Source organism: Hyperolius riggenbachi, chromosome 3 (genome assembly GCF_040937935.1).
Source record: "Hyperolius riggenbachi isolate aHypRig1 chromosome 3, aHypRig1.pri, whole genome shotgun sequence".
In the NCBI taxonomy this organism is placed as follows: Eukaryota; Metazoa; Chordata; class Amphibia; order Anura; family Hyperoliidae; genus Hyperolius; species Hyperolius riggenbachi.
The window spans coordinates 246,367,698-246,656,055 of NC_090648.1; the positions used below are offsets into that span (position 1 = coordinate 246,367,698).

At 43.4% G+C, this 288,358-nt stretch overlaps 3 protein-coding genes across 4 annotated transcripts; 2 read left to right on the top strand and 1 right to left on the bottom strand.

Annotated features, from left to right (window-relative positions):
- Window positions 1–851: 851 nt before the first annotated feature.
- Window positions 852–69,838, top strand: LOC137563525 (2-oxoadipate dehydrogenase complex component E1-like). Of its 2 annotated transcripts, XM_068276102.1 has the most exons (17): window positions 852–1,112; window positions 7,621–7,776; window positions 10,176–10,387; window positions 13,654–13,848; window positions 18,754–19,023; window positions 20,483–20,654; window positions 23,725–23,923; window positions 24,125–24,437; window positions 28,535–28,619; window positions 32,450–32,589; window positions 35,911–36,061; window positions 42,503–42,609; window positions 43,067–43,231; window positions 43,585–43,667; window positions 54,900–55,069; window positions 56,650–56,735; window positions 67,882–69,838. In XM_068276102.1, exons 1-17 carry the CDS (start codon window positions 938–940, stop codon window positions 67,981–67,983), a joined length of 2,781 nt encoding a protein of 926 aa, XP_068132203.1. In that variant the 5' UTR covers window positions 852–937; the 3' UTR covers window positions 67,984–69,838. The 2 variants fall into 2 exon arrangements, with proteins under 2 accessions (XP_068132203.1, XP_068132204.1); XM_068276103.1 differs by lacking the exons at window positions 852–1,112; window positions 7,621–7,776 and adding an exon at window positions 8,338–8,412.
- Window positions 69,839–101,552: 31,714 nt separating this feature from the next.
- Window positions 101,553–132,221, bottom strand: LOC137563528 (ADP-sugar pyrophosphatase-like). Its single transcript, XM_068276105.1, has 10 exons — window positions 132,137–132,221; window positions 125,015–125,079; window positions 121,139–121,206; window positions 119,378–119,430; window positions 118,475–118,582; window positions 114,774–114,869; window positions 111,938–112,039; window positions 106,768–106,776; window positions 106,619–106,672; window positions 101,553–102,681 (listed from the first exon to the last, which is right to left on the bottom strand). The coding sequence occupies exons 1-10, from the start codon at window positions 132,183–132,185 to the stop codon at window positions 102,572–102,574; spliced, it is 714 nt and encodes a 237-aa protein (XP_068132206.1). The 5' UTR covers window positions 132,186–132,221; the 3' UTR covers window positions 101,553–102,571.
- Window positions 132,222–132,398: 177 nt separating this feature from the next.
- LOC137563526 (translation initiation factor eIF2 assembly protein-like) lies at window positions 132,399–233,666 on the top strand. The gene is made up of 13 exons (XM_068276104.1): window positions 132,399–132,505; window positions 140,611–140,682; window positions 142,471–142,540; window positions 144,574–144,606; window positions 150,078–150,173; window positions 160,944–161,050; window positions 189,451–189,499; window positions 204,821–204,896; window positions 211,420–211,542; window positions 219,171–219,199; window positions 220,984–221,100; window positions 223,632–223,769; window positions 233,090–233,666. The coding sequence occupies exons 1-13, from the start codon at window positions 132,432–132,434 to the stop codon at window positions 233,123–233,125; spliced, it is 1,020 nt and encodes a 339-aa protein (XP_068132205.1). The 5' UTR covers window positions 132,399–132,431; the 3' UTR covers window positions 233,126–233,666.
- The last annotated feature ends 54,692 nt before the right edge of the window (window positions 233,667–288,358 follow it).

Genomic DNA, 288,358 nt, shown 5'->3' on the forward strand with positions numbered 1-288,358 from the left:
CCATATACAGTATGTATTTTTCTGCTGAAAAATGATCTTATTTTAAAGACGTATAAAATGAAGGAAAACTACTGATGATAGAGAAGACCAGTGTGGTTTAAATGATAAAACTACAGCTACAATAGCTGAGCTATTGCTTCGGAATTCTTTGATATGCATGAGGAAGGGTGACGTAGGAGCATGATGGCTCATGATGATGACGTTGGCAGCAGAAACTGTAATTACACCGGAGAGCCAAGCTAAATTTCACAAGAGCACTCCCACAGCGTGACCCAGAATGAAAACAGGCGATGTGCCGTAGAAGGAGGGAGGGTGTATAACAGTGATGGCTAACCTTGGAACTCCAGCTGTGGTGGAACTACAAGTCCCATGAGGCATTGCAATACTCTGACAGCTCTAAGCATAACTTGGGAGACAGAGGCATGATGGGATTTGTAGTTTTGGCACAGCTGGAGTGCCAAGTTTAGCCATCAATTCACTGGTTAACCTTGAGAGCCTTTCCTCTCAGATAAAAAAACAAAAGTTGGCTTTCTTAAAACAGAAAGAATTTGCGATAATCCAGGTTGGAGTGAGCTTGAGATGTCTCCCAGTGCATCACTGCTGAATATATGCAAATTAACCATTGTTAAATGGAAGATTAGATCAGATAGAAGATACACCGTTGCTGCTTATAAGATGAGCAGAAGCTTCTACCTCTACAGCGTTACAGAGCAGACGTAGGGCAAACAACAATACGCTGACAGTCACATGGCTCATTCCACACCAGTGTCTGTAACGCACCCCCAATGCCAGCCAATGCGAACACGGGGGAGTCACCCTTCAGCGCTTACCACGTTTTCTAGGTGGCAGCTGCGCAGTGCACACTCGCCTGAATGTGAATTTGAACGAGTTGCTGAGGCTGCGGTACAGGCTGGTGACAGTAGGTTAGGTGACAATAATGTCGGCCTGTCTCAGCCTTTCCATAAAGGCTACCTCGAGAGTGCTGTGGCGGCCTGTCCTGCACAGGTGTTACCGCACGGAGCGTGGCGTGTATGGCTACAGACCGAAGAAGAGCGATGTCCATGGCAGCCAGCTGCGGCTCCAGCCTTGTGAGACAGCGGCTGGGGGTACAGGTGTGTGGATGAAGGGCCTTTTACTACTAGCAGGCTAGATCCTGAGCATTCTATTCCTGCGGTCTGTGAGATGTGTGTGTATTTGTGTCATGCATGCATAGCAGGGTTGACAGTCACAGGTCAGTAGTACAGGGAGGGGGGAGGAGTTAATTTCTAACTTTAGAACTGTAGAAATGACGCGAACATTCTGTAAACACTTTTTGGGGAGCCATCAAATAACAAGGTCAGGTGTGTGCAGTCTGCTGCTTTGTCAAGTAAAATTCTTTTATCGGAATAAGGGCCCTTTTCCACCTGCAATCGCTAGCGTTCACGCTGAACGCTAGCGATTGCTGAATCGCAAAACCGGCGATTCCCCCGACGTTTGCGGCCGCGATTTTGCTATGCTATGCACTGCATAGCAAAATCGCGGCAATTATCGCTCCGCCGCGCGTTCGCGTTCCCGACAAAAGCGAATCGCGGTAGTGGAAATGACCTACCGCGATTCCTATGTTAAAGAGCAAACCGTAGCGATTGTAAAATCGCTAGCGGTTTGCGGTTTTGCGATTCAGCCAGCGCAAACGCGCTGGTGGAAAAGGGCCCTAAGGGGCATAGATATGACTGCTGGAGACCCTGGAGTTTCACCTCTGCAAAAACAAAAAGTATCCCATTCTCCATGTTATAGGCACAGACTAACCAGCAAGCTCATGGTGACCCAGAACTCATTGGGGTGTGTAAGGGACTACAATGGTCCTAAAAGCCCCCTTACTAAGATGTTAAGAAAAACAAAAGTTTGCTTTCCTAAAACAGAAAGAATTTGCGATAATTCAGGTTGGAGTGAGCTCGAGATGTCTCCCAGGCACCACTGCTGAATATATGCAAATTAACCATTGTACCCTTAGAAGCTAAACACACCTCCAGAACCGCTGGAATGCAATGATGTGTCAGCTTGTTAATATGTACAGAGCCATAATAATCCAACATGTATACAGACTGTTTCCATGTTATAGTGTCTCCATGTTATAGTGTCTATAATATAAAACAACACTAAAACGAAATTACTAGTATTAACAAAATAATCCATGACTGCATTTTGGTTAACCATGACATGGTCCAGTTATCTGTTATTTTTGCTATAAAAGGATAATTGTACTTGTCATATTTACCGGTATGTATTAAATTGGATCCAAATTGGTCCCTGATAATTTATGCAGTTGTTCGGCATGACTGATTTTGCTCCCCTGCAGTGATTTGAAAACTAGAAATAAGATGCTTATTTTGCTAGTTTGAATGCTACTTAAAGTGGGCATTCTGCATACAATTAAGACACACGAGGTGTATATTCTTGAAATCTATTTTTACTTACCCGGGGCTTCTTCCAGCCCATAGAAGTCTTCTGGGTCCCTCGCCGCAGCTCTGGTGCTCCTTGTGTCCTGCTGGCCGCCCATAAGGCTCGCCGACCTGTTGGCGCTTCTGCACATGCACAGGCGTGTACTTGTGTTAAAATGTGAGGCAACTATAGCTTTTTTTTTTTATTTAATCGTTTTGTTCACCCCACTGAATTAAAGCTGGAAGTCTGCACTTCAACTACATCTGAGTTGCTTCATTTAAAATTTGTTGTGGTACTGTACAGAACCAAAATTGGGAAAATATTTAGAAAAGTATTAGAAATATTTATGGACCTAACTGTGTTTAGCGGTTGTAACCTATGCTCTATCCTCCTTATTGCATGTTGGTGACATTATTCTTGTTTTGATCACTGTGGTCTTGGTGCAGGAGTCTGTCTGCAGCTACCACAGTGATCCTTACACAAAAATGCAGAATGAATGAAAAAAAGGTTACCTCTGCTTATTCTTCCCCCGGCACTGTCAGTTTTTAGTACAAGAATGCCTATTTTTCTTAAAAGTAGTTTGAATTTAGTATGGCGGGTGGATTATGATGCTGGTCCGGTAGGTGTTGGCATGTGAGCTAGCCACAACTTTATGGCTCTGCACATGCCTGTTGGGAATATGCTGGACCAGTAATTAGTGTTTTGCCAGAGGAAGCATCCACAACCAGTTGCTAAGCCGCAAGGATCTAGTGGCTTCCTCCACATTTTAATGTAAAGCCCTATACCCCCTAGCTCTGCATATGAGTTTTAAGCCCATTATTTGTTTACCCGCTGTCTAAGGGGAAGTAGATTTATCCTGTTACTTCCCTAGATGTTTTAGTTACCGTAAGTCAGTATATAGTTCTCCCTCGTTCTGACAACAACCTGCTAAGGTCAATCTATTCTTCCTTACTTAGCATTAGGATTTCAGAAGATCCAGCCATTTATTTATTTTATTCACAGGCCCCAAAACATGGGTCACATGTTTCTAGAAGGACCATTGCTACACCAATTTAAGAGGCATTTGCAACATCCTAGAGTAGTGAAGTAAGCAAGTTTCTTTTATTATCAAAGCACATTCGCCAAAGTTGCTATCCCCATCCTAGGCAGTAAGGGCAGATACATTATTTGATCAAATACAGTGCTGCCCATAATTATTCATACCTTTGTCAAATTTTGATTTAAAGTTACTTTTACTCAACCGGCAAGTAATTTTTTTTATTTTTTTTTTACGGGAAATGACATGGGTGTCTCCCAAAAGATAAGATGTTTGAGAGGCATTATTGTAGAAAAATGACCCAAAACACACAGCAAAAGGAGGGAAGAAATAGTTAGCAGACAACAACATTAACATTTTGGAGTGGCCCAGCCAGAGTCCTGACTTGAATCCAATTGAGCATCAGAGGAGGGAGCTAAAGATCAGAGTGATGGCAAGCAGATTCTCCAGCCTGAAATATTTGGAGCACATTGCTAAATATGTGTGTCAAGGAGAAAGAAAGAGCGCCGGCACTGCTTCAGTTGCTTTATTCAATTTACGTGGTCACAAAGTGCTGCATCCATACATTTATGAATAAAATGTGGAACACATACCGGAGTTTGCTGCAAAGCGATGTGGTGGGTGCAGGGGCTGAGAAGATTTACTACCGTTTCGCGCTGGTGCGCTTCTACTGAGGCTGCATAAGATGAATGGACAAAAATACCTGTGGACACATGCAAAAAGCTGGTCTGCAATTATAGGCAGGGCTGTGGAGTCGGTACAAAAATCTTACGACTCTGACTCCTCAGTTTATGAAACCACGACTCCAACTCCGACTCCGGGTGCCCAAAATTGCCCCGACTCCTAGACTCCACAGCCCTGATTATAGGAAGCGTTTGCTTGCTGTGATAGCCAATAAAGGCTTTTCTATTGATTATTGAGGCTGGTATAAATAATTTTGGACTGGACACTTTTTGCTTAAATGTAAATAAAAGCCGATCGTTTTTATTCCCCCGCAATAATGCCTCTTGTACATCATCTTATTATCTTTTGGGAGACACCTATGTCATTTCCCATCAAAAAAGTACTTTCTGGTCGAATAAAAGTAATTTTAAAGGGAAGGTCCAAGCAAAAAAAAAAAATGAGTTTCACTTACCTGGGGCTTCTACCAGCCCCATGCAGCCATCCTGTGCCCTCGTAGTCACTCACTGCTGCTCCAGTCCCCCGCTGGCAGCTTTCTGACCTCAGAGGTCAGGGCCGAATTGCGTACATTTTTACACATTCCCGCTAGTGTAGGAACATTAACACATACATTTTTACGCGTTAGTGGTGCAACGCGTACATTTTTGTTCCTGCACTAGCTGGAATGCGTAAAAATGTATGCAATGTGGCCCTGACCTCCGAGGTCAGAAAGCTGCCAGCGGGGGACTGGAGCAGCAGTGAGTGACTACGAGGGCACAGGAAGGCTACATGGGGCTGGTAGAAGCCCCAGGTAAGTGAAACTCATTTTTTTTTTTTTTTGCTTGGACCTTCCCTTTAAGTCAAAATTTGCCAGGGGTATGAATAATTATGGGCAGCACTGTACGTCTAGCAGTAACTTGTACAAATCCACTTCTGCTCATCAGGCATTATCAGTTGTCCTATCTCAACATAGTATGTAATTTGCCAAGAAGGTGCTTCAGTCTGTGGCCTCTCCTTCCTAGATGAGCCTGGACTTACTAGTACAGTAACAGTGTTTTGAAGCATCTTTCAGCACAGCTCTACTTATGTCCCACCTTTTCTTTTCTAGATCTTTTGGTATTGCCTGGATGGATATTGCTTTTCACAGTTTTTTTTCTCCTCTGTCCTTGGTGCTGGCTGTTACTATTTATGTACTGTCAGGGCAGGGCTATTTTTTTTTTTTCTCGTCTTTTCTGTGTTTCATCCGTGAGGTGGAGCCAACAATCTCCGTAGTCAAACTGTCTTGTAGGAAGCTCAGAAACAATTATTAGTAAATTAGATTTTGGAACAATAAAAGTTCTGTCATTGTCTTGGCCTTGAGTAGGTGCGTACACACGCACAACTTCTGTTACCCACTAGGATTGGGACTCGGTCCCTCAGGGGACAGTTGGCTTCTGAATGCTTTTATAGATGCATCTCTATCCTATAGGCTACATACAGGTTCTATTGCAAAGCAGTGGGGAGAAGAGATTATTAATAATATTATTAATATTTATTTATATAGCGCCAACATATTCAGCAACGCTTTACAAAGCACAATAAGACAAGGGGGACATAGATACAACTAACAAATTACAGCAGAGTTCCAAGCAGCACAAATATTGTTACAAAAACAGTAAACATTAGGAGGATGACCCTGCCCTTGCAAGCTTACAATCTAATGGGTAGTGGGGGACACACTAGGTAAGGGGTGGAGGATGGATGAGCCAGTGACCCTTTGCCTCTGATTACATTGTGACAGATAAGTAAATAAGGGCTATAGAATGTTATAAGCTTGTCTGAAAAGGTGTGTTTTAAGAGTGCGTTTGAAGATGTCCAGGTTTGGAGCATGACGTACAGGCTGTGGAAGAGAGTTCCAGATAAGGGAGGATGCTCATGTAAAGTCCTGGATGCGAGCAAGAGATGGCACACAATGGTGTGGGAGGGGTAAGGAAGAGACCAAAAGCTCTGCATTTAGCAGTATTGATGTGGTACTTGGCATCTCTTGCTGATGCATCACAAAGATTCAGGGCCACCGTATATATTTTGCATTATCTGCGGAGTCGGGAGCCTATAACCATTTGCACAAGGCATTACAGTACTGTACAACACTGAGGCTGGGATCCTATCTGCAAATGGACCTTGAACAGCCAGCGGGAGCAGAGAGTGTAGTGTCTACTCTGATCTGCTGTGGTCTGGCTGGAGCTGGGGGCAGTTGCATTTTCAGCCATAGGCTATATGGGAAATGCATCTGCCTGTCCGGGAAATTAATTGACAGCACAGATGTGCAATCTGCTTACCGCAACGGATCCATTGCAGACTGACAAATGTGAATGGATTCCATTTACAAAATAGGATCAGTTCACTGTAAATTTTACAATGTGGTGAAACAAAAAAAAAAAAAAAAATGTTTACTGTTGTATGGAGAACAGAGCCTGAGGGAAGAAATAAGCTCAATTAAGTGCATGTGCTGCCTGTGCAGTACAGCAGGGCTGCAAATCACACACGTGACTGACAGAATTGCACATTCCCTGGTAAGTAAACAGTTCATGACATACATGCATTTCAATAAAATATTTAAATAGCTTGGAATGAAATCTTTCGCTTTGCTTTTTGTTTTATGACTGTAGGACAGGGGTCTCAAACTCGCGGCCCGCGGGCCATTTGCGGCCCGCGATACAATATTTTGTGGCCCCAGGGCCCCAGAGCTTGTAGGGGCCCCCAGTGGCTACAAGAGGAAAAAAAATTTTTTCAAATCGGCCTTATAGTTTTTGAGAAAATCGATTTTAAAGTTGCAAAGGAAAAAAATACACATTTAAAAACCCGCCGACTTTAATGGTTAATAGCAAATCCACCTTAAATGCTAGAAACCCTAAATTTGCAGGATATGTTAAGGAGATCATTAGGAATAAGAGGAAAAAACAATTTTTCAAAAAGACCTTATAGTTCTTGAGAAAATCGATTTTAAAGTTTCGAAGGAAAATAGTATACTTTTAAATGCGGTAAATGTCACTTTTAGTAGCAAGCCTAACGGTAGTGTAATTTTACATGTATCAAAAGAAAGAGCAATACATTTCCTGACAGAGTTTCCAGGGGGTCCATACGCAGCCGCAGCGCTTTGGCCAGGGATCGCTATACAGCCGTAATATGGCTGTATGAAGATTCCGGGCATTTTTTCCTATTTTCCCAATTTTTTTTTTTATGTTTAGAGTGGGCGGGCAGAGGCGGCGATCCGCCGCGATTGACGTCAGGAGGGGCAGAGCTGAAGCTGAAAGCTCTGCCCCTTCCAGGAAATGCCGGCGGATTGCCCCCGGGGCGATTTGGGGGCTCTGCAGCCCTCGTTTTGCGGCGGGGACACGTGAACTCCCTTATGCGGCCCAGCCTCATCCTGACTTTGCCTCCTGCGGCCCCCGGGTAAATTGAGTTTGAGACCCCTGCTGTAGGACCTGGTGATTTGTTTAAACGCATAATTTTCTTTTGTTTTGAAGTGGATCATGGTCTTGCAAGACTTGTTACTGCTTATCGTCAGCATGGCCACAAAGCTGCCAAAATCAACCCACTGTTTGCGGATCAAGTACTTAAGAATATGGTACCAGAAATTCAGATTCTTACTGAAGGACTACAGGGACCGTTCTCTACATCAGGTGAAATAAAATTTTAATATGATTTAATTTCATTATGTTTTAAATGTATATTTTTCTTTTGGACATAGCACAGTTAGCCTTAACTTCCACCTATCTGGTGGTACAAATTAAGCAATCCAATTGCCTTCCTATATTAAGTTGCCTAACTGGATATAGGGATGAGCTAAAAGTATTTTTATGGGGCATCAATTTTGCCTAATTCTTTATGTAGACTGAATACATGTACAGAAAGTAGAATGCTTTATTTTGGCAGTAGATAGTAATACTTCCACAGCTCAGGACAATAGTGGAACTTCAGCCAATTTTTTTCCCTAGGGTAGCGACTTAGAACAATACACCTGAGTGCTGGCCTCTCCACTACCACTTGGATAAAACATTCAAGTTAAGGTCCATACCCACAATGCAATTTTTCCAACTGTTTTTTTTTTTCAAAAAAAAAAATTTGTAAACAAAACAGGGTTTTATCGAAATCTTCAGTCAAGACAAACACAGATATAAAGCAAACAAATGCACAATATTACAGTTAATTACAGTTAACATTAGCAGTTAATAATGATGCATGTTGTTTATGAAACCAGGGCTGTGGAATCATCCAACCCAGACTCCTCAGTCTATGGAACCAGACTCCAACTCCAGGTACCCAAAATTGCTCCGACTCCTTAGGCCACTTACACACATCAGACCATAGTCTTTTGAAAAGGCAAGATCACAGACCAATTTTACCCCCTTCCATGTAGTATGAGAGCCATACCTTCACAGTCTTTTCTATGGAGCTGAACTCTCCATCAGATAGAAATCTTTGCAAGATGCTGCACAGACAGATGCTGTACAGACACAAAAGATCAGTATCTGCAAAAGATCCGTTCCTGCAATTTGCATTCATAGTCTATGAGATCTGCAGATCATCATACACACCTTGTTTAACTGACATTCATCTGCAGATCAGACAATCATCTGCAGATCTGAAAATCCATCCTGGTGGATCTGATCTGCAGATGAATGTCTGTTAAACAAGGTGTGTATGAGGATCTGCAGTTCTCATAGACTATGAATGCATTTTGCAGGAACGGATCTTTGGCAGGAACAGATCTTTTGCAGATACTGATCTTTTGAATGTGTACAGCATCTTTGTGTGCAGCATCTTGCAAAGATTTCTGTCTGATGGGGAGTGCAGCTCCATAGAATAGACTGTGTAGGTATGGCTCTCATACTACATGGAAAGGGGTAAAATTGGTCTGTGATCTTTCATTTTCCAAAGACTATGGTCTGATGTGTGTATGAGCCTTTAGTCTAATTCTTACCAGGACTGTGGAGTTGGTACAAAATCTTCAGACTACTCAGTTTATTGAAACCACCGACTCCAGGTACCCAAAATTGCTCTGACTCCACAGCCCTGTATTAAACCCAGAATACCAGCCAACCATGCAGCAGTCAAAGTACATGCCACGTAAGGTAGTAGTGAAACAGGAACATGCAGGGCTAAAGTTATACAATTAAAGGCGTTAGATTAACAGTTGGGGTAGTCGCCAAAATTATGATCTCTTAAAATCTATTCAGACCCGTGATGTGCAACATATGCTGTTGACTCAGGGCCTTATTAGTTATTTGGGGTGGTTTCTCAATCTGTGCCATATTAAGTAAAATGTCTTTATTGCTCCCCGACATACATATACTAGCTGTTTGTAGGGTAGAGGGTTCTCAAAGGTTGGTGGCAAGGGCACAAGTTATTTGCACACCACCTGTTTTCTTCCCGTATGCAGGACCACGGATTCCAAAATCCCCTCAAATCTTTTTCTCTGAAGCGTTGCGTTTCAGAGAAAAAGATTTGAGGGGATTTTGGAATCTGTGGTCCTGTATAAGACCTAAGAGGCACAAAATTTGGTCAGGGCATCTCATTTTGTCATGTAAGAACTTGGTAAGCTTCTTCCAATATACCAGTATTACAGCGCAGTCGCAAATGAGATAAAAAAAGGAGCGTAAGGGAGATTGGCATTTGGAACAAGTATCAGTGGCGATGAGGGTATTTAATCAGCCTGCCAGGGGTTAAGTATACTTAATGAATTATGTATAGCTGATTCTATCCTAAATGCAAGGAGACACTGTCTCAGCTGCGCACAGGGCATCTTACCAGTCCTGTAATGTAGACTGACCAGACCGAGCAAGATTACCGGGACCGACAGCCGGAGAACGGAGGCAATCGGGAGGACAGTGAGAGGCGCATCAGTGCTCATGGGGCTGGAGGAAGCCCCAGGTAAGTATAAAATCTTTTACTTTGGCCCTCTCAGGTACACTTTAACCTTTTATGGGGCTGAACTTGAGCTTCAACTTTTGCATTCCTGCCAAACTAACTTTGCACAGCAACAATTGCTGAAACCTTGTTCTATATCATTCATTAATAGGATTATTGAATATGGGAAAGGAGGAAGCAACGCTGGAGGAGGTCTTGGCTTACCTAGATCACACTTACTGTGGACATCTTTCCATTGAGATAAGTCAGTTACAAAGTTTAGAAGAAAGAGAGTGGTTCTCTAAACGGTTTGAAGAATTGAAAAAGGAGACTTTTTCTACTGAAGAGAGGAATAATCTTGCCAAAATGATGCTGCAATGCCAGGTAATCGGAGTAGCTCTAACTTAAAGAGAACCAGAGGTGGGATTTTATTATGCTAGTGGGGCACAGAGGCTGGTTGTGCACACTAACATCAGCCTCTGTTGCCCCATGGTGTGCCTCCAAGACGCCGCTATACCCCCCGCAGTGCTGGCGACACGCAGCGTGTCGCCAGCACAAAGTTTACCTAAGCCTGTCTGTTAGCGCTGCTCCCCCGCCTCCTCCGTATCGGCGCTACCCGCCCGCGTCCCTTCCCTCCCGCTGATTGGAGGGAAGTGACTCGGGCGGGTAGCGCCGATGCGGGGGAGCGGCGCTAACAGACAGGCTTAGGTAAATATTGTGCTGGCGTGTCGCCAGCACTGCGGGGGGTATAGCGGCGCTCCGGGGGGTCTTGGAGGCACACCATGGGGCAACAGAGGCTGGTGTTAGTGTGCACAACCAGCCTCTGTGCCCCACTAGCATAATAAAATCCCACCTCGGGTTCTCTTTAAGTGATTCATACAATTTTATTACAATCAAACGTTAAGCACAGTGTATAAACTAAATAATCCAGTCCTCCAACCCCCTACAGTGGGCTAATATATCATCCGATAAGGTATACTAATGTCCCAGTATACTTCCTCATTTAGTACAAATCTCTTGGATATGTGACAATCATGTTTGGAAAAGATTGAATATTATTCTAACCAGAGAAAGATTGTATTGCCATATTAGTGGTGAATTGATGCATGTATGGCCAGCATTAGATGTACCTACAGTTGGATTGCCTAGTGCCTGATTGTGTTCTGGGTTTCTGTCATAGTCAAACTCCCAACTCTATTGATCCTTCTAATGGTACGTACACACTTGCAATAACGATTGTTTACAAGGAACGATAGTTACCAGATGAACAATATTGGAACGATTGGAATGCAACGATGGGATGCAGCAATTATCATACACATTTTAACGATCGTTCTCGCAGAAAAGAACAATCAGAGGGAAATGTTGCATACATATTTGTATAAAATTAAAAAAAAAAATCAAACACGGGGTTACAATAGATAAGAATATATGATAGTTGAAAACAAAATTTGTTCTAAATTTATAATGTAACAATCTTTACGGGCCTTGCTACACAGGAAGTACGGAAGCTGGGCACAATCCAACGCAGGCGCATTGGCCCTTGTAATGATCATGCTCGGCAGAGAACTGTACACACTATAGTTTTGTAACGATTGTCATTCAATATGATCCGTCCTGTTGGATTTTCTCATCGTGCCGATATCGTTCGTTCGTTCGTCGTCGTACTTAATGATCGTTTGGTAAAGTTCTTTGCCCGATTGTCGGCAGACCGATCGTTAAGCTTCTGTTTCAAACGACCATAGTCGCAAGTGTGTACGTACCAATACTCTCATATGCATTTGTTGAGCTGTTATGACATCAGTCATTACCAATTTAGAGAAAGTCTTTGAGAAAAATATAATTTCTGGATTTTCTTAGTAGCCATGTGGGCATTTAATTCTCATTTTAACCCACCTGGCGTTCAATTTCTGCAGGACATCCGTCTGAGCCAGTCCTAAAGGTCCATGCACATATTGAGCTGAACTCTGAGTGGCGGACTATAACGACTGCCATGGCGAGGGTCATTATGGTCAGACCTGTGTGTCTACATCGGCCGCACAACAATTGCATGAAGTTCTTGCGTGCTAGACTTTTAGCAATGCTCGAGCACAGCACATTGTTCTTGCTGCTCCTACCACCAGAAGCTGCTCCATTACACGCGCTTGTCGTTTTTCCGTTCCCCCCTCCCCCTGCAGAGCAAAAGATGTGTCGCGTGCAAAGGCTGATGACATGTCTATACACTGTCGCCTTTGGCTGCCGACGCATCTGTTGCTATGCAGGGGGTGGAGGGACGACAAGCACGTCCTATGGAGCAGCTTCCAGCAGGTGGGGAGGTGCCAAGAACAGTGCCGTTGGGTGATGCTTAGGCACCGCCAAAGATCCGACATGCCAGATCTTTAAGGTGGCCATTAACGGTCCAATTTCTAGTGAAAAATCGTTCGAGCGATCAGAAATTCTGATTCAAAGAAAAATCGTTCACTACACCATCAACGAACCAATCTTTGCTTCCTATCTATCACAACCAATTAAGAAAATGCAAATTTTGGTTTGACAAAAATCCAATCGGACGACTATTTCTATAATCGTTCATAATCAATTGTGCCCATCAACTGAGATTATTTTCAACCAATCCGATCAGAATTTCTGATCGCTCGAACGATTTTTCGCTAGAAATTGGACCGTTAGTGGCCACCTTTAGCGATCGTCGTTGGGCCGCTGTACACAATCTGGTCTGCTGCCCAATTCTCAGCCATGGTGGTTGTTATAGTGAGGGCTGTAGAGTCGGAGCCATTTTGGGTACCCGGAGTCTGAGTTGGAGTCTGAGTCGGTGGTTTCATAAACTGAGGAGTCGGAGTTGGAAGATTTTTGTACCGACTCCACAGCCCTGGTTATAGTCTCTCACGGCCGAGTTCAGACCAGTGTGGCAATAAGTGTCATGCTCTGTACAATATACAGTATGATATTAGATTCAATACAGGTATTTGTGTAGAATTTAACAGAACTTTGAATTTTCTTTATGCTGTAATATGTGCAACTGCCAGTAGATGGTGCACATACACCATTATAACTCTTTTGAGGCCAGTTTGCAGTGTGGAGAATTGTTACACAGGCTGACTCCTCCATACTGTTTCTAGAAAGTTTTTTTTTTTTTTTTTTTTTTTTTCTTTTATTATGAAGGAGTCAGCCTCGTCCTTACCACAAGGGAGGTTAATGCTCTGGGAGAATGATTCTACATAGCTAAACAGCCTAGGCTAAGCATCACTGGGAGGTTGGGGGCTATATACTAATTTATAGTAATATATAGATATAGGAAGTGTTTCTGAAGTTGAAACCTGAATAATAAACTTAAAGGAGAGGTCTGGGGTAAAAAAAATCTACTTACCTGGGGCTTCCTCCAGCCCCTGGCTGCCTATCTGTCCCTCAACGCAGCTCTTCTTCCAGCCAGTGTCCTGTGGTTCTGATGGTCAGAACCCTATGTTTGTCATTTTATAAAGCTAAAGATTTTTTATTATACTCTGTTCACAGACTGACAAAACGCATGACAGTAGGGGTTCCTTTTTATACTAGACTCCTTGTTTTTGTATTTTTTTGTTTCTTTTTAGCCATATCTCTGAATGCTCATTATTGTTTTGTTCAAATCTCTGAATGCTCATTGTTGTTTTGTTCAGGAATTTGATCATTTTCTAGCGACCAAATTTTCCACTGTAAAACGCTATGGTGGTGAGGGAGCAGAAAGCATGATGGGATTCTTCCATGAAATGCTTAAGGTGTGTTCTTTCAGTGGTGTGACAGATGTGGTCATAGGAATGCCTCATAGAGGAAGGCTCAATCTTCTAACCGGACTTCTTCAGTTTCCCCCAGAGGTAATTGTGTGTGTGTGTGTGTGTGTGTGTGTGTGTGTACTTTTACTTTGCAAGTACTTATTATGTGATTGTCTTCTCGGGATTATGTGACCATGTCATTTTTTAATAAGTTTAGCCTAATGGGGTGAACTTTATGTACATATATTGGCCATTACAGCACTAGCCAACACACAACCCCAGTGCTGTTTGCATTCTGTAAAATACAGTAGTCCTCCAACATTACAGAAGGCATATGAGGTAATGTTACAATCAAGGGATCTTTATCTTAGCCTTTTTTTTAAGGCATTCATTAAATTCTCTCACTATGATTCTAGTTCTGAATAATATAACCTAAAATCTCATGAACTTTGCATAAGGCAAAAACCATTGTTATTTTTCAATGATCATAGGGTATTTAACAGTAAGGACTAATTTCTATGTATCATGTATATTACCAGGTGCACTCCATTTGCTCCATATTTCAGTACATTTATTTTTGCAGCCATGATGTTCCTTTAATGGGAGTAAAGAGGCGAGAAGGGAATGGGAGGTTGATAGGAGGGAGCATCACGGCAAACCTGCCTCTTCCTGTCTATATATGTCAAGATTAGTTGAGCACTGGGCAGTGGAGACTCCCAACTATGCAGACACCCAGGATTGATGCATGGTGATATTTACAAGTGAAAGCAGGTACATCAAATGTTCAATGCAATAGCAAAATCCAGGAACAGGTATGCAGGTAATGTATACTCCAGAACAGATATGCAGATATACAGGTCAGGACAAGAACAGACTTAAAGGCACGGAATCCATGAACTTGGAACTCAGGACAGTAACAGGCATACAGGTATGGGATCCAGGAACTCAGGACAGGCATGGAATTTAAAAACACAAACACTGGTGCACATGGCAGGGGCCCCGAGCTCTGCCACTGCCCGGGCCCCCCGAATCCCCATGAAGCGCCAATAAGGGGAGTGCAGGTGAGCCCTGGTGCTGCTGCTGCTGCCAGAGGATTCACCCACATTGCCTCTATAATGCTGAATGCAAAACACATGAGAAGCAAATGCTCACTCCCAGCCTGCAATCTGGCATTTAAATATGGTCAGCAGACAGCCCGTCAGCCAATCAAATGCAATGATATACACCCCTGCCTGCAGTACCAAATTTAGCAGGAATTGCATAAGTTCAGCAACATTCAGGTGATGGGGGGATCGAAGATTATGTCACTAGCTGGGTGCACTGCGTGCAGGTAGCCTCTCAGTTCACACTCCTCTCTAACCACTTATCAGCAAATGCTCACTCTCAGCCAGAAATCCACCATTTGAATATGGTCAGCAGACAGCCAATCAAGTGCAGGCATGGAATCCAGAAACTTGGAACTCAGGACAGGAACTGGGATCAGGGAGCTGTGCACCAGGCTGCACTTAGAACTAAGCAAGACTGCTTAATGCAGCAGCAAAGGTTGCTGGGAAGTCAAAACCCTAAATGCTCCCACTAATGAAACCATCACCCTGCAGGTGATCAGACACTCCCATACACACACACACAGTAGTAATGGGTAGGGTAAATCAAATCCACTGCCTGGTCATCACTGCTCTGACAGACAGACCTGCGAATCCTAATGCTGCGTACACACTTGCGATAACTATCGTTTGCAAGGAACGATAGTTACCAGACGAACGATATCGGAAAGATTGGAATGCAACGATGGGATGCAGCGATCATCATACACATTTTAACGACCGTTCTCGCAGAAAAGAACGATCAGAAGGATATGTTACGTACATATTTATATAAAATTAAAAAAAACCCACTGACATGGAGTTACAATAGATACAAATATATGATTGTTAACTTGAGCACAAAGTTTAATTGAAATGAGCAATGTAACAATCTTTACGGCCGCACTACACAGGAAGTACAGAAGCTGGGCAGAATTCAACGCAGGCGCATTGGCCCTTGTAACAATCGTTCTAGGCCGATGTCTGTACACACTATAGTTTTGTAACGATTGTCGGTAGATACAATCCGTCAGGTTGGATATTTCCATCTTCCCGATGTCGTTCTTTTGTCGTTCGTGTTAATGATTGTTTGGTAAAGTTCTTTCCCCGATTGTCGGCGGAATGATCGTTAATTAGCTGTTTCAAACGACCGTAGTCGCCGGTGTGTACGCAGCATTAGTCTAAAATTTGACTTTAGCCAAAAGTCAAATTGTGCAGTGATTATGGGGATGAATAAGGGGAGGAAAGAACCATGCACAGAGGTATGTGGATCCAACATGAACGGACCTCTGTGCTTATCTTGGTCAGTTGTGCTGTAAATCTTACCACTTTCAGGTAGAATAAGAGCTTATAAGAGGTTCATAGTATTTTCATTCAATTGGCCCTTTTACTGCTTAGATTTGGTAAATATGTACTGTTAAAACAATATAGTGTATAGCCACCATAAGTGCGATAAATGCAGTCGATTAAAACTCTTAAAACTTTGTAAGAATCACTTTTGATAGTTTCAAAAGATTGCATTAAAACCCATACGTTTTTGGCCAGCATAAGAATTGCTGAAAATTAGTTAGCGCATATACTCGCAAGCAAGCCAAATTTTTGACCCCCAAAAAGGGGGTCAAAAGTTGGGGGGGTGGGCTTGCTTGCGAGTCACCGGTGGTCCGCACCGACCCCTCGCTCCCCCCCCCCCCCCTACGGCCGCCGCTATCACCTGAGCCGGCACCGCATCTTTTATTATTCCCCTCTCCGCTCGTAAAGTAATTCACAGCAGCGCGCCCCACGGCGGCTGCTGTGATGATGAAGCAGGAAGCCGTAGAGAGAGAGCGGCTTCCTGTAGTTATGGGAACCGCTCTCTCTCTGCAGCTCCTGCCTCTTCTTCACAGCAGCCGCCGTGGGGCGCGCTGCTGTGAATTACTTTACGAGCGGAGAGGGGAATAATAAAAGATGCGGCGCCAGCGCAGGTGATAAGGTGATAGCGGTGGCCGCGTGTGGGGGGGGGGGGGGGCACTGTACTAGCTATACTGGGCACTATATGGACACTATACTAGCTATACTGGGCACTATACTAGCTATATGGGCACTATACTAGCTGTATGGGCACTATACTAGCTATACTGGGACACTACCTACCCATACTGGGCACTATACTAGCTATGCTGTGCACTGCCTACCTATACTGGGCACTATACTAGCTATATGGGCACTATACTGGCTATACTAGGCACTATACTAGCTATACTGGAGCACTACCTACCGATACTGGGCACTATACTAGCTATACTTGGCACTACCTACCTATACTGGACACTATACTAGCTATACTGTGCACTGCCTACCTATACTGGGCACATATACTAGCTATACAGGGAACTATACTAGCTATACTGGGGCACTACCTACCCATACTGGGCACTATACTAGCTATGCTGAGCACTATACTAGCTATACTGGGGCACTATACTAGCTATACTGGGGCACTATACTAGCTATACTGGGACACTATACTAGCTATACTGGGGCACTATACTAGCTATACTGGGGCACTATACTAGCTATACTGGGGCACTATACTAGCTATACTGGGCACTATACTAGCTATACTGGGACACACTGGGGGGGATCACGTGGCCAGCATTTCCTACCCCTGGCTTATATGAGTGTCAATCATTTTTTCCAGTTTTTTTTCAGGTAAAAGTTGGGGGGTCGGCTTGCTTGCGAGTATATACGGTATTCCTTTAAATTTCTCCATCATTCTCAATAGCATGGTCCTTTGAGTAAGTGTTTTTGTAACTGAAAAACCAAGTTAGTTCCTAAAATTGTGCTATGTTATGTATAGCGGTGCAACTTGTTCTTGTTATTAACCCTTTCGGGACCAGAGGGATTTGGCCCTTAAGGACCAGAGATGCCCTTTCCCTGTTTGAGCCTGTGATTACTGTTATTTGCTCGCAGTAATCACGAGTTGGATCTTGACTGAGATCCGGAAGCTCTGCTGTCACTGTGACAGCAGAGTGAGCTGGCTGCATAGGCACCAGATTGGTGGGAGTTGAAATCTATGCCCTGGCATGGATAAGTGGCCATAAACAGGGCATAGACAGTATTTATGTAAACTATGACAATTTGCTTAAAGTTTTTTTTGTTTGTTTGTTTTTTGTTTATTTACCTTTAAAGGAAACCTAAAGTATCTATAAAAAAAAAAGTTTCACTTCTCTGCCAGCCCACTGCAGCTGCCGTGTGCCCACACCAGTCCTCAACAATTCTCCGGTCCCCCGTCACGGCTCACTTTCAGCTGCTGAGCCTGTTGCCGGCCACTGCGCCTGCGTGTCCCTGGCCGTGCACGTCTCCTCGTTCATGCTCCCGTCGGCAAGAGCATCCTGCGTAGGCGTAGTACATTCAAACAAGGACAAGTGTGGCCAGGACCGTGTAGGTGCAGTGGACGTCGACTTGCAAGTTGGCAAAAGTGAGCCACAGCAGGGGACTGGAGGATCGTTGAGGACCAACCTGGGCACAGGGAGACTCCAGGGGGCTGGCAGAAACCCCAGGTAAGTGAAACTCACTCTCTCTATCTAATAAATATAAATAAATAAATATATATATATATATATATATATATATATATATATATATATATATATATATATATATATATATATATATATATATATATATATTACACACACACTTCAGGTTTCCTTTAATCAACACATGATGTGGTATAAGCTTTCATGTATGTTTTACTGTAGCTATGTGAGCTTTCTGTTAGCTGCTCTGTGGTTTGCTATTCCCGTATGTTCCACAGATGTTTCGGGCCCACTGATTAACTAGCATAGTTGCATTATTTGGGGCAGCTTTTAATCTTGTCTTGCTCTTTCTGTTGAAATAATAGTATTTGTGTTGCCGAACTTATTTACAATTTTTATTTTTGTAGCTGATGTTTCGTAAAATGCGTGGTCTCAGTGAGTTTCCAGAAAATTCTCCAGCAATTGGTGATGTTCTCTCCCACTTGACCTCCTCTGTGGACTTGGACTTCGGTTCTGACAAGTCTCTCCATGTAACAATGCTCCCAAACCCATCGCACTTGGAAGCCATAAACCCAGTAGCTGTTGGTAAAACCCGGGCAAGACAGCAGTCTCTGTCAGATGGAGATTACTCAGGAGATAGTTTTGCACAACCTGGAGACAAAGTTGTATGCCTTCAGGTAAGTACTTATTTTTATTTTGGTATATGTGTGTCCTTTTTTTATTTTGTATTTTGAAAGCATGACTGACAATGCCCATTATTCATAGTTAGTGGTTGGGTGAAGCTATTTATATCACAAGTTTGTGTTGTTTCTTTACATCATAATGACAAGTGGAAGCACCCAAATGGCATTTAATTGAAGGTTTACATAACTGGATGATGTACACACATTCCAAACTTAAGGCCAAATCGACCCATCATTGGCTACAAAAAAAAGTTAACGGTTCTGGCGTGGCCATCACAGTCTCCTGACCTCAATAATGATACATTTCAAGAATTGGGATATGGTGAAACTGTGATAAAGGAATACTATTGATTCACATTTTTTTCATTTGACACAGGAATTGTTTGGGAAGTGCTGCTAAGTACTGGTGTATACATTTTAGTAGCAACTTCTTTGTTTACTGTTAGCAAAATACTTTCAAGCTTTAGGGTCCGTTTCCACTAGAGTGGATCCGCATGCGTTGTCTGCATGCGGATTCACATAACCAATACAAGTGGATGGCCCTGTTTCCACTTGTCAGTTTTTTTTCCTGCGTTTTTCTGTGCAGGATTTTTCTGCACGGTAGAGCCTGCAGAATTCGCCTGCGTGTGGAATGCAGGCGGTTCGCAGGCTGTGTATTTGATAGGGAAAACTCACATGCATTTTTTGCCGCTATTTCGCGTGCGAATTCGCATGAAAACTAATGTAAATTGAACCAGGCAGTGACATGGTTAAATTCGCATATACCCTGCCTATGCGAAATCGCATGCGAAATCTCGGCAAAAACCGCATGCGGAATCGCATCCGCATGCGATTTCGTCAGCAGTGGAATCCCGGCGATTCGCACCGCACTAGTGGAAACGAGCCCTAACTGACGCCAAAACTGACGGCTGACTGAGCCATGAGGAGAGGGGAAATTCCCCTCACACTTGTTCAGTTAACTCTTTGTAGCTCTATGTGTGACAGAGAGAGAGAGCTCCCAAGAGCTGCAGCTTCTGTGTGCTGTGTTTCTGACTGACGTGTCTGAAGAGAGCAGAGGAAATGTAACTAATTCTCACAGCTTTTCATACTGTTTTTGCTTTCAGAGTTTGATTTGTTTGATATTTGCTTTCTGTAGTCTGATATGCAACTCTGGCTGTGCATTGAAGCAGACACCCCTTCTGCAATTGATTTGTCCCAATATAGCTAAATCCTACCCTCAATAAATTACAGCCTCTGATATTTAACATGAATAGTAGAAAAATGTTTACACAGCTACTTAGACATTATTTGCACATTGTCATTTTAGAACACTTGGGTATCGATAGTATTCCTTTAAGTGAGGCTAATTAATGAGGTGTGGGCATGGGTTTCATTGAGTGTTGGCTACTGCACTTTTCCTGCAGCCATTCCAATTATATTGTTGTGGATATTTATGCATTTTTGTTTTTTAAAGGTACATGGGGATGCTTCTTTTTCTGGCCAAGGCATTGTCCCTGAAACATTTACACTTTCCAGTCTACCTCACTATCGGATTGGTGGCAGTATTCATCTGATTGTAAATAACCAGCTTGGCTACACTACTCCCTCAGATAGAGGCAGATCGTCTTTGTATTGTAGCGATGTTGGTGAGTGCTGCCGAGTGGTTTTGTATTAGAATTGTTACATCTGCAGGATCTGAGATAAAAACCGAAAAAAGAGGCAGTGCTTGTGTGTCCAAGAGAAATAGAGTTCTGAAGAGTGGCAAAAGCATAAGTCCTAGGATGCTGCCACTGAAGCTGCTAATACTCCCTTCTCCTTCTCTTTTATTAGTGTCTACAACTTCAGAGACACTTGGGCAGCTGTGTGAAGCACATGATTCGACAATTGTCAAATCAAATCCAAAATAGCTTTATTGGCATGCCCAGAATATATACAGGCATTGCCAAACCAAGAAAAATGAGGGACATGAAAGGGGTCGAGACCTGGGGCATGGTGTCAGCTGTGTGCTTGTACAGCCAGTGTTATGGCCCATACTCACATACTCGTCGCGCGCGTGTTGCGGCGACAGGTCGCCCGTGAGTATGGGCCGTTGCACGCGCACGCACCCCGAACCGTCGCTCGTCGCTGCTGTCGCCGGGCGATTGGCGCGGTCAATCGCCTAGCGACAGTTGCCACCGCAACTCCGCCGCAGCTGTCGCTTGTCCGCGTGAGTATGCGGACTAGCGATAGCCACTTCTTACTCCAATACGGCGCTTCCGGCGGCGGGGGAGGAACGTCGGCGACAGCTTCCGTCGCAGAGCTGGTCCCTCTTCCGCGTGTGTACGCGGAGGGACCTGGCGACGAGCTGTCACCGGCCTGTCGCGCCGACGCTCACGTGTGCTGGCGACAGGCCACTTTTGCAGCCCGTGAGTACGGGCCATTACACTGCAGTAAGCAGCTCTCTGTATTCAATGTATGCAATTATCTCTGGGCTGTGTGTTTTTGTGATTCCCTGCAGAGGGATAGTGTTATTTATAATGTGTGGGCAGTGTAGCTTAGGGGTAGACATCTTGGAAGGAGGAGCTCCATAAGTAGACCCTGCACCATGGATGCACCCAGGTTCAGTATACATTTTTTTTTCCCCCTGGTTTTTGTCCTCTAAACCTAGGCGAGTCTTATAGTCCAGAGCATTTTATACTGTAGTCTGAAAAATACATACTAAGGTCTTGATTCATTAAGCTGCATGATAGCAGCAGTGCAAGTTAAAATTGAGCATCGCGAGGTAAGTCCTCACACGCACGCTATGCGCGGAAGTGCTGCATAGCGAGCGCTCCTAAATTATGCGCGCTTCTTCCATCTTCTGCGAGATGTGAAGTAGCGCAAGCGGAATAAGCGCGACCACGATACTTCATTAGTGCAACTGTTACTATGTAACATGTGCGTTCTGATTTTTACCTTGCGATACTGAATTTTAACCACTTCAGCCTAACTGGACGAAATTTCTCGTCCAGTTAGGCTGCACGCACTCCCGCGGGTCGCGCGCGCTCTCCTGTGCCCCCCGCCCACGTGCACGCTCCTGCTACCGGCCGTTAGCCCAGCGAACAGTGAAAGGGTTATAGATCCCCTTCACTGTCTCCAGACGCTGCAGCTTTTCTGCTTCCCAAAAAGTTCCCCTGCTTCAATCTTCTTCCTGGTCGCTCCCAGGACTCTTTGACTGTGGCCATCTTGTGGCCAAATAGTAAATCTACACCCACATACATTTTTACATTAAACGAATACACTTTTTTACAATAAAAAATAACTTTACCTCCCACACCAAAAATTACCCACATACAATTTTTAATTAAAAACATTTTTTTTTACAATACTAAAAAAACAAAAAAAAACATAAATAGTTATCTAAGGGTCTGAACTTTATAAAATATGCATGTCAAAGGAGTGTATTAATATATTTTTTAAAAATTATGGGCTTGTAAATAGTGATGGACGCAAATTGAAAATTTGCACCTTTACTTCCAAATAAAATATCGGCGCCATACATTGTGATAGGGACATCATTTAAATGGTGTAATAAGCAGGACAAATTGGCAAATAAAGTACATGGGTTTTAATTATAGTAGCATGTATGAATTTCAAACTATAATGGCCAAAAGCTGAGAAATAATATTTTTTTCCATTTCTTTCTTAATATTCCTGTTAAAATTGATTTAGAATAAATTAATTTTCAGCAAAATGTATCACCCACAGAAAGCCTAATTGGTGGCGGAAAAAACAAGATATAGATCCATTCGTTGTGCCGAGTAGTGATAAAGTTATTGGCAAATGAATGGGAGGTGAAAGTTGCTCAGATGCAAAAAAAATTCAACCCTGTAGGCTGAAGTGGTTAACTTGTGCTGCAGCTATAATGCAGCTTAATGAATCAAGACCTAGATGTCCAAATCCAGAGTTGTCCAAAAAGGAAACTAATTATCCACTTTCCCCATGTTTAACACAGGATTAAATTTACAAACAACCTGTCTGCCTGTATATCTAAAGCGCGAAACATTTAGGTTAGTTTTTAGAAGTAATCCTGGTGTGTATCGCTTGCTTTGCTGGTTCACTCTTTTCAGGTTATTACCGACATAAACATTTTTGCCATTTACAGCATGACAGGAGGAAAAGGTTCACTCATAAAGTGAACTCTGCTCTCTGCAAATATAGTCACTATTGTGTTTGCTGAACTTGAAAGCGCATAAGGTTACGGTAGTTCCAGTTTCCAGTCTATGCTTTGAAGTCTGCAGCCTGAAATAGAGTAAAGTTTAACGGTATTTTCCACCACCACTCATCATATGACTTTTTCTTCATTTGCCTCGAGAAGAATTAAATCTAGCTTAAAGCCCTAGTCTACCCTTGCATATTTTTTTTATCACATATAAATAGAAAATTTTCATTAATTAGCAATCCACAAAGTAGCCTCACTACTTTTTTGTATACAGCACCACACATTTATGTATGAGCCTAAACTCTTTGTATATAAGAAATTTCTTCCTGGCTTGCATCAAAGAATATGTATCCATATAGAGTAGGAGATTCATTGTTTTTTGAAAGGAAATTGCATTTTTGCTACTCACACAAGTGTTAGGATAATTCAGGGGATTCAGATCTGTTCTTTGACAATTGTCGTTTAGTGTAGCATAAATATTCAGTGTATCGTTGCTTGTGTTCCTAAAAGTTAATTTTACATTTCCCATGGTTTAGGTAAAATAGTTGGCAGTGCTATAATCCATGTCAATGGGGATTTTCCAGAAGAAGTCCTAAGAGCGACCAGATTAGCTGTTGAATATCAAAGGCTCTTTAGAAGAGATGTGATTGTAGATTTGCTGTGTTATCGCCAGTGGGGCCATAATGAGCTTGATGAACCTTTCTTTACCAATCCTGAAATGTACAAGTTAATACGGTAAGGCTTCTGTTCTTGTTGTGAATTTTTTAAGGGGGATAATTCATGACCTTAGATATTTTTGTCAGCTATATTATGTTTCTAGAAATTATTTTAAAGTGTTAGTTAACTAATGTAATGATATGGAGTTTAGTTATGAAAAGTGTATTAGAAGTGTCCACTTGATCAGACAAAATGCATTGTAAATTTCACTCTATCCAGATCTAGAAAGAGCATCCCAGATGTATATACAGAACGTTTAATATCTGAAGGGTTGATGACTGAAGATGAAATCTCTGATATAAAATCATCTTATTATGGAAAGCTGAATGACCATCTTGCCAATATGACTCTTTACACTCCTCCCCCAACCAACCTTCAAGCTAACTGGAATGAAATGGTGGAACCAGGCGCACGTATTACAACATGGGACACTGGGGTGCCTGCTGACCTGCTTAAGTTCATTGGAGCAAAGTCTGTAGAAGTTCTTGAGGAGATTCAGATGCATAGCCATCTGCTCAAGATGCATGCACAGGTGAATTCTGCATAAACGAACCATTGGAGTGGATATGTTTTCAACTGAAAAATTACTAAATAAACAGCATGTGTAACCAGCAGACACATTTTGATGCCTGAAAGCAGCATAATGTGTCTTTCAAATCTCCTCGAAAGCTGTAACAGTCTAATATGCAAACACGAGTTTTCCTGAGGAAAGCTGGGCTTGGCCCTATCCCTTGTTCTTTCCAAAACATTGAAGACTTTGGGGTTGATTCACTATAGGAGCAGCACGAGTAGAAAACTGTGGCCGCTATGCACACTACGCCTGATCATGCTGCATTTTTATACTACCCAGCAGCACCCGGCATTTAAAGGACCACACGTTGCTATGTAAGCAGCGGCATAACTAAGTAAGGCACTCTTCGCAGCACGACCGCGTGTAGTGTGCATAGTGGGCACAATTTTTTTATTTATTTTTTTAGCTTGCGCTGCTCCTATAATGAATCAACCCCTTTGTTGATTTCATTGTCCACCCCCCAATAATTATCACAACAAGAACAGATGTTTCAAATGGATATAATTTGTACAAACAATAGTCTCATAAGACATAACTTTTACTTTACATTATTTATTCAATTTAGAGTGTACCTGAGTACACCTTGCCAACATGATATATAGGCTCTTCTTTCACCTGCAGGCTTATGTTTTGGCCTCTCCTTGGTCTTACTGCTGTAGCCCTTTTCTAGAGGTCTGATCAGTCAGAGCCAGGCGCATGCGCAGTCCACACCGCTTGCCCCTATGTATCACTCTTGGTACAAAAGCCGTGCCTGAAAGCTATACATTCACCTAAAGGATTATTAGGTACACCATACTAATACAGTGTTTGACCCCCTTTCGCCCTCAGAACTGCCTTAATTCTAGGTGGCATTGATTAAATAAGGTGCTGAAAGCATTCTTTAGAAATGTTGGACCATATTGATAGGATAGCATCTTGCAGTTGATGGAGATTTGAGATCTGGTGACTGTGGGGGCCATTTTAGTACAGTGAACTCATTGTCATGTTCAAGAAACCAGTTTGAAATGATTCAAGCTTTGTGACATGGTGCATTATCCTGCTGGAAGTAGCCATCAGAGGATGGGTGTATGGTGGTCATGAAGGGATGGGCACGGTCAGAAACAATGCTCAGGTAGCCCGTGGGTTTTAAACGATGCCCAATTGGCACTAAGGGGGCCTAAAGTGTGCCAAGAAAACATCCCCCCCACACCATTACCCCACCACCAGCCTGCACAGTGGTAACAAGGCATGATGGATCCATGTTCTCATTCTGTTAACGCCAAATTCTGACTCTATCGAGACTCATCAGACCAGGCAACATTTCCAGTCTTCAACTGTCCAATTTTGGTGAGCTCGTGCAAATTGTAGCCTCTTTTTCCTATTTGTAGTGGAGATGAGTTGTACCCGGTAGGGTCTTCTGCTGTTGAAGCCCATCCGCCTCAAGGTTGTGCGTGTTGTGGCCTCACATATGCTTTGCTGCATACCTCGGTTGTAACGAGTAGTTATTTCAGTCAACGTTTCTCTTCTATCAGCGTGAATCAGTCGGCCCATTCTCCTCTGACCTCTAGCATCAACAAGGCATTTTCGCCCACAGGACTGCCGCATACTGGATGTTTTTCCCTTTTCTCACCATTCTTTGTAAACGCTAGACATGGTTGTGCGTGAAAATCCCAGTTACTGAGCAGATTGTGAAATACTCAGACCAGCCCCTCTGGCACCAACAACCATGCCACGCTCAAAATTGCTTAAATCGCCTTTCTTTCCCATCCTGACATTCAGTTTGGAGTTCAGGAGATTGTCTTGACTAGAACCACACCCCTAAATGCATTGAAGCAACTGCCATGTGATCGGTTGATTAGATAACTGCATTAATGAGAAATTGAACAGTTGTTCCTAATAATCCTTTAGGTGAGTGTATATCAGAAGTTTACTATGTCAGAATTGGACTCAGGACTGAGTTTACTATAGCCAGAGGTTTATTATAATAGAGATTACTATAATGGGATTACCGTATACTTTTCAGCATTTATCAAACTTATTTTGATTGTTTTCTTGCTTGCTGGGGATGTCATTTGTGTTTTATATATAAGGTATGAACATATCTCCTGTGAGAAAACTCAAGAGTAGAAAAAAAGTAATTGAATAAGAGCCTGGTATATCCATGTGTGATCTTCAAGTATTGTCTCACAGTAGTATGCACATTCTTGTACAGCGTTGCCCTTCAGTGTAATTGAATGGGGTAAGCAATGCACCATAAAATACATTGTGGTAAAATGCATGGCCATCATACATCGTTAGTATTTTTATAGCTTCTGATGACCCTCAAAATGTGTGACTGTAAACAGAAATCATTCAGCAGTGGACGGTTTACAGCATGTGTTCTTGCCCATTTCAGCTGCATACTAGTCCTACTGCTGTACTTCTGGTCATTGCATTTACCCTACAATGGTGAAGTAATATGAACTTTGCATTGTTCCACGCCTTTAATTGACAAGTTTTGAAATACTTTTCCAGATAATGGAGCTATGGATTCAGTATTTTTTTTATTTAGATATTTTCACAACTACAGTTTTGTTAATGATCAACTAATATGTGTGAAGAGAGGTTGATCAAAACGAACAGGAATTTGAAACATCGGCCAGGGGCAAACGCAGGATTTTTAAGGGGGGGGGAGGGTTCCTGAAAGGTCCAGAAGCACGTATGTCCCCGAGTGCTTCCGAATACAGGTGGCTCCATACTGCCCATGCACAAAAGTGCGCTGGCGTATTACGGAGCTGCCTATCTTTGGAAGTACTCAAGGACACGAGTGTTTCTGAGGGCTTCTGGTAGCAGCAAATGTGAACGGGGTACAGCGCTGGAACAACTCCCCAAGAGAGGAACAGGAGATAGACTTAGTTTGGACAATTCAGTGGAATATGCTACATAGTGTCACATAGCGCAAGCGATACCCATATGATGCAGGGATATATGCATCTGCGGAAGATGGCGGCGCTATATAAATACTAAATAATAATATTTTGCCTCACCAGGATTGCACTTTTATTTAGCTTTCCTGTATGACAAGAACACACAGCCAGCTCTAGGGGAAGAGGGAAACAAAGGTGAATGAAGGAGGCTGGTGCACACCAAGAGTGCTTCTGAGTGTTTTTCAAATCAACAGTGATTTGAAAAGCGCTTGACTAATGTTACCCTATGTGGGTGTTCCCACAGCAGCGTTGTGATTTTTTCAAAATCGCAGGTATACTGCATGTAGCATGTTTTTGAGCAATTCATTCAAAAATCGTTCTGAAAATCACTTCACAAAATCACACTCACAAATTGCTAGCGATTGCTATTGTCATTTTGGCGTGCACTAGCCCAGAGAGAGGAGTGGAGAAATTGAGAATAGCCTGAGATGGAGCAGAGAACTTATCTGTATTGCAGTCCCACATCGGACAGGCTACTTGCCTGTAATCGGACTCCTGTCCCTGTCAGTCTCTCACACAAGTCAGAAAGAAGCCCTCCTGGAGTCTAGGGACTGTCAAAAACTTTTCAGCTTGTTAAACACCTTACCCACACATGCAGTCATTATAACAATGGGGAGAGACCAGACAGATGTTTGCCCACGGACCCTGAGTCCAGGCAAGCTCTGCATCATGCTGTGCATATTTACCAGCTTGCCTGCACTCTAATTTCATCATGTCGGACACTTCTGTGCTGTGGAGAGTCCAGGACTCCATAACCAACATTCTCTCACTGTAGGCTGCATCTTCTTGCGAGGGAAGCTGGGCTGCCTCTCTCATTCTATTAGCTGGAGGGAAGCACCAGAAGTAAGAAGGGAGGGAGAATGAGGCTGTTTATATTATGCGGGCTTCCCTGGCTGAATACACAGCTCAGTGCAGGGGGGAGGTTCCAGACACCCGGAATAGCCCCCTCAGTTCGCCAGTGATCGGCCATTCAAATGCTTCAGTTCACAAAAAGTTTGTTGGCCAAAGCTTGTACCTGGGGTGGAAATTGTAATTACAGCTTATTGTCATACCTGCCTGTGTATGTGTGGCACAGTTTTTTTGCTTTCTTGCTGTAATGGTTTATGTCTTCAGTCCAGAATACAAAAGCTGCAGGAGGGAGTAAAGATAGATTGGGCTACAGCTGAAGCCATGGCACTTGGGTCATTGCTCTGCCAAGGTGAGTCAACAAATTAGTTGGTTACATCTATAAACATTTAGACTACAATTTGTAATGGTTTGGGCTTTTCATGAAAAGTGTGTACAAAACTGCTACCTGTCCACCACTGCATTCTACTCTAAATATTTTAGGTAGACACACATCCTTGTGGTAACACTATGTCCCCCAATGCTTGATAAAGAATTTGGTACGAATTGGAATTGGAATTTGTAACATGGTGTAGTCCATGTAGCACTTATAAAATATAGACTTATGGTAGTTTTTAAAGTGATTTTCCATTTTATAGCCATCCAGATAATAGTTGAAGTAGGTATCAAGATTAGATTAACAGTAAACTTCTTCTTCAGATGCAATCATTTGATCAGATGTTTACATTTGAGTTGTACAGAAAATCGTGCAGTAAGTGGAGAAAATTAATTTATGACGATCGGAGTGTTGGATTTTACAATCATATCTGAAGAGGGAAAGTTCCTTAATTGCCTGGTTTATGCAAACAATCAGTAATTGCTTCCAATAACATTCAATCCAGCAAATGTAAACCGTGGCTGGATAGTGTACTGGTTAAGGGCTTTGCCCCGACACAGGATACCTGGGTTTGAATCTCTGCTCTTCCTGTTCAGTAAGCCAGTAGGAGACCTTGGGCAAGAATCCCTAACACTGCTACAGCCTATAGAGCACGCCCTAGTGGCCGCAGCTCTGGCACTTTGAGTCCGTTAGGAGAAATAAGTATTATTTGTCTTGTTAAATTGAATGATTGCATCTGATAAAAAAATTGCACCTGTAATGGAAAACTTTACAGAAATGTACTCCAATAAACTTTCCACGATTGCACATACCTTATTTTTCGGACCATGGGGGGGGGGAAACACTGCGTCTTATGGTCCGGATGCTAGGTGCCAGGTAGAAATCCCCGTGTGGTAAACACAGGAATACACTTGGAAACGCACGGAGACACAGGCAGGCACATAAGAGGACATGGGCACATATGAGGACACGGGGCAGAGAGGGGCACATATGAGGACACAGGGAACGTATGAGGACACAGGGGACACATAAGAAGACACAGGGCATTTAAGAGGACACAGAGAGGCACATAAGAGGACAGAGGGGGGGGGGAGCGCATATAAGAGGACATGGGGGCACAGATGACACAGGGAGACACTAAAGGTACCAAGGAGACACGAGAAATACAGGGGGGGGGGGCATAATTGAGGGGGGGATCTACAAGATGCCCCTGCGCCATGGACGCACCAGGTTTAGTATATTATTTTTTTTCCCTGGTTTTTGCCCTCTAAACCTAGGTCCGTAAAATACGGTACTAATAAATTCACATGATGCTGCTCTTTGGTTATGAGTCTGTGGTCTATATGCAATTAACTTTTTATCCTATGTTTTCTCCTGGGAAATCATTTTCAAATTTTCCTTAAAAACATTTTACAATTGAAAAAGTACCTAAACACTGGTGGTTTAAAATGCATTTTATGACAAGGTGTGAAAATATTACCTAGGAGAAAACTCAGGAGAAAAAGTTAATTGCATATGGGCCTGTTTTAGCCTCCTTCTCTTCTATTTCCATTGGCAATGAATCAGAATGAGGTAATGGGGTTGGTGCAGGAGAATCTGCTGGGAGCAGATTCACTGTGGATTACTGTGTATTGATGCAAACAAAAAGTGGGGCTTGACCTGTTCAATAAGGGTATCCATTGATTGTGTGTTTACATAGCAGTAACACAAGCAGAATATTTGACAAATGGCCATCTTGCCCGAAATGTGTGTTTTTCTGCTAATGTTATGTTGTGTAAGCACACAATAACAGGATTGAACAGGTCGAGCCCCGGTTTCTATTTTGCATAGGATTTCACTTCACAAGCCATTGATGGTGTTAATACACTGGAATAGCTCCATGTGCATCATTATACAGATCTGCCCATGCAACAGGTATGAAAAATGTAAGTCATCACTTTGAGGCAAGGCAATCAGTCAGAATATGTTATTTACCAAGTACAGGATATCATACAAGGAAATCATCAAGTTAGCACATCTGATTCTGTTACCATGCAGTGATGTCCTGGCACTCCCACACCTCCCATGTTAGTCTGTACAATATATCCGACCTCCCTTGGCAGGACCAACACTTAATTCATGCAAACCAGTCTCTGGGCTCTTGCCACTCAGTTGTCCTATCAGGACAGTCATTGCAAAGGCCTCTTCTGAAGTCCTAGACCTAGGGATTGTGGCCCCAAAGCTCCTAAGCTCCACAAGAAGCCTGCCTCTGTTTCCTGGCCTGCAAAGCACACCCTGGGATGGAGTCCTTGTCACACAGTGTTCCTCCAGCTCTGTGATTGACAGCTTCCTGGACAGAAAGGGAGGGGACACCCCCCTTTTGTATTAACTTTTTAACAGCACATCTCCAAGCTAAAGTTACATTTACCTGGTAAATGGCTCATCACAGGGTAAACCTGCTAGAAGCTTTCTTGTCACACTACCATCTGGTTTATGAAGTGACAATGATCTCAAGTGGCCACCATTACAATACATTAAAGGTATTATAAACAATATGCCACAACTGGCTAGTTTTGAACCTGTGCATGTTCTTCTTCATTCTGTAAATAAGAATCTGTACAGATTCAAAACTGGCAAGATTGGCACACATGTCCAGCATAATAGGGGTGCTGAAAGAGCTTAAAAGTAATTTTGGCAAAATGGGTAAGACTAGACTAAGGGCTGTCTGTTTTCCACTATCACTATTTTGCTATCCGATTCCGATCGCTTGCGGATTACAAAATGCTAGGTCATAAAACAGTAGTGAAAATTACACGGTAAGGCTTCCATTAGTGTGATGCAGTTTTATTTTTACCCAATCGCAAATGTCGATCGTGCATTTGTGATTATGTTTAAAGCAATCTTGACATGACACCCATCACATCACACTATAATCGTGTGTTTTTAAGTAAACCAGGGACCACTATTGCAGTTGTGGCCCAATTAAAATTCCTAGTGGAAAGACTCTTAGGTTTTTCTTGCTGTCTGTGCCTTACCTGGTTTGCTCTCTGTGTTTATTCATTCATTCATTATGGCACATTATGGCGAGAAGTGAGAAAGCAGGTAGGAGGAAAAGTGGACAAGGTATTGTCAAATTTTAATAGCAGTGTACTCTCTATCATCCCCTTCCCCAGTCAAAACATGACAAAGGAGGTGGGAGAGGGTCCCGCTCACACTACTGACATTACTGAATTATATATTTCTTCGGTAGACACTAAAAGGCATTTTCTGAAGCCCCCATATGTTTTTCATGACTGCTTTACTTCTAAGAGCAGTGCATTTTACATGATGGTAGATAAGAAAGGTGCGTGTTCCTCTGTGTATATCTTGTCCTGTCCACATGTTGTATATTGGTAGGCACCCTGGGCTCCCTTTCCAAGTGTAGCCAGATTTAACTGTTGGTTATTGTGAGGCCAGTTCATCAGGGCACAGTCAATATTGTGGGTTGTTGAATGGTTGAGCTCTCCATCTCAACAATACTGTTGGATGGGGTGTGTGTGTGTGTTTGCCAGGGCACAAGTGATGTTGTGTATAGTTGGGCATGGGCAGTTTTCCTAAGAATGGAATAGCCAGGTGATGGTATTCTTATGGCACCAAACAAGAAAATGGCATAAAGTGTATCATTATTGTGATAACATATGGTATATTTTGTGCATAGCGTTTCTGTGGAGAAGGATTCCAGAGCTACTAACATTCCTTATGATTAGTTTATGTACTACAAATTATGTTATGATATCTCTATTAAGGGTTTTGTCTGATTACCGGCTTATTTCCTTTCTAATTTTTAGGGCTTAATGTTAGACTAAGTGGACAAGATGTGGGACGTGGAACCTTCAGTCAGAGGCATTGTATGGTAGTTTGCCAAGAGACAAATGACATCTACATTCCTCTGAACCACATAACACCAGACCAGAAAGGCTTTTTGGAGGTATGTGATTCTGTACCAATTTTTTTTTTTTTTTTTTTTTTTTAATTGAACAGGGATGGATGTGCTGTTTTGTTACAATGCAGTTATGTCATCTTCAGCAAGTTAGAATCATAAGCATCTCATTGGCCATATCTACATATGGCAGTGTTAGACCTGAGTCAAACTGGACTTATCAAAAACTGATCTGTGTAAAAACAAATACGTGAAATGATCAGTTTTTATTGGGTATTCGTTTTTCATCAGTGACTGTGCATTCCGTTAGCTCGCGGTCAGTGCGGCGCATCCATTGCTCCGGATTTATTGCTGCCTCCCCAAACTTGCACATCCGTTGGGTGGAATGTGTCGAATGTATCCGTTCTAACCGAGCAATGTGAATGTATCCTATTGAATAACCTGTTTAGTTCCACTAAGTGGCATTTCATTTGCAGATGTACCGTATTTTCCGCCGTATAAGACGCTCCGGAACATAAGACGCACCCAAGTTAGGAGGGCAAAAACCAGGGGAAAAAAATACTAAACCTGGTGCGTCCATATTCCAGGAGCAACTTGTACATGTCCTGTGTGTCCTCATGTGTGCTCCTGTGCACCCCATATCCCCATGTGTCCTTCTGTGTGTCCTCATGTGCCCCCATGTGTCCTCATGTGCCCCCATGTGCCCCCATGTGTCCCCATGTGTCCCCATGTGCCCCCATGTGTCCTCATGTGCCCCCATGTGTCCTCATGTGCCCCCATGTGTCCTCATGTGCCCCCATGTGTCCTCATGTGCCCCCATGTGTCCTCATGTGCCCCCATGTGTCCTCATGTGCCCCCATGTGTCCTCATGTGCCCCCATGTGTCCTCATGTGCCCCCATGTGTCCTCATGTGCCCCCATGTGTCCTCATGTGCCCCCATGTGTCCTCATGTGCCCCCATGTGTCCTCCTGTGTGTTCTCATGTGCCCCCCATGTGTCCTCATGTGCACCCCATGTGTCCTGTGTGTCCTCATTTGCCCCCATGTGTCCTTTTGTGCCCCACCATGTGTCCTGTGTCCTCATGTGCCCCCTCATGTGTGCTCCTGTGCCCCCCATATGTCCTCCTGTGCCCCCCATGTGTCTTTCTGTGCCCCCTCATGTGTGCTCCTGTGCCCCATGTGTCCTTCTGGGTGTCCTCATTTGCCCCCATGTGTCCTTGTGCCCCCCTGCCTTCCACGTGCCTGCCTTCCTCCCTCCCTCCCGTCTGCCTGAGTCTCCTTGCCCCCCGGTGGAGTGTCAATAGCGGCTGGCAACTTACCTCTGGCATGCTCCCGCGTAGGGTGATCGGATGAGTAGGAACCTGGTAAAAAAAAAAATTGTGAAAAGACCTTATAGTTTTTGAGCAAATCTATTTCAAAGTTTCATAGGAAAAATGTTTTTTAAACTGTGTAAAATGACAGTGCTGCAGAACAGGTTACTGCATTCCGAGTTCTGTATACATATTGTATACATTTCATGAAAACAGACAGCGTGGGGTCCCCCTCCTGAGCCTCCTTAACTCCTTGTCTCCCATGCAGGCTGGGATAGCTAGAATGCAGAGTGCCGGCCACGTGGGGCTTCGCACCCTGAGCTATACCAGCCCACATGGTCCATGGTATGGGGGGGGGGGGCTCTGGAGGACTATCTGACTATCCCAGCCTGCATGGGGGACAAGGGGTTAAGGAGGCTTGGGAGGGGGGACTCCACGCTGTCTGTTTTCATGAAATGTATACAATATGTATACAGAACTCGGAATGCAGTAACCTGTACTGCAGCAGTGTCCTTTTACACAGTTTAAAAAACATTTTTCCTATGAAACTTTAAAATCGTTTTTTTTATTTTATTTTTTTTTCAAAAACTATAAGGTCTTTTCACAAAAAAAAAATCTACCATGTTTCCACTCATTTGCTTAACCACCCTGGCGTTCTATTAAGATCGCCAGGGCGGCTGCGGGAGGTTTTTTTTTAAATAAAAAAAAAAACTATTTCATGCAGCCAACTGAAAGTTGGCTGCATGAAAGCCCACTAGAGGGCGCTCCGGAGGCGTTCTTCCGATCGCCTCCGGCGCCCAGAATAAACAAGGAAGGCCGCAATGAGCGGCCTTCCTTGTTTTGCTTAGATCGTCGCCATAGCGACGAGCGGAGTGACGTCATGGACGTAAGCCGACGTCCTGACGTCAGCCGCCTCCGATCCAGCCCTTAGCGCTGGCCGGAACTTTTTGTTCCGGCTACGCTGGGCTCAGGCGGCTGGGGGGACCCTCTTTCGCCGCTGCTCGCGGCGGATCGCCGCAGAGCGGCGGCGATCGGGCAGCACACGCGGCTGGCAAAGTGCCGGCTGCGTGTGCTGCTCTTTATTTGAACAAAATCGGCCCAGCAGGGCCTGAGCGGCAGCCATCGGCGGTGATGGACAAGCTGAGCTCGTCCATACCGCTAAGATGGTTAACATACATGCCAAATTTGGTGATGATAGCATGTAAGGGGGCTTTACAATTAACCACAGAATTTAGCACTATTGATTTCAATGTAAACGCGAATTCGGTACTCGGAATTGCCGAATTTTCGAGTTTCGAGTGCTTGCTCGAAACTGCCAAATTCCGATGGCAAACTCGAAATTCCGAATCCGAGAGCTCAGCCCTACTCCTGCGCTGATCCTAGATCATTGCGCTGCCCCCCGCTAGCCTCCTCTGCATCCCCTTTGTGTAACTGCCCCCCCCCCCCCCCCCGGGTGTTGGAATAGGTAGCGGCAGCTTACCTCCGCAATGTGCCCGCGATGACTGCAGACATCCGTCTCCCCGGCACTTCTCGCTCTAGTGACCAGTCATCAGTTCAAGCCGGTCACTAGAGTGAGAAGTGCCGGGGTGAGTGATGTCTGCAGTCATCGCGGGCACATTGCGGAGGTAAGCTACCGCTACTTATTCCAACACCCGGGGGGGGGGTAGATACGCAAGGGGGAGGCAGAGGAGGCTAGCGGGGGGCAGCGCAATGATCTAGGATCAGCGCGGGAGCATGCCAAAGGTAAGTTGCCGGCCGCTATTGACACTCCACCCGGGGGGGGGGGGGGGGGGGGGCAGGTGACTCAGGCAGGCACAGAAAGGCAGGGCATCCCCGACGGCGGCGGCGGGTCAGCGGTTCTGTATCGGCGGGCGTTCTTAAGTTGGGGATTCCCTGCCTTTGCCATATAAGATGCAGGGACCTTTTCTCCCTATTTTTTGGGGAGAAAAAGTGCGTCTTATACGGCGAAAAATACGGTAAGTAGTTTAGTTAAATTTAAAAAATAAGAACATGAGATTCTCTGTGTGCTATTGCTAGTTTGCAATTGTTCTCTCTCCTCAGGTAAGCAATAGTGCCTTGTCAGAGGAAGCTGTCCTTGGATTTGAATATGGGATGAGTATAGAAAGTCCCAAGTTACTGCCAATTTGGGAAGCACAGTTTGGAGATTTCTTCAATGGTGCCCAGATTATATTTGACACTTTTATTTCCGGAGGTATGAAGGTACTAAATGTCTGTAAGCTGAAAGGATAGAATTGCAACAGATATACACTATTATTATACAAATGCAAAATGGTCGTTTTTAATTTTTTCAGCACTACGAAAAGAAATTGGTATAATTTACCGATATTTTACTATCTTAATTGCCAATTTAAAAAGTAGTATATTGGTAAATTTTACTGATATTCTACTTGCCATTCCAAGTATTGAGTGCGTGTACAGTGGCCTTCAACACTTTGGCTAGCAATGTACTGGGTGGAATGAGCTTGCTGAGAGCATTGTTCTCTCCATTCATGTGCCACTCTGTCATCTCCCTCCTCCCCAACACACACACATAGAAACAGAGTGGATTGATAAGCCTGCAAGCTAGTGACATGTCTGTACGATGTCAGCTACATTGTCTTACATTGAGGCTCTGCAGTATACTTACATTTCTGATTTTAGAGCTGTTTAACCTCCCTGGCGGTATGGACGAGCTGAGTTCATCCAGCAATAACTTGCCAAAAACGTTAATGACGAGCTGAGCTCGTCTATGCCGACAGGGAGATTTCATGTTTCTCTGCCCCGCCGGCTGCATTTTTTTCTCATCAGAGGGATTCCCCAGGATGGCTGGATGCCTGACTGCACGCTGTGGGTAGCGATGTGTGCTACCCACAGCGTGCAGAACAAGCATCCAGCCACCCTAGGGAATCCCTGGGCAGCCAGCGGGGCAGAGATTGTGCAGGGGTTCCCCCTTGTATGTGGAGGCTGTGCTGGCGGAGGATCCCCCTCTGTGTGGGTGGGGGAAACTCCTTTCTATGGTTGCTGTGCGGGCAGGGGATCCCCCTCTGTGACGTCACCAAGCCTCGTAATGTAACTGTACAGAGAACGAGACTTCGGAGATGGCGGAGGAAGTGTTGCTGCCGTCGCTGGAGAAAGCCCTCAGGTGAGTACATCTATTTACTCAACAGGCTTAGACGGGGGGGGGGGGGGGGGGGGGGAGAGATATCAGGGGGGAGGAGGGGTATAGGCCACCCACACAGCCACAATAGAAGGGGGATCCCCCCACCCGCACAGAGGGGGATCCCCGCCCGCACAGCCACAATAGAAGGGGGATCCCCCACCCACACAGAGGGGGATCCCCTGCCCGCACAGCCACCATAGAAGGGGGATCCCCCCACCCGCACAGAGGGGGATCCCCCACCCGCACAGCCACAATAGAAGGGGGATCCCCCACCCACACAGAGGGGGATCCCCTGCCCGCACAGCCACCATAGAAGGGGGATCCCCCCACAGAGGGGGATCCTCTGCCCGCACAGCCACCATAGAAAGGGGATCCCCCGCCAGCACAACCTCCACATACAAGGGGGAACCCCTGCACATTCTCTGCCCTGCTGGCTGCCCAGGGATTCCCTAGGGTGTGCTTGTTCTGCACGCTGTGGGTAGCACAGATAGCTACCCACAGCGTGCTAGGAGGGGGGGGGCGGGGAGGATCGGGAGGGGGACATCTGGCTACCTATAAATCTGGCTAAACACCTGGCTCACTATGTACCTGGCTAAACACCTGGCTTAACCATACATGGCTAACTATACCTGGCTATACATCTGGCTAACTATACCTGGCTATACATTTGGCTAACTACAGGGAGTGCAGAATTATTAGGCAAGTGGTATTTTTGAGGAATAATTTTATTATTGAACAACCATGTTCTCAATGAACCCAAAAAACTCATTAATATCAAAGCTGAATATTTTTGAAAGTAGTTTTTAGTTTTGTTTTTTTTTAGTTTTAGCTATTTTAGGGGGATATCTGTGTGTGCAGGTGACTATTACTGTGCATAATTATTAGGCAACTTAACAAAAAACAAATATATACCCATTTCAATTATTTATTTTTACCAGTGAAACCAATATAACATCTCAACATTCACAAATATACATTTCTGACATTCAAAAACAAAACAAAAACAAATCAGTGACCAATATTGCCACCTTTCTTTGCAAGGACACTCAAAAGCCTGCCACCCATGGATTATGTTAGTGTTTTGATCTGTTCACCATCAACATTGCGTGCAGCAGCAACCACAGCCTCCCAGACACTGTTCAGAGAGGTGTACTGTTTTCCCTCCTTGTAAATCTCACATTTTATGATGGACCACAGGTTCTCAATGGGGTTTAGATCAGGTGAACAAGGAGGCCATGTCATTAGTTTTTCTTCTTTTATACCCTTTCTTGCCAGCCACTCTGTGGAGTACTTGGACGCGTGTGATGGAGCATTGTCCTGCATGAAAATCATGTTTTTCTTGAAGGATGCAGACTTCTTCCTGTACCACTGCTTGCAGAAGGAGTCTTCCAGAAACTGGCAGTAGGACTGGGAGTTGAGCTTGACTCCATCCTCAACCCGAAAAGGCCCCACAAGCTCATCTTTGATGATACCAGCCCAAACCAGTACTCCACCTCCACCTTGCTGGCATCCTGAGTCAGACTGGAGCTCTCTGCCCTTTACCAATCCAGCCACGGGCCCATCAAGACTCACTCTCATTTCATCAGTCCATAAAACTCTTGAGATATTTCTTGGCTTAGTCTTGACGTTTCAGCTTGTGTGTCTTGTTCAGTGGTGGTCGTCTTTCAGCCTTTCTTACCTTGGCCATGTCTCTGAGTATTGCACACCTTGTGCTTTTGGGCACTCCAGTGATGTTGCAGCTCTGAAATATGGCCAAACTGGTGGCAAGTGACATCTTGGCAGCTGCACGCTTGACTTTTCTCAGTTCATGGGCAGTTAATTTGCGCCTTGGTTTTTCCACACGCTTTTTGCGACCCTGTTGACTATTTTGAATGAAACGCTTGATTATTCGATGATCACACTTCAGCAGCTTTGCAATTTTAAGATTGCTGCATCCCTTTGCAAGATATCTCACTATTTTTTACTTTTATGAGCCTGTCAAGTCCTCCTTTTGACCTATTTTGCCAAAGGAAAGGAAGTTGCCTAATAATTATGCACACCTGATATAGGGTGTTGATGTCATTAGACTACACACCTTCTCATTACAGAGATGCACATCACCTAATATGCTTAATTGGTAGTAGGCTTTAGAGCCTATACAGCTTGGAGTAAGAGAACATGCATAAAGAGGATGATGTGGTCAAAATACTCATTTGCCTAATAATTCTGCACTCCCTGTATACCTGGCTGCACATCTTTTACCTATACATCTGGGTCTTATACTCACCATTGGCATGCTGATCCCTCGTCGCGTACCTCTGATAGCTTCCCCAGTGTCTTCTTCCATGTCCCTTGGCGGATTTTGCTTCTCCCTCGGTGATCACATGTCCCTCATTGATCGGCGTTGATGACACCAGGGTCACACAGCGTCATCAACATCTTGCAGAAAACACTTTTTTTTTTTAAATTGAATTCAATACAATAACCTGTATTGAATTCAATATAAAAAAAAAATTGGTTGCAAAAAAAATGGTTGGAAATTATTGGAAATTAATTGAAACACTTTTTGCGCGGAAATCCTGGGGAAACTGAACGCCAGGGTGGTTAAAGGACAACTGAAGCATTAGGGATATGGAGGCTGCCATATTAATTTCATTTTAAGCAATACCACTTGGCTGGCTATACTGCTGATCCTGTCTCCAATACTTTTAGGGCCATTTCACACCGGGGTGGTGCGGTACCGCACCCCACCGCTGTGCAATGAAAGTCTATGGAGACATTCATACTTCCACGGTACGGCGTAATGCGACTGTTATGATCACTTCTGCAGCATGTGCTGCTGGCTACAGCAGTTTGCTGGAGACGAGCAGTTTTTGATTTCTTTGCGTGCATTTGCTCGCATAGTTTTGCGTGCGCTTACACTGAGCGTTGATTCCATCTGCAGTCGCTCTGAAGTTAATGACAGGTTAATATGCTTTTGTGAAAACAAACATTGGCTTCAATTCATCAAGCATTACCGCATTCGGTAATGCTGAAAACAGCTGAGTTAACGGAGCACTTAAGAAAATGTTAATTCATCAAAGCTGTTACCGAATGAGAAGCTGAAATCACAGAGCAATGAGATAAATTACCGACTTGTGCTCAACACATGTCAGCAAATGTCAGTAAATGTTAATTCATCAAGGTTACCACATTCGCTAGCACATTCGGTGTTTATCTCCAGCTCTCCCCTGTCGTTACAGGCATCGAAAGCCTTCTGTGTGAATGTTTTCATGATTAACAGGAGCAGGCAGCCAATAGAAACAGCCCCTGTTCTCCTGCAAGTGCTGCTGATAGGTCACAGGCTTCTCCACACAAGCTTTCAGACCCCCCAGGCAGTGAGCAGAGAGAACGGGACAAAAGATATCCCCAGATGTCCTTCGGTCGTTTAACCCTTTGAGTCCCTGTTTCAATATGCAAAGATGCAAGTGGTGAAATCACCAAGCATGGCATTTGTAATGTCTCCAGGAAGTTTATCTACGTTGTGGCAAATAAGTAAAATGTTAAGAAACACTGATGGACAGATTCAGAGCAGCAGAGGCAGTATAAGTAACAGTAAATATAACACGTTTACATAAAGGGATGTCTGGATGCCTTCTATTGTTATCAGCTTGTAACAACACAGAGATATTCCAAGCTGCTCTGCACCACTCTGCTGTTATCTATCTAGGTAGCTCAGTTCTGCTCCTGTTACCTTGTGTGGATTGTGCTCACTTCTGCATAGAGGTAGCGAATCCCTCCTAGTCCTGTTCCTGTTGCCTTGTGTGGATTGCGCTCACTTCTGCGTAGAAGTAGCGAATCCCTCCTAGTCCTGTTCCTGTTGCCTTGTGTGGATTGCGCTTACTTCTACGTAGAAGTAGCGGATCCCTCCTAGTCCTGTTCCTGTTGCCTTGTGTGGATTGCGCTTACTTCTACGTAGAAGTAGCGGATCCCTCCTAGTCCTGTTCCTGTTGCCTTGTGTGGATTGCGCTCACTTCTGCGTGGAAGTAGCGAATCCTTCGGAGTCCTGTTTTTTGTATTGTTCCAGTTCCTAGCTAGCGTTCCTTGCTTATGTCATATATCGGTTTATCGCCGAAATATACATATGTCAGTCATTTGTAGCTTTATTAATAGCTGTAATCGTAATACTCTAGGAATATCGTATCCATTGTATTTTAGTATTGTGGCTGCTCGGATCTACGCCTGCTCTGTGCGCCACATCTCCTATGGGAGTTTGTCCTCTCCTCCACTAAACTGGGGATATCCTGGTTCCTGGTGCTAGCGTGTGTACCTTCTCCACGTCAGGATATACACTACGTGCTGACTGTGGAGGATATACCATTAAGCCTAACAGCGACGGAAGTGACGTTTTTGCGGCATCCCCGACGCTTGGACAAAACTATATTAACGCGGGTACTTGTGTCACTCTGCGTTGGACTGGAAGTCTTGTTACTATATGGAAATGCGTGCATTTTAAAAATGTTGGCGTTGCGATGCGCAGAAGCGTATTTTAACAATAAGCTTCCATGCTCTCTTGCATACCCAAAGCAGGAAGTGACGGCAACCGTACGTCACTTCCTGCTTGGCTGGTGGCAAGACAGGGAACATAGTAACGCGGTGTTCCCTGAAGGCCTGTTTCTGGCGGTACAGCGTTGGCGACGCATAACATTGCTGCCTCCAGTTTGCGGTGTGAAATCTGCCTGAGCCACATACCTTGAACAAGCATATGCAGATCAGGTGTATATTACACTATTTTCAGATTGACCAGAATAGCTGCATGCCTGTTTCCAATGTTATTCTGACACTACAGCAGCCAAATGGACCAGCAGGGCTGCCAGGCAACTGGTTTTGATAAAAAGAAAATAAATATGGCAGCCTCCATATTATTCTCATTTCAGTTGTCCTTTAAGTAACTCTCTTGTCATTTCTTGCTGACGTGTTGGTAAGAGCTCCACAGGGATAAGGCGTGTACTCAGACTTTTAATAATTCACAATTAATAAGATCAAAAGGTATAGAACATTTTCAGAAGCACAATTTTCAAACAAGAATTCACTGGTATTGCAGCTAGTTCATGTAAGCACACAGTGACAGTTATAATGTACATACTAGAACTAGACTAATTGTAAGATTGCGATAAAATGAAAAAATGCAAATACACTGCTTTCTTATTCAAAGCTGCATTGGAATATTCATACTGAATTTTAATTACACGAACATGTAAAAGATTGTGATATACCTTTATGTTGAGTCATTTTATTTCAACACCTGTGTTTTTAGTGACACATTTACTTTACACTGAATTCTACTCCATTACTTTGCATATATTGGCAGTGGCAGAATTTCCTCCTCCGTCACCTATAATGCTGGTGTTTGGTGCATGGGAGCCACTGCAGAGAGTGGTGGCTCATCCTATGTATGGAGCACTACTCACATGGTAAAACTGCATCTCTGTTTTGTGTGCTACTTTAATTGTAGCATTTACCTTATATTGTTAGGCGAGGCTAAGTGGTTACTACAGAGTGGCATTGTGATTCTCCTTCCTCATGGCTATGATGGTGCTGGCCCAGAACACTCTTCTTGCCGCATTGAACGATTTCTGCAGGTTAGTGCTTTTGTTTAGTATACTTGTGGGTGAGTGATCTTCTGATTTAGTCACAGCAAACGGTTGTTTAAAATCCGAAAAAGAGTATTGTTCATCACATAATGTAAAAAGAAATTGGTGTGTAATCCAACTGAACAGAATTATTTTACTGGGCAAAACAGTTCTATTGTCTGTTTACAATCAGTTGATTGGAAGAAGTTTTGTAATCTTATTTTGCACAGTTTAAGTGAAAATAAATCATTTGGTGAAGTGAATCATAAGAGACTCATGAGAAAAGGATTAACACATGTTGGTGATGCACAAACTATCATAGTGGGGTTGGCAATGTGATGTGTGTTCTCTGTACCTCACATTGCCGTATACCTAGTGACAGACCTTCTTTAAATAGTGTATGTTGTGTTTTTTTCCACAGTCTTCTCTTTCTCAAGTCATGATTAGGTTTTGATATTCCTTACAGATGTGTGACAGTAAAGAAGAAGGAGTGGATGGAGATAATGTCAACATGTTTGTAGTTAACCCAACAACTCCAGCACAGTATTTTCACTTATTGCGAAGACAAATGATTCGAAATTTTAGAAAACCTCTGATTGTGGCATCTCCAAAAATGCTTCTCAGATATCCGGTAATGGTTTTATTTCCCACTTTTTTAAAAGCAAACAGATTTATTTAATTTATATAGTGCCGACATATTACGCAGCACTGAACAGAGTATATATTGTCTTGTCTCTAATGTGATAATTCTTTAGTCAGAACATGTTACTTAGACTATTGTTCTGGGTTAGTGGCTGAAAGCATTAGAGACAGGTGGTCAGCAAAGACAGCCAGGCATAAGGCATGTTTTTAAAGTAATAAGTATGGCAGCATCAATATCTCTCTTAATACAAGATCTACTAAAATATCCAGTCATGCAAGGATTTATGTTGAACTTTGAACTATTATTAATTTGTTCTTTTATATCTTTCTCATCTTTGTAAGGCTGCTGTTTCAAGCTTTGAAGAAATGGCCCCAGGAAAATCATTCAGACCTGTTCTTGGGGAGGCTACCAAAGATCCTAAAAGGTAACACATCATATTCTGTTGGATAAGGCATACTGATTACGTGCGACCACACATCAACTTATTTATTAAAAAGAAAAACAGCTATGTGTATACTACTGAAGACCTTTTAAATTTAATTTTGGATCTGCACTCAAATATACTAAAAGAGGACATCCCATTGATCCCCATACCATTGGTTGTAGTTGATACTGTTCAAGTTACCTGTGTTTTTGGCAGTGGCATCCTGTATAGTCACTGCCATATTGGGGAGCTTGGGAGCCTTTCCAATTGTTAGATGCTTCCTCGACACAGAGGGACATGATCCCCAGTGTACACTTGCTGTAAAGTTGAATGCTAGGATCAGATTGCTTTATTAATAATGCATCCAAGATAACAGGATTTCACACTAAACTAACTTTGAAAAATGTGGACACTCGCACTGTTACAGGGACCTCCTGGGGACACAATCAGAGAAGCTGGATTGTAGATCAGCTGTGGCTATATGCTATTTTTACTGTTTCCTATGGCTATAAGCCATTTTTTTTATCACAATAGTTTTTATTGAAAAAAAATTTTCAGCATACAAGTTATGTAAGTATCTAATGGCATAGTGTGCAATATGTGTAAAACAAATAACAAATAAACAATATATAAAAAAGTTTTTCCCACATTAACATATAAATTTTCACTATAAAAATAAACTCAGTCCCATAACTAGCTTATTATTAAGTTAAATGTCACTTTGAAATAAAGTTGCAGCTTATAATCATGGTGTAGAATAAAGAAACACTTAATAATACTGTGTGGATTGTAAATCCGCTTAAATCTGCATTAAATCTGCATAAAGGTACAGAATCCGCATCCAGATGCGTAAATTCAATGCTACCATGCTGAATTCCGCGTTAGAATTTAAAAAGCTTCAAAATTGCGCAAAAACGCTCAAAAAACGCGCAAACACGCCCCAAAAAAAAAATGCGCAGAAAGCGCGCAAAAAAAACGCGCCGACGTGTAGGACGCGCGGAAGACGCCAATTGGTGCGAAAACGCGCTATAAACGCGTTCAACGCACCCAGGCGTGTGATCTATCTATAAATGTGGAAAAGCACCAATATTCACATAAAAATGATGGGAAATTTCACTAAGATATAAAAACTATGATAACTAGTAACAAATAAACAATATATAAAAAAGTTTCCCACATTAACATACCGTATATACTCGTGTATAAGCCGAATTTTTTGGACCAAAAAAGTGGTCCAAAAGTGGGGGGGTCGGCTTATACACGGGGCACCATGCCAATGTCCCTTCTGCAGTATCCCCCTCTACACGATGATTAATCAACAGGGCACATATGTAGCCATTAAGGTTTCCCCTGCCCCCCTCCTGAGCGGAGTAGTATTTAAATGACAGCGGTGTCCCCCGAGTGCCTCCCCTGCATACGTACTGTGGTTTAGCCGCACTGACAGTGTCGGCTGTGTCTCCCCCTGCCCCCGTCAGAGCGGAGCGGCATGTAAATATCAGCAGTGTGCTGATCCGAATGCCGCTCTCGCTGTGTGCAAAGTTAAAAGCAGCGGTGCGGGCTTTCTCCACTTACTTTCTAAAGTCCGTCCGTGCTGCGGGGATTCCTCTATAGCAGGTCTGATGCCGGCTCATCTCTATGACGCCATCTAGGGACGCTTCTGTCATAGAGATGAGCCGGCATCAGACCTGCTATAGAGGAATCCCCGCAGCACGGACGGACTTTAGAAAGTAAGTGGAGAAAGCCCGCACCGCTGCTTTTAACTTTGCACACAGCGAGAGCGGCATTCGGATCAGCACACTGCTGATATTTACATGCCGCTCCGCTCTGACGGGGGAAGGGGGAGACACAGCCGACACTGTCAGTGCGGCTTAACCACAGTACGCATGCAGGGGAGGCACTCGGGGGACACGGCTGTCATTTAAATACTACTCCGCTCAGGAGGGGGGCAGGGGAAACCCTTATGGCTACATATGTGCCCTGTTGATTAATCATTGTGTAGAGGGGGATACTCTGGCTAGAATGCATGATTTATTTACATACCTACTGCTCTGCTTTGGAGAGGGGACAGGACAGTCATGGCTGCATATGTGCCCCATACATTCATCATTGTGTAGAGGGGGATACTCTGGCTAAAATGCATGTTTTATTTACATACTGCTCTGCCCTGGAGAGGGGATGGGGACACAGGCATGGCTAGTTGGCTACATATGTGCCCTAATCACACAGCACTATGTAGAAGAGTGGGATACTTTGGCCGAGACGCACACAACTATAATTTCCATTTTGCTTTGGAAGGGGAGCAGGGGCACAGTCATGGCCGCATATCCTTCTAAACCACGCCACATATGCTGGATTGGGTGCTTGTTGTGTAGTGTATGGCAAATGGAACAATGACCTTAGACCTTTGCATCCCCTCCCTGGCTTATACACGAGTCAATCATTTTTCCCAAGTTTTTTGGGCAAAAGTTGGGGGGTCGGCTTATACACGGGTCGGCTTATACACGAGTATATACGGTATACATTTTCATTATAAAAATAAAACTCAGTCATATAACTAGCTTATTAATAAGTTAAATGTAACTTTGAGATGGTGTAGAATAAAAACACTCAATAGTACTGTATAGATTGTAAATCCGCTTAAATCTGCCTATAATCCGCATAAAGGTACAGAATCCGCATCCCGATGCGTAAATGCAATGCTACCATGCGGAATTCCGCGTTAGAATTTAAAGAGCCTCGAAATCGTGCAAAATGCGCAAAAACGCGCAAAAAAAACGCGTAAACGCGCGAAATACGCACGAAAAATGCGCAAACGCACAGAAACGCGCGAAAAACGCCAATAGGTGCGAAAACGTGCTAGAAACGCACCTATTGGCGTTTTTCGCGCGTTTCTGTGCGTTTGCGCATTTTTCGTGCGTTTTTTGCGCGTTTGCGCGTTTTTCGCATAAGCCATTTTTATTGCCTCTTAAGAAAAGTATATTTTCATACCACGATCAAAAAGATGAGCCCCAAAGTTTCACGTTTTATGATCATTTTTTTTTATAAAGTTCAAGAGAGCTCCAAGTAAGCCTTTTCTGGTAAGGCTGCAGAAGGGCCTGTATATGTTCCTGCTTGTTAGTTATCCATCTTGAATAGATGTTCTGTATGGCTGATGTTGTGGTGAAAACCCTCCCACAGTTTGATTTCTGTGATCCTTGCAGCATTGTGGGAAATAATGGCTTTTTCCAACTAACAAGCAAGCAATATTTCCCTCCCTGCTTTCTCAGTAATGAACATTCCATACAGATCACCTGGCAGAACTAAAGATGTCACCACCAGTGATAAATTTCAGAATGTAAATCGGGGTGAGGACTGATTTTACACTGGGCAGACACTGACTACAGTAAATCTGAAAAATGAATATTGTAAAAAATAAGTACCGTAATTGTATTTATGATGTTGTTTTTAGTACAGTTCATTTTTAAATGGTTCTGTAAACTGAATAGGCTATAGCTGTGCTATATACTAGCAATGTAGGATGTAAGCTTGGGCTTTCGTGGGTGTAAAAGAATGATTTAAATGTTTCTAAAGTTATGAACTGTAGATTTTGAATGTTGCTCAATTCGTACCCTTCAGCTTAGGAAAGGATAATTCTAATGAATTTTCTACAGATGGCTCTCAGGCTTCTGTAGACCTACTACAAAAATTCCTCATGGTTCTGGTTTTCCATAACAGGGTACCCTATGGTGTAATTCTTTTTTTTTTTTTTTTTTTTTTTTTTTTTTTTTTTAACTCAGCACACAGACCCAAATTCATGAGTAATCAGTTACTTGGGGCGTTAGCAGTTTCTTTTCTTGCCATACCCCTAAACTGAAATGTGTGATCATCATAGTTTATTCATCATAGTTTAGCAAGAGTTAAGTATGCATATCAGTGACTTTCTTCACCCTTAAGCCCTTATTCCTCACCGTTAAATCACTGTTGCTGAGTCAGTTATCCAGTTATTCTTCTAGTAAACATTTACACCAACAACAACCTACATTTACTCCTCTCATATCTCCAGCCTCTCTCTTTAGAGGCCACCTATACCTTGCAAAGTCATCCAACAACATCAAGCAACCCCAAACGAGCCCATCACAATCATCCCACCATCCGCCCCTTCCCAGGAGCCCACCACCTCCCTCCACCACCGAACAACACCACATCCCTCCAGCCCAAACATCCCTCACCAACAACTCTCAGCTCTCAGCTCCGGCCCTCCCAAAGGAAAGCCTAGCTGAGGTTAGCCGTAAGGCTTCTCCATATTTCTTCTACTCCAGCCGCCCTACCCAGTTCCTTATTTTTACACAATTCATCCATCCTAGCAAGCCATTCTCCTATATCTAACCTGGCCGGATTTTTCCAATTATTAGCTATAATGCTTTTAGCAACTATCGTGCCATATTCTTTAATCAAGGAGCATCCAGGGCTTTCTTTTTTAGCTGTGTAACTAAGGATTGCTTCATTCGGTGACAGTTCAAACTTTTCTTTTAGCAATCTCTCCGCCAGGAGGATGATGTCATCCCAGAATTTTCTAACTATCGGGCACAGCCACCACATATGTAACGTACCTCCGTCCCCCTGTCCACATCTCCAGCACATCACCTTGCGATTTGCAAACTTACCAACACGGAGTGGTGTAATGTACCATCTACCAATTGTTTTAAATTGTATCAGTTGCAACCTTGGATCTTGTATTTTAAAAGTATTTGCCCATATTTGTGGCCATGACCCTTCCAGACTAAACCCCAGCTCATTTTCCCACTTCCTACAGTACGCAGGGAAATCCTGGCCACACTCTGTCGCGCAGATATCTGAGTATAAACTAGAAATTGATTTATTCATTTTTTTTCCCAAATAAAAATGTTTTTCAAAATTATTCAGATCCCTCTTTTGAGCAAACCGCGCAGTAAATCTAAAGAAGAGACTATGTATCTGGGAGGAGCCCCACGAACTAATCTGGTCGTTACACTCAAAAATTGGTCTAATTCCCAGAGTGGAGTTTCCCCCAATATCAACAACACGAGTCTCGCGACTTATATTATGTTTACCAAACCAAGCTGGGTCAAGACCTGGGGGGAAGTCTGGATTATCACGCAGGGTTGTTAAAGGGGAAAATCCTGTTTTTTTTTGCCACTTTTCAATTATCCAAAGCAGCGATTTTAGGGTTGGTTTAATCAACGGATGGGACGATAGGTTATATACTTTATTGATATTTTTAATGATCCAAGTAAAAACCAGATCAAAATCTGATTCCTCCTCCTCTAGCCGCGGCCATATCTTATTCTCTACATCAGTAGTGGTCTCTATTTTCCATTCCAAGATTCTTGTCAAATGTACACTTTTTTGGTAGTTATATAAGTTTGGAGCGGCAAGTCCGCCCTGGTCTTTTCTTTTCATAACTAGTTTATAGTTTATTCTGTGCTTAGCATTGTTCCAAATAAAATTCTGAAATATTTTGTGCCAGTTCTGGAACCATATATTAGGGATGGCTATTGGTAAGCTCTGCAGCAGAAAGATAAGCTTCGGGAGGATCAACATTTTAATAATGTTGATCCTACCAATTAGATTGAAACATGGACGATCCCAAGATCTCAACTTTTTTTTACATTCACCCACTATTTTTAAAAAGTTACTTTTAAAGAGAGAATCGGGATTGTTGGTAAGATTAATACCTAAGTATTTAATTGCGTAATTATTGCACCTAAATTCACTGCTCTGTTTTATCTCTTCCATAAGTTTTACCGAACAGCCTATATTTAGGATCTCCGTTTTTTCTTTATTCAATCTAAAATTTGAGTGTTTTGCAAAAAAATTGAGATTATCTCGGCATTTTATAGTTGAATTAAGTGGGTCTGTCAAAGTTAGGAGTAGATCGTCGGCATAGGCCAGAATCTTCATTTCGCCTTGCTTCGTTTTTATACCTCTAATTTCATCGTCCTGCTGAATGGCTTGAATAATTGTTTCAATGCCGAGATTAAATAATATGGGGGACAAGGGACATCCTTGTCTAACACCGTTTGAAATAGTAAAAATGTGATCAAGCTGATTATTTAGCTGATTATTTACCTTAACGCTTGCACTTTGGTTTTTATAAAGTTTCCTCAAGTTCCCAATAAATATTGGGCCTAGTCCAAATTCTGCCAGCACTGCAAAAATAAAGCTTCTTGACATGCGGTCGAATGCCTTTTCAGCGTCCACTGCGATCATCACTGCAGCGTCCCCTCTTTTTCTACACCTGTGAATTAGATCAATTGCAGTATATATATTATCCTTAGTTTGTTTATTTTTCATAAAACCTGATTGTTGATTCCCCAAAAGATGACTAATTATTTTATTTAGTCTATTTGATAATATTTTAGCGTAAATTTTTACATCACAATTTATGAGGGAGATAGGTCGAAATTGTGCACAACTTGGATTCGGTTTATCTCCTTTTGGAATTAAAGTTATGATTGCTCGGTTTGATTCATTAGAAAAAATGGTAGGGTTTTCATCATTATTCACAAGCTTGCAAAAGAGGGGTGCTAAGATGTTCGTGAATGATTGATAAAACTCGGCATTGAAACCATCAGGGCCTGGGCATTTCTTTTTGGGTAGCTCTTTTACAGTCCTGCAGAATTCGGCCAGGGATATCGGGGATTCTAATTCTGCTTTGTCATTCAAGCTTACCTTTGGGAGGTTTATTTTATCTAAAAAGTTTTTGGGATTTAACAGGCTTGATTCGTCTATATTATATAATTCCTCATAGAACCTAGAGAATTCTCTTGAAATCTGTTTAGTGTCGTGAATTATTGTACCTTTTTTATCAGTTATATGGTGGATAAAGTTAGATCTCCCTTTCTCTTTCAGGAGATAAGCTAGGACTTTCCCAGATTTGTTTTTCCCCAATGTATATCGTTTTCTTAATTTTCTATGTTCTAATGAACATTTATTATTCAGGAGGTCATTAAGTTCTGTTCTAATTTCAGTCACAATTGATAAAGTTGTTATAGTTGAGCTTTTTTTATGTTCACTTTCTGCTTGTTGTAAGGATTTTAGTAAATTATTAATTTTATTATTCTTTTCTTTGTTCACTTTACTTTTAATGCTAATCAGAATTCCTCTAATAACGCACTTCAAAGTGTCCCACAGGATACCACATGAGCTGACAGAATTTTCATTCAGGTCTATAAAATCTTTAATTGCACTCTCAATTTGTTGTCTGTAACCAACATTATCCAACAGGGAAACATCTAGTTTCCATTGTTTACCTTCAGTGGCTCTTTTCCCTAATAAAATAGATATCATCACCGGAGCGTGGTCAGAAAAGGTAATTTGTCCTATTTTTGCCTCTGTCACTGACAGTATGGTATCCTGCTGGACTAAAAAATAATCAATTCTAGAATAATTTTGATAAACATGTGAAAAATATGTGAAGTCTCTTTCGTTAAGGTTTTTAATTCTCCAGATATCAACCATTCTATTGTTGCTAATTGCTTTTTGGACTTCCGATATTTCATTTTTGGACAGATACGACCTGCCTTTGGAAGTATCTTGTTCAGGGTTTAAAGGTAGATTAAAATCGCCTCCCAAAATTATCATCCCTTTAGCTTTAATTTTAACTTTATTAATAAAATTGATCACAGAGGCAGATTGGCCTCTGTTTGGGGCATATATATTAGCAAGTGTTACAGGGTCTCCATTTACCCTCCCCAATACAATAAGTTCCCTGGCCTCATCATCCTTATATATTCTATCCACCGAAAAGTCAAGACCAGTTCTTATAATAATTGAAACCCCACATGTCTTCTTAAGACAATTAGGGTTGTTGATCCATTCTTTATATCTTTTATCAAAGATTGTTGGGGCCTTCCCTAATTGAAAATGCGTCTCTTGAATAAAAGCAATATCAATTTTATTTTTTAACAACACGTCAATAATTCTTCCTCTCTTACAGCCTGAATTGGCTCCTTTAACATTCATAGAAAGGATTTTTAATTCACCCATCTTTATTTATTTGTTTATTTATTTATTTATTTTTTTTTTCTTTTTAAATAATAGGCCAAGAAATGCTTCACGGCTAGAGGAGAGCAGGGCAGGAGGGCGAGCAAGAGGAGATGCGGGCTGGGGGAAGGGCTCCAGAGCAATAAATATACAACCAACCTTCCACACACTCATTTCAATCATACTTAAAAAGAAACAAACAAGGAAAAACATTACAAACCCAAACAACAATCTCACTTGGACCTAGTCCGTTCTGTCAACCTTGTTGACTTTTCGTGTCGGACTTTTCTAGACCTGTCAACCAACAATAGTAACAGGAGTAGAGCCCCTGCTACCCAATCTGACGCCTCTTCCCCTCTCCCCCCCTCACATTGATCATATACTAGAGAGTCAGGGACAAACTATCCCTACACATCTGCCATAAATCAGGCCTCAGAATCTTCCCAGCCCGGGATATGTATTGTGGGTAATTTTAAGGCTTTTTGAATATTTATCAGTGGTTCTCCATCTGTCAAATTATATGTTTTCCCATCTACAGTTGCTCTTAAAGAGAAGGGGAAACCCCAGCTATATTGCCCTCCTTTTTTTTTAATCGCCTCCAATAACGGTTTTAATTGTCTTCTTCGATCGATAGTTCGTTTTGAAAGGTCAGGAAAAAGTTCAATTTCCCACCCCTTGAACTCGACTTTGCCCAGGGATCGTGCTTTACTTAGAATTCCTTCCTTTTCATGAAAGAAGTGAATCCTACACAGGATATCTGTACCTTTCCCCTCCTTCCGTGATCTTTCTCTACCAATCCTGTGGATTCTATCAATCACAATTTTATTTTCAGTGTCTTTGTACAGAAGATCTTTAAAAAGTTCTTGTGCTAATGATGGTAGTTCTTTGGCCGGAATATTGGAGGGAACACCCCTAATTTTTATATTGTTTCTCCGACTTCGGTTTTCAAGGTCGTCTATTTTCAGCGTGATTTCTTTTATCATCTTTTTATGTGTTGCTAAATCATTTGATTGCTTATTAGAGGTTTTAACAACTTCCTCCACATTTTTTTCCAGCATGTCAACTCTGTCCATGAGCTGATGTAATTCTTCTTTAATAATTTTAAATTCATTACTCACTGCTTCTTTAATAGTAGCTTGCACTGTTTCAACCATAGTTACTTCTATCTTTGCAGAGAATTCTTCCATCAGATCCCTTATGTTTATATCGGATGTAGGGCCCTTTGGACCGCTGTTCTCACAAGATTCTTGGTTCGCCTCATTCTCTTTTATCAATGTGGTTGAGTGTTGTGATTCTTGGGGGATAGCCTGTTGTACCTCTTTAGCATTTTTTTCTCCCTGCCCTTGGGTTTCTTTGACTGATTTTTGAACCACATCACAGAATTCTGAAATTTTTTTGATATGTTTATTGATATCTTGTGGGGTTACCGATCCATGGGGAGAAAACCTACCCTCTGCTTTTCTGTTTGGTGTTGAGGGTTTATTTAAAGAGTCTTCCCCTTGACCTGCGCCCCCTGCACCAAAGCCAAAATTATGTAGGCCTTTTTCAGGTTGGTTGCCCCTATTTTTCCTTGTACCAGTAGCCATTGTTGGGATTCAATCCAACGATCTTAACTTTCCTAACTAACACAATATAGCAAACAGCAAACAATAGGTGCACAATACAGAGCCTTTTGTTAAGGATTGTACTTAGCTCTCCTTATTGGGATGGCGTTGTATAATGTATACTTTAGGTAGATGAGGCAGCTGGCACTTATTAGTTAACAAATGGCATTCGCCAAATAAGTAACAGCGGCGTGCCCGGACCGTAGCCGTCTATGGCACAGAATATATCGAAGCTGATCAACGGTCGATAATCAATAGTCAATCCGCCATCGATTAGCAATTGATCAGAAATGGCAGTTATAATCTTCGCAGCATACAGAACAACATCTTCACACTTCAGCCAAGTAATATTTGTAGTATTGTGAATACAAATAGATTAATATTGGATAGTATTAGTATTGGTATGGCATTGGCATTGGTATAGTCATTGTTAGCAGCAATATATCGGATATATAGAAAGCCCACTTAGTAGAAGCGTAGCAGCAATACAGCAACACAGCTTACAGCTTAGCAGTGCATAGGTAACCTGGAAAAGACACAAAAGGACTGAGAAACCTACAGAAACCTATGCGCAGCATTAATGTGCAGCATGAAGGGTCTCCAGGGCAACCATATACACAGCTGCTCAGAGGCTACAAGGGGGCTACAGGGGGCTACAGGGGGGGGGCTACAAAAGCTGGCTACAGAGCAGACAGCACCAGGCAACAAAGTGTCCGACGTGCCCGACGTGCAAAACTCAGGCACAGGGATACATCCTCCTCTTTTCTCACTCCGTGCCCCTCCAGCTGCCCTTCCAACTATAATTGCAACTGCACCTGCCCCGCTGTATGCAGGGACAGCGGGTAGCTATAGATGTAGACCTCCGCAGAAGGGAGCGGGAACTCTGCAGGAACTCTGCGGGAAATGCAGACCAAACCTGAGCATCAGCACCAGCACCAGCACCCGGAGGTCCGCAATAATGACAGGGAGATGGAGACGAGGATGAAGGTGGAGTGCACCGGAGGCAGGAGACTGGATACCACAGACCACAGACCGTTAAGACATGCGCGAACGCTGAAGCAAGACAGTCGGGCAGCCGAGCAGAGCCGAGCAGAGCCGCTCCGAGCAGCCAAGTAGGGCAGGTAAGTCCCGCTGCAGCCGGATAGCTATTCGGTCAATGGATCAGCAGGGTCAGCAGGCGGGTAAGCGGGCGGGTGGGCGGGCAGGCATCCGGCAGACATCCGATAATGCCCCAAGGGCTCACCAGGGACTCATCGCCCAAACAGCGCAGCAAGCCAGGACGCCAGGAAAGCCAAGCCAAGCCAGGACGCCAGGAAAGCGAAAGCCTGAGCTACACGGGGGAGGGGTGAGCGGAAGCGCGTCACAACCAGGAAGCCAGGCAGCAAATCCTCACATCCTCACATCCAGTAAAGCCCCTCTCACCTATGGTGTAATTCTGACGCACTTAGAAGGTTAATATGCAGTTACCCTTTTAAAAACAACAACAACAAAAACATTTTAATAGAAAAATGCAGATGTATTCATGCCATTTTTATAATTTGTTTCATAACCTTGGAAAGTGTATATATTTTTTACATCTGTTCTGCAATATAGCCATGCTGTTATTTTGTCCTTTTCCCCATAGTGTCAGCACAGTGATTTTTTGCTCTGGGAAACATTACTATGCTTTGGCCAAACAGAAGGAGGCACTTAGTGAGCAAGGAAACAAATACGCTATAATTCGGATTGAAGAGCTGTGTCCATTCCCATTAGAAGCGCTGCAGCAAGAGATGAGCAAGTACCCAAATGCCAAAGGTGGGTTTAGTTCATCTTGCATTGCTCAGTCTATTTATGCTCACTATTGATTTCAATGCCAGAAACCATTTTGGATAAAAACTATGAACGTAGTTTGGCAAGTATCTTGGAGACAACTTACACTTTTATGGAGCCCATACATGGTACAATTTTTTTCATTTTCTTTTCCGATTAGATAATTTTGTTTGATTTTTACGATAGATCGAATATACATTTTTTTTTTTCTTCCAAAATGTCCGATCGGATTTATATTGAAAAAAATGGGGTAATCAATTTATTTTTCCTTGATCTGATTTTTTTTTTTTTAAAGCTTTTGTTCTATTTGATCGTTTTGGTTGAATAAACGGGAAAATCTAACTTTTTTAATTGTACAGTGTATGGGCACCTTTAAAGTGATTCCAAGCCGAAACTTGGGTACAAAAATAGAAACTTAAAGAGAGGGAAGCCCCAGGATCCTATTGAGTCTTCTCTTGCTACTCTGTGCTCCCCCGTTGCTGAGCACAACCCCCCTCCACATAGACCCTGAACAAGCAAGCAGCAGATCGGATTTTTCTGACATTGTCAGATCTGACAGATTTTGCCACATGCTTGTTTCTGGTGTTATTCAGACACTACTGCAGCCAAATTGATCAGCAGGGCTGACAGGCAGTTGGTAACTTTGGCAGCCTCCATATTCTTTTCACTTCAGTTGTACTTTAAAGGCAAGGTTCAAGCAAAATAAAAAAATGTGTTTCACTTACCTGGGTCTTCTACCGGCCCCATGCAGCCATCCTGTGCCTTCGTAGTCACTCACTGCTGCTCCAGTCCCCCGCTGGCAGCTTGCCGACCTCGGAGGTCGGCGGGACGCATTGCGTACATTTTTACGCATTCCCGCTAGTGCAGGAACATTAACACATACATTTTTATGCATTACTGGTTCAATGCATAAAAATGTACGCATTGAACCAGTAACGCGTAAAAATGTATGCGTTAATGTTCCTGCACTAGCGGGAATGCGTAAAAAATGTACGTAATGCGTCCCGCCGACCTCCGAGGTCGGCAAGCTGCCAGCGGGGGACTGGAGCAGCAGTGAGTGACTACGAGGGCACAGGATGGCTGCATGGGGCCGGTAGAAGCCCCAGGTAATTGAAACTCATTTTTTTATTTTGCTTGGACATTCCCTTTAAGCAATTCGTTTGTCACTAACCAATAAAACTTCTGGCTTTAACTGAAGACTAACACATTATAGTACTTTACTGCTTTTGTATTATTTTGATTACTTTAAATATATACTTAAAATGTCACAAGTGCATTTAACTATCAGTACTGTATGGGTCTTTGTAATGCTAGCCATGCTCATGTGTGCCACCAGCTTTAGTGTGTGGAGACTAGGACAGGAACAAACAGACCATGGCATTGTGGTCTTAGCAGAAAAGTGGGATGATAACTTCTGGCAGTGGGGGAGGAGACTGCACACCCCACTACTTACAGAAAGTAGCAGCAGGAGGTGGTGCAATGTGTAGGACATTCACACAGTGCCCGGTGAGGGCATGACAGTAGGTGTGTTAAGAGATGAAAAGTTACATTTTATTTTATTTTAGATTTCACTTGGAGCCAAGAAGAACCACAAAATATGGGTGCATGGACTTTTATTTCCCCAAGATGTGAAAAGCAGTTGGGTTGTAAGGTAAAAAAAAATACATTTTATTTGTAAGACCTCAGTATGTAAACATTTTGCCATTCAGGCATTTTTAGGATCTACAACAGCATCATATTAACAAACTGGATTTTGATAACTAATACAAGCAAGAAGGAGAATAAAAACAAACCTGAACTAAAGCCTTCTCTATTTGATCTAATTTCCTTTTAGAAGGCAAAAACCAGGGAAAAATAATAATTACTGAACCTGGTGTGTCCATAGTCCAGGAGCGTCTTGATGATGATTTCTCGCTCCCCCCCCCCCCCCTCCCCTTCCCCATTGGTGTCCTCCTGTGTCCCCAGTATGTTCCCCTATGTTCATCCCCAGTGTGCCCGTAAGTGTTCCCAGCCCCCCCTGTATGATCCACTCCCTGCCAGCTTGTGTCTGTCAGTGCAGCCCCCCCTACTGTGTAATTAGTGTAGGGCTCTGAGTGCTGCTCCCTCTCAGCTTTCCCCCCTACTGTGTGTCGATTTGCTCCCCCCCTTGTGTCTCTGCTTCCAACACCCTTCCCCGTTGTAATTAGTAGGTCAGCGGCAGTTAATTACCTAATCCAGTGGCTCCCGGTGATCGCAGGCTTGTCTCCTCTCTCGCTCTGCTTTTCTAGTGATGGCTTTTGCTGGTGACGTCACTAGGGGGAGCCACAAGAGAGAGGACAGGTCTGCAATCACCAGGAGCCATTGGATTAGGTAATAGCCGCTGACCTGCTAATTGTGGTGGGGGGAGGGGAAGGGTTTAGCTCACACATTAGGGGGGAAAGCGTAGAGGGAGCAGCACTCGCTGCGCTACACTAATATGGGGGGTAGACACAGAAGGGTCAGTGCAGGGAATCCTCGACATGGCGGCAGGCTGGCGATTGGTATCGGCGAGCATTCGTAAGTCAGGGATGCCTTGCATTTGTTGTATAAGACGCAGGGACTTTTTCCTCCCCATTTTTGGCAGAGAAAAAGTGCACCTTATACAGTGGACCATGCGGTATCTTATTCTGACACCGTTTTGTAAACTCTAAACAGTTTGTGCATCTAAAGGTGGGCAAACATTCTCACTTGCCTGAATGAATCGGGACTTGTTCACTCAGTTACAGTTTGGGGGCTGATTCTTGTACAGATTCCTTGCTGTATTATATCCTAGCAACATGTCTGTTTCTATGTGCAAGGAAGGAGGGACAGTGCACAGCTTCTGGTAGGAGAGGTAAGGAGAAGAACCATGGGCTTGGAGATTGCAACTTTGCCCATGCTCTATTCTCAGCTGATACGGCCACTAATGGTTACAGAGTTTCAGCTAGCCTGTGTATGCATCTTGAGCATCTCTGAGATAACACTGTTTGCTTAGGGTAGTGGTTCCCAACAGGGCTGGATTTCTGGGCAGGCCCCCAAGGCCGGTGACTAGGGAGAAGACTTCATTATCACTTCAAGGGGCGGATGGGGAGCTGCTCAACACTATTCAAAATCTCAGCAATGCAGTACAGCACACACATATTTGCGTACGTTCTCTACAGATGCCTGTCGTAAACAAAGAAGCCTGGTGCACACCAAAAACTGCTAGCAGATCCGCAAAATGCTAGCAGTATTTGAAACGCTTTTTCTTATTTTTCTGTAGCGTTTCTCCTAGCATTTTGTGGTTTTGGGAAGCGTTTTTGGTGTAGTAGATTTCAGATATTGTTACAGTAAAGCTGTTACTGAACAGCTTCTGTAACAAAAACGCCTGCAAAACCGCTCTGAACTGCTGTTTTTCAGAGCGGTTTGCGGGTTTCCTATACTTTGGAGGCAGAAACGCTGCCGCAATCCAAAATCTGCAGCACCCCGGGAGTATGCCTTTCAGCAAAATGCCTCCCGCTCTGGTGTGCACCAGCCCATTGAAATACATTACCCAAGCGTTTCCACATCCGCAAGCGGATCAAAAACGCTGCCGAACCGCTCTGGTGTGCACCAGGCCTGAGAGCACACTCACTGCTCTTTTAAAGCTCCCTATCAGCTTGAGCTCCGTTATCTGCTTGCAGGCTGTCCGGGCTCTCTCTCTCCCCCTTTGCCGTTATTCGACACTGTAGTGTGGCAGGGGAAAGTTTTTTGTGCATCTGCAGGGACCCCGCCCCCCAGAATAGCACAGGATAGAAGCAGAAGCACAGCCAGGAGTGACAGCAGCTTGTTCTCCAGCACAAGAGCGTGCAATGCAAGAAGTGTGCAGAGGAAAATGAACAGTAGTTTGCAAAGGTACTACAAGTGCTAGTAGTTTTTTATTGGATAAGTCACAGAACTCTGTGATAAGTGAAATATGTGCTGCCATTCTTCCTCTGAAGTGCTGGCCACCATCTTCTCAACCTTATTTTGTTTTTGTGCTCTCTTGAAAATTATGACTGCCATTTGGGTAACCCACGGAAATTAAAAAGGGAAAACAGTGTCTGTATCTCATATAAAACTAAACTTGTACAGAAATCCTGAAGATACTATTGTGTATGCTAGTAATTTGGAATTGGGCTGTGTGGATTTCTGGTAGAGGCAGTGAGAGGAGCAGGGGGATAAAGGATGGTTCAGACAGGCTTCTGCGGGACAGCTGGCGGCGGCTCTAGTCAATGCTAAATGCTTTTCTGCTGCCAAGTAGGAAAGTGCTCAACATTGGTTCCAAGCGATTTGTTGTGGTGGTGTATTTTGAGCAGCTAGGGGTACATGGAAAAACGGGAACGCACCTGACGCTGCATGCTACATGTAACATAGGATCTGCAGCGTTTATGCGAACCAACGCAAGAAAAGCTGTAACTGTCATTTAAAAATCATACAAACTCCTTGCAGATAGTGCCCTGGCTGGCAATTGAACCAGGGAGGGACCCAGCACTCCATGTGAGAGTGCTAACTATTACGCTACCCCATGGTTATAGTCTAATGTGCTACCATATTATGATTATGGTGGCTGGATAGTGTAATGGTTAAGGGCTCTGCCTCTGATACAGGAGACCTGGGTTTGAATCTCGGCTCTGCCTGTTCAGTAAGCCAGCACCTATTCAGTAAAGAGTTCTTTGGGCGAGACTCCCTAACACTGCTACTGCCTACTGAGTGCGCTCTAGTGGCTGCCTCACAAGCGCTTTGAGTCCGACAGGAGAAAAGCGCTATACAAAAAAAGGAATTATTAAAAAAAAAGAAAAAAAGGAATTATGTATTTATATAGCACTGACATCTCCTGCAGCACTTTACAGAGTACATACAATCATGTCACTGACTGTTCTCATAGCCTGACCATACTGTTCCCGAGCCTTGTTACTTTTTCCTTGCATTTTCTCCTTTTTTTTCAGAAATGACTAAAGGCCCATACACACGTCAGATTTTTCCGAACGACGGGTCGTTTGAACGTCCTGTCGTTCAGTCGTCCGCACGCCAAATCGGGCTTGTGTACAGACTGTCATTCAGGTGATAAGACTGGTCTTGAGCCATCTGCCCGGCAGATTGCTCAAAATTGTCTTATCACCCGAACGACAGTCTGTACACACGCCCGATTTGGCGTGCGGATGACTGAACGACGGGACGTTCAAACGACCCGTCGTTTGGAAAAATCCGATGTGTGTATGGGCCTTAACACTGATCTATTAATTTCCCTAACTTCCCCATGTTCCTGTGTCTGATAACCCTATCCTAACACTGCTGTTGGTGGGCGGTTGGGGATAATGGGCCTTGGGCGGTAAAAAGTACAAATCCGGCCCTGGTTCCCAACCTTTTTCAAGTCTTGGCACGTCTCTCCAAAGGTTCAGATCTCTGACACACTGCTGTTGAGACAGTATAGGCTTCTGTTATAATAGCTGCTTCCATATAAAGGGTGCAAACTTCCATCACTCCCCATGTGAAGTTAGGCATCAAATCTGTGAAGTTCTTCCTTCTACTAAATTCTACACATTTGTACTCTGTGAGAATCTGCTCAGCTGCCTGTGCAGACAGGCAGCGTTTTGACCACTGTTCACGTCTGCATTCTGCAGGTCTCTTTAAGAGAGACTTTCTGTCAGTTCTGCAGCTTGTGTTGCTGAGGAATTTGCATACATTAGTCATGCAAATCCGTTACCTGCCTTCTTTTGATGACTAGCACTATAAAAGCATTCTGCTCCCAGAATGCTTTGCTGGACATTTCCCTTCCATGGTCTGTTCCTTATGGACACTGCTGGAGTGTCAGCCATTGCTATCTAGTATAGTTAATTTCTGGGGGTTGCTTTAGGCTCCCCTTCTAGTCCAGTCAGGTTGTATTATCTGTTTTGCCTGTTCCGTCTGTCTTGTGTTTGGATCGCACAAGCCCTAGCGTTAGCGGCTGTGGATCCTTCTGATTGAGTCTGGAGTGTAGGTTGGAACAGCGGTTGTTTCTGCCTACCTCATCTGTTCTGTCTGCCGTGTGTTTGGATCGCTCTCGCCCTAGCGCTAGTGCTGGGGATCCTTCTGTTCTGTCTCCTGGGATCGCGCTAGCCACTTTTCGCTAGCGCTGGGGATCCTTCTGTTCTGCTACTCTGTCTCCTGGGATCGCGCTAGCTACTTTTCGCTAGCGCTGGGGATCCTTCTGTTCTGTCTTCTGGGATCGCGCTAGCCACTTTTCGCTAGCGCTGGGGATCCTTCTGTTCTGCTACTCTGTCTCCTGGGATCGCGCTAGCCACTTTTCGCTAGCGCTGGGGATCCTTCTGTTCTGCTACTCTGTACTTGGATCGCGCTAGCCACTTTTCGCTAGTGCTGTGGATCCTATCTCTCGCTTGTCCCTGTTTTCGTGTGTCTGTCTTGTCTGATTAGAAACGCTTGCTGTAGGCTTGGTGAGGTAACCGTTAAGCAAGCGCTCGCGTTCTCTGTTTCATGTTTGTCTGTCTTTGGTTAGTTAGGCGTGCTTGTCTCTGTTGTGCGTAACACGCGGAGACCGCGCACGAACGCGTGCACTGTTGCGAATGAGTGCGGTGTTCGCGTTCAGCTAGCATTTGTTATTTTCTTTATCTTTCTCTTTGTATGATTTGCTGTGCCTTTGCTACCCTTGTGCTCTGTCCTGCTCAGTCTTGTGTCGCTATTGGCAATCGCCATTCTTGCGATTGCGTTTCCTACTTCGTTTCCGCCGTTGTGTGTTCGCCGTCGCTGGGTGGCGACTAATTTGGTGGGCACACATTGGTTCTGTCCTTTTGCTCTGTTCCCTGTGGGCTATCCAGCCCTGCCTGATTGTACCTTGTCCCGGATCTGTACAATTCCCATATGGCATCTGTGGCTGTGCAGCGGCTGTGTTCGCCTGCACTCCACAGCGCCATCTGCCGGTGGGAATTGCCCTCTGCGGGTGCATAGCACCTAGCCTGGGTGTCCGCAATAATACGCTTGTGGAGGAAATCCGCCGCGTCAGTGCACGTCTGGTGCGCTGACCACGGAGACGATTCCGCAATCGTTACAGAATGTCCAGCCTAACCAAAATCCCCAGGGCAGAGGGAACCTTCGATTTTGTTCAGATGTCATTGCCTGAGGCAAAGGCATATGTGGATCCTATTATAGGTAGGATCGCACACTACATTAAAGCAGTTAAAAAGTCTGTCCTCGTTCCTGACCCCAACCCATATGGAGATTACCTAGATACTGGGTTGTTTGAACCGCCATTTGCCTCATGGGAGATTGGGGCCTTGTTGGAAGAGTTTGATTTCGATTGGAAAGCCTTTTGCGATTTTTATATCGCAAAGAGCGCGGATGACCTGAATGATTGTCTCGACTCTATGTACCTTTTGATCGATTCTGATGAATGTGATGAGTGTGATGTGGATCTGGTGATTTATGTGTGGCAGACTATTTTGGACGAATTGCGCACACACACCAACCAATTATTTCCAATAAAGAGACACCATTGTCACATGATTATTCCTGTCTTTCTGGGGTAAAGCAAGTGAGTTTGGACACTGTGCGACCTGAAATGAATGGGTGTGCCTTGACTGTGGACACCTGCGTGAATTCTGATGGAGTTTCTCCCGTTTGTTTAGAGGTTAAATCTGTGCGATCTGATGCCGGTTTCTCAGATGTTCCTGTCGATTGTGATCGGCGTGAGTGTGTCAGCTTTGTCAATGATTTGTGGGATCCCTTGTCATGTAAAAACAGATCTTCTCTCAGTACTACTTTAAGATCCTCCATCTATGATCTCGCTATGGGGGAAATTCCCAAACGATGCAGTTTCAAGAGTAAAATTAATATGATTCCTCATGTTGTTGTCACAACTTCCCCTAACATTGTTCAGTATGAATACTCAGACCTAGTCAGGTGTGAATGGGAGCCCCCGTTCCAGAAAAAACAGCTCGAAGCGTTGGTGTATAAATTGGAGAACGATTCAGAGTCGTTTTGTGAGTACTACATTGCCAGAAGTGAATCTGTCTTGAGAGCATGTATAAGTTATGCTTCCGCCTTAAGAGAAAAAAAGGGGTGTGAATTTGACTTTGTGAGTCCGCTGATTTGTATGTGGAAAATGATTCTGAATGAATTACGTGTACGTCATTCAGGTGACGTTTGTAAAGATACATTGTCAGCTGGCGTTTCTGAGATCCAGCAATCCAGCCTGGAGACCTCAGAATCCCTGTCTTTGGAGTGTTCGGTTTCGCAACCTAAAGCGATTGTGGATTCGCAAATTTTGCGTTCTGTCTCCTCGGATTCGACATCGTTAGCCGAGTCTAAGAGTGAGACAGCACTTTGGTTTTGTAAACCTGATACTGAAGCACCTTTGCTCTGTCCAGAGAAGGTGTCTCTGAGCCTGCCCTGTATCATGAATAAAGACATTATGTCCACTCGCATTGACATTTGCGAGTCTGATTCTGAAGTAAGTACTGACTCTCCACCCAGTAATCTGAATGAGTCAATATTACCTTGTTTAAAATGTCCTGCAGTGTCCCTAGAGGCTCGTCTAGGTATTGCAACCATTGTTATCTGTTTCTCTGCTATTTTGGAATTGCAGTCTGGTTTGACTGCTATGGAGGAATTTCCCTGCAGTGAAACGAAACTCAGAAAGCCAGAGTTAGTTTCACTAGATATTTCTGTGTATCCCTGTCCTGATGATGAAATTCAGTCTCAGTTTATGGTGAAACCTTCCCTGGCACATCTGCCCGGTTGACAAAATAAAGTTCAAGCCTTGCCCTGTAACATGGATAGTTCAGAATCCTTCTTAGGAAACTTGAAAAAGGATGTTCCTGAGGTCCTGTCTGACCTCCTGGAGATCTCCGAGTTCCTCCCAAAGGGTGCAGAACTTGTAGGAGACGTCTCCTGCCCCCCAAGTCCTTCTGAGGTGTTGCCCACTTCAGTAGGCATTGCTGCCTTGCTGGCTACCTTTTCAGCTCTGATGGAGCTTCACGCCTGTGTAGTCAATGATGATATTATTGTCACAGAAATGTCTGAATTTGTATCCGAGTCTTCTTTTGAAAGTCCAGTGCCTGTGACCTCCACTCATGATGATTCTCTGCCCGGTACTGGTTTTGGTCTTGACGTGCCGGACTCTGAGGTTGGCAGTTCCCCGACATGTCCTGAGGTTTCTCCTGTGCTGGTGTACCCCAGTGTGCTCTGTGACCCAGAAAGCCCAAGTGTGCCTCGGTTACCAGCGTACTCAGATGCTTCCTCGGTGGAGACATGCTCTGATATGGCCTGCCTGCTTGCATGCCCAGAAGTGGTCCCTGAAAGTCTTGATCTTGATGGGTGTCCTCGTAATTCTGAATCCGGAATTGTCATTGGTTCCATGGGGGTTCTTGGTAATTCTCCATGTGAGCCTGGTGATTGTTCTACCCTCTTGGGATCTCTGTGGAGCTTCAAAAGGTTCTGGGAGATTCCGGGAGAGATTTTGCTTGGTACCCTGGATAAGATCAACGGTGGCTTTTGTGTTGTAAGGGACACTTCGAACAGGTATTGTGGCAGGTTTGGTATTTTCGGACGCTCCTTGGAAGGTGGTGGGTATTGTCTGGAGGGTGTCGATGGCTTCTTCTCTGGCGTTCACAGTCCTGATGGGTGTTATACTGAGACTGGTAGTACTGATGGGCATGTTTCGGTGGCTTCTGTTTCCGATAAGGTCGGTTTCGGGTGGACTGACTCTGGAATTGGACCTTGTCGGGCTGCCCCGACCTTCATGAGTCTTCTGTTAGAATGGTTTGGAGATATCGGTTTTGAGGGTCGTCTGGAATTCGACCCTAGAAGGGGGGGTACTGTGAGAATCTGCTCAGCTGCCTGTGCAGACAGGCAGCGTTTTGACCACTGTTCACGTCTGCATTCTGCAGGTCTCTTTAAGAGAGACTTTCTGTCAGTTCTGCAGCTTGTGTTGCTGAGGAATTTGCATACATTAGTCATGCAAATCCGTTACCTGCCTTCTTTTGATGACTAGCACTATAAAAGCATTCTGCTCCCAGAATGCTTTGCTGGACATTTACCTTCCATGGTCTGTTCCTGATGGACACTGCTGGAGTGTCAGCCATTGCTATCTAGTATAGTTAATTCCTGGGGGTTGCTTTAGGCTCCCCTTCTAGTCCAGTCAGGTTGTATTATCTGTTTTGCCTGTTCCGTCTGTCTTGTGTTTGGATCGCACAAGCCCTAGCGTTAGCGGCTGTGGATCCTTCTGATTGAGTCTGGAGTGTAGGTTGGAACAGCGGTTGTTTCTGCCTACCTCATCTGTTCTGTCTGCCGTGTGTTTGAATCGCACTTGCCCTAGCGCTAGTGCTGGGGATCCTTCTGTTCTGTCTCCTGGGATCGCGCTAGCCACTTTTCGCTAGCGCTGGGGATCCTTCTGTTCTGCTACTGTCTCCTGGGATCGCGCTAGCTACTTTTCGCTAGCGCTGGGGATCCTTCTGTTCTGTCTTCTGGGATCGCGCTAGCCACTTTTCGCTAGCGCTGGGGATCCTTCTGTTCTGCTACTCTGTCTCCTGGGATCGCGCTAGCCACTTTTCGCTAGCGCTGGGGATCCTTCTGTTCTGCTACTCTGTACTTGGATCGCGCTAGCCACTTTTCGCTAGTGCTGTGGATCCTATCTCTCGCTTGTCCCTGTTTTCGTGTGTCTGTCTTGTCTGATTCGAAACGCTTGCTGTAGGCTCGGTGAGGTAACCGTTAAGCAAGCGCTCACGTTCTCTGTTTCATGTTTGTCTGTCTTTGGTTAGTTAGGCGTGCTTGTCTCTGTTGTGCGTAACACGCGGAGACCGCGCACGAACGCGTGCACTGTTGCGAATGAGTGCGGTGTTCGCGTTCAGCTAGCATTTGTTATTTTCTTTATCTTTCTCTTTGTATGATTTGCTGTGCCTTTGCTACCCTTGTGCTCTGTCCTGCTCAGTCTTGTGTCGCTATTGGCAATCGCCATTCTTGCGATTGCGTTTCCTACTTCGTTTCCGCCGTTGTGTGTTCGCCGTCGCTGGGTGGCGACTAATTTGGTGGGCACACATTGGTTCTGTCCTTTTGTTCTGTTCCCTGTGGGCTATCCAGCCCTGCCTGATTGTACCTTGTCCCGGATCTGTACAATTCCCATATGGCATCTGTGGCTGTGCAGCGGCTGTGTTCGCCTGCACTCCACAGCGCCATCTGCCGGTGGGAATTGCCCTCTGCGGGTGCATAGCACCTAGCCTGGGTGTCCGCAATAATACGCTTGTGGAGGAAATCCGCCGCGTCAGCGCACGTCTGGTGCGCTGACCACGGAGACTATTCCGCAATCGTTACATACTCGTTCTACAAGGTCTGGGCATTCATGGTTACTAGCAGGTGAGGTTCCAAGGATGCAGCAGCTGACCGCTTTTATGGATATCTCTAGTTTCATGATCAGTTTTATTACTTTATTTCTATACAACCTACTAGCTATAGGTTGAAATTTAAAGAGGCACTGTAGTGACATAGCGTATATAGAATGCAGTAAATTATTTAATACACCCACTTTTACAGTAATTTTCCTGGTTTCAGCATCAGAAAACTTCCTGTACCTGTATATTGGTATGTAACCCCACCCTCCCAGTGATGCTTAGCCTAGGCTGATTAGATATGCAGAATTCTCTTACTCCCCACCTTAGGACAGATTTTATAATGTGCAAACACTGACTAAATAATTTATACATAAAAATAATGAAAAAAAATTGTATTCATTATGTTATTCTTACTACAGTTTCTTTTTAAACTTTTTTTGAACTCAAGATGGGCATTTTTGTAACAAAACAAAAAAAATAAAAGGTGAAAAAACAAACATGGCCACGACCCCTGGGGTCACGATGCTGCAACTCTGGCTCTGTGTCTTTCAACTCAGAGCAAGGGAGGCTGCAGAGATGGCCAATCAGAGCTGGGGAAGGGGCGATCCTAAGACCAGAGGTAGTGTTTTGCAGGATGCCCCTTACCCTCAAGATTGTCGACAAGCTGCTTGTCGCCAATTTTGGGGGGGGGGGGTGTTTACAGCACGGCGCGGGGGGCTGAGAGCAGCACATAGGGGACATAGACGCATGATATATAGCAGGGAACCTCTGTGTCCTATCTGCAACCCCACTCCCATCAATGCCGCCTTGGGTCCTCTAAGTCAGGGCTTTTCAATCTTTTCACTAATTGTACCACTTTTATCACCTGAAAATTTAGAAGTACCACCTGTGGGCCTGCGCAGTAGAGCGGACCCGATCAGGCTCGGCTGTTTCCACCAAAATCAAAGCGGAGCTCTGCTACGGCGTATGCTGGTATGCTGACAAGGAGATCTTTGGGCGTCCTTTTGCTGGATCCCCTCTACTGTGGAAGAAGGTGGAAGCCTCTTTAGCCCCCGAGGTCCTCGCTGTGCTGCCCTACAGAATAGTTCAGACCTCAGATCAGCAGTAACCCGACTGTCACGGTCACTGTGCACCGATTGCCTGGCTATCTCTTCACCACTGATCTGAGGTCTGAAGTATGCCGCAGGACAGCACAGCGGGGAGCGAACGAGGGGAGCTGAACTTTGTGGAGGCAAGATGGGATGATGACAAATGGCAGACAAACCTGGTGTGTACCACCTGGCCAACAGCAAAGTACCACTGGTGGTACGCCTACCACAGGTTGAAAAGCCCTGCTCTAAGTACTGCAGTGTCTTCAGCAGAAAAATGGTATTTAGTGAATTGTGAAAATACAGTCACCGGCAGTATTTCACTTGGACTGTATAAGATGTAATAAAATAAAATTGTACTAACGTTTGTTGTCCGGCCATTGTGTCTTTGTAGCTGCGCCTTGTCAGCAGACCGCCTCTTCCTGCTCCTGCTGTGGGGATTGGGACTTTACATCAAAAGCAACAAGAAGACATTATAAGGAGTACATTTGCATAGCAAGACACCAACTTCCATTTTTATAGTTGATTTTTAGCCATTGGATCAGAGAAGCTTTTCATAAAATGGAAGCCTTTCTTTCGCACAGGATTGGGATCAAATAACTATTTTTTTTCATAATATATTTTACATTAAGTTCTATGAAAATAGTTCAAAGAAACCACTACTCTTTCTGTACTTACCATTCATGTGAATTCATTACATAACGGTAGTTATTTGGTTTAGAAAGACATGTCAATCAAGTTCAATGTCTTAAGCCTTTCTTTACCTTTAGTCCACTTCACCATTCTATACCTTCAATTTTACATAATTATATCCTGTGATGAAATGTTCCACATTCTAAAGTAAAAATAATCCGATGAGATACAAATTATTTCTTTAGGACTAATCCTAGGTAGGACTTTTATTGAGTCCCATATATTTTTATTTTTTAGGTCTGAATATCAAACCATTTGAATTTTTTTTTTTTTTTTTTTTTTTTTTAGTTCAAAACTTGGTGTAATTGACCGTGTCAAAGCATACACAATAAAACCTAAATTATTATTTATTAGTTTATGAATGCATAAAGGTGATGTTTGAAAAGTATTTATACACAATACTGAGGTACCGCAAGCATGTATACAAGTTTTAAGGCGTACATAAAATGTTACCCACAGAATGGAATACTAGGGGTGTAAAGGTGTTCACGTTGTAATGATGTTGAGAAACGCTGGTTCAGATTATACAATTTTGTAATTGTACCAAACATTTTAATCAACAGGGCAGTATTTTTCTTGTTTTTTCATATTGCAACTGAATACATAAACACTAAAAAAAAAATCCACTATTGCAAATTAAGCAGAAACGTGACTTGTTCCCGCTGGACATGCTCCAGTTACAGCGCATTTTGAGTGCATGAGCTTTTCAGAACATGCCATTTTCTTTATAATATAAATTGTAGTATTCTGCTACAAATTGTTCTGAATCCCAAATGCACTGCTTTTTTGTGTGAGTCAATGAAAGTGCAAAGAAGTGTACTGTATATATGCATTTATCAGTACACTTTTCCTGTATTATGCAATCAAATTCTGTGTTAGAGAAATTGATTTGATTTGCTAAGAAAAATAAAGCAAACCTATGCAAAAAAGCTAAACACACAAAGAATCATCAGGAATTGCATGGTATATAAAAGCAAACATACGGTACATCCAGGTACAGTTTACAGTGGGAACAAGCTCTTAACTGTGGTTTATTTGTAGTAGAATGCATTAATCTTTGGCAGTGTGTATATAGACATGATTGTTTCAGACACCCCACATAACTGGAATGATGTGGAACAGTGTTTCTCAACATTTTATCGGTATGTACCCCTTTTAAAACCCTGTACTCACCAAGTACCCCCTAGCATAGTAACCATTATCACAAGTACCCCTTGAGAAATATATATTTAATTGTAGTACATTATAATTGGTTCCAAACCATTTCCAAGCCTTTAGTATTGCTTTTAATTAGCTAAAATACTAATTTGGGGTTGTTTAAAATAAGATTTATCATTTTCTAAAACTCTAAATTTGTTGTTTTTGGTTAAGTATATCAAGCCTGAGTACCCCCTAGAACCATTAGAAGTACCCCCTAGGGTACGCGTACCAAACACACAGTATCTCAGAAACCTGCCCAATAAAGGACTTTTGAAAAACATTTGTAGGATGAACTGAAGCTTAAGGCGTTTGTTTTCCATGTGTATGTGCAGATTTTAAATGTTTTTAAAAAAAAAAAAAAGTTTACACAGAGAAAAAAATTGCCTGTATGTTTATGCACAAATTATGTTCAGGTATTAAAGTGAATGTCAAGTGAAAATAAAATTTTAATGAGATAATTAAGTGTATGAGTAGTAACAGTGGTAAATAGAATATCAGTAACATAAAAAGGATTCTTTTTATTTTCAGTTTAATGTCAATGTTCAATTTTAAGATTGCACCAGGCTGTCACAGCTGCTGTTTAGAATCCAAACTCTGCCTTGTTTAGCTGAATAAGAAACTGAAGTAATTATCATTAGAATGTTCCTGCACTAAAACCTTATGTCTTTTCCCTGACAGTCTTTTAGCTTCTATTTATTTTTCAGGAAACCATACTGAATTCAACAAGTTATTTTGCATAGATAACAAGTTTTTTTTAACTCTTGCTGTACTGGAAAAGGACTTACTGTAAGACAATAGTGTTCTTGAATGTTTTTGTGCTTGATCAGTATTTCTAAAGCAGTTCAAATTAATTAAAATCAGATTTATTTGCAAAGGGTTCATACAGCGTAATTGTTTTTGGCAGAGACGGGCTTAATATTAATGCAGTTTAAATAGACATGAACAGAAAAAGGGCAACAACCATAAATAGTAGTCCATAGATAAACAAATCCTGTGGATTTTCTTTTGTGTGGATATGGGAGGCTAGGGCAGTTGGTTGGTGGGAGGTCCTGTGTTAAGGAACTGAATGGCTTGGGGGAAGGAGGAGTTTGTGTCTAGGGATCTGTAAAGATGGACCTGTAATGACTGCCTGATGGGAGTAGAAGTAGATTGAGGTAGTGGTTGCCAGGGTGGGAGGGGTCTTTTTGTTATCTTGATGGCCCTGGTTCTCAGTCTGGAGGAAGTCAAAGAATGGGGGTGTAGGGGGTGTGGAATTGCAATTTTCTTTGCAGCATTAATGACCCTCTGTAGTTTGCTACTATCACTCACAGGTGCATCTGCTTACCAGATGATGCTGAAATGCAGGATTTCAGTTTTTTTTTTTTACTGGGATCTTTAGGAGCCATGCTAACCTGGATTTAAAGTGTACCAGACCTGAGTGAATATGAAAAATCGATACTTAACCAGGGCTGCCTCCAGCCTCACGTGTGAGTCACCTCGCCGTCCTCCCATGGTCTGCCGTTCAGCAGTGATCAGCCCAGGTAACAGACTCATTTGCGTCAATCGTGGCCTTCTGCGCATGTGCAGACCTCCTGCGCATGCAAGACCTCCCGCGCATGCGCAGAAGGCCACAACTGCCGTGACTGAGGCTGTTACCAGGGCTGATAGTGGCTGAATGGCAGACGTGGGAGGATGTTGAGGGACTCACACGTGCTTAGGGGGCTGGAGGAAACCCTGGATATGTATCGATTTTTCATATTCACTCAGCTCTGGTTTACTTTCAAATGTGTGCAGAGTTGAATTTGGCTTGCCTTGTGTTTTTGCATGAGCTTCTATTCTACTGCTTTTGGAATCTGTTACTGATTGCTTTGAACTTAGTGGGTGGTCAATACCAAACCCATGCCTCATACGTATGCTAGCGTGAACTTGGCCAAGGTGCCATCTCAGAATGTGTGCAGGTGTCTTATGTTTCTTAGAGACCTTAATCTCTAATGATGCTCACAAAGCAATGCATTGTTTTTTCTGCCAACCCTGCACACTGGAAGCCACCAAGTGACTTGTCTTTATAACATTTTGTGTCCTAAACTGTTGTCCTAACGGTCAATGCACAATCATTCATCATATTTAGCAAGGCTAGTTTTACACTGGACCATTGCATTGTCATAACATGCTCACAATGCAACACAAAACAACATATGCAGTGGAGCGCGATATAACACAGGCAAATAAGCAATTGACCAATAAGCACCTTTATTGACTCACATTTTGTGTGTCAACCTGTGCAATTCAAGCAATGCACTCTATGTTGTAATAACAGAATTCTTCACATCACATTGCAGCTGAGGTGTGAACTGTTTATAGACTTTGAATTGCACTATTTTACAGTGCACAAAACAGTGACTGTTACAACGCAACATATCAGTGTGAAAATGCCTTAAACGGAAGGTTCAGGGAACTCTTGAAAAAAATAAAAATCCCTATCCACTTACCTGGGGCTTCCTCCAGCCCGTGGCAGGCAGGAGGTGCCCTCGCCGCCGCTCCAGAGGCTTCCGGTCGTCTTCGGTGGCCGACCCGACCTGGCCAGGCCGGCTGCCAGGTCGGGCTCTTCTGCGCTCCATGGCCGGGCTCTTCTGCGTCCCACGCGGGCGCGCTGACGTCATCGGACGTCCTCCGGGCTGTACTGCGCAGGCGCAGAACTACTGCGCCTGCGCAATACAGCCCGGAGGACGTCCGATGACGTCAGCGCGCCGGCATGGAGCGCAGAAGAGCCCGACCTGGCAGCCGGCCTGGCCAGGTCGGGTCGGCCACCGAAGACGACCGGAAGCCTCTGGAGCGGCGGCGAGGGCACCTCCTGCCTGTCACGGGCTGGAGGAAGCCCCAGGTAAGTGGATAGGGATTTTTATTTTTTTCAAGAGTTCCCTGAACCTTCCCTTTAAGGGTGTATACTAGCTTTTACACTAGAGGATTGTATCAGTGGTTAGATGTCTGTAATAAATACACTAATAGGTTTGCCTCTCTTTCTCATCTGCCCCCTTCTATCTACATTGGTTTTTTTTTTTCTTTTATCAGTTAAATGTTTCAGCCTGTTGCATCACTTTATTCCTGTGTATTTCTTCTATGAAACGCTTAAAGGGAACCAGAGATGAACGTTATACACACAAAATATATATACATTAATAGCTTTTCATGAGGAAATTATTTTACCACTATTTTTGCCTCTCTAGTGTGCCTTAGTACATTTATTTTTACATTTTTTTTTCCCCTGGGATAAATATAAGATGGCCACCGGCTCATACCCTTCTTCTGGGTCATGAGCAGCTCTAAGTGTTAATCTCTAGGCTTGCTGCGCTTCTGTGCTGCTCAGCGCACAAGCCTAGTGTGGAGGATGCAGGCGCAGTGTTGGGAGACCTAATGTGCATGTGCGGCCACACTGAGGAGCGCTAGTGATGTCATCCTCCCACTGTGGACTAGCCCGACCTGGATTTCCCCTGACCTGGGCTGGAAGGAGAATAGTCAGACTCCGCAGCGGCGGGCAGCACGGAGGGATTAGCAGGGCAGTCGGCAGACTCAGCAGAGGCGGCAGGACGGAGGAATCGGCAGGCATTACTAGGCAGCAGCCACCACTCCCTTCTCATCACAGCCCTCCGTGATGCTGTGTATACAAAGCAGGAAGGCAGAGCCAGGAGGGGGAGGGCTTGAAATGACTTCACAGCAGACGGATTCAGCTAATCTGATTCCAGGTCAAACTTAGACTGAAGGCTCAGTCAGGATTCTTATCACAGCTGATATCAGACTAATTGGACAGAGAGGAATGAAACTAAAAGCAGGGTAGGTGTTTACTGTCATGTTCCCACTGATAATTAGGGTAAAACACGAGGGAGCTTTGTCTCTGGTTCTCTTTAAAGCGGATCCGAGATGAAAAACTAACTATTTAGGTAGCCATACACTGGTCGATTCGCCATTAGATCGACCAACTGACAGATCCATATCTGATCGAATCTGATCAGAGAGGGATCGTATGGCTGCTTTTACTGCAAACAGATTGTGAATCGATTTCAGCCTGAAACCGATCACAACCTGTTGAGCTGCTCCTGCCGGCTGTCTCCCCCCCCCCCCTTATACATTACCAGAATCTGGTTCCGGGTCCTCTTCTCTGCGCTGCACCGCATCCGAGCATCCCGCACCGCATCCCAGCGTACACTGTGTCATTCCGTGACCAGGAAGTTCAAATAGAGCGCCCTCTATTTGAACTTCCTGGTCACTGGAGTGACACAGGAAGTTAATGTACGCTGGGATGGAAGCAGGAACAGAGCGGTGCAGCGCGGAGAAGATGCCCGGAGCCAGCGTCAGGTAATGTATACCTGTATCGGATCGGCCGCTGCTAGCGACGCGCTCCCTACCCGCGGGTGATCGACGGTAATTTCCCGCACGGCGCGATCGACGGACCGATCCGATTTCGGGAGGAAATTGGATCGGCGGGTGCGTTTAGCGTGAACGATTGGCAGCAGATTCGATCCCAGTGATCGAATCTGCTGTCGAAACGGCGGCAAATCGAGCCAGTGTATGGCCAGCTTAACAAGTAACTTGTCTATATATCTTATCTAAAGTTTAGCTACCGTAGTTTACACAGCAAATCTAGCTGCAAACAGCTTTAACCACTTTACCCCCGCCCATACGGATTTCTCCGTCCCTTTTTCCATCCTTTAACCCCCAGGGACGGAGAAATCCGTACTTTGCGCACTCCCGCCGCTGCCCACGCTCCCGCTCCTAAACACACCGCCGGCCGCTCGTAAACACGCCGCCCGCCCAGAGATCAATGAACGGGAAAATCCATTCCCGTTCGTTGATCTAAGCCCCGCAATGATCCGCTGCTCTCCGATGAGCAGCGCGATCATTGTGAAAAAAAACACACCTACCCAGCCTCCTAGTACTTCCTCCAAGAATCCGGAAGGACGCTTGGAGGTTGCCTTAAAACAAAAAGTTACTGTGGCCATCTTGTGGCCAAATAGTAAAACTACACCCTAAACATTTTTCACATACAAATGAATTACTTTTACACAAAAAATTAACTCATTACCTCCCACACTGCCAATTTTATTTTTTTTTTGTAATTAAAAATAAAATAAAAAATGTACAATAAAAAATAAATAAATAGTTACCTTAGGGACTGAACTTTTTAAATATTTATGTCAGGAGGGTACAACACTGTTACTTTATAAACTATGGGCTTGTAATTAGGGATGGACGCAAAACTGAAAAAAATGCACCTTTATTTCCAAATAAAATATTGGTGCCAAACATTGTGATAGGGACATAATTTAAATGGTTTTATAACCGGGACAAAAGGGCAAATACATTTCATGGGTTTTAATTACAGTAGCATGCATTATTTAAAAACTATAATGGCTGAAAACTGAAAAATAAATTTTTTCCCACATTTTTCCTATTTTCCCATTAAAACACATTTAGAATAAAATAATTCTTGGCATAATGTCCCACCTAAAGAAAGCCTAATTGGTGGCGGAAAAAACAAGATATAGTTCATGTCATTGCGACAAGTAATGATAAAGTTACAGACGAATGAATGGAAGGAGCGCTGAAAGGTGAAAATTGCTCTGGTGGTCAGGGGGTGAAACCCCTCAGTGGTGAAGTGGTTAATAGAATAAGAATATTTATTCCCGTGATACAATGACAGCCGCCATGCTGTTTGTAAACATTACACAGAGGCAGGCTTATCTGCATTTTGAGCAAAGAAAACTAATCCCCCCTCATCCCCTCTGCCTCTGAAATCTCTGGCTAGTAATACCTCCCCCTCCTCCTGCCCAGACTGAGCTCCCATGAGCCCTTGCTACTGTCTGAAAGTGCCTTGGCTCTCTGAAAATGTGGGAGTGGCTTATTTAGTTTATGAGGAATATGAGCATTAAAACAAAAACAAAAAAGTATTTGGCTTGAGGAATGCCCTATAAACAATAGGAAAGGAACACAATTATGCAATGAGTAAAAGTTCATCTCGGATCCACTTTAAAGGGACTCCGAGCACCTCTCATGGGCATGCCTTTAAGACAGACGACTGCCAACAAAGTCGTGCTATGACCCCTCTGGAAGAGCCTCTTGCAATGGCCATGCTTGCATTTCCTCTTCCTGCTTCATTCAGTGATCCACTTCTCTAACTGAGAAGACAGGGCTCACCCGGAAGTTATAACCAGGGATGCTCGAATATACCCAAATTCGATTCCAGTACATTCTGGTCCGGGTAAAATTCAGATTCGGTCAGTTCGAATGGACTCAATTCGATTCGGGTGGATTCAGGGGAAAATTCGTCCGTGATCACGAATTTCGTGATTCAAAACCCGCCGACTTTAAGGGTTAATTGCAAAGCTCCCTTAAATGCCAGAATCACCAAATCTGCAGGTTATGTTAAGAAGAAAAGTGGGAGAAAGGGAGGAAAATGTTTTTCAAAAAGACCTTCTACTTTTTGAGAAAATCGATTTTGAAAGTTCAAAGAAAAAAAAAACATTTAAATGCTGGTCAATGACAGATGGTGGGAAATATTTCCCAGCAGTTAATAGCAAAGGCTCCTTACATCCTAGCAACACCAAACATAGTGGGAAACAATATTTAAAAAAAATTAAACTTTTATTTTTGGACGAATGTCTGTGTGTGGGAAATCTGAAAAAAAAAGACGTGGGGTCCCCCCTCCTGAGCAACCCCTTGTCCCCCATGCAGGTTGGGATAGCCAGAATGTGGAGCTTCAGCCGACTGGGGCTTTGCACCCTGAGCTATACCAGCCCGCTTGGTCCATGGTATGTGGGGGCTCCGGAGGAGAGGGGTGACCAAGCCTTCCCTTCTCCCCCCGAGTCCTTATCCATGGGGGGGGGGGGGGGTTCATGGTTAATTTAGAATAATAAAATACTTTTCATGATTGTGTTTTTAGTTCATTTAACCCTTTGTGGAAATGGGTAAGGGGTACTTTGTACCCCTATACTCATTTCTCTTGGGAGAGGGGTGGGCATCTGGGGTCCCCTTCTTAAAGGGGACTCCTAGATGCCACCATGAACCCCCATGAACTGTGCATTGCTCCTGCATGATGCTTGCCTCCACTTTAATCTCTATGTTGTTGCGACTACAGTAAACATACCTGCTTGATCAATTTAGAATGTACTTTATGAATGTTTTCTATACATAGTATTTATGATTAGTTATAAACTCGATTAAGAAAAGGGCTATATTGTACAGTGCTACTTACATGTATACATTGGGAGGATTTTATCACACTTGAATTCTCATCATTACCTTCTTTTTCTGAGCTAAAATGACAGACCATGATCATAAAGCCAAAATACACCCATCCAATTGTGATTAGCCAGTCTTCTGACCGGTCATTTGAAGAGAGACTAGATACATTAAATATTCAAGGGTACTCTTTACTTAGGCTATGTTCACATTATAAATCGCAAGCGCTGAGCGTTTTTGAGAGTGATTCTTTTTTTTCAAACGATTTCCAGCATTTTCTGAGGGTTGGGGTATTTTGTGTAATCGCTTTTGATAAGCAATTGAGATTTTCACTTCTTGACGTCAGTCAGGAAGTGAACTCTTTGACCCGGAAAAGAATAAATACAATGTATTTATTAAAAGCGCTGGGGAAATCCCTATACCTTCCATTGAGCCAAAGTGCTCAGAAAATGGCACAGGCAACGCTTTTGGAAGCGGATCGTAATCAAACCGCTCATATGTGAACACTCATAGGGAATCATTGCACAAGCGCTTTTAGGGCGATTTCTGAAATCGCCAGCACTTACAAAAAAAACCACAGATGTTCACAGTGTGAACAAGCCCTTACTGGGGATATACAGTATGTGGTTTTCTTACTTGGCATTCTCCTCCCTTCTGATAACATAAATGTTCTCTCTCAGCCATGGATTGGGCAAAGTGGGAGGTGATAGTGTTGAAATATACGAAGACTAGGTGGCGCTGCAGATATTTTTAAAACTGTTCTATTTTGTCAAACTGCTGTCCTAATAAATAGTGGTAGAATCCTTTCTCCCCACTCAAACTAATATAGGAATAGAGCACTGGATATAATCTTTCACTTTATTAAAATGTTCTGATATAAAATTACCACAAAAGGGTCCTTTAAATAGTCATAGATATTGCACAAATTAGGCACACTGCCTTACACACACCTTTCATACAAGTTGTTAAAGTGAACCAGAGACAAAGCACCCTCATGTATTTTATCATATATATCAGAGGGAACATTAGAGAAAACACCTACCCTGGTCTCTGTTTCATTCTTCACTGCTCAGCCTGCTTGTTATCACCCCTGATAAAATCTGACTGAGCATTGTCTGGCTTTGCTCAGGAATCATTATAGCTGCATCTGTGTTCTCTGATGTCTTTTCAAGCCCAAGCCTGCCCCCTTCTGGCTCTGCTATAATGACTTAGCTATAATGATTCATGAGCAAAGCCAGACTGAATGCCCAGTCAGGGATTTTATCAGGGCTAATAAGCAGGCTGAGCAGTGAAGAATGAAACTGAGACCAGGGTAGATGTTTCCTCTAATGTTCCCACTGATATATATGGTAAAATACATAAGGGTGCTAAGTCTCTGGTTCACTTTAAGCTATCGGGTAACTCTTGAAAACTGTGATAGTGCTCATAAAAACAGGAAAAATATAGACAATATATAACAAATTGTTAGTCTTGCACCACTTTCCACAGAAAATACTGTTTCTAATAGATCCTCCTTCAGAAAAAAAAGTTTCCTCCATGTTACCCACCAGGATTGATGGGTTAATGTCAGAATAGTTAAAGATCTTTATTACCCCTTCATATGGCGACGGTGTCTTACAATCCAAACGGTGTCCTCGCCTACAAGTTTTATCCACCTTTAATACAGTTACAGCTTTCTTTATGCTTTATAAAGCTCCCATGCGAAGCAGACACAATTCCTGGCAGTGGACCTCGTCCTCGTAAGCCCTCCGTCTCGTAGCAGAGTCTTGGATGGCGAAATTGGTACAAGACTGACACAAATTTTTTTTTATAATATAGGTCATTTTCTACATTTTTATGTGCACTGTAGCAACTTTGAAGAGTTACCAGATAACTTAATTTGTGCGGAAGGCAGAGTGCATGATTTGTGCAATACCTATGTCTATTTAAAGGACCATTTGTGGTCATTTTAGATCAGAACATTTTAATAAAACGAGACTATATACAGTGCCGCTCTATTCCTGTATTTGGTGGCTTTGAAATAGCTCTTGCATACCAGATGTGGTGATGTAATTGTGGATGTTCACCTGCAGGACCCTGAGAGTGGGCCTGCAGGAAGGAAGGGATCAGAGCAGGTAAGAGGTGGAGAGGAAGCTGTAACATAGATGGGATTCTTTAATAACTTTAAGGGCAGGGACCCACTTGGAATTGCTGCAGAACTTTGTAATCCTGCAGGGGCTGTGTGCAGTGATTCCTAGAGCGATTGTGATTACCTGCGTTTGGAAGCACAGCACAGTGCTTCAGATGTGCCTGTGTAAATAAAGTTTGATATACTCAATGGGTGTACTAATTTCTTTCCATGTCAATGTCAGCATACTACGGGGTTAGTCCCGCCCTCTGACCCCCCCCCAGGACTTGTTTGTATAAATTTTGAGCCCTCCCCACCATCAGTGCTTTTTTTTTTTCTCGTCCTCCTCCAGGACTACCATGGTTAGGAGACATTATTTAGATTTGTTTTATATTTTTTCGTTTTTTTTTTTACTTTTATTTTTTGCCCTACCTGCTGCCTTCCTGGTAGCCAGCCGCACAGCACCTCATTGTGCGAAGCCCCCACCGTTTCACCTTAAACAGGTGTAGGTGGCTGGGACCCCCTCTTTCTGCTGGTCTTTCTGGGGGATTTATGGAGACGCCGGCCCACGCTGTAAACCAGCGCCGCATCTGAGTGGGCAGCAAGTCCGGACACTCTGCGTTCCAGCCGGGAGTGCGACGAACTTCCGGGAGGAAGTGACGTCATCGCCGGACTTCTGATGCGAAAACCGCCGATATTAAATCTGGGGCATCTGTTGGTAAGGCGGCAGACACTGGCAGGCCTGCGGGAGGACACCCTGCCACTGCGGTCGGAGCACTGCACATTCTTCAAGAGGTGAGCGCTCAGGACATGCCTGACTGGCATGTGTATATTTTCTTTTTGCCTGACATTTGCCTGCATGTCTCTGAGCTGATGGAATGTGCTATCTCTTCTCAGCCTGTGTATTAGAGTGCTGTCTGCCGTGGGACTAGGTCCTTACTTGGAAGCAGGTGTGTGACCTCTTTCTATAAGTTGGTTTTTCTTGTAAACTGAGAATGTCAGTATTATGCCACACTAATTATGTTGTACATTATGTCTGTTTTAGTGGGGAATAGTGTGGCAACATGGATTTGCTGCTGCTGCCCACACAATAGACCAGTAAGACAATTATAGGTAGGGCACGGTCTTTTTTCTAGGTTTATGAGATTGCTCTTTTTTCATTAAATTCTTTGAGGTAGACACATACTAACAGAAATAATTATTTCTGTTTGTCCCCTATGCAGTTCCTCCCAACATGAAGAAAATCCGTCCACCTCAAAACGCGGATCCTCTTCAAAATCGAGTAAAGCTCGATCCAATAAAAGCCTGCAGATGCAGGACAGTAGCTCTAAAGATTATAAAGAAATGCTGGGCTTGTGGCAAGAAATGTATGCCAGGGAAATTGGTCTGCTCAGACTGTTTCTATTCCATACCTGTTGAAGAGGAGCCTATGGAAGATTTAAAATCTTTAGTGAAGGATATTGTACAGCAGTCACTGGCAGAGCATTCCCATAGATCAGCAGATACACGGGACTCAGAGGGGTTTGGAGAATCAGCAGTGGGGTTCGTTTTCTCACTAGTAACCCCATTTGTCAAATCAATAAGACAGGCTCTACAATGGGAGGAAGAGGAGGAACCTCCTTCTAAAAGACGGCGGTACTTTCCGCATCTTAAGAAGAAACCATTAACCTTTCCAGTAATGGAGGAGATTGAGGAGCTCATTCAAGATGATCCAGACCAGAGAGGAAAGTATCGATGAATGATCGATTCTCAAAATTATACCCAATGGCAGGGGCGTTTTTAGGGTCCTTGGAGATCGGGGGCACCTGTGGGCACCAGGTGGGGAGGTATATGGCAAAAAATGGGCGTGGCCATGAGGTGTGTGGGCGTGGCCATGGGTGGGGCCAAATGTACATGAACTTAGCAGCGGTGTAAGCTACAGATAACGGGCCTGCCCATCGAAATATTGGATGGAGCCCCCTGTCCTTTAGATAATTTACAATCAGTATAGGCATAGATCAAAGATGTATACGCACATACAATTTTGATTGGTCAATCACTGACCCCCAATTTTACCACCTCCGTGCAGTAAGCCAACAGACAATGAATTTTATGAACAGAGCTAAAATTGGCTAATCAAAATTGTATGTGTGTACCAGGCTTTACAGCGAATACTGTACATACTGAAAGTAGCAGGGATCAGCATACAATATAGCTGGTTTACAATCAGTAAAGGCACAGAGTAACACCTTACACTGTACACACTGGAGGTAAATCAGCACACAGTGCAGGCACTAGAGAACAGCGTATACTGTACATACTGTAGGCAGCAGAATTCAGCACACTGCAGCTAGCGTGCCAAAAATATGAGGATCACGTTGTGCGGCGTGTGTATCGCGGCGCACCGAAAAATGGGTGGGCCATGGACCAGAATATAGGTGTGGTAACGGGTGGAGACAAATTTACATGAACCTAGCAATGGTGGGACATTAGATTATGACAGTGGTGGCAAACCTTTTGGAGGCCGAGTGCCCAAACTGCAACCCAAAAGTCACTTATCTATCGCAAAGTGGCAACAGCAATTTAAACGAAATACTGTACAAACGTTTTAACTCATACATGAACATTATGGAAAATCCAAGTTGAAAATAAACTGTGAAGATAAACAATTTCATCCATCCTACTCCTGAAAAATGTATTCAATTTTTTAGAACCTCCCAGTTTTATTTTCTGTTTTAAAAAGCTAAAAAAGTAGGTTTAATGCTATTGTCTCATATGATAAGGATTCAGCTTTTCCCATAGTCTCGCAGTTAGCAATCATGTGACTTCCAACAAGACAAATTCAGCAATCATGAGGCCTCCAACAAATCATGAGGCCCCCAACAAGACAAATTCAGCAATCATGAGGCCTCCAACAAGACAAATTTAGCAGTCATGAGGCACATAAATAGACAGCACGGTGGCGTAGTGGTTAGCTCTCTCGCTTTGCAGCGCTGGGTCCCTGGTTTGAATCCCAGCCAGGGAACTATCTGCAAAGAGTTTGTATGTTCTCTCCGTGTCTGCGTGGGTTTCCTCCGGGCACTCCGGTTTCCTCCCACATTCCAAAAACATACGGATAAGTTAATTGGCTCCCCCTAAAATTGGCCCTAGACTACAGTACTTACACTACATAATATAGACATATGGCAATGGTAGGGATTAGATTGTGAGCTCCTTTGAGGGACAGTTAGTGACAAGATATATATATATACATACACTGTACAGCGCTGCGTAATATGTCGGCGCTATATAAATACTAAATAATAATAAATAGGCAGAATGCCGCCTTAATATGGTAGCCCCCCAAGTTAGGTAGTGAGTGACAGGGACCCCCAGGTTAGTTAGTGAGTGACAGGCGCCTCCAGTTAGGTAGTGAGTGACAGGGACCCCGATAGTGAGTGACAGGGAGCCCCTTTAGGCAGTGAGTGAGTGCCAGCGAGCCCCTTCAGGCAGTGAGTGAGTGCCAGGGAGCCCCTTCAGGCAGTGAGTGAGTGCCAGGGAGCCCCTTCAGGCAGTGAGTGAGTGCCAGGGAGCCCCTTTAGGCAGTGAGTGAGTGACAGGGAGGCCTTTTAGGTAGTGAGTGAGTGACAGGGAGGCCCTTTAGGTAGTGAGTGAGTGACAGGGAGCCCCTTTAGGTAGTGAGTGCCAGGGAGCCCCTTTAGGCAGTGAGTGAGTGCCAGCGAGCCCCTTCAGGCAGTGAGTGAGTGCCAGGGAGCCCCTTCAGGCAGTGAGTGAGTGCCAGGGAGCCCCTTTAGGTAGTGAGTGAGTGCCAGGGAGCCCCTTTAGGCAGTGAGTGAGTGACAGGGAGGCCTTTTAGGTAGTGAGTGAGTGACAGGGAGGCCCTTTAGGTAGGTAGTGAGTGACAGGGAGCCCCTTTAGGTAGTGAGTGCCAGGGAGCCCCTTTAGGCAGTGAGTGCCAGGGAACCCCTTTAGGCAGTGAGTGAGTGCCAGGGAACCCCTTTAGGCAGTGAGTGAGTGCCAGGGAACCCCTTTAGGCAGTGAGTGAGTGCCAGGGAGCCCCTTTAGGCAGTGAGTGCCAGGGAGCCCCATTAGGGAGTGAGTGAGTGACAGGGAGCCCATTAGGTAGTGAGTGAGCGACAGGGAGCCGCCGCCGCTTCCCCCCCCCCCTTACCTCGCAGTCAGCAGACCTCAGGATCAGCGGCGATCCGACCAGTACGAGCGGGCGCCGGACGCACCCGCTCAATATGCGGAAGTGATGTCACTTCCGCATATCAGTGCGGGCGCTGGGTCCTAGCGCCCGCACGATTGGTCGCCGCCTGATCGAGGTCTGAGTGACGCGGCTGGAGGGAGCCGCTGACAGAGGGGGTGAGCGGCGGCTGGGCGGCGCCTGTCGGAGACAGGCGCCTGGGTGCCATGCACCCGCCCAGGCGCGGCCCTGCGGAGATCCATGGCACCCCAGGACAGATTGGGGGCACGTGCACCCCCAAAATAGGGCTAGCGACCAATGGACAGTGAATTAAGCAATTGGATAGCCCACCTGTTGTAGATGCCTCAGTCATCAGACTAGCGAAGCACGTTACCTTGCCGCTGGAAGATGCCTCTAGAGCGGAAGGTAGACACAGATTTAAAGAGAACCTACGGGGCTATGGGTTCTGTATGTAAATCTGCTATCGCACTTACAGCTGTTTCTCGTGCACTCAAAGCATGGACGGAGAACTTGGAAAGAGCGATACAGGCAAATGTAGACAGAAAAACACAGATTTTAGCACTTGAAGACTTCAAGTTAGCCTCTGATTACATAAGTGAAGCAGCCATAGACATTATTAGATGTGCAGCTCTGGGGATATTACACACAGTTACGGCGAAGAGAGCAATGTGGCTGCGGCCGTGGGCAGCAGATACAAATTCAAAGACTGCCTGGTGTAAGATCCCTTACGACGGGAAGAACCTATTTGGTCCCAAGATGGACTTGGCTATATCAAGGGTAACTGCTGGAAGATCTGGTCTACTGCCCCAGGAGAGACGCCAGAGAAGAACAAGACCTAATGACAAAAGGCAATTTCAAAATAAGTACAGGGATTATAGAACATCCAGAGGTACGCAGTCCTTTCGAAGGAACTGGCAAAGTACCCAGGCGTATCTTACAAAGTTCAATAAACAAAAGTGAGCCAGTGCTAGCACTCAACCTACCAAATCCTTCTGATGGTGTACTCGCCCACACGGAGCAGGTAGGGGGAAGGTTCTGGAATTTTGCTCATCTGTGGGCGAGAGAGATAGAAGACCCCTGGGTCATCAGTACTATAAAATGGGGGCACTCTTGGAGCTTCAAAAAGCAGCCACCATTACCGCACTTCAGACCAACAGCCGTACCTAAGTCGAGAGAGAGGTTCAACGTCCTACACCAATATGTACAGGAATTAATAGAAAAGAAGGCAATCATACATGTGGAACCTGCAGAGAGGTTTATGGGTCTGTATTCCCCTCTATTTTTTGTAACCAAGAAAATCGGGACAACTTGGTCCGATACTAAATCTGCGCTTCCTAAACGAACATATACAGCACGAGAGGTTCAAGATGGAATCACTACAGACAATACTTCCCGCAATCCAACTACACGATTGGATGATGTCGATAGACTTAGCAGACGCCTACCTGCACGCACTATTCAACTGTTCTTTTCAGAAGTACCTCAGATTTGCGGTAGGAGAGGCTCACTACCAGTTCAGAGTACTGCCCTTTGGAATCTGCACTGCCCCGAGGACTTTTACCAAAATCCTGATCACAACTATTGCTCTCCTCAGACGTCAGGGCCTACACGTTCATCATTATTTAGACGACATCCTATTAGTGGCGTCATCCAAAGATACTCTGTTAAGACACAAACGAATATTGTTGGAGACATTGAGGCGGTTCGAGTGGCTTGTCAATTGGGAGAAAAACAAACTCAAACCGACAACGAGGATAGTGTTCTTGGGAGCAGAAATAGATACAAGACACAATGCAGTCAGCCAGGGCCGGCCTTTGACCTGAGCGACCGGTGCGATCGCTCAGGGCGCCGGCTTCCAGGGGGCGCTCCTCTCCCCTGGCTGCGTGTTTTTGCGGCCCCGGCTGGGTACTCCCTCTCCGCCCCCTGGTGCCGCTGCTGGGGGTGATGTGCGTGCGCCGTGATGGAGGGGGGAGCCGCGGGGAGGGCAGCCCGACCTCTCCCTCCCTTCCTCTCCGGGCCACCCTCTGTGCTCAGTGCTCCCCCCTCCGATGCAGACTGCAGCAGAAAGAACTCACCTCCCTGGTTCCGATCGCCGGCGCCTCTCACTTGCCGCTGGTATCTTCTACATTAGTTACTGATGCACACTAAACTTCCTGCTTAACAGGAAGTTTAGTGTGTATCGGTAAACTATGTAGAAGAGAGTAGACCAGCGGCAAGTGAGAGGCGCCGGCGATCGGAACCAGGGAGGTGAGTTCTTTCTGCTGCAGTCTGCATCGGAGGGGGGAGCACTGAGCACAGAGGGTGGCCCGGAGAGGAAGGGAGGGAGAGGTCGGGCTGCCCTCCCCGCGGCTCCCCCCTCCACTATGCGGGGGGGGCACCTACCTACCTTATACTGGGGGCAGCTACCTATCTAACCTATACTGGGGGGCACCTACCTAATCTAACCTACGCTGGGGGGCAGCTACCTATCTAACCTATACTGGGGGCGGCTACCTATATAGCCAATACTGGGGGCACCTACCTATACTGGGGGGCACCTACCTACCTAACCTAACCTGGGGGGCAGCTACCTATCTAACCTATACTGGGGGCAGCTACCTATCTAACCTATACTGGGGGGCACCTACCTATCTAACCTATACTGGGGGCAGCTACCTATCTAACCTATACTGGGGGCAGCTATCTAATATATACTGGGGGCAGCTACCTATCTAACCTATACTGGAGGGCACCTACCTATCTAACCTATACTGGGGGGCAGCTACCTATCTAACCTATACTGGGGGTGGCTACCTATATAGCCAATACTACGGGCACTTACCTATACTGGGGGGCAGCTACCTATCTAACCTATACTGGGGGGCAGCTACCTATCTAACCTATACTGGGGGCGGCTACCTATATAGCCAATACTGGGGGCACCTACCTATACTGGGGGGCAGCTACCTATCTAACCTATACTGGGGGGCAGCTACCTATCTAATCTACACTGGGGGGCAGTTACCTATCTAATCTATACGGGGGGCACCTACCTATCTAATCTATACTGGGGGGCAGCTACTTATCTAACCTATACTGGGGGCACCTACCTATCTAACCTATACTGGGGGCAGCTACCTATCTAATCTATACTGGGGGCATCTACCTATCTAATCTATACTGGGGCAGCTACCTATCTAACCTATGTTGCAGGTACCTACCTATCTAACCTGTACTGGGGGCACCTACCTATCTACCTACACACTACTAAGCCCCCCCCCCATTAGTGTATGTGTGTGGTGCGCTCACACGCGAAGAGGATGAATGGGGGGGGGGGGGGGAGGGCACCAAAATCTGGTTCGCTCAGGGCGCTGTGAAACCTAAGGCCGGCCCTGCAGTCAGCTTACCCTCAGACAAATTAAGAACAATAGTGGAGAGGGTCTCCAGGATAGAGAAGGCTACAGAAATAACAGCAAGATAATGTCTAGCGGTATTAGGGACATTTGCAGCCACCATACCATACCTATAATAAGGTGGGCAAGATGGAATATGCGCAGCTTTCAGAAGGGTTTTCTGGATCAATGGAATGGCTCAGACTACCAGCAGCAAATCAAGATTCTTCCCAGAATGAAAGACGAGCTTCTCTGGTGGAAGAACACTGAGAACCTCCTCAACCATCACAAGTTGGTTTCAATGAAGCCGGTGATCATAACGACGGACGCAAGTCGCTGGGGATGGGGTGCCCATCTGGAGTCTAGTTATGCCCAAAGAAGATAGGCGGCAGATCCTTGGGACACTCCGGCGAACATTTTAGAGATCAGGGCAGTATACGAAGTGATACTACATTTTGCTTCCCAAATCAAAGGCAAGGGTGTGTTATTGAAGATAGACAATACTACAGCAGTGGCGTACCTGCAAAACCAGGGCGGTACCCGCAGCAAGACATTACTGAGAGAGGTGGAACCCATAATGGCATGGGCACAGAGCAGCCTACAATATCTCCAGGCAGTCCACATACCAGGTGTGATGAACCAAGTAGCAGATTCCCTGAGCCGACAGTGGTTGGACTACAACGAGTTGAGCCTGAACCAAGAGATCTTCCAAATGATCTGCAGAACATGGGGACAGCCGCAGATAGACCTCATGGCGACACCGGCCAATTCCAAGTGCAGGAGGTTTTTCTCAAGGTACAGGTACCAGCAGGCGGTGGGCTTGGACGCACTGTCCATCCCATGGGATTTCAGCCTAGCTTATATCTTTCCTCCTGTATAGATGATTTACAGAGTACTGAAAAAGATCCAAGTAGAGAAGACAGTGGTCTTGAAGGTCCTTCCTTTCTGGCCACCAGACCGTGGTTCCCGCTTCTGCAGAGATTAGCATCAGCTCCTCCAATTACATTACCGAACATACCAGACCTACTATCACAGAACAGAGTTCTGCATCCACATCCAGAGCGGCTCAGTTTAACGGCATGGAGACTGAAAGGTCCAGATTAACAACTCTAGGATGTTCTTAAGAAGTCATACGGACTCTACTCAAAGCAAGAAAGGGAACAACTAACATCACATACTATAGGATCTGGGATAGATTCCTGAGTTTTCTCACAGAAAAGAACTTACAGATGGAGGAGGTTCAGGTGACTACCATCCTAGCTATTCTGCAGAGGGGGGGGGGGGGGGGGGTAGACTTAGGCCTCAGCCTTAGTACTATCAAGACTCATATCAGCTATTTCGGCACTCACACATAAGAAATGGTCGGTGGAACCACTAGTAGTGCAATTCGTACAGGCTGTAACCAAAATAAAACCACCAAAGAGAAATTGGACCTACCTTTAGTACTTGAAGCTCTGTCCAAACATCCTTATGAACCAATGGAGGAATGCACTTTAACCAACCTCACCTTAAAAATAGTCTTCTTAACGGCAATCACTTCTGCAAGAAGAATTTCAGAACTTCAGGCTCTCAGGTGTGACGCTCTGTACATCCAATTCTTTCCGGACAGGGTCTCACTTAGACCAGTAGACCAGTTTATTCCAAAGGTGGCAAGTACTTATCACTTCAACCAAGAATGGAATCTGCCCTCTTTTCACGATGACACAGCGGAGACTCCAGACAGCTTAAATATACCTTAAATATTGAGAAAGTACATAGAGCTCACGAAGGATTTTCGTAACACAAGACTCTTTGTGATCCCTGTAGGCTACAGGAGAGGTTAGGCGGCCACAACAAAAACCATAGCTACCTGGTTGGTGAGAATTATAAAATCGGCTTACAGGATAATGGGTAGAGTGCCACCGGAAGAGGTCTCGGCCCACTCTACAAGATCAATTGCAGCGTCATGGGCAGCACTAGTAAAATTATCCCCCGAAATGGGGATCAGGGAGCACTTTCCATAGTGCAATTTGGGAAGGAGGTGTTATCTGCAGTGAAGATGAATACGTCCTAATTATTTATTTTGTCTATTTTCAAAATGGCTTTTGCTATATGTCTGTAGCTAATAAAGCTTTTTTTTCTTTTCTGGCAGTAAGCATGTGTTCACACCCTTATTTTTAAAGTATAGTTAGATCCCCGTAGTAAGCTGACATTGACATGGAAAGAAACCGTAAAATTGTATACTCACTTAATGGTAATTTTCCTTTCTTTCCAAGGTCCATGTCAGCATACGGAGGGCCCACCCTTGAGTTCTGTCTAATTCAGGACTAGTAAAAAAAAAAAAAGCACTGATGGTGGGGAGGGCTCAAAATTTATACAAACAAGTCCGGGAGGGGTCAGAGGGCGGGACTAAACCCGTAGTATGCAGAGTTCCAATGAGGCTTCCCCCTCCCCTGTAGCTGCAGGCAATCCAGCACTGGCTTCCCTGAAACGTCCCAGAATCTCCCCCCCCCCCCCCCCAACAAACCTGATAAGCGCTGATTTATTTACCCTTCCTGGCTCCAGCGGAGGCGCTGTTGCGACTCTCCGCACGGAGATAGGCGAAAATAGCTGATCTCTGTCGGGTCTGCTCTACTGCGCAGGCGACTTGCACCTGTGCAGTAGAGCGGGCCGACAGCGATCGGCTATCTCCCAGCGGAAAGCCGATGCTGTGCCTGTGCTGGAGCCAGGTAGGTAAATATTTACATCCCCACTGTTCGGGGAGCTTTATCGCTGCCGCCGTGGGACCGAGGACAGGGGAAGCCTCAATAGGATCCGGAGACTTCCCCCACCCGAAGTGAGTACCCCCCAGGGGAGTTTTTTTTGTTACAGGTTTTCTTTAAAAACAAACATTCAGCCCCAGATTGCTGCAAAATTACTTTGAAAAGTGATTTAAAAGCAATGTTGCAGCACTCATATTTTGTATTGGAACACAAACAGCCAAAAACAATGCATGTCCTGCGATTGCAATTGGCCTTAATCGCAATCACTCCAGAGGGTTCGCTTTCATTGGCAAAGCGTTTTTTGGATTTGCTGGCGATCCAAAAACACGGCTAAATCGTTCTAGTGGGTCCTAGCCTGTAAGGCAGGGGTCTCAAACTCGCGGCCCGCGGGCCATTTGCGGCCCGCGATACAATATTTTGTGGCCCCAGGGCCCCAGAGCTTGTAGGGGCCCCCAGTGGCTACAAGAGGAAAAAAAAATTTTTCAAATCGGCCTTATAGTTTTTGAGAAAATCGATTTTAAAGTTGCAAAGGAAAAAAATACACATTTAAAAACCCGCCGACTTTAATGGTTAATAGCAAATCCACCTTAAATGCTAGAAACCCTAAATTTGCAGGATATGTTAAGGAGATCATTAGGAATAAGAGGAAAAAACAATTTTTCAAAAAGACCTTATAGTTCTTGAGAAAATCGATTTTAAAGTTTCGAAGGAAAATAGTATACTTTTAAATGCGGTAAATGTCACTTTTAGTAGCAAGCCTAACGGTAGTGTAATTTTACATGTATCAAAAGAAAGAGCAATACATTTCCTGACAGAGTTTCCAGGGGGTCCATACGCAGCCGCAGCGCTTTGGCCAGGGATCGCTATACAGCCGTAATATGGCTGTATGAAGATTCCGGGCATTTTTTCCTATTTTCCCAATTTTTTTTTTTATGTTTAGAGTGGGCGGGCAGAGGCGGCGATCCGCCGCGATTGACGTCAGGAGGGGCAGAGCTGAAGCTGAAAGCTCTGCCCCTTCCAGGAAATGCCGGCGGATTGCCCCCGGGGCGATTTGGGGGCTCTGCAGCCCTCGTTTTGCGGCGGGGACACGTGAACTCCCTTATGCGGCCCAGCCTCATCCTGACTTTGCCTCCTGCGGCCCCCGGGTAAATTGAGTTTGAGACCCCTGCTGTAAGGTGTTTGCTAGGCTATATCAAAAGATGAATGAGATGCAAAGATTTCTGAGTTCATGCTGGAATATGTAAATGTATGCAGCTTGAAAATGGACCAAGCAATTTAAACCTGGGTGGAACTTTAGTCTGTTTTTCAAGCTGCATAAAATTTGCATGCAAATTTACATAATCCTGCCTGAACTCGGAAATCTTTGCATCTGATCTTCTCAAGATCACTGTTCCAGCATTTTTGGTAGAAATCCTTGCTGCTGTTTATTTTTGACTACAGTTTATACGATAATCAGTGCTTTATTTCCCTTAGGAAATTAACTACCACCTTAAATGTGTTAGAGGAAACTCTGATGACGTGATTGTTTGAGAGTTTCGAGCTAGGTTCACAGTAGGACGTTGCAGTGATGCATTATAACGTTTAATAATGCAGCTTACCGCACTGCAATGAGAAGTGCATGCAACGTTCACAGTGCGACGTTAGTTTCATTGTAACATGTAGCATTATGGTAATATACTGCTGCAGAGCGTTACCGCTAAACGCAAACGTGACCAGGTACAGGAAAGCATACTTTTCATTGAATCCTATGGGAGAAAAGCGCTTTACAAATGTTATTGTATTGCCTGTATGCTTCACTGTACCTACTGTATGTAACAGCAACAGCATTAATCTGCATTACCAATTTTTTGTTGCGTTGTAATGTTGCATTAAGACTAGTGAACCTAGCCGTAAGAGTTTTCAAATCACAGCACCCTCTACAACTTTTAGGTTTTAAATAGTTAGTAATAACTGCAACCATATTGTTCAGCCAATTATGCTGCCTCAAATGTTAAGTGGCACTTTGGCTAGAAAACTGTTCCCTGTAAGGTTTCCTGTTATGATTTTTCATTAAAATGATTTGAGGCAGACCAGTTTGACCTAGAGGTGTTGCTGTATTCTGGCCAATAAAATTTTAATAATCCCAGCTTGGATGCAAATTGTATGAAGTTTATAATTGGATAAACAGAGAAAAGATCACCCCTCTGATCAATATGGCAAGAGTGATACCAAGAACATGAGGGTTTTCAGGTCCAAAATTAATAATACAGGGATTATAAAATGTAACTTGTTAATTAGTCATTAAGTAACAAATGACCATTATTAAAAATCCATATGTCACATCGATATGCAGTGATTTGGCCAATCACTGCATACAGATGTGACATGGATTTAATGATTGTTATATTTATAACTCAATGACTGTAATTGAAAGTTACATTTTATAATCACTGTATTATTAACCACTTTGTCCTCCTTGATGTAGTTCTACGTCAAGGAGGACATGTGCATGCATGCTCCCGGCCGCGGATCGTTAGGCCAGAAAGCACTGAATTGGGCTATGGTGCCCGATCACTGATTCCTCTCCCCCGCAGAAAAAGCGATAGCTTCTCTCGGAAGCTTCGCTTTTTCTGCCTCCTATGTCCCTCCAAGCGTACATTGTATGCTTAGAGTGAAGTCATGTAAACAAACTCAAGTAAAACTAAATCTAAATGTAAAAAAAAAACAAATTAAAAAAAAATATACCCCAAACAAATACTATTTACATCCCACCCTCCCAAAAATACCCACATAAAATGTTTAATAATAATAAAAAAAAAGAAAAAAACATTACAATAAAAAAAAAAAACACAAATATTTACTTAAGGGTCTAAACCAGGGGTCTCAAACTCGCGGCCCGCGGGCCATTTGCGGCCCGCGATACAATATTTTGTGGCCCCAGGGCCCCAGAGCTTGTAGGGGCCCCCAGTGGCTACAAGAGGAAAAAAAATTTTTTCAAATCGGCCTTATAGTTTTTGAGAAAATCGATTTTAAAGTTGCAAAGGAAAAAAATACACATTTAAAAACCCGCCGACTTTAATGGTTAATAGCAAATCCACCTTAAATGCTAGAAACCCTAAATTTGCAGGATATGTTAAGGAGATCATTAGGAATAAGAGGAAAAAACAATTTTTCAAAAAGACCTTATAGTTCTTGAGAAAATCGATTTTAAAGTTTCGAAGGAAAATAGTATACTTTTAAATGCGGTAAATGTCACTTTTAGTAGCAAGCCTAACGGTAGTGTAATTTTACATGTATCAAAAGAAAGAGCAATACATTTCCTGACAGAGTTTCCAGGGGGTCCATACGCAGCCGCAGCGCTTTGGCCAGGGATCGCTATACAGCCGTAATATGGCTGTATGAAGATTCCGGGCATTTTTTCCTATTTTCCCAATTTTTTTTTTTATGTTTAGAGTGGGCGGGCAGAGGCGGCGATCCGCCGCGATTGACGTCAGGAGGGGCAGAGCTGAAGCTGAAAGCTCTGCCCCTTCCAGGAAATGCCGGCGGATTGCCCCCGGGGCGATTTGGGGGCTCTGCAGCCCTCGTTTTGCGGCGGGGACACGTGAACTCCCTTATGCGGCCCAGCCTCATCCTGACTTTGCCTCCTGCGGCCCCCGGGTAAATTGAGTTTGAGACCCCTGGTCTAAACTTTTTAAATATCTATGTAAAGATGAAATATCTTTCTTTTTATAAGCTTGTTAAGTGATGGATGCAAATTGCTCTTTTATTTCCAAATAAAATATTGTCGCCATATATTGTGATAGGGACATCATTTAAGGCTACTTACACACTAAGACGTTACAGGCGCACGTTAGTGCAGCCTGTAACGCTCCCCAACGCACAGCAATGTAACTGCAATGGGCTGTTCACAGTGCCCACGTTGCGTTACATTGTAACACTGCATGTCAATCTTAGAGTGCAGCATGCTACGGCGTTAGAGCGGCTTTGCCGCGTTAGCCTGCTTGCACAGGCGCAGTGATTAGCCACATGGCTAATTAATATTCACTGCACTGTGCTGACGTCACTGGCGGGACCACGTGATGCGGAGTGTTCCGCTCACGTGGTCTCCACCAGCGCATGCGTACTATAGTACGCATCACGGACGCATCAAAAAGCCGCTTAACGCGACTCTTTGCTAACGTCCTCTGCCACCACCACCATGCGTTGTGTTAGGTGCACGTTATGCGACCTTAACATAGCACCTAACGCAACGTCTTAGTGTGTAAGTAGCCTAAATGGTGAAATAACCGGGACAAATGGGCAAATACAATACATGGGTTTTAATTATGGAGGCATGTATTATTTTAAAACTATAATGGCCAAAAACTGAGAAAATGAATTTAAGTTTTTTTCTTATTTTTACTGTTAAAGAGAACCCGAGGCTGGGTTCTAGGAATTAAATCCCAATACAGAGGCTGGGTCTGCCTAAAGAGCCCAGCCTCTGTTGCTATTTAGATTCCTCCTAAGCCCCCCTCTGCGCTCAGCGAGACCCCATAATTCACAGCCGCGCTGTGTGGCTGTGTTTACCTTTTAACGTCAGTCTCCGCTCTCCCACGCCTCCTGCAGAGCTCCGGTCCCCGCCCGCGTCCCTTCCCTCCAATCGGCGTGGAGGGAAGGGACGTGGGCGGGGACCGGAGCGATGCAGGAGGCGGGGGAGAGCGGAGACTGGCATTACGAAGGTAAACTCAGCCGCTTCTGACACGCTCCGTGTCGGCAGCGCGGCTGTGAATTATGGGGTCTCGCTGAGCGCAGGGGGGCTTAGGGGGAATCTAAATCGCAACAGAGGCTGGGCTCTTTAGGCAGACCCAGCCTCTGTATGGGGATTTAATTCTTAGAACCCCGCCTCGGGTTCTCTTTAAAATGCATTTACAGTAAGGTAGCTCTTAGCAAAATGTACCACCCAAAGAAAGCCTAATTGGTGGTGGAAAAAACAAGATATAGATTAGTTCATTGTGATAAGTAGTGATAAAGTTATAGGCTAATGAATGGGAGGTGAACATTGCTCGGAAGCATAAAGTGAAAATGACCGAGGGCTTAAGTGGTTAAATGTGGACCTGAAACCCCTCATTTTCTTATCTCTATTGCCAGTTTTGAATTACGCCAATCAAAACAAACTGGAAGTGCATTTTATTGGCCTGAATCCTAACTGCATACAGTTTGCATTAAACGTTGATGCAAGCCAGACTTCTTAGCATCTCTCTTGATCAGAGTGAGGTGATGACAAACTGAACATAATGTAAGCCAATATGTTTCTATATGTTAATTTTACTGCAAAATTAGGTGTGTGTAAATGAAACAATGAATGCAAAACAATAAAATATTTCTATGTATAAATTTGTAGTATTTGTTTAGATTAGAACATATATACACACACACACACACACACACACACACACACACACACACACACACACACACACACCACAATTTTCTCAGAAAACATTCTGGCATAGCATTTCTTACCTATGGTATATTCCCCAATATTCCAGTTAATCACATCTATAGGAAAAACAGGATCCATTCCATGTCACAGACTGCCCTTAAAGGGAAACTAAACTGGGAGGGATATGGATGTTTCCTTTTAAACAATACCAGTTGCCTGGCAGTGCTGCTGATCTGTTTAGCTGCAGTAGTGGCTGAATCACACACCTGAAACAAGCATGCAGCTAATCCAGTCTGATTTCAGTCAGATCACCTGATCTGCATGCTTGTTCAGGGGCTGTGGCTGAAAGTATTAGAGACACAGGATCATCAGGAGAGTCAGGCAACTGGTATTATTTTAAAAGGAAAAATCCATATCCTTCTCAGTTTAGGTTCCCTTTAAGTGTACCTGAAAAAGACATTCACTTACCTGGGGCTTCTACCAGCCATCCACACCGTCACTTCTAGATGCTCCTGTCGCCCGCATCAGCAGGGTTTCAGCGACAAAGACAATGCCTGCTGGCCCTGCATGTCATCGATCATGCTCCCGCTGACAGGAGTTTCCTGCGCAGGCGTAATTGGAGAAAATCTCCTTTGCAAGACGCTCCTGGCAGCGGGACCGTGATCAAGGACCCAGCGGCCAGGGCCACGCAGGTGCTGTAGCTCTGTCACTGAAATCAAAACTGTGCTACTGCGGGTGATGGGAGCATTCAGAAGTGATGACTGGGACATCGGGTGGCTGTGGAGGGCTGGTAGAAGCCCCAGGTAAGTGAATCTCTTTTTTTCCAGGTTCACTAAAGTATCCCTGTAAAGTAAACCCGTGATAGTGAAATAAAGATTTTATACTCACCCAGGGCTTCTGCCAACCCCATGAGCACCGATGTGTCCCTCCAAGTGCCTCCATTCGGCCGCAATCAGCACTGGAATCTGGCTCTGTCGCCAGTCGGTTCTACGCATGTGTGGCCCATCCAAAAGATGTGTGGCGTGCCAGAAGAGCAGACTGGCACAACTGAGCCAGATTACCAGTGCTGATTGCGGCTGAATGGAGGCACCCGGAAGGATGGCGAGAGATGCAACAGTGCACAGTGGGCTGGAGGCAGCCTCGGGTGAGTATAAAATCTTTATTTTGCAATCTCAGGTACATGTTAAATATGAAGGTTCTTTATGATCTTTGAGGGGGCCTGAAACAATATCATATGTTCAGTCTGGGAATATCGCACTTTCAGTCGTTTATGCAGCAAATGTGGTTTATGATCTGCATTTCACAATCACTACCTTTATTTGGCATGTTACACATATCCTCAATATCCTTCCCTTGAGTATAACCTGTCAGTTTCATTTTCTGGTCACTATAACCGACCATATATCCAAACACCTTATTACTAAGCATGGTCAATTTGATGTAAACCTGAGCTTATACAAAATTATGCTACTTTTATGTAAATTTATGCAGCTTGAAAACAGACAATTGGTCCATTTTCAAGATGCATTTTATTTAAATTGTGATAACTCAAAATCATTTCCATCTCATTGACCATCCATATTTATTACCTTGTATGATCTGAGAACTTTTCTCAAAATGCAGAGATGGGAGAAAGATGCTAGATCAAAACCATAAGAAGGTGCCCCCGAGTGTGGTATAAAGCTACATGATTTATACCAATATTCCTATATGTTCTCTAGGGCATATTTAATCTTGATTTACTGTTTGAGTCCACCAGTTTTACTACTGACTGTCATAAAGGGAACCTAAACTAAGAGGGATATGGATATTTCCTTTTAACCACTTCAGGACCATAGGCTTACACCAGCCCCCCCCCCCCTCCTAGTGGCCAGGGTATTTTTTACAATGTAGTGCTCCCAAGCTTTAAGAGTTTACTGCAGAGTCATACTATTGAGCACACAAGTGATTTCCCCCCTTTCTGTCCACCAACAGAGCTTTCTGTTGTGGGCTCTGCTCGCTGGTCCAATGTTAATTTATTTGTGTTTACTTTAAAATGCATTTTGCTTTTTTTTTTTTTTTTAATTTCTACCCTCCCTCCCCCCACCACCAGCCAGTCACAGCGATCAGCTCTCGTAGGCATCAACCAATGAGAACCTATCGCTCTCAGAGCCTCTCCAGGTGACAGCCAAGTGACACAGTACTGTACAATGTAAATAGACGGCGGTTTTGCTGTGTAACAGTCTCCTAACGGTGATTGCCGCTGGTAGACTGATGTCATTCAAGCGGGGATGCGCGCTCGATCCCCAGCAAACACGCTCCCAGCAGTTCACGCCAATTGACGTTGAGCGGTTCTAGGGCTGCCACCTTGCAACCACCAACTGGCGTTAGGCGGTTGCAAGGAGGTTAAACAATACCATTTGCTTGGCAGTCCTGCTGATCTGCAGTAGTGGCTGAATCACACACCTGAAACAATCATGCAGCTAATCCAGTCAGACTTCAGTCAAAGCACCTGATCTGCATGCTTGTTCGGGGGCTGTGGCTGAAAGTATTAGATACAAAGGATCAGCTGTAGAGTCAGGGAACTGGTATCATTTTAAAAGGAAAAATCCATATCCTCAGCTAAGGTTCCCTTTAAATTGATGAACTCTTTTGGTACCTTTTCACCATCTGCTCCTGCCCAGTTGTTTAGGATTGTTGGTTACAAATATCTAGGCTTATCTATAACTATCCCATGAGCCCAAAGTATTACTCGTTTAATAACCTTATAGAGAGCATCTTGTACAGATGTGTTAACAATTCACATGTGGCCTGGGAAGTCCCTGCATACCCTTGACCATGTGATTGCTTATATCATTATGCATCTTCATTCCTGCACAATACACACTGATGTTCTCTCATCTACACTGGCCTTGTGGTTATGCACTCATCCCTCATTCAACAATTATGAGAGAAATGGGTTCACTGGCTAGTGGACAGAGTGCATCAGTTCTCATAATTTAAAATGCCTTTGCAAATGTTTTCTTGCTCAAATGTTTTCAGCATTTTTAGTGACTTGCTGTTGATAGTCTTTTTTTGATTATGATACCTTACCTTCACATCATAAGCTTTCAGAAATTAATCTGTATGCAGAAGTTATAAAAAAAAAAAAAAAAAATCACCCACATAGGTATATGCCAGAAATAGAAAGACATAGGGACTGAGCAAGACCATTTTTCTGCAACTATTTAATGTTAAAAAGGTCATTCTTGGCATTTACACTTTATGCCATTACAAGACGTTAGTATTAAACATTGCCATTATCTATGATACTCCAATATCCATGCACTAGAAGCAGTATAAAGGCCCATGGTTACATAGAGGTGAAGAGTCTATAACTGACAAATCTACACAGCTTCTCAATTTTTTTTGTCATAATCTTCCCTTTTGTGCAATTTTTATTTTATCATTCCTTCAAACAGCACAGGACAAAAGTAGTCATTTTCCTGAAAAAATAGCATCAATATGCCCCACAAATCAGCTTTATTTCCTTGACTCTAATTTAAAGAGGCACTGTAGTGACATAGTAGAATGCAGTAAATGATTCAAAATTAAGGATGGTCAATGAGATGCACATAATTTTGAGTTGATGCAGCATTATGCAAATTTTGTATGCAAATTCATGCAGCTTAAATTTAAAGGACTCCGAGCACCTCTCATGGACATGCAAGCCTCCGACCAGTACTGCAAAGTACTTAAAGTGAACCTCCAGACTAAAAATCGACTCAGCAGCACTGCAAAGGCCTGGTGTTTCTTTAACAGTTTCACAGCATCAGAACTGTTTCTCTTATACAAGCCTCATTTTTAGCTGCACAGAACAAAACTGCCCGGGCATTTTTCCCCTGATGCTGTGCAAAGCATGATGGGATTTCTGATGTCGTTGTTCTCGTTCTGCTGTTTTGGTGCAAATTTTTTTTTTTTACATTTTGAATTTGACATTTGAAGTCTAGCATGTGCAGCTCGGAGTGGTTATCAGGACACAGGACAGTTGGAACTGTGTCTCATGCTCCCTGTCACCTCCTTTCAACCAAAAAGATGGCTGCCCCCATGACAAAGATGGCAGCCCCCATGAATCACAAACATTTGCCTGTTCTCTTAAAACAGGGAGGGTAAAAGATTATATTACCTACTCTAATTAACATAACTAATGTAACTTAATAGCAGTATGTTTGTTTAGGCTGAAGTTCCCCTTTAAGATGCATACCATTCTGTAGCTTGTGCTCTCCTCTTTCATTTGATGCCTGAATCGCTGTTCTACACCAAATAGTTTTCGTTCATATCCATCTTGGCTATGTTATAACTTCCGGGTCACCCCTAGCTTCTCTGTTAGAGAAGTGCATCACTGAATAAAGCAGGAAGAGGAGGTGACACGCATGGCCATTGCAAGAGGCTCCTCCAGAGGGGTCATAGCACGACTTTGTTGGAAGTCGTCTGTCTTAAAGGCATGCCCCATGAGGTGCTCGGAGTCCCTTTAACCAAATTCTTCTGAGGTAAAAATTTGGTTGGTCCAGTTTCAAGTGGCATAAATTTGCATAATCCTGCATCAATTTAAATTATTTGCATCTCATTGACCATCCCTATTCAGAATACTCACTTTTACAGTCATGTTCCTGGTTTCAACATCAGAAACACTTTCTATATATTGCTGTATATTGGTATATAGCCCCCCCCTCCCTACCCGTGATGCTTAGCCTTGGCTGTTATGTAATATTCAATAAGCTTAGTAAAGTTTCCTTCTTCAGCAGGAAGCTAGCAATTCTTCTCACAGTGCAGGATTCTAGCTAGCCAACCATTTCCTATAATTCACATTTTATTACATGCAGACACTGCAGCTCAAAGGCTAATGAAAGAAAAAAAAATAAATCTAATAACGGTTCTTAGTAGGTAGCAATAACTATAATATTTTGATACTCCTACAAATAAAAGCAGCATTAAATTATCCTAATATATGGTGTTCGAGGTATCCTCAAATGTCATTTTTCATTTCTGGACAGCTGCTACATTGGCAGCTGTCAGGATGTGATGCGGACTTTCTTCACTTGGACTAAACTATTACAGAAAGATTTCAACTGTTTATCTACTTTTTTCCTCAAGTTAAAACGGCTTGTTTATTAGAAAGTTTCTCCTCGCAATCACCTGGAGTCCTAGATCACTTACAGCATACACAGAAGTGGGTGTAGTAACTGCAGGGCTGTAAGACTATGGCTCTGGGGAGAGAAATAAGCAGCCGAATTCCTTCTCTGAGGAAGCTGATAGGTAGTGAGCACAATATTTCTGAACATAATTTTATCACAAAGTACCGTATATTGAGAAACTAATGTGGATTATATTAAATGAGGTACAGTAGTAACATCTTCGCTATAATGGTCCTTCAATCTATGAACTTTTATTTTCCTTATGCCCGCAATGATCAGTTTACCGATTTTAGAAGTCCAATATTTTTCTGAAGGCACACAAGGAAAGTTTGAAGCCATAGTTCAGCCTACCATATTAAAATACAGATAGTAAATTTGCACTAATTAGGAATGCTCAAAGTTTAGTGCTTTGCGCATCTGCACTTTTTGCAAGTATATAAGTACCTGTCTGACTTCTGGCATCTAGCAGCTCCTGCCAAGACTGAATGAGTTCCTTCCCCAGCACAAAGTAAATTACCTGGGAGCGCTGTAAAATACAGCGCAGTAGTTTGGGCAGAGCTGGCGCCACCATAAACCGTACTAGGAACTATGGCTATAGCAGCACTCAGTGAGTGATTTGGGCACAGTCAGAAAATCACTGCAAAAACACTGTAATTCGGCTGCCAGCAATAGTTGGAAGTCGAATTACGTCTTTCCCCCACTATCCATGGCGGCCTGGAGGGGTAATAGTAATTAACGCCACCGGAACTTGTGCAGGAGCAGGGTAAACCATTTATCAGCTTTCCCCTGCGCCGAAATCTCCCAGCGTCTATGTAAATGCTCTATTACCTGACCCACCTCCCCCCACAGCTAATAGAGATTGATGGATTATGGCCAGCAGTGCAACATTGTAAATGCAAATTTAATGCAAACTATATATGCAGCTTGGAATCGAGTTAAACATAGGATAAAGTATATTCAATTGACCTAAATTCCAAGCTGTATAAAATTTGCATGCAAGAAAGAATAAACAGCATCATTTTGGCAATCTATATTCATCACCCCGACCCACATTAAAAGACAATGGCTTCAATTCATCATAGGGTGTTCGATAACAAAATCCCAGTCCTTAAAATACCACATTCGGTATTTTACACTTCACTGTGCTAATTCATCAATATTTTCACATGTGTGGTAGAGGTACGTTAAGTTACCGAACTACTAGGCTTCAATTCATCAAAGGCTGTTGATAACAGCAGAGTGGTGCAGAGCAGCTTGGAATGTCCCTGTGTTGTTACAAGCTGATTACAATAGAAGGCATCCAGACATCCCTTTAGATGTAAACATGTGTTGTATTTACTGTTATTTATACTGCCTCTGCTGCTCTGAATCTGTCCATCAGTCTTTCTTAACATTTTACTTATTTGCCACAATGTAGATGAACTTCCTGGAGACATTACAAATGCCATGCTTGGTGATTTCACCACCAGCATCTTTGCATTTTCAAACAGGGACTCAAAGGGTTACACCACCAAAGGGTATCTGGGGATATCTTTTGTCCCGTTCTCTCTGCTCACTGCCTGGGGGGTCTGAAAGCTTGTGTGGAGAAGCCTGTGTGACCTATCAGCAGCACTTGCAGGAGAAGAGGGGCTGTTTCTATTGGCTGCCTGCTCCTGTTAATCATGAAAACATTCACACAGAAGGCTTTGGAAGCCTTTTAAGACAGGGGAGAGCTGGAGATAATCACCGAATGTGTTAGGGAATGTGGTAACCTTGATGAATTAACATTTACTGACATTTGCTGACATGTGTTGAGCACGTCAGTAATTTATCTCATTGCTCTGTCATTTCAGCTTCTCATTCGGTAACAGCTTTGATGAATTAACATTTTCTAAAGTGCTCCGTTAAGTCAGCTGTTTTCAGCATTACCGAATGCGGTAATGCTTGATGAATTGAAGCCAATTTGTCACTTGTCTTTTGTTTAACTTTGTTTTTTAAATAAACATACAGTGGGAGTTGTAGGAAGGTTAAATTCTTTATTACACACTAAGCAGGCAGGATTTAACACGTAATAACGATGAGATGCTGTTGTGCTGGGCACAAAAAGTAAACCTCAGTAGCAGACGGTAGGTGGGCAGGAATAGCCTCTGTAGTTAAAAGTATTTGTAAGTACTAGAGATGCTAAGATTCCAACTTGTAAAAGGTATGTTGCTTGGAATTGGGACAATCAAATGCATTTTCCATCAATTTCAATGGGCCCAATTCCAAGCTGCATACAATTTGCATTACCGTATATTTCCATGCAAGCTGGAATTAGTAGTCTTGCTGATCATCTCTCGTGACTACATTATTTGGTTGATTTACAGGCTGCTGTACCAACCAACAGAACTGCATTTGACATTCACACAGAAAGAAATATTTGAAAATCCAGTTAGTGAAGTAATAAAAAATAGTAATAAAATGGTTATTGTGCAATTTATGATATATTCCATACAATACTGTATGTATTAAAAACACAAGCCCAAAGGAGCACTTTAATACTTATCAGGATCCTGTCAAACTCCTTTGTTTTAATTTTTCCTTACCAATACCAAAATTCAATGAAGTGGAATGCCACAATTTCATAAGCCAATCTTTACTGTTCAATTCCTCCAGTCATGTGACCAAACTCACCACCATAAATCTTTGGGCTGAGAAATAACAGTTGTTTACAGTGACTTCTTTATGTACTCTATAAATTCAACTCATCACGACACATCACATGTCTGCAGAACAGTACAATCCCTGTTCATGAGCGTGTTCCAGTTAATTTTCATTAGAACAGATTTAGGGTTTTCATAAAGGTTTTGCATATGTGCAGTTTTGAGGAATCAAGAGAAGAAGGATTTCTTGGAGACTGGAATATGAAGTAGAAACCAATAAAGAAGACATCGGAAGTACTTCAGAAAAGTTCATAACCCTCAGCACAATTGCTGTAATACAATGCAAAGAGGAAAAGCATAGGTGCCTAGTGCGAGTACACAGGCTGTACAGAAGCAGCCCTAACACTTTAGGAATGGCAACTCATAAGGCTTAGCCACAGCGTGCTCCAGTGCCAAGGCGTACGAGTAGACTCTTGCATCAACCACAAGCTTTTCCTTTTCCACCAGCTCTGTAAGTACATTAAAACATATATAGTTAGTAACCACATAGATAAAACAGGTTAGTACAATGTCACATCCGTAATTTTCAGTTTTACTGAATCCTAATGTGCAGTCATAAGTGCTTTGTTTACAGAGCCAACAACAAAAGGGTGGCCTCACAAACCTAATGGCTCAATCCCGGTTTCAATTGCAGGAAGAAGGGAAAGAGGCTTCAGCCAATCAGGCTGCATTAGTTATGCCTGAGGGGAAAGTAGAGAAGAAAAAAAGAAATCCTAGCATGCCCTGCAACTTCCTTTGTGTGGCAGATGTGCCAAATAAGAGCCAGGGAAACTGGGGAATGATGTTTTATGGAGAAGAAAAGTTAGATTTTTTTTTTAACGTTTGTTTTTTAAAAGAAAGATGAAATGAGACAATTGATGTAAATCTTAACAAAAACATTTTTTTTTGCAGGATGTTATTGTTGATTTTAACTGCACTATAATTATCATGGTGAGATGAGGTTTAATGACATTTGTATATTTTTTTCTTGTTGCTTCTCTCTTTGCAGGTTTATAAATTTGGTTTGAGCCTGCTCTTCCCCTTTAAGAGGGCCCCTGCTCTACTGGGTGGTAAGTTTTTTTTTTTCTTCTTACACCAGTTTTGGGCATTAGTTAATGCCAATCCAAAAAACACCCCCACTGGCTTGAATGTCCACAATTTTATGTCATTTGTATGTCTCCATAGCAAATATCTGGCTGTGGGGGCATATATTTAGTTTACTGACATTTTGTACATAGAGCATAGCTGTGTATTTGTTGCCCTGACAACGCAAACTGTATCCGGAAGTAAGGGGGGCAGGCCCTGTAAGTTTTGGACGTAAACAATGCGTCCTCTGGTACGCATGATGCGTAACCATAGCGTCGCACTCGTGAGGCGCATAGAGTGCGATGCTTGGCATGCATAGCGCCATGACATCAGTGAGTCCATGCGTCCTGTTGGACACATGGTCCGCAATGATTGGCCGGCAGGACAATGTCACATCCGTAGTTTTCAGTTTTACTGAATCCTAATGTGAAATCATAAGTGCTTTGTTTACAGAGCCAACAACAAAAGGGAGGCCTCGCAAACCTAATGGCTCAAACTCAGTTTCAATTGCAGGAAGGAGGGAAAGAGGCTTCAGCCAATCAGGCTGCATTAGTTATGTCTGAGGGGAAAGTAGAGAAGAAAAAAAGAAAACCTAGCATGCCCTGCAACTTCCTTTGTGTGGCAGATGTACCAAATAAGAGCCAGGGAAACTGGGGAATGATGTTTTATGGAGAAGAAAAGTAAGATTATTTTTTTTTTTTTAACGTTTGGATTGCCTGGTTAGGATCCTTATTACTTGTTTACCAGATAAAAATAAAGAATTTTTTTATTTTATTTTATGCCTGACAGTTACGCTTTAAACATTAGGTAGTACCAGCTCAAAGCAATCACAAGTATACTTCTGATAATAAAAAAAATACCCTGCCTTGTTTCCTTATTTTATTAGAGCCTCCATGTAATGCTGATTAAAGAGGAGCTGTCAGCCATACTATCTCCAAAAAAAAACCCACCTATAAAATAAGTAGATAAATACTTACTCTACTTACATAACATATGCATTGCACCGTCCACATTTTGATTTTAGTGATTTTTCTATTGTAAAAAAGAAAGAGAAAATCCTTCTTAGGATTTTCCATTTTAACTATGCAGTGGCTGGATCGTGTACTGGTTAAGGGCACTGCCTTTGACATGGGAGACCAGGGTTCGAATCCTGGCTAGGGTCAGTACCTATTCAGGAAGGAGTTCAAGGCAAGACTCCCTAACACTGCAGGGTGGCCTCCTGAGCGCGCCCTTAGTGGCTGCAGCTCTTGAGCGCTTTGAGTCCGACAGGAGAAAAGCGCTATATAAATGTTCGGATTATTATTATTATTAACTGTGTATCTTGAAGCCAATCCTGATGTCATTTCCTCCCTTACTCCCTGCCCGATTGTGTAAGCATTGCCCACCCTCCTCCCAGTCTTCAGACACTACCACCCAGCTCTGCAGTAGAAAGTGCATTGTCATCATCACTGTGTGACTCTGCAAAGCGGGTTTATTTGTATGATTGGATTTCAGAAGCTGCTGGGGGTGAGTAATTTTCTCAGCTTCTCAGCATGAGAAATATTGGCCAAATCAGATAGGAACAGAGGTGTGGTAGGGGAAAACGGGAAGGAAATAGGCTTCAGCCAATCAGGCTGCATTAATTATGTCTGAGGGGAAAAGGGAAGGAAAGTAAGGAAGAAAAAAAAGAAAACCCAGCATGCCCTGCAACTTCCTTTGTGCGCCAGATGTACCAAACTGGGGAATGATGTTTTATGGATGAGAAAAGTAAAGGTGCCCATACATGGTACAATTTTTCATTATTTTTTATTAGATAATGTAGTTTGATTATTCCGAATATAAACATTTTTCCAACATGTCTGATCAGATTCTTATAGAAGAAACGGGATAATTGTTCTTTTTTTCTTGATTTAAAAAAGATTCTTTTCAACTTTCAAATCGATTTGATCATTTTAGTCGAAAAAACTGGAAAATCAAACTTTTTTATTGTACCGTGTATGGGTACCATTAGAGTAATTTTTAACTTTTGGATTGCCCGGTTAGCATCCTTATTACTGGTTTACCAGATAAAAATAAAGAATTGACTTTTGATTTTATGCCTGATGGTTACTCGAAGGATTGCCTGCTTTATTGGCAAATGGGAAAGTACTTACAGCCTAGCTTTTCTTGATTTCTCTAGTCCGATACTGTTGCTTACACCATAATTAGCGGATTTGCATGTTCGGAAGTGATGCATCATTGGAACACACAGCTGCTCAATTACGGAATTATCTCAAATACCTTTTGTTTAAAGAAGGCAACATTATATTCAGCATTGATTTTTAGTAGGTGGGTTTTTTGTTTCTTAGTCCCTTATATCCTCCTATTGGCTATGGGTCACCATGAGTTGGGTATTGTGTACAGTTCAAAGCACACAGGAAAAGGGGTAACGAAAGGTGCGTACACACGCACTACTACAGAGAAAGACGGGTCCGTCAGACCGCTGGGCGGTCGTTCTCCCGACAGTAGTGCGTGTGTACAGTCTGTCTGCAGACTGATAAGGCTGTTTCTGAACGATCCGCTCAGCGGGCGGCGTAGGACGGTGATCTGTCCTGCGCCACCTCTGATAGGCTTCAGCCTATCAGATGCCGGCGATCCCCGGTCAGAGGCCGGGGATCGCCGATCTGCTTTATGGCGCTATTGCGCAGCAGCGCCGTATGATGTAAACAGCAGGGATTTCTTCCCTGCGTGCTTACATTTAGCCTGCGAGCCGCGATCGGAGGCTCGCAGGCTGTTCACAGAGACATCCTCCGTGAACTGACAGCGAAAGGCGGCTCGAACGAGCAGCCGTTTCCATGCAAAACCACTAACGACCTGCCGACGCCTGTCGGCGTTCGGTGGTCGCTAAGTGGTTAAAGCTGCAATGTCCAGTCGCCCCCTCCCTCTGTGCTTTGAACTGTGACAGGCTACATAATGTGCAAGCATAAGCATTACACTAGAATAAACAGATAGCCAGAGCTTAGAGTAATTTCCTACCAGCCACAAAGAAGGCTATACCTGTATTCGATCAGCATCATCACAGAAGAGAACTTAGTCAGAACCTGTAGCATACACACTTTTCATTGCTTTATGTTCTAGCTAATTCAGTTTTGTAGAGACTGGGTCATATTGCAGGTCCATTTTAAAATACCTGCCTGGCTTTCACTGATGTCTTGACTCCTCTGAAGAAATACACCTCATTTCCCATTTTAAACATTTAGAAACACTGCAAACTCATTACATTTTAGACATTTACTTTATCAAACAAGAGAGAGCAAAGAGAAGCATGAAATAAAACTGTTACAAAGAAGAAAAAGTATATACCATCAATACGTTTTCGAAGCTCCATCTTTGGCAGCAAAATAGTTTCTGTAAATTCTGCAAATACGAAAAAGAAAATCTTGTACTCAAGTAGCCAAGGCAACATTAACATTAGTATCTTTTACAAAAAAAAAAAAAGTTAAATGACATACCTCCGTCTGCTGCATGTCCCGGTAAAATAATATGGAAAGAAAAAAGAAAATAAGTGATCTGTCAAACAACAACTAAGATTTAGGATTAAGCAGTTAATGCACTCCTAAGCACACAATAGCTTCTTTAACATACGCATGATAGAAAAACACTAAATGTGTCTTGTGCTTCTAAACAGCAGAGTAACCATACTATTAAAGAGACACTGAAGCGAAAAAAAATATATGATATAATGAATTGGTTGTGTACTATGAATAATTACTAGAAGATTAGCAGCAAAGAAAATATTCTCATATTTTTATTTTCAGGTATATAGTGTTTTTCTAACATTGCATCATTCTCTAATATGTGCAGATTACACAACACTCAGCATTCAAAATGATTCTTTCAGAGCAGTCTGTGAACTAATGACCTCTCCTCTGCCAGAGAACAAGTAAATAGTTAACTAACAGTTGAGATAATAAAAGTCAGAAAACAGCCCTCTCCACTACTTTGAAAGTGTAGAGAGATAATGACTTTTTTGTATAGAGATAACAACTGGAGTTTCTTAACTCTTGCTGTACTGGAAACAATTAGACTAATGTTTTATTTCTTAGCTGTACTACACATACAAATCATAATATCATAGTTTTTTTTCGCTTCAGTGTCTCTTTAAACAAGTATATGTATTTGTACTTTCAAGTGCTACGTATCCCTTAGGGCCCATTTCCACTAGAAGCGGTGCGATGCAGCTACACAGCCGTATCGCACCGCAAGTGCCCTGATCCCAATGCATGGCAATGGAACAGTTTGCATGCTGCAGATTTTCGCACAGCCGCATCTGCTCGCTCTCCCCTCCATACACTTCCGCGTCGGGAGATGCGGAAGTGACGCGGACGCCAGCGGAAGTGATGCGATGTGGCTAGGTAGCTGCACTCGCATCGCTTGTCAGTGGAAACAGGCAATAGAGCAGTTCAGCTTTCAAAAAGGAACTTGACTTTCGACGTAGTTAAAGAGACTGTGAAGAGAGAATAAATCTCGCTTCAGAGTTGCTAAACCGCCGCTATAGCGCCGCTAAACGGGGGTCCCTTCACCCCCAAACCCCCCACTGCGACACTTGGTCGCAGACTTGGTCGCTCCTGGAGGCAAAGCTAACGGCTGCAGCCCTGCCTCCAGTCGCGTCTATCAGCCGCACATCGCCGCCTCTCCCCCGCCCCTCTCAGTGAAGGAAGACTGAGAAGGGCGGGGGAGAGGCGGAGATGCGCGCTGACAGACGCGCGGGGGGCAGGGCTGCGGCGGTTAGCCCTGCCCCAACCAGGAAGCGCTCCCCCGCTACACGGAGGGGGATTTGGGGGTGAAGGGACCCCCGTTAAGCCGCGGGATAGCGGCGGTTTAGCAGGGGCACACGTGCCCCTGCTATCTATGAGGTCTGAAGCGAGATTTATTCTCGCTTTAGACTCTCTTTAAGCCCCTTCTAGGCAGCTTCAACTAACAAACTGCCAGGCAGGTCCTCTAACATAAATGACTGCTCCTGAGTTTCAATGGGGACCTGTGGTGGCCTGCACTTGTGTACTAGTTTCAATGGGGACCTGTGGTGGCCTGCACTTGTGTACTAGTTTCAATGGGGACCTGTGGTGGCCTGCACTTGTGTACTAGTTTCAATGGGGACCTGTGGTGGCCTGCACTTGTGTACTAGTTTCAATGGGGACCTGTGGTGGCCTGCACTTGTGTACTAGTTTCAATGGGGACCTGTGGTGGCCTGCACTTGTGTACTAGTTTCAATGGGGACCTGTGGTGGCCTGCACTTGTGTACTAGTTTCAATGGGGACCTGTGGTGGCCTGCACTTGTGTACTAGTTTCAATGGGGACCTGTGGTGGCCTGCACTTGTGTACTAGTTTCAATGGGGACCTGTGGTGGCCTGCACTTGTGTACTAGTTTCAATGGGGACCTGTGGTGGCCTGCACTTGTGTACTAGTTTCAATGGGGACCTGTGGTGGCCTGCACTTGTGTACTAGTTTCAATGGGGACCTGTGGTGGCCTGCACTTGTGTACTAGTTTCAATGGGGACCTGTGGTGGCCTGCACTTGTGTACTAGTTTCAATGGGGACCTGTGGTGGCCTGCACTTGTGTACTAGTTTCAATGGCGACCTGTGGTGGCCTGCACTTGTGTACTAGTTTCAATGGCGACCTGTGGTGGCCTGCACTTGTGTACTAGTTTCAATGGCGACCTGTGGTGGCCTGCACTTGTGTACTAGTTTCAATGGCGACCTGTGGTGGCCTGCACTTGTGTACCAGTTTCAATGGGGACCTGTGGTGGCCTGCACTTGTGTACCAGTTTCAATGGGGACCTGTGGTGGCCTGCACTTGTGTACAAGTTTCAATGGCGACCTGTGGTGGCCTGCACTTGTGTACTAGTTTCAATGGCGACCTGTGGTGGCCTGCACTTGTGTACTAGTTTCAATGGCGACCTGTGGTGGCCTGCACTTGTGTACTAGTTTCAATGGGGACCTGTGGTGGCCTGCACTTATGTACTAGTTTAAATGGTGACCTGCGGTGGCATGCACTTGTGTACTAGTTTCAATGGCGACCTGTAGTGGCCTGCACTTATGTACTAGTTTCAATGGCGACCTGTGGTGGCCTGCACTTGTGTACTAGTTTCAATGGGGACCTGTGGTGGCCTGCACTTTTGTACTAGTTTCAATGGCGACCTGTGGTGGCCTGCACGTGTGTACTAGTTTCAATGGGGATCTGTGGTGGCCTGCACTTGTGTACTAGTTTCAATGGGGACCTGTGGTGCCCTGCACTTGTGTAATAGTTTCAATGGGGACCTGTGGTGGCCTGCACTTTTGTACTAGTTTCAATGGGGACCTGTGGTGGCCTGCACGTGTGTACTAGTTTCAATGGGGATCTGTGGTGGCCTGCACTTGTGTACTAGTTTCAATGGGGATCTGTGGTGGCCTGCACTTGTGTACTAGTTTCAATGGGGACCTGTGGTGGCCTGCACTTGTGTACTAGTTTCAATGGGGACCTGTGGTGGGCTGCACTTATGTACTAGTTTCAATGGCGACCTGTGGTGGCCTGCACTTGTGTACTAGTTTCAATGGCGACCTGTGGTGGCCTGCACTTGTTTACTAGTTTCAATGGCGACCTGTGGTGGCCTGCACTTGTGTACTAGTTTCAATGGGGACCTGTAGTGGCCTGCACTTGTGTACTAGTTTCAATGGGGACCTGTGGTGGCCTGCACTTGTGTACTAATTTCAATGGGGACCTGTGGTGGCCTGCACTTGTGTACTAGTTTCAATGGCGACCTGTGGTGGCCTGCACTTGTGTGCTATAAGTATATGCCTGTCACCTACTGTCATCACACTGCATTGGGGCAGAAGTAAGAATACAATCACATACCAAATGAGCTAACAAAACCATTCACTCTTTGTCAATACAGAGACTTGTGAGTGATCATTTTAGACTAGCAGTTGGGCAACTTCGTAACTAAGGACGCCTAGTAAGCAGCCATGCTTGTGTCATATTTTCATAATAACTTCAGGTCAGCTTTAAAAGGGACCCGAGGTGAGAGGAATATGGAGGCTGCCATATTTATTTCCTTTTAAGAGACCATAGACCCTGAACAAGCATATGCAGATTAGGTACTCTGTCTCGGCTGACTCAGGTTTTACTGGATTAGCCATACGCCTGTTCCAGGGTTTTGAATCAGACACTACTTATGCTAGAAGATCAACAGGGCTCTAAGGCAACTAATAGGGCTGCACGGTTTTGCGGTTCTAAACCGAAACTGCGATTCACTTGCAGCCGATTTCAGGATCGTCAGTAGCTTCGGTTTTGGGAGCCACTGATTGGCAGAAGCTGCGACTAGCAGTGAATATTTATGATTGTTAATGAGCCGGGCAGCAGGGGGAGGGCGAGTCCAGTCCAGAGCAGCACACAGCGCCACCAATAGCTAGATAGAGAAGGTAGGCGGAGCTGTACAGAGGGTGGTACAAAGTGATTGGTGGTGCTGTGTGCTGCTCTGGACTGGACTCGCCCCTCGCTGCCCGGCTCATTAACAATCATAAATATTCACTGCTAGTCCTAGCTTCTGCCATGCCTCCCTCTTCCAACAACATGGGGACTGGGAGCGCAGTGATGCATGATTATATTTTCATCAGCTGGCCCCAGGAAATGCCGGGAAGGAAAGAGGCAGAGCCAGCGCGTTAACAGCAGCAGCTGCTGAAAGTGACGAGAGCTAGCCAGGAGGAAAGGCAGCGCTGTAAGGTTAGACTATTAGAAGGAGGGGCACCGAACTCTTTTCTGTCCTGGCACCTCTGAGCTCCGCTTCTGTGCTCCGTACACAGATGTCTCCCTCTCTGCACACTTGCTTATAGAAGCAGTGATGGTTTTCTGTCCCTCTCGCTACACTTCCTTAATGCCGCAGCGCTGGTGTTCTGTCTCGATGCAGCGGGTGACGGTCTGAAGGTAATAGATCACCCACTCCTACCCCTCATTGCCCTTATCACTTTCCTCAGCCTTCTCTCACTGTTATTTATGATACTCTGCACTTTAACTATTACCCTGCTGGAAGCTCTGTGGCCAGATTAACAAGTTCTCTCGTACACAGTCTGCCTCAATTGTCATCAAAATGCTCTCTATTTATAGCAGGATCTAATACTGGGGCAACTATACTGGAGGCGCTTACCTGGCTAAACTATACTGGGGGCATTGTGAATTTAGTGCTAAAGCTTGATTTGAAGAAAATCGTGAAAAAAAAAAATCGCAATTTCAATTTTTTCCTAAAATCGTGCAGCCCTAGCAACTAACATTGTTTACAGTCAAAACCAGAAAAAGGCAGACTGGAGCAGAACTGGCACAAAAATGGAGCAAAGGCCCAGATCAAGGATTCTTATAGGTCGTTCTGAGCAAATACTCCACTCTGCACCAGATATACTGCAATTCTCTGCCCCTCTGTCTCTGCTCAACACTTGCGTGATTGGACTTTGAGGAAGGAAAGGTGCATATGTAAGGAAAACTAAAAGGTGACTGGTTGGTATAACAAGAAGAAATTACCACACTACTTGTAAATCAAGCCCCTAATGAGTCCATCTATTCCAACAAGGAATTAGTATGTAATGCTGCTTTCATGACAGCCTAATTACCCAGATGTATTCCCTATTGAGAACATTGCTTTACAGTTTACTTACCAAGTTTGGGTTTGGGTTTGTGGTTTACAGAAGCATCCCCATTTATGTGCACAGTTACAACACGCATAGTACAGTTTGACAATCCTGGATCCAAACAAGATACTAAACAGGTAGAATAAGAGGAAATTATTGTTACTGTCTGTAATTTTTAAACAAGCTGATGTTAAGTACATTTGTTAGAGAGCTATGGAGGCCGAAGCAGTGCTTTTCGGCGCTGCTAGATTTGGGCGCAGCCATAGACTATAATAGGAATCAGTCTATAGCGGCGCTCAGTGAGTAACGTCGGCGCCGTCAGAAGACGGAACCGAGGTTGCTTAAAAATCGGCAATAGCTGGAAGCCGAATTATTTCATTCCCCCACTATCCATGGCAGCCTGGAGGGGGAATAGTAATTAACACGGTCTGGACTTGTGCAGAAGCAGGATCAGCCTTATATCGGCTGTATTCTGCGCCCAAGTCTACCGGCGCCGATTTCAAATATACTCTATGGAGGCTGCCAACTTAAATGCTACTTGAAGGAAACCTGAAGTGAGAGGTATATGGAGGCTTACATTTATTTAGTTTGAAAGAAAACCAGTAACCTAGCAGTCCTGCTGATCCTCGGCCTCTAATGGTTTTAGCCATAGACCCTGAACAAGCACGCAGATCAGCAGTTTCTGACCAAAAAATCTGACAAGATTAGCTGCATGCTCATTTCAGGTGCGTGATTCAGACACTAATGATTTTGAAATGATCAGTAGGACAGCCAGGCAACTGGTATTGCTTAAAAGGAAATTAATATGGCAGCCTCCGTATACTTTTCTCTTCAAGTTGCCTTAAACAAAAGGTGATTTTCTAGCTTTAAAGCCTGTGACTTTAAAAAAAAAAGGGGGGGGGGGGAAGTTAGATACGTTTCTCGTTAGAGGGAAACCTCTGGATCCTGCAGAGGCTCTCCACGTCCTCCCCCCTGGATGCCGGAACCCTCTGGAAGTTCCTGGATGTGCTCCCATCTGTGAAAGAGAGCAGCTGCACTGTGCAGGACAGCGCGCGCCTGCACAGTAGTGGCTTGTGTTCGGCAGACAAAACAAAGCCCCAGTAACTCCGTGAGATTGTGTATCAAACTTTTGCTTTGTTTAAGCCACAAGCACCCTTTCAAAGAAGTGTAAGGCCTTGTGAAAACGGGTGGTCGGTTCTGTTGGCACAATGGCATCGGTACAAAGCTGCGGTGACAGAATCTGGGAGGAGAGTCATTCTTAAAGAGACTCATAAAAAAAAAAAGTTCCCCTGGGGGGGGGGGGGGTACTCACCTCGGTAGGGGTAAGCCTCAGTGTCCCAATGAGGCTTCCCCCTCCCCTGTAGCTGCAGGCAATCCAGCGCTGGCTCCCCCGAAGTGTCCCAGAATCCTCCCTCGACAAGCCTGACAAGGCTTGCTATATTTACCTTCCTGGGCTCCAGCGGGGCCGCTGTTGCAGCTCTCAGCACAGAGATAGGCGACAATAGCTGATCTCCGTCGGGTCTGCACCTGCGCAGTAGAGCGGCCCGACAGCGATCGGCTATTTCCGCCTGTCTCCGAGCAGAGAGCCGATACTGCGCCTGCGCTGGAGCTGGGAAGGTAAATATTTACATCCCCATTGTTTGGAGGGCCAGAGCGAGACTGCCGTGGGACACAGGACGGGGGGAAGCCTCGATAGGATCCGGAGGCTTCCTCCTACCGAGGTGAGTACCCCCAGGGGAACTTTTTGTCGTTACAGGTTTTCTTTAATACAGCTTGTAGCTAAGGATTCAAAAGTTTTGATATTTAAAAGTTCAGATATTTAAAAGGACAGACAACAAAACTGTAAGTTCATGCTGTGTTGTAATATGTAACAGTACACATATTCATTTTTATTCATTGTAAACTTTTAATGGTTTTTTTTATCACATTTAATTTCTTATTTTCAAAGCTGCATTTGTTCACGGAGGATCGTTCTGACGACAGTTTGCCGGTGTGTACAGTCTCAACGGATCATTTAAAAACAGCCTTATCAGCCTGATGACAGACTGTACACACCGGTAAACTGTCGTCAGAACGGCTGACGACTGGTAGCTTGTTACAGTCCGATGTGTGTACGAACCTTCACTGTTTACAGGTTTGATTTAATGGGAGAAAGATAAAACAAAAAAAGTTTACATATAAATGTAATGCCTGGTACACACTATGCAATTTCTGGTCAGATAGACAGTTGAATAGATCATTTTCAACTGGTCCAATCTGATTTCTGATCATTTTTTCAGATCGATTTTACGATAATTTCTATACAAAAATAATTGGACCTGTTGGAGATTATCTATAATGCTGGGTACACACTAGATTTTCTGGTCGATTTACCGTCAGATCGATTATTTCCAACATGTTCAATTTGCTTTCCGATCAATTTCCGAGCATTTTTCGATCGATTTCCTATCTAAGTGAATGGAAATCTATCGGAAAATGCTCAGAAATCGATCGGAAAGCAAATCGGACATGTTGGAAATAATCGATCTGACTGTAAATCGACTAGAAAATCTCATAGTGTGTACCCAGCATTACACTCTCTATCAGATGGGAAATTGCATGTTGTGTACCAGGCATCAAGGTGTGTACATACAATTATCATTGCCCGGAGGGAACAGAAGTTAATCCCCCTGGCAAAAATTTAGGGCTGAATACTGTACAGACACAGTTGCTAGCTGTATAAATTATTTGCATTAAGTTGTACTTGAAGAGTTGTCAGTTAACACCTCAGCCTAATGTTGTCCACCCTTCCGCATTTAAAATATGCTTTATGTATGTTTAAATATACCCAAAGATAAGTCCTGAAAAGCAAAATTTTACGCACCAGGAGAGGACTCAATAACTTCCCCTATGTATCCAGTTTCTTCCTCCAATTCTCGGAGTGCCGCTTGTTCTGCAGTCTCATTTTCATCAATAAGACCTGACAGGAGATGAAAATAAGATGGTAAAAAGATGCCATGTGAGATTACATGCAGTCTCCTTCAGTCCATTGTTTTTTTGCATTTCTTGTTAACAGGACATAAAATGAAAACAACAAAACCAACATGCAGAATTGCCTCTATGATGAAGAGAATTGAATGGCAACTTCAATATATTCATACACTAGCAAATTAGTACCCTTATAATATGGGTGGCTGAAGGATGGGAATAATAGGTTTGTGTACAGAAATTATATAACTAGGGGGGAATTAGTACTGAGTAGTAAAGTCAGATAACAGCAGAAAATACAGTGTGTGGCTGTAGAGTAAGTGGTAGAGCGCACAAAAATGTGTGGATTAATGCAAAATGTGGCGTTTATATACAGAGTGTAAAATTAAGGACAGGTTTTCAGTAGCGCCGGCTGCCCATCTCCAAGACAGACTCCAGCCCTCGTACACCGTGATTACACATCAGAATCCCTGTAGCTGTGCCATGCACAGTAATAAGGATTCAGACACGTTGCCCAGAACTCTGAAGCAATGCTTCCAAATTTTTCATGCACACAAATTCAGAAGCAGCCTATTGATTTCCATAGACTGAGATTCCGGATCCATATTTGTGTGCGTGACATCAGGTACTATCAGCCCTAGTGGAAACGGACCCTAAATGTATGAAACAGTAGAAGAAAATGTGGATAAGATGTGTGTAGACACTTACGGTATTTATATTTGGAAACAAATCTATGTACCTACCTCTGATGTTCAAATATATATACAGGATCTTCTCAAAAAATTAGCATATTGTGATAAAGTTAATTATTTTCTGTAATGTACTGATAAACTTTAGACTTCCATATATTTTAGATTCATTACACACAACTGAAGTAGTTCAAAGCCTTTTATTGTTATAATATTGATCATTTTGGCATACAGCTCATGAAAACCCAAAATTCCTATCTCAAAAAATTAGCATATCACGAAAAGGTTCTCTAAACAAGCTATTAACCTAAACACCTGCAAAAGATTCCTGAGGCTTTTAAAACTCCCAGCCTGGTTCATTAATCAAAACCGCAATCATGGATAAGACTGCCGACCTGACTGCTGTCCAGAAGGCCATCATTGACACCCTCAAGCAAGAGGGTTAGACACAGAAAGAAATTTCTGAACGAATAGGCTGTTCCCAGAGTGCTGTATCAAGGCACCTCTGTGGGAAGGAAAAAGTGTGTCAGAAAACGCTGCACAACGAGAAGAGGTGACCGGACCCTGGGGAAGATTGTAGAGATGGACCGATTCCAGCCCTTGGGGGACCTGTGGAAGCAGTGGACTGAGTCTGGAGTAGAAACATCCAGAGCCACCATGTACAGGAAATGGGCTACAGGTGCCGCATTCCCCAGGTCAAGCCACTTTTGAACCAGAAACAGCGGCAGAAGCACCTGACCTGTACTTGACACTGGACTTCAGGCATTTTGGCATTTCCCTCTCCCCAGTCTTCCTCCAGACTCTGGCACCTTGATTTCCGAATGATGTGCAAATCTTGCTTTCATCCGAAAAAAGTGCTTTGGACCACTGAGCAACAGTCCAGTGCTGCTTCTCTGTAGCCCAGGTCAGGCACTTCTGCCGCTGTTTCTGGTTCAAAAGTGGCTTGACCTGGGGAATGTGGCACCTGTAGCCCATTTCCTGCACACACCTGTACACGGTGGCTCTGGATGTTTATACTCCAGACTCAGTCCACTGCTTCCGCAGGTCCCCCAAGGTCTGGAATCGGTCCTTCTCCACAATCTTCCTCAGGGTCCGGTCACCTCTTCTTGTTGTGCAGCGTTTTCTGCCACACTTTTTCCTTCCCACAGACTTCCCACTGAGGTGCCTTGATACAGCACTCTGGGAACAGCCTATTCGTTCAGAAATTTCTTTCTGTGTCTTACCCTCTTGCTTGAGGGTGTCAATGATGGCCTTCTGGACAGCAGTCAGGTAGGCAGCCTTACCCATGATTGCGGTTTTGATTAATGAACCAGGCTGGGAGTTTTAAAAGCCTCAGAAATCTTTTGCAGGTGTTTAGAGTTAATTACTGTATTTTTCGGACTATAAGACGCTCCGGACCATAAGACCATAGGTTTAGAGGACAAAAACCAAGGAAAATATATATATATATACACTAACCTTGGTGTGTATGGTGCAGGAGCATCTTGTGGAGCTTCCCATCTCACCCCCAGCTGTCTCTGTAATTTCCCAGTTACAGTAATTCCCCTTCCTCAGTTACAGTAATCCCCTAAATGAGGAAAAAAACTGGAGATGTGTATTGCAATAGAACTGCAACACTCCAGTGGCCTGCAATTAGGACTACAGACTATGAAGGTCCACTGCAGGAGCAAAAAGCTGTCAGGGTAAGAACAGGACAGCACATAAAAGCAAGCAAAGCAGTCAGTGCCTGGCTAGCACAAATCATCAATCACAGTGTTCTAGATTGTTACTCACAACTGTTGCTGTGAGGTCTTCACCTGCCCACCTGATGCCTTTCAGCCACCAGGCAGGGCTATTAAGAGGAGGGCCCCCAGCTGGTGTCTGTTCAAAGCTATCTAGGAGGACTAGGGCAGAAGGAAGGTCCATTAGGCAACTGCGGTATGGGACCAAATGCAAGCTCCTCACATCGCATGAGGATGCCACTTGCAGCAGCCACAAGGCAGACATGCTATTCCCTCAGCCATGCAGCTCTGCCATTCACTTCCTGATATGTCTTTCCTGTGAGATCTGTCTTCAGCTAGAATAACTTTAACATGTTTTAATTGACTGCCCAGGTAAAAATCAGATATCCTAGTTGAAGGAAGAGAGGGAGCTGGAGGGTTAACTTACTAGCACGTGTGCACAAGGAAGACTGATCTCTGTCAGCAGGGAGAAGATGTTAAGCACAGGTTTATTGTCTGCCTACTATAAATCTGACATGTCAAGTGAAAGGAGGGAGAGAGCGCTGTCACTAATATAGCAGCGTGCATAGCAAAAAGGCTGTGAGGTCCGTCTTGCGGGGAGAAGATCCAGCTGCTTTAGTCTGCCCGTTGCCTAACATAAATCTGTCATGTCGGGTGAAGGGTGATCGAGAGATAAGAGGCGAGTGAAGAAACCTGCGTGGCCAGTGAAAAAGCATAGATTCATAGCAGAGAGGCTGTGTGAGCTCATAAGCAAGTAAAAGAACTAGCAGCTTTTCGTTCTCTGTCCGCTGCCTATCCAAAGCTGACATGCAGCGTGATTGGACAGAGGGATCTGAACGGCAAGTGCAGCAGCGTGTGTGCATAACATAACACACTGTTGCTTGCAAGCTGCTACACTCGCCGTTCAGATCCCTCTGTCCAATCACGCTGCATGTCAGCTTTTTCTACATGAAAATGTAGAAAAAGGTCTAAACAGTGCAAATAAGAAGGCAAAGTAGTGGTTTACCAAGAAAGGAGGGGGGGGGGGGATTTTGAGTGGTGTATGTCTGAGGAAGTATAGCACACATACATGACTACTTACCACCACTTAGTCTATCATATGACACAGGGTACAACTGAAACTTCCCTGAAATTATTGCTCTTTTCTGAAACTGAAGTAGTAAATTGGGCTACAAAGCAACACTGACCTGCGGGGAATTCTAGGCAGAAACAGCCTAAAGGAGGTCGAAACTGTTTGATCAGCACCATGCATTCATAATGGAGGGTCCTCTGCAGTACTGGAATGATTCCTACACCTATTTAATGACAAAAGAGTAAACATACAAGCTATGGCATATTATTCATCTCAAACATTAAAGAGACACTGAAGCGAAAAAAAAATGATGATATTATGATTTGTATGTGTAGCACAGCTAAGAAATAAAACATTAAGATCAGAAACATCAGTAATTGTTTCCAGTACAGGAAGAGTTGAGAAACTCCAGTTATCTCTATGCAAACAAGCCATTAAGCTCTCCGACTAAGTTATGCCGGGAATACACGATGTGTTTTTGCGTTCGTTTTTGCCGTCGTTTTCGCTTTAGATAGATTCTACTCTCGATTCACTGCTCGATTCCCCTCTCGATTCCTTATCTTTTCTTATCAATTACATTCACTTGAATGAGGAGAATCGAAACGAAAGTAGAATCGACCAGATCCGACAGGTTGGAATTTATCTATCAAACCCATCTATCTAAAGTAAAAACTTAACGTGTATTCCCAGCATTAGTCGTGGAGAGGGCTGTTATCTGACTTTTATTATCTCAACTGTTCCTGGACTATTTACTTTTCCTCTGCTAGAGGAGAGGTCATTACTTCACAGACTGCTCTGAAAGACTCATTTTGAATGCTGAGTGTTGTGTAATCTGCACATATTATAGAATGATGCAATGTTAGAAAAAACACTATATACCTGAAAATAAAAGTATGAGAATATTTTCTTTGCTGCTAATCTTCTAGTAATTATTCATAGTACACAACCAATTCACTATATCATTTTTTTTTTTTCGCTTCAGTGTCTCTTTAACAAACTATGATAGAAAAATACTTACCATCCACAGCATTTCCTTCTCTTCTGGTCGTACGTTTTACAGTTTCCCACGTTCTGAAGAAGACACCAACAACTTAAACATTTCTCTGTTTCCACCAATTACAGTTTGAAAATAAACCGTGCCACTGTAGAAAAAGTCTTCATATTTTATTAATCTATTTATCTCTTATTTTAAATTATGTTGCTGGTACAATGTATGGTGAAGATATTTTATATTTAAATAAAGGTATTTTTTTTCTTTAATGTGTACTGTACATTTTTCTCCTGATACTGTATTAATAATGAAAGGTCCTTAACCCCTTGCTGCCCACAGTGCTACCCCCCCTAAAGACCAGGCCGTTATTTGTAGTACTGGGCTGTGCAGGCTTTTCAGCCTCCTGCACAGCCCAGGATTTCTTTCCCCGTACGTTTACAAGCAGCTGCTAGCTGCGATCGGCGGCTAACATGCTATTCAAGGAACTCCGTTCCATGAAGCAGCAGGGAACGATCGTGCATGCGCATGGCCATTCCCTGGGAAACTGCAGCCCCAGGACTTGACTCCAATTGGCGTAAGGCGGTCCTGGGGCTGCCGCCACGTTCACACCCATTGGCGTGAGGCGGTCTTTAAGTAGTTAATTATCAAACCACCACAACTGTCACCATTTAACATGTAAAATAAACAAGTAAACATGTAGGGCTATTCAGTCATAGGTATTTGGTAATATACAAACTTGTGCGGTTTGGCTGAAATTTTCCCAAGTTTTGAAAATGACATTTATATTCAGTTACAGTATTATACAATGAAAGCTCATCCTTTGATCTTCACCATTACTCTCACTTCACATTATTGTGTGTTTCTAATGTGCTTATTAAGAGAATTTGTACTTCTATAATCCAGTAATTTAGAACAACACAATGAAAACTGTGGAGGTGCTACAAACAGGTAGCCAGAATCCATATACTTTATCTCTCACCTGTCCTGTTCCAGCAGCGATCGTGGTTCCCTCCATGCACTACCACTGTCAGCCTCACTGTGATGAATGGACCACGTCCTGGCTTGATGACGTCATGAAGCTGGGACCAGGTCTATTCAGCATAGTGAGACTGACAGCAGTAATGCATGGAGGGGACCACGATCACCCTGGAACAGGACAGGTGAGAGATACTTATTTTATTTATTGTATTTATAAAGCGCCAACATATTACGCAGCGAGTATTGATCCTGGCTGCCCAATCAATCAATGGGGGGAGGGGTTGTATTTTAGAGGATCGGGCAGGGGGTGGGGGGAATCCAACCCCACAGAGGGGATCCCTAATTAGTGTAGTTGGGGGGGTTAAAGAGCACAGGCATGTTAGAACGCACGCTGTGCTCATTAAAAGCCACAGACTTATATTCACATACGGTAGTTGAGTTTTCAGAGGGGTTCTGCAACAACATGAATATACTGTGGCTGGGTAATAGTAGATCTAAACTCAGAACTTCCTCTCTGCTCTAAAATATTAGGCACAGTATGAAAACATTTATGGGAAAAAAAATCTTCATAATTTCTGGAAATCCTGTTTGGATCTGCGTTATGGAATCCTAATATTCTTAACTATTTATTCACATAAATGTTACTGTCATGGACAGTTCAGTTCTGTCATGTTTGACACTCTCTGTTACTGACCCGGTGTCAGTGCTCTTCCATGTATGCCTGTACAGCTGGCAAAACTATGGAAAATGTCAATTATACAGAGGGCAATGCATTACCATGGAGATGGGACATAGAACTTTAACACCAACCTGGTTCTCCCTTCATGGTCCACATATGTAGTTTCCTCAAGCTGTACCCATTTTCCTTTCACAAGTGTCTAAAATGAAAATATACATATCCCTTATAGTGGCTTTCTCAACAGAGGAAGTATAACCAATAAAAAGTTATCCATTTAGGGTGAGCATTAACTTTGTCCGACACAATGCCCCAGTGTAAAAGTAGCCTAAAGGTGCCAACTAATGATACAATCTTCATTGTACAATCTTATTTCTTCTATGTATTATTAGGGACTACCTAAACGTCAATCAAAAGTATATTCACTCAGTCTACCTTTCAATTACATAGATTTGGTAAGACTGTACAATCAAGATCATATCATTAGTGGGCACCTTAATGGTCTGATTTTTTTTTATGACTATTTGTATGCTTGATCAAATAATTCAGAGATCATGGAAACAGCGAAGATAATGGGCCTAATCAATCGCATGATCCATTAAAGGGACTCCGAGCAGTGCAGAAACTATGGAAAGATGCATATCATTTTAAAGCTCTCTTTCTCCTCTTTCCAATGATATATAAACTGCCGCCCTACGCCTTTTAGTTCGCGGCCGCGATTTCGATCGCAAACATAGAGAAACCTAAAAGGCATAGGGCCGAGGTTTAGGTGTCGCCAGAAAGAGGAGAAAGAGAGCTTTTAAATGATATCCATCTTTCCATAGTTACATTGTATTACACAGGGCGACTTTTTCTACTGAATGGAGCTGCTGACTTTGAGAAAAAGTCGCCCTGTGTAATACAATATAACTATGGAAAGATGGATATCATTTTAAAGCTCTCTTTCTCCTCTTTCTGGCGACACCTAAACCGCGGCCCTACGCCTTTTAGGTTTCTCTATGTTCGCGATCGAAATTGCGGCCGCGGCAATTTCAATCGCGAAAATAGGGAGAACTAAAAGGCGTAGGGCGGCAGTTTATATATCATTGGAAAGAGGAGAAAGAGAGCTTTAAAATGATATGCATCTTTCCATAATTTCTGCACTGCTCGGTGTCCCTTTAACCACTTTACCACTGAGAGGTTTTACCCCTTGAACACCAGAGCAATTTTCACCTTTCAGCGCTCCATCCATTCATTCGTCTATAACTTTATTATTACTTATCGCAATGAAATGAACTATAGCTTGTTTTTTTCGCCACCAATTAGGCTTTCTTTAGGTGGGACATTATGCCAAGAATTATTTTATTCTAAATTTGTTTTAATGGGAAAATAGGAAAAAATGTGGGAAAAAATATTTTTCAGTTTTCGGCCATTATAGTTTTTAAATAATGCATGCTACTGTAATTAAAACCCATGAAATGTATTTGCCCTTTTGTCCCGGTTATAAAACAGTTTAAATTATGTCCCTATCACAATGTTTGGCGCCAATATTTTATTTGGAAATAAAGGTGCATTTTTTTCAGTTTTGCGTCCATCCCTAATTACAAGCCCGTAGTTTATAAAGTAACAGTGTTATACCCTCTTGACATAAATATTTAAAAAGTTCAGTCCCTAAGGTAACTATTTATGTTTTTTTTGTATTGTATTTTTTTTTTTAAAATTACAAAAAAAATAAAATTGGGGAGTGTGGGAGGTAATTAGTTAATTTATTGGTTAAACAATGTATTTGTATGTGTAAAATGCTTTAGGGTGTAGTTTACTACTTGGACACAAGATGACCACAGTGAGTGTTTACATGCGACCTGTAGCAGTATGAAGCTGGGAGAATCACAATGATCGCGCTGTTTCTAATAGAAGCAGCGGATCATTGCGGGGGCTTAGATCAACGAACGGGAATGGATTTTACCGTTCATTGATCTCCGGGCGAGTGGGCGGCGGCGTGCATGAGCGGCGGGAGCACGCGCACGAGCGGCGGGAGCACGGAAGGTTCGTACCGCCGGAGGTAAAGTGGTTAAAGGACTGGTCAATCAGCATGGATCTTTTACATACATACTGTACGATCAAAACTGATTTTGATATTGTGAATAGTTTGGATGAACAGTTAATGCTGTGGATTGATGAAAAGTAATCTTTTCATTTTATCTGAATGATCTAATTCACTAAAAAACAAAAACAAACCATGCATTTCTAGTGGGCACGCATAGTTACAAAGCAAACCTATTCAGTAGTTATGGTCACTACCAGCTGGCAATTAAGCAGCAACATTAGTATTTATGGGGGGCAATGGGAAGCCTCCTCGTGGCGCCCCTGGATAGTGCTATGTAGCATGAACTAATTCCCGCAGGGCGATTGTTTTGCGGTTTTTGACCCTGCATATTTAGGCATGCGAAAGCAAATGCATATTTGCATGAGCAATGTCTCGTGATTAGCCAATAGGCCAAATTTGCAAAGCCAGATTTGTCAGGTTCACTTGGTTGATGCACACATTTCCTTTCTGGTGTAATTAACATTAGTATTAATGTCTGGTACACACTATGCAATTTCCCATCAGATAGATGGGTCAAATCGATGATTTCCGACAGGTCCGATCTGATTTACGATAGTTTCCTGATCAATTTTCTGATCACTTCTATAAAACTCAACGATCGGAAATCAGATCGGAACTGTCAGAAATAGTCTATCTGACTGGAAATTGAATGGTGTATACAAGGCATAAGGTGATTAAATCCTCCAGATAGCAAACATGTGAGATGAAGGATATTCCCGTGCCCCAGGTCAGTCATTCAATTTTGTTTGCAAATCAAACAGGATGATAAATTCAGCCACAAAGTGACCAAATCTGCACATAGTAATCCTTTCACAACAGGATTTATGATCCTGAAATTTTGTGTCCAACGTGCAAGCCTCTGCCTGCATTTCTGGAGTTTCCAATGGGATATAATAGGGACACATTTAAAAGCCAAATCTGAAGGGGGTGGAAGAGAAGTTTCCACAGAAATCTCTTAAAGGCCAACTGAAGCAAGAGGGATATGAAAGCAGAAAAATGTATTTCCTTTTAAGTAATACCAGTTGCCTGGCAGCCCTGCTGAACCTCAGCCTCTAATACTTTCAGCCATAGACCCTGGACAGGCATATGCAGATCAGGTGTTTGACATTATTGTCAGATCTGACAGGTTTAGCTGCATGCTTGTTTCTGGTGTGTGATTCAGACACTACTGCAGCCAAATAGACCAACAGCCGCCAGGCAACTGATATTGTTTAGAAGGAGATAAATATGGCAGACTCCATACACTACACGCTTCAGTTGTCCTTTAATGTGGGCCTATGGTTGTCTTGCTTAATTGCCTTTGTTGGCAAATAAACTGGCTATTTATAGGTAAATATATGAAACCTTAGATAAAAGCCATGTCCTTTCCTTATAAAAGTGGTTTTACTCCATGGCTCCTGCCTCTGGAGGTGGTGGAGCTGAACAGCTAAGCTGGTGCCACACCTCACATATAACAGCACTTCCTGTCTGCCCCCTTTGATGACACCAATCCTACCCTTCCTATTCATGATCAGGCAGCGTGTTGGGAGTATTCTATGCTTGGAAGTCTCTGAGGATACTGCTGCAATCTTTGTACAATGACTTGGCATTAATAATCATGGAGGAGTGGTCAGAGGAATATTTTAGCAATGAGCTCTATAGAATCACAGTGCCAGGAGATGGCCGCTCTATCAAAAGAGGACATCAAAGGCCCGGTCAGCATTGTGATCGCCACAGAGATGGTGAGTATGGTTTTGTTCCTCCACAAGGAAATTGCTCTGCCTAGACAACTGACATGAGACAATGTAAGAATGGATGTGGTGTCACCAAAACACCAAGTCATTTTTACTTGATCAGATTGATATTTTACTGAATAAAATATACATTTAAAATAGATATTAAAAACCAATCAATAAAAAACATGTAAGAATAGAGCAAAAATTACCTCCTCTTTTACGACAGTGTCTTTAATAGTATTGGACGTATCTTCTGAATTCAGAATTTCCATTTCTGGATGAATAAACAAAATATTATTTACTATTTTTACTGGTAATAAACTATGTTGTAGATAAATGATCACAAAGAACACATACTGATATATCAAGAAAATGTACCGCAGACAGTGATTTTAAAGAGAACCAGAGACGAAGCACCCTCATGTATTTTATTACATTTATCAGTGGGAACATGACAGTAAACACCTACCCTGCTTTTATGCTGAATACACACCATGAGTTTCCGCGTCGCACGCGTCCGTCGATACGCGTCGATTCGATTATTTCCGAACATTTCGATTATTTTTAGGTCGAATGCCATGTAAAGTATGGCAAATCGACCTAACGATCCATCGAACCGCGAATCGGACATGTCGGAAATAATCGAATCGACGCGTATCGACGGACGCATAGAACGCGGAAACGCATGGTGTGTATCCAGCATAAGTTTTATTCTTCTCAGTCTAATCTATCTGTTATCAACTGTGATAAGAATCCGCCGACTGATTCAGTCTAAGTTTGACCTGGAATCATTATAGCTGAGTTACTCTTCTGTGGAGTCTTTTCAAGCCCAAGCCTGCCTCCTCCTGGCTCAGTTTTCCTACTCAGAACTGTTGACATGGGAGGGGCTGCTGCTGCTGAGAAAGAAGCTCTGAAACAGACAAGTGTATCAGTGTGCAGCCAGTCATTATCTACTGTATGCAGTTTCATTTCTATGAGAGACACTTACTACAGGCAGCCCCACAGCATACCAGAATAATAAAGTTGGAAGCAGACAGATGAAAGGCTGCAGCAGCCCTGCTTGTCTATAGTCTCATAGAGGATAGACAGCACATCCAGAACAGCTTAAAACCTGGAAGCAGAAGGGATACGAGCCGGCGGCCATATTGGATATTTCCTGGAGCAATAATGGATAAAAAACACTCAAAAAGGCACACCAGAGTGGCGAAATTATCAGATAGAGCATTTATTCTTTACAAGCTATCAACTGATATGTTTATTTTGTGTGAATCGTTCATCTCTGGTTCCCTTTAAAGGGAACCTGATACAAGAGGGATATGGAGACTGCCATATTGATTTCCTTTTAAACAATACCAGTTGCCTTACAGTTCTGTTGATCTCTTTGGCTGCAGTAATATCTGAATCACATACCTGAAACAAACATGCAGCTAATCTTGTCAGATTACTGTCAGCAACATCTGATCTGCATGCTTGTTCAGGGTCTATGGCTAAAAGTATGATGCCTGGTACACACCATGCAATTTCCCGTCACATAGACGGGTTGAAACAATTCATTCCGACTGAAAACCAACGAGAAAATTGTTCAGAAATCAGATCGGACCTGTCTGACATAATCAATTCAGACTGTATCTGACAGGAAATTGCAGTGTGTACCAGGCATAACAGGCAAAGGATCAGCAGACTACCAGGCAACTGGTTTTGTTTAAAAGGAGAAAAAAAAAAAAGTATGGCAGCCTCCATATCCCTCCCATGTCAGGTTCCCTTTAAGACAAATACCCACACAATTTGGGGCTGGCGCCGTCTTGTCTCCTTAGCCCCCCCCCCCTTTTTTAAATGCATCATGTCTGCCTATGTGCAGACACATGTAGGTTCAGCATAGGAATAAATGAAACCTTGTAGCAGCTGAACTGGCATAACATAAAATACTACAGGTTTTTGGGTAATTAATATCCCCCCATTTTAACTACAGTATTGTTTTTTTCAGTGTCTGTGTTACTGGTTGCATGTATGTCTATTGATAGTATTCAAATTCCTCATACCAAAGGAAGTGGCAAAACTGGATGTGTGTATGCACCCTTAGAGCTGGAACCCACTAGAGCCATTTTTTGAGCATTTAGGGAGCGCTTTAAATCGCTAGCGCTTTCCCTAAATGCTCTGCCAATGTAAATAAATGTAACAAATTCCAAAGTAGCGATTGCGATTAGCAAAATCGCAATCGCAGGACATGCAGCATTTTGGGAGCGTTTGCGCTTCAATGTAATGTATTGAAGTGCTGGCAAATCACTCATGAATCGCTACACATAGTGATTTGAGTGTGATTGCAAGCTGTAATAAAATTCTGATACATTGAAAGGACCAATCAGAATTAACATCGCTAATCGCAAATCGCTACACAATCGCTGGCAAAAAGCTTACACTTTTTAAAATCTCTCCCAAAAGCGCTGGAAAACAATTGCGATAGCGTTTTGCGATTTGTAATAGGTTCCAGGCCTTACTTCTGATTGTTTTAGCTCTTGCAAGTTTATTTGCATAATTTGCATCTGTATCACTGTGCTTTCTAAACTGCCAGATTATTATTACTATTTAGTATTTATATAGCGTTTTTTGACTTGACTGTTCCTCATAGGGGCTCACGATCTAATCCCTATCATAGTCATATGTCTACATGTATGTATCATAGTCTAGCATATGTATTATAGTGTAGGGGCAATTTAGGGGGAACCAATTAACTTATCTGTATGTTTTTGTGATGTGGGAGGAAACCCACGTAGACACGGGGAGAACATTCAAACTCTGTGCAGATAGCGCCCTGGTTGTGATTCAAACCGGGAACCCAGCGCTATCCACTAAAGCCATGGTGCTGCTCATGATGATTAGTACTGGGAATAGCTGAATGAGTAAACAATCAATAGGGAGGAAAACAAAAATATGGAGGACTGAGGGCACTCCCGGTCAGCAGTTTTAATAAGCAGCAAAATAACAGTGTTTGGAAAGACTTTTTTTCTTCCACAGATATTTTCAATTTATATTCTTGGTAAGTAGGTTTGTACCAGTGGAGAAACATTGGACGTTATCCACTTAATAGAGTGAAAAAAAGTGAGCAGGTAATGACAAGACAATCATAATGTGAATGATCTTTAAAAAAAGAAATCTGTTGGAATTATTTTGAACTATGGACTAAATACTGTATACCTTCCTAAGGGAACAAGTAAACATACTATATTTTTGCCAGACCCCTGCAAATCCAAAAATAAAAAATCCTGTGATAAAAATTATGAATTGTGATCCTGGATGATGGAATCACAAAGAAGGATTTAAAGGGGAACTGAAGAGAGAGGTATATGGAGGCTGTCATGTTTATTTCCTTTTAATCAATACCAGTTGCCTGGCAGCCCTGCTGGTCTATTTCTCTGCAGTAGTATCTGATTAAAACCAGAAACAAGCATGCAGCTAGTCTTGTCAGATCAGACTTATAAGTCTGAACCACTGAAACACCTGATCTGCTGCATGCTTGTTCAGGGGCTATGGCTAATAGTATTAGAGGCAGAGGATCAGCAGGGCTGCCAGGCAACTGGTATTGTCTAAAAGGAAATAAACATGACAGCCTCCATATAACTCTCTCTTCCGTTCCCCTTTAACTTTTCTGATGTTTGCTTACTTAGGGGATGGGGCAGTGTGCTATCATATATGGCTGTCCTGGAGGACACTGGGAAAAAAATAGTGCATACTTCAAAGAATGCTACTCAGCATGCTCAGCTATTTGACAGAGCAGACAGTGCCCCAACCCTCATAATTTACTGGTATCTATAGTACTCTCCACAAACTATGTTGTAAGCTTTTCACAAAAACAAACAAACCTTCAACCACAAGTCTACATTCACAAGGGAATGCAGCACAAGTGGAATTCCCTGGGCTGCTGACAGCTCACTTCATGGGTGGGTGGAAAAGCTAGTTGAACTACTGCTAAAACTTTTCCCATGTTATTTCTTTGTAATTGTGTCAAGTTTGTACGTTCATTATTTAATGTACAAATCTGCGTAACATGCTAGTGCTTTATAAATAGAATGATTATGGCTAGGAGGACATTTCAAATATATTATTTTAGCTAGTTTCCGGTACTTCAGCACTAAAAAGAATTGCATGGCAAACAAACATCCAAAAGTTGAGGCTTTATGTTTGAATGCATTAGTGGTCAAAATATTATACATTGGACCAGGAAACGTGTTTGGCCTAATGTTCCCTACTGTGCAATATTCCACTGCACAGGAAAGTACAGTACAGCAGAGTTGTGTTCATTAATATGAAAGTCTATGGATTGCATACCAAGTGCAATGTGTCAAAGCTAAAAACACCACAAACAGTGTGTGGAGGTCCATGGCTTAACCCTCCTGGCGGTTTGTAAAAATCCGCCAGGGGGCAGCAAAGCCCCCTGCTACAGTTCCCGTTCGTTAATCTAAGCCCCCCAGCAATGATTGGCTGCTTCTATGAGAAGCTGCGCGATCATTGTGAAAAAAAATAAGTTTCCCAGCCTCACTGAACTTCCTGCAAGCGTATGCTTACAGGTCGCATGAACAAAAAATTACTGTGGCCATTTTGTGGCCAAAAAGAAAAACTACAGTCAAAAACATGTTTCATATATAAATACATTCTTTTACATTATAAATTAACTCATTAACTCCCACACTCCCCAATTTTTTTTTGGGGGTAATAAAAAAAAAATACAGTTATATTAGGGACTGAACTCTTTAAATATTTATGTCAAGAGGGTATAACACTGTTACTTTATAAACTATGGGCTTGTAATTAGGGATGGACGCAAAACTGAAAAAAATGCACCTTTATTTCCAAATAAAATATTGGCGCCAAACATTGTGATAGGGACATAATTTAACCACTTAAAGAGACTCCGTAACAAAAATTGCATCCTGTTTTTTATCATCCTACAAGTTCAAAAAGCTATTCTAATGTGTTCTGGCTTACTGCAGCACGTTCTACTATCACTATCTCTGTAATAAATCAACTTGTCTCTCTCTTATCAGACTTGTCAGCCTGTGTCTGGAAGGCTGCCAAGTTCTTCAGTGTTGTGGTTCTGCTATGAACTCCCCTTTCCAGGCCCCTGTATGCACACTGCCTGTGTGTTATTTAGGATTAGAGCAGCTTCTCCCTTCTCTCTTCTCTTTTACAAGCTGGATAAATTGTCCTCTGAGCTGGCTGGGCTTTCACATACTGAAGAATTACAGACAAGGGCAAAGCTGTTTGCAGGAAGAAACAAGCAGCCTGAAACTTCAGTGCATGAGAACAGGGGGAAAGAAACACACAAATAATAATCTCTTGAGATTCAAAAGGAAGGCTGTATACAGCCTGCTTGTGTATGAATGTATTTTGTATGTGTGGACATACTGTACATCAACCTACTTCCTGTTTTGGTGGCCATTTTGTTTGTTTATAAACAAACTTTTTAAAACTGTTTTTAACCACTTTTAATGTGGCGAGGAGCGGCGAAATTGTGTCAGAGGGTAATAGGAGATGTCCCCTAACGCACTGGTATGTTTACTTTTGTGCGATTTTAACAATACAGATTCTCTTTAAGCCTAACTGGACGAAAATTTTCATCCAGTTAGGCTGCGCGCACTCCCGCGGGTCGCGTGCGCCCCCGCTGCTGGCCGCTAGCCCACCGATCAGTGAAAGGGATTATAAATCCCTTTCGCTGATTGGACCGCTCCCCCCCGGAGAAAAGCCGACAGCGTCTCTTCAGAGGCTGCGGCTTTTCTGAGCTCTGGTCTCCTTTCTTCTGCCTGGGAGCGAGATCGATCGCTCTCAGGACTTTTTGATTGTGGCCATTTTGTGGCCAAATAGCTAACTACACCAAAAACACTTAACACTGAATAAAATACATTTACAAACATTTACAATGCCCTGTTTACCTCCCACACCAAAAAATACCCACATACAAGTTTAAATAAAATAAATAAATAAATAAATTACAATAATAAAAAAAAAAAAAAAAATTAGTTACCTAAGGGTCTGAACTTTTTAAATATGCATGTCAAAGGAGTATACCAATATGATTTAATAAATTATGGGCTTCAAAATAGTGATGGACGCAAATTGAAAAAATGCACCTTTATTTCCAAATAAAATATTGTCGCCATACATTGTGATAGGGACATAATTTTAACGGTGTAATACCCGGGGCATATGGGCAAATACAATACGTGAGTTTTAATTATGGAGGCATGTATTATTTTAAAACTATAATGGCTGAAAACTGAGAAATAATGAATTTTTTCCGTTTTTTGTTATTCTTCCTGTTAAAATGCATTTACAGTAAAGTGGCTCTTAGCAAAATGTACCACCCACAGAAAAAACAAGATATAGATCAATTCATTGTGATGAGTAGTGATAAAGTTATTGGCAAATGAATGGGAGGTGAAAGTTGCTCGGATGTAAAAAAATTTCAACCCTTCGGACTTAAGTGGTTTAACAGTGTAATAACCAGGACAAATGGGCAAATACATTTCATGGATTTTAATTACAGTAGCATGCATTATTTAAAAACTATAATGGCCAAAAACTAAAAAAAAAAATGTTTTCCCACATTTTTTCCTATTTTCCCACCTAAAGAAAGCCTAATTGGTGGTGAAAAAAAAAACAAGATATAGTGCATTTCATTGCGATGAGTAATGATAAAGTTTTAGACGAATGAATGGAAGGAGCGCTGAAAGGTGAAAATTGCTCTGGTGCTCAAGGGGTAAAACCCCTCAGTTGTGAAGTGATTAATACAACCTATTGGAATCCTAAAGTAGACTAGTGCCCAGCTGCACTGCAGAGGAGAAACAAGAGTACTGAAGCAGGTCCACATCCGCGGCGATACTCTGCATTTTTGGCCAGGGGGTGTGGGGAGGGGTAAGAGGAGTTGTTGTTGGGTTGTTTTTTTTTATACTGTACACACTGCACTACTTTTCCATGTTTGAACAGGGGGTATGGGGGTACAACACTGAAGACACTTGCTTTTGGGGGTGGGTGGTTGGACAAGCCACCCTGCCTTGGCTGAATGATAAAATGGTCTTCACGAGGGTAAGGGCAGAACTTGGGAAGTGGGGGTGTTCCAACATTTTAGCATACAGGGGCCCTATAAACACACACTCCAACATTCACACACAGCACACACCTCGCAGCACTCACTGTTATCTCCCATCCTGAATGTCCAAGGGGAGGAGGGGGGATGCTGAAAGTCCTTTCTTTACTTCAGTATTTTGTATGTGACGATCAACAAACTCAATGCCTCCTCACCAGCTGAACTAGTATCTAGAATCTGAACTACCACACACCTTCTTTCGGAATCCACCGGGACAGGAAGTGTGTCACACCAAACACCATCCCCGGAAGTTAACACTATGAACCAAGCAAGACACGAAAATAAAACTCTGCTTCCTGGGGAGAAGTACTGCACTTTATTCCTCGTATGATAAAACAGCGGCTGTTTGAACATTGAGAAAAGAGTACGTGATGCACTTTATCTTCTCACAATGCAGATTTCTAAAGTTTCGTGTCTCACAGGTTCCCAGTGTTGTTTTCCGGGGATGGTATTAGGCGTGACACACTTCCTCTCCCTGTGGATTCAGCATGAAGAAGGAGCAGGTGGTAAATTGCCAGTTTTCTGTGTGGTATCCCAGATTCAAGAGACTCAGTATTAGGAGGTGAGGAGGAATTCAGGCAATTGATCTTCACGTGATGAAGGATATTATAGTGCTGGAAGCTTTGTACAGAATCTGGCTGCTGTGACTTACTAGATCAAGCAGAAAGGGTTTTACTTTGCCTTCAGGGCATTCACACGTAAATGGGCTGCACTTCTTTTGGCCATGTCATAACCACAAACGTCATTACCTCTATGCTGCTTATTTGCCTCTACTGCGTGCAGGGCTTAGGCTAACTTTAATAAATCACCATTATGGCAGCAAACTGGTAAATAGTTATGTACACATACTTACGTTTCTTTCAAAGCAAAACAGAGTAACCAAGCAGCTTGGGGTGACCCAAACCACTAGGAATGTATAAGGGGATAAAAGAGACTGAAAAGCACTCCTATTAATAAGCAATGCTTGGTGAAAGTTGCCTTCTTAAAACAGAAGGAAACTTGCAAAAATTCAGCTTTATGTGAACATTTGTGGTTACCCGCAATGCTCCACTACTGAATACAGTAGTACAGGGGTGCCCATTAGGTAGATCGCAAAGGACTTCTGGTAGATCCTGACCCCACTACATTTTCCATTCAGTATATACTGAGTGTGCTCCTAAAATTGAACATAGGTAGATCATTTTGACTTGCTAATTTAAGTAGCTCACAAGCTGAAAAAGTGTGGGCACCTCTGCAGTAGTACTAGTACAGTAGTAGTAATACTACTAAATATTCAGTATCCTCTAGATTGTAAGCCTTCAGGCAGGGTCCTCCTCCTTTTGTGTCCTACCTGTTCATGCACCTCCATTACTGTGCACCCATGCTATGCATTTGAGTGAACTCAACTTGCCTTAAGGCTCATACACACATCAGACCATAGTCTTTTGAAAATGAAAGATCACAGACCAATTTTACCCCCTTCCATGTAGTATGAGAGCCATACCTTCAGTCTATTCTATGGAGCTGAACTCCTCATCAGATAGAAATCTTTGCAAGATGCTGCACACAAAGATGCTGTAGACATTCAAAAGATCAGTATCTGCAAAAGATCTGTTTCTGCAAATGGATTTTTGGCAGGAACAGATCTTTTGCAAATACTGATCTTTTGTGTCTGTACAGCATCTTTGTGTGCAGCATCTTGCAAAGATTTTTATCTGATGGGGAGTGCAGCTCCATAGAATAGACTGTGTAGAGTATGGCTCTCATACTACATGGAAGGGGGTAAAATTGGTCTGTGATCTTTCATTTTCCAAAGACTATGGTCTGATGTGTGTATGTGGCCTAATTCCAATGCTCCCATCCAGTGACTGACTAAGCATTACCTTGTACTCATACTGTCCTGCGTGATCTGTTTTTTTTTTGTATTGCTGTATGTAACCCCTAAATATTGTCTGTAACCTTAACCTCCCCAATGCAGCACTTTAATTTTTTTTTTAAATCATGTAGCTAGCCTAGCGCTAGCTACATGATAGCCGCTGTGCAGTGGCATCCCCCCTCCCCTTCCGATCGTCTCCGGCGATCAGAGCAAACAGGAAATCCCGTTCAGAACGGGATTTCCTGTTTGGCTTTCCCCGTCGCCATGGGGGACATGCAACTGGGTGCATCTGACTGTGCAGATATGTTACATGCGGTCAAATGGAAACCCTCCAATCAATATAAATCGGGGATTTTCTGATTATTTTGACCTATATGCGCACTTTGCTTATGTGAGACCCACTCCTATATGTATTAGGGTGCGTCTGATTGCGCATATATGTGTACACATATGACCAATATGCGCTTTTGGCTTAGTTGAGACCCACCCCTATATGTACTAGGGTAACGTCTGATTGCGCATTTATATGTACACACATGGTCCAATAGAAACTCCCAAATCGATACAAGCTGAGGGATCCTTGTTTGGTCCGACCATATATGCGCAATAATTCCGTTATAGACCCACGCCTATATGTAGTAGGGTGTGTCTGATTGCACATGTATGTATACATATATGGTCCAAACGGAATTTCCAAATTGATATATTCTGACACAGATCTGGTGAAATAATACACACCTACACAGTCTGTCGGTTTTATACCTTCGCTGCTACCCAAACATTCTTGTCATCTCAGGTACACTATAAAGCAAGGCTGTTGGCAACGTATTCAACAATTTTGTTGAATATGTTTAAGGGCCACAGTGCAGGAATGGAGGGGGGCTTGAAGATAGGGGAAACCTCTGAACTATCTAGGGGCTTCTCTTTACTGATGTATGTACCCATGGTTTTGGGGGGGGTTACAGTTCAGGTACACTTTAACCACTTCAGCCCACGAGTTGTTGTCCCCTTATGGACGAGAGAAATTTTCACATTTCTGCGCTTCTCCCATTTATTCCCGGATAACTTTATGACTACTTATCACAACGGAATGCTCTATACCTTGTTTTCGCCACCAATTAGGCTTTCTTTGGGTGGTACATTATTCTATGCATTATGGGAAAAAATCATTATTTTTACTTTTAGGCCATTATAGTTTCAAAATAAAAGGTAAAATTGTGGATAAAAGCCGCACATTTTATATGCCCATTTGTCTCAGTTATTGCAATGTTTAAATGATATCCCTACTACAATGTATGGTGACCATATTTAATTTGTAAGTAAAGGTGCATTTTTTTCAGTTTTACATCCATCACTAATTACAAGCCCATAATTTAATAATAATATACCCTCTTGACATGCATAATAAAAAACAAATTTAGCCCATAATGTCTGTAGGTGTAATTTTACTATTTGGTCACAAGATGTCCTCGCATATTATTTTCTATTTTGTACAATAAGTATGCAAATAGGAAGTAATGCGTGACTGTGTTACTTCTGAAGTGACGCCGGCATCTCATTGATACCGGTGATCATGGCGACCTAGAGGGGAGATGAATGAATGGGAAAAAGTTCCCTATCATTAATCTAACGATCAGTGGTGGGAGGGAGCATGGCGGCACGATTGGTACTAAATCTGAGAATGATACTGTTTTTGTTTTTATATTCTCATTCTTATGTCCCCTGCTACCAATCCCCGTTTCCGGGACATTGTGATCGCTGTCTTCTGCCCGCACGATTGCGTGTAACCCCCGCTGTTGTAAACTGTTCTAATCACTTTTTTCCGGCACCAGAAACTCATCAGCAAGAGTTGCACATACGACTCATCACAGCAAGCAGGAGATAGACTTTCTCAGGCTTCTTCAATATTCACGTTATTTATTCAGGAAACAGAAATACAGATAGATACAGTTCATCATATCCTAGCCACGCCAATCTTCATGTTGCGTTACAAGCTTCTTGATTAAACTTCCTGCTGAAGTCAATCGGGTACCTTCTTTCTAACCTACGTTACACTAGACTACCTATGTACAGCATACATTATATCAGATTACATATAGAATGAAAAATACTTAGAGGTTCCAGTCAGCATTGAGAGCTAGTGTGAAAGTAGGTTTAATACCGACTAGGAAAGAGTTAAATATGACATCATCTTCGCCATCCCCTAGATCAGACTATTGGTGGACCCACTCGTGGTGTCATCATACACACCTACTCGATTAATATTTAATGAGGCTTTTGACATACATACATCGAATTTGGTGTTTAGTAAATATGGCTGATGTTTACTGTTCTAGTGGTGTACATGCACAGGTCAGGGAGACCTGTGGCCTTGTCCATAGAACAGCTTCTTGGTATGTTCTGGTTCTGCTGACAGAACTGCAGATTTTCTCTCTCAGAGAAAATCCCCTTAAAGGGCAGGTCTGCTCCCCAAGCCTTTTTGACTAACTCAGTCCAAATAACTGAGGCCTACTTAAATTATAACAATCCCCCCCTAAAAAGTCTTGACCCGCAGATCCCAGCTTCTGAACCCACCAGTACCTGGTTTCTTTTCTTTATGTTTCACTTTTCGATGTTCGTGCTCACACAACTTCTCTGCTCTAGGCGGTTATCCCTGGAAGAGAGAGAGCAAGACCTCTTGGTCTTCCTGTAACCAGGCTCTCTGGGGAGGCCCTACTTCTAAGTCCCTCTATACCACATGCTCAGCATTTGCGTCACTTGCGTATCACTCACAAACTTGCATGACCACAGAAAAGTGAAACTCGTTTGGTTGTTACACAACGGAGCAGTGCCAGGTGCCTTCTAAAAGAGCGCCTTTATACAATCAGCTCCATCACCGGTACTACTAAACCTATACCCGTAACCCTGTATATCCCTTAATTTAAAAATATTGGTTCATGAGATTGTTTATGAGGCACCAATCTCTTGACCAGGTTAATTTGTTCTACGTAATTTTAACACACAACCTCACCTGGATAATGATGCCTAGGTTGTCATTCCCATCCAGACGACCAGTGGGTGTAGGAAGAACTTTTGACCTGCAGAGGCCCAGTCCGAGTATCCCTGGAACATCACCGGAAACCTTTTCCACCAGGTCAGACTGGAACTCACCTGCTTATTTTTGTGTTCTACCTCGTTAAGATCACCCGGTGGTGGTGAAATCTTACCTCTAACTTAGTGTACTGTTTGTTTAACCGTTGTAACAAAGTGTGGTCGTCTTGGATCAAACCCCTGTTCCCCTTTGTCCCATGTCGTGTTCTCCTTCAGGAGGGGAACTTCCCGTGAAAGGCCTACTTAAATTATAACAGCCGCAAACTGCACGGACATGAGTCTAACATCCCTGCAGATAGAAAAGCACCGGCTGCGGACGTGAGACTCACATTCATGCGGCTTAAAAGGTTACATTTAAAAGGTTTTCATCACAGTTTCCCTTTAAAGTGAGCGTGAAGTAAAAAACAAAAAACAAAAACAGATACTAACCTAAGGAGAGGGAAGACTCTGGGTCCTTTAGAGCCTTCCCGTTCCTCCCACGGTCCCCTCGTTCCACTGCTGTCTTTCCTTTTAGCTGTTTCCGACTAATAGGTCGGGGACTGCTCTCTCTTCCGCTATGGGAGGCTTTGGCAGTCTTAGGGAGCCTGAATGCTCCCGAAGACGGGCCACTCCATACTATGCATGCTGACCCAGAGCCTTCCCTCTCCTTAGGTTTGTGTGTGTTTTTTTTGTTTTTTATTTAGGCCTCAGACTCTCTTTAAAGGACAACTGAAATATGAAGAATATGGAGGCTGGCATATTTATTACTGTTTAACTACTTAATGTCCGCCTCACGCCAATGGGCATGAGCGGAGCGGCAGCCCCAGGACTCGATCTGGGGGCGTGTTTTGCTGGGGATTGTGCACGCTGATGCTCTGCTCCGTCAGTCTCTCAGCGGCGATTGCCGCTACGGACCATTAGACGGCAAAACTGCCGTCTATTTACATCATGCAGCGATGTACTGAGGATAGCCGTGTGACACGGCTGTCCCCCTAGGACGCAGGAGAGCAATCAGCTCTCATTGGTTGAAGCCTATGACAGCTGATCGCTGTTATAGGCTGGCGGAGGGAGGGCTGGGGAAATAAACAAACAATAAAAAAAGGACTTATTTATTTAAAAAAAAAATATATTTATTAAAAAAATAAGCCAACATTCTAGGAGCAATCACAGCCCACCAACAGAAAGCTCTGTTGGTGAGCAGAAAAGGGGATGGGGAATCTCTTGTGTGCTGAGTTGTACGGCCCTGCATCGAGCCCATAAAGCTGCAGTGGCCTAATTTTTTAAAAATAGCCTGGTTCCTTGGGGGGGGGGGGGGAGGGGGGGGGCTTGTTTGGGTGGTAAGGCCTGTGGTCCTTAAGTGGTCAAACAATACCAGTTGCCTGGCAGCCCTGTTCATCTATTTGTCAGCAGAAGTGTCTGAATAACACCAGAAACCAGAATGCAGCTAATCTTGTTATCAATATTGTCAGAAACACCTGATCTGATGCATGCTTGTTCAAGGTCTATGGCTAAAAGTATTAGAGACAGAGGACCAGCAGGACAGTCAGGCAACTGGTATTGCTTAAAAGAAAATAAATGTGTCAGCCTCCATATTCCTATCACTTCAGTTGTCCTTTAACCTCCTTGCCGGTTATCCCGAGCTCAGCTCGGGGTAACCTGCGCAGGAGGATATCTCAGGCCCCGCTGGGCCGATTTGCATAATTTTTTTTTTTGTTACAAGCAGCTAGCACTTTGCTAGCTGCTTGTAACTTCTGATCGCCGCGGCTCGCCGCCGATCCGCCGCAATCCGCCGCGCCGAGTCGCTCCCCCCGCCTCAGAGCCCTGCGCTGCCTGGCCAATCAGTGCCAGGCAGCGTTGAGGGGCGGATCGGGATTCCCTATGACGTCCCGACGTCCATGACGTCGGTGACGTCATCCCGCCCAGTCGCCATGGCGACCGGGGAAGCCCTGCAGGAAATCCCGTTCTCAACGGGATTCCCTGCATACTCTGATCGCCGAAGGCGATCGGAGTGGGTGGGGGGATGCCGCCGCTTAGCGGCTATCATGTAGCGAGCCCTTGGCTCGCTACATGATTTAAAAAAAAATTTTTTAAAAAAATGTGCGGAGCTGCCTCCTTGCCGGATTTTTTAGACCGGCAAGGAGGTTAAAGTGAACCTGAGGCGAGGGGGGGGAAATAGATACTTACCTATGTAGAGGGAAGGCTGTCGAGGCTTGATTCATCAAGCAGCGCTGCTTAATGTGCTGTAGTGCACCCTATGCACACCTTACATAGCAGTGCGCGCTGCCATGTAAGGAGTGTGCCTTCCTTAGTTACTCGCATCGCTTCCTTAGCAATGCACGATGCAGTGCGCATAACATTAACTGCGGGTGGCCCTGATTTTGTGAAGTATCACAGGCGCTTCTGTGATTAGTCCTAGAGAAGCACCAATGGCCTCTTCCTTTAGAGGGCGGGGCTATGGCTAGAAGCCAGACACCTGGTAAGTAGAATAAATAAATGAAAAAAAACTTGAATCGGTAATATTACTAATAGGAAGCGCTGTACAGGGCAATCACCCTAGGAATCACTGCACACACCACTGGTTCAATCTTAAAGTGGGTTCCAGGCCTAATTCCTTATCAGTGAGGGTTACCCTATAGACCGACTAGGTCCTGACTGGAGAGAAACTGTCACTTGCATACCTTACATAGTTACATAGGTAGTTTGGTTGAAAAAAGACATCCGTCCAACGAGGAAGCTCCAGCCGTCTCTTTTAATTGATGTTCATTCTTTCTGTGGATGTGGAGGGGTGCTGTAGCCAGCAGTGACAGCTGAGCTGAGACAAGACCTAATGACCATTAGTGCACTGTGGCAAGGTGGTATGCTTTTTTACAAATGTTTCATCGCTGTTGGAAAATAATTAAACTCGGATAGATATATTGCTTACCACATGTACTTCCATGTGTGCCCCTGCTATTAACATATCTGGTATACATTACCTCTCCTGCTGTAACATATAACCTTTTTACGGTAACTATATTTGCACACTGGCTCTGTTGGTGCTTTTTGTTTACCATTGCTACCACAGACACAATTCGGTTCTTTTCCGTTAGCCGGGCACATCCTCTAGGTGGCATTAGAACTTCAGCAGAGTTACATCTTTCCCTACTATCCATGGCGGCCTGGAGGGGGAATAGTAATTATCGCCACCTAGAGGATGCGCCCGGCTAACGGAAAAGTACCCACAATTCATTACGGTACATTTATTTTTTTGTTCAGGCTTGCATTTAAATGTGTGTGGTGGTGTTTTTTTTTTTTTTTTTTTAATAAAATGTATTTGTTCATTCTTATACTTTTACTTTGTCTCTGGGAGGTCTCATACTTCAAATATTATATTTAATTCCCCTTAATCTAGACTTGAAGCATGAAAATAAATGATTTCCTCCACCACAGCAGCATCATTGGGTATACTGCCATGACACATTCATTCCATGTGGAGGAGTTTACCTCAAATCCACAGGTTGTCTATATGTATGCACAATTGGGAGTAATCACTTCCATCTCAGGAACAACTGACAATGCAAGGCAGGTTGTCTTGTTGTCTTGCTTGTAAAACAAAGACTCTTGTATTGTCGTACTTCAGTAAAAACATATATGTTAAAAAGCTGGTGTGTTTTGTGATGGTTATTTTAAAGTTGGAGTTATAACTGTAAGTTGAGCACAACCTCTGTTCTCTCATACGACTTGTGTTTACTTCTTTTGTATAGTGTTATAATTCCACTGCCAGAAAATGTGAAAGACTACTTACTGGATGATGGAACTCTAGTCGTCTCTGGAAGGTACAGTTTCTTGTTATCCCTGTAGTGTGTATCTGTTTCTGATTTTGCATGTCTCTTGCTGCCTGTCTCTAATACTTGAGTTAGCTGGTATTGACTGTCTTTTTTTTTGTCTAATAAAAATGATGTCAGGAGCGCCTGAAATTTTATTTTTTAAATATACAGTAGTGTTCGTTCACAGTGGTGCATTGCAATTTAACGGCCACATTGTAGCTGGAACATCGAACTGCGATGATACCCCTATGCGATGTTCACAGTGTGGTCTAGTGGTGTACAACTTTCCAACCCACTGCATGCAGTGCGTAACCGCAAAATGTGCAAGTTAGCAATGACAGTAAAGCATACTTTTAATTGCTTCCCTTTATGAGACATAATATGCACGGCAACTATTACACCTTGTTGCGGTTCTGCTTTTATAGGGGACAAAAACACAACACCCGCTGTGAAGGTAGCCTTATCCTATCTAAAAGGTCATATTGCCACTTTATGTCTGTGTATCTGTGAAAAATATGAATCTATTGTAACTACTCCTCTTTCCATAGTGGTTCTTCACTGATCTTGCTGCTGTGCCATGATTACTGCCTGAGATGTACTTTTCACATTTGTCATTCAATGCCACTTTTAATTTGTTTTTCTTGTGTAACCAAAAAGCACTTTTGACTTGTAACTGTGCTGTGATTGTTTATTATAAGTATTCTTTCAGTGCACAGTGTAAGATCTCCAAGGCAAAAAAAGTAAATGCACAGGGCAAACAGCTGTGTCTTACTTATGAAAGATCATCTTGGTAACAGTGGATATTTAGAGTCTTTGAAATGCTCATTTGTGACAATCTCTTTAGTCTGTTACACACAATGCAATTTCCCATCAGACCATCAAATCTATTATTTCCGGCAGGTCTGATCTTATTTCTTATTATTTTTCTGAACGATTTTCTGATCGGAAATCAGATCAGACCTGTCGGAAATTATTGATTTGACTGAATCTGTTTAGGAAATTGCATCGTGTGTACCAGGCGTAATAAAATTCTTGTTTACAAAGTGGTTAGATAATGCACAAACCAAGCTGAAGCTGGTGTCAACCAGGAAAACAAAAACCATAGCCAGTCAATGTAGAATTCCTATGAGAATGATCAGTTAAGAGTATTCTGGTTGGTGTGTATAATTTGAAGTCTTATAAGGCATGGTACTATAGCACATAACCAGGATAACCAACAGTGGAAATGTATTCATTTCTTTTTTTGTCACATACATAATATTTCATTCATTAAACTAGGTGGTGTTTATCGGGCATTTTATGAGCACTCCTGATTCTTTTGTTAGGTACCATTGTTATGACTGGGATGAGAATTCACGACATTCACCATATGATAACTTACTTTAAGCTTCCTGTGTGTTTTAATCTACTATATCCATGTACCTGGGGTTGTGCAAACTTATGCCTGCACTCTTAAAGCACCGCTGTTGCAAAAATTATAAATTTAAATGCATCTGTATAAAAAGTATATTTCTACCAGAGTGAAATGCACTATAAATAACTTTTCTCCTATTTTGCTGTCACTTACGGTAATCAGTAACCATCTGACAGGAGTTTTATAAGCTATGACAAGTGACAGCACTGTTAGAAAAAATGCATTTATAGTGCTATTTTTTTTCTAGAACAAAGGTGTTTTTTTTTTTTTTATGCATATACCGTACATGCATTTAAAATTTTAGAGTTTTCCGCGATCGTGGTGCTTTAAATATGTGTTCTAGTGTACACAGGAAGTAATTTTTCATTCCATTTTTTTTCCAGGGAGGACTCAGCAGTGTGTTCCTATCCAGACTCCAACAGTAATGAAGTGGAAGAGGAGGAGGAGGTGCAGGTAGTTCTGTTCCTTCATACATTTAATGTTTGAGTCTTCGACCTCTGAAAATAATGAATGAAAGTAGAAAGCACTGCTTTATGCCTACCACTATTAGCAAATGAAAACAGGCTTGATTAACTTAGTTATAACCCTGTACCAATATAACGTTTATCTTGCCTCTTTTGCATCTTGCTCTTCTGTTTTTAGAAACAGATGAAACATAATCTACAAACAATAAGCTTGGAAAAATGTTTATCCTTGCATATTTCATAAAACAAACAGCATAATTGTTCACCAAGCAAAATTTAAAGTGCATCCGAGATGATCTTTTACTCATTGCATGATTGTGTTCCTTTCCTATTGTTTATAGGGCATTCCTCAAGCCAAATACTTTTTTGTTTTTGTTTTAATACTCTTATTCCCTATAAACTAAACAAGCCTCGTCCACAGCATTTCAGAGAGCCTTGACATTTTCAGACAGTAGCAAGGGCTCATGGGAGCTCAGTCTGGGCAGGAGGAGGGGGTGGTATTACTAGCCAGAGATTTCAGGGGGAGGAGGGAGGAGGAAGGCGGATTAGGTTTTGCTGCAGTTGCAGATAAGCTTGCCTGTGTGTAATGTTTACAAACAAAATGGCTGCTGTCATTGTATCACAGGAAGATCTAATCATATTCTATTGACGCTGTTTGCAGCTAGATTTGCTGTGTAAACTATCTAAACTTTAGATAAGATATATAGACAGGTTACTTGTTATAGTTACTTGTTATTGTTATAGCCCCATTATAGCTAGTATAGTGCTCCAGCATAGCTAGTATAGTGCCCCAGTATGGGTAGTATAGTGCCCCAGCATACGCTCTGCCCCCTCCGCGGCCGCTGCCGTTACCTTAGCTGGCGGTCGCTTCCTCTCTGCCTCCATGCGTATTATTGTGCTTTACAGCAGCTCGCCCCGCGGCTGCTGTGATGAGGCAGGAAGCAGGAGAGCGGTTCCCCTGGTAACGGCAATACACATCGCCGCTACAGGAAGCCACTCTCCTGCTTTCTGCCTGTGAAAATAAACCTAATCCCCCTCCTCCTCCTCCCTCCTCCCCTCTGCCTCTGAAATATCTGGCTAGTAATACCTCCCCCTCCTCCTGCCCAGACTGACCTCCCATGAGCCCTTGCTACTGTCTGAAAATGCCAAGGCTCTCTGAAATGCTGTGGACCAGGCTTGTTCAGTTTATAGGAAATAAAAGTATTAAAACAAAAAAGTATTTGGCTTGAGGAATTCCCTACAAACAATAGGAAAGGAACACAATTATGCAATGAGTAAAAGTTCATCTTGGATCCAGTTTAAGGGCCTGAAGGTCGAAAGGGCTGTAATTATGCCGTGCGCAGACAGCGCACAGCAATGTTACCAGTTCTAATGACGGGAGCACTGCCCATTTCACTATTAAGGGCACACGATGCATAGCAATGTGCGCATTATTCCAGTAATGTGCATAGAGCTAACAGTGTAACAGGCAGTGCTCCCCAGGCGTTAGAACCAATTGAATTACAGACCTTTCGTGCATTAGGCGTACGAGAGGAATCTGCACGGGAGACTTGGGCACAGGGTACAGCTGGCTGCTCCTGTGCAAGTTCCCGGCCATGTTAAATACTGTTCCCCCTCCAGGCCACCATGGATGGTGGGGAATGCAATAATTCGGCTTCCAGCAATTGCTGGAAGCCGAATTATTGTGTTTTAAAACTAACTTCAGCTCCGTCTTCTGACGGCGCCGAAGTTGCTCACTGTGCGCTGCTATAGTCATAATTCCTATTATGGCCTATGGTGGCGCCGGCTGCGCCCAAGTCTCTTGCGCTGGATTCACTGTGTTCGTGCATTAAACCCTTATGTCTTCATCCTAAATATGTTTTAGAATTTCACTGTTCTTTTCTGTATAAAGTTGGCTAAGCTTTCATTGTGTTGTGCACATTTAGCCAAGACTTACCAGTTGTATATAAAAATACTTGGCTCTAGTTTTATGTTTTTAAAATTTGCACAATGTTGAACTAATATTTTCTCTGTTTCCAACAGTGGTCAGATGATGAAAACACGGCAACCCTTACGGTAAGATCCGCTTTCAAGTTGACCTTTAAAGGACAACTGAAGTGAGAAGGATATGTAGGCTGTCATATTTATTTCCTTTTAAACAATACCAGTTTCCTGGCAGCCCTGCTTATCTCTTTGGCTTTCTGAATAACACGAGAAACAAGCATGCGACTAATCTTGTCAGATCTGACAATGTCAAAAACACCTGATTTGCTGCATGCTTGTGCAGGGTCTATGGCTAAAAGTATTAGAGACAGAGGATCAGCAGGGTAGCCAGGCAACTGGTATTGCAAAGGGAATAAATATGTCAGCCTCCATAGCCCTCTTGCTACAGTTGTCCTTTAAAGTGGACCCAAACTAAAAATACAAGATTTCAGAAATAAAATCTATTTTCTAAATTATAATAATAAATCGCAGCCTTTTTTCAGCTGCATGATGACAAATATAAAATATTTTACAGTTATTGGAGAAACCCCTCCCTTCCTTTCATATTGCCGGCAAATAATCTGGCAAACTGGTGGAGTAGATGGTGTCCAGCAAAGGAGGAATTGCTAATGGCTGCCACCTGTATAACCCTAGTTATGCAAAGAGGAGGGTGAAAAGCATGCACTGAAATGCTCATAGGCTTGAAGGAGTGTTTATTTATATTTGTATGTCAGAGTGGTGCAACTAAATATTTTGAATTAAAAAAAAATGTTTGGTTTGGGTCCGCTTTAAGCAAGGACCTTACTCATGGACATAGGATGTTAAAGGACACCTGAAGCAAGAGGGATATGGAGGCTGCCATATTTATTTCCTTTTAAACAATACCAGCTGCCTGGTAGCCCTGCTCATCTATTTGGCTGCGGTGGTGTCTAAATAACACCTGAAGCAATAATGTCAGAAACACCTAATCTGCTGCATGCTTGTTCAGGCTCTATGTCAAAAAGTATAAGAGAGAAAGCTAATATTTGGAGGATGTATATAAAATATAATAATTCTTAGCAAAAAGTATTGCCCAAAGAAAGCCTAGTTTGTTCCACAAAAAATAATATATAGATCATTTCAGTGTGAGAAGTAGCGATAAAGTTATTGGCGAATGAATGGGAGGAGTGTGATGTTAAAATGGCTCTGGTACAGAAGGGGAAAAAACAGTGGTAGGGAAGTGGTTAATGACCATGCTTGACTGTGCTTGATTGGCCAGCAAACTCATCTGACTTAAAGGGAACCAGAGATGAACGATTCACACAAAATAAACTTATCAGTTGATAGCTTGTAAAGAATAAATGCTCTACCTGATAATTTCGCCACTCTGGTGTGCCTTTTTGAGTGTTTTTCATCCATTGTTGCTCCAGGAAATATCCAATATGGCCGCCGGCTCATATCTCTTCTGCTCCCAGGTTATAAACTATTCTGGATATGCTGTCTAGCCTCTATGAGACTATAGACAAGCAGGGCTGCTGCAGCCTTTCATCTGTCTGCTTTCAACTTTATTATTCTGGTATGCTGTGTGGCTGCCTGTAGGAACTGTCTCTCATAGAAATGAAACTGCATACAGTAGATCGGGGGTGCCCAATAGGTCGATCGCGATCTACCGGTAGATCGCGACCGCCTATTTGGTAGATCGCGGCCTCTTGGCCGCGTCCCATCACAATTTGCGGCCGGCAGCTTTCCCATCATATTTTGCTGCCAGCCGCCGGCCAATAGCGGCCAATAGGAAGCGGGGAAGAGAGAGGAGGCGCGGCTGAAGAGGCCATGACGCGACGTCATGGCTGGCTGGCGGCGCCGGGCACACGCGCACACGCTGGACGGTGGTTGCACAGGACGCTGGCTCCTACTGCGCATGCGGGGCTGCTCACGCTACACCGGAACGCTCCGAGTCCGAGAGGGGAGACCAGACATCGCCGCTGGAGAGAGGTAAGTGATTGAGCACCCATCCTACCTATGCTAATGCAACCTATCCCTACCTACGCTAGAGGCACCTATCCTACTTACCTATACTAAAGGGACCCATCCCCCACCTACCTATACTAAAGGGACCCATCCCCCACCTACCTATACTAAAGGGACCCATCCCCACCTACCTATGCTAAAGGGACCCATCCCCACCTACCTATCCTAAAGGGACCCATCCCCACCTACCTATGCTAAAGGGACCCATCCCCACCTACCTATGCTAAAGGGACCCATCCCCACCTACCTATGCTAAAGGGACCCATCCCCACCTACCTATGCTAAAGGGACCCATCCCCACCTACCTATGCTAAAGGGACCCATCCCCACCTACCTACCTATGCTAAAGGGACCCATCCCCACCTACCTACCTATGCTAAAGGGACCCATCCCCACCTACCTACCTATGCTAAAGGGACCCATCCCCACCTACCTACCTACCTATGCTAAAGGGACCCACCCCCACCTACTTACCTATGCTAAAGGGATCCATCCCCACCTACCTATGCTAAAGGGACCCATCCCCACCTAACTATGCTAAAGGGACCCATCCCCACCTACCTATGCTAAAGGGACCCATCCCCACCTACCTATGCTAAAGGGACCCATCCCCACCTACCTATGCTAAAGGGACCCATCCCCACCTACCTATGCTAAAGGGACCCATCCCCACCTACCTATGCTAAAGGGACCCATCCCCACCTACCTATGCTAAAGGGACCCATCCCCACCTACCTATGCTAAAGGGACCCACCCCCACCTACCTACCTATGCTAAAGGGACCCACCCCCACCTACTTACCTATGCTAAAGGGACCCATCCCCACCTACCTATGCTAAAGGGACCCATCCCCACCTACCTATGCTAAAGGGACCCATCCCCACCTACCTATGCTAAAGGGACCCATCCCCACCTACCTATGCTAAAGGGACCCATCCCCACCTACCTATGCTAAAGGGACCCATCCCCACCTAACTATGCTAAAGGGACCCATCCCCACCTACCTATACTAAAGGGACCCATCCCCACCTACCTATACTAAAGGGACCCATCCCCACCTACCTATGCTAAAGGGACCCATCCCCACCTACCTATGCTAAAGGGACCCATCCCCACCTACCTATGCTAAAGGGACCCATCCCCACCTACCTATGCTAAAGGGACCCATCCCCACCTACCTATGCTAAAGGGACCCATCCCCACCTACCTATGCTAAAGGGACCCATCCCCACCTACCTATGCTAAAGGGACCCATCCCCACCTACCTATGCTAAAGGGACCCATCCCCACCTACCTATGCTAAAGGGACCCATCCCCACCTACCTATGCTAAAGGGACCCACCCCCACCTACCTACCTATGCTAAAGGGACCCACCCCCACCTACTTACCTATGCTAAAGGGACCCATCCCCACCTACCTATACTAATGGGACCCATCCCCACCTACCTATGCTAAAGGCACCTATCCCCACCTACCTATGCTAAAGGCACCTATCCCCACCTACCTATGCTAAAGGCACCTATCCCCACCTACCTATGCTAAAGGTACCTATCCCCACCTACCTATGCTAAAGGCACCTGTACCCAGCTACCTTTGCTGAAGGAACCTATACTTAGCTACCTATACTGGAGGCACTTGTACCTGGGGGCTATTCGTGACGGGGGGGGCGGGGTCTGCAACACTTTAAATGTTGATAGATCTCCTGGACTTGGCAAATTTTAAAGTAGCTCGCGAGCCGAAAAAGTGTGGGCACCCCTGCAGTAGATAATGACTGGCTGTACACTGCACACAGATACACTTGTCTGTTTCAGAGCTTCTTTTTCGGCAGCAGCAGCCCCTCCCATATAAGTATTGGGCCAGGAGGGGGCAGGCTTGGGCTTGAAAAGACTCCACAGAAGAGTGACTCAGCTATAATGATTCCAGGTCAAACCTAGACTGAATCAGTCGGTGGATTCTTATCACAGTTGATAACAGATAGATTAGACTGAGAAGAATAAAACTAAAAGCAGGGTAGGTGTTTACTGTCATGTTCCCACTGATAAATGTAATAAAATACATGAGGGTGCTTCGTCTCTGGTTCTCTTTAAAAAGACTCTGAAGTCTCATAAAAATCATGTTTTTATATTAACCTGCTTAGTGGTATACCCGACACTGTGTCGGGCATACTGCCGGCTGTCCCCAGGAGTCCCCCATTATAATTTTAAGCGACCGGATAGCTGTAATAGCTTCAGCTAGCACTAGGCTAGCTAATAGTGGTGGCCGGCATCCTCAGATTACTTTTGATCCCCCCCGATCGCCGCTAAATACATTACCCCCCCCCCCCCCCCCCCCCCTGGATCCAGCGATCGGCGCAGCTTCCCTGCACATCTCCGTCCTCTCTATGGGGAGGATCGGGTCTGCGCGTGACGTCATGACATCATGTGCGATCCTCCCCATAGAGAACAGCGGAGCTGTCCGGGGAGGCTGCGCCGATTGCTGGATCCAGGCTGGGTAATGTATTTAGCGGTGATCGGCGGGGATCAAAAGTAATCTGAGGATGCCGGCCACCACTACTAGATAGCCTAGTGCTAGCTGAAGCTATTACAGCTATCCGATCGCATAAAATGTATAATGGGGCACTGTCGGCTGCAAACCCTCCGGCATAACGCCCAGGAGGTTAAAAATCTTTTGAGCCATACTTGCTCAAGTGCAGTTCAGACGCACTCATGCATGAAGAGGAGGGGGTCACATTCAAAAATCTGACATTTTTGGGGATCTGTGTGCAGCATTGATGAGTGCCAGGAGGACGTGGTTCTTTATTTTGTTTATTTACACTTCAGGTTTGCTTTAACAATAATAGTTTCTCCCAAGTAATGTCCACCTATTCTTGTCTGAAATTTTCTTTGTCACTGTTCAGCAGGCAGCTATTTCTATTTAGGTAATACTCCTGTTTTGATAGCATCAAATAAATAGCGAGAGAGAAAGTATGATGGACATGAAAAGTTAGCAGCTTATAACATCTGAAGGAACAACACAATGTTTACGGTATTAATACAAAGCCCCCCTTCCCCCTTAACAAACACACACAATGCCTAATCCAATTAATGTTTGTGGAGTTCTTTTAAAGTGGACCCAAATTAAAAATACAAGATTTCAGAAATAAAATCTATTTTCTAAATTTATAATAACAGCAGCCTTTTTTCAGCTGCATGATGACAAATATAAAATACTTTACATTTATTGGAGGAACCCCTCCCTTCCTTTCATATTGCCGGGACAGAAACTGGCAAACTGGTGGAGAAGGAGGTGTCTGGCAAAGGAGGAATTGCTAATGTCTGCCACTTGTATAACCCTAGTAATGAAAAGAGAAGGGTGAAAAGCATGCATTGAAATGCTCATAGGCCTGAAGGAGTGTTTATTTATCTTTGTATGTGTCAGTGTGGTGCACCTGAATATTTTGAATTAAAGTTTGGTTTGGGTCCGCTTTAAGTGCATGTAATTGACTCTACATTGTTTATTATGATATAATTTACTAAGCTAATTAAGTATTCTTGTTTGTTTGGAAATATTTTTGCAGGCACCAGAATTCCCAGAGTTTTCTATAAAAGTGCAGGAAGCTATTAATTCTCTGGGTGGCAGTGTTTTTCCTAAAATGAACTGGAGCTCACCAAGGGTAAATATACAGTCTATTGCCTTATCCATCTTGTAACTATTTCAATTTTTTTTCTTATTATTTAAAAGTATAAGAATAAAGTATATCACAAAAATCCTGCCCAAAGTACTGGTATAATGGCAACAGAGTTTTCTATACGGCATAACATATTAACAATTAGCATAATCCATCTATAAAGAAAGTTTCACTTTGCTCTTATAAGTTAAAGAATTCTTGCGCGTTCCTTAAACACTTAGATGTCTTAAATTATCAATATCTACCTGGTTTTCTGTCATTTAAAATTTTCCCCACTTGATCATATCAAATCTCAATTTCTGGCTGTAGTGCAATGCTGGGAAGCCTCATTTCGTGTCACTCCTTCCTGTGGCTCTCTGCACTACCATCTGCTCAATCTTTGAAAGAACGAGCTCTCCTATCAATGTTCAAACAATAAGGGGCCTTCACACATGACTGAATTTCCGTGCGGTTTTCCTTTGTGCAAATTTGCATCTGCCGCACATCTAATGCAATTGAATGGCATTGCGTGTGAGTTGTGTTGTGTGATTCTTCTGATCCAATTTTCCTGCAGCTTTAAATGGAGCAACAGTGCTGCATTTCTTTTTGTGTGAGATGTGCAAATTGGATGTAATATGAGTCAATTTAATTGCATAAAAATCGCATTCGGTTTGTAAATCACATGCTATTATGAGGTTAATTACATACAGTTTAATGTAAATTAACTTCATTGGTATCCAGAAATAAATCATTTACAAAACATGCACAAGGAAAAAAAACGAATAGGAAAAATTGCAGAATCGCAAATGTGAAAAAACAATGGAAATTGCAGCTGGAAAATTCACAAAGTATAATGCGCTCGTTCACAAAGGGGAGCATGGCCACAAACTATCAACGGGTGCCGGCCAGTGGCGGGGAGGGGGGTCGAGGGGGACAAGGAAAACCTCTCCAGAGGCTTCCCTCTACCTTGGTAAGACTCTTCCGAATATAAGACACACCTAGGTTTAGAGGGCAAAAACCCTTTAAATATACATATACTAAACCTGGTGTGTCCATATTCCAGGACTGTCTTGTACATGCTCTCCCTCAATTGGTGTCCTTCTGTCTCCCCTTCTGTCCTCAGGTGTCCCCTTCTGTCCCCTGTGTGCCGCCTTCTGTTCCCAGGTGTCCCCTGTCTTTCCCACTCTGTCCTCATTCCTTTCCCATCCGTTTGTCCACTCGCCCTCCCCTTGTTTCCACCTTCACCTTTGAGTAGAAGTGAGTAGCAGCAGTGTCTTACCTAATCCATGGCGGCTGCGTGGATTATAGACCTCTTCCCTTCTGCACGGTTCCCCCTAGTAAACAACTTGTGCTGATCGCAGCATCAGCACAAGCCATTACTGGGAGCTGGGCGGAACAGGAGGTCTGTGTTCCCTGCCGGCACCATGGATTAGGTAAGACAGCTGCCGCTATACTTACTACTTCTATAGGGGGAGCAGGAGACACGGTAGAGGGAGCAGACCACACAGGGGAAGCCTATGCAGAGAATCCCCGACGTAGCGGCTGGAATTTTGTAAGTCGGGGATTCCCTGCATTCGCCGTTTAAGACCTTTTTAGAGGGAGAAAAAGTGAGTTTTAAATGGCAGAAAATACGGTATCTAACTTTTTGTTCTCCTGCCAGTACAGGTTTGCTTTAAAGGACTCCAGAGTTGAAAACTTTGGCTTAAATATCTATACTTACTTTAAATAGGCTATCCACTCCTGTATCGCTATCTCTGTTTCCCCTTGCTGCTGATAGAGCAGCGTCCAAGAGCGAGCTGTCTATGCACGGGTGATGACTTTCCAGTTGGTCACTAACTACTTGTGGTTAGTACCTAGTATACTTATTTCCAGGGAAACAATCTTGTGGGGGGAAATGGAGACAGTGATTCTGCTGTGGATTGCCTACTTAAAGGGCAACTGAAGCAAGAGGGATATGGTGGCTGCCATACATACCGTATTTGTCGCCGTATAAGACGCACTTTTTCTCCCCCAAAAATGGGGAGAAAAAGTCCCTGCGTCTTAAATGGCAAAGGCAGGGAATCCCCAACTTCCGAACGCCCGTCGATACGAAGCGCCGACCCGCCGCCATGTTGGGAATTCCCTGCCTTTTTGTCCGCTTCCCCCTTTGCGTCTCCTGGCCCCCTCCTGTGCAGTAATGTATAGCGGGAGACCTCCGCGCTACCCCCCGCTAGCCTCTTCTCCCTCCCCCTCGTCTTTCCTGACCCCCCCCCCCTGTGCAGTAATGTATAGCGGCAGCTTACCTTCCAAGCGCCCGCGGTGGATGCAGACATCGGTCTCCACGCTACTTCTCGCTCTTGTGTCCGGCTTGTACTGATGACATCAGTACAAGCCGGACACAAAAGTGAGAAGTAGCGTGGAGACCGATGTCTGCATCCACCGCGGGCGCTTGGAAGGTAAGCTGCCGCTATACATTACAGCACAGGGCGGGCCAGGAGAGACGAGGGGGAGGGAGAGGAGGCTAGCGGGGGGGAGCGCGGAGGTCTGGGGGGGCATATTGGAGTGGGGCATATTGGGCACACATGGGGCAGACACGCTGGGCACACATGGGGCAGACACGCTGGGCACACATGGGGCAGACACGCTGGGCACACATGGGGCAGACACGCTGGGCACACATGGGGCAGACACGCTGGGCACACATGGGGCAGACACGCTGGGCACACATGGGGCAGACACGCTGGGCACACATGGGGCAGACACGCTAGGCACACATGGGGCAGACATGGGTTACACAGGAGCACACATCAGGACACATGGGGATACACGAGGACACCATCTGGGCTAGAACATGTACAAGACGCTCCTGGAACATGGACGCACCAGGTTTAGTATGTATATTTTTTTCCCCCTGGTTTTTGCCCTCTAAACCTGGGTGCATCTTATATTCCGGAGCGTCTTATACGGCGCAAAATATGGTATTTCCTTTTAAGCAATACCAGTTGCCTGGCAGCCCTGCTGACCCTTTGCCTCTAATACTTTTAGCCATAAACCCTGAACAAGCATGCAGCAGATCAGGTGTTTCTGACATTATTGTCAAATCTGAAAGATTAGCTTCATGCTTGTTTCTGGCATTATTCGGACACTACTGCATCCTAATAGAATAGCAGGACTGCCAGGCAACTGGTATTGTATAAAAAGGAAATAAATATGGCAGCCTTCATATAATTCTCACTTCAGTTGTCCTTTCAAATATGTATAGATTCTTTTTTTTTTTTTTTTTGGACCAACCTTTTTTAACTCAGATGTCTTTTAAAACAAACCTGTAACATTAAAAAAAGGTTACATACTTATGTAAGCGAGGGAAGCTTTTGATTGTCTAGTCTTTCCATGTCCTTCTTGACCCCACCGCCACTGTCGCAGACGGTCTTCTTGTTTGCAGCCATGCTGTTATCCAAATACAAGAGTGTCCAGACTGCACATGCGCAAGTGTGGCCACACCTGCACAGTAGCAAGAAGTCGCTCGTATAAAGAGGGGGTCCTGGCTGCGAGAACATGTCTCACTAGCCTCTTGTCAGATATGTTCAGAGGGATCTTTGGTAGGAACAGTTGGCTTATGGGTGGATTGGGAAACCTCTGGACTGTGCAGAGAATCGCAAGCATTAAGACCTAGCAAGTTCTAGAATCAGATGGTTCAATAAAGGCTTTGGGGAGGGGGCTACTTCTTTTCCTATCTTATAATCAATATTAAGGAAAATTGCTACACACACACCCACACATCCACTTGTTCTTTTGTCCATGTTAAGGACAAAAGGCTCATATCCCCACCCACCAATGCCCAAGTGAGGTAGCTACACCCACGCATGAATTTAATGAGGGGGACCCCCAGATGTCTGTCCTATTCCAGGTAAATAAGTATAGAGGGTCAGTTTGACCCTCTACCTATTTATTATAAAGTTTAAAAAAAAGTAATTACAAATCTGGCAATGATGTCACTAGGGACAGCAATTGGCACATTCCGAAGATGCTTTTAATTACACTGTAGCAAAGCAGAACATAAGGTTCTAAATTATTAAATCAATTTAAAAGACAATCTAATAATATATCCACATTAATCAGCACCTTTACTCAGATTTTCCAGTGCCAGATCCGTGTGCCAGTGCTGTGCTGTTTTCAAAATAAATGCGTGATTAAATAATTATGTCCAACTGACTCATGTTCCCAATAAGAAGTGCGTAAAGAAATTTCTAGTCCACTGTTCTCTAATCTTAGGAGATCAACCTTTGTGTCTTATTATACCACGTTTGCATGGTGTCTCTGTGCTTACTGTGCTGCATTAGAATGGGTAATATGAAAAATCTACAACATTTTTATGTTAACTATGTAATATTTTGATATGGTGGCTATTTTAAAAGACGATATTACTATTACATTTTATTTCCTGTGCTGCTCTCTTTGTTTGACTATAGTTCTACTTTAAAACTTGGCACATTTATGGGACTGGCATGCCTAGTATGGATGGCTGATTGGATGCAAATAATTTCGAGTTGATGCAGAATTATGCAAATTTCTGCAGCTTGAACATGCACCAATCAGATCCGTCTGAGGTAAAATTCAATTTGTCCATTTTCAAGCTGTATACATTTGCATAATACTGCATCAACTCAAAATTATTTGCATCTCCTTGACCATCCCTAATGCCTAGTACTCATTTCATCTTTGGTAGACGCTGGAGAGTTACACTAGTACTCTGTGTGCATTTTTGTGGATGGGTGTAAGGCTTGGTGATATAATTTGAGGAGTCAGCGTGTATGCCTAGGCTATAGGTCTCGCTCTTCACCTAGCTATCTCTGCCTGGCACACCACTTGCTGGCCCTAATTAGTACTTAAGTGAGTAAGGCATACAAGCTGACAGAGAAGTAAGTATGACACAGTTCCTTAAGTCTGCATGCAAGATTATGTGAACAGTTAACAGAAGTACCAGATGATATATGACAAGTAATGCGAGAGTATATGCACACTGTTAGCTGACTGATAAGGAGAGTAGACTTTACACTTATCGTCCAGAGTTAGCGGCATACAGGGAATATCCAATAACAGTCCAAGGTCGGTCCAGGCGGCAAGCAAGGAATGTCCAGTAACTTAGCAGAGGTTGGTCCAGGCAGCAAACAAGGGAAGTCCAGTAACTAGCAGAGGTCGGTTCAGGCAGCAAACAAGCGAAGTCCAGTAACCAGCAGAGGTCGGTTCAGGCAGCAAGCAAAGGGTTATCCAGGAATCAAGCAGAGGTTAAACACAACAGAGTAGTCAGATACAATCCGAGGTCGAAGTCCAGAATATCAAACAATGATCAAAGTGTGCACCCAGCAACTAGCCAAAGCTATGCTTATCATGGGTGAAGACTGGGAGCACTCTGCACATTTAAATATCAATCATTCTCCAATCAGTTACCGGCCACCTTCCGCACAACCAATCACACAGCAAGGCCCTGTCAGAAAGTGATCAGCTGACCCGGCTCCAATCAGCTGAGCGGGTCAGCGGAATATTGTTTACTCTTGCCGAGAGCGTACTGCGAACGCGCCCTATGTCGATCAGAGTGTGTGAACTGTGAGTCATCGGCAGGGAACAAACGCCAAGACCCGGAAGTAACAGATTCTGCTCGGGTCTCGGCGGCATTTTCACTGTTCACAGGTACATTCCTTATAATGGGATCTTTCTGTTTCACCCACCTGCTGCAGCTACTTTCAGAAGATCTGAGTTTCTCTGTTGAATTTTTGATTATAATGCTATAAAGAAAAGGAGTGGGAACACCATAGATAAGGTGGGAACTCCAACAGAGCAAGAAACTATGGCAGGGTAATTTCTCCTCTGTAATCCCCAAGCGCTATAGCAAACCAGCTCACTACAGGCTGCCTATGCTTGACCTATCACAATGTACTTGCCTTACATATTAGTTTTTGACAAATCCTTATTTATGCCCTTAAAATGTAACTGTTTAGATGTTGCACATTTTTTATTTATTTTAATTTAGTAAACTATAGAAGGCATGCCCTTTGATTGCTTACAGTTTGGGATGCAGTTGGATTTATTTGTGGGGTCTATGGCTACCAGACCCGAGGCACTAAACAATTCCAGGTAATAAGAAACTTGCTTGCATACAAGTTTCTTATAACTTTACATCGCTCTGGAGTAACCAGCAAATTCGATTGCCGTTTTAACCTAGGTCAGTCTTGTCCAACTTAATTGGCATGGAGGACCACGTTTTTTTAGACTACATGGTGGAGGGCTGGCTTTAATAAATGGGGTTCCCATGGTAAAAAAATACACAATCTGGCACAGTTTTCCGTTTCCCACCAAAATATACATAATCTGACAGCATTTTCCCCCAAAATTCATGTAATCTGGCAGCATTTCTCCCCAAAATACACAATCTGGCACAGCTTCCCTCCAAAATACAGATAATCTGGCAGCAGTTTCTTTAAACTTACACATATACTGGCAAAATTTCCCCCCAAAATCCTCATGAACTGGCACAGTTTCTACCCAAAATACATATAATCTGGTAGTGTTTCTTTCAAAATACACTTAATGTGACAGCATTTTCCCCCAAAAGTATACATAATCTGCATTGAACCCACCCACAAAAAAACAGGCAGAGTTTTCTCCTTTAAAAAATACATTAGACAGAGTTCCTCGTTAAAACACTGACTATTGCTGTGCCCCTAACATTCCTGGTGTCAGTGGTGGCTCCTGCCAACAAAAAAACAAGTAATTCACCTGTAAGGTGACTCCTCCAGCGGCGATTGCCAGTCTGTAGTGCAGCAGCTACGGCTACAGATCTCTCGTTCCCTGCAGACCAGACTTACTATGTAGTTCTGGGTGAAGCGGTGGAAGTGTATATCACTCCGCATCATCCTGGAACCAACTCCAGCTGGGAAAGGGAGTCACTTTTACCCTGCCTATCTAGTGTTGTTAATAACAATAACAATAATATTTATATAGCGCTTTTCTCCCTGGGGACTCAAAGCGCTGTGACCCTGCATTATGCAGTCTCAAAGGCTAGGGAAAAGAGGTGAGTTTTTAGCCTTTTTTTTAAAGCTGTCCAGAGAGGGAGCCTCTCGTACTGATTGTGGAAGTGAGTTCCATAGAGTAGGGGCTGCGTAGGAAAAGGCCCGAGCACCAAATGTTAAGTTTATCCTGGGAATAATCAGCTTCATCTTGTTGGCAGAGCGGAGGGTGCGTGGAGGGGCATAAAGTTCCAATAGATCCGCTATGTATTTGGGTCCCATGTGGTGTAGAGCCTTGAATGTCAGCAGGCAGATCTTAAAATTGATTCTCCATTTTACTGGCAACCAGTGAAGAGTTTGCAGTACTGGGGTGATGTGTGAGCTGCGGGGGGCATTGGCTAGGAGTCTGGCTGCAGCATTCTGTACTAGCTGTAAGGAGCGCAGAACCTTTTCTGTAGATCCAATGAACAGGGCGTTGCAGTAGTCTAGGCGGGAGGATACAAATGCATGAACCAGGGCAGGTAGGTCTTCAGCTGGGTTAAGGTGTTTGATTTTCGCTATATTTCTTAGATGGAAGAAGGAAGACTTGACGACAGCTGATATCTGCTGTTGAGTTTTTAGATTTCCATCCAGGATCACCCCAAGGTTTTGCACAGAGTCTTTATACTGTACAGTATCTCCCCCAATTGCTAGTTTGAGGTGGTGAGCGTTTTGAACTTTATCCATCATGTGTGGACCACCTACCACCAACACCTCTGTTTTGTCAGAGTTCAGCCTCAGCCAGCTGGTGTTCATCCAATTTTGTAAATCCACTAGACACGCATTTATGGATGCTGATGGGTCTTGGGTGCCAGGCTTGAAGGACAGATTCAGTTGTGTGCCATCTGCATAACAATGGTATCCTAGGCCATAGTTCTGGATTATTTTGCCCAGTGGGAGCATGTAGACTGCAAAGAGTAATGGTGATAGTACAGAACCCTGTGGAACTCCATAGGGAAGTGGCACTGGATTAGAGTAGTGTGTGCCCAGACATACTTGCTGTGTCCTGCCAGATAGGAAGGTCTGAAACCAGCTAAGAACAATACCCCTTAGGCCACAGTAATTCTTCAGTCGCTGGATTAGTATTTCATGATCCACAGTATCAAATGCTGCAGACAAGTCAAGAAGAATCAAAATTGAGCAATCACCCTTGTCCCTTGCAGTAAGTAGATAATTCATTACTCGGACTAATGCCGTTTCAGTGCTGTGCCTTTTCCTGAATCCTGACTGAAAAGTATCAAAGATGTTGTTATCTGTAAGCCTGGCTTCCAGCTGGTTGGCGACTACTTTCTCGATAACTTTTGATAGGAATGGTAAGTTCGCCACAGGTCTGTAGTTGGTTACAGAATCAGGATCTAGTGATGGTTTCTTCAAGAGGGGTTTTATGATTGCTTTCTTTAGTTCTTCTGGGAAAAGTCCACTTTGCAAGGAGCACTGAGTGATTTTGTGAAGTGCTGGCCTGATCAGCTCTGGGCACTGCATTAAGGATCTAGGTGGGCCAGGGTCCAGGTCGCAGGTAGTGGGGCAAAGACTTTGAATGAGAATTCCAAAATCTTCTTCACTCAGAGTGTCAAAGACTTGCCATGGTGGTACGGTAGTAGGCAGATGCAAAGTCCAGTGGTCAATTGATGTTGGTGTAATGCTGGCACGGATGGTAGACACCTTGTGTGTGAAGAAGGCAGAGAATTCTTCACACCTTTCCCTGGAGAATGTGGTTGAGGCTTTTAGGCAGGAAGGATTGCAGAGTGATTCCACTGTGTGGAAGAGTTGACCAGCTCTGTTGTTGGCTGTAGTTATTTTGTGCGAGATAAAGTCTGATTTTTTCTTGGTTATTGCTTGTTGGTATTGTCTGATGTGTTAAATTAGGCTAGATTTGTGCTCCTCAGACCCTGATTTACGCCACTGTCTTTCAAGTCTGCGCCCTTTCTTTTTTAGATCCATGATGGTTTTGTCAAACCAATTGGCTTTCTGCTTTTTGGTTGCTGATTTGGTGCGCCATGGGGCAATACTGTCAAGTGTTTCATATATCGTTTTGTTGTACTGGGTTACTAGAGTGTTTGGGTCCATTTGACTGTGGAGCAGATTTGTAAAATCCAGGTTGGCAGTTATCCTCTCCGGTGTTAATTTATTCAGGGGACGGATTTTGATTGTTTCTTTAGGGAGCTGCTTGATAGGGTGATGTTCAATAGTAAACTGTATTATGTGATGGTCTGACCACACCACTGGGGTTACTGTTATGTTACTAATGTCCATTCCAAGGTGGAACAGTAAGTCTAGCGTATGCCCTCCTCTGTGGGTAGCAGATTTTACAACGTGTGTGAAGCCTAATCCACCCATGAGATTTATTAGTTCATTTGCATTTTGTGATTGAGTGTTATCAGCCCAGACGTTGAAGTCACCAAGGATGATCCATCTCGGATAAGACAGTTAGCATTGCCAGCAGTTCTGAAAATTCCTGTAGGAATGGGTCAGCATCTCTGGGGGGACGATAAACCACTAAAATTTTGAAGCCTTAGGTTGATTAACATTTTTGTTAGGGAAGAAAATCTTTTTTTCACCTCAATTTCTTTCTAGTCTTTTTTTTTTTTTTCTTCTGTTTAATTTCTTCTATAACTTTAATTAAAAATTTGCCCCAGAGAAACACATAAAACATTTTTGTGTGTGTTTTAAAGTGAACCTGAAATGAAAATAAACTGATGAGATAAACAGTAGTATCCGTTGAGCTAATCCCAAAAGGGACATTTCTGCAATCCCATACTTTTTATTTTGGTTTTTAAGGTTACAGATGGAGGCTTGAAATTTTGATTGTCCCAGGTGCACGACTGCAGTTTTTATTTGATGTTGATTCTCATACAGACAATCTTGACTTGTTGAACTTTTTGCTCCAAAATATTTTTTTTTTTGTTTAGCCACGAAGTTTTATGAACTCTAATTAGTTACCAGTGAGCGGTCCTCTGCAGTCAGACTTCTTCCACTGAGAGAATGGCCTCAATTCACTAAGCAGTTTAGACTAGTCTACTGATGGTTTTTAATCTACAGATGGTTTGGTGTAATGTTTTAGACCTATTTTTAGACCGGGTCTAAAACATTTGGCAATTGGGTCGGTAAAGCAGAGGAAATGATCAAAAGATGGCAAACAAGGAGAAACCACGCCCACTTTTTCTGACAGAGATCAGACCAGCTGATTTCTGTCAGTAAAGTACCTCTGTGCAGTATTATAGACGTGAGGATGGAACCTTTTGAATTAATTATGCAGGAGTTTAATTGTATCCAGCGGAGAGCTCATCAGAGGAGAAGGATGTCAGTCATAGCTACAAGATGTCAGTCATAGCTACTCGTTTGTGAATTGCATCTTTTGATCATTTCCCCTGCTTTACCGACCTAATTACCGAATGTTTTAGACCAGGTGTAAAAACAGGTCTAAAACATTTGGTAATTATTAGTGAATTCCCTTTTGGTGCAACTGATTTACACCAAACCATCAGTAGACTAAAAACCATCAGTAGACTAGTCTAAACTGCTTAGTGAGTTAAGGCCAATGTGTCATTGATGGTCCTGGGGGGGTTTTAACCCCTAAAATTAGGGGCAGCAAAAAAAGCAGCGCAGGCTAAGTGGGATTGGCACTGTACATACGCATGTTTATTTTATCATACATGTTTTTTCAGTGTCACTGTAAACATTGTTTCATAGACTATTCTTCATGGAGTTCTTTTTTGTTTCCTATTCTGTTATGTACTTTTAATTGCCGAACCAGGACGCATATTGGATCGCATTGAACAGCTCATTGAAATGTAAAACCCTGAGTGACATCTTTCTACTTTTCAAGAGCTCTGATTTTGTGACACATGACTTCACACAACCGTGAGTAGCAAGGATTTTAATTGAACATTTTCTGCTCAGTGGAGTGTATGGCCTCTTGCTAATAACCTCACTGCATCAGCATTGTTTGTGAAGTTGAATGTTCCTGTCACAGATGATTTCTCATTCTGCGACTTGAAATGCAGCTGCTTATGTGCTGTGGAAAATCTAGCAAATTTAATGCCTTGTTGTAACATGTACCTGCTGCGGTCTTTTAATAGATGTGCTAAGTGGGAGTGCCGCCACTATCTTTAAAAATAAATCAACTCGGCAGCTGGAGATATTCTCCAGAAGAGGGATCCTTACTTCATCCCTAGATGTGCCAGCTCTTCTCTGTAGGATGATCACTGAGCTTAGTCATACAGCTTTGCTCTGTTTCCGATGTAATCTTAAATCTGTTCATGTGTTCCCATGAATCCTTGTACCAAATGTTGCTTTTAAAAGTATTTCCCAGCTTTGGTGCTTACAGATGGCTAAGTGCACACCCAGATTGTGTTTTCACAGCTCATTTACCATGCAAAGTGGTGACTCCGCACACTGTCTTGAGCTGTATGCTGTGGAAACCACATCCTCCAGTCTAGAGAGCATTATAAGCAGTAATAGATAGAGAGGGTTCCCACATGTGCTGGTTCAGATCTTTAACCACTTGAGGACCACAGGCTTGTACCCCCCTAGTGACTAGACTGTTTTGTTTTTGTTTGTTTTTTAATTCAGCACTTTGCAGCTTTAACAGTTTATCACTCGGCCATACAACTTTGCAGCAAAATGAATCTGCCCTCCTTTTCTGCCCACCAACAGAGATTTCTGTTGGTGGGATCTGATTGCTGCATTTTTTAATTCATTTTATTGTTGTTTTTTTCTATTAAAAATGTCTATTTTTGTCTATTTTATCCCTCTCACCTCCCCTCCCCCCCTAACAGCGATCACCTCTCATAGGCATTAGATTATGAGAGGGATTCGCTTTTGAGCCACTCCAGGTGACACGGCTGTCCCCAGAGCAATCGCAGCGCTATACAAAGTAAAAAAAACCTGCCTTTTCTTTCCTTAACAGCCTGCCAGTAGCGATAGCGGCCGGCAGGCTGTTTATGGAGCGGAGCTCCGTCACTCAAGCGTGGATGTGCGATCCCCGCTAATCTCCAGCTACAGGACCTGACGCCAATCAGCGTTAGGCGGTCCTGCAGTTGTCACCCTCCTGCTGCCAATTGGCGTTAGGCGGTCGGTAGGGGGTTAAGTAGCAGTCATGTATTATATTTTTCAAGGCATTCTCAGTTGTTTTTTCATATGAGTGTACTGTTGTATACAATACACAAAATAACACATTAATAGGCACACGTTCATATTAATATTATTATGATTCATTTTATAAAACACTTTCTGCAGAACTTTGCAGTGTACACTATATAAGTCATGTCACTAACCTTAACCTCCCTAGCTATATTGATGGTTATACACATCAATACAAAATATGCTGTGAACAGTATTGATGTGCATACACGTTAATACTCTCCTGCACTGTATACTAGACCCTTGTTTGACACATTTTGGCAAGTTACAGGACAAAAAGGTTATGAAAATTACTCGGATCACCTTTTGCACAGAAATCCTGGGGAAATAATTGTATGTCTCTACCATAGTCCTAGTCTAATACACCTACCATTGTCAGAGGTCAGTTTAGGGGGAAGACAGTTAACCTGCCAGTGTTTTTGGTGTGGGAGGAAACCAGAGCCTGCGAGCAAGACTACGCAAATGCAGAACCAACAAAGCCTATGCAGAACTCAGACCTGGAACTGTTCTGCAAGGTGAGACTTCTAGCCAGTGTTGTACCCATTCCGGGGACTCTCAATGCAAACCAAACCAGGGTCGTTTCAGGTCTCCTGTGATGTTTTTGACTCATGAATATTATAAGAGCATCTTACAATTCATATTGAAAGTAATAGGATCTGATTTACAAATTCCATGGTCATGTAGGTAGGGAGACAATTATAAAATCACATCTCAATACCTATTATGAATTTCACAACACCTACTATGACACTACAATACAGACATTGACATTACAATGGATAGGAATACTTCACTAAACTGTCTATGATATAGCCGGACCAGCTATTGAATAATAATACATATTATGATTACATTTTTTAATGGAACCATTCTGTAAAACCATGGCAAAGTTATGAATATGTATGTCCATAGTTTTTCAAAAAGATGGCAGTGCTCCACACCTAAATCTTGTATTGCTTGGCTAAGATAAGTGTGATAAACTCTATAGGTGTATAAGAACAGTGCAGGTGAGATCAGTGCTGAACAGCCAAGCCTATTAATGGCCCTCCCCTCCACCACCACCACCTCCCATGTTTCACACATGTACTGTGCTGAGTATTGTGATTATTGTGCCATTCAGAATGTTCTAACATCTACCCAAGCTCAAGAGTGAACATTTAATTAAATATGTGCTAACTAAAAACCTCAATATCACTTTTCTAGGAAAAACACTTGCTTCTGTTCCCCACACGTAAGACACCTGAACACTGGTTGCTTCTCTTCCAGGTCTCTGACTGCCAAAAAAGGTTTGGCAGCCTTTGTGATGTGCATCCGATAATGCTCTACATAGCACACATTTAGATGGTTTTATGCTTGTTCAGTGTGGGGGAGGTGTGGCGACAGGGTCATATACAAAGGTCCATACCCTGGTTAGTGGCGTACTCCCTGCTGTCCGGGTGTGCATTGCAATACCCTGTTTTACCATAGGGTAACGCAATGACAGTGCAAGGCAATGGGGCCTAGCACACTTATCTCCTCGTGTTGTGCTGGAAGTGCCTGATTGGCCACCCAGCTGCTGCAAAGTCAACAGCACATCACCATTGGACTTTCGCGGTGACACGGGCAGTGGAAGTAATGAAAGTATTCCAAGATAAGAAGGAAGTCTGGCACTGTAGCTTTAATAAATACTTGCAAATAGACAATAAAGTGCAATTCAAATGCATATATTGATCTTGGAATGAACAGTTCAAAAATTTACTTATCGTGAATGCTCTGCTGGAGTGGAGGAGGCAGCTGTGGGCTCCAGAGGGTGCACGGCCTTACGACCGTTTCATGTGGTGTGTACCTGGCTTCTTCCAAGGCTTGTGTGCTCCTTATCAGTCTTGAGCACATGGCTGTCTGCTGAGGTGCACTGTTTGCAGCATGTTTGTGGATTAACCCGTGTTGATTACAGCAGTTGTCCGAGTGCCTGCCTCCTTTCTCCATACATATCTAGAAGTAATGAACGTCAATGGGCGATGCAGAGATGTGAAATATGTTTGAGGCAGCAGTGCTGCGCATGTGCAAAACTACAAGGTAAAGCCGGAAATCCCAGTGACATACTTCTAGTCCAGCATGGAGTTTATCATGCAGTGACGGCATGCTGGGGGCCGGTGCTATGCAAATGATTCCTGTCTGCACATACTGCCGCAGGGTCATATACAGTGGGTTGCAAAAGTATTCGGCCCCCTTGAAGTTTTCCACATTTTGTCACATTACTTCCACAAACATGCATCAATTGTATTGGAATCCCACATGAAAAAGACCAATACAAAGTGGTGTACATGGGAGAAGTGGATCGAAAATCATACATCAGTCCAAACGTTTTTTACAAACAAACAACTGCAAAGTGGGGTGTGCGTAATTATTCAACCTCCTGAGTCAATACTTTGTAGAACCACCTTTTGCTGCAATTACAGCTGCCAGTCTTTTAGGGTATGTCTCTACCAGCTTTGCACATCTAGAGACTGAAATCCTTGCCCATTCTTCTTTGCAAAACAGCTCCAGCTCAGTCAGCGTTTGTGAACAGCGGTTTTTAGATCTTGCCACAGATTCTCGATTGGATTTAGATCTGGACTTTGACTGGGCCATTCTAACACATAGATATGTTTTGTTCTAAACCATTCCATTGTTGCCCTGGCTTTATGTTTAGGGTCATTGTCCTGCTGGAAGGTAAACCTCCGCCCCAGTCTCAAGTCTTTTGCAGTCTCCAAGAGGTTTTCTTCCAAGTTTGCCCTGTATTTGGCTCCATCCATCTTCCCATCAACTCTGACCAGCTTCCCTGTCCCTGCTGAAGAGATGCACCCCCCGAGCATGATGCTGCCACCACCATATTTGACAGTGTGGATGGTGTGTTCAGAGTGATGTGCAGTGTTAGTTTTCCGCCACACATAGCGTTTTGCATTTTGGCCAAAAGTTCCATTTTGGTCTCATCTGACCAGAGCACCTTCTTCCACATGGTTGCTGTGTCCCCCATATGGCTTGTGGCAAACTGCAAACGGGACTTCTTATGCTTTCTGTTAACAATGCCTTTCTTCTTGCCACTCTTCCATAAAGGCCAACTTTGTACAGTGCATGACTAATAGTTGTCCTATGGACAGAGTCACCATCCTGAGCTGTAGATCTCTGCAGCTCGTCCAGAGTCACCATGGGCCTCTTGACTGCATTTCTGATCAGCGCTCTCCTTGTTCGGCCTGTGAGTTTAGGTGGATGGCCTTGTCTTGGGAGGTTTACAGTTGTGCCATATTCCTTCCATTTCTGAATGATCACTTGACCAGTGCTCCTTGAGATGTTCAAGGCTTTGGAAATCTTTTTGTAGCCTAAGCCTGCTTTAAATTTCTCAATAACTTGATCCCTGACCTGTCTTGGACCTGTCTTGTGTGTTCTTTGGACTTCACGGTCTTGTTGCTCCCAATATTCTCTTAGACAACCTCTGAGGCCCTCATAGAGCAGCTGCATTTGTACTGACATTAGATTACACACAGGTGCACTCTATTTAGTCATTAGTACTCATCAGGCAATGTCTATAGGCAACTGACTGCACTCAGATCAAAGGGGCCGAATAATTATGCACACACCACTTTGCAGTTATGTATTTGTAAAAAATGTTTGGAATCATGTATGATTTTCGTTCCACTTTTCATGTGTACACCACTTTGTGTTGGTCTTTCATGTGGAATTCCAATAAAATTGATTCATGTTTGTGGCAGTAATATGACAAAATGTGGAAAACTTCAAGGGGTGCGAATACTTTTGCAACCCACTGTAAATGTGTTTTATGCAATGGGGGCGGAGCATCGCTCCAGAAATGCAATGACCAGGTGTGATATCGGCCGTAAGGGAGATGAGTGGAGAAAAGGGTTTTTCAAGCATACATCAAAGCATTGCCCACCACCATTACAGAGCTTCTCCTTATAGAAATGGCAGTCGTAAAGGAGCAATCTTGATTGTTAGAACTACATAGCAATAAAACGGCAGTCTGTAATTAGGTTGTAACTTTATAATTAGAACTACCCTGTAAGTGTGGGGTTTGTAAATAGTCCATAACGCAGGTTAGCTATAGATACGTTTTCTTGTTAAAAAAAAAAAGGAGATACTGTAAGTAGCATAGAGCCGCCAGAATTATTGGTACTGAATGGTCCCTCTCCTCCTTCTCTGCAGCCATTTTGTTTTACAGGATTGGACAGATTATACACTTTTTAAACTATTTCAACCAGTAAAACAGTTCTTAGTTGTCCTCTGTTTTGTCTTCTCTAGAATTTAAATTATTTAATAAATGTTGTATTTCATGGCCTTTTCCTGTTGTTCCAGCTCACCTTGTACTTGTTGATTCATTTCTCTCCTTGATTGCTGGCATCACAGTACATCAAATGTTTGCTGAGTCCATCAATTATAGTACTGATTTTACTGTAGAAATCCTATTTTGCACTGTCAGAGTATGATCGCCAATCCATGGGAACTGTATGAACGTTTTTGGGAAACGATATGGAGTAGGTTACTGAAGGAAATGTGTTTGTGTCCAGAATCTAGTCATCTGCAGAGAATATACTATATTTTCAACATTTCCAGGTTGAGGCGTCTGAAGGGAACACTGCTCCACTTCAAGTCTATTGCAGCTAATTACCCTTAATGGTTTTTGTACCTCTGGGTGTTATCAGCTAGACAACTGAAGTAATTATTTAGCACACAAAAAATCCTTCAGCTATAATCATTTGTCACACCTACGTAATTAACAAATACATTGTAACATTTATAAATGGACAGAACAAACATTTGTGTGAGCACTAACTGAACCATGTATTAGACTGTGCATAACTGAAAATCAGCTCCTCATCTGCAAAGCCCGTGAACACCATAAGCAAAGATGTCCATTGTCATTTACCCAGTTAGTACTATTGATTGTTACTTCCAGTATTTACACCCTGTATCAATATTCTGCTGTTGGTATATTGGTCAGTTTTAGGAAATAATATGTAATCATGCAGGAAGCTTTCCTTTTGATTAGGGAGTGTCTTCAGGTAAAGCAGTGCATTATTGTATAATTCTGTGATCCCTTTTCAATGTGTAATGAAAAAATAGAAGGTACTGGAGTGGAGTAATAGATAGCGGAGATACCGCCGCAGAGGCAAGCAGCATGGCAGTTATCTCCGCGTATCAGCCGGTGGCCTCAGCCACGCAGTTACATACTGGTGCTCTGCCTGGTCCTTTTATTGCACATAGATTGAGGGCTACGCGCGCGACAGGACCTTTATGCGAATAGAAGGGGAGTCAGCTGATCTGCCAGGTCAGCTGACTCCAACAGTACGCTGGATTGGCTGAATGACTGGGGCGGCGCTGTGGAGCATTTCTGTATATATAGTACCAGCCTGTCAGTTGCTCCGTGTCTGCTGTTGCGAATGCTAACGTGTTAGCGCACAGACCTTAGTCAGATCCCAAAGTGTGCTAGAACCAGCTGGAGCTCCACACTTAGCCAGATTCTGTTGCTAGCTTAAAGTACTAATTGCATTGTATTATCTGTTACGACCTTCTGCTTGCCTTGACTAGTCTACTGCTTTTCTGATTCTGTACTTTCGCCTATCTGATCCAGTTGCCGACTCTGCCTGAAGTTAAACTCTGAACTAGCCTTCTGTCTTTGTACTGTATCTGTCCGTACGTTGTCGATCCTGCCTGTCTGACTATCCTGTACTCACCAGTGGGTCAGCCACTGGTGAGGGATGCTAGTATTGTATCACCTGCTCCTCAGGTGAAACCTTGACTGCAGCACAGTCTTAATCACCTGCCCCTCAGGTGATCATTTCTTGCAGCATCTTTGTAAACACCTGCTCCTCAGGTGTCCACTGGCTGCAGTACAGTCTTAGCATCTACTCCTTAGTTGCAAGCCCTGGCTTCAGTGCGGTCTTAGCACCTGCTCCTCAGGTGCAGGCCCTGACTACAGTACAGTCTTAAACACCTGCTCCTCAGGTGTCCACTGGCTGCAGTACAGTCTTAATCACTTGCTCCTCAGGTGATCTTAGCTGTACTGAATCACGTATCCAGTTGCTGGGTGAATACTCTTGTGTTCTATTGAGATGCCTATTATCACCAGCTCCTCTGGCGTATCTCTATCATTACTGTTGCAAAAAACATCTGTTCTTACATTGGTTATCCTGGTTCTGGCTATACTAGTATTATTGGTGATTCTGCAGATCACACATAATCAGGTATAGCATCTGTATTATTGGTGATACTGCAGATCACCAATAATCAGAGAAATCTGTTCTCGCTGACACCAATCGTTACAAGTGGCCATCGGTCTCTTGACCTCATTATCTTCGAGCTACTTTGGAAATATGTCAGATATGTAACTCGTGTGTGAAACCCCAAGATTTTAATGGACCTAGAGGTTTATAGCCAGGGAGCATGGGCAACTCTTCCACCTGAGAAAATAAAGCCCTTCATCCACACTTATCACAAAGACTGCATACCATTGCTGATAGTAAATATCTCTGTAAGCAGTATGAGGATATGCAGGGCAGCCATCAGGGCAGTAGAACAGGTACTGCAGTATGGGGCCAGGCTGGCAGCGGAAGGGATGTGTGGAGGAGACTTTCCTCCCTCCCTTTCCTCAGCCGCCCCTCCCCCCATATCCACATATTGGAGTCCTGACCACCGCGGTAAACAATCTTACCGGGGTGATTAATACCCAACAGACTCAGATTACTCAATTGTCTGGGACTGTACAGGTACTCCAAACAACCATTGATGCAGTGCGATCCCCTCCAGTCACGGACATTCGCATGTCCGTACCTGAAAAATTTTCTGGCCATAGATCTAACTTTCAGAATTTCAGGAATCGTGTGTTTATCTTATTTTGAGTTGAGGCCCAATCTGTCAGGATCTGAAATCCAGAGGGTAACATTCATAAAAACCCTTCTGTCAGGAGATTCACAAACATGGGCATATAGCCTGCAGGCTGAGCATAAAGCCTTGTCCTCAGTCCAGGAGTTTTTTTAAGGCCATGGCCATTATATACGATGATCCGGATATTGCTACCACTGCTGAGAGGAAACTGAAAACCCTCAGGCAGGGTTGTAATCCGGTTGAGGTTTACGCAGCTGAGTTTAGGAAGTGGGCTGTATCAGCTAGATGGGGAACGTATGCATTATTGGACTGTTTTTTCTGTCAGGATTATCGGATGCAGTTTCTGATTTGATATTAGGACATCCTGAGCCTAAATCCCTAGACAAGGCAATTTCTTTGGCGGTACGGGTTGATCACCGCCTTCGCTATCAGAGACAAACGCATGGGAAAAACGCTGTCAGTCGTTTCCTACGCTTCTTCTCCACCCTCGCCACCTCCAGACGAACCGATGCAAATCAGTCACTCGAGGCTGACGCAAGTGGAAAGGAATCGCAGAAGGTCAGAAAGACTCTGTCTATACTGTGCTGAGGAGGGCCACATTGTCCAGAATTGTCCTAAGAAGTCGGGAAACGCTGCCGCCTAGGTGTAGTTAGAGGTAATACCCTAGGCGAGCAGAGTTTACCTCTAAATAAGAATAATCGTTTACTCCTCCCTTGTTCCATTTCCTGGGGGGATCTGACTACATGCACTGAGGCCTTCGTAGACTCAGGTTCTGCGGCCAACTTTATAGACTGAGTTTGTGAAGGGGCTGGGAATTCCATTACACCCGTTAGATTGACAAGTAGTGGTCACCGCAATTGATGACTCTCCATTACAGTACAGACAACCGCTCTCTCAGACTCCGATGTTGTCCTGCACAATAGGGGTTTTACACAAAGAAAGACTACAGTTTCTTGTACTGCGCATGGCAACCTCCACCATTGTCCTCTGTATGCCCTGGTTGCAAATCCACTCCCCGCAGATAGACTGGGCGTCAAATCAGTTACTCAGTTTGTCACCTTATTGTCATAGCCATTGTCTGGAGAAACTTGCTATTTGCGCCACAAAGGTAGAGGTAAAAGGGGTGCCGATACAATACGCTGAGTTTTCTGACGTGTTCTGTCCTAGGTCCACCGATAAACTTCCACCTCATCGGAGTTTCGACTGTCCCATAGATTTAAGATCTGGTTGTATGCCCCCTAGAGGTCATCTCTATAATTTGTCAGGGCCTGAGAAGTTGGCCATGCGGGAGTACATAAGAAAATCTGGCAAAGAGTTTTATCCGTCCTTCTCGGTCACCGGCCGGGGCAGGATTCTTTTTCGTACAAAAGACGGTGGTCTTAGACCGTGTATTGATTACAGAGGTCTAAACAAGATCACCGTAAAGAATCGCTACCCTTTACCTCTAATTGGTGATCTTTTTGCTCAGATAACCAATGCCAGTATTTTTTCAAAATTGGACTTACGTGGGGCATACAACCTGGTACGCATCAGGGACGGTGACGAGTGGAAGACGGCCTTCAACACGCCCGACGGGCATTACGAGTATCTAGTTATGCCCTTCGGGTTGTGTAACGCCCTGGCCGTCTTCCAGGAGTTGATAAACGAGGTCTTCCGGGAAGTACTGGGAACATTTGTGCTAGTTTATCTTGATGATCTACTGATTTTTTTCTCCAAGCCTTGGAGAACATCGTAAACATGTCAAGTTTGTATTAGAGAAATTGAGACAGAATTCACTGTATGCAAAACTAGAGAAGTGCCTCTTTGAGGTCACTCAGATTCCTTTCCTGGGTTACATTATTTCGACTTCAGGTCTCTCTATGGATCCAGAAAAGGTCTCTGTTGTCTTAGAGTGGCCTCAACGGGTAGTCTTGAAGGCTCTTCAGAGATTCCTTGGTTTTGCCAACTACCACCAGAAATTCATCAAGGGATTTTCCTCGGTAGTGGCCCCTCTTACCAGTCTTACTAAGAAGGGGACTGACCCATACCATTGGTCATCGGAGGCCCAGGCAGCCTTCGATACCCTAAAGAAATGATTTTGCTATGCACCCATTCTGAGACACGTAGATGTAACTCTTCCTTTTTTTCTGGAAGTAGATGCATCGGAAATTGGGGTGGGAGCTGTGCTGTCTCAGCGTTCAGGACCTCAGGGTAAACTGCACCCAGGTGCTTTCTTTTCCCGTAGGTTCTCTCCTGCTGAGAGAAACTACGATATTGGTAATCGGGAACTGTTGGCCATTAAGTTGGCCTTTGAGGAGTGGCGCCATTGGCTGGAGGGGGCAGAACACACTATCACGGTCTTCACAGACCACAAGAACTTGGAGTACATTGAGGGAGCCAAGAGGCTCAGCCCCCGACAAGCCCGTTGGTCTTTATTTTTCTCCCGGTTCAGATTTATAATTACAATTACACCAGGTAGCAAAAATATCAAGGCGGATGCGCTCTCTAGGTGTTTTGAACCTGAAACAGTGCAAAAAATAGTCCCGGAGATCATATTACCACAGAGAGTGGTTTTGGCAGCTACTGATACTTGAGAGAACTGGGCTATTACTTTAGGTGCCTATCAGCAGGACATCCCGGAGGGGAAACCTGAGGGAGTTATGTTTGTTCCCCTTCCGTTTCGCCTCCAACTTTTACAGTTATTTCACTGTCATAAAAATGCTGGGCATCCTGGGGTAGCCCGCACTCAGGATTTGCTGGCCCGTTGTGTATGGTGGCCATCTCTGGCCTTGGACTGTAAGGTGTTTGTGAGGGAGTGTCTTGTCTGTGCCTAGAGCAAGCCCTCCCGTCAGGCAACCGTACGTACATTACAGCCCCTGCCGGTACCAAGCGAACCATGGACCCATTTGTCCATGGATTTTGTGGGCGAACTTCCCACATCAGAGGGAAAGACGGTCATTTGGGTGGTAGTCGATAGGTTCAGCAAGATGGCTCATTTTGTCCCATTAAAAGGACTCCCCTCGGCCCAAGAGTTAGCGAATCTCTTTATACAACACGTTTTCCAGCTGCACGGCATACCGAAGAATCTGGTGTCAGATCAGGGGGTCCAATGTGTCTCAAAGTTCTGGAGAGCCTTTTGCCATCTGCTGGGCATGAACCTATCGTTTTCATCAGGCTACCACCCACAGACCAATGGCCAGACAGAGAGAGTTAACCAGTCTCTGGAACAATTCCTCAGGTGCTATGTGGCAGATGTCCAGTCAGATTGGGTCAAATTCCTGCCATTTGCGGAATTTGCGCACAATAATCTGAAGAGCTCCTCCACGGGTTTTCACCATTTCAGGTGGTGTCTGGGAAGTCTCCAAAATTTGCTCCGTTGCCCGTGGTATCCACTCCTTTCCCGGCTTTGGAGGATTGGCAGAAAGCCTTAAAGGAGACATGGACTTTGGTTAAGAATAACCTGGGTAAAACTTTTCGGTCACAAAAGAAACAGGCTGACAAAAGACGATCAAGGGAATGGAGTTTTTCACCAGGGGACATGGTTTGGATTTCCACACGGCATTTGGCTTTGAGACAACCATCACCTAAGGTGGGTCCCCGATTTATTGGCCCATACCCTGTTTCAAAAAAGATAAATGCAGTCACATGTAATTGGCCTCTCCGCCAGTATGAGATGGGTAAGGTCATTCCACGTTTCTTTATTGAAACCGGCAATGCATGCGAGTTCCCCCCCGTGATGGTTGAAGATCAATCCGAATATGAGGTCGAGAGAATTTTGGATTCTCGTCGGGGTTCGGAATTCCATACAATATTTGGTCCATTCTAAGGGATATGGGATACAGGAGAGGTCTTGGGTACCAGAGGCTCGCATGCATGCCGAGGAGTTAAAAAGAGAATTTTATGAATTACACCCTGGGAGACCGGGTGGGAGATGTCCGGAGTCCACTCCTCGAGGGGGAGGGGGGGTACTGTAAGAGGTAGCGGAACCGCCGCCAGAACGCACGTGTCGGCGGATTCCGCATCTCAAACAGGAGCCTCCGCAAATTCCTTGCCGGCGGGTGGAGTAGGGCAGACGGCGGAGTCCGTGAGCTCGGCGGACTCCGCCGCACAGTTGCTGCCTGGGGGGGGGTCCCCCGCTCAGTCTCCGCATTACGCGCGAGGAGACAGGAACTTTATGCCTCTAGAAGGGGAGTCAGCTGACCAGGCCGGTCAGCTGACTCCAGCAGAAGTGTGGATTGGCTGGGGCTCTGGGGCGGCGCTGGGTAGCTCTCTGGCTACATATAGGACTTGCTGGTCAGTAGCAAGTTGTCTGCTGTCGTGAATAGTTCGGTGTTAGCGCTAAGACCTTAGTCCAGTTTCCTAGATGTTGATACCAAGGACGTCACACCTTAGATTAGGATTGTATTTGTATATTTACCTGTGTTTTGACTCTGGCTATCCCTGACTACTCTTTACTCTAATCGCTCTTGTACTTCTGCCTATCTGATTCAAGTTGCCGACCCTGCCTGTTTACCGACTCTGAATCAGCCTTCCGTTTCTGTACTGCTGCCGCCTTTCTGTTGCCGAACCTCTGCCTGTCTGACCTTTCTCCCTCCAGTGGAACGTCTCCCACTGGTGAGGTATCTCTGAGGCTTGCCTCTCTGAGATGCCTGCCCTAGCAGACTGTTACTGCCAGAGGCTGAGATTCCTCTTCTGGTCTTTTAGAGGATCTCACATACGGGGTTCCCATTCAGAGGTAACCACACCTCTGAGGAATCACTGTGTGGTGGATATTTCCACGATCTTGTGATTTGTTACTGTCTTTATTGTCATCACTGTTTTAGGTGTCCAGAGGTTAGTTACACTTGTATTATTGGTGATTCTGCAGATTATCAATAATCAGGTTACGTCTGTATTGTTGGTGATACTGCAGATCATTAATAATCAGATCTTCTCTGTCCACTGACACCTATCGGTACAAGATGATGTTCTGTATGTTATTGAAAAAGCTGTGGGCATGAGTTAGGCGAAACTGGGGTGAGGTTTCTCCACCCATTGTTTTGCTTTGTCAATCAACACAGTAAGGATGCAAAATACACTACTAATAAATATTACGGCATCTTTCAACCAGCAAGACGGGAAATGCTAATTATCTTATGAAAATAACATATTAAAACTTTTATTTTTTGAAATAACCATAACCACAGAATTTCTTTAATAAATAAGTGTAACAGGTGGAGTCATTTTTGGTTGTCCAGTGCCCTTCTTTAAAAAGTGAAATAATACCACCTTTACTGCAGACAGACGTCTAGAGAGTGCTTTGCTCTCACTTTTATTCTACTGCAAATAATGTAATCTGTCACTCTGCATTGTAAACAGCCCAAAAGACTTTCTGTACCTTCACAAATAGCTAGTTATTTCCATTTTATTAGAAGGAATGTAGCTTTGGTTTGACTGCTAAAAAAGAGCTCTTATGGCAGATGGCTAAGGACATCCTTTTTATGCTTCTTTACTAATCTGGTCATTGGTGTTTCATAGTTATCACGAGAAATAAAATTAATACTGCTAAATACTTGTATTAAAACTGGTTTGATTATACAGTTTATCTACTGTATTTCTAATTTCTGTATTTGTTTTTTTCTTAAAAAATGGATGAACTGGCTTTAGAGGTTTTGAGATTCAAAGGTCCTTTTTAAAGTGGATCCGAGACATACTTTTACTTATTACATAATTGTGTTCCTTTCATATACTGTAGTTTATAGGGCATTCCTCAAGCCAAATACTTTTTTTGTTTTGTCTTAATACTCTTAATTCCCTATAAACTAAACAAGCCTCGCCCACAGCTCCTTTTGTGCCATGGCGCTGTAGCAAGGGCTTATGGGAGCTCAGTCTGGGCAGGAGGAGGTTACTAACCATTGATTTCAGAGCCAGAGTGGGGGTGGGAGGAGGAGAGGGGACTGAATTTACAAACAGGCAAGTTGATAGCATCTCCAGCTCTCAGCTTGTGACAATGTGACAAACAGAACATGGCTGCCCTCATTGTATCACAGGAATAAATAAGCATAAACTTTTGAAGCTGTTTGCAGCTAGATCTGCTGTGTAAACTATCTAAACTTTAGATAAGATATATAGACAAATTACTTGTTATAGTTAGTTTTTAATTTCGGATCCGCTTTAAAGCATCCCTTTCAATTTTTACAAGTTTCATTGCAAAAGAGAAATAAATAAATAGATGAAACCTTTGCTCCTGTGAATCACAAAGTCATTGATTCGAAATAATTGAAATGTGTTTTCAACCTTGTCAGAAATACGTAAACATGCACGTCATATTATATCAGGCATCATTTCTCTATTAATTTTTCCACTAGTTCTGAGCCATAGAGAAGTTGTTTATAATGTTTGGCGGATTTGCAAAACAATCTTCTTTACCCAGTACTGAAGAGACCTGTAATTTCTCACACTGGCCACCCTTATCAGCACAGGAACAGACCAGGATTTAATCTGGTGTAATTACTGACTGCCTAATGACATAATGTACTACATCCATATAATTAGACCATGAACTGTGCAATCACGTCTGCCCTAACAGACTCATCATTAGACTCTGTAAGCAGTTTAAAGATACCTATTAACTCAACTATATGTATTAAAATAAGAGCTATAAGCAAATTTTGGTGGAATATTCAGTTTGAAATAATGATTTTTTTTTTTTTTTTATCTTCTAGTTTTCATAAACAGTCATGGCCTATAAGCTGTTTGTTTTGGCAAATGACAAGTAGTGAGAACGATTAAGAAACGCGAGACATAAAATCCTTTTTGTGTTTCCAGTGTATGATGACCTTTGTGTTACGAATATTTCACTATAGCCAGTTGATGGATTATCTTAAAGGTTTGCCCCTTGGCTTTCCTGATAATACTTTAACCTTATTTAAACTGAGATGTAAGCAGTTATGTGCTGAAAGTCTTATTTCCCTGTTTCAGGCTGGATTCTCATCTGCAGCCTGTCCACGAACGACCAGCAGGAGCGGACAGGGTGGTGTTCTCTCTAATTGTCTGTTGTAGTCTGGCTGGAGCTCGGCGGATGCGTTTCAACATAGGCTACATGGGAAATGCATCCCCCTCTCCAGGAAAATTGCGGGCAGCACAGAAGTGCAGTTCGCTTACTGCAATGGATCCATTGCAGACTGACCAAGTCTTATATTTATAAAATCGGATCCATTCATTGTCAGTGGTCTGATTGTAACCATGTTCCTCTTCAAGCACGAGCACGGCTGTGCTGCACCTGCGTGAGTATGACCTGCCAGTCCTTTTAATGAATAGGTAAGTCTTAGTGCCCCCACATTGTCTGCTTTCCTACTGAGACATATTCACTGAGCTGAAGAGGCTAGGCAGGCCACTGCTAGGACAAGCTAATAAATTACTTAATTCCACAAATCAAACAATGCACTGACACCCTAAAAAATACAGAAGGTATTAATAGGGTTTTTTTTTTTAACCTTTAAAAACCAGTCCAATCTCAAGTATTTCTTACTCTTGCTATTAAGCAGATCCCAGGTGAAAAAAGTCACTCTTATATAGATACCACTTCCTGTGCTTGTTGCCAAATGGTACTCGCAAACGACATCCGAGTGACGGCCATAACCTCACCCTCTGAAGTGGGAATTTACCCTTTGTAGATGACCCCAGGCTAGATAGGTGATATAACGCCTCATTGTACTCATTGTAAAATGTACACAGAATGTATATTACTTTCTGTAATGCGTGCACGCACGTGCAATAAAAAAAATCACCCACAGAAAGCCTAATTTATGGCAAAAAACCAGATACAGATCATTTAGGTGTGATAAGTAGTAATGAAGTCATTTGCGAATGAATGGGAGGAGCACTGATAAGTGAAAATTACTTCCTTTCATAAGGTGACAACAGCCCTGAGGGTTGAAGTGGTTAAATTGAACCTGAAGTGAATCTTTTCATTTTTAACTTTTATTAACCATCTCTGTATTACTAATGTAGTTACTGCATGCCTCATGCTTTAAGCTCATCCATCTGTGCCAAGCCCATCCTTGCATCCGCTACTTATGATTTATGCATGTTCTATCACCCACAACATCCTCAGAAAGTCAGACCGCAATCCAGTATAGGAATGGCAGTGATTGACAAGTAACGTCTAATATTTTCCAGTCCTACTTCAGCTCTGCTGAGTTAAAGCTATATAAATGGTACAAAACAGTAGGGATGTTACATAATGACATTTTTTTTTTCCTCACCAGAACGTATACAGAATATTTCTTAATCAGCGGTGGTATACACTAGCTCTTTTGAAAAGTTTCATTCATAAACTGTGCCCTGTTTTATTTAGATGTTGCAAAATTTCTGAAAGCCTTTGATTAAATATTTGTCAGGCTCGTTCCTCCGACATGATGTAGCAGATGATTTATAGATGAGCGTGAATGAAGATGTGCTTCATACGTCAAACCTTTTACTTCATTCCTCCATCCAACTTCCATGGGGTACATTTGCTTCTTGAGACCTGTTTATTGTGACAGTTAATTTCATTGTATTCCCTGTTTTTCAAATTTCAAAACCCCTACTAAAGCTTGATGTACAGTATAAAGACAGAGTGTGAGGCTGTCTGTATTCATAAAGAAAGTCTTTATTCCATGCAGAAAGTGTACATTAGATCCAGCCTTTCAAGATCACTAAGGGTCTCTGTATGAAGCCACCATGATAGTATGGATACAAATCTGTACTCTTGCCAACGCAATAATGTGCATTTATTCAGGCTGCTTTTCACTGCATCCTGAACCTGTACTTATCATGCTAGTGAGTGCATAGATCTGATTCTATAGTAATATAATGCCTTGATAAAGACATTGGATTTCATGCACACCTTTTCTTCAGTTTAAACAAATCTTTATGAATTGAGACATTACATTGAGTGCTGGCTTTACTAGTATATTTGCTGTGGTTTATGGCAATGTCATTCTAGTGTTAAAGGACAACTATTGATAACGTTTTTTTTAAATACTTTGTTTTAGGGTTCACATTACCACTAGTGCCAGGGGCACTATTTTTATTACCCCAGTTCTCTCTGCTTTAAAATTATCCTTCACTCCTGACACAGCTCACAAATACTTAACTGTGTTCTCCTTACTGCATGCAGGAGAGTCTGAGGAGGAAAGCTGATCAGATGAGGTAATAGGTAGCTAGATGTGTGGGAATATTGCTGTAATATAACTATCAGTCAGGGAGATATGTACAGGATCTTCTAAAAAAAATAGCATATTGTGATAAAGTTCATTATTTTCTGTAATGTACTGATAAACATTAGACTTTCATATATTTTAGATTCATTACACTACAACTGAAGCAGTTCAAGCCTTTTATTGTTTTAATATTGATGATTTTGGCATATAGCTCATGAAAACCCAAAATTCCTATCTCAAAAAATTAGCATATTTAATCCGACCAATAAAAGAAAAGTGTTTTTAAAACAAAAAAAAGTCAACCTTCAAATAATTATATTCAGTTATGCACTCAATACCTGGTCGGGAATCCTTTTGCAGAAATGACTGCTTCACTGCGGCGTGGCATGGAGGCAATCAGCCTGTGGCACTGCTCAGGTGTTATGGAGGCCCAGGATGATTCGATAGCGGCCTTAAGCTCATCCAGAGTGTTGGGTCTTGCAACTCTCAACTATCTCTTCACAATATCCCACAGATTCTCTATGGGGTTCAGGTCAGGAGAGTTGGCAGGCCAATTGGTCACAGTAATACCATGGTCAGTAAACCATTTACCAGTGGTTTTGGCACTGTGAGCAGGTGCCAGGTTGTGCTGAAAAATGAAATCTTCATCTCCATAAAGCTTTTCAGCAGATGGAAGCATGAACCCATTTTTGAACCACAAACAGCGGCAGAGGTGCCTTAGGCCCCGTTCACACTTGCGGTTTTGTCAAAACCGCACCGGATGTCCGGACCGCACCGTATCCGGACCGGACCTGATCCGTACGGTTCCTATCCGGATCCGGTCCGGATCCGGTCCGTTTGCATCCGGTTTCCGTGCGGTGTGAACACGGTTGCGGTCCGGATCCGGTTTCTTAAGGAGATAACAACCTGTAAATACCTGGGGTCTGGGAGGTCAGCAGAAGGGTCTGGGGTCATTGTTGGAGACAGGTGGACGTGTGGAGACCATCCGTGGATACAGAGACTGCAGTTGGGACCATGGATCCAGGCATTTTTCGTATACCTGGGAATTCTCTGTTGTTCGCCTCCTCGTTATCAGACTTATATCAGACATGTTGCTGCCTAGAGCTCCAGCATGAAATCGCTGCTGCCCCACTCTGTGAACTCCATGTGGTCCCCATCCAAAATGCATAGGAAGTGGGGTAGAACGTCCGGTTTTTGTAGCCAGTGTGTTGTGCGCTCTCCGGTTCTCATTACTTTGTATTGGCCGGATGGTGCAGTCCGGCTCCGCCCCGGATACGGCTGCCGGAGGAGCCGGACCAAAAAATAGCGCATGTTGGAACGGACGCCGGAGTCCGGATCCGATCCGGTCCGGCTCCGGTCCGGCAGAACGGACGCATGTGAACGGACGCATAGGCTTTCATTGCTATTGCCGTGCGTCCGTTCCGTCCGTTCTGCAAGCGGTCCGGCTCCGGCACGGCGATTCCGGACGGCCACCGCTAATGTGAACCGGGCCTTACCTGGGCTACAGAGAAGCAGCACTGGACTGTTGCTCAGTGGTCCAAAGTACTTTTTTCGGATGAAAGCAACTTTTACATGTCATTCGGAAATCAAGGTGCCAGAGTCTGGAGGAAGACTGGGGAGAGGGAAATGCCAAAATGCCTGAAGTCAAGTGTCAAGTACCCACAGTCAGTGATGGTCTGGGGTGCCATGCCAGCTGCTGGTGTTGGTCCACTGTGTTTTATTAAGGGCAGGGTCAATGCAGCTAGTTATCAGGAGATTTTGGAGCACTTCTTGCTTCCATCTGCTGAAAAGCTTTATGGAGATGAAGATATCATTTTTCAGCACAACCTGGCACCTGCTCACAGTGCCAAAACCACTGGTAAATGGTTTACTGACCATGGTATTACTGTGCTCAATTGGCCTGCGAACTCTCCTGACCTGAACCCCATAGAGAATCTGTGGGATATTGTGAAGAGAAAGTTGAGTTGCAAGACCCAACACTCTGGATGAGCTTAAGGCCGCTATCGAAGCATCCTGGGCCTCCATAACACCTGAGCAGTGCCACAGGCTGATTGCCTCCATGCCACGCCGCATTGAAGAAGTCATTTCTGCAAAAGGATTCCCGACCAAGTATTGAGTGCATAACTGAACATAATTATTTGAAGGTTGACTTTTTTTTTTTTTAAAAACACTTTTCTTTTATTGGTCGGATGAAATATGCTAATTTTTTGAGATAGGAATTTTGAGTTTTCATGAGCTGTATGCCAAAATCATCAATATTAAAACCATAAAAGGTTTGAACTACTTTAGTTGTAGTGTAATGAATCTAAAATATATTAAAGTCTAATGTTTATCAGTACATTACAGAAAATAATGAACTTTATCACAATATGCTAATTTTTTTTTACAAGATCCTGTATACTTAGCAGTCAGGGAAATACTGTATGTATACACCATTCATGACTGACTGCTTGTGATGTTATGCCTGGTACACAACATGCAATTTCTTGTCAGATTTTAGGTCGAATCGGTAATTTCCGACAGGTCTGATCTGATTTTCGATCGTTTTACTGATCGATTTTGTACAGTAGTGATCGGAAAATCGATCAGAAAAATGATAGGAAATCAGATCAGACTTGTCAGAAATTATCAATTCGAACTGAAATCTGACGGGAAATTGCATGGTGTGTACTAGGCATTACACTTCTTGCTGCAGCTTGTAGCAAACTCTGGCTGCTCCATGCTGGGAGAAGGGAAACCTTCATAAAAGTATACTGATCATGCCTTTCTGAACAGTCAGATAAGTTAAAGCGATATACATACATTGCTGCTAATTTAACCCCTTATTACCACATGAATAAGATTCTTTCAGCTAGGTGATTACTAGACTATATACTGAGGAGTTGATAGCAACCCCCCTGTGCAGGAACATGGTCTGTCCTGCAGAGTTGACTTTTTTTTTATCGAAATGTGTCTGGATGATTTTGCAACAGAGAGGCACAGCTGTGTGAGGGAAGAAACTGCTCCTAGTACTTGTGGTAATGTGTGCCCTCTAACATACAGCATTTAAAAAAAAAATGCTTTGATTAATAGATGTCCTTTAAGTCAAGACATTAAATACATGGCTGTACAGCCATATGAAACCCAAGATGGCGCCATAAGAAGGTCGCCCAGCACACAGGGCTCTGGCCCTTCTCACATTTTCTCCCCCATGGCCTCACCATCTCTAGGTGGAAAGGATTTCCTCGCTCCTCCGCTCCCTGCTTCAGGGGATCCCTAGATATGGTGCGGAGCTTCCAGGGACCCAGAACTCATCGGACTCTTGATCATCGTAGAAGTCGGATCAGCTGGGACCTAGACTGGCTGTAACCCACATAGCCAGTGGCGACTCCATACTCCCCGCCGTGGCTCCATACATGAAACCTCCTCTTGCTAGAGGATCTCCATGCAGCCACCGCGACTCCATACATGCCTCTCTGCTGGATGGAACTCTATTCAGCCATTCAGCTGGCGTGGCTCCATACACATCGCCTCCTTCTGCTGGGAGGAGCTCCAGGCAGCTACAGCTCCTGCTGGCTGAGCCCATGGCTCTACCGATCTCTCCTCCCGAGCTGACCTCACGATGCCTGCTCTCCCTGCAACACCACCATACGATTCACCAGTAGCAGGCCCTCATTCCACTCTCAGCCACTGCTCTGTCGGCAGCCAGCTAGGCAACCCACTCAGAGGAGCCGGCCACCATCAGTCAGAGCCCCCTCCAGCTCAGTCATTCAGTCTGCAAGCCACTGGTCCAGAGCAGGACGGGCCCTAGCTGCAGGACCAATGCAGCTCCAGCCTCGCCTGGAGAGTTCCAGCAATTGTATTGTACCAAGGGAGCCACACATCGACCTCAGCCACTTTGACGCCCACGCATAATCCCTACATTGGGCACCAGCCATTAGGCTCCGCAGCGGACATAGTGCCAAAAATTAGCATATGGGACACTAACCGGCCAGGCCATGCCTCAATCCAAAGGGGACTGATTTTCATTTTACTGTCCTTTTCATCTTCTCTCTCTCTCTGTATCTTCTTCCTTTTCCTCTCCTCTCTTTCTCCCCTAGGAAGATGTATAGGGCATCTGATTCAAAGTATCGCTGCAAATCGTTTTGAGTGCCATAGGCGGCAGCGGATTACCCCCGGTCCTCTCCTGGGTTCATCACTATGTATCCTATCTATGCTTTGTATTCTATGCTCGTTTTTGCACTGATCCTACTGTATGTATCTATTGTATGTACTGTATGCAATGTATGTATCTACTGCTGTACCATCACTGACCCTGTTGTGCCAAAACCAATTCTGGGTACAACTCTAGTTGTACTTGGCAAAATGAATTATTCTGATTCTGTATATAACATTATGAGTGTTGAACAACCTGTGTTTGGTATAACAATATAAATGCATGTGCAAATACATCCATGTGCCACTTAGGGTTACTGTATGGTAGCTAGGATCTCCGGGAACAGAAAGTAAATAGGAAAAAAATAAGAATAGTAACATGAAGAGAGAGTATAAAACCTTCCTTCTGATAATACTGGCTGGCTAAACAACAAAAGGTCTATTTCCTGCCGATATACAGCAGATTCGATCACTGTGTTCGAAACTGCGGTGAAATTGTTAATGCAAATGTTGATCAACCGGTTTCCATCTGAAATTGATCGATTCAGTAGATCTGTTCAGGCGGAAAATTTAGCTCGGTTGCCGGCAGGTCAGGAGTGCATCGTTAGCGGTGTCCAATTCAGCGACGACCGACACAGCAATAACCTCACCTGTCCGGCCGGCGCAAGTCCCTGGTCCATGCTGTCTCTCACTTCTTCTGGCGTCTTCTCTTCACTTCAAGTCCCATCCTGTGATAAGGCGAAGTTCAAACAGTAGAGGGTGAAGAGGAGACTGAGGAGGACGCTGAAAGAAGGGACTCGCGCCGCAGGCAGGTGATATAATTGCTGGGGGCAGCGAGGCAGGGTGGCAGCGGCAGTTCCACAGGTTGTGAATCGATTTCATGCTGAAATCGATTCAAAATCTGTGTGCAGTGTGTGGGCAGCCATTAGATCCCTCTCTGATCAGATTCGATCAGAGAGGGATCTATCTTTTGGTCGATCTGGTGGCAATCGATCAGTGTATGGCAGCCTAAAGTTTATTTAAATAGGAAGCACAAGACATGCATTTTGGGGAATTTGATTCACTTCCATAGGTCTGTATGTGCCTAATAAACAAATGAATATAAAGCATAAAACATGTTATAATACAGCATCTCAAATCTATTCAAACATTTCAACATTTTATCACAGACTCTTGCCATATAAAACTTGAAGCAAAGTGGCTAAAAAATGGAGAGCTGCTGCTTGTTTCCAAAGACACTGCCCTTGTTAATACTTTAGGGGCAGTAACTAATGGGGCTTTGAGGCAAAGTAGGGAAATAAAACAATTATATTCCCATACTGATTACCTAGCCCAGCGCTGGGCAAACTGTGGGCCGCATCCGGTCCGCGTGCGCTGTTACACTGGCCTGCCAACAGGTGGCTGGATCCCCCTCCCTCCCTGCAGAGTTGCAAGCGGGCTGCGGGGATTTGAAACTCGCCTTCAATCACCGCTTCCTGCGTCGCGGCAGCCAGTGTGTAACACGCTGGCACGTCCTGACGTCACCTCAAGTGACATCCTGTTGCCATGGAGATGCGACATGGGGAGCAGTGATTGAAGATGAGTTTCAAATACCCCGCAGCCCGCTTGCAACTCTGCAGGGAGGGAGGGTGGATGAAATGTAAAGAATGTGGGCTGCAGCATGCTATCCGATCTGCGTAAAGATAGCCCAGCCCTGACCTATCATGTCCTCTGGTAACTTTATTCGGAGACTGGCTATTGCCGACACCCAAATTATAATGGGACAGCATGTACACAGCTGCTGAGCTATAGCATTAACGTTATAGCAGCACCCATGGCCACCGCTGTGCAGTGGCAGCAAGCGCCAAAATGACCTCCTTTTGTCTTACTGCAGCAACATCCTTTAAATTTACCACACCAACTAAAACACATCAGGCAGGGGTGATGCTTCAAGGTGGGTTCTTTAAGATGGGGTCAGTATTGTTGGGGGCTCTGTACAGGCTTTAGATTTCTAAGACATTCTATGTTAAGAAGCTAGATTTCAGTATCTTTATTCCACCAAAGCAACAGTGTATGTTCCACCAAAATATTAGCTGCCAAGATGAAAGCAAAAAAATATCCTGCAGATATGTCTGTTTACATACCTGCTTTATTTCTTTTCCAGGTCATGGGTTGGCCTGATTGTTGGGGAAAGAAACCTGTAGTGTGCCATGCTTGTTTACTGTATAATCAGTGTTTCTGAAACAACTTGCTATATTAAAACCATTCTTCATCCTACTTGTAATTGTTAACATCTATCTTCTGCATTTTATCTAGCAGATAATATAGTTATCGTGGAAGAAACATATATTTTATTCCCTCTGTCTTATTTCGGCCATAAACTTCATAAGGCACTAAAATGTTTTGTTATGGGCAGCATAAAACACATTCATGCATGAGCATATTCTTATCAAATCAATGTAATGTAGCTTAGTCATTGTACACAGACCAAGTCTGGCTGTGCACAGAACTCAGATTTGACAACACAGGCTAGATTCACAGTGGGACGTTGCGTTTTGATGCCACGTTAAAGTCGCACCGCAAGCTTACAACGCAACAAAAAGTGGCAACGCAGCGTTACCGTCACATACAGCAGATACAGTAAAAAATACAGGCAATGAAAAGTATGCTTCCAAGTCATTACTGAGCATGTGCAAACAGTCCAACGCAGCTAATAACGTGTATAACGCACTGCATGCAGTACTTTTACTTAACGTGCAGCGTTGGTCACTAACGCAACGTGTGCACTGTGAATGGGGCATTGATTTTTCATTGCAGTGAGTTATTCTGCGTTAAATGCTGTTTTAACGTGCGACTTTAACGTCCCACTGTGAACTTAGCCACAGTCTTTTTTGCTTTCAAAGATTTTATTGAGGCAATAAATAAATATTCCAGAACAGTGGAACACAACTTGAAAATTACATCAAAGCGTTGAACAGATTAATCTTGAAAATTCTATAGAGTATAGCAAGGTATCTTAACCTCCTTGGCGGTAACCCCGTGTGTGACACGGGGTAAGCCGCCGGAGGGTGCCGCTCAGGCCCTGCTGGGCCGATTTACATAATTTTTTTTTTGCTGGACGCAGCTAGCACTTTGCTAGCTGCGCCAGCACCCCGATCGCCGCCGCCGCGCGCCCGATCGCCGCTATCCGGTGCGGCGCGTGCCCCCCCCAGACCCCTGCGCTGCCTGGCCAATCAGTGCCAGGCAGCGCCAAGGGGTGGATCGGGTCTCCCAATGACGTCCCGACGTCATTCCGCCCTGTCGCCATGGAGACGGGGGAAGCCCTCCAGGAAATCCCGTTCTTTGAACGGGATTTCCTGATCGCCTATCGCCGGAGGCGATCGGCGGGGCTGGGGGGATGCCGCTGAGCAGCGGCTATCATGTAGCGAGCCCTGGGCTCGCTACATGATTTAAAAAAAAAAACTGCTGCGCTGCCCCCGGCGGTATTTTTCATACCGCCAAGGGGGTTAAACAACATGGAAGATAAGACACCGAAAACAAAATAACAAAGGACTAGAGGTAATCAGGTTAAACACTAAATAGCTTTTTAAGGAATCGTTAGGAAACATGGGCATCGGAAAACTTCAGAGTCAAAAGAAAGCAGTAACCTACTCAAACGGAAGACCACTATGACCAGTTTCTGGATTTCTAATGACAATACAGTCTTAACACTGAACTGTGCTCACATCTGAAATGCTGTCTCTTTGGGATTGTAGCCTTACCCACCATCTTGCAGCTTGAGGTTCAATGCTCATACCTTTGTTCTTCATCCAGGGCAGTAGATGAATCATTAGCAAGTTGAGCTTATTTCTGCTCCCAGTATCTTCTGTCAGCATCAGACCTCAAGTGTACCTGAACTCAGGAACTCCACTACAAACTGAAGTTACAGAGTATGTAAACTCATCTGACCATCCTGATTCCACATATACCTTTGCACATCTGCTGCTTTGTGAATCTCTCCAGATTCAATTCAGTAATGCATGAGATTTTGACCTTGCTTATAGCCCTCTGGTGTAAAGAAACCTCTGACGGGGAAAAGCAGAGATAACACCTTAGTATTTGCCAAAGCTCACAGATGTCACTTGTGGTTTTGTAAGCATTCATAACCGAAAAGATCTCTACAATGTGCTTTTTCTTTTTATTTAATTTAACAGTCCCTTACTGTCTTCTGCCATCTGGTGTACTGCATAAGTCGATTTTTTGACTGTGCAATATTCAAACTTTTTTGCATCATCCTCATTCTGACATTGTGAATTTTAACTTTCCATTCCATATAGCATAGTTCAAATGTAGCATTTAGCTAACATCAGCACCACATCATAACGCTACACATTACAATGCAACGCTAATCTCGCACTGTTAACATCGCATAGACTTTTCATCGTAGTGTAGTAAGCTGCGTTATAAGACTCTATAACGCAGCTCCGCAACGTCCCACTGTGAACCTAGCCTTAATGTCAATAACTTTCTCTATGGGGTAACTCACAAGCTAAGCCCTACCATAGCTTTAAAGTGGCTACCAACGATCCACTAACGAAAAAATTGAGCGATCACATACCGTATTTTTCGGACCATAAGATGCACCTGACCATAAGACGCACCTAGTTTTTAAAGGACAAAAATCTGGGGAAAAAATATTGTTAATCTGTTGCGTCCATGGTGCAGGGACGTTTTGTGTAGAGCGCATTTTAAATAACTCCATCAATCAAACTGATGTCAACAATAAAGACATTAAAAACCAATAAAAAAACACCCACATAACCAAATAAGGTAGTTATATAAAACCAGGCAAGCAGCAGAACACATTACCGGCCAACTCATGACAACTTCACTCTCTACACACTTACAATCTGCATCCAACCTAACACAAGATCTCGATAGGTCATTCAACAGGATAAAGATTAATTGCACACTGCAGTCAGAAGCAGATTTTGCTGTAATGGCCATAAGTGAAGTGATAGTCCAGACAGCAAGAAATTGAGTTATGGTAGATAAAGCTCAGTCCAATTCCAACACATTCCATTGATACAAAGCCAAGGTCTTTCGCTTTGATAGCCTCATAGCCAGTACATGCAACAGTTAAAGTGGAGGTTGTGACAAATAAACTGCAGCAGCTTGAACAATGTATTTACAACACCAGAGTACAACTTCATATGACATCTCACTCACCACCTCCAGGGCCTCGTGATAGAATAGTCCCATCCTGTGATCCTATGTCTGATAAGTGTAGTATGCAGGGACCGTGAAGAAATTCTGTTGCCGAATGCAGGTATGCAGTGTGTGCCTGCTGCCGACTGGCATCCCTGAGTAGCGTTACTCAGGCCACTCACTAGTCAGGTCCATGTGTAGACCATGCGGCTACATGTGCGAAAGTTGGTTTGGCCGGCAATACGAAGCTCCGCCCACCCGTCTCTTCCTGCCCAACCAGGCGCGAAACACAAACAACCAACAGAAGAGTCTTGCTATTGGCTGGCATACACGCGTCCTGAAGTCCCATAGGGCGTGATGTCTATTCGGGTTGGGCAAAGGATTGCTATTGGCTAATGCACTGTCCCCGTCGCCGCTCAATCCTGTAGCGCTGGGCGCCGCGGTAGCGTCACTGCTCCCATGGCAACAGATCACGGAAGCCGGTCCACTGCAGTATATGTAGCAGCCGGCTTCCGTGACCTGTTGCTATGGGAACAGTGACACTACCGCGGCGCGAAGCGCTACGGGATTAAGCGGCGACTGGGACAGTACATTAGCCAATAGCCAGCCTTTGCCCAGCCCGAATAGACATCACGTCCTATGGGACTTCAGGACGCGTGTATGCCAGCCAATAGCAACACACTGGTCGTGGCTCAAATTATGTTCCGTGATGTGGGGAACGAGTCGACTAGGTTAAGCAGCAGTGGGGATAGTGAGGGGATTCCTCCCAGCCGAATAGATAATCGTATCTGCACTGGCTCTGCATTTGCTGCATTGTGGGGGGTTACAATTGGCCACACATTCGGACCATAAGACGCACACACTTTTTCACCTCATTTTTGGGGGAGAAAAAGTTTGTCTTATTGTCCGAAAAATAAGGTAATTCTGATCGGAAGTGACATATCGTAATACATCGTTCACTACACCATCAGCGAACCAATCTTTGCTTCCTATCTGTCACAACAGACAAGAAAATCCTAATTTTGGTTCGATGAAAATCCAGTCAGACAACTGTTTTTATAATCGTTCGTAATCGAAGTTCGTAAGCTAACTCTATGGAGGTTGTGTCTTGAGTGAGATGTGCTCATGGAACTGTAGTCACTGTGGTGCCCTGCATGCATTACTTTATTACCTTTCTTTTCCTGATTGACACAACCTGGTTTTTCTCTTCTAGCTGAATTACTAACCTAGACATTCACTTCCCTGAAGGCTGTAAGTCCAAGCCACAGACCTCTCTATTGGAGATGGGAGGTTGAGCAGTAGTCCAGGTCAACACACACGCACGCACACGCACACACACACGCACTGTAAAATGTAGCTGAGAGGTATTTTCCCACCTCTACAGCAGGGGCTAGGGAGTCTGGGTGCTTTCACATAATATCTGTCCAGAAGATACAACAATCTGTTCATTGAAGGATTCCATAAGATATGTACTCTACAAATGTTACATTAGTCAGAAATTCACTGATGCTGTACCTGGCTTTAGACCAGTTCTACTATCACATTACACGCTTCTGACCTGTGTTGGCAGGCACAGATGACGTAGTGTAAGTTGAGCCTTTTATTTATGTCTATAAAATATATGAAGAGTTACGTGCAGTGCAGTTACAAGAGTTTTATTGTTTTCCTGGAATATTGTTTAAATGTGAAACCTGAACTATTCAGTGATCTTTAGAATTTAGTCCTAGTGTAATTTGAGAACTTAGTGTACAGACTCTTCATTGCTAAATTGTTTTTGTTTTTATTCTCTATCCCCAGGTTTATTCATTGCACAGATGATTCTCCTGACCCTAGTGTAAAGTATGAGGTGAGCAACATTTTACTTAGCATTATTATTTAGAAAAAAATATGAGATGTTTTAGTGCAGTGCTGTCCAACTGGCGGGCCGCATCTGGCCCGCCAGGCCTTCTGCTGCGGCCCCCCTGCTGTGGCAGTGTTAGCCTCCGTGTCCCCAGAGCTTTTTTTTTTTTTTAAACTTTTCCCCCATTCCTCTGATATAATGTAATAAATTACAGCCCCCCTCCGCTAATCTCCCCTAGTTCCCCCGTGCAGCCGCCGCCTCAACTCTCAGACCGGCGGCGAGCAGGAGATAGGAACCAGCTACACCGCGCACGGCAGCCGCACGGGGGACTTTAAATGCGGGACGTGACCGATGATGTCACTTCCTACATTTAAATTCACCACGCGGCTGCCGAGCGCTGGTGTGGCTGGTTGCTATCTCCTACCCGCGGCTGATCTGAGGTGTGGCGGCGGCAGCACGGGGGAACGAGACGAGAGGAGCGGAGGGGGGCTGGAAATATTACATTACAGCAGGCAATCTGACAGCGATTTGTGGGGACATCTGCAGCCAATGTAAGTGCATTTTGTGGGGACATCTGCAGCCAATGTAAGTGCATTTTGTGGGGACATCTGCAGCCAATATAAGTGCATTTTGTGGGTCCATCTGCAGCCAATCTGACAGCATTTTGTGGGTCCATCTGCAGCCAATCTGACAGCATATTGTGGGTCCATCTGTAGCCAATCTGAGTGCATATTGTGGGTACATCTGCAGCCAATCTGAGTGCATTTTGTGGGTACATCTGCAGCCAATCTGACAGCATTTTGTGGGTCCATCTGCAGCCAATCTGACAGCATTTTGTGGGTACATCTGCAGCCAATCTGACAGCATATTGTGGGTCCATCTGCAGCCAATCTGACAGCATATTGTGGGTACAACTGCAGCCAATCTGACAGCATTCTGTGGGTCCATCTGCAGCCAATCTGACAGCATATTGTGGGTACATCTGCAGCCAATCTGACAGCATTTTGTGGGTACATCTGCAGCCAATGTAAGTGCATTTTGTGGGTCCATCTGCAGCCAATCTGACAGCATTTTGTGGGTCCATCTGCAGCCAATCTGACAGCATTTTGTGGGTCCATCTGCAGCCAATCTGACAGCATATTGTGGGTACAACTGCAGCCAATCTGACAGCATTCTGTGGGTCCATCTGCAGCCAATCTGACAGCATATTGTGGGTACATCTGCAGCCAATCTGAGTGCATTTTGTGGGGAAACTGCTGCTAGATTTTTTTTCGGGGGGAGGGTTGTCTACCGGCCCTCCACCATGTGGCCTGGAAAAAAACCGGCCCTCCATGCCCGCGAAGTTGGACAGCACTGTTTTAGTGCATGCCCATGCTTTTCCTTGTACACTTTCTGTGTAAAACTGTAGTGATTTGTTTGAGTCCAGTTTCTGCATTTACCCTGGTTCAATAATATGATTAAACCTAAATTGTTTCATTCAACTCTAGGAATGACATTTTGCATATAATCAAGTGTTTTACATACCTGTAGGGATGAAACTGGGTTGTTCTTTATATTTCTATGAAGCATTTAAAATGGATCTCGTGGAGAACTGCAACATTTTTAAGAGTAAAAGACTGCATAGCTTGGCACCAGTGCAGAGCCCGGGCAGCAGTCACTTGGGCAGACAACTGAGAATCCTTTCATTTTCTATCATTTTGAGCTGCTCTTTACTCTGGAGTTCTAGGCATTGACATTGAAGATCTAGGAGATGCACCAAACCTCCTTCACACATTGGATTTGGAGGGTAAGGCGGGGACCCCAGACACGCTTGCGTGCCAAACTGCAGCCCCCAAGCCCTGCTGGTTCCTGAGATATTATATACAAATCTATCTCCGGAAACAAAGGGGCGGTAGGTCTGCAATGTGGCAAGGAAGTCGGTTGGAGGCTCCGTACAAGACAAATTTGTAGAAAATGCGGCTTAAACTTAATGAATTGAGGGTGCATCTGTTAGTGTGGCAGCAGACCCCCATAAGTAGCGGAGGTTCCTGCTTTGGGGGGGGGGGGGGGGGCAGGAATCTGGGAGTTTTAAAATGTTCTGTTGGAGTATAGGGACCCTCTGTTGATTCGAACAATACTGACATAAGGAATTTGAATAGCGCACATGCCTCAACTAGAGAAATCAACAACCTATTATTTCATGAAAACTTATTTAACCACTTGAGGACCACAGTCTTTCTACCCCTTAACCCCCTTGCCGGTTATCCCGAGCTCAGCTCGGGGTAACCTGCGCAGGAGGATTTCTCAGGCCCCGCTGGGCCGATTTCTAACAAATAAAAAGCAGCACACGCAGCCGGCACTTTGCCAGCCGCGTGTGCTACCTGATCGCCGCCGCAGCGCGGCGATCCACCGCATGTAGCGGCGAAAGAGGGTCCCCCCAGCCACCCGAGCCCAGCGCAGCCGGAACAAACGGTTCCGGCCAGCGGTAAGGGCTGGATCGGAGGCGGCTGACGCCAGGACGTCGGCTGACGTCCATGACGTCACTCCACTCGTCGCCATGGCGGCGAGGAAAGCGAAACAAGGAAGGCCGCTCACCCTCTAGTGGGCTTTCTTGCAGCCAACTTTCAGTTGGCTGCTTGAAATAGTTTTTTATTTAAAAAAAACCCTCCCGCAGCCGCCCTGGCGATCTTAATAGAAGGACCAGAGCCTTTTTCTCCATTCAGACCACTGCAGCTTTCACGGTTTATTGCTCAGTCATACAACCTACCACCTAAATGAATTTTACCTCCTTTTCTTGTCACTAATACAGCTTTCTTTTGGTGCTATTTGATTGCTGCTGCGAGTTTTAGTTTTTATTATATTCATCAAAAAATACATGAATTTTGTCAAAAAAAGATTTTTTTTACTTTCGGTTTTCAAATAAAGTAAAATTTCTGTATACATTTTTGTCCAAATTTATTGTGCTACATGTCTTTGATAAAAAACAAATCTATTCAGTGTTTATTTATTGGTTTGGGTAAAAGTTATAACGTTTACAAACTATGGTGCCAAAAGTGAATTTTCCCATTTTGAAGCATCTCTGACTTTTCTGACCACCTGTCATGTTTCATGAGGTGCTAAAATTCCAGGATAGTATAAATACCCCCCAAATGACCCCATTTTGGAAAGAAGTCATCCCAAAGAAGATTTTATTTTTTGTCACAAGTAAGCGGAAATTGATTTTAATTGTTTTTTTTTTCACAAAGTGTCATTTTCCGCTAATTTGTGACAAAAAATAAAATCTTCTATGAACTCACCATACTCCTAACGGAATACCTTTGGGTGTCTTCTTTCTAAAATGGGGTCATTTGTGGGGTTCCTATACTGCCCTGGCATTTTAGGGGCCCTAAACCGTGAGGAGTAGTCTTGAAACCAAATGTCGCAAAATGACCTGTGAAATCCTAAAGGTACTCATTGGACTTTGGGCCCCTTAGCGCACTTAGGGTGCAAAAAGTGCCACACGTGGTACCGCTGTACTCAGGAGAAGTAGTATAATGTGTTTTGTGGTGTATTTTTACACGTACCCATGCTGGGTGGGAGAAATATCTCTGTAAATGACAATTTTTTTTTATTTTTATTTTTTTTTTTACACACTATTGTCTATTTACAGAGAGATTTCTCCCACCCAGCATGGGTATGTGTAAAAATACACCCCAAAACACATTATACTACTTCTTCTGAGTACGGCGATACCACATGTGGGACACTTTTTTGCAACCTAGGTGCGCTAAGGGGCCTAACGTCCTATTCACAGGTCATTTTGAGGCATTTGGATTCTAGACTACTCCTCACGGTTTAGGGCCCCTAAAATGCCAGGGCAGTATAGGAACCCCACAAGTGACCTAATTTTAGAAAGAAGACACCCCAAGGTATTCTGTTAGGAGTATGGTGAGTTCATAGAAGATTTTATTTTTTGTCACAAGTTAGTGAAAAATGACACTTTGTGAAAAAAACAATAAAAATCAATTCTCGCTAACTTTTGACAAAAAATAAAATGAACTCGTCATATACCTAACAGAATACCTTGGGGTGTCTTTTTTCTAAAAAGGGGTCACTTGTGGGGTTCCTATACTGCCCTGGCATTTTACGGGCCCAAAACCGTGAGTAGTCTGGAAACCAAATGTCTCAAAATGACTGTTCAGTGGTATAAGCATCTGCAAATTTTGATGACAGGTGGTGTATGAGGGGGCGAATTTTGTGGAACCGGTCATAAGCTGGGTGGCCTTTTAGATGACAGGTTGTATTGGGCCTGATCTGATGGATAGGAGTGCTAGGGGGGTGACAGGAGGTGATTGATGGGTGTCTCGGGGTGGTTAGAGGGGAAAATAGATGCAATCAATGCACTGGGGAGGTGATCGGAAGGGGGTCTGAGGGTTTGGCCGAGTGATCAGGAGCCCACACGGGGCAAATTGGGGCCTGATCTGATGGGTAGGTGTGCTAGGGGGTGACAGGTGGTGGCAGGAGGTGATTGATGGGTGTCTCAAGGTGTGATTAGTGGGGGGAATAGATGCAAGCAATGCACTGGCGAGAGGTGATCAGGGCTGGGGTCTGAGGGTGTGGGCGGGTGATTGGGTGCCCTAGGGCAGATAGGGATCTAATCTGATGGGTAGCAGTGACAGGGGGTGATTGATGGGTAATTAGTGGGTGTTTTAGAGGAGAGAACAGATGTAAACAATGCACTTGGGAGGTGATCTGTCGGTGGGTTTGCGGGCGATCTGATGGTGTGGGTGGGTGATCAGATTGCCCGCAAGGGGCAGGTTAGGGGCTTATTGATGGGTGGCAGTGACAGTGGGTGATTGACAGGTGATTGACAGGTGATCAGGGGGGATAGATGCATACAGTACACGGGGGGGGGGGGTCTGGGGAGAATCTGACGGGTGGGGGTGGTGATCAGGAGTCCCCAGGGGGCAGTTTAGGGATAAAAAAAATAGCGTTGACAGAAAGTGACAGGGAGTGATTGATGGGTGATCAGGGGGGTGATTGGTTGCAAACAGTGGTCTGGTTAGGGGCTGATTGATGGGTGGCAGTGACAGGGGGTGATTGATGGGTGATTGATAGGTGATTGACAGGTGATCAGTGGGTTATTACAGGGAAGAACAGATGTAAATAATGCACTGGCGAATTGATAAGGGGGGGCCTGAGGGGAATCTGAGCGTGTGGGCGGTTGATTGGGTGCCCGCAAGGGTCAGATTAGGGTCTAATCTGATGGGTAACAGTGACAGGTGGTGATAGGGGGTTATTGATGGGTAATTAGTGGGTGTTTAGAGGAGAGAACAGATGTAAACAATGCACTTGGGAGGTGATCTGGCGGCAGGTCTGTGGGCGATCTGATGGTGTGGGTGATCAGATTGCCCGCAAGGGGCAGGTTAGGGGCTGATTGATGGGTGGCAGTGACAGGGGGTGATTGATGGGTGATAGGTGATTGACAGGTAATCAGTGGGTTATTTCAGGGAAGAACCGATTTAAATAATGCACTGGCGAATTGATAAGGGGGGGGGGGTCTGAGGGCAATCTGAGCGTGTGGGCGGTTGATTGAGTGCCCGCAAGGGGCAGATTAGGGTCTAATCTGATGGGTTACAGTGACAGGTGGTGATAGGGGGTGATTGATAGGTAATTAGTGGGTGTTTAGAGGAGAGAACAGATGTAAACAATGCACTTGTGAGGTGATCTGACGGTGGGTTTGCGGGCGATCTGATGGTGTGGGTGGGTGATCAGATTGCCCGCAAGGGGCAGGTTAGGGGCTTATTGATGGGTGGCAGTGACAGTGGGTGATTGACAGGTGATCAGGGGGGATAGATGCATACAGTACACGGGGGGGGGGGGGGTCTGGGGAGAATCTGAGGGGTGGGGGGTGATCAGGAGTCCCCAGGGGGCAGTTTAGGGATAAAAAAAAAATAGCGTTGACAGAATGTGACAGGGAGTGATTGATGGGTGATCAGGGGGGTGATTAGGTGCAAACAGTGGTCTGGGGGGTGGGCAGGGGGGGGGTCTGAGGGGTGCTGTGGGCGATCAGGGGGCAAGGGGGGGGGGGCAGATCAGTGTGTTTGGGTGCAGACTAGGGTGGCTGCAGCCTGGCCTGGTGGTCCCTCGGACAATGGGACCAACAGGGCAGGAGGCAGCCTGTATAATACACTTTGTATACATTACAAAGTGTATTATACACTTTGTATGCGGCGATCGCGGGGTTAACAACCCGCCGGCGCTTCCGAACGGCCATCGGGTTGTTGTCGTCGTGGGTGGGCGGAGTCAGTTGCTGGGGAAGCGCGCGTCATCAATGATGCCATCGCTTCCCCGGCATGCCGAAAGGTCGCAACGCCCTTGGGCGTCTTCTTACATTCTGTCCCATCCGTCTTCTCCTATCCTCTTGGGGTTCTATGCTGCCTTGTCTCTTCTCCTGGCGTCTGACTTGTGGTGCTCTCTCTGGTTGTCTCACCATCTTCACTCTTGGGTTTGATTCACAAAGGCGTGATAACTGATATCACGGCTGTGCTATTCAGTTATCACACGATCTGCCAAGCGTGAAGGTTTGCGTGTGTAAAGGATTACGTTTGTGTGTAAACTAAAGTTTACGCGTGATCATGTGCGTGTTTGCACGTAAACGCGTGTGTGATTGCGTGCAAACCTTCGTTTAGCACGCAAACCTAATCCTTTACGCAAGCAAACCTTTGGGCGCGCAGATTGCATGATAACTGCATAGCACAGCCGTGATATCAGTGATCACACTTTTGTGAATCAAGCCCCTTGTCATCTTCTCTTCCAAATCCCACCATGAAGCATGCCAAAAGCAGCTTATTTATGTGCTGGGTGATGCCCTGTGGACTATATTAATCTGTTGGTCACATCAGTGGAGAAGTGGGAATATTTTGTTCCACAAAAATGGGGTAGCAGGACTTTATTGTCCCACAAAGCTGCCACAGGACCCTAGCCGGGAGATTCTGTATGGTTTTAACATGGTCCTAAATTAATGAAAGCTGCCATTACTGAGCTTGGTCTAAAACATGTTGTTTCTAAAGGTTCGTACAATCATTACACTCTACCGAGGTGGCCACTGAGATTGCATTTGTGAAGAATCCTGTGTTTGTACAGTGCCTGTTTGTACAGTGCCCCGACCCTCCCTGATGAGTGGACTAGAGATCAGGCAAACTGGATCATCTCGACCAAATGCTTCCGGACACTAATGTTCTTCTTCCTTACCCCTCTCACTTCATTGTGCGTTGCTCATTATCCCCCCTCCATAATAACAGAACGCATCGCTAGCTGTCGAGCCCCAATCCATGCCGGGCAACAGAAATTGCATGTGTGTATTTACAGGTAGCTTAAATTTGTATACTGATCCTCTGTGTTTAATGCCAGGTACAAACCATGCAATTTCTCAGCAGATTGATGGGTTTCATAGTTATTTTGGTTGAAAAAAGGCATACGTCCATTGAGTTCAACCAGTATAAAGTACAACACCAGCCTGCTCCCTCACATATCCCTGTTGATCCAGAGGAAGGCGAAAAAACCCTTACAAGGCATGGTCCAATTAGCCCCTAAAGGGAAAAATTCCTTCCCGACTCCAGATGGCAATCAGATAAAATCCCTGGATCAACATCATTAGGCATTACCTAGTAATTGTAGCCATGGATGTCTTTCAACGCAAGGAAAGCATCTAAGCCCCCTTTAAATGCAGGTATAGAGTTTGCCATAACGACTTCCTGTGGCAATGCATTCCACATCTTAATCACTCTTACTGTAAAGAACCCTTTCCTAAATAAATGGCTAAAACGTTTTTCCTCCATGCGCAGATCATGTCCTCTAGTCCTTTGAGAAGGCCTAGGGACAAAAAGCTCATCCGCCAAGCTATTATATTGCCCTCTGATGTATTTATACATGTTAATTTGATCCCCTCTGAGGCTGCGTCCACACTAGGTCCGGAAACGTATCCGTGGCTGCGTTTTTCAAACCTGATGAAAAACGGAGTCCCGGATACTAATGTTTAAAATAGCAGCCAGCCTCACCCAAGTAAAAAACGGATCCGTCTGCGTTTGCGGGGATCCGTTTCCAAAACCTGAACGGAAGGTCCGGACCTGCTGCATTTTCACGCAACGGATCAGGACCACGGATACACGCAGGGGTAGTGAAAGCAATGAGAAAACGCATCTCCAGCTCCACAGGCAAAAAACGGATGTGAAAACGGATAGCCTGAGCTTTATGATTGGCCCAAAAAATCCTCCCACTCCTTCCTAATGATAGAGACGTTTTCTGTCAGGGAAAAACCTGAACGGAAACTGATGCACTTTCATCAGTTTGCAGTACGGTGGGTACTTCCCCTGATCCGGACTGCAGTGTCCGTCCTGCAACCTGGTCTAGTGTGTACCCAGCCTGAGGCGTCTTTTCTCTAGACTAAATAAACCCAGTTTATCTAACCTTTCTTGATAAGTGAGACCTTCCATCCCACGTATCCATTTTGTTGCTCGTCTCTGCACCTGCTCTAAAACTGCAATATCTTTTTTGTAATGTCGTGCCCAGAACTGAATTCCATATTCCAGATGTGGCCTTACTAGAGAGTTAAACAGGGGCAATATTATGCTAGCATCTCGAGTTTTTATTTCCCTTTTAATGCATCCCAAAATGTTGTTAGCTTTAGCTGCAGCTGCTTGGCATTGAGTACGATTATTTAACTTGTTGTCAATGAGTACTCCTAAGTCCTTCTCCAAGTTTGATGTCCCCAACTGTATCCCATTTATTTTGTATGGTGCTAGACCATTAGTACGTCCAAAATGCATGACTTTACATTTGTCAACATTGAATTTCATCTGCCATGTATGTGCCCATATAGCCATCCTATCCAGATCCTGTTGCAATATGACACTATCTTCCTGAGAGTTGATGATTCTGCACAATTTTGTATCATCTGCAAAAATAGCAACATTGCTCACTACTGCATCTACTAGGTCATTAATAAATAAATTGAAGAGCACTGGACCCAGAACAGACCCCTGTGGGACCCCACTGCTAACAGTCTCCCATTTTGAGTACGATCTATTGACCACAACTCTTTGTTTTCTGTCCATTAGCCAGTTCCCTATCCATGAACACAGACTCTTCCCTAGTTCTTGCATCCTCAACTTTTGCACCAGACTTGTGGGGAACAGTGTTGAAGGCCTTTGCAAAGTCCAAGTATATTACATCTACAGCATTCCCAATATCCATATTAGCATTCACTACCTCATAAAAGCTGAGCATGTTAGTCAAACAGGACCTGTCTTTAGTAAACCCATGTTGATGCTGAGAAATAAGATTATTTTCTACTATGAAGTCATGTATAGTATCTCTTAGTAACCCCTCAAATAGTTTGCATACAAGTGATGTTAAGCTTACAGGTCTATAATTTCCTGGATCAGATTTTTTGCCCTTCTTAAATAATGGGAAAACGTGGGCTGTACGCCAATCCACTGGGACTCTGCCAGTTGCAAGAGAGTCACAAAAGATAAGATAAAGGGGTTCATCTATAACTGAACTTAATTCCCTTAGGACCCGAGGATGCATGCCATCCGGGCCAGGTGCCATGTCTATTTTTAATTTATTTAGACTTGCCTTCACTTCTTCCTGCGTTAAGTATTTAATATTACAGTTAGAAGATTGAGACTCTTCCGCCTCTGTAGTTTGCAACAGTGCTGTTTCTTTTGTGAAGACAGAAGCAAAGAAAGCATTTAATAACTCTGCCTTACCTTGGTCATCCACCATTGAGTTCCCACCCTCATCCTTTAGGAGTCCTATACAGTCAACCTTTCTTTTTTTAGAGTTAATGTACTTGTAAAACTTTTTTGGGTTAGATTTGATATCCTTAACGATTTGTTTTTCAGCTTCAATATTTGCCTGCCTAATTTCTTTTTTACAATTTTTATTGCACTCCTCATAATTGCTTAGTGCAGCCTCGGTCCCCTCCTGTTTTAAGACCTTATAGGCATTCTTTTTCCTCTTCATTTTATCTTTAACCTTTCTATTCATCCATAGAGGCCTTTTTTTATTCCTTGATATTTTGTTTCCATATGGGATATACATACTACAATATTGATTGAGTATAAGTTTAAAAGCTTGCCATTTCCCTTCAGTGTCTTCCCTTTGTAGTACATTATCCCAGTTCACCAAACTCAGTGCCTGCCTAATTTGATTGAACTTTGCTTTTCTAAAATTCATAGTTTTAGTGGTCCAGCTGCCCCGTGGCCTATCAGTCACCAGATCAAACGTTATCATGTTGTGATCACTATTTCCCAAATGTTCTTGAACCTGCACATTTGATACATTATCTGGTCTATTAGAAATGATCAGATCCAGTAACGCATTCCCCCTAGTTGGTTCAGTTACCATTTGAGTCAAGTAATTGTCCTGTAGTGCTGCCAGAAATCTGCTGCTTTTACCAGAATGGGTAGCCTCAATACTCCAGTCAATGTCTGGAAAGTTGAAGTCGCCCATAATTATGACCTCATTTTTACTTGCAGCTTTTTCAATCTGCTGTAGTAATCGCAGTTCTGCAGCTTCATTAATAAGAGGTGGCCTGTAGCATACCCCAATAAGCAATTGGCAACTTTTATTTCCACCATGAATATTTACCCAAACGGACTCCACACCTTCGCAATCTTCCTCCATCTCATCGTTGAGGACAGCTGTAAGAGAATTCTTAACAAAGAGACAAACCCCTCCACCTTTTTTCCCTGTTCTATCCCTCCTAAACACATTGTATCCTTTTAAATTAGCTATCCAGTCATGGCTTTCATCCATCCATGTCTCGGTTATTGAGACTTTATCCTCCCGCCTCCCCCCAGATCCTAGTTTAAAATCTCCTCCAACCGTTTAGAGGATAGTGGCCTCAATTCACTAAGCTTATCTCCTGTCTTTCATAACGTTTCTAGAGTTATCACCATGGTGATAAGGCATGTAGTATTCAGGAAACATTTTACCTCAGACAAACCTAAAGTTAACTCTTCTGTCTTTAAGTTAAGGTGAAATCTCTAAAGTTAACTCTTCAATCCTTTAAATAACTCCAGAACTCTAAAGTTAAAGACAGGCTGTAAATTAACTGCATGTGAAAATAACTACAGAGGAGGTAACTTAAGGAATGAAGAGATAAGATAACTCTCTCACTGTGAAAACGTATCTCTACACCTTAATAAGGCAAGCTCGATGTGTGGTTCTCTTGCCTTATTAATCTCCAGCTGGATCATAGTGAATTGAGGCCATTGGCCTCAATTCACTATGATCATGTTGGAGATAATAAGACAAGAGAAAACTTACCACCACACAGTGAGAGCGTTATCTTATCTCTTCATTGCTTAAGTTGCCTCCTCTTTAGTTAAGTTACCTCCTCTGTAGTTATTTTCACATGCAGTTAATTAACAGCCTGTCTTTAACTTTAGAATTCTGGAGTTATTTTAAGGGTTGAAGAGTTAACTTTAGAGATTTCACCTTAACTTAAAGACAGAAGAGTTAACTTTAGGTGTGCCTGAGGTAAAATGTTTCCTGAATAATACATGCCTCATCACCACGGTGATAACTATAGAAACGTTATTAAAGACAGGAGATAAGCTCAGTGAATTGAGGCCAATATCTGTTATGTCTGATCTTCTCCCGTTCGAGAGAACGCAGAACATTACTATACAAAATCAATCCTACTCTCGATCGGGAGCAGGTAGGACATAATGGAAATTATCAATTCGACTTGTTGATCTGATGGGAAATTGCACAGTGTGTATCAGGCATAATACATCTGGAATCCCTAACCGAGTTTGAGTCTGATAATTAGGGTTCGGGGTTCACAGTGCTGACTCGTCCCAATATTGGGTGCATTCTTATAGCAGTTGTGTGACTGAAGCTGCTGAAGACAGGAGATCAGCCCCATAACCAGGTATTTAGTATTTTTTTAGAATCAGGCCTGCAGTGGCAGCTTTTGTATTGTCTAAGTCCACTTTAGGCTTAAGCATAGCTCTGTTTCTGTTTGTCAAAAGTGTCACATGCATAATGGTTTGTTCAAATGAGTTTACCTCATGTTAACATTGATGGAAGAAGGAAATTTTAGTAATGACTTCAACGATCAATTTTTGAAAATAAATAAAATTGCTTTCCGGGAAGTTTAAGTGATCTGATACGACTTTCACATTAGCATTATGCATATATTTACTTCCCGCAGACAGGCAATCAGTGCTAGTGGACTTACATGCCACTTCCATTGCTAGCTCTCATTAAACTCTCACACACTGTGATTCTGTGAAGTTTTTTGACAAGTACAGCATGAGCTTAAATGAAAATTATAGTCAGTGGATGGAGAGGTGGCCATTTGGGACTCATTATTACATATCTGTACCATAGAATTTGTCTAGAATTAGGCATATTCTTGATTGGTTCTGTGTTTATGGAAGTGTGCAGTTATCTGGAAATTAGATGAACACTTTGCCTGCTTGTTCTAAAATGACTGTTTCATAATATAACTGGGAGTCTGGTCAAGTAAGCATCGTGAAATTAGAATAAGTATTTTGCTATGTTGTAAATCTGTGTACCTCAACTCTAAGCCTTAATTACCGCCGAGAGGTTAGATTTTTAGAACTCCTTAATCTTGCCAAAAGACATAATCAATAACACTGACTCAATGAGACGTTTTATCTCAAGCAAACTCTCAAACTATTTTCTGTTTGAGGGTACTTAAGAACTGGAGTTCAAACACTTGTAAATTATGGTATAGTCTTGTTTTTTTGTAAAATGATAGCAAGCATCTGCCAGTGTGTACCTTGTTGCTCATAGATACTAAAATATTCCCAGGGATCCAAAGTAGTAGTAGCAGCAGCAGCCACTCGCACTGGGAAAGTACAAATGCAATCACCTTCCCCACCTAAAACAGAAGTGAGAACTTTGGGTGGGCTGTGAAGCAAGTTCTTATAACAAGAAGAAACTGAGTGATAATAAAGTTTGCCATAGAGAGCTTTATTAAAGAAGGAGAGAATAGAGTATTTGGATAGTGTAGTGTAGACTCATTTTGCCAGCTTGTAGGCTTGCTACTACTACTATTGTAGATGCCTTCTCCATTATTTTTTAGCACTGCAGCCTCTATGCACTATGTCCAGCTAGAAGAAGGGAAGCTGGAATTGTAGTGGTTTGGCTCAAATGACATTGTGGAGGAAAAGACAAAACTCACTTGTGTCAACTGTTTTGTCTTCAAACTACATTGGTGGATCACTGAGGGCAATTCCTGGCATAACATTGTGGACTGAAAATCCATAGTTTGCCATGTAAAATGCATTTGCATCCTTTAGTCTTTCAGTCTGCTCTTCATGTTCTAATTCTGTAGTGGCTTTGTCCATTCTCTCCTCCATATCAGAAATTCTGGAGCCCAGCTCCCATGTGTGGTTCACAGTTAGGATGGGTTCACACTGCCATAAATATCATTCCGCTTATCGGAAAAGAGATCAGCACACATGCAGTAGGATTCTATGCTAAGCATTTGGACTAGTTTACATCTGTTCAGTTATGATGGGTGGGACTGAAGGCTCTGTGGTACACGATAATTTCAGGTGCACATTGTCGACGCAGTGGATGCCGATGAAAGCCTATGAGAATGGACAGTGTTCGTTATCCTGAACCTGGATGCTGAATATGTTTCTTAACTTTAATCACCTTTCTTCTGTCATCTCAGGTCCACTGCTGCTCGTGTCCACTGCATGGGACAAACCCTGGTACACATATTGGAGCCCCAGCAGAAGTAAAAGACTCACCATTGGATTGCACCAGACCAATGGAAACCCTCTTTTAAAGGAAGGAGGATGCCCATTGGTCTTTTGCAATCCAATGGGTAGCTGCATAATGCTCCGATCTGTATTCCAGCGTTTGTCCCCTACTGTGGACCCGAGCAGCGGTGGTAACAGCAGCGGAACTGAATGTGAACGCAGCAGGCTTACTGCAATGTTCCCTCCCATCACCCTCCCATTCCCTCCTCTTAAAGGACATCCGAGGTAAAAATAAACTGTTGAGATAAACAATTGTATATATCATCCATCTCCTAAAAATGACTTTTTTAGATATCCCACAGTTTTATTTTATATTTAAATCTAGTTTTTAAGTTTTTACTGTTTCATTGTCTCTGCTCAGTGACACCTTCATTGAAGTATGCTAGAGCTCAAATATATGAACTATTGACCCTTTTTATCTCTTTCCTGCTTTCAGGCGTCATTTACTGACAGGAAAGTGTTTTATGGCTGTAATTCCTTATCTGTGAGGGTTACGCTATAGCCTGACCCAGTCCTGACCCGGACAGAAACTGTTACTTCCATACCTGATTCTTAACTTTTTCAGGCATAGAAAGAAAAAAAGGAACACAGCATAGTTATTTGTGTGCTTCGCACTGTACATACACATGTCTATCCATGTCACATGTCACCCCAGTTGTCCTTTAAGGGGAGTGAATGAGAGGGTAATAGGAGGGAACATCGCAACAGGCTTGCCTCTTCCTGTCTAATATCCTGACTTTAGCTAAAAGTCAAATCATTGAAGGAGTGATTATAGTGACTGGGTGAATGAGGAGAAACACGGACAATGCAGGTATGCGAATCCAGCATGAACATACCTTTGTGCCTTCCTTTAGTAGCAGGTGTACTTATATATATTTATATAATAGTGTCTCTTAGTATTTGTCCAAGCACCTCTGTGGTATAGAAGTGGTAGCTATGATTTTAGAAAAATAAAATATGCTACCCTAATCCATTGTGTTTGTAATGTAGCAAACATTTTTTCTCCAAATATTTTTATTTTTTTTCCCAATTGGATCACTTTGCAGCTATCATGCACTTTGCTTCCTAGTGTACACAGAAGGCAAACTAGAGTTGCTAGAATAAAGCTAAGTCATGAAGAAGCATGTGGTCAGTGTGATCATGCTATTTGAAAAGCTCTGATATGCTTTGATTGCTCCTTGCTTTAGCCTACACAGGAAACACAAGAGATGCATGATCACAACTCCACAAGGCAGAGCCTGATCAAAATGGCCACATGCTTCTCTATGAGCTATGCAACATATGAGCAACTCAAAACGATTTGTATGTGTTCGTACGGGTCTATTGCCCTTTGCACTTTTCTGTTAATTATAAGATTATTATTTACTGTATGGGTATTTTTTACATGTATTTTAAATTTGATGATTTTAAATGAATTCGATCCCTGATGCAGCTTTCGTGGAACAGTACTTATTGTGTAAATGTTTATTATTTTTAAACTGAGCTTCGTCTTAAAAAGTCCTGGTCAGCAGCTCAATGACTTAACACATTTTTAACAAAATGTTTTCCTTAGCTTGTTCTAAGAAAATGGTGCGAATTGATCCCAGGTGGAGAGTTCAGATGTTTTGTAAAAGAAAACAAAATTATAGGTAAGATTTCCAAATGGCTTTAGGTAAATGATGTGTACACTTGCAGTGTGTAATGTTTGATTATGAATATATTTTTATATTGTATGGGTTTGTTTTATGTTATTTTGAAGTATGGTAGTTTAATGACTTATACTTATTTTGATGTAGAGAGGATTTAAAGTAACATTTTGAGAAACCAAATAATAATGGGTTTGTGCAAACATTTATGTGTATTTCCCTCCTCTGTGGCTGTGCCAAGGCATGTAGAGGGCTTCAGGTTACACACCATTACCACACTGACATACACTATTGTTCTGTTTTATCATCATAGAATTCCATAGAATAGAAGTACAAACTGTAATTGTGATTTATTACCGGTTCCCTAGCTGGCATGTATCACTGGGTACAAGTGTCAGCTGAAGATACTTGGGGAATGTGAATGCTTTTACACAGTCTTTGAAGAAGTGGACATAACTCTCTCTTCAATGGTGAATTTTTATTTTTGCAACCCTTCTTTCATCAGTCTTTCATTGATGAGCTAACGTTATGTGCCACATGCAGCAACAGTTTGTTTAGCCACATCTCTTTGACAGACAACAATGAGAGCACAAGCTCAACAGTGGCATTAGATATAAACCATGCTTGGCAATAGTTGAACAGTCATGTTTTTGTTTTTTGAATTTTGAAGTTTGTTGCAGAGTCATTGATCAGCCACTATGATCAAACATAAATTTCAAAGTCTACATCCAGTGTCTAGCACATTTGTTGCTGAACCACTTTAATAAACTAGCATTAGACAAGCCAGAAAACTCCTACGAATACAAGGCTCAGTAAAGATGCAATTCGGCAGGAGCAAGGTGCCTGTTGCATGTTTATAAATAGCATGGTGGCATTTTTGTGCTAAGAATGTAACCTGACTATTTTCATGCCTCCTAAATGTTTTCGATAATTAGGCCACTAAGTCTCAGGTCATGCCCAACAAACAGTGCTGGCAAATGGTCCACCCACAATCAAAACAGATACACATATCGTATGTACCAGTACATATGCATTCATGAATCTATATCAAACTTATATAGGCATACGCATACAAACATCCACACCCTTAGACATATGTAAATTCACATGGGCCTACTCATATGCACACAGTATTAGCCCAAGTGCAAAATATAGACATACACACAAAGGAAGATTTAAATCTGATTGCTTTCAGTCAACAATTCAACTTCTCATTCTGTACTTGTCTTTTTTTATTTTTCTATCTGGGCGCTTTTGCCATTCTGAGCTCAGAAGATTTGTTGAAGTCATCAATAATTTCACATCTTTGGGTAGCATTCATGAAGTGAACAGACGTAGGTCTTTTGCGGTTGTGTCTGTCTGATGCTGAAAGTTTCAGAGAGCAAAGACTGAAATGACGGAACTGCATTTGTTTTTCAGTTTTCTGCTGCAAATTCATTTCACTGTGACGCATCTGACATGTATTTCGAATATTCATTGGCTTCAGTGCGAAAATATGCTGACTGTACTAGGAATAATATTTGAGCCAGGCTGGTGTTAACTGACAGGCAATATGTGTAGTCACCTCCAGCACTGTCATGTCAGGCCTACAGTACATCTTCCTAGTGTTGGTTGCTTGATGACTCATACATGAACTTTCCTTATGAAACCTTTACAGCATACGCAGAAACATATCATTATATGGCTAATTTAGCTAGGTACTCTTAAATAGCATTTAAATTGGTAGCAAAGTCATCTGTTCAGTTTATAACCTGCACTTTACTATGTGAACTATTGTGTCTAAATGACAGTCTAGTAGGCCTTATGATGCTTAATCTGACCCCTGTAACTACTGCAAACTTATATCCTGCCACAGGCACTATATTTTAAGCATGACAGTTGTTTCTAGAGAAAAACAAACATTACTGTTTTAAAGACTGTTTTAAAGTCCAAACTATCCTTACTGATTTGTATGATTTAGCTATTTGTTCATTTACAGGTCACAAATGACTACATTATTATTAATGTTATTGTTGTTGTTTTTAATAAGCAATGTGAATTATATTTCCTGTGTATGAATTCATGCTGATGGGAAATGCACTCCGCATCAGTTCTACACATAACTGGTAGCGGGCTGTCTAGCTGCTTTCTGCAGGCTGCTATAAGCAACAGCACAGGGAAAACGCTGGAAACAATATATAAGACAAATGTTTAGAAATAATTAGGCTGAGTGAATTTGAGCCCTCAAATGGAATCTATAAATCACTGGCGCACATTTCAAAGACAAACTTTACATTTATTTTAAACCACAATTTAAAAAAAAGATACCGGATACAATTGCTTAATAAATTGCAATTGCATAAAATTGCATTGTGTATTAAAAAGTAATTCGTATCTTCCACCTAGGATGCTTCATTAGAGAGATGCCTTCTTTGGCCTAGTGCCCCCCACTCCATGCAGTATACTGAGACATCTTTTTATTGAAAAAAAGCTGAGGAGTAGCTCGGGGGAGGGCTTATGCAGGACATTGGAAGGCTTTACATAGGTTTTTCTACATAAAAGATTATGTCCTTTATTATTCAACACCGATCGGAGAGCACTAGTCCTTTTCGTGAACACTTAGGGCCCGTTTCCACTTGTGCGTTGCGATTCCAGTGCGGAAAACGAACGTTCGATTTCGCATGCAATTGCGTTTTTCCATGCGATTTCGCATGCGTTTTGTGGCCAAGCGTTTTTCACCATGTCAATGCTGATGTGCTTTTTACATTGTTTTTAACACAAAAACGCATAGAAAAACGCATGCGGTTTTCCTCTTAAATACATTGTATGCGATTCTTTTTTCTGCACAGAAAAACGCTCAGAAATCCTGACAAGTGGAAACAGGCCCATTTATTTACATTGGTTATGCGAATCTGCATGCAGATTCGCTGTAGTGGAAACGGGCCCTTAGCGTGTTGATGCATTTTTCTGAGGCAAACCGATATCCATAATTAACTGCTTAATGCTGGGTACACACGGTAAGATTTTCTGTGCGATTTTGCGACCCGATCGTTTTTCCCACATGATTCTGCACTCGATTCTGCGCTTGATTCTCTTATCTTCATTCATTTTTCTTATATTTTTCCATTCACCGCTATGAGAAATCGAGCACGAAAACGATTGGGAACAATATCAGACATGACTGATTTTATCTATCTGATCCATCTATTGCACGGAAAATCATACCGTGTGTATCGGGCATAAGTGTAGTTCTTGCTGCTTCTCTGCTTTTGGTTGTCTCATGCCCTGGCTCATCCCTACATATGAATGATAGAGACTCAGGACGTCCCAGCCTGTCAATTCATTCCTTCATGCCCTGCACAATAGGAGAGGATGGGTGCTTGGCCACATTGGAGGATGGCTTAGACCAGAGAAAGAGGAGGAACATGGGGTGAGCAAGTGGAGCCAAGTGGCACACTGTAATTGGCTATTTATGCAGTACAACCAGTCTAAAGGCCTATCCTAGAAGTAAAAAAATAATGTATTGTGGTAAGTTTGCATTTCTTTATGTAGACATTTATTGCATGGTATCTGCGCCTTAGCTGCAGACCATATGTGCAACAAACAGGACACAATTTTAGATCTGCTATAAGGGAATAATGTAATATTAGGATGCTAGAAAATCTATTCATGACCTTGTTAGATTAATTCTCTTTACTATGTAATAGGGAAAGGCCACATATGTCTGACATTTTGACAGAGGCCCAGGCAGGTCCTTCTCAGTCTATCATTCTTGGGAAATGATCTTCCCATCTACAGCCAATATAAAACTAAATGCAGAAGCTAGGTAATCGTTGCCCAGTCTGATAGCAGGAAGATTGAAAACCCACCCAACTAATCCTGCTTAAAGGACATATCTGAGGGAAAAAAAGATCTACTTACCTGGGGCTTTCTCCAGCCCCTGGCAGCCATTCTGTCCCTCGCCGCAGCTCGGGTGTCCCGGGGTCCCCTCCAATGCAGAAGACCTGGCGAGGTAGGCATCTTCTGCTCGCACATGACCGGCCCACTCAGTGACCGCTCTATGACGTGATCGCGAGCAGCGTTCCTGCGTGCTTGTGCAGGGGCAGAAGTTGCCGATCTGGCCCGTAAACAAATCATCTAAATAATGTGTGCTGTTGATGCCTAAACACTCTGCAAATTCTGCATACATCTAAAAGAGGCACCTGATAAAATGGGAACAAGGAAATGTGACAATAGAGAATATGTAATTTTACCAATATTCTACATTCCCCGATCGCTGATGTAGAATATCGGTAATTGTACTCGTATACTACTATCCCTTCTCTTATCTATGCCTAATATTTAATTCCCCCTACCTACTCCTAACCCTCCCCTATATATGCCTAGCACTAGCCCCCTTCCATACAATGATAACCCGGTGCCTGCAAAGGCACTAATAACAGCATCTGTAAAGCCTCATTTTACCAGAGCATCTGTAAAGCCAATAAGTACAACGGTTGTAAAGCTGTTCAAATCAGCATTAGTGGCACGCTCCTGTGGCCAACACCTGTGGCCAAATTACTAACTTTGTGTCGCTACAGCTACTAAGTGCACTGCAGCCTCTGGTGACACCCAAAATTTCCACGCAGAGTATACACCTATTTTACTGTTCTGGCATATTCCAACTTGTGTGCATTTGTCAGAAGATACGTCTTTCATATTGCCTTCACTGAGCCATGTATCAGCACTCTAAATACCCTAAGGACCAGGGCCGGCCTTTGACCTGAGCGATCGCTCAGGGCGCCGGCTTCTAGGGGGCGCTCCTGCCGCCTGTCTCGCTGCTGCCCGGCCTGGTCCGTCGCGCTCCGCCCCCTGGTGCCGCTGCTGGGGGAGATGGGGGCGAACAGGTCCATGCGGCTTCCGTGATGGAGAGGGAGCTGCGGGGAGGGCGGCCCGACCTCTCCCTCCCTTCCTCTCCTGGGCCGCCCTCCGTGCGCCCCCTCCGATGCACAGTGCAGAGTGCAGCAGGAAGCATTAAGTAGAGCAACTCACCTCCCTGGATCCGAGCGCCGTTCTCTTGCCGCTGGTCTCCTCCTCTACATAGCCGCTGATACACACTAAACTTCCTGTAGGAAGTTTAGTGTGTATCAGCAGCTATGTACAGGAGGAGACCAGCGGCAAGAGAACGGCGCTCGGATCCAGGAGGTGAGTTGCTCTACTTAATGCTTCCTGCTGCACTCTGCACTGTGCATCGGAGGGGGCGCACGGAGGGCGGCCCAGGAGAGGAAGGGAGGGAGAGGTCGGGCCGCCCTCCCCGCAGCTGCGGCTCTAGTATGAGGGGAGGGAGGGTACCTACCTAAGTAGCCTATACTGAGGGAACCTACCTATCTAGCCTATACTGGGGGTACCTACCTATCTAGCCTATACTGGGGGCAACTACCTATCTAACCTATACTGGGGGCAGCTACCTATCTAAACTATACTGGGGGCACCTACCTATCTAACCCAAACTGGGGGTACCTACCTATCTAGCCTATACTGGGGGTACCTACCTATCTAACCTATACTGGGGGGTACCTACCTATCTAACCTATACTGGGGGCAGCTACCTATCTAACCTATACTGGGGGCAGCTACCTATCTAACCTATACTGGGGGTACCTACCTATCTAACCTATATTGGGGGCAGCTACCTATCTAGCCTATACTGGGGATACCTACCTATCTAGCCTATACCGGGGGTACCTACCTATCTAGCCTATACTGGCGGTACCTACCTATCTAACCTATAATGGGGGCAGCTACCTATCTAACCTATACTGGGTCAGTTACCTATCTAACCTATATAGCGGGTACCTACCTATCTTACCTATATTGCAGGTACCTACCTATCTAACCTATATTGCAGGTACCTACCTATCTAACCTATATTGCAGGTACCTACCTATCTAACCTATACACTGGGGGCAGCTACCTATCTAACCTGTACTGGGGGCACCTACCTATCTAACCTATATCTGGTACACATGCCTATCTAACCTATACTGGGGCAGCTGCACTGGCTACCTATACTGGGGGCACCTACTTGGCTAACCTATTCTGGGGGGATCAATAGCTGGCTACCTTTACTGGGTCACCTATGCCTGGCTACCTATACTGGGGGGACTTATAGCTATATGTCAGGAATCAGGATGGACGGAGGCGCGCTGAGCCCCACGCTGCTGCAGAGAAGCGCGCAGCACGTGTGCCACCAGCCCTGTGACAATGTCCTGAGTGACGAGACCTTCTCCTCTCCTGCTCCCAGAATCCCGGCACCTACACTGGCACTAAGTCTGCAGACTGCTCTGCAGACAGTAAGAAGAGAAGACTGACCAGCAAAAAGTAAGGCTCCCCATCCCCAACCTCCCTACGCTAAAGGGGGAATATGCTTATGCTGCTAGATACACTAATTGGAGGGGGGGGGGCACCAAAATCTGGTTACGCTCAGGGCGCTGTGAAACCTAAGGCCAGCCCTGCTAAGGACCATGGTTTTACAATGTTTTCATTGAAGACATTTTTATTATTCCAGGTATATCACCAAGAGATTATACACAATATTATGATCACATATGTAAGCAAAAAGATGACATCCAGAGATCAATACAAGAATTCTTCAAAAAGCACATTCAGTACAATTTCTTTGATGAGGACTGTAAGTATGAAACTTCAAGTCATCATTATTTCTTAATACTACGCTACAAGCACCAATGTATGTTTACGCTGGTGTGATGAAAATCTGAACCCCCCATTAGTAGTTTAGAAAAAAATGATTTGTATTAGTAGTTTAGAAAAAATATGATTTGCATCTGTAAATGAGGAATATATATATATATATATATATATATATATATATATATATATATATATATATATATATATATATATATATATATATATGGTTTTTGTGTGCACGCAACTGGGGTGGCCCAAGTCCCACAGGATTAGATAAAGAACAACAAAGAGTTGCAGCACACTGCTCTTTTATTTGAGCTTCACATAGGTTATACAGGCAAACAGTTTCGGCTGACCCCAGCCTTTGTCAATGCCACTGGCATTGACAAAGGCTGGGGTCAGCCAAAACTGTTTGCCTGTATAACCTATGTGAAGCTCAAATAAAAGAGCAGTGTGCTGCAACTCTTTGTTGTTCTTTATACATACATATACACACACACACACATATATATATATATATATATATATATATATATATATATATATATATATATATATATATATATATATATATATATGATGAAGCACTTCACCTCTGTGATGTGTATCAGTCTGAATCAGTCTGTATGTGAAGGATGTATGTGAAGGATGTAGATCCTGTTATCTAGACATAGAGCTTTAGTCTTTGTTTAAACTTTAGAAAAGCAATTCATGCTATGAGCTTGAATTCCAGTTCCTTGTTCCTGTTGTGTTTTCAAATTGCCCATTAATATTGTGGTTTTGAGATCTCCAATGCTGTGACCGTTTCTGCAGAAGTGTCCCCTACAAGTACATCCTCATGTCTATAATCGATTCAGAAAGTACTCTGGACTGTAAACTAATGGGTTAAGGTTGAGCCAGTTTTCCACACACAAGAAAGCGTATTCATCTTTTAATGCTATAGCTATAAAGCTATAGTCTTTGTGCAGTGTTCATTCATAAAGCGTTCTGTGGTAAGAAAGGGCTATTTTTGTCTCCAGGTAACTGTAGCGAAACCGCCTTGACCAATGTCAACGAAACTTGGTGTACGGATCCCTTACTACCTGTCAGCGGCACTTCACTAGTGCGGCCGCTACTGCGTTAATTGTTGTAGCTAGTGAAGTATCGCAGTTGTGCTACAAACGCATTGCATGGCACTTTAAAGGATCATGCATAACATATGCACACACGCTACTCTGACAGGACTGTGCGTAGCGTGCACTCATTAACCACTTAAGGACTGCAGTCATAAAACCCCTTAAGGACCAGAGCCTTTTTTTCCATTCGGACCACTGCAGCTTTCACGGTTTATTGCTCAGTCATACAACCTACCACCTAAATGAATTTTACCTCCTTTTCTTGTCACTAATACAGCTTTCTTTCGGTGCTATTTGATTGCTGCTGCGAGTTTTACTTTTTATTATATTCATCAAAAAAGACATGAATTTTGTCAAAAAAATGACTTTTTTAAATTTCTGTGCTGACATTTTTCAAATAAAGTAAAATTTCCTATACATTTGAGCGCGAAAGTTATTCTGCTACATGTCTTTGATAAAAAAAAAAACATTCAGTGTATATTTATTGGATTGGGTAAAAGTTATAGCGTTTACAAACTATGGTGCCAAAAGTGAATTTTCCTATTTTCAAGCATCTCTGACTTTTCTGCGCACCTGTCAGGTTTCATGAGGGGCTAAAATTCCAGGATAGTACAAATCCCCCCCAAATGACCCCATTTTGGAAAGAAGACATCCCAAAGTATTCAGTGAGAGGCATGGTGAGTTCATAGAAGATTTTATTTTTTGTCACAAGTTAGCGGAAAATGACACTTTGTAACAAAAAAAAAAAAAAAAAAAAGTTTCCATTTCTTCTAACTTGCGACAAAAAAAAAATGAAATCTGCCACGGACTCACTATGCTACTCTCTGAATACCTTCAAGTGACTACTTTCCAAAATGGGGTCATTTGTGGGGTGTGTTCACTGTCCTGGCATTTTGGGGGGTGCCTAATTGTAAGCACCCCTGTAAAGCCTAAAGATGCTCATTGGACTTTGGGCCCCTTAGCGCAGTTAGGCTGCAAAAAAGTGCCACACATGTGGTATTGCCGTACTCAGGAGAAGTAGTATAATGTGTTTTGGGGTGTATTTTTACACATACCCATGCTGGGTGGGAGAAATATCTCCGTAAATGACAATTGTTTTATTTTTTTTACACACAATTGTCAATTTATAGAGATATTTCTCCCACTCAGCATGGGTATGTGGAAAAATACACCTCAAAACACATTATACTACTTCTCCTGAGTACGGCGATACCACATGTGTGGCACTTTTTTGCACCCTAACTGCGCTAAGGGGCCCAAAGTCCAATGAGTACCTTTAGGATTTCACAGGTCATTTTGAGAAATTTCGTTTCAAGACTGCTCCTCACGGTTTAGGGCCCCTAAAATGCCAGGACAGTATAGGAATCCCACAAATTACCCCATTTTAGAAAGAAGACACCCCAAGGTATTCCATTAGGAGGATGGTGAGTTCATAGAAGATTTTTTTTTTTTGTCACAAGTTAGCGGAAATTGATTTGAATTGTTTTTTTTCACAAAGTGTCATTTTCTGCTAACTTGTGACAAAAATAAAATCTTCTATGAACTCACCATACTCCTAACGGAATACCTTGGGGTGTCTTCTTTCTAAAATGGGGTCATTTGTGGGGTTCCTATACTGCCCTGGCATTTTAGGGGCCCTAAACCGTGAGGAGTAGTCTTGAAACCAAATGTCGCAAAATGACCTGTGAAATCCTAAAGGTACTCATTGGACTTTGGGCCCCTTAGCGCACTTAGGGTGCAAAAAAGTGCCACACATGTGGTACCGCCGTACTCAGGAGAAGTAGTATAATGTGTTTTGGGGTGTATTTTTACACATACAGATGCTAGGTGGGAGAAATATCTCTGTAAATGACAATTATTTGATTTTTTTTACACACAATTGTCCATTTACAGAGAGATTTCTCCCACCCAGCATGGGTATGTATAAAAATACACCTCAAAACACATTATACTACTTCTTCTGAGTACGGCGATACCACATGTGTGACACTTTTTTGCAACCTAGGTGCGCTAAGGGGCCTAACGTCCTATTCACAGGTCATTTTGAGGCATTTGGATTCTAGACTACTCCTCACGGTTTAGGGCCCCTAAAATGCCAGGGCAGTATAGGAACCTCACAAGTGACCCCATTTTAGAAAGAAGACACCCCAAGGTATTCCGTTAGGGGTATGGTGAGTTCATAGAAGATTTTTTTTTTGTCACAAGTTAGCGGAAAATGACACTTTGTGAAAAAAAAAACAATACATATCAATTTCCGCTAACTTGTGACAAAAAATAAAATCTTCTATGAACTCACCATACTCCTAACGGAATACCTTGGGGTGTCTTCTTTCTAGAATGGGGTCATTTGTGGGGTTCCAATACTGCCCTGGCATTTTAGGGGCCCTAAACCGTGAGGAGTAGTCTTGAACCCAAATGTCTCAAAATGACCTGTGAAATCCTAAAGGTACTCATTGGACTTTGGGCCCCTTAGCACAGTTAGGCTGCAAAAAAGTGTCACACGTGGTATCGCCGTACTCAGAAGAAGTAGTATAATGTGTTTTGTGGTGTATTTTTACATATAACCATGCTGGGTGGGAGAAATATCTCTGTAAATGACACATTTTTGATTTTTTTTACACACAATTGTCCATTTACAGAGAGATTTCTCCCACCCAGCATGGGTATGTGTAAAAATACACCACAAAACACATTATACTACTTCTCCTGAGAATGGCGATACTACATGTGTGACACTTTTTTGCAGCCTAGGTGCGCTAAGGGGCCCAACGTCCTATTCACAGGTCATTTTGAGGCATTTGTTTTCTAGACTACTCCCTACGGTTTAGGGCCCCTAAAATGCCAGGGCAGTATAGGAACCCCACAAGTGACCCCATTTTAGAAAGACGACACCCCAAGGTATTCCGTTAGGGGTATGGTGAGTTCATAGAAGATTTTATTTTTTGTCACAAGTTAGTGAAAAATGACACTTTGTGAAAAAAACAATAAAAATCCAATTTCCGCTAACTTTTGACAAAAAATAAAATCTTCTATGAACTCATCATACACCTAACAGAATACCTTGGGGTGTCTTCTTTCTAAAATGGGGTCACTTGTGGGGTTCCTATACTGCCCTGGCATTTTACGGGCCCAAAACTGTGAGTAGTCTGGAAACCAAATTTCTCAAAATGACTGTTCAGGGGTATAAGCATCTGCAAATTTTGATGACAGGTGGTCTATGAGGGGGCAAATTTTGTGGAAACGGTCATAAGCAGGGTGGCCTCTTAGATGACAGGATGAATTGGGCCTGATCTGATGGATAGGAGTGCTAGGGGGGTGACAGGAGGTGATTGATGGGTGTCTCAGGGGGCGGTTAGAGGGGAAAATAGATGCAATCAATGCACTGGGGAGGTGATCGGAAGGGGGTCTGAGGGGGATCTGAGGGTTTGGCCGAGTGATCAGGGCCCACACGGGGCAAATTAGGGCCTGATCTGATGGGTAGGTGTGCTAGGGGGTGACAGGAGGTGATTTATGGGTGTCTCAAGGTGTGATTAGAGGGGGGAAATAGATGCAAGCAATGCACTAGCGAGGTGATCAGGGCTGGGGTCTGAGGGCGTTCTGAGGTGTGGGCGGGTGATTGGGTGCCCGCAAGGGGCAGATTAGGGTCTAATCTGATGGGTAACAGTGACAGGTGGTGATAGGGGGTGATTGATGGGTAATTAGTGGGTGTTTAGAGGAGAGAAGAGATGTAAACACTGCACTTGGGAGGTGATCTGATGTCGGATCTGCGGGCGATCTATTGGTGTGGGTGGGTGATCAGATTGCCCGCAAGGGGCAGGTTAGGGGCTGATTGATGGGTGGCAGTGACAGGGGGTGATTGATGGGTGGCAGTGACAGGGGGTGATTGATGGGTGATTGACAGGTGATCAGTGGGTTATTACAGGGAATAACAGATGTAAATATTGCACTGGCGAATTGATAAGGGGGGGGTCTGAGGGCAATCTGAGCGTGTGGGCGGGTGATTGGGTGCCCGCAAGGGGCAGATTAGGGTCTAATCTGATGGGTAACAGTGACAGGTGGTGATAGGGGGTGATTGATGGGTAATTAGTGGGTGTTTAGAGGAGAGAATAGATGTAAACGATGGATTTGGGAGGTGATCTGATGTCGGATCTGCGGGCGATCTATTGGTGTGGGTGGGTGATCAGATTGCCCGCAAGGGGCAGGTTAGGGGCTGATTGATGGGTGGCAGTGACAGGGGGTGATTGATGGGTGGCAGTGACAGGGGGTGATTGACAGGTGATCAGTGGGTTAGTACAGGGAAGAACGGATGTAAATAATGCACTGGCGAATCGATAAGGGGGGGGGGTTGAGGGCAATCTGAGCGTGTGGGCGGGCGATTGGGTGCCCGCAAGGGTCTAATCTGATGGGTAACAGTGACAGGTGGTGATAGGGGGTGATTGATGGGTGATTGATGGGTAATTAGTGGGTGTTTAGAGGAGAGAATAGATGTAAACGATGGATTTGGGAGGTGATCTGATGTCGGATCTGCGGGCGATTTATTGGTGTGGGTGGGTGATCAGATTGCCCGCAAGGGGCAGGTTAGGGGCTGATTGATGGGTGGCAGTGACAGGGGGTGATTGACGGGTGATTGACGGGTGATTGATGGGTGATTGACGGGTGATTGACAGGTGATCAGGGGGGATAGATGCATACAGTACACAGGGGGGGGAGGGTCTGGGGGGGTCTGGGGAGAATCTGAGGGGTGGGGGGGTGATCAGGAGGGAGCAGGGGGCAGTTTAGGGACTAAAAAAAAAAATAGCGTTGACAGATAGTGACAGGGAGTGATGGATGGGTGATTAGGGGGGTGATTGTGTGCAAATGGTGGTCTGGGGGGTGGGCAGGGGGGGGTCTGAGGGGTACTGTGGGCGATCAGGGGGCAGGGGGGGGCAGATCAGTGTGTTTGGGTGCAGACTAGGGTGGCTGCAGCCTGCCCTGGTGGTCCCTCGGACACTGGGACCACCAGGGCAGGAGGCAGCCTGTATAATACACTTTGTAAACATTACAAAGCGTATTATACGCTTCCTATCCGGGGATCGTCGGGTTAACAACCCGCCGGCGCTTCCGATTGGCCGGCGGGTTGACGTCGCGGGTGGGCGGAGCCTATTGCCGGTGGATGCGCGCGCATCCCAGCGCGCGATCCCCGGCCAGAGAGTGCCCCAGGACCTGACGCCAATCTGCGTTACGTGGTCCTGGGGCTGCCACTTTGCCGCCGCCAATATGAAGTAGGCGGTCGGCAAGTGGTTAAAAGTAACTCACACTGACGTGCGTGTTACATTTATTGAATTAACCTGAATGTTCTTTAAGATTATCTTTGTACTATATTTGGCAGACAGCTATGAATTTCTAAAACTGACACTAAGCTCAAATTGTACTTCTTTGCAACCAAGCCAACAATACTCTGTTAGGAGTACAGATTGCTCCTAAACCCTCATCTTACTGCATAGAGCAGGAGCAAGTGTTATTCATTCTCAACACCTGAGCTAATCCATTGACTAAAGGTGGCCATACATTGGGCAATGTATGGGAAGATTGACCATGAGACAGATCTCTCTCTGATCATATCAGAGAGAGATCTGACGTCTGCCCATACACTGCAGGGCGATTCCCAATAGATTTCCGCATGCTGCCTGCCTGGCTGCCCCCCAGTTGAAAATGTCCCCCGAGGTACCTGTGCTTTGTAAATTCTCTTCTGTCTACTGGCGAATCTCCCAACCTCCCCGAGTCTGCCATTACCATGAGCACATGTACCATGTGGCACAGGCGTGAGTGTGACGTCACACGTGCTCACGGTCACGGCATTGACGGTGGAGGAGCCCAGGAGTCACACCAGTGGACAGGTAAGAATTTAAAAAAACTGTACATGGGCAGGGGGAGGGGCATTTTACACAGTGGTCGGGGGTTCGTCTCATACGCCAGTCGTTGCAATATCAAATGCCGATACCGCCGCACACTTGAGCAAACACTTTTGCCCGAGATTGTACAGCATGTCCAATGACTGCTTTCAGTGATTGGGTGGGTGCACATGTTCTGGCACCGGTTTTCATTAGTTTGATAAAATTATTGAATTGGATGGTCTATCACCCCACAAAATCAATGTATGTCCATGCTAACAAAAATTTTCAGGTGGGAAAGTCCGATTTTGCTGCAAGTCAAATGCCGCAGCATTATATGGATGTAAAATCAAAAGAGAGCAGGCCAAAATAATGTGTTCCTTTAACATTTGAAACATACAGTATGGGTCGGAACTGAATGAAAGGCGTTTTCTTCAACACAACTTGTTTTCCTTTTTATGTTAGTTTATTACACCTTTTTAGGTGGAATCATTCATTATATGATGCACAGCAATTTAAGTATCCCCCCAGGAAACAAACTCTAAAATTAGTATTTTTTTATGTCGCAGGTACTGTACCTTTTAACAGCTTTTTTTGTTCTTGTTTTTCCTTTTGTCTTATAGTTGTTTTTGACATATACAGAGACAGTGAGGTAAGTAAAATATATCCTAAAGTGTGAAGAAACATAGCAACTTGATACATTTGTGGAATAAATTGCAAATTATCATATAAATTATTATAAACTATGACTTAGTTGTGATTGATGCCTGTATGTTTGTAGAACATGATGCAGCACTGTTATATGAAAGCTTATGTTGTATATAGCATTAGTATTCCAATGTACTGTAATTGTCCAATGTAGAGAGCAGATTTTCTGCATGTGATAATGAGGTTTATAATACCATGTACTATGATTTGTAGAGCAGTGCTATAAAGTCACATGGGTGACTGCCATTTTGGTTTGAATACATCCTTTTACACTTGTGGGCTTTAACAGGTCTGTCTAATCAAAACTGTTCTTGTGCTAGATGGACACTATTGAGCTGATTTCTTATTCAGTAACTGCACAGCAAAATACACCTGGCATTACCTATCCCTGGCATGACAACTTAAAAGGAACTCGAGACTAGAGACATATGGAGGCTGCCATATTTAATTCCTTTTAAACAATACCAGTTGCCTGGTTGTCCTGCTGATCTTTCTTGTATCAGTAGTGTCTGAATCACACATCTGAAACAAACATGCAGCTAATCTTGTCTGATTTTTTTTTTTTAATTTTTAAATTTTTTTTTGCAGAAAAACCTAATCTGCATACTTTATGGGGTCTATGGCTGAGGGCCCACTCACACTAGTGCACTTTTTTGCAGCATTTCAGCACTTTGCTGATCACCAGTGATCAGCAAAGCACTGTGACACAGGTATCCCTATGGGATCATTTTTTATTGCAGCGATTTGTGAAAACCGCATACACGCTGCATTCAGCACTTTTAGAGCATTCGCAATGCGATTCTTATTCGCCGCATGAGAATCACAAAGTGCAATTGCAGCAACATTGCAATCACCAGGGGATTGTGATCACGTTTTGCGATTTTTCTTTTATAAATAGACCCTGAAAGTATTAGAGACAGTGTATCAGCAGGTCTCTCACCCTCCCTTTAATATGTCTTTAGCAGAAACAATTCCCCCTCTACTTCTGCATATTCTCTGTATAGGATCAATTATTGTAGTTATGCATTTACCCAGCACTGAATAATTCATTCTGTTAACTCTCCCTCAATGGAGCATGTAATCTATTGTAAAATGAATGAAGAATCAATCCATCAAGCAGTATAACCAGATAACTTACCATACATCTCAGTTGTTTCAACAAGACAAATGAGAATCTACCTAATAAGCCAGTCCTCTGGTATCCTCTCAAAATTGAAGACTGCCAGGTGGGCCTTTAAAGGATACCTGAAGTTAGCGTGCGAAGTGTAATTATGTGGGTCTGTCTTTTTTAGTCTACTCTCCCTCGTTCCTGTTCCCCATTAGTGGTGTTTACCTGCTGTCCCATAGCTTGGCCATGGCTATGAATGAATGCATTTGTTCTGAGCATGCACGAGTTCCCAAATCACACATGCTTAGGATAAGGATCCGCTCATAGGAAGGGAATTAGACATGCGTGAGGGACACCTACTCTGCTGCATGTTTGTTCGTGGCTGAGAATCAACAGGACAGCCAGGCAACTGGTATTGCTCATAAGGAAATAAATATGGCAAAGCCCATATCACTCTCCCCTCCGATTAATTTGAAATACTAAATATAATAAATATTTAAAACTATTATATAGAAAAGCATCTTGAGTTAACAAATGCAACACCTGTGCTGGCAATAATACTGTATTAATTATATATTGCTAGATTTTACTTTCTTTATTGAAACAATCAATGTTTTCAGGGCAAGATTTGGCTTATTGACTTTAACCCATTTGGAGAAGTAACCGACTCTCTGCTTTTCACCTGGGATGAATTAACAAGTGGGACAAATCCAGGAGCTGAAGAAGCTGTAGATCAGGTACATTTTGGGTATTAAATGAAAAATACTTAGGGCCCGTTTCCACTATCGTGAAATTGCATGCATTTGCCGCATGCGAATTCACATAGCCAATACAAGTGGACGGGACTGTTTCCACTTGTCAGGATTCCTTTGTGTTTTTCTGTGCAGAAAAAATCTGCATGGCAGAGCCATCAGAATTCGCATACCGCATATCGCTATGCGATTTGCATACAATGTATTTAATAGGGAATTCGCATGCGGTATTGGTATGCAAATTTTCATGCAAATTCACATACAGTTTTGCATGGAATCAATGGAAAAGCACACAGGCACTGCCATGGTTAAATTCGCATACATCGTCATCCATGCGAAATCGTATGCGAATTTGCATGAAAATTTGCATATAACCGCATGCGAAATTCGCATCCACATGCAAATTTTTACCGCGGCCATTCCCACCGCACAAGTGGAAACGGGCCCTTAAGCAACTTCCAAACTAAGCCTTACGGGGCATTGAAGCATGCTGAAGGATTTATTTGTCTAAGGGCTCGTTCACGCTATGAGAGCTTTTCTGAGCGCTTGTCATTTTAAAAGCTCTTGCTAATGTCAGCCTATGTGAGTGTTCACACTGCAGCGATGTGAATTTGTAAAAATCCCCCATAGGCTTGCGTTAGCAATAGCTTTTAAAATCTCTAGCATTTAAAAAGCTCTTGTAGTGTGAAGGGCCCTTACTAGTCCAACTGGTGTGGTTCCTGCCATCCAAATACTGACTGGTCCTCCTCATGGCTCCCTGCAGCAGTCCCAGTCACTGGTCCTGCTACATGCTGGGTTAGGTACAGAGCTGCAGCAGGAGAGGACACAGTCAGAGGCAAAAACCTAGGAAATGCCCTGGCCAAACAGGTAAGAAGGCCGAACATATAGGATAACTAGTTAGGGAGGGTATATGAAGGGGACCAGTGGAAAGCAATACAATGGGCCATTAAAGGCACTAATATAAGGATAGGAAGCAAGGTCCACTTTTGGGCCTATTGTGTGCTACTGCCTACCAAGGAGCAAAAAGTATCTGTGCCCGAATTAAAAAATGAGTGACCCACTGCAATATATCATGTTAGCACTTACTCAAATAATATCAAGAAAACAGTGTTCACCGGTGGAAGATGTTACCTGTTCACCTGTTCAGCTTAGTATTGTTCTACAGGTGCTAAAAGCACAAAGTCATGTCACAAAATGAGGGACAGGCTTTGTACAGCAGTGGTAATATGTGGCAGCATGATCACGATGCTTTTTTAAAGGACCACTATTGCAAAAAATATATACATTTTAAAATACATGTAGACACATACAAATACAAATAAGAAGTACAATAAAAAGTAAAATAAGCTATAAATTACTTTTCTCCTATGTTGCTGTCACTTACAGTAATTAGTAGAAATCTGGCAGTACCGACAGGTTTTGGGCTAGTCCATCTCTTCATGGGGGATTCTAAGCATGTACTTTATTCTTTATAAAGACACTCCCTGAAAAGGATTTATACAAAAATGCTGGCCAGTGTCCCGGCTGGCTTCACACTTTTTTGGCAGTTGGACAGAGCAACCGCCATTCTCTAAGTGCTTTTGAAGATAAAGAAAACCCTGAGGAACCCCCATGAGAAGATGGGCTACTCCAAAACCTGTCGGTTCTGTCAGATTTCTACTACCTACTATAAGTCACAGCAACGTAGGAGAAAAGTAAATTATGGTTCATTTTACTCTGAAGGAAATGCACTTCTTATTTGAATGTGTTTGCATGCATTTTAAATTTTACGATTTTGATGATAGTGGTCCTTTAAAATGTAGGTTTTAGTAAAAGCTACTGGACCGCGCTTAGCATTAGGCTAGTATACTGCAAGATAGATGCTATTGCAAATGCTCGTTTGAATTTCAGTTTCCAGGCTTGCCAGCAAAACTTTAATGTTGCAATCAATATTCAGGCCTTTCATCACAGTCAGTAATAGAGGGATTGGCCTTTAAAACAGAATCTGTGAAGTTAATGGGCAGTTGTTAAAATTGTTGACCAGAACTGAGAACTTAATTTCTTGTTAATGGTAGCTTTTCTGGTGCCATATCTATTTATGCCTGCGTCAGCCTTGGCTTTTTATCCGAGTACAGCTCAGCTGCTTTTTTTTTATGGTCTTGAAAACATCAAATAAAACCCAGCACAATTTATTCATAGCCAGCAAAGAAAGCTGTATAGATTTGGTTCACTTGCACTTGTAATTAGCCATGTAAACTGTGATTGGACACAGAAATATGTGTACTTTGTATGTGGCCTGAGCAGAGTACACTATTATGCTATAAAAACACAAAGCACTTTAATTGGCACCATCAAAGCACTTTATAGCGTATTTCTGGAGACACCAACCACAGATCAATGCATTAGCTGCAAGCCGGCTGCATTTCCTTCTGCTATTAAGAATAATATCTGAGGCCAGCAAGTTACATGGTTTTTATAACAAGGGACAGGGCAGCAAAACTGTAGAAAATTTGGATAAATAAAGGCATTTTTTTCAGGATTCTCCTACATTCCGCTGCACAACCAGTGAAGTCACAGTCCAGCCTAGCCCTTACTTGAGTTACCGCTTGCCAAAGGATTTTGTTGATCTTTCCACTGGAGAGGATGCACACAAACTCATTGATTTTCTGAAGCTGGTGAGTAATAATTTATTTGGATTGCCAGTCATTCTGTAATGCGATGGTACTGTGCCCTCATGTTTCTTTAATGCGGTAACTGCAGTGGATTGTCATTGATTTTCTTCCACAGTGCTATGTCTTCATCTTGTCATTTTTCGGCTTTATTATGGACCTGAAAATAAAGAGCTGTGATGGATAGCCTTGCCTAGCTAGAGCTGCTGCTGTGATATGGAGCCATTTACATAATGGCCAACTGGAGTATAGGAGAGTCACATGAACAACAAGTTGTGTGCACTGTTTATTTGAAGCTGCACTCTTAATTCCCTCCTCTCCTGCTTCCTTTTAAATATAAGTTTCATGCATTCCTAATTCCAAGCTCCAAAACAGCAGTAGAAAAATCGAATGACCATTGTCCCGCTCCTTCCTCTGGCTCTACGCTTGGCATTGGGAGAAAGACCCTGCACCCAGGTCCTGAACCTTTCATGGGAGGGATGGGCCTAACCTGTTTTGTAACTGTCATTGAAAGTCTAAGAAGAAAGGTGACACAGATCTTTATTTTGACACTTTTTAAAAATGTATAATTTAAACACACTACCAGTTAGTAAATTATTGGGGGAGGGGGTGCATGTGTAATAATTATGTAGAATTTCAAGGAGTGGCTTTAAAAAAATAGATTCTGGTACACTGAATAGCGAATATAAACATGTACATGTATACAAAGAAAGTAGTTTCATTAGCCAAATATGCTTGCCATTCCTCCTCTCATCCCTTTTGATGCCTTGGGTGTGAGAGTCCATGTGAAGTAGGAACAACAAGAGACATCAGATGTATATATGCTATGGGGTAAAATGCACTACAGTGTTCTCCCCAGAATTTTTTTCCAGCCGGGTGGCATGAAAAAGTAGCCGGGTGGGGCGCGGTGAAAATGCAGGGAATCTGCTTACAGCATAGGAGGAGGTGAAGAGGTGAGCCGATGACAGCCGGGTGGTCACCAAATCTAGCCGGGTGGAGCACCCGGCTGAAAGAGCCTGGGGAGAACACTGCACTATATACACTCACCTAAAGGATTATTAGGAACACCTGTTCAATTTCTCATTAATGCAGTTATCTAATCAACCAATCACATGGCAGTTGCTTCAATGCATTTAGGGGTGTGGTCCTGGTCAAGACAATCTCCTGAACTCCAAACTGAATGTAAGAATGGGAAAGAAAGGTGATTAAAGCAATTTTGAGCGTGGCATGGTTGTTGGTGCCAGAGGGGCTGGTCTGAGTATTTCACGATCTGCTCAGTTACTGGGATTTTCACGTACAACCATTTCTAGGGTTTAGCAAGGAAATGAACAGCGCTACTTAAAAACAGATGAGTGCCTACCTGCAAAAGAGTGCAAGCCCCACTTATGGGATAGAATACACACTGAGCATACACATGACCTGTCTACCACTGGAGGATGTTGGTTTCCTGTAACAACTTGCATGCAACTTGTTAAGTACTCGTCCCTCCCACTGCGAAGAAGTCAATCCTCCATGGGAGGGGACCTAACCCTAACTAAATCCTACCTATGCATATGCATAGCCTGGGCGCGCTACCAAGTAAAAATTGAAAATTGCGCAAAAAGTGGGATCAGCGCATCACCAGGCCGCCTCCGAATGGCCTCCGATCAGAGATGTGCTGAGCCCCCCCGAAGACTACAATGGAGGATCGACTTCTTCGCAGTGGGAGGGACGAGTACTTAATAGGTTGCATGCAAGCTGTTACGGAAACCAACATCCTCCAGTGGTAGACAGGTCATGTGTATGCTAGGTGTGTATTTTATCCCACAAGTGGGGCTTGCACTCTTTTGCAGGTAGGCACTTGTCTGTTTTTAAGTAGCGCTGTTAATTTCCTTGCCATGTACTAATTTAATTCAATTTTGGTCAGCTGCTCCCACTTTGCTTTTGGTGTATATGCAGAGCTTCTGTTTGGGTTCAAGGTGCGTTTGCAGTTTCTGGGGAAACTCAGCGCACCTCTGATTCGAGGCCATTCGGAGGCGGCCTGGTGATGCGCTGATCCACCTTTTGCGCATTTCTAGGGTTTACAAAGAATGGTGTGAAAAGGGAAAAACATTGAGTATGCGGCAGTCCTGTGGGCGAAAATGCCTTGTTGATGCTAGATGTCAGAGGAGAATGGGCTGACTGATTCAAGCTGATAGAAGCTTATGAGAAGCATTATGAGCTCACTCGCATGTACTACAGAAATTTTGCACTATATAAATACATCAGTTGTTAAGAGTCATTAGATTATGGTAGGGAATAGATTGAGAGCACTTCTGAGGACAGTCCATAACAGGGAGATAGACGCATGCGGCGCGCGCAGCATACACAAAATAAGTAGCGGTGCTATTGACAGAGATTTGCCTTACAATTAACAAAATAAATAATAATTCAGTAGCCAAATAGGCCCTGTATACATACATTAAGTAGCATGCCATCATATAGCAGTCTCATGCTATCAGATAATTCATCAAGTCATCGCATGCCATCAGATAATTCATCAAGTAGTCGCATGGCATCAGATAATTAATCAAGTAGTCACATGCTGCCCAATAAAAATAAAATTGTAACAGTCAACCAGATAAAATAATTAAGTAGCCAGGTGCCTCACAATAAACAAATTACATACAGATGCCTCAAGATAAAACAATTTAGTAGCCACGTCCACCCTGGATACATAAATTAAACAGCCATGTTCACCAAATAAAAGTATTAGATAGCTATGTGCCTATAGATATCAATATTAGGTAGAAAAATGTGACCGTAGATATTAGGTAGCCATAGCGGACCCCCAATTGCTGGCTGGGTGCTGGGTAGGGCAGTGTGCAGGATGGGTGCAGGGACAGGGTGCAAATTAGGACAGTGTGCAGGATGGGTGTAGGGAAAGGGTGCAGGTTAGGACAGTGTGCAGGATGGGTGTAGGGACAGAGTGCGCAGTGTGCAGGATGGGTTCAGGGACAGGGTGCTGCTTAGGGCAGTGTGCAGGATGGGTGCAGGGACGGGGTGCTGGTTAGGGCAGTGTGCTGTGCTGGGGCAGGGTGCAGTACAGACCTCAGATCTCGCTGCGACTGGTCCCCGTAGCCTGTTCCCGATCCTCTTCTCAGAGTGACAGACCTCAGATCACAGCGACAGCGTCACAGGCCGCACACGCTATCCGCGCTCAATGTAATCCAAATGCGGAAGTGACATCAGAGGTGAATGCCTGTCACTTTGCTTTCGCCGCAATCTGAGGTCTGTTATAGGAAGGCATTCGGGCAGGGCAGGCTGCATGGAAGGGGGGCCCCCAGGTGGGGGGGAGACTGCCCCCCTCCCCGCAGCTCCTCCTTCCTGCGCCCTGCCGGTCTGTGACCCCTCGCCCCTCCTACAGTGCTCAGGGCCCTGTAAGAAAGGGGCCTACCGGGTAAAATCCCGAGCGCCCGCCGGCTCACACAACCTTGAAGGCCGATGGGCTACAACAGCAGAAGACCCCACCGGGTACCACTCATCTCCACTACAAATAGGAAAAAGAGGCTGCAATTTGCACGAGCTCACCAAAATTGGACAGTTGAAGACTGGAAAAATGTTTCCTGGTCTGATGAGTCTCGATAGAGTTAGAATTTGGCGTAAACAGAATGAGAACATGGATCCATTATGCCTTGTTACCATTATGCAGGCTGGTGGTGTAATGGTGTGGGGGATGTTTTCTGGGCCAATTGGGCATCGTTTAAATGCCACGGGCTACCTGAGCATTGTTTCTGACCATGTCCGTCCCTTCGTGACCACCATGTACCCATCCTCTGATGGCTACTTCCAGCAGGATAATGCACCATGTCACAAAGCTCGAATCATTTCAAATTGGTTTCTTGAACATGACAATGAGTTCACTGTACTAAAATGGCCCCCACAGTCACCAGATCTCAACCCAATAGAGCCTCTTTGGGATGTGAACTGGAGCTTCGTGCCCTGGATGTGCATCCCACAAATCTCCATCAACTGCAAGATGCTATCCTATCCATATGGGCCAACATTTCTAAAGAATGCTTTCAGCACCTTGTTGAATCAATGCCACGTAGAATTAAGGCAGTTCTGAAGGTGAAAGGGGGTCAAACACTGTATTAGTATGGTGTTCCTACTAATCCTTTAGGTGAGTGTATATTTTCTTCCCTATGCCGCTGTCAAACACTGTATTAGCCACTTAAGATTCCTTAATGTGAGTCTCGCATCCAAATTGGCCTTCCTGAAGATTTCAGGACATGAGTCACGTCGCATGCGCTCCTGCACCCTGTCGTTAGCCCACGCATGTACCGTTAATGAATGATTGCTGCTATTTGCTTCAGCAGCAATCATTCCCTTTTAAAGGTTAAAAAAGTTTAAAAAGGCGGTGTCAGACTAAAAAATAAAAGTATTTTGGTGTTCTGTTTTGTTTTTTTAAATTAAGTGTTAACTCCTTCCTTAGCCTATAAACCATAAATTGTGTTAACACTTCCTAGCCTATGAACCATATGTGTTACCTGTACCGTGCATTAAAGGACACCTGAAGTGAGAGGAATATGGAGGGTGCCATATTTTTTTTTCTTTTAAGCCATTCCAGTTGCCTGTCTATCCTACTGACCCTCTGCCTCGAATACTTTTAGCCATAGACCCTGAACAAGCAGATGAGGTATTTCTGACAAAAATCTGACTGGATTAGCTGCATGATTGTTTCTGGTGTGATTCAGACTCTACCACAGCCAAATAGATCAGCAGGGCTGGCAGGCAGCTGGTATTGTTTAAAAGGAAATAAATATGGCAACCTTGATATACCTCTCACGTCTGGTTCCCTTTAAAATGTGTGCACACCTCTAATGACTGCCTCCTGTAGGGATGCAATCGTTAGGCTGTCAGGACCCCTAGTGCTGTACCGATGTGTCTCTCTGCTCTTGCCTAGCGATGCATCTGTACATTATCATTATCAGGACTACCTAAAAAAACAAAAAAAAAAAGTTTCACTAATCTAGGGCTTCTGCCAGGCTCCTGCAGCCAATCTGTGCCCTCGCTGATTCTGAATGATCCTCCGTTCACCGGCCGCAGCTCACTTTCATTTTGCGCAATGGAAGCTGACGTCCACTGCGCCCTGGCCAGGCGTATCCTCTTACGTGTTCCCGTAGCCAGGAGCGTCCTGCGCAAGTGAAATATGAGAAAATCTCTAGGCGACTGGAGTGTGAACGAGGACGCGCGTGGCCAGGGCCACACAGGCACATTGGACACCCACTGTGCGAAGTGAAAGTAAGCCGCAGCGGGGGAACAGAGGATCATTTTGAAATGGTATGGGTACAGGTCGGCTGCAGGAGGCTGCCAGAAGCCCCAGGTAAGTGAAACACTTTTTTTTTTCAGGTACTCTTCAGTTCCGTTTTAAGAATAAAGGAAAGGATATACGGTACTAGTCCAAATCCTGTTGATAAGAGGTTTACATAATACGTCTTACTGTTAAAGCAGCATAGAATAAAATAATTTTTTTAGCATTTTACACCAGGACAAATGAACACCCTATTTGTTAGTGTACGCATATTTTATTATTTTTGTTGATATTGGTAATCAGTCTGGCAACAGTGTTTATTTCAGCAAAAATTATGACACTTCTCTGGTGATCAGGGTGATCTCCACAGTTACAAGTAGGCCTATTTCAGTCAGTGACCAGACAACTAGACAGATCAGGTGATCTGATTTAGGACTGTCATCACTGGCTGTCTGCCTGTGGCAGGTGTGTGACTCAAATGCATCTGAAGCCACAAGAGCATGACAGGCAGGCATTTAGCATTTTTAAAAGGAAATAAAGATGGCAGTTCCATATTCTCCTCACTCCAGGTTCCCTTTAATAAGCAGAGATGAATGACTGGAAAACAGATGATTATATAGCAGATAGTTTTATTAAGGCAGGTAAAATAAGCCTGCGATCAAAGCAGAGAGGTGACACAGCTGACAGGAAATGTAAAAACATTTGCATTTGCAAGATTTATAACTTACTCATAAGTTGCCGTGCAATAAAGGCAAGTTTCATTGTGTGACTCATTTCCATATTTGTGCCTCAGGCCTGGCTCCATAGCAGAGAAGTCCTTGATGGTACAGCTGTGGTATTTGACAAGTTTATGGAAGCGCTCATAAAAACATATGGTGTTGATGTGAATGGTATATGGATGGCAAAGCCTGTAGTATATAAAGCTGGAATGTCTCTGTCCAGTTGTTTGTGACTTATTTATACTGTCGCTGTAGAATACCACTGGGCAGCCTTCACAGTCCCTCTTCCTAGATTTCAGACTGTTCTTTGAAATGTACATGGTAATATACTGCAAGTCATTTGCTGTAACATTAACCCTTAGGCTGCCAGCTATTTTTTTTTTTAAAAGCTACATGCAAGTGCCAGCTATGTTTAAATTGTGTTTATTAAAGGCCTTGCCCAGATCTACATGTACCAACGTCCACATTAGTCTGTAGAAATGTCATTGAGGTGCAAATAAAATTAAGATGATTGAGAATTAGGCTAATTATTATGATTCAGAATTATGCCAATTGTAAACCAAAAACGTGAATTGACGAATCTAATCTTGCCTTCAAAGCATTTGATTGGACCATTTTTAAAGGTGCGTAGATTTGCAGTAACATTAGCGCATTTCTGCATCAACTCAGAATTTGCATTTTTCAAGTCAAGAACAAAGTTGACATTTAAATTGGACCTGAAATGTTGCACAGGACAGAAGGAAAACATAGAGAAATGCGCCCTGTATGTATTTAGAGAGTTTAGCCTGTCTAATTCCCCCTCATTTGTGTCTAATCGCAAGTTGTAATTGAATCTCTCCCCTGTGTTACATGACTGCCACGGCAGATAAGCCCATTTGAAAGCACAGGATGTTAACAATATGTCTGCTTCCACGAATCAAGAAGTAAATACACTGCAGATTTATTTTAGGATTTGTTTCAGCTGTAACAAAGAATTGTTTTTGTTTAAAAGTCAATATGCTGTTGTGAGGGTGTGTGTTATCCTAAAGGTGCGTACACAAGGTATGTACACGCACTACCAACGGCAACGACAGGTCCGCCGGACCCTCCCGCTGGACGGTCTTTTAGCCAACAGTAGTGCGTGTGTACACACTGTCGGCGGACTGATAAGGCTGGTTCTGAATGATCCGCTCGCCTGTTGCTGCTTCTGAACGATCCGACTACTGTTGGCTAAAAGACCGTCCAGCGGGAGGGTCTAGCGGACCCGTCGTTGCCGTTGGTAGTGCGTGTGTACGCACCTTAAGGGATTCAACAGACTTCCTAGGGAGACAGGAAAAAACACACCAGGAGCCCCTTATGGTGTAGTATGTCAAGTGCTAAACACATTGGCCTCAATTCACTAAGCTTAACTCCTGTCTTTAATAACTCTTCTGAGCTGTTTTACAGTTATCACCATGGTGATATAATTGTGATAACTGTATAAACAGCTGAGAAGAGTTATTAAAGACAGGAGATAAGCTTAGTGAATTGAGGCCTATCTTAAAGAGCAAAAGAATACTCACAAGTGTGGGTTGCACAACTAGCAACCACAGTATGAAGGCAGGTGAGGAAATCCCATCCTCACTCGGGTTCTTTGGTCATCAAATATGTGGGCTGCGCTCCAGAAAAAAAGCAATAGTTCGGAAATTGAACACTAGACTAACCCCCCAAAGCAGCTGGGGGGGCTGTGACATAACAACTGGGAGGGAGAAGGCGCCCCAAAAATTAGGTAATGGTGGATGAACGGTATATCTACATTATGTGACTAAAAATAGCAAAAAATATAAATAATAAAAAATGGCTTACCTCAAAGGAAGGGGCAAAGCCAATTTCAAACAAAAGGTTCATTATTCGTCAGACACTATCAATAACGCGTTTTGCGGAACACAGTCCGCTTCCTCAGATCAAATACAAAGCAGTGTCTTAATACTGTAGACAGTAAGTTCGGAGCGCCTAAAAAAGGGCGAAACACGTTATCATTGATAGTGTCTGATGAATATTAAAACTTTTTGTTTGAAATTGGCTTTGCCCCTTCCTTTGAGATAAGCCATTTTTTATTATTTATATTTTTTTCTATTTTTAGTCACATAATATAGATATACTGTTCATCCACCACCACCTACTTTTTGGGGTGCCTTCTCCCTCCCAGTTAATATGCTGTTGTGTATCTTTTAGAGCAGAGAGGGATGTTCTGAGTTCAGGTCTACTTTATGCCAAAAGTTTGCCCTAAATGCTTTTAGATGCCCGTGGCAGAGGAATGTTGGGAAACAAATAAGCGCCTACTAGGGTTGCAACGGTATGTAATTCCTCTATGGTTTCTGTTTTTAACTATGGGGAAGAGGGTATCATGTGGAGGGTTATATTTTAGGGGATTGTGTTTTGTTTTTTGAGAAGTATCTTTAATAAATTTTCATATTGGTATAATGTTGGAGGCCTCATAACCTTTTGTAATAGTATTTAGATATATTCAAGTGTTCTAGGTTGGCCCCGCCCGGTACTTTTCAGGGATATTAACCAGTATACAAAGCACCCTTGCGCTTTATTTAACTAAATAAATACTCACTTGCCAGCAGCCAGGTCCTTCCTGCACGCTGTACTGGCTTCATTCTACTTCCTGTTCTTGCATCATCTCCTAGTAATAGCGCCCAGGGGGCGCTGTTTCAGGGAAATGTGATGCAAGAACAGGAAGAAGAATGAAGCCAGTACAGCATGCAGGATGGATCTGGCTGCCGGCAAGTGAGTATTTATCCCCACCGCTGCATCCCGTCTCCCTCCCCCCAGGCTCTCAATGCTGCGGCCACCTAATTCTGGCTACACCTATCCCTGGCTGCCGCTGCTACGTCGCATCCCCGCCGCTACGTTGCCCCGCCCCCTAAAACAGGGGCAACGAGATTGTGCATGGTATGATTACCATGCACAATCAAACCGCGGTATACCGCAGCAACCCTAGCGCCTACAGATGTCCATGGCAAACAGAAGTAGCTTTGCACCAAAACGTCTTTAGACATATGTGGCGTTTGGATGTGGAAAGACATGTCAGCACTATATAAATACGTAATATTGATGATAATTCCACTTTTGGCAAAAATAATGCATGCATGTATCAGTGCTATACATCATTTTGGATTTGAATGCAGTTATGAGCAATCTTTCCATTTAACTCTGTGGCAGCTATGATTTGCTAATAACGGTAAAAAACTAATCAACCAGGAGTACAGTTTACAATGTAGAATTAAAAATATATATACTGTATATTGTAAGTTTTACATTATGTATGCTTATTTATGATTTTATTGGAATGTCTTCTAATCTCACAGAAACGAAATCAAGAAGAAGAGGATGAGGATGATTAGGTTATTCTTATCCGCTGTCATTGTGGACAGCTATGCTCATGAGTTGCAGAGTTGTTAAACAGAAACCACAACATGGATGGACTGAGGTTTCAACTAGCTGCAGAAGGCAATGTTTACTGCAAGAAATCCCATGAACTGTTACGCTACTAAAAAAAAGTCTTCATTCTTTCCGCAGGTTCCTGCTGCTTTCTAAGGTTTTTCTAATCGGACTAAAGGTAGAGGAAGATGCCAGCATTTTTACGCAGTCTAGTGTTAAATTGCATATTCACATCACCATGCTTCATTTTTGACAATCTCAGAAATTCCATATGCGAAGGTGCTGTGAATGCCCCGTGATGGCATTCATTCCTTTGGTTTATAATAAACAAACCAATAGCCTGTACATCAGAGTTGTTGTTAAATGATTGCACACTTAATATATACTGTATTTTCCATGTATAATGGTTTATTTTTAAAAGAAGAGACTTGTATGTAACTTCACAGCAGTCCATGGATCACAGCAGTCTTTCACTTGTAAATAAACAAAGACTGGAGACAATAAGCTCTTGCCTGGACCTCCCAGTATTTTCATGCTTATCACAGAAGAAACATTTCTTGCTATAGTATCTTATCAGGCTTCATAAAGTTAAGGTGCCCATGCATACATTTAGCAATGATGGGCAGATTTTACCTATCTCTCTGTGATTGAACCTGATCGGAGAGAGATCTGTTGGCTGCCCATACATCGCAGGATGATTCCCGATTGATTCTAGCATAAAATCTTTTGGGAATTGGCCTTATGACAAAGGCTCCTTCGCTGCCTCCCTAATGTAAATGTGTCCACCATGCATGAAAATAGCACGTTGGAGGTATGTGTGACACAGCACAAGAAGAGGCATGTAGGGGCGTACATCTCATTAAGTTGGGAGACATCCTTGGGGACAGAAAACTGCTCTAAAGGCTCAGACACACTATAAGCACTTTTCTGAGCGTTTTTCGATTGATCTTTGCTTTCTGAGCGCTTTTTAAAAATCACTCCAATTCACTTGTAAAAATCACTGCGATTGACTAAAATCGCGTACTCATAAAAATGTACACGATCCGTGCTTTTTACACGATTTTACAGCGATTTTAATGCAAGTGAATGGGAGCAATTTTTAAAAAGTGCTCAGAAAGTGCTGATCAATCGAAAACACGCAGAGAAGCGCTTATAGTGTGTCTGAGCCCTTACAATGTCAGTAAGGATGTCATGTCACTGACGAACCAGAATCCATCATCTTCTTATAATCCTTAGACTCTGTAAATTCAAACCATGGAGCCCAAGTATGGCTAAATTGCTCATTTCTCTTATGGATGGTCTGTGTGGTGTCTTCCATCTGCTCTATATGCTTGACCTTCCGTAGCTTCTTGTAAGGGGTCTGGGGGGATTTCCAGTGCCATGCAATCAACAGTCTGGCTGCATGAATTAAATGCTTAAAGTGGTTTGCAAAAGTATTCATATCCAAGATTACGGGTGTAGAGCCCTCCTCAGATCCCACCTATTATCTTCTACACAATACACCCAGAAGACTGGGAAAAAATAAACGATCCCTATTTACAGTGGTTTGCAAAACTATTCCGCCCCCGTGAAGTTTTCCACATTTTGTCATATTACTGCCACAAACCTGAATCAATTTTATTGGAATTCCACGTGAAAGACCAATACTAAGTGGTGTACACGTGAGAAGTGGAACAAAAATCATGCATGATTCCAAACATTAAAAAAATAAAAAAAACTGCAAAGTGGGGTGTGCATAATTATTCAGCCCCCTGAGTCAATTTGTAGAACCACCTTTTGCTGTAATTACAGCTGCCAGTCTTTTTGGGTATGTCTCTACCAGCTTTGCACATCTAGAGACTGAAATCCTTGCCCTTTCTTCTTTGCACAACAGCTCCAGCTATCAGATTAGATGGTCAGCGTTTGTGAATAGCAGTTTTCAGATCTTTCCACAGATTTTTGATTGGATTTAGATCTGGACTTTGACTGGGCCATTCTAACACATGGATATGTTTTGTTTTAAACCATTCCATTTTTGCCCTGGCTTTATGTTTAGGGTCGTTGTCCTGCTGGAAGGTGAACCTCCGCCCCAGTCTCAAGTCTTTTGCAGACTCCAAGAGGTTTTCTTCCAAGATTTTTGCCCTGTATTTGGCTCCATCCATCTTCTCATCAACTCTGACCAGCTTCCCTGTCCCTGCTGAAGAGATGCAACCCCCGAGCATGATGATGCCATCACCATATTTGACAGTGGGGATGGTGCGTTCAGAGTGATGTGCAGTGTTAGTTTTCCGCCACACATAGGTTTGCATTTTGGCCAAAAAGTTCCATTTTGGTCTCATCTGACCAGAGCACCTTCTTCCACATGTTTGCTGTGTCCCCCAAATGGCTTGTGGCAAACTACAAACAGGACTTCTTATGCTTTTCTGTTAACAATGGTTTTCTTCTTGCCACTCTTCCATAAAGGCCAACTTTGTGCAGTGCACGACTAATAGTTGTCCTATGGACAGATTCCCTCACCTGAGCTGTATATCTCTGCAGCTCGTCCAGAGTCACCATGGGCCTCTTGACTGCATTTATGATCAGTGCTCTCCTTGTTCGGCCTGTGAGTTTAGGTGGACGGCCTTGTCTTGGTAGGTTTACAGTTGTGCCATACTCCTTCCATTTCTGAATGATCGCTTGAACAGTGCTCCAAGGGATGTTCAAGGCTTTAGAAATCTTTGTAGCCTAAGCCTGCATTAAATTTCTCAATAACTTTATCTCTGACCTGTCTGGTGTGTTCTTTGGACTTAATGGTGTTGTTGCTCCCAATATTCTCTTAGACAACCTCTGAGGCAATGTCTATGGGCAACTGACTGCACTCAGATCAAAGGGGGCTGAATAATTACGCACACCCCACTTTGCAGTTATTTTTTTTTTTTTAAATATTTGGAATCATGTATGATTTTTGTTCCACTTCTCACGTGTACACCACTTTGTATTGGTCTTTCACATGGAATTCCAATAAAATTGATTCATGTTTGTGGCAGTAATATGACAAAATGTGGAAAACTTCAAGGGGGCCGAATACTTTTGCAAACCACCCACAGGGATCGTTTATTTTTTCCCAGTCTTCTGGATGTATTGTGTAGAAGATAATAGGCGGGATCAGAGGAGGGCTCTACACCCGTAATCTTGGATGTTGTGGACTTCACAGTGTCCCAATATGAGGGACACTGTGAAGAGGGCTGGACGAAGGGAACCCCTCTCTCCCCCATACATCCTTGCACCTGGCATCTAGTGGTCTCCCCTTCGTCTCCCGAAGTGTTCCCTGGTTTCTAGTGACTACCCAACTCTCCCCCATCCCCTTGCAGAGTACACGCAGCAGAGGCTATGAAACTGCATCTCACCTGATCCCGGGCCGAACATGCTGCATATGACTCCTCCATGTCTTCTACCGCAGTCTCCCTCTAGTGTTTGAACACGCTCCCGTTCAAACACTTCCAGGTGTGATGTATGGGGTAGTGAGGGGGGACCAGTAGACGACAGAGTCTGTGTATGGGAGAGGTCACCACAGCCTGTCAGCAGCAGTATGGCCTGAGTATAAACCAAGGTTTTGCTCTGTGGCCAGTTTAAGAGAAAAATCTCTGTTGGAATATTTATGGTATAAAAAGAAGAGTCGTGGAAACCTATTTAATATAATCTACATATTAGGGCTATAAAAAATGTGACATTTCGCTCCTGTGACCTTTTCTACTTGTGCAGAACTGAGCTGCTGTCAGAATGTCTGTGAAGCGGTGTCCTCATACACATCCTCATTACATGGTAAATGAGCCAAACACACATAGAGCCTGATTTAGGGCCGGTTTACACTTGTTTTAAAAACCTATCCATGGGATACGTTTTTAAAGTTTTGCAGAAACGCAGGAAGCAGATCCTATGTTAAAAATAGGACCCACTTCCACTCGTGCAGAAACACGGATCACACATGGACCCGTGTTGCATGGAAAGAAAATGTCACGGAGAGTCGGGATTTGACACTTTTTTTTTCCCCCGGACTGAATGGGAAACGTGTCCAATGCAAGCCTATGAGAACGGACACTGTCCGCGTTGCCAGTTTTGTTACATCCATGCTGCCGTATATGACGTAATATGTATCCCGCCGCCCGTCACTGCCGCTCAGTCCATTCTGAAGAGCCCGTTGGTCAGGGATTCTCCATTGAGCTGCAGCAGACCAATGGGAATCCTCAGCAACAAAAATAATTCTCATTGTTTCACGTTGGACCAATGAGAATTTTCCCTGTTGCTAGGGAGACTTGGCCTGTTGCAGCCTATGAAGAGCCATGCTTCTGCCTTCTGCTGGCCCCCAGGCTGCTGAAGGTACCAAGCACGGGATGAGCAGCGGCGAAAAGACAGGTAAATGGCAATGCGTACGGGCCGGCGTAGCAATGCTACGGACACGGAACGGATGTGTTTTTTGCACAAAGCAGATGTAGAATGTACGGAATGCACACCTTGCGGATGTATGTTCCATTTCCATTCTGCATCTGCACAAGTGGAGACTGAGCCATACTAAGCAATAGGATTGCCAAAAGCAATTCTTTAGCTTAGTGTTGCCACCGGAATGTCAAACCAGATTTATACTTTTTATGCTCAGCATTTGCAGCCTCATTTTCCATATGCAGCAACTCCTCTCCCATGTCCAGCTAATGAATGTTATCTTTAGTTTTCAGTATGCAGATTATTTAACTTTCTTAGGAAACCTACTGGAAACTACACAGCTTGGTGATAGATACCAAGAATTCTCTCTGACTTATTGGTTTATAAATCTGCACAAAGCAGGAAGTAAAACATTTTCACTACCGTAGCAACACACCTGCTTTGCTTGGTTTACTTTGATGATGCATACTGTATGTGTATGTATTATTGTGCTAAATCAATCCTTTCTTACTAACAGCTGAAACAGTCATGTAAAGCATCTTTCATGATGAAGCCATCTAAGCTGCTGCAGCGACCAGAAAAAAAAAACACCAGATTAACCAAAAAGTATGTTCTGTGTAATACAGTTTGCTCAAATACGCTCTATAGATATGGTTTGATGATGACTGCACATACTTAGTAATTCCACAAACTGAGGGCAAAAAAGTATTCTTTTTATTATTGACCATCTCACTGAAGACACACTTTTGTATCTTATGTCTGAATTAATGATGAATAATTCTATCTTAACTCATTATCTGTACACCAAAAGCAAAAGTGCTGGTTTCCCATCTACCCAACACATTTCTGTTATTTCAGAAATTCATTTTAATAAGTTCATATACTGTTGATACTTACAGCATTCATTTTTCAGGTCTGGTTTGTCTTCTTTCTCTTGACAATACCCCATGGATTCTCTACGACATTTAAGTGAGGCATGTTTGCTAGCCGATCAAGTATAGTGACACCATGGTCATTAAACCATGTATTGGGCAGTGTGGATAGGTGCCAAGCCATGCTGGAAAATTGAATTAGCATCATCATAAAGTTTTTCAGCAAAGGGAAGCATTATGTGCTCTAGAATTTCCTGGTAGACAGCTGCACTGGCTTTGGATTTGATAAAACCCAGTGGACTAACATCAGCAGATCACATTACTTCAAAAACAACTCACTGACTGTGAAATTTCACAATGGACCTCGAGCAACTTGGATTCTCCACCTCTCCACTTTTCTTATGCTGGGAATACGCGGGTCGTTTTTGCAGCAGATAGATGGTTAGATAGATAATTTTCAACATGTCCGATCTCTCATTCGATCGTTTTTGCCGCTCGATTCCTGATAGAGGTGAATGGAAAAAAATACGAAAAATGAGCGGAAGATAAGAGAATCGAGCAGCAAGAACGAGCGGAAAAAACGACCCGTGTATTTCCAGCACAACAGACTCTGGGATCTTGATTTTCCAAATGAAAAGCCAAATACTTTAATGTGAAAACAGTTTTTGGACCACTGAGCGAAAGTCCAGTCCGTTTTCTCCTTTGCCTAAGTAAAACGCTATTGTCTCTGCTTTAAATGTGGCTTGACACAAGGAATGCAACAGTTGTAGCCTGTGACCTACAAGGTCTGCGTGTGGTGGAGTCTTGAAGCACTGACTCCAACTGCACCATTTCAAGGTTGTGATTATCCCTCTTGCTTGTTTATTTCTACCACATTTTATTTACTTCACCTCAGCTTTCCATGAATATGCAGGGATACAGCATCAGCATGCTGTAAACAGCCAGCTTCTTTAGCAATGACCCTTTGGAGCTTAACCTCCTGGCGAGTGTCTTCAGGACAACTGTCAAGTCAGCAGACTTCCACATGATTGTATGGCATACTGAACCAGACTGAGACCATTTAAAGGCTCTGGACAGCTTTGCGGGTCTTTTGGGTTAATTGCTGAGTGGAATGGGACATGTGCGCTGTATCCTATTAACTTTTCTGCTGAGTAGATACTTTTGGTCTTATCCACATTTATTGTAAGACCACCCCAAACTTTTTGGAGTACTGATAAGACATTGGGGACATGAGGTTGTTGAAGTGTCATTAGTATGTCATCTACAAATAGACTAAGTTTAGGGGTCAGTTTCCCAGGTCATAGACTTTGATATAAGGGTTATGTCTGATATGGATCGCCAAAGGTTCCATTGCCAGCGCAAAGAGCACCAGGGACAACCTTGACATGTACCTCTTAAGATGGGGATTTGCCATGGATTCTCACTGGGAAGATTAAGAGTAGAGATGTGAGCGAACAGTTTGCCCGCAAATCTCTATTTCTATTCAGAGTCAAGCAAACCGCTTCAGAGCAAGCAGAGGAACAGTGTAAAGGACATTAAAGGGAACCTGAACTGAGTAAAATTATTTCAAATAAACACACAAGGTAACTTCAAATGACCATTACATAGTTACCTTGCCATCAGTTCCTCTCAGAAGCTCACCATTTTCTTCTGACAATGAACCCTTCCAGTTCTGACAACATTTTGTCAGATCTGAAATATATCAGTTGCTGTCAGTTATAGCTAAGAGGACAACTGATGTGCCCGGTAATGTCCATGTTTCCCTATGGCTCAAGTGGGCGATGTTACAGTTTAACAGTGTGCTGACCAGAAAGCTGTTATGGGGTAATGACCATTTTCAAAATGGAGGATGGAGAATTCCATTGATCACAGTGGACAAACAGGAAGCAGGAGAGGAGAAAGAGATTGATGAGTTGACTACACGGGAGGTAAGTATGACGCGTGTCTGTTTATTTTGCAAAACAATGGCAAATTGAATTGAATCCCGATCAGCCATGTTGGATTTAATTGGATCTTAAATAGAATGGTAATTGAATCGCACAAAGAATCATATCGTGTAGATGGGGCTTAAGACAGTGTTTCTCAACATTTCATTGGTATGTACCCCTTTTAATACCCTGTACTCACGAAGTAACCCCTAGCATATTAAACATTATCACAAGTACCCTTGACAAATATATATTTAATCGTAGTACGTGATAATTGGTTCTAAACTATTTCCAAGCATTTACTATTGCTTTTAATTAACTAACTAATTAACTTATCTTATAAAGTGTTAAGATTTATCATTTTCTAAAATTCTAAAATTTGTTATTCTTGGCTAAGTATATCAAGCCTGAGTACCCTCAGGAACCATCAGAAGTACCCCCTGGGGTACACATACCACACGTTAAGAACTTAGGCTCTAAGACATAGCACAGGTAACCCTCCAATAAATATAGCAGTCCTGAATGCTGAGTTTTCAGCCCTGAAAGTCCAGCGAGCCCTGGAGCCTACATGGAGCGAATCCTACTCCATGTGCCACTTTAGATCTTTTCAAACATTATCAATAAAATATTTATTAAAATACCTCTAAGATAGAAATACTCAAAATTAGTTTGGAATTACTTTTTTTACCTACCTTTTTCAGTTAAAGAGAATCTGTATTGTTAAAATCGCTCAAAAGTAAACATACCAGTGCGCTAGGGGGCATCTCCTATTACCCTCTGTCACAATTTTGCCGCATTAAAAGTGGTTAAAAACAGTTTTTAAAAGTTTGTTTGTAAACAAACAAAATGGCCACCAAAACAGGAAGTAGGTTGATGTACAGTATGTCCACACATAGAAAAATACATCCATACACAAGCAGGCTGTGTACAGCATTCCTTTTGAATCTCAAGAGATCATTTGTGTGTTTCTTTCCCCCATGTACTGAAGTTTCAGGCTGCTCTTTTCTTCCTGCAAACAGCTTTGCCCTTGTTTGTAATTCCTCAGTATGTGAAAGCCCAGCCAACTCAGAGGACGATTTATCCAGCTTGTAAAAGATAAGAGAGAAGAGAGAAGCTGCTCTAATCTAAATAACACACAGGCAATGTGCAGAGAGGGGCCTGGAAGGGTGAGTACATAGCAGAACCACAACACTGAAGAACTTGGCAGCCTTCCAGACACAGGCTGACAAGTCTGACAGGGGAAAGATACATTGATTTATTACAGAGACGGTGATAGTATAAAGTGCTGCAGTTAGCCAGAACACATTAGAATGGCTTTTGGAACTTGTAGGATGATAAAAAAAACAGGATGCATTTTTTGTTACGGAGTCTCTTTAAGTGCTAACTATTTTTTTAGATAAGATGACAAATTATCTCCTCAGGGAAAACTCAGGAGAACAGCTAATAGAATATGGTCCAATGAGTCAATATTGAGTACAATATTGAACATTTTTCAAAATATTTAATTTTTTTTTCTCTTTCTTAAGTCTTCAGTCCAACTCTCCATAGACCCAATCTTTGTTAAACAATGATGTAAATCTCAAAAGGCAGTTATTAGAGAAAAATCAAACTGTATTCTGATGGTTTTATGCTAAAATTCCATGGTGAATACATTTAAGGTAGAATTCCATGACATTATACACTAACAGTAAAATGTTTACTAGGTATGTTCGAAAATGGATGTAAGCAAAAAATGTACTTCTCTGCGTAAAAAAAGCCTCTTTTCATTTGACAAAGGAGGTGATGAGGAAATGCTAAAATACATATTTTGGTGCACTTGGCCTATCTAGGAAAACAAAGCATCTAGATTGCTGTGAAATTGTCCATTCAAAAGTCATTAAAGTGTAAAAATACATGATTGTGTTTGGGTTTAATTGCAGTCAATTTTTCATTTATTATAAAGCATTGTTGCTACCACGACAAGTATCTAATCTAAATTATGCTCTTTCCCACTCAAAACTGGAAATCAGTTCTCTTTGTACTTTGCGTTGTTTATAATTTGTAAAATCGCATTAACTTGTAGGTATATTTGTAGGTAACATTTCCACAACTGACTTGTAGATGGAAGCATAGGTATGTTTGGAGGCTTTTCTAGTTAAAGCAAACCTGAAGTCAAGTTTAAAAAAACAACTAGATACTTTGCTCAGTAGAGGGAAGCCTGTACATGCTCCAGAGACTTTCCTGATCCTCCTTGACCCCACCACTGCTGCCTGGGACACTCTTGTTCTTCACTCCTCTCCCTGTACAAACATGGGCATATTGGGCATATATGTGATTATGGGCCGTGCCTGCGCAGTAGCATGAAACCACTTGTTCACGGAAGAAAAAGCCATGCATAAGTGGCTTTGCTTATTGAAAATGTTTGGAGGGTTCCAGCACTGGAACCAGGGGCGTATCAATAAGGGGTGCCGAGGTAGCGTCCGCATCGGGGCCCTTGGGCCTGAGGGGCCCTCTCTCAACTACATTATTAGCTCTCTATTGGTCCTGTGCTCATAATAATCACTTCTATAGATACTTTGAATAGTGGTAATCATTAACAAACTGTTCCCCATCCTCTTCTTGCTCCTCTGACACTGTAGTTGCCATTGGCAGGTTTTGGTGCGCCATATCAATTATGTATAGAGTGCTAGGGGGGCCCCATCGTAAAACTTGCATCGGGCCCACAGCTCCTTAGCTACGCCACTGACTGGAACGGAGGTCAGGGAGGCTTCCCTCTACTGAGGTAAGTATCCAGGATTTTTTTTCTTTACATAACTCCGTTATACTCAACAAAAATTGCACCTATACAATTACATTTCACTGCTGTTTTTGAATTTCTGCACTCTTGTGTCGGAAGTCAAAACTGCAGGATTCTGACATTAATCTCCACTATGTTTATTTCAAAATGGATAAGTCTTCAAATCTGTGTAACCTGATACTAGCATGATACTTATAGTAAAATGCAAGATCAACCAAAGTGATTTTAAAGTAATATTTCTCTTGTGCTAAAATATTCCATATTTTTTCACTTTTACTGTCCCCCCTAATCACCCCTTCCAATACTGATTACTATCTCATTTCTTTCATGTATATGGTAATGTCCTTTGTTCTGTGCAATATTATAATTATTATAGATTTATAATGTTCCAAAACTTTTTTTTTTTTACTTCAGATAAATTCATAATTCGATCTTCTACCACTGACAGTGTGGTTAGTCATCTGTCATGTTATGCTAGGTATACACCATACAATTTTCTGGCAGATTTACCTGCCAGATTGATTATTTCCAACATGTCCTATCTGAATTTCGATCAATTTTTTGATTTTCCAATCTTTTTTTAACCTTTTTTTCGATCGATTTTCGTTCAGTTCTATGAAAATCGATTGAAACAATTATCGGAAAATTTAAAAATTGATTGAAATTTAGATTGGACATGTTGGAAATAATCAATCTGGCAGGTAAATCTTCCAGAAAATTGTATGGTGTGTACCACGCATTAGGTCACTAACAACTGGGATCTATTGTTCTTCAAAACAGGCAACCAAGTATTGTGTCTTTACAAAGAATGCTCAAAGAATGTTCCCATAATAAACTCTCTGCACAACAGTTATAAAAAGAACATAGCTCAGTTCATCTTTAACCTTTTATAGACAGCATGTCGAGTAGGTATGTCCTATACGCCACCAGTTATGGCAAAATGACTTAAAAATGAGCCTTTAGCGCTGATGAGCATAGCACACATGCTAGCACCTGCATGTGCTCATCACCCCGTGGGACATTTAGGGGAACAACCAGGGTATCCCACCTTTTGTCCGATCCCCTTTCTCCTTGAGTATTGTGCAAGAAGCGATGCTGGTAATTATCCTCTTACCTCCCATGGGTCCTGCAGCAATCGGCTCCTTCCTGGTGTTCCTACTGCACTTGGCCTGGGGACAACTAATGTACCAAGGAAACCTATAAGGGGGTTGAAGGGAATACTAGACTATAAGGTACAGTTATGAAGGGCGACCACTAGACGACAAGGGTAAGCTATAAGGAAGGAGGAGGATCCCTAGGCTATCAGTGCAAGCTATAAGGGGGAGCAGGGTGGGGTCTCTAAACTACAAAGAGGAAACTATATGAAGGAGGGGCACTAGACCCCAGGAAAAGCTTATAAATAGGAGGGGGGAACCACTAGGCCATAGATTCTGCATTTGCGGTCCAGCCCCTGCTTGTTGTGTTGGTGTTCCGATTGACAGTATACATGCATCCATTTTTGCATTCTGGAAAACGCATTGGTTTTTATTGCAGTGTGAATGGGCCCTAAACCTCTTACATGTGCTAGATAATCCTCAGCCAAGGAAATGGTCTGGACTGAGGGCTAGATTTATCAAAGCTTTACCAACTGGTTTTTCTTCTTAAAGGGAACCTTAACTGAGAGGGATATAGATGTTTCCTTTTAAACAATACCAGTTACTTGTCAGTCCTGCTGATCTCTTTAGATTCAGTAGTGGCTGAATCACACCTGAAACAAACATGCAGCTAATCCAGTCTGACTTCAGTCAGCGCACCTGTTTTGTATGCTTGTTGAGGGGCTGTGGCTTAAAGTATTAGATACATAGGATCAGCAGGAGAGTCAGACAACTGGTAGTATTTTAAAAGGAAAGATCCATATGCTTCTCAACTAAGGTTCCCTTTAACCACTTGATGACCCAGCCTTTACCCCCCCTTAAGGACCAGCGCTATTTTTGTGATCTGTGCTGGGTGGGCTCTGCAGCCCCCAGCACAGATCAGCTGGCACGCAGAGCGATCAGATCGCCCCCCTTTTTCCCCCCCTATGGTGATGATGTTCAGGGGGGGTCTGATCGCTCCTCCTGGCTGGCATGTTGCGGGGGGGGGGAACCTCAAAGCACCCCTCCGCGGCGAAATTCACCCCCTCCCTCTCCTCCGTCCTCGCTATCCGTCCTGTGCAGCCAGTGACAGGCTGTCCCCTGTCACATGGCGGCGATCCCCGGCCGCTGATTTGCCGGGGATCGCCGATCTGCCTTACGGCGCTGCTGCGCAGCAGCGCCATACAATGTAAACAAAGGAGACAAATGTCTCCTACGTTTACATTTAGTCTGCGAGCCGCAATCAGCGGCTCGCAGGCTATTCACGGAGACCCGCTCCGTGATCTAACAGGAAACGGCCACTCGCGTGAGTGGCCTTTCCTGATTAATTAGGGAGGCACCTGGCAACGCAGATCTACGCCGCTGGTCCTCCAGCTACCACTTTGCCGCCGCACGGTATGAGTGTGCGGTCGGCAAGTGGTTAAACTGTTCTAACCAGCAGGGGGAACAGTTCTGCATGATAATAAGAAACTTCTTAACCTTCCTGGCGGTATGATTCCTGCGGCTGCACGGCCGCGGGAGGGTTTTTTCACTTTTTTCATCTTTTTTAGCATGTAGCTAGCCTAGCGCTAGCTACATGCTTCCCCCCTCTCCCCGTCCCCCCGTAGCTTCAGATCGCCGCCGGCGCTGCTTGCCCATAAGGAAATCCTGTTCTGAATGGGATTTCCTTGAGGGCTTCCCCCGTCACCATGGCGACGAACGGAGTGACGTCATCGATGTCTTCGACGTCGTGACGTCACAGGGAGTCCCGATCCACCCCATAGCGCAGCCTGACGGCGATTGGCCAGGCTGTGCAAGGGGTATGCGGGGGGGGGGGGCCCTGTATCGTGGCGGGCGGCGGTGGCGATCGCAACAAACACGTAGCTAGAAAAGTGCTAGCTGCGTGTTTGAAAAAAAAAAGGATGCAAATCGGCCCAGCAGGGAATGAGGAATCCTCCGCGGCGGCTTACCCTGTGTCCAGCACGGGGTTACTGCTAAGGAGGTTAAAGAGAGTCTGAAGCCTTCTAAAAAGCCTCTTTTTACTTGTCATTTATCTTCAGCATTATCAGCAGTGCTAAAATGCCGCATTCCCACGACAGAACAATGTCAATAAACCCCCCAAATCCCTGGGGCAAAATGTGGGGAGCGCTTCCTAGTAGAGGCAGAGCTTTGTGCTGTACCTCTGCCTCTACTCGTGTCAATCCCCGCTGATCCGCCGCCTCTTCCCGCCCATCTCAGTCTTCTTTCACTGAGAGGGCTGTGAAGAGGCGACGATCAGCGGGGATTGATGCTAATGGAGGCAGAACTACAGCGCCAAGCTCTGCCTCCCCAGGCAGCAAAATCCATGACTTGGAATTTTGCCCCGATATTTGGGGGGGTTAATGACATTGTTCTGCCATGGGAATGCGGCGTTTTAGCACTACTGATATTGCTGAAGGTAAATGTCAAATAAAAATAGGATTTTTAGAAGGCTTCAAACTCTCTCTTTAAATCCTACTTAATTGCAGAAGTTTAGTGTGAAGTTCTAGAACTGCACTACAGTTAATAAAAGTGCAAATCCATTCCTAAACTTCTGTAGATTAAGAAGTGCTTATTAGCACTTCTACAGCTTGTGCAGTGTAGCCTAGGCATGATTTGAGAAGTGTTCCTTCCCCCTGCTGAATCATGTGAAGCTGTTCTGTGCTTAACCCTTTTAGTGCTGGACATTGATGCAATACAGGAAGGAGATGTATTAGTTACCTCAGCAACAGCAATTTCCCTCACACACTGCACTGTCTGAGAAACATTCCTAACTCCTCCTATTCCTAACAGTTTAAGAAGAAAACTGCACTATTTGGTGATTTCTTAAGATGTCTGAGACAGTTCTGCAAAGATTTCTAAAAACCTACCAATATTTTGTCTGACACTCTTGATAAATGTCTCCCTGAGAATCCAGCATGTATTCAGCTGCCATGGTGGATCACTAAATGATGTGTTGAACAAGCCCATTATATTTGCAGCACAGGCTGCCACTTACTTGTACACCACCTGTCATCCCTCCTTCCAACTCCATTGGACAGAACACGCTGCAGCCAAAACAGCATCGCTGTTCATCGCTTGTTCCTGAAACTCTTGCCCACACAATCAATGCTTGTTAAAGAGGAACTCCAGTGAAAATAATGTAATAAAAAAAATGCTTCATTTTTACAATAATTATGTATACATGATTTAGTCAGTGTTTGCCCATTGTAAAATATTTTAAAGAGAACCCGAGGTGTGTTTAAAGAATGTTATCTGCATACAGAGGCTGGATCTGCCTATACAGCCCAGCCTCTGTTGCTATCCCAAACCCCACTAAGGTCCCCCTGCACTCTGCAATCCCTAATAAATCACAGCCATGCTGTGAGGCTGTGTTTACATCTGTAGTGTCAGTCTCAGCTGCTCCCCCGCCTCCTGCATAGCTCCAGTCCCTGCCCCGCCCCTTCCCTCCAATCAGCAGGGAGGGAAAGGATGCAGGCGGGGACTGGAGTTCTGCAGGAGGCGGGGAGAGCAGCAGACTGACACTATAGAGATAAACACAGCCAGCTCTGACAAGCTGTTTGTCAGCAGCGTAGCTGTGATTTATGAGGGATTGCAGAGTGCAGGGGGACCTTAGTGGGGTTTGGGATAGCAACAGAGGCTGGGCTGTATAGGCAGATCCAGCCTCTGTATGCAGATAAAATTCTTCAAACCCACCTCGGGTTCTCTTTAAATTCCTGATTTATATTCTGACATTTATCACATGGGGACATTTTTACTGCTGGCAAGGGATGTAGCTGCTGCTTGCTGTTTTGGCAGTTGGAAACAGCTGTAAACAAGCTATTTCCCACAATGCAACAGGGTTCACAGACAGGAAACTGCCAAGAGTACATACTCAGAATTTCTTTGTGGGAGGGGTTTCACCACAATATCAGCCATACAGCGCCCCCTGATGGTCTGTTCGTGAAAAGGAATAGATTTCTCATGTAAAAGGGGGTATCAGCTACTGATTGGGATAAAGTTCAATTCTTGGTCGGAGTTTCTCTTTAAGAGCAACAGTAACTGAGCATTTATACGAGCGTTATTTTTCGGTTTTCAAACTACCCCTAAGAAAACAAATCTAAAGTGTATGCTAAAGAGTCTAGAACTGTAGTATCGTTAATCTATTTTTCAGTGTGTTGTGCTGCTACATTTGTGTTGTTTCTCTAATCTTCTGTTCACTAAAGCATGTTACCCGTACATCAGCACTAATTATACTTTTAAGTCTTACATCCTCGCCATTGCACTAAAATGACAGTGTTTTTACAGTGATCTCATCTATAACTCATAAAAATGACAGTAAACAACTCTCAAATACCTTGAAAACAAGATTAACGAAAGCTACAAACTTTAGCGCATTTATAATCTGAGAGACAGATCTGGAATTCTTCTCTTGGCATCTCCCAAATGATATGATGGCGTGGTTCCAGAACAGAAGCAGATCGTGTTTAGGCCTGTAGAAAGATCTGTTGTCAAATGCTGCACTATATATACATGCAGTAAGGTGGGCATGTAATGTACAATCACAATATGTCACAGCACTGTATACAAACACACAGCAATTTTTACCATCAGAGGATTAAGCAGGCTCCTTTTTCAATGCTTTTGCAGATAGAAAGGGAGGTGGCTTTCTGTGTAGTAAATGAGATGGATTTAGTTAAGCTGTAGAGAGAAAATATTTGGATAGGAGAAGAGTGCTGATGCTACAGTTGCTTAATTAGTATATGTTATCCTCAGATAGTATAGGGGTGTGATGAAGTTAGTATCATCATTTGCACTTCTTTTCTTATGTTAGAAGCAATTAAAGTATAACTCCGACTAAACTCTTGTTACAATAGGAACAAGATATAACCTCTGTAATGTTTTTAGGATCTGTATCCCACTGGATATATTTCCCACACTTCCTGTTTTCCATGACCGTAAAGAAAATGAGGGAAATCTTTGCAACAGTAAGGTAAACAGCAATAACAATCATCATAGGTAATTTGGCATAGGGACCGACTTTGTGGCACATGCTTATAGGAGTCAATAAGCAGAGCCCTATTTTATATTTTACTCCCTAAGCAAACTCTTTTGCTTCTGCCTTAACACCCTTGTGAAGACCCTACTTTTTTTCACATGTCCACCCCACCACCATCCCCATTTGAGGCTGTCCTCTTTTATTTGCATCCATGTATAGCAGGACCTTTTTCCATATGCATTACACTTTGACTGCCTGGTCAGCCAACAATGCACGCAATAGGAGTAACATATGTATTGTATCCATTTGCATCCATTTACAGCAGTATCTTTTTCCGTATGAGGACCGGGAGGTCCACCACCGTCCTCGGAGTCCCTTTAAACAGTTTCTTATGCCTCAGACCAAGGCTAGATGATAGTCCCTGAAAACAAATGATTTGCAACTGGTTGTCAGCCAATGTTTCATTGAAAAAACAGCCCAGCAAAGTGAAAACATAAAGAACAATGGCCACAATTCACTAAGATCACGCTGGTGATAATTAGGCAAGTGAAGACTTATCAACACACATCAATCAGTAATTTTAGTGTTGATTCACTAAAGAAGCTTGCCTTATTAATATGTAGTGATAAGCTTTCACAGTGAAAGTGTTGTCTTATCACATCAGTCCGTAGAGAGGAACTTTAACCAAGGATTGAACTTCATTCCAATCAGTAGCTGATACACCCTTCCCCACAATATATCTTTACCTTTTCTTGAATAGATCGGGGGGTATGTATGGCTGATATTGTGGTGAAACCCCTCCCACAGTGTGATGTCATAACCAAAGTACTGTCAGTTTGTGGTCTGTGAACCTCGTTGCATTGTGGGAAATAACGGCTTTTTCCAACTGCCAAGAAAGCAATGTCTCCCTCTGTGCATAGAACTCTCTGTAATGAACATTCCATACAGATCATCTGGCAGAAATAAAAGATGTCACCACCAGTGATACATTTCAGAATGTAAATCAGGGGAAACATTAACTAAATCATCTATAAATGAATATTGTAAGCAAAAAGAAATTTTATTTATTATTTTCACTACAGTTCCTCTTTAAGTTATAACCTCTGTAGTTATTCTCACATGCAGTAGGTAGGGATGGGAGAAGCACACACAGGTAGGATGTAGCTCCACCCCTCCTGCTGCCAGGACGATTACAGCTAGTGTGTGTGTGTGTGTGTTTTTAAATGCACGGTGTCTCTCTCTCCCTCCCTTTTTGTGTACCTGCTGTGTATATTTCTCTCTATACAGAGTCCCCTTCAGCATACCCTAGTAAAAAATAAAGCAGAAAGCTCAGAGTGCATCACTTTACATTGCATCAGTAGTAGCACTCCACTTAACGACAGCTCAGGCCATCTGATAACTCCTCACACGCTTTAGACATGCATTCCTCTCTGTGAATTAACATCCTATCCTTAACTTTATAATTCTGTTGTTATTTTAAGGATTGAAACCTTAACTTTAGAAATCACTGCTTAACTTAACCTCTTGCCGACCGCCTAACGCCGATTGGCGTAAGGTCCTTTGGGCCTGTTTTGCAGGAGATCGCACGCACTGATGAGTGTGCATCTCCGCTTGGTAGGCAGAGCTCCACCTTCAGCCTCCCAGGGGCGATCGCCACTAGGAGACTGTTAGATGGCGAAATCGCTGTCTAATTAGCTTGTACATCGCTGTGATCCACGGTACACTGTACTGGGGACAGCCGTGTCACACGGCTGTTCCCCCTGGGAGACAGGATAGTGATATGACAGCTGATCATGCTGATTGGCTGGTGGGGGGAGGGAGGGCTAGGGAATAAATGTTAAAAAAGTCAAATTTATTTAGAAAATAATCAAATAAAGATTTATATAAAAAAATAAACATTGGGGGAGCGATCAGACCCCACCAACAGAAAGCTCTGTTGGTGGGGAGAAAAGTGTGCTGTGTTGTGCGGCCCTGCAGCGAGGCCTTAAAGCTGCAGTGGCCCTTTTTAAGAAAAAAGGCCTGGTCTTTAGGGGGGGTTTAACACTGCAGTCCTCAAGTGGTTAAAGAGAATCTATACTCTAAAATTCTTACAATAAAAGGCATACCATTCTATTCATTATGTTCTCCTGGGCCCCTCTTTGCTGTTTTTGCCACTCCCACTCCCTGCTGCAATCCTGGCTTCTAATTGCCAGTTTTAGGCAATGTTGACAAACAAAAAACATGGCTGCTAACCAGCATGTGATAGGCTGAGAGAAGCTCAGTCTGTGACACATACAGAGCCTGGAGGGGGCGTGGAGAGGGTGTGTATAACTTCTACCTCTCACAGCAGAGCAGCACATTCCTGCCTGAGCCGACAAAGCTGACAAAGGAAAGAAGATTAGATTATATAACAAAGATAATACAGCCACTGTGCAACTAGGAAAGGCTGCAGTAAGACAGACCACATTAGAACAGGTATAGGAACTTATAGGATAGAAGAAATAAGGCTGAAAATTTTGTTACAGAGTCTCTTTAAAGACAGAATCCTTATTTTAACGTGTACCAGAGATCTTAAAACATAAAGAATCGATACTTATCCGTGGCTTCTTCCCACCTCATAAACACGTGTGAGTCCCTCGCTGTCTTCCCGCGGTCTGCTATTCAGCCACGATCAGCCGTGGTAACTGCTTCAGTTGGGTCCAATCTGGGTCTTCGGCGCATGTGCGGACCTCCCGCTCATACACAGAAGACTCGGACTGACGCGACTGAAGCAATTACCGGGGCTGATTGCGGCTGAACGGCAGACCGCGGGAGGACGGCGAGGAACTCACACGTGTTTATGGGGTGGGAAGAAGCCCCCGTGTAAGTATTGATTCCTTGTGTTTTAAAATCTCTGGTTTTCTTTAAAGGGCAACTGAAGCAAGAGTGATAAGGAGACTGCCATATTTATTTCCTTTTAAACAATACCAGTTGCCTGGCTATCCTGCTAATCCTCTACTTCTAATACTTTTAGCCATAAACCCTGAACAAGCATACAGCAGATAAGGTGTCTCTGACATTGTCAGTTCTGACAAGATTAGCTTCATGCTTGGTTCTGGCATTACTCAGACACTACTGCAGCCAAATAGACCAGCAGGGCTGCCAGGCAACTGGTATTGTATAAATGGAAATAAATATGGCAGCCTCCATATATTCTTCACTTCAGTTGTCCTTTAAGGTTTGCCTAAGGTAAATTGCTTAGTGAATAATACATGCTTGATCACCATGGTAATAGTAACAGCACAGAATCGTTATTAAACGACCACTATCGTGAAAAAAGTAGGCAGTTAAAATCTGACAGAACCGACAGGGTTTGGGCCAGTCCATCTCCTAATGGGGGATTCTCAGGGTTTTTTTTTCTGCCTACTTTTTTCGTGATAGTGGTTCTTTCAAGACAGGAGATGAGCTTAGGGAATAGTGACCAATGATGATTCTAGGGAAAATTGGATGGTCTTTCCTGGTTGATCCATCTGGGCAGTTACTATTATCAAAAGATCACAAACGATTGTTGGTGCAAGTATGCATGTGTGGCTTCATCACATGATCTTTGAATGACCATTCCATATGCCATGCACGGGCGTGCATGTGGCATCACTTCCACTTCTACCAATGCTGCATGAATAGCCATTTCTGCACAGCCTGTACAGTGATATTAATAACTGTGTCATTGCAGTATGTAGAGGATTGTTGACCCCACTTCATATTTACCTAGTGTGTATATTTTTTAATAAAAGAGAACAAGAAAAGAAACAGGACTGATAGCTATCCCTGACAGGTAAGACTTATAAGCTTTTTAAGAGAGAGCGTTTAGACTCTTATAATTGCCAAATCATGACAAATTCTCTCTTTTAACCTCTCCGCACTGCCATCAGTCTCCCAGTGGCAATCGCCGCTTGGAGACTGTTAGACGGTGAAACCGCCGTCTATTTATTATGTACAGTGCTGCCATCTACAGCAGCACTGTCCCCCTGGGGGAGACAGGAGTTATCAGCTGTCATAGGATGAAACCTATGACAGCCGATCGCTATGATTGGCTGGCAGGTGGAGGGAGGAAGGGACGGTTAGAAAAATAATTAAAAAAAAGGTAAAATGTATTTATAAAATAATGAAATAAATATTTATACGAAAAATAAACATTGGGGGAGAAATCAGACCCTAACGGCAGAAAGCTCTGTTGGTGGGGAAAAAAAGGGGGGGGGGGGGGGGGGAATAACTTGTGTTCTGAGTTGTACGGACCTGCAGCCTGGCCTTAAAGCTTCAGTGGCCTATTTAGTGAAAAATGGCCTGGTCTTTAGGGGGGTTTCACACTGCGGTACTTAAGTGGTTAAGGTGACAAACAGGTTTAGTTGTGAATTAAGTTTGGTAGATTGTAAGCCTTTGGGCAGGGTCCTCACTCCTTTTGTGTCCTACCTGATCATGCACCTCTATTACTGTGCACCCATGCTATGCATTTGAGTGAACCTAACTTGCCTAATCTCCATGCTCCCATCCAGTGACTGACTAAGCATTACCTTATGCTCAAACTGTGCTGTGTGATCTGGTTTTCTTGTATTCCTGTATTGTCATTTTGCTGTTTGTCACCCCTAAATATTGTCTGTAACCTAAATTAATGTCCAGCGCTGCGTAATATGTTGGCGCTTTATAAATACAACAAATAAATAAATAAATAAATAAATAATATCTGTGCCCCTTAGCTTGGAAACCCTTTATAAGGTAGCGATTGCTTTGAGTAGTTTTTTAACCTGTCTGCTATAGAAGCAGAAGTAATAAAATAAATTGTATTATTTAATGATCACATGTACATTTATTAGAGAGAAAAATATACTCTATTTTCAGGGTGATAATTCAGAAGCAGTTTTATAAATGATGACATGATTACAAATGAATATAATTTACATTTTAAGACTGATGTAGTTTAATAACAGCATGCTAGCTAAGTAGCTAGCACTTTCACTGTGGAGTGTCCCAGATTTGCTTCTTGGGTAGTACTCTTTCTGCATTGAATTCGTATGTTCACCCAGTAGTTTACTCACACATCCCGAAAACATACTGGTAGGTTTAGATGACGAGACCTCCCCCCATATTGGTCCTAGACTGTGGTATAAACATTACACTATTGTCGATATTAGGTTCAAATAGGTGTCCAAAGTTAACTAGTGAAATGTTAAGGACATTATGGCAAACATTACATTGGATGCAAGTCTGTTACTAGTATTCATCAGTGTAGTTGGCCATTAAGTATTGCATACACTATTTGTCTCACCCATAGGTAATAGAATGAAATAGAGGAAAGTTAGTGTGAAGACTGATTTTCAAATGTATTGTATTATGTCTGGTCAATGTCATTGGCAAAACAAACACTGGAAAAAAAACTCCCAGTTTTTCCACTTGGGATGTTCATTATTCAGGGTACTTTGTAAATTGTAAAAAGCCCATAAAAATGGCAGTGTTGGGTAGAATGAGACACAAGTAAAGGACATTCTGAAAGCATTGTTTGTCCCTCTTGTCTTGTGGTGTCACACTGTGAAATAAGTTCTTACTGGGCAAGGTATGTCTTGTTTCTTCATAAGCCTATAGTCACGTTTCTCATTCACGGTTATTTTCTCTGGGAGTTACTCTAATGGCTGAAAATGAGGAATGCTCTGCCCTGGGTGTGTGCACATGAAAAGCTCAAATTCTTCACTGATATTTCTTGACAAGTTAATGATTTAATCTCTGCGAGGTAACACCTCATACTGCTTATTTTACTGGAGAGAAGTTTAACAAAAAACTATTGTTAGATGTATGTATTTACTGGCTAAAAGGCTAGAAATGACTCAGTGTTGTAACACACATTCACCTATAAATGGTCATTTATACATGATTGCTAGTAAATAGCCTCTTTACACTGCTGTGTCTCTCAGCATATGGAAAGTGGTAAATGGATGGTGGGGGAATAATTGGTTCACGGTTGTCATTTGCTGGGTGGGAACAGGGTTTCTGTGGATGTACTCATCATGAGACATGAGAAGGGAGTGAAGTTATGTTGACAACACTTTTATGGGGGTCAGGATAGGATATGTTGGCCATACATTTTGTTGGCCACGCTTGGGGGGGGATTGCACTTTTTATGGGTGCGGGCAATGTTGGCCACATTTGCTTTGGAGGCAGAAGTGCGAGGTTTATGATACCTGCACTTGTCGTGGTGGGGAAGGGCTCGGGGGCTACACTTGATATCGGGGGAAAGGGGGCGGGGGTCAAGATGGCTACACTTGTTAAGGGTGGAGGAGATGGTTGTGATTGCGTTGAAAGAAGCTCTTATGGAGCTTACTCTGGTTAACCCTAGTTTTTGCATCACAAACACCTGCCTGGCGTTCTATTAAGATCGCCAGGGAGGCTGCGGGAGGGGTTTTTTTTAATTAAAAAAAAAACTATTTCATGCAGCCAACTATGAAAGCCCACTAGAGGGCGCTCCGGAGGCGTTCTTCCGATCGCCTCCGGCGCCCAGAATAAACAAGGAAGGCCGCAATGAGCAGCCTTCCTTGTTTTGCTTATATCGTCGCCATAGCGATGAGCAGAGTGACGTCATGGACGTCAGCCGACGTCCTGACGCCTCCGATCCGCTGGCCGGAACTTTTTGTTCCAGCTACGCTGGGCTCAGGCGGCTGGGGGGACCCTCTTTCGCCGCTGCTCGCGGCGGATCGCCGCAGAGCGGCGGCGATCAGGCAGCACACGCAGCTGGCAAAGTGCCGGCTGCGTGTGCTGCTTTTTATTTGAGCCAAATCGGCCCAGCAGGGCCTGAGCGGCAGGCTCCGGCGGTACTGGACGAGCTGAGCTCGTCCAGACCGCTCAGCAGGTTAACCCTTTCTGTTGATTATGGTAAATGGAGCTGAAAGTTCCTGTTGAAGCATCTGGGGTATCTAGGTGAAAAAACATAATACAAAAAAAGGTTTCAAACCTGGAACATGTATTTAATCAAAGCAATAGCTACCGGTAAATCCAGGGGATCAAGTCCATCAAAATTAATTCTAAGAAATGACACACATCTGTCAAGATGTGCTGAAAGGGGGTTGGGGGACTATAAAACCTTGTACACCTATTAGATGGTTCTCAGTCAGGGCCGCGCCTGCAGAGAACCCAGCATGTGCATAGCAGTCCCCAACTCACTCAATGGAGTTTCTCAATTCTACTGTCAGAATAGTGTTCATGCGAGTAGGGAAGCTGGGCGGCATCTTGCCTCCTCCTTCTCATTTGTTTAGTTGAATCCAACTCTTCATGCCTACCAAGTTCTTGCAATGGAGTGCTTTCTTAACCACTTAAGGAATGCGTGATTTTGCAATGATCTGTGCTGGGTGGGCTCTCCAGCCCGCAGCACAGATCAGGTTTTAGGCAGGGCGATCTGACTACCCCCCCCTTTTTTCCCCACTAGGGGGATGTCCTGCTGGGGGGGTCTGATCGCCGCCGCCTGTTTGTGTTTAGCGGGGGGGGGGGCTCCTCAAAGCCCCCCTCTGCAACGCTATTCCGCCCTCCCTCTCCTTCCCTCCCTCTCCTCATCACTATAGGCGGTACAGGACAGCGATCCGTCCTGTACCGACCTCAGATAGGCTTCAGCCTATCAGACGGCGGCTAACCCCGGCCAATCAGAGGCCGGGGATCGCCAATCTCCTTTACGGCGCTGCTGTGACAGCAGCGCCGTACGCTGTAAACACCAGGGATTTCTTCCCTGCGTGTTTACATTTCGCCTGCGAGCCGCGATCGGAGGCTCGCAGGCTGTTCACAGAGCCCCCCGCCGTAAACTGACATGGAACGTTTCCATGGAAATCCACAAACGACCAGCCGGCTGGTCGTTACGTGGTTAAGGTTATGAGGAGATTGACTAGTCCAAAACCTGTCAGTAAGGCTTTGTTCACATCCAAAATAGAAATTGCTGACGCCAGCGTTTGTTTTTTTTTTTGGCGCTGCAATTTTTATAAAGCGCTTTTCTAAGCAATTTTGCAGAGCGATTCTGTTTTTTCACTTCCTGATGTCAGTCAGGAAGTGAAGTATTTCAGCCGGAAATGTATAAATACAATGTATTTATTCATAAAAAAATGCGATGGTAAAATCAATATACAAAGCGATTTTCGAATCATTGCGATTTCCCTATACCGTCCATTGTGGCGAATCGCCCCAAAAATGGTACAGGCAGCGCTTTGGTGAGTGGACCAGAATCGAATCGCTCAGATGTGAACACTCTCATAGAGAATCATTGCACAAGCGCTTTTAGGGCGATTTTGAAAATCGCCAGCACTTAAAAAAAGGTGAAAAAGCCCTTAGTGTGAACAAGCCCTAAGTCTTGTAGAGTTTTCAGATTAATAATGCCAACTGCTACATACAAGATCATTAATTTCATTTACTACATCTTACATGTATGTGCACATATGTATTTATAATTTTACTGTTTGTATCCCAGTGTCCTTGTAATAGCATTGTGTTGCAACATGACTTGTATAGTAATTATATTTGTTATATATATTTTTGTACTAAATTTAACTCATTAAATGCAATGTTTATGTTCTATCAACATTTACAGATTAATTTTAACCATGAACCTCTATCCAGAGCTCCAGTGTTCTCAGAAACTACGTGGGCCGCCTCAGAACTTTATTGCACTGTTATTGACAGGTGTATTTAGCCAATAGTGGAACAAGTGCCCTGTTCTTACTTACCAAGATGTTTAAAGACATACACAGGGTGCCTCTGTATTAATATACCTTTGGATTTGAGTGTAACATTTTGAAGTGACATGACAGAATGCAGTCAGTTATTCAGGATACCCACTTTTCCTGGTTTCTGCATTGGCCTCTGCCTTTAAGCTTAGGGATTCATAGAGGGGCCTCTGACTAATTGTTTGAAGATTTACAAGGGAGAGTCTCCCTAAGCATAATGAGGCGCACTATCACATAAATCTGCAGACATAATTATGCAGAGCTCCTCCGCCCCACCAAACATAATTTGCCATAGCCCTCCACACATATTTAGGCAGAGCTCCACCCAAAGAAATGCATTGAGGGTGCTGGGGAGGAGAGAATGAGCAGAGTGAGGGTGGTGGGGAGCAGAGTAATGGTTGCAGCAGAATGAGGCGTGATGGGGAGCAGAGTAAGGGATGAAGCAGAATAAGGGGTAGTGGGGAGCATAGTGATGGGGAACAGAGCGAGTGGTGGTAGTGAGCAGACTGAGGTGTGGTGGAGAACAGAGTGTGTGTGTGTGGGGGGGGGGGGGGCAGAGTGAGGAGTGATGGGTGCAGCAGAATAAGGGGTGGTGGGGAGCAGAGCGAGGAGTGGTAAGGGCTGCAGCAGAGTGAGGGTGGTGGGGAGTAAAGTGAGGGCTGCAGCACAGTGAGGGGTGGTGGGGAGTAGAATGAGGGCTGCAGCAGAGTGAGGGGTGGTGGGGAGCAGAGCAAGGGGTGCAGCAGAGTAGGGAGTGAGATGGAGCAGAGCAAGGAGTGGTAGTGCAAAGTGAGGGGAGCAGAGTGAGGGGTGCAGCAGAGTAAGGAGTGAGGTGGAGCAGAGCGAGGGGTGGTAGTGAGCAAAGTAAGGGGAGCAGAGTGAGGTGTGCAGCAGAGTGAGGTGTGGCGGGGAGTAAAGTGAGGGCTGCAGCAGAGTGAGGAGTGGTGGGGAGTAGCATGAGGGCCGCAGCAGAGTGAGGAGTGGTGGGGATCCGCATGTGGGCTGCAGCAGAGTGAGGAGTGGTGGGGAGCAGCATGTGGGCGGCAGCAGAGTGTGGAGTGGTGGGGAGCAGTGTGAGGGCTGCAGCAGAGTGAGGGTGGTGGGGAGTAAAGTGAGGGCTGCAGCAGAGTGAGGAGTGGTGGGGAGCAGGGTTAGGGGTGCAGCAGAGTGAGGGTGGTGGGGAGTAAAGTGAGGGCTGCAGCACAGTGAGGGGTGGTGGGGAGTAGAATGAGGGCTGCAGCAGAGTGAGGGGTGGTGGGGAGCAGAGCGAGGGGTGGTGGGGGCCTGAAACATGTGGAAGCATGCCCACCCTTCATTAAAAACAGTGTGGGGCCTGTAAGGTGTGGGTCCTGAAAGTATGCCCATCATTCATGGATAACCGCACTGGACTTGGTACAAAAGTGTGCTGGGTGGCCTCAAAGTAAAACTGAGATTTCTCCCCCACTGCTGCCGCCCGAGGGGGGGGACAGTTAATGAACCTTACTGTGAGCTGTTGTGCTGGGTCAAGATGGCGGCCAGGAGTCCCTGGAATGGCACGGGGTCTGGGAGTGGGGTGGCTCTGATAGCCCTGCTCTTCTGGAACAGCCCACCAGTATTCAGTGGACCATTTAGAGCTGTCCATGCACATGTGTGAGGGGCGGTGCTGCTCCGACGGCTCTGTTGTGTGGGTCAAGCACAGCAATTAGCATGTCACAGAAAATAGAAACATGCACTGACAAAAAAACCTATGCCAACACAAAAACATGCGCCAGACAGACCAGGCCACAGCACCCCAGGAAAGTTCTGGTGACGCATCAGAGTGCTGTGAAGCCCAGTTTGAGAACTGCTGGCCTAAGCTGACTAGGTATGTGGAATTCTCCTCTCAGAGCATTCTGGGAGACTAGATTGTTTACTGAATGATCGGAAGTCAGCAGAAACAAACATTCTGCAGTGATGCTCCTGCCAGCAGTAAAGATGTCACCACCTGTGATAATTGGAAGAATGTAAATCGGGGTCAGGAAATATTTTACAGAGGGTAAACACTGAACAAAAAACTGCAATTTTATTTGTTATGTTCAGTAAAGTTATTTTATAAGCAGATCTCTTGGCATTGATATCTTGGTATCCTTTCTTATACTGACCAGAGAAGGATACCAGTACCGTAAGAATGTATGCTGCTTAAACAATACATACGGTATGTGTTGGTGGAAAGAGGAGGGGGCTCCATTTTATAACTGGTAACATATTATGCTTTATTTCTTAAATTAACTTTTTTCTCATCAGTTTCCATGTTTTTCCTCATTGTCCTGTTGATTTAATTATTCAGTGCAATTCTCATTCCGCCTATTTGCATAATTTTATCACAGTCACATTATTCTTTTTTATAGCTCTCCCCAGAACACACAGGAAATGAATGTTAGGCTGGAAAAAGAACTGCCTTCCTGAGATTGCTGTGATAATTCTACTTCCATTGTAATTAGCATAGCGTATTCTCCAGACATTGCGATTCTGGGAACAGTGAACTGGTTAATAAAATGCAATTTACAGGCATAACTAGCGCGAGCTTTGCATGACAATAAAAATTGCAAGATGAAAATGATAAGAAATTCCAAAAGTAGAGCACTAGAGGACAGGGACACACCAGCTAGCCACACTACTAACTCTGTGCTATGTGACCACAAGTACAGGAAATCCTTTTGGTCGTAGCACTTAAGAAAAATCTTTAATATTAAAAAAAATTGCAATTTCCTTACAAATAGTGTGCAATAAAAAATGCTAAAACATGCAACTTTTAAACCATCATCATGCCTTGATGATTCACCTCACACATGCTCTCAGTCTCTAATGCTATTAATGAGACGAGCAGTTGTGTACAGGCACTACCCTACTTACAAACAGGTGATGCTCTGAGAGTTTGTAATATGAATTTGTTTGTAAGTTGAGTCATGTGTTATACATAAGGAAACATGGTACATGATTTACTTTTGGACAACTACGCATTCAAACATATTGTATTAACAACGTTTTTTGGTTAATTTTAACTCAAGTCTTTGGAAGTAGGGGGCTGCCTGTTGTGTTATGTTTGATCCAATAGCAAGGGATTTTGTCACAGGAGGCTGTCGTCTAAACAACATGGAAGAAGTGCTGTCACTTTACCCCTAGAATTAAATATTTCTTGAATTAACCACTTTGACTCATTGCTATCAGCTGTGCTTGACTGAACGTAATTATGTCACTGGACTAACTTGCCTATCATTGTAAGGTATTCACTATAAAGAAATGAAGGAGTGATTTGGAGCATATTATTAATGTGAACCACACAGAGTAGTAATCATGTGCAATGACATGATCCTGGTAACTGGTTATGTGTTAGCTGTATGCTTGTCATTTCTGCCATGCCCCAGTAAATCAGACTGTATTAATAAGAACTGATGGTTCGGTGTGGGGCCACCATCTGATGGAATCTAATAATAGGACACTAGATGAGATCAAGTATGCAGTACTTGGTGTGGCAAAACTAAAAATATAAAAGCTTCAGTTAAGGATCACACATAATACATTATATAAATACTTAGCATTGGCTTAACTATCAAATACTAGAAGCTCACATCTCATTAATCCTGAATCGGGGCATGGACCCAGCCACATGTATCAGTTACTGTGCAGTATAAGTTTAATGAGTGAATATAGCAATTGTGTACTGTCTGGTCTCTGTATTTGTCACTGAATTGTAGTAAGTGTTCCTGTAACCCCATGCCCTGTGTGGTGCGAGTTCAGTGTGTGTATCTAGTTCAGCCTCAATATCCTATTCAGCTGTGCCCTTGTGTGACCTCTCCTGGCCCATTTCCTCCACCTTGCTTAAAATGAACCGAGCAGCATTTTGTAGCCCCCAGGGTATCTCAAAAGAACATTAAAAATGCATGTTAGCAATGTTGCTCATTACAAAAAAAAATCCATTCTACTTATTCTTTTTACATTTAAATGGCTCTTATTACCCTATTTTCCTGGCCTGCCCTCTGCAGAAATAGCAAACAGATAAGGACTGCTGTAATTAGCAGTGGCAATACGCAAAAAAAGCTTTCATCAGAGAGGGGAGAGGGGGGATAGGACACTGCTGTTCTTCAAACAATTTAGAGAAGTCACACTTGATTACATTCACACCTTCCCCTGGATAAAAAGGGCAGAGGGGGGGAGGGACAACGGCAGCACCTACTACTATTAGAAACCAGGACAAAATGCAGGAAAAAAACTGCTTGGATCCCTTTAAACCTAGCCATCCCCTGCCCTGTGCCTGATCCTAGCCCAATGCTTAACACTAACCTTTTCCTTACTGCTACTTCCCTGAGAGATCTTATCGTAAAGAGAGGAGTTGCTATACATAGAAAGTTGGCCTGTGGACAGAAAAAAAGCACAAACCCACTTGTCTGAAGAGGTATGTGTTAAACAAATTGTGGCCGAACACAAAGTTTGCCTGATACGCTTCACACACAGTGCAGGATAAATTACATAACATTTATTTCATCCATTTCACTATATGATCTTATTACAGCTCCCTCTTTTATCCAGCTAGCCAATTAAAAAAAGAAAAAGTAAAATATATTGTATTGGGTTGTTTAAACGATACTTGACATATCAATGTATTCGAACAAATTAAATAAAACGTATTTTCAATTGGAAGTAATCAGTCTCCGGGATGTTTGGGAATGAAAAAGGTATGAAAATAATTGTGATTGTGGATTCATGAGTGTTATACCATGAATTCTAAAGATGGAAGCAGTTCAGAGATCCTGTGAATAGACTGTGACTCATGTGGGTTACTCATAACTAAATAAAGCTCTCTCACACTTATGTGCTGGTGCTACATCCACATAAGCAGCAGAGTAGAAACTAACTCTTTCATTGCTCCTGTCAATGCTTCAGATACACTGAGGAAGCCAGGCTGTAATTATTGGGGAGAGCAGAAATGAACATTTTTCCCCTATAATACGGAATGCGTGACCATATGACTGCACTGTCAAGGACATTATTAGGCATTTTGATTGTTCAGTATGGGGGTTTTGATTTCTTGGGTTGGATTACCTTTATTTTACTTCTTTCTGGATGTTGTCAAGCTGCTAAATAAATGTAATTATTATGATTTAATACTTATTCACGTTTTCAGGTTATCCTGTATGCTTTTCTAATATGAATATTTACATGCGTTGCTGTGTGGTGCATTCTAAGGTGGACCTACAAGCAGGATGAACAGAAGGACTTTCTGACCTGGGGAGTTTCTCATGTGAAACAACACTTCCATATTATTATTATTATTATTATGAAACAACACTTCCATATTATTATTATTAATGTTCCTTGGAGTGGGGGCTATTTTACAAGGATATTTACGCCTAGATAGCATGTGTTGACAACCAATCAAATGCTGATCCACCACCCTTTATTTTTTTTTACACATAACCAAATTAGAGCAATGATGCAGGCAGTCGTGATTGGCAGTTTTACAGTGTTTGTCAACTACAATGATGGTGTGAATACAGTTGCATTGTGAGCGACAAACGGTTTTGCGTCGGCCTTGAGCATTGTTCTCCCTACTCACCGCGACTGCAGCGTGATATCACAACCATTCCACTCCATCAACCCCCACGTAGTAAAAGAACATGTCGCTAGCCTGCAGTGTGGAGGGCTATCGGATTATCATTTTACGAAAAATTGATGGTGAAGCTTCTCATTACACAGTTTGGGGTTTTTGTGGTGGGGCTGAGAAGGGAATTTGTCACACATTAAATGTATAAATTATGTTAAAAATTGGAAAGATGGAAGAAATCACATCAGAGTTAGAAAAATACCAAGTAGAAATATCTGCTTTGCAGGAAGTCTATTGGAAAGGAACAAGCGAAAGAAGGAAATGAGACTTCAACCCCTACAAATTATGCATTTTTGAGTCAGGCCTAACTTCTTCAAAGGGTTCAAACAAAGGTTACCCAACCAAAAGAGGCAGAAACCTTTAAAACAAACATGTATTTACACAATTTAAAAGCATGTACTGAATTCATAGATATCACATAAACACTGATGACTCCTTTCCAACATGCAATAAGGTTGCAACTTTGCATCTGAAAGATAGCAAAAGATAAAAGCTGAACAGTTAGAAAATGACACATCATATACAAACACAAATAAGAAAATGGGCCCGATCCAATTCACTTTTTCTCCTACGTTTTCTCCCAGGAGAAAATTTTTAACTTCTGTTTAAAATAACTTTTTAGCACTTTGCAATTGAAAAAGTACCAAAAAGTAGGTGAAAAAAGTACTGTCAAAATTATGCGGAATATGTTCTTGCTTGCTGGTGGCTTAAAGGGCATTTTATTGATGAGATCTGAAATATCACCTAGAAAAAAAGTTAATTGGATTGGTACCAATGATTCTTAGCTTATGAAATGAGCGTTTGATAAGCATATATACACAATTAGGTGTACTGCACATAGGTGTGTGTTAAGAAGTACTATGTCAACACCAGCTTTCATAAGTGGGTACATACTGTAATAACATTGAGAAACATTAGCACAGTTAGTAGATCAAATTACAGGAATTTCTAATCCACACTCATTAAGCACTTTCCAAGGCAATGTAAGTTTCAAGGTTTGTTTTTTGTTTTGTTTTTATTTTAAAGAAAAGATTTGCATTTAACATTGTAACTACTGAATATGGAATAACAGATCATGTATTACTTTTTGTAGGATAGTGTTATTGTTAATATTATAATGTATTGGACACTGAACTTGACATTGGACAAATAAGCCTATGAACCTGTCAAAGTTATATGATACATCTAAAAATAAATAAAGTTTGTGCTTTTAGAGTGGCACATGGCACTTAAAGTATTCACATAGAAGGACTGCATGTACCGGCATGCATTGCGACGGTCCAAGGCGTACACCACTGCTGAATGCATGAATCTATGGCATCTGTGATCTCTCCCTGGGGAAGATGGTGAATCCCATATGGATAGGGGGTCAGAGGAGCAGCGCCCTCTAAGTGAGTAATGCTGATCTTCACAGCCCCTACATATCCTATGCTAGGTCTACTTTGTGTTGTCCAGTGTTCCATACCTCAGAAGAAGCTCAGTTAAGGAGGTTCAGCAAGTCAAGTTACCTAATCTTCATGTGGTATAGGACTGTGGTAGAGATGATTTTAAAGCTACTAGATGTACTTCACAGCTAGGCAACTTGCATTTTCTTTGTAGATAAAGGGATGACACACCACTGGCTGCATCCCAAAAAGTCCACACTGGAAAATTCCATATTCCTCTCAGCACAGCTATCTTTATGGAATATGTGGCCTATCTTTATGGAATATGTGGCCTAAACTGATGTAGAAACTGTTGGTGTGCAGAAACATGGAGACAGTAGTTCACACCAATATAGAATGAGATCATGAGTAAGAGGAACACTAGGGTTTCTAGAGTCACACAGAGACCATTTACTTTACAGGTTAAGGCCTACAGGAGATCCTACAGGAGATCCCCTGCTATGTATTTGTAAGAAGTGCCACAGTGCCAAGATATCGGTCCTGCAAATCAGACACTATCTATAAGCCTTCTGTTTTGGTCTTGGAATACTTCTATCTTGTTTTAAAGACTGCTATGTACATTAGACTTTGTATTTTCTTCATACATGTATGGGAGAGACTCGGTCGTTGTCAACCTTTTGTAAATAATCATCTAACATACTACATTTCACTATAATATAACTAGTTGAGAGAGTTGCTAGCCAGAACCACCACAACGGAAGTCTTGCCGCAGTGCAGACGGAGGACGGAGAAAGAAAAGCACACACTGCCGAAACTTACTAAAAGGAGCAATGAAGTTAGTGCCTGAATCGGTAGATGGTAAGTGAAGCAGCAGGCTAATAGACTCAAGCTCCAAGTGGAATGGTAAAGAAGCAAAGACCCGTGAGTATTAAACTCATTTTGCAGAATTTGCCAAAAAGAGTGAATGTTGGAGCTGGACAGAGGCTCAGTTTATTGGGATCAATGTTGTATCTGTGGAAATAGAGATCGCAATACAGCAGAGGTCTGTTAGGATGGATTTACCGTATTCTCCTAGGATGCTTTACCACACATGATCAACCTGGATGTTTTTGTGCTTTTTTAACAATTTATTTGATTTTATACATTAACTATTCATCCTATCCACTTACTGACAGGGCCCTGTCAGTAAGTGGATTGGATGAATGAAGGTAGTAGTGAGCAGTGAGAATTATGTTATTACTTTTATTGGATTTTTTTTTTTTTTTACAATAAAGTGATATTATTGAGGAATTTGAGAAGCTTGTGGTATTTTATTATATTAACATATTTATATTTTCATAGGTATGGAGGGGGCCTTAAAAATACTGCGCAGCTGGAGAGATTTAAGCGTTTGTATGTTCTCCCCCCATTTGTGTGGATTTCCTCTAGAAAGTCTGCTTCTCCCCCACATCCCAAAACCATTTAAATAACTTTAGTGGTTTACCCCCAAAATTGGCCTTAGTGTTCAATAGGAACATAAGGCTGTGACTTTAAAGAATTGATTGTGAGCTCCTCTAAGGGACATCTAGTGACAAGACTATATACCAGTACTCTGTAAAGGGCTATGAAAGATGTCAGGCCTATATAAATGCATAATAATAATAATAATAAAAAGAAAAGGTAAAATAGACTACAGGTTGCAAACCTGTCATAAGTTAAAGAAACCACTGGCATTAAAGCTACTGTATGTCAAAAAGAGCTAAAATACTACCAGGTTGATTATTTCCTAAGTTAATAAGTATATGACAATACAAGATTTGAGACAAAAAAAGGATCAGAATATATATCACTACTTTTTATTCTGTTTTTTTTTTTCATGTTGCTTCTGCCAATCAGTATGTCTTCTTTCCCAACTACGCTCAAGGCTACCTTCACTCCCATCTTGTTATGCTGTGTTCTGTGAGAGGATATATTCACAGAGGAGACACAGCAGCTGTAATAACCCCATAGGCAATTAACAAAATAAGTCCTGTTTCCCTCTGACTTGCTAATTAAACAAACAAAAAAAAAGTGTCTGCAGAGATCAGTTAGAATGTGGTGGTAAAAGTGCACTTGTAGCATAAAAAAGGTTATGTTGTATTATTGTATGTGTTTTTTTTTTTTTTTTGTAATTTGCTCTGACAACAGTATCCTCTGCAGGGGTTAGTATTTAGAAATATTGCCATTTGCCAGATCCCTATGCAGCATACTGACTTAACTTCCAAACGTCTACACGTTTCATTTGTTAGTTCATGGCAAAAAATAACATGCTACTCAGTAGCTTTGCACAGGAAAAAATGTATTGGTAGCAAGAAACAACTTAAAGGAGTACTGTTTGGGGGTAGGGGGGAAAAGAGTTGAACTTACCTGGGGCTTCTAATGGTCTCCTGCAGATGTCCTGTGTCCACGCTGCCACTCACCAATGCACCAGTCCCCGCCTCCGGTTCACTCTTGGATTTTCCTAATTTAAAGTCGGAAAACCACTGCACCTGCACGGCCAGGCCCTTACTCCCACTGACGTCACCAGGAGTGTATTGCACAGGCTCAGTACTTTGTCTGTGCAGTACGCTCCTGGTGACATCAGCTTGAGTGAGGACACAGCCACGCAGGCGCAGTGGTTTTCCGACTTTAAAGTTGGAAATTCCAGAAGTGAACCGGAGGCGAAGACCGGAGCATCGGCGACAGGCTGCATGGGCGCATGACGTTTGCGGGGACCATTAGAAGCCCCGGGTAAGTTCAACTCTCTTTCCCCCTACCCCCCTACAGTACTCCTTTAAAGCATGTACAACATTCAACAGCAGCCTCTGTTTAACATTTATATAGAACTTTCTCTAGATCAGTGTTTCCATGTAAGTATTAAGGTGTCCATACACTAATCAATTCTCTACAGGAGATTCTATCACTGTGATCAAATCTGCTGGAAATCGATGCCCCAACATGGCCACCCGATGATACATTTTGATTTATTTACATCTGAAATCCATCAAAATTATTGTTTGCACTGGACTGATGATCTCGCTAGAAAGGGGGCAGAGTGGGGACGTAACAGTAGGGCAGTTTGATTGATGTCCCATAGTGTCAGTGCTCTTGAGCTGTCTGATTGACCCCCCCAGGTCTACCCCCAAGTTAATTAATAATGCTACTTGAAAGACAACTACAAGATATCAACCAACTTCCCATATCAGGCCCGTCTCACCCTAAAAATTGGTTCACACTTAAAACAAGGGAGCACAGGGCATAAGCAAAAATATTACACAATTTATCAATATCTGCGTAGAAAATCCACTGACACAATAAAATCCCCCCCCTCCCCCCCCAATAAAACCACTGTAGTTAACTAAATGTGGCACCTGTACCATGTGAAGATCATGATGGCTACCCTTGTTAAATGACCCTTGTGAGATTGGCCCCAGGGCCGTGAAGGGGGGGGGGCATAAAAGTTTTGCTGGGAAGGGCCTCATGAATTGTAGTTATGCTACTGATGATCATAGAGCTTTATATTTTAATAATTAAGTTACAAGGTTTCATATTACTATAAAGTTTATTATGTGTAAATACTTTAGACTTAAAATGTTAAAATACTTTAGTAGACTTAAAATGTTAGGTCAAAGCTATCATAATTTGTATTCTTGCTTATGCTCATGAGAAATATCTTTTTGAACCCCTAACATGCTGATGTATTCAGAGATCTTTGATGCTATATTTGTTTTATGGTTTAATAAAAATGGTTGAAGCAGAAATTCTTTAGTGCTGCCTGTGGTAAAAAACAAAACAAAAAAGGAAACTACTTCAGACAACCAGGTTCAGTGCTAAATGTAACCATCAGTGATTTAAACATATTCCAAAGCACTTCAATAAATGCAAAAGTGTTGTTGGGGAATGAAAGGCTTTGCAAAGAAAACTACAAGGTAAAAAAGGAAAAAAACAGGTTCTCCAAAACCAACAATAAGTCAGAAACTGAAAAATATAGGTGATACAGATAGGATAAGCTAAATATGAGCTCTATTTGCAGATAGGATTTTATTAAGATTCAGAAGTCTTTGTCAAATTCGCACAAACTTTAAGATAGTCATTACAGCAGGGGTGCCCATTATGCCGATCATAACCTGCCGGTCTATTGCAAAGGGCAACTGAGTAGATTGCAGTTGTGCATGCCATACACTCCACAAGCACCGCACCTTCAGCCAAAGAGCGGGAAGAGTCACTGGCTCCCCTTTTTTAACCCTGCACACATATGCTTTTCCTGTGCATGGACTGGAATGTAGGAGGAGCTGCAGGCCTGTGATGGACAAGGCAAGAAGCTATGAAGCAGCCACGCATCATCTAGCTAGAGAGAGAGTGCAGAGAGGAGAGAAGAGAGCAGAGTCAGAATTCAACTACGGGAGGTGAGTATCTGTCTTTAGTTTTAACTTATACTTGAAGACTTAAAGGTGAAGCTCTGCCTATTTATGTTAGGGATTTTCATCACTTTGACTAAGTAATTTTTGAAGAATGTGAGTTGAAAAAGTGTGGGCACCCCTGCACTACAGACACCTGAGAAAGAAACCCAACATGTTTCATATAGCATGTGTGGCCATGATTGGTCCAACTAATCTTGGCTGCACATATTATATGATTGTTATACTATAGATTGTTTATAATTTAGCACTTTTGCACTCTTGCACATGTTACTTTGCAGGCCCTCTTTTGGAGGGTGATACATATTGGTTTTTAGGGTGGGTTGTAAATTAGCACAATTTGTTTATTGGGGTAGCCAGTATCATGAAGTGTGGAAAGACACCTTGAAACCCAATACCTGGCAGTCAGTCCCTTTCTGATGTGTCTGTAGTAAAAGTATTCTCAGGTTCTCCATGTTGTATAGACGTACTTTATATTACCAGCATAAGTATTTAATCAGTTTATTCTTGCAATAATAAAAGTTATGTTTTAGTCTCCCATCAGATCAAAGTAATCTATGATTCTGTAAATAATACAGGGTTTGCGAAATATATTTCTATACAGATGGCAGAGCAAAATACATTCAATCTGGGGATTCATATAAGAACAATATCTTTCTTAAAGGGGACCTAAACCCAGAACAAGAAGAAAATCATTGATTTGTTACAGCCCACAGACGTCCTACTGAGATTCTGCAGAGTGGTTACTTTTTGGTTTCATGGGAGCACATAAATAGTTAACCTCCTGTGTTTACATTATAGCTTAACTGAATGGCACACCTGGCACAGATCAGACAGAACTGACAGCTCAAATTACAGTGGCTCATTATAAGCAGATAAGGGAGAATAAGACAGGCTGTTATCTCTAAATACACACAGGGTGGGTTTCTCTGTGTTTTTCTTCTCTCCTGTGGAAGAGTTTAGGTCCACCTACCATACTGTTTTTTTTACATTTCTTTTAAATTCATGCCCTAAAATCAGTTTTACTGATTGTAACATTTGAAAAATTATAAGAAAAAAAAAAATGATTGAAAATGCTGAAAAATTGCTTGGTCTATTAATCAAGAAACTGACAATCTACCCACTCCTGATCTTTTTTTTAATTTAAAAAAAATGCAATCTTTTATGTTTTCAGTACAACCAATCGTTTTTATCAAATTGCTTTCAAATTGGATTATTTTGTTGTATCCTGTGTGGCCACCTTAATGCTAATCACACTCTGACATCTGCAGATGCAATCAACCTATAATTTTACCACATTTATGTAGTATAAGGGACTAATGGAACAATATATCCAAGGTAGATCTAATCTGTTGGTCTTATAGTTCTGCTTTAAGAAGGCAAATCTACATTTTCAAATTTACTATGGTTAATATTGTACAAAGATTGTACAGTCAGCTTGTACAGTGCATGGGCAGCTTAAAGAGAATCTGTATTGTTAAAATCGCACAAAAGTAAACATACCAGTGTGTTAGGGGACATCTCCTATTCCCCTCTGTCACAATTTCACCGCTCCCCGCCACATTAAAAGTGGTTAAAAACAGTTTTAAAAAGTTTGTTTATAAACAAACAAAATGGCCACCAAAACAGGAAGTAGGTTGATGTACAGCATGTCCACACATAGAAAATACATTCATACACAAGCAGGCTGTATACAGCCTTCCTTTTGAATCTCAAGAGATCATTTGTGTGTTTCTTTCCCCCCTGAGGGGGGAGTGCATAGCAGAACCACAACACTGAAGAACTTGGCAGCCTTCCAGACACAGGCTGACAAGTCTGACAGGGGAAAGATACATTGATTTATTACAGAGACTGTCATAGTAGAAAGTGCTGCAGTAAGCCAGAACACATTAGAATAGCTTTTGGAACTTGTAGGATGATAAAAAACAGGATGCAATTTTTGTTACGGAGTCTCTTTAAGGCTCAGTTTACACTTCTGTGTTTCAGTGCCATGGATGGTGGCAGTGCATATACTGTCACTGTCCCCAAAAATGGACCCCCCCCCCCCCCCAAGAACAATGTTATATATGTCCGTTGCATTGGACACGTCATAATAGCATTGCTATTCATATCCGACTTTTGTTTAGTGTCTGGAAAATTCCTGCATTCTGTCACTACAACAGACAGAATGGATACCGTGCAGAACAGACATGTCCGCACAGATCCGAACAGATCCCATGTTTAACATAAGATTTATCTGTTGTCCGTGGTGGTCTGTTCTGTGAATCAGACAGTTTGCAGACTCAAGTGTGAACCGAGCCTTAAAGGGAACCTAAACTGAGAAGGATATGGATCTTTCCTTTTAAAATAATACCCGTTGCCTGACTCTCCTGCTGATCCTATGTCTCTATTACAGCCACTCAACAAGCATGAAGATCAGGTGCTCTGACTGAAGTCAGACTGGATTAGCTGCATGCTTGTTTCAGGTGTGTCATTCAGACACTATTACATACAAAGAGATCAGCAGGACTGACAAGCAACTGGTATTGTTTAAAAGGAAACATCCATATACCTCTCAGTTAAGGTTCCTTTGAAAGTGGCTATATACCATACAATTTCCATGCAATCTGGCTGTACATTCAATCACCAAGTGCTGTTATACTACATGGATGTTGGTAAGATTGTATATAAATTGTACAGTCAGATTGCATGAAAATTGTATGGTGTGTGGCCACCTTTAGAAAGGAGATGCTGAATGGGAGCACTGCTAGTCTTTGCTTAAAGTAAACCTGTAGTAAGTAAACACACTTCAGGTTTGAAGTCCTACCTTAGTAGTGAGAAGGCTCTGGATAGCATAGAGCCTTCCTGTTACTCCGTCATTCCAGCACTGTCCCCCGGGTGTAGCTATTCGACCTGTTTGTTCAAGTACCTTTTTGGAACTCCTCTGGCAAACGATGAAACTATTTGCATCACCAACTAGTTCAGAAGACAAGCACATTCATACTGCGCATGGAAGGATATAAGAGATTTCGAAGATTGCCTGAGGAGTTCTCAAGAGCTATTCGGGGGAAAAGCTACATCTGGGGATAGCCCTGGAATGGGCAGATTCCTTTGCAACCTTTATTTAGCTACTTTTCACACAGCACCAAAAGGAAGATGGAAACTGGTCTTGATAGCTGCAAGAGTGATACCCTCATAAACAGAACATCAACATATGTGTTTATGTGCTAGAACCAATTTGAAGATACTGTTACCCCTGATAGGTTGACATTAATATGTTAAGATGGATCTTTCAATTTTGGATATAGTATAAACTATGGTTCTTTTGTTATTTTGGTTCTTCCAGATTACTGTCCGAGAGTTGATGTAAAAAAAAAAGGATATTATATAAAGAGCACTGTACTTACTCTTCACATAGCTCTGGGCTCTCTGCCCAAATTCTCATCCAAGAGATGAAGCAATTGTCCTGTGAATGTAAAGAATGCCCTCTAGATATGCTAAATAGATTAAGATTTAATACCAGGCACTTAAGTGATGAATGCTGTGAACTGCTCTTAACTAATTGCACCATTCCTTATATGTGGTATAAAACAAGAGGAACGATAAAATGAAATGCATTGCCTAAGTGTTTTATCGAAGACAGATGCAAGATTATGTCCTAGTGATTGATCAGAGTAGCTTAGGTTTAATAAACAGTTTCATTATTTGTACAAAACTTCCAGTGATCTCAGAACATTACCCAAATCCTGCTTTTATGAGCATGGTTGTTCATTTTCCATATGAGTAAATTACTTCTTTACAAGAGGAAACGCAGCATGTCAAATATGACTATTTGGCTACAGGATGATAACATAAAACAGTCATAGGCAGGTAGTTAATTCCTCAGATTTCCCTTCTGAAGCACTTGATTGCCATGTCTGAAGGACAAAACTGGTTAACCTACAGTCCAGGCTCTCAAATGATTATTTTATAATAAAGGTTTACTGAATGGAAGTGATCATATACCATGTCTGCATGTAAGCTGTGAATAGAAGTTAGGAAATACAATGTCATTCTAGAGTTGAATACTCCATACCCATATAAATGTATACATTGCTGGAGAATACACATGGATTATTAGTAGGAGATACAAAAGTAGAATTTGTGGCCTTTCCTTAAACTAAATGGTGGACAGCTACACTAGTTTCTAGGAAGTAGCATTCGAATGTAAAAAATAAATACAACTCAAAGCTGACTGCAGATTTAAATGAAAGTGTAATTTTAATATGAATAAATTACACAATAGACTGAATGTCAATGACAAATCTAATATTGGTTTTCATGAAGCTGCATTTAACCAATTTCGGACCGACGCAGTACAAATCTACGTTGGGCGGATGGCGCTGCGGTTCTGACCGGATGTAAGCTCTACGTCCCATTCACCACGCGTCCCCGTCCATTCTCGACGCTTTCTACCCACCGCAATGTGCTGCCCTGCCGCCTCTATGACGGCAGAGCACTGTGAGCCGGGCAGGAGACGTTTTCATTGGCTCCTGGCCCTGTCATTACTATAAGCCAATCCCATTGGCTTACATTGAGTGACAGGGTCCGGAGCCAATGAAAGCGGCTCCTGACCGGCACACAGCGCTCTGCCATCATAGAGACGGCAGAGAGAGCAGCCTGCGGCGGGGACAGAGTGGTGTGACCGGCGGGAGCGACTGATTATTGCGGCGATTCGTCGGTATGCTGCGTTTTAGTGTACCAGCAGCCTCTGGTCCTTAAGGGGGCAGAGGCTGCTGGTACCGAAATGGTTAAAGAGGAACGCCAGTGAAAATATTGTAATAAAAAAGTGCTTCATTTTTACAATAATTATGTATAAATAATTTAGTCAGTGTTTGCCCCTTGTAAAATATTTTAAATCCCTGATTTATATTCTGACATTTATCACATGGTGACATTTTTACTGCTGGCAAGTGATGTAGCTGCTGCTTGCTGTTTTGGCAGTTGGAAACAGCTGTAAACAGCTATTTCCCACAATGCAACAGGGTTCACAGACAGGAAACTGCCAAGAGTACGTACTCAGAATTTCTTTGTGGGAGGGGTTTCACCACAATATCAGCCATACAGCGTCCCCTGATGGTCTGTTTGTGAAAAGGAATAGATTTCTCATGTAAAGCCGGGTATCAGCTACTGATTGGGATAAAGTTCAATTCTTGGTCAGAGTTTCTCTGAACATTTAATTACGTTGAATATTAAAATGTATCGTACAACGAGCCTTCATCAGTTTGAAATGTTTTTAAACTGAATGTGATAATTCAAATGAAAGTTAACTTTCCAAATCCAATCATTCCCTAGGTAATCAATCCTCCTGTAGATTTTGATAATACTGTATGTGCTTACAAAGTAAGGGGAGCCAACTCATCTGTCAAGTGAAGTACAATTTTTCAAAAGATCAGGAAACCCTAACCTGACATAGTATTTCTTTATGAAACTCCCCAAGCTGTCTCTAAAACATAACTTTTACAGATAATATGTTTTGTGCATAGATGAAAAAGGGGCGTGCAGAAATGTGGCACTAGGAAATACCAATAGTAGACTATTGGTAATATTACCAATATTCTACTATTGTCTTCCATACTCTTACACTAACCATTCACTATCTACACCTATCACTAACCCCCACCTACTCCTAACCTCTCCTACCTACACTTAACAATTACCTCTCCCTACCTACACCTTAAACTAACACTAACTCTCCCTTGCCTACACGTACCACTAACTCTCCCCTGCCTACACATAACACTAACTGTCTCCTGTCTTCATCTAACACTAACCTCTCCTACCTAAGCCACTAACTCTCCCCTTTCTAGATCTAACACTAACCTCTCCTACCTAAGCCAAACACTGATCCGCTCTGATGGCTATTACTTATACCCACACTGCCTCCAGCACCATTTAAAACCATCTTCTGACAATAGCCGGAGTTCGACCTATACCATAGTTGACCTTTGGAGCCAGCGCCCATATTGTTCACTCTGAGCTGCCATAGCCACAATTTACATTGCAGTCTATAGCAGCACCTAAGTTTCCATGCAGAATATGTGCCAAAACTTCCAACTTACAAGTTTTGTACCTTATATTATGCCAATTCCTAAAGAGCTAAATTAAAAGGAGCCATGAGTAAGATAACTTAAGATAACTGCTCTTGTGGTGTCCAGTATTCTGACTGATTGCAATGGAAATGTTTTATATTTTTAGATTGGATGCTGTTCTAGAGGACTTTCCTTTGGAAATAGCACTCACATTACCCAGAGACATCAGTGTACAAAGTACAGAATTGCCAGTAGAGTGGGAGTTTCTTCCTCTACTCGGGGCCATCACTTGACCATGCTCCACTAGTCCCTCTGCTCCCTCCCTTAGGCATGGTTTACAAAAAAAATACTGGCTGGTACCCCTCCCAGGATAGGCAGAGTAGTCTGAAAAGATTACAAACTACTAGTCAGTCTATCCAAACTGCATGAACCATTATAAACTCAGTAAACCTCAGTGAATAACACAAACAATATTTAAACTGTACGCAATAGAAATTAGGAGATATTCCACACAATATTCATAAAAACAAAAACAAATCTGAAGTAGGACTTTAATGATTCTGTTAAGTTGAATAAATATACAGAACATATATTGTATATGCAGTTATTTAACTGAAAAAAAAAGAAAATGTCAGTTACAACAATTGTATTTTTATGTTGCATTAATAAAGTAACTTCTGCCATGCCCACAGGAAATAATTGTGTGATTACTAAAAGGTAAACTGCAATTAAACTTCCTGGCATTTAGCTGTCATCCAGGGCTTCTATTGACTTTTTCCTCCTTATGAAAACGCTCTGTCTTCTGATACTGCTGAAGTAATTGAACATCACTCACAAGGCAGCTGACATAAAAGGCCAGTGGTCATAAAACAAATATCAGCAAAAGTTCCCAGAGATTAGACAGCCAAGACAGTCTGTTGAGCAGTTGTTTGATAGTGCTTCAGTGAAAATAAACGGTGCCAAAAACAAAGTAAAACTTGTGCTAAAAGAGAAGGAACACAAGGAAAAAGTGCATATTTGCAATTAGTGCAATTTTGGTAGTTAACATTTAGAACTCATTTGAGAACTACAGGACTCTTACATAAAATGAATGTTATGACTCTTTTCAGATAAAGGAAAAATATAAATGCAACAAAATAAAGAGATTGTTCACCTCACTCACTTTTAGCCAAGAAAAGAGCAGATACATTTTTTTGTATTTGCATCTAACTGTAATTAATCTAAATGTGTTGGGCAGTGGCACAGTGAAAGTTGCTAGAGGGTAGGTGAATCAGCAAGAAGTGAAAGCCACTCTACCCCCTATGGAGGTAGCTTTGGACAGTGCAGACTAGAGGTGTAGTTTAACCTGGAAGCCGTGACAAACACTGAAAGCTGCACAGTAGAAAATGTCATCAGAATACCAATTAACGTGTTTAGGACTCTCAGTGGTCCTCAGTCATAGTCATAAGTAAGCCCTGTGGAAATAATGTTTGTTAAGTTGATTTACAAAACATGAAAAATAAAAATATGTAAAACAGCATTTATGGTATCAGTAGAAATTAATAACAAGATAGATTGTAATGAATCAGTCATTTCTAAACAATAGGATTGTGGAAGAACGTTGACTAGCTACACGTTCCCTAAACCCTTTTAATTCACTGGCCAGTGGTCATCTTTCAGTAAATCTGCTGGTGGGTATCCTTAAAAGTACTGTTGGAAGCCTAGATTTCCCAATTAAAGTATTTATAATCCAGAATTAAACTACACTCCAGAGGGTCTTTCAAGACAGGGATAAAAACCTTGAAAAACGTTTAAATGAAACATTAGTATACCTCCTAGTTGAAGGCAAAGATGTAACAAAAATTTCACAGAATGAAACATTAGTGTATCTCTTCGTTGAAGGCAAAGATGTAACAAAAATCTCACAGAATTAAACATTAGTGTATCCCTTCGTTGAAGGCAAAGATGTAACAAAAATGGCATAAAACGAAACATTAATTTACCTCCTGGATGAAGGCAAAGATGTAACAAAAAAATGGCATAAAATGAAACACTAATGTACCTCTAATGATGGCTATAGACGTAACAAAATGAAACATTAGTGTACCGACTGGGTGAAGGCAAAGTGTAACAAAAACAAAACAAAACAACAACAGCAAAAAAATGGAACAAAGGCTTTTTGCCATTCTGTATTCCTTTCGGAAAGCAGTATGTCCTACAAAGAGAGGTCAGAACAGGCTTTTCTCAACCAGGGTTCCTTGAGTACTCTGCAGGGGTTCCTTGGCATTTTACTTCATCATGAGAGAAGAGTATAGTAGAGCCCATTCTAAAAGGAGTATCAGAATAATAATGACCACGTTAATAAAAAACACTAGAATAAGAAGACATTATAATGAGGGGCAGTGTAACAGGAGGTCATGGAATAAACAGCCACATGTACTTTTAAAGACCATGCCTTTAGCAAATTAAATGCAGGGGTTACTCAGATCTAAAAAACATTACTTTCAGGGTTCCTCCAGGATGAAAAGGTTGATAAAGGCTGGGTTAGAATCATGAAGGATAATCTACAATGGAGTCTCCTGCTGACCAGGGCTTTCTTGGGGGATAATGGATGCTTTGGGGATGATGGATGCATTGTCTTGGTTTGCGTGGGGGCTGTAAGCAGGGTAAGACCACACAGGGACTGAGACAGAAGAAAACTATGGCAAGTGGGGCCCACATAGTCTCTTACATGGTAAGCAGAGAGACAGATTGTAGACTAAGCCTCATTTACCTGACAGGGGTTCTGTGAACGTAAACCTGGGTAGGTCTCAGGGGTGAAGTACCCTGCCTTCCCTCTTTCCCACAGAGTGACAGTTTTATGAGCAGTGGCATCACAGCTCACTCTCTCTTTCAGTGCACAGCACTCTTATGTTGCAATGCTACGGTCCCCAGTTTAAATCTGGGCCAGGACACTATCTGTATGGAGTTTGTATGTTCTAGTGTTTCAATGGGGTTTCTCACACAACCCATAAACAAACTGCTAAGTTAACTAGATCCTCTCAAAATGTGCTTTAGGTAGAGCTATAAGACTATTACTGTGGCAGGGATTAGATTGTGAGCTCCTCTGAGGGACACATCTACAGTGGGATGCAAAAGTTTGGGCAACCTTGTTAATCATCATGATTTTCCTGTGTAAATCGTTGGTTGTTACAATAAAAAATGTCGGTTAAATATACCATATAGGAGACACACACAGTGATATTTGAGAAGTGAAATGAAGTTTTATTGGATTTAATAATTGTTTAAATAAAATTAGGCAGGTGAATAAATTTGGGCACTGTTGTCATTTTATTGATTCCAAAACCTTTAGAGCTAATGATTGGAACTCAAATTGGCTTGGTAAGCTCAGTGAACCCGACCTACATACACAGATGAATCCAATTATGAGAAAGACTATTTAGGGGGTCAATTGTAAGTTTCCCTCCTCTTTTAATTTTCTCTGAAGAGTAGCAACATGGGGTCTCAAAAATGACTCTCAAAGATTGTTCACCATCATGGTTAAAGGGAAGGATACAGAAAGCGGTCTTAGAGATTTCAGCGGTCTGTTTCCACAGTTAGGAACATATTGAGGAAATGGAAGACCACAGGCTCAGTTCAAGTTAAGGCTCGAAGAGGCAGACCAAGAAAAATCTCGGATAAACATAAGCGCCAAATGGTGAGAACAGTCAGAGTCATCCCACAGACCAGCACCAAAGACCTACAACATCATCTTGCTGCAGATGGAGTCACTGTGCATCGTTCAACCATTCAGCGTACTTTACACAAGGAGATGCTGTATGCGTGAGTGTTGCAGAGACAGCCTTTTCTCCGCCCACAGCACAAACAGAGCCGCTTGAGGTATGCTAAAGCACATTTGGACAAGTCAGCTTCATTTTGGAATAAGGTGCTGTGGACTGATGAAACTAAAATTTAGTTATTTGGACATAACAAGGGGAGTTATGCAAGGAGGAAAAACAAACACAACATTCCAAGAAAAACACCTGCTACCTACAGTAAATTATGGTGGTGGCTCCATCATGCTGTGGGGCTGAGTGGCCAGTGCAGGGACTAGGAATCTTGTCAAAGTTGAGGGACGCATGGATTCCACTCAGTATCAGCAGATTCTGGAGACCAATGTCCAGGAATCAGTGACAAATCTGAAGCTGCGCCGGGGCTGGATCTTTCAACAAGACAAAAACCCTGCTCAAAATCCACTAAGGCATTCATGCAGAGGAACAAGTACAACATTCTGGAACGGCCATCTCAATCCCCAGACCTGAATATAATTAAAAATCTGTGGTGTGAGTTAAAGAGAGCTGTCCATGCTCGGAAACCATCAAACCTGAATAAACTAGAGATGTTTTGTAAAGCGGAATGGTCCAAAATACCTTTAACCAGAATCCAGACTCTCATTGGAACCTACAGGAAGCGTTTCAAGACTGTAATTTCTGCAAAAGAAGGATCTACTAAATATTGATTTCATTTTTTTTGGGGTGCCCACATTTATGCACCTGCCTAATTTAGTTAAAACAATTATTGCACACTTTCTGTAAATCCGATAAACTTCATTTCACTTCTCAAATATTACTGTGTGTGTCTCCTGTATGATTTATTTAACTGACATTTTTTATTGTAACAACCAACGAATTATACAGGAAAATCATGACGATTAACAAGGTTGCCCGAACTTTCGCATCCCACTGTATGTAATCTGTAAAATACTGTGGATGTTGACAGCATGATATAAATAGACATATCAATAATGTCTCTGTAACTAGCCAATCGGTAACAAGGTAAGGTGTTATTTTTTCCCTTCAGATAGAGATGATCAAAACAATTTAAGTATTGTTTTGAACTGTGTTTCATATTTCCAAGCCAATATCTATGTTTTGGTTTGACTTTTGCCAAAATGCATTGAAGTCTATGCAGCCCAAACATTATCATCACAGAATTTTCTTTGTATGTCAGGATCATTTGTGGGAACGTGTCAAAATTTGGAGCCGACCAGCTTTGGGTTTCAGCTCCTGACCAATACCAACCCACATGTTCCATATGATTGAGAAGTATCTTTCAGATAAGGGGGTCCACAAAGTATTCACCCAAACCTCTGCAGTGGACAGGTTATGGACAGGGGCTTATCCCTAACTCCACTGCTCATGAAGGAAGTGAGGGTAATTACCACCAAGTATAAATTTAAAAATATTTTATTGTTCTAAAATAACAACACATAATCAGCCTTTATAAATGATCCTACACTACTTTCCTTTTTGATCTTTATTGAAGGCCACACCGATGGCTATCTGCTGTACCACACTTCCACTGCAATGCTGAGTCCCATCAAAATGCCTCTTTGAGTCTTATTAAAGAGGATTCTTATTGGTTACTTCAGAAGGCAGGAGGACAGGAGATTGCTCTACAAAGATTGTATTATCAACTCCAGTGATCATTTGACTAATGTTAGTATGGAGCTGTATGTGGATAAGCGGTCCAGGAAAAGAAAGAGGCATCATAGAAGCAGAAAATTTGGGCGCATGCAGCTAATGGACAATTTAGGCACTGCTATTGGCATGAATACAGATATCGGCTATTAGGCACCAAAAACAAAAATGTGGGCGCCCGATAAATAGCGACCAGCTAAAATTTTTTGCTTATTGATATTTTTCATTTTTGAAATGTATTGTCTTTTAAATGTATAATTTTTGAAATTCAAGTTATGGGGGGGAGGGTGGGGGCAGGGGGTTATGGATGGGGCGCATAAGGTTAGGCTTCAGTAATTGGAGATTTTAAGGTTAGGTATCAGGAAGGGGGATTTTAAGGTCAGCCATGGGGGGGGGGGGGGGGTGTGATGGTTTAAGTTTGGGTTCAGGAAGGGGGGTTTTAAAGTTAGGCGTGGAGGGTGGTTTAAGGTTCGGTGTCAGGAAGGTTTTTTTTTTTAAGTTAGATGTGTGTGTGGGGGGGTTAAGGCTAGGTGTCAGGAAGTGGGGTTTACGGTTAGGTGTGTAGGGTGGTTTAAGGTTAGGGGCCAGGAGGGGGGGGGGAGGTGTTGATGCTGTGCTGAGCAGCAGAAGGATATACCACAAATTGCAGCAAAGTCCAAGATGGAAACCATTAATGTAAATAAATAAAATGTTTATTGTCAATCAGCGCAAATATATGCTAATGAGCAATGGCAAATCACGGTGCAACCCACATAAGAAAGAGCAATCCTAGCTAAGTAAGTATACAAAATACACACACACACACACACACATCAGAGTCAGAATCAAGCAAGTAACATTAGCCAGGAGGATGGATCAGAACAGAGGCTATTCAGAGCAGGCAGCACAGAACACAGTGATACGGATGTGTACATGGATTTAAGGGGCCGAGAAATATGAGTGGAGGGCGAAGCCGAAAAACTGCTCTCCCTGCTCCTGTAAAAGTCCCAGCAGCGTTAAGTACTATTCCCCCTCCAAGCTGCTGTGGACTGTGGGGTAAGACGTGGCTGAATTAAGCAGTTTTTATCGTAATTTGTGTTCCGTCTCTTGACGACGCCCAAATTACTGGCCGAGCACCTCTATAGCCGTAATACCCACTACAGTCTATGGTGGCACCTGGTGCGCCCAAATTTCCAGCACCATTTTTGCGTGACTCGGTCAGGGCAGACAAACTGAACTGAGGTTCTGGCAGGATTCTGAAGTGGGTGTGAAACTTCGTATTTAAACTAATTAGTTTCCGGTGTGAAACTAAATTTGTTGCAATATCAAGTTTGTGTGTATTGCTTTGCTGATCATCATATGGGACCAATTATATTTGTCCTTATTTTCGAAAGTACCCTTAGAGAAATATATTTTCCTAATCCTTTAGTGGGCTAGAGCTCTTCAATCTGTGCCAACATAATTGATCGCTCTTCTACAGCAACTATTACCAGTACTTTGCAATTAATAGCTAGAGATAGAATAGGTTATGATGAAGTAATTTAGTAGTCATGGGATTAATGGTTTCTGATAACCTAGTGAGCACAGCACAGTTACATCAGTAGCCTTGGTGACAGCATGAATGTACATTTCTCCCATCTACCCTTGCACTAATGATTCCATGGTGGGAAAAGCAGTGCTTCATTCTAATAAGTCCATGAGCTCAGAATATGCGCACGTTAATCAAACTATATCAATAAATCATCCCTATTTTGGTCCCTGTACAAATTTAAGAACAAAACAATAAGTATAATTCAATTCTTGATGGGATACAGTACTGCCAGCTTAATTGCTACTACAGTGTAAATTACTGTAATGATATGATACTTGCGTTGCAGTAATACCCATAGGAGTAATTATTATAATAATACTACATAGCCCTTGTTGAGAATTTATCATATTACATTAAACGGGCATAAAAATGTAAGTGTTAAGAAATTAGATAATAAAATAAATGTCATTGGCTGATTTACCTAACATAGTGGCCTAATTTGGAAAAGATGATTGTTTTTTATTATCATTACCTTAATCAAAGCTGCCATTGTTCAAACTATAATAGGAGGGCTGTCATCCTGATGTCAACACACCATGTTAAGGTGCCCACTAATGACAACATCTTGATTGAATAATTTTATGAAACCCATGTAATAAAAAGTAAACTGAGTGAATATACAGTACTTTGAGTGGACAGTACACTAGATGAATGTGTTGGCAGCTTTGTTTGGAGTTGGCCACAGGGGGCTGCTATTGAACATGCTATATGGTTACAGTTGTTCCTGATATGACACTTCCTTCCTGTTTTATCATCATTAGACACCTTCCAGTTCATGCATATAATCCCAGTTGCCTGTGCCCAACACTCTCCTCTTTTTCCTTCATATTTCCTGCTACCTACGGTTTTATGTCTTAAAAAAAGGATTGATCAGAGACCAACTTAGACTATCCAAGTTTCAACCCAATGCCTCTGGGAACTGTTGGAGATGTGACTCTGAAATAGGGGACTTCTTTCATATCTGGTGGGCGTGTGAAAAACTAAGGGGATTCTGGGACAAGGTCTTTGATCTTCATAATATTTTATACCTGAGCCCAATGTCCTCCTCCCCTGAGGTCGCTCTCCTCTCCATTTTACCGGGCTCTATATCCAGAGCTAAGAAATCAATGTTCAGATTTATCTTGATAGAAGCCAGAGGGTTAATTGCAAGAAAATGGCTCCAAAGGGACCCCCCTGAGATGCCCGAACTCATCTCTTATGTTAATCATATCATGAGAATGGACGAACTCACTCAGACAGCCCAGTCCAACCCCCATAATTTCACCTCCAGGTGGGCGGTGTGGATGGAGTTCAGGGACTCTGCTGCCTTCAACAGGTTCCTGAAAAATTAGAACCTCCCAATAGTAGCCATCAGAGTCTTCGACCAGGCTCTTCTCCATATCCAATCATAGGACCCTTAGCTACCCCTTAACTGTGGTTCTCTCCCTCCCTCTCCCAACATCTCTCTCCAACATCTCTCCCAACAACTCCTTTTAGGTAATAATGGTCAAAAGACTTTTCATGGCAATACGTATGGCCGGTGTGTGTGTTTTCTTTAAATCATTGATATCATTAGTAAGTAATGGTTCTATAGTTACTCTTCCCCCATATAGCTTTGAGAGTAGTAGTGATTACTTTTTAGCAGTAGCCGCCCTCCCATACTTACACTACGCCAATATGGGTTAGGTAACTGGTTGCTACACTAATATCATCTCTGTTATAAGGTGTTATAATGTGGAAATTAATCTTACTTTGTAAGTGATACCGTTGGTCCCTTCCCCCTCCTCCCCCCCCCCTAACCCTCCTCCTCCTCTTTCCCACTCCCCTTTACCTTCCCCCCCCCCTGTCCTACTTGTTCCTCCCTCCCCCTCCCTACCTAAAAATGAGGATATGCTTGCTTTCTCAGGCTGTCTTTATATAGGACTATCATTGTATGTATCTCCTTATGTATACTGTCGCAATTTGATGGTCTGTATGTTCTTTTTTCAAACACCTCAATAAAATTTGATTTAAAAAAAAAAAAAGGATTGATCTCCCACCCTCATATTGTTTTTCCTGACCCTCACCTACCTATCTATCAATGACTCACCCCAGTGACTATCCAACAACTGCCCATTTTAGCTATCACTATTTCTGTTGATGGCACTTCCATAACACCTGTCCCCCCGGCTCGCTGTCTAGGTGTAATTTTAGACTCCAGTCTCCAGTCTCTCATTCAAAACACACATTAACAAACTATCCTCCTCTTGCTGCCTCCACCTAAAAAAAACATCTCCCGCATCCGCCCTTTTCTAACACAGAACACTACCAAACCTCTGATGCATGTCCTGATTATTTCACGACTAGACTATAGCAACTCTACTCTGCGGCCTCCCCGCCAACTGTTTAGCCCAGTTACAGTCCATCATGAACTCTGCTGCACGACTCATTCACCTCTCCTACCGCATCTCCAGCCCAATCCCCCTCTGTCAGTCCTTTCACTGGCTGCCAGTTACACAAAGGATACAATTTAAAATCCTTCCTATCTAAATCAACTTATTTCCAGATACCATCCTACACGCAATCTCCGCTCTACTAACAATATCCTTCTGTCTTCTTCCCTGTTCACCTCTTCTCACTCCCGCTTACAAGACTTCGCTCAATCCTCTCCCCTCCTCTGGAACACTCTCCCTCAACACATCTGCCACTCACCCACACTCTTTTAGAGTAAGTTTTATCATCTTCCCTATACCGCAGAAGCCTTTTCACAGTCACTTTGCCTTATTCTCATTTATCCACCTCTCAGTTCTGCTATCGCCACCCTCCTCTGGTCTTAACCTGTCCATCCACTCCAACACACTGCCTCTCCTATCCTTTATTTATTTATTTATTTATTGTATTTATAAAGCGCCAACATATTACGCAGCGCTGAACATTAATTTAGGTTACAGACAATATTTAGGGGTGACATACAGCAATATGACAATACAGGAATATAAGAAAACCAGATCACACACCATAGTATGAGTACCAGGTAATGCTTAGTCAGTCACTGGATGGAGCATGGAGATTAGGCAAGTTAGGTTCACTCAGATGCATAGCATGGGTTCACAGTAATGGAGGTGCAAGATCAGGTAGGACACAAAAGGAGGAGGACCCTGCCCAAAGGCTTACAATCTAGAGGGAGAGGTAAGGACACGAATGGTAGGGGACCAGAGTTCAGCTGTAGGTTTAGAGCACTTGTGAGAGGTAGTAGGCCGGAGTGAAAAGGTGAGTTTTGAGGGCTTTCTTGAAGATGTTGAAGGAGGGGGCTGCCCTAATGGGTGGAGGTAGGGAGTTCCATAGTGTTGGAGCAGCTCTTGAGAAGTCCTGGAGGCGTGCATGGGACTGGGTGATGCGGGGGGCGGTTAGACGAAGTTCATTGGAAGAGCGGAGTGAGCGGCTAGGTGTGTACCTCTGAGTAAGATCGGAAATGTAGGTTGGACAGGTTTTGTGGACAGATTTGTAGGTCAGGCACAGTATCTTGAATCTGATTCTGGATTGGATAGGAAGCCAGTGGAGGGATTCTAGGAAGGGATCTGCCGTGGTGGAGCGATGGGAGCAGTGGATAATTCTGGCTGCCGCATTCATGATGGACTGCAGTGGGGCTGTTCGGGTCATAGGGAGACCAGACAGCAGGGCATTGCAGTAGTCAAGGCGGGAAATTATGAGGGCATGGATGAGGAGTTTGGTGGTGGCAGAGGTCAGGAAAGGGCGAATCTTACAGATGTTACGAAGGTGGAAGTTGCAGGACTTTGTGAGGTTTTGGATGTGGGAAGTGAAGGAGAGTGCGGAGTCCAGGGTGACACCCAGACAGCGGGCTTGAGAGGTAGGGCGAATGGTAGTGTGGTTAACAGTGACATACACATCTGGGAGGTTCGTGGATGGCCGGGGTGGGAAGATCATAAATTCCGTTTTTTCTAGATTTAGTTTCAGGAACCTAGCGGACATCCAGGAGGAGATGGCTGATAGGCAGGAGGAGACCTTGTCCATGGTTGTGGTGGATAGGTCAGGGGTGTGGAGGTAGATCTGGGTGCCATCTTCATACAGATGATAGTTAAAACCCATGGAGGAGATAACCTTGTCAATGGAGGATGTGTATAGGGTGAACAGTAGGGGGCCAAGGACCGAACCTTGGGGGACTCCCACCGAGAGGTGGTTGGGGGTGGACGAGGACTCATTGAAGGCGGTCGTGAAGGAGCGGTTGGAGAGGTAGGATGAAAGCCAGGACAGGGCGAGATCGTGAATGCCCAAGGACTGGAGGGACTGGAGGAGTAGGGGATGATCTACTGTGTCAAAAGCTGCTGACAGGTCAAGGAGGAGGAGAATGGAGTATTTACCTTCAGCTTTAGCTAAGGCAAGGTCATTGACCACTTTGGTGAGAGCAGTTTCGGTTGAGTGGGCAGGCCGAAATCCAGATTGGAGTGGGTCTAGCAGTGAGTTGGCATTGAGGTACTGGGTCAGGCGTTTGTGAACCAGACGCTCAAGGACTTTTGAGGCAAAGGGGAGGAGGGAGATAGGACGGTAGTTGGAGAGTAGCGAGGGGTCGAGTGAGGGTTTCTTGAGCAGGGGTAGTACAGTGGCCTGCTTGAAGTCTGAGGGGAAGGTGCCTGTGGATAGGAAGAGGTTGAACAGGGTAGTGAGGACTGGGGCCAATTCCGTGAAGTGAGGCTGGAGTAAATCAGAAGGGATGGGGTCAAGGGGGGAAGTAGTGGTATGGGACGTCTGCAGTAGGTGGTTGACTTCCTCGGTGGTAGTAGGAGTGAAGGATGTGAGGGGAGGATAGGGTGGAGGAGGAGCTGGTTGGGAGGGGGTGGGAGGTGAAGATTGGAGATTGGATATTTCCTGGCGGATGGAGACAATTTTGTTGGTGGAGTGGGTGGCTAAATCTGTGGCAGAGAGGGAGGAAACGGAGGGTGGGGGGGTGGGTTTAAGCAGGGAGTTGAAGGTGGCAAAAAGACGCCGGGGGTTGTGCTCCGATGAGCTTGGTAAAGTATTCCTGCTTCGCATGAGCAAGGGCAGTGTGGAACTGCAGCAGGTTGGTCTTGTACTGTAGGAAATCCTGGTTAAGTCTAGTTTTTCTCCATTTCCATTCAGTGGCGCGTGTTTTCCTCTGGAGGATGCGAGTATGGGTAGTGCGCCAGGGCTGGGGGTTAGGGGGTCGGTTGCGGCGAAATATTGGTGGAGCAGCTTTCTCTAGGGCTGATGAGAGAGTTTGGTGATACTGAGCTGCAGCAAGATTTGGACAGGTTAGGGTGGGGAGAGTGGAGGAGAGGGCATGGAGGGGGTCAGCAAGGACGCTAGCGTTGAGCTTGCGTAGGTCTCGCTGCCATCGACCAGGTGGGTGGGTGGCTAATTTGGAGGTGCCGCCCGTGAGGAGGTTGAAGGTGAGAAGGTGATGGTCTGAGGGTGGAAAGGGTGCGATGTCAAGGTCTGCAATGGTGGTGGATTTAGTGAATAAAAGGTCGAGAGTGTGACCTGCAGTGTGAGTGGGGGTGTTGGCGTGTTGTACTAGTCCAAGTGAGTTGGCAATGGTGAGTAGCCGGGTCACAGCGGAGCTCTGGGCTTCATCGATGGGAATATTGAAATCCCCAAGGATGATGGTGGGGAGGTCAGAGGAGAGGATGTGAGGGAGCCAGGATGCAAGGTCATCGAGAAATTGTGGGGTGGAGCCCGGAGGGCGGTATAAGACTGCAACAATGGCAGGGAGGGGGTGGTAGAGGCGGATGGTGTGGGCCTCAAATGATGTGAATTGTAGAGAGGTAGGTGGGGTGAGGATACGGAAGGTGCAGGATGGGGAGAGGAGCAGACCCACCCCTCCCCCGGTCCTGTTGTCTGGTCTGGGGGTGTGACTGAGGTGAAGCCACCCCGTAGGAGAGGGCAGCCTCTGCGGCAGAGTCAGAGGGGGTGAGCCATGTCTCAGTGAGAGCGAGGATGGTGAGGGATTTGGAGAGGAAG

Coding starts and splice junctions, on each gene's coding strand:
- LOC137563525 (XM_068276102.1), top strand. CDS start 938: ATGTCGGCCTGTCTCAGCCTTTCCATAAAGGCTACCTCGAGAGTGCTG. Junction 19,024..20,482: donor ACAAAGTTGTATGCCTTCAG/GTAAGTACTTAT, acceptor TGTTTTTTAAAG/GTACATGGGGATGCTTCTTT. Junction 32,590..35,910: donor ACCAGAAAGGCTTTTTGGAG/GTATGTGATTCT, acceptor CTCTCTCCTCAG/GTAAGCAATAGTGCCTTGTC.
- LOC137563528 (XM_068276105.1), bottom strand. CDS start 132,185: ATGGTGTTTGGTGTGACACACTTCCTGTCCCGGTGGATTCCGAAAGAA. Junction 121,207..125,014: donor ACACTGTCGTAAAAGAGGAG/GTAATTTTTGCT, acceptor TTTTCATTTTAG/ACACTTGTGAAAGGAAAATG. Junction 102,682..106,618: donor GCTTCGAAAACGTATTGATG/GTATATACTTTT, acceptor ATGTACTTACAG/AGCTGGTGGAAAAGGAAAAG.
- LOC137563526 (XM_068276104.1), top strand. CDS start 132,432: ATGAAGAAGGAGCAGGTGGTAAATTGCCAGTTTTCTGTGTGGTATCCC. Junction 189,500..204,820: donor ACCCTAGTGTAAAGTATGAG/GTGAGCAACATT, acceptor TGTTTTCCTTAG/CTTGTTCTAAGAAAATGGTG. Junction 221,101..223,631: donor CTGAAGAAGCTGTAGATCAG/GTACATTTTGGG, acceptor CATTTTTTTCAG/GATTCTCCTACATTCCGCTG.